General features: G+C 43.4%; 1 protein-coding gene and 1 long non-coding RNA gene across 2 annotated transcripts; both read right to left on the bottom strand.

Moving 5' to 3' along the window:
* Positions 1 to 68443: 68443 nt before the first annotated feature.
* LOC144691355 (uncharacterized) lies at positions 68444 to 283952 on the bottom strand. The gene is made up of 36 exons (XM_078559369.1): positions 283813 to 283952; positions 267298 to 267404; positions 261303 to 261941; positions 217990 to 218127; positions 213886 to 213933; positions 213377 to 213415; positions 212594 to 212641; positions 211520 to 211567; positions 203937 to 203984; positions 201585 to 201632; positions 196672 to 196719; positions 194471 to 194518; positions 193109 to 193156; positions 191852 to 191893; positions 168850 to 168888; positions 166938 to 166985; positions 166177 to 166215; positions 165601 to 165648; positions 153626 to 153673; positions 133725 to 133772; positions 132699 to 132748; positions 131977 to 132013; positions 124323 to 124370; positions 120309 to 120489; positions 116299 to 116455; positions 112397 to 112540; positions 111203 to 111328; positions 110132 to 110177; positions 104091 to 104194; positions 99812 to 99936; positions 88629 to 88897; positions 82641 to 82740; positions 81061 to 81344; positions 79204 to 79305; positions 77830 to 77976; positions 68444 to 69656 (listed from the first exon to the last, which is right to left on the bottom strand). The coding sequence occupies exons 2-36, from the start codon at positions 267401 to 267403 to the stop codon at positions 69571 to 69573; spliced, it is 3624 nt and encodes a 1207-aa protein (XP_078415495.1). The 5' UTR covers position 267404; positions 283813 to 283952; the 3' UTR covers positions 68444 to 69570.
* LOC144691356 (uncharacterized) lies at positions 136976 to 139694 on the bottom strand. Its single transcript, XR_013579110.1, has 3 exons — positions 139643 to 139694; positions 138305 to 138352; positions 136976 to 137013 (listed from the first exon to the last, which is right to left on the bottom strand). It is a non-coding gene; the product is annotated as an uncharacterized LOC144691356 (long non-coding RNA).
* Positions 283953 to 288358: the final 4406 nt, after the last annotated feature.

Below are 288358 nucleotides of genomic sequence, written 5' to 3'. Positions count from 1 at the left end.
TTCATGGATCGCTTCAGTATCTGAGGAGTCACGAATGGTGTTGAACATTGTGCAGTCATCAGCGAACATCCCCACTTCTGACCTTATGATGGAAGGAAAGTCATTGATGAAACAGCTAAAAATGGCTGGGCCGAGGACACTGCCCTGAGGAACTTCTGGAGTGGTGTTGTGAAACTGAGATGATTGACCTCCAACAACCACAAACATTTCCCTTTGTGCTAGGCATGACTCTAGCCAGTGGGGAGTTTTACCCATGATTCCCATTGACTGCAGTTTTGCTATGGCTCCTTGATGCCACACTCAGTCAAATGCTGCCTGATGTCAAAGGCAGTCACTCTCAACTCAACTGAGCTCATTTGTCCAAGTTTGAACCAAGTCTGTAAGCAGGACGCTTGAGCAGGACACATGGCACTGCGTGGACAGTTTGTGTAGTGAGCGGAGCCATGGATGGGATGAGGATACAAGCTCTGGAGGATATGAATCTGATGGAGATGTGAGGGTGTGTGTGTGAGAGCTAGTGGTGTTGTCCCTTGAGGTGTGAGATCCCTGTGGATGGATGATGGGCTTGTGAGTGTGTGAGTTGACAGTGATGAGGTCATTGACTTACCCTGGTGGAACAGATGAGAACATTCATCCTCTTCCTGCAATGGATGGCTGACCTTCTCAGTGCTCCAATGATGCTGACTGGTGCTGCCACCACTTCCCAGGCCGGAATGCTGACTCTGCTGGACCTCCTGTGGCGAGAGCGGAGAGGTAGAGGACATCACGGCAGCCTTCCACTGCGTCCAGCAGGCACCTGAGAGAGTCAACACTAAATTTGGGGGCTGCCATCTTCTCTGCTTTCAGGGCCCTCTGTCGCTGGAGCAGTCCTAGTCTGAAGACATGATGTAGACTGTGCTCTGGTGCGCTTTACATATGGCGCCCGGAGCAAGGAAGTGCTGAGGCCATGGCGTGGTTGGCAAATGCAAGCCTGCCCGCCAGTGATCCGGAGTGTTTCCCGTGAATGCATTATTAATGGAGCAGGACCCACCAGGAAGGGCAAAAACGGCACAAAAACCCACCATTGCGGCCGGCAGGTAAAATGTCATTTTTCATGCCCGCTACCACACTTTGTGCAGTTCTGGAACGATTCCGTCGTATATCCTCTCTTACTGCGCATAATCAGTATGTTTTGTATGGAAAGAAATGTATTGTTTCTTATCCTTGGAGTGTGCATTCTGATTAATTAATTCATCAGCAAGCTTTCATGAGTTTAAAAATAAGGAAGGTTATTTATTCTCAAATATTTACCCTGAATTAACGCAATGTCACACATTTGGTCTCACACATGTGCGCGCCTGTGCATGCACACACACACACACACACACAAAGATTGAACACAGGCGAAGACAGTGCACTTTTGCAGATTACAGTTAATACAGTCTCTGATTTACGATTCCCAGTTTCCCATGTGGTAGACCTATGGTTTCCTGAATGGGTTCCATGCTTTAGAGTTGAACTGACGGTCTAGTAAATAGAAGGGTCCACAGCAAGTTGTGAGGTTCCTTGTAGTTGAATACCTTGGAGGTTAGTTCTCAGGTGAACTTTGAAAGTAGAAAATGGTTAAGTGCTTTGGCTACTTGGTGACTTGCAGCTCGTTTCAGAATCTGGTTCTCACATAGGCTGACAACTAATGCTTCTGATGAATCTGCTGGGTCCTGGATTAAGAAGGGTGTAGTTCCTGAAACCAGCTTCAATCACAAGACTGCTGGGTTAACACTTCTGAGGCTCACCTAGTCTAGCTGGGATGGGCGAGGCCATTACGATACAATGGGAAGTTGATTGTGGCCATTGAGTTTCAATCTTCCCTTTTGTCCAGTATGAAACATAGAGACAGGCAGCCTGGAAACTCTATAGGTCTTCTAACATCTTTAGGTGTTGGCCCATCCTTAAACAGTGAGATGCGAGAATTCCACAAATGGCTGTGAGGCACCCTCAGTTATGCCCATATTTAATTAACTATTCGTCAGAGACTTGATGCTGTCTGTAGTCCAAATGCCAAGAATCACAGGATTTGTGGCAGCCATCTTAACAGCTTGTTTGTGTCCAATTTTTATAAGTATTGACTGAAAGTCCACAATATGATATTCCTCTACCGGGCATGACAGTAATTTATCATTTGCTGAGGTTGTTAGTTCTCTGCACAAAACACGATTGAAGGTCATTTTGGAGTTATGCGATTGTCTAAAACAAGTGATAGTAAGTTGGCAGTCTCCTGATTTTTTTTTTCTGTTGAAATTAATTGGAGCTGTAAAACAGGCTGGCGAATTGCTTTTCCCCATTTTACACACTCACACAAGGTCAAAATTACCCCAACCGCACAAATTGCCTGCTCTGCATTTTCCACTGGCATTAAGTTCTCACACACTCTGTAGTCCGTTCATTTAAGAGTAAAAGTGGACTTTCCTTAAATGCATGTGATTATAAACTTTCATATTTAAAGATGTAGATCAAGGGAGATATGCCAGAGATATTTTTTTTCTTGATTCCTTCATGGGATGTGGGCATGACGTCCACCCTTAACTGCCCTTGAACTAAGTGGCATGCTAGGCCATTTCAGAGGGTAGCCAACACATTGTTGTGGATTTGGAGTCATGTGTAGGCCAGACCAGGTAAGGGTGTCAGATTTCCTTCCCTAAAAGGCAATAGTTAGCCAGATAGGTTTTTCTAACAATAGTTGTCATGGTCATCACAACTAAGACTAGCTTTATATTCCAGATTTATTAATTGAATATGAATTCCATCAGCTGCTATGGTGGGAATTGAACTCACACCCACAGACCATTAGCCTGGGTCACTGGGTTACTAAGCTCACTGATACTCCCAGTGCTCTACCAACTCCCCAGACATCAGAGCCTGACTGCTCACACTTACAGCATCGGCAGGCCCTGGTTTACCTACCTGACAATAACCGAGGAGAACAGCCTCCACGGGTTCCTGGTCAGCACATAGGCAGTAGCAGAGCTGTGCCATCTGCTGTAAGACACCTGCAGCCAGGTTTCACTATAGGGGTGACTTAGTGGCAGCCATCTCTTCAGCTGTTGTTCCCTTCCTCTTTGTCCACTTGTTTGGGCATCATTTGCAGTTTCAATTCATGACCGCTACCACCTAGAAGGACAAGGGCAGCAGATAGATGGGAACCCCACCACCTGGAAGTTCCCCTCCAAGTCACACACCACACTGACTTAGAAATATATTGCGTTCCTTCACTGTTGCTGGGTCAAAATCCTGGAACTCCCTTCCTAACAGCACTGTGGGTGTACCTACACCACACGGACTGCAGCGGTTCAAGAAGGCAGCTCACCACCACCTTCTCAAGGGCAACAAGGGATGTACAACAAAAATGCTGGCCCAGCCAGCGAAGCCCACATCCCGTGAATGAATTTTAAAACAAGTTTTCTGTCCATAGGAATATCAGATGAGAAACTGATGCAGTGTTTTAGTGAGGTAGGCACTTTAATCTCTTTTCTCAAAGCAGAATGACATTGTTGCCCAATTTCATCACACAGCTGGATCCTGAAACTCATCCTGTGTTACAGAACATATATCACACTGCTAGAATTTGCTGTGTGATGCAGTAATAATAATTCGATGTGTGGCAAGAGTTCAGCATGTAACCTGTGTCCTATACGTGTTGTGTGTATGGTCTTGTGCTCAAAGGATTTTAAGGGTAAATAGTCGTTTTAGAAAGATGAGCAATGCAAAGAGTGAAATGTTCTGAGGACACATTTTGCATCATGTATGCTTGGAACAGAATGTTACTGCAGGACTATGCTGGGTAATAGTGTCTCTGCACTTTCTAAAGCACCTTTGCTTCTACATTTGCAGTCAGATTATTACAGTGTAGGAGTGAGTGAATGTTTGGTTAAGTAGTAGCGTTCTCATCTCTGAGTCAGAAAGATTGGGTTTGATGTCCATTCCAGACAATTTCGGTCAGCAGGGTTCAGACACTGGCTTTGAATGCTACAATGACATCTGCTGAGTACATGCACCCCTGCTGCAGCCTTCAACATTATAAAGAGAAAGTGGGCCCTTTAGTCTTGTTTGCTGTCCACCTGTTAGAAGTCACTCCTAGGATAAAAAAATGAGGAAGACACCAGAAGACTACCTCAGCTACTCTCACCTAGTAAGTAGCTCAAGAGTCCCATGTGAGAAACTTGAGTTATGACCTTCCCTAAGGCTGAACACAATGGACAGACAGCAATCACCTCATTAGCTATCCCCCACCAGCCATTTAAAATGTCCGAGCAGGGAGCCCTTGAGTGCAAGCTTGGAAAATCCTTTCCTTTTATTTCATTTCTGGCATAAGCACCTCAAGGGCAGCATCCTTAAATGCCAGTGATCCTGTCAGAATCCTTCACTGGTGAGAAATGAAGTCGATCTTTAAACGCTTTCCTTTCAGTTCATACATAATGGAACTTTAATGCAGAAAATTGACTGACCTGAATTTCAAATTATTTCCTATTTCATAAACCCATGAATTTTATTTGTAGATTATCTGGCAAAACCGGCAATGAATTTTGATGCTTTTCTTACCGCATGAACAATTCACAGAGGTTGATTTTAAATGAATAACCATTGTCTTTCAAGTGTCTTACTTGTGAAAATTCTGCTTTGCAGTGCAAAATACAAACAAGTCTTTTATATCCACATAAAGCTTAGTGATTTCAAAATCCTGTTGTTTGTCATTGTCACTGACCATAAGGGGATGGAAGATCTTGGTATACTATATGCATATAATATATAGACGGTAATCTTTGTTTTGTGATTCATTCATGGGATGTGGGCATCACTGGCTGGGCCAGCATTTATTGCCCATCTCTGATTGCCCCCTTGAGAAGGTGGTGGTGAGCTCTCTTCTTGAACCGCTGTAGTCCATGCGATGTAGGTACACCCACAGTGCTGTTAGGAAGGGGGTTTCAGGATTCTGAGCCAGTATATAGAAAAAAAATAAAGGTATTATATTAAGCTAAACTTAATTCCCAATGAGTGCCATACACAAGACAAGTGTGAGGGCACTGAAAATAATTTAAGCATTTTAGCAATCTTTTATATTGTTGCTGTTGCAGCAATTGAATTCATTTGAATTCAACAAGACTCAGTACCATGTTAGGCTGGTGGTCTTGGTATTTGATGGAGTGGAGATAGTCCGTTATATTGCAGCTGACACTAGAGTCAGGCTTTTAAACAGAAAACTGCAAAAGCAGAACAACCTTTCTGGTTAAAGGGGATTGTCAGGGCTTTTGGTGAGGTGTGATAAAATCCATAGTTTTCAAGCTGTTGTCTGCACTGACTGTGGTTTCGAAGCCTGTATTTTTGGACACAGTCCCTGACTGAAAAAGAAACCAAAACTCCAGGTTTCTGGAAAAAGAGTGGGGTGTAAACCTGGATTGCTGGCAGTGATATCAGGCTTCTGAAAAATCAGCCTATGGTATTCGGTTGCTGGGGAAACAGAAGCTGATTATGGAACTTACAAAGCTATAAGATCAAATTTCAGCAAGTGGTCAGAACAGTACAGCCAAGCTGTGAAGAACTATGTGTGATTGAGAAAGATAAGGAAGCTAGTCATGGTACAGCGGGAAAAGAAGACCTAAAGTGCTGGCCCCAGGAGCAGAGCTGAGAGGGATCTGGACAACTGTGCCTTTTGGTAGAAATTGTAACAGTAGAATTTGGGTGGAGTAAAGCTGCTGTTGGATGGGACTTGGTGCCTAACTCCTGCACGGATAAAGGAATTGAAACTCTACTTGGGGAAGACAGTTTGGAGGGATTCTGGCTGAGATTAATGCCATTTGTACTCAAGGGACTACTTAAGAAACGTGTGAGATCCACGTTTGTTGCATCAGCTATTTAAAGTGCAATTTATGGGGCAGAGTTTTGAGCTTGTCGAGTGGGCACAGTGGAAGGGCCCAGGAGCAGCCGGGAAGCAGCCCGTCCCCCGTGATCTTCCGCCAAACGGGGTTCCACGCCGGCTGGCCAATTAGCAGCCAGTCAGCGCAAAAGGTGCACTGAAAGGCCCGGCGCTGCTGGGGTGGGGGCAGGAGGAGGTCAGGGGCTGACACAGGCGCGGGCATGGTGGGCACAATGAAGGCAGAGAGCTACCTCAGGGAACTGAAGATTTTAAAACCATCAAATAAAGATTTTAAAATGCAGAAAAAAATGTCCACACATGAGACTCACTCACCTAAACATGTAGATTATAAAAATTCTGCCCAATTATTTCTATTTTTTAAAATTAATATTGGAAACCTCATCCATGAGAAAATCCAAAGGCCACCTGGTCAATGCCGAGCAAAAAAATCCTGCCCGTGGTTTCTATTGAATACAATTTGCCTGTTAATTCATGCGTAATTTATGTTGATTTTGGTTTGACTGTTATTGTGATACTTACAAAAAAATGGAATCCTGTCCATCGATTTCTTCCGTTGCAGTCATTTGGGAAGTGTGCTTCTTTTAGATTATTGGTCTGCACTGGGAGTGTAACAGGCTAAAGTTTTGGAAGACATCTCATTTAACTCCAGATCCTTTTTTATTATTCATGGGATGTGGGCATCGGAGACTAGGCAAACACGTATTTCCCATCCCTAATTGCCCTTGTGAAGATGGTGGTGGGTCACCTTCCTGAATTGCTGCAGTTGGTGTGTGGTGAGGGTACACCAACAGTGCTACTGGGGCAGGTCTGAGACCTGCTAGTAATCCCCATAGGTCTGGCAATAAGCAAATGAAGTGATTAGAAAGGCAATTAAGAGAATTTTAACCTCAAATTCTTTCTTTCCCAACAGCAAACAGCTTCCATGCTGTGTCTGTACCTCACCAGGGCCACCAAAGTGGGTGCACAGTTGGAAGAGCTTCTTCAGTAAAGCCGACAACCTGTGAAGGCTTTGATCAGTGAAAGTGGAGAGCTCCAGCCATAGCCAGGTGATGTTCAAAGTGCCTCTTCTCTGAGAGGGCACTTTCACTGTTTTAACATCGATTGCCAACTTCGCCTGTTTAGAGCTTCACACAGCTGGTACTGCCAGCCTTCACTGCAGCATGGGAGCAGCCTGTGCAGTGCCATGTTCCACGTCTGCTGGTCAAGAGCAGAGGCCGCAACATCATCAAGTTATTGAGATTCCTTGCAGTGGTTCATTGCATTTATTGTAAGAAGGTGATGAGGAATAAATAAGTTAGACCAGAAGGCACCCCAGGGAGACTGGCTGCACCTGTCATTAAACCAGAAACTATCATGTAAAGGCCATGGCACCTCCTGGATCTGATGGAGAATAATTGGACCTGCAGGGCCAGTTTCATTAAAGAGTCAATTACATATGCTTCAGGGAGATCTGCAGACAACCTCCATCAAAGGGATAGTACATCTATTAGGAAGCAAGGCAACCATGCTCCTCAAATTTATGTCTTCTGCTTCTTTCAGGCTAGGCCAAACGCATCTGGAGTATCAACCAAATTGCTTTCCACAGCTTTTTTAGTAGGTGAGAAATGCATCATTTAGCAAGGCCTACTCCTCTGTCTCCCTTCTCACAACAGTGACAGCAGTTGAAATGTGACATTGTTGGCTATTTCCATTGCACTGCTGGGTTTCCCAAAGTACAGGTATTGGGGGTTCAATTGGAGTCCACAGGGCCAAGCTGTCATTGGCCCCTTATGGCTATCCCAGCTCTTGGGCAGACTGCAGCGGGTATGTGAATGGCTTTCACTGAAACAATGTACAAGTAGTCATGTCATGATTAACCATGTAAAACCATGTTATAAAGCCAAGTTTCACAAAGCATTCTTCAATAAATTCTTTACAATTATCTGCATGACTTGTAATTCACTGGTCAGTGCTCCTGGAATTGTAGTCAAATCGATGAATTCCCCAATGTTTGGATACAATGTACAATCATGTAAAATGAGTGATAGTGAATTGGCAGCTTGTTTTACATCCCTCCCATTGGAAATAAAACTGCTGAATGATGTAAAACGGGCTGCCAATTCGCTATCACCCATTTTACACTCTTCCACCAAGTCAATATTGCCCCATCATCCAAAATCTAGTCATTGGGAACCAGAGCAATAGGTCAGCAGGTGAAATAAATGACTGGGAACTAGTGAATATGGCCAGTAGGACTAAGAGGAAGAACAGGCAGGAAGAAATTACTCAACACAGTGGAACTGGGGGTCTGAAATGCATTTGTTTCAATGCGAGAAGTATAACAGGCAAGGCAGATGAGCTTAGAGCTTGGATTAGTACTTGGGACTATGATGTTATTGCTATTACAGAGACTTGGTTGAAGGAGAGACAGGATTGGCAGATAAACGTTCCAGGATTTAGATGTTTCAGGCAGGTTAGAGAGGGATGTAGAAGAGGTGGGGGAGTTGCACTGCTGGTTAAGGAGACTATCACAGCTGTCCGACAGGAGGACACCTCGGAGGGCTCATGCAGCGAGGCAATATGGGTAGAGCTCCGGAATAGGAAGGGTGCAGTCACAATGTTAGGGGTTTACTATAAGCCTCCCAATTGCCGGCGGGAGATTGAGGACCAGTTATGTAGGCAGATTTTTGAAAGATGTAAAAGCAATAGGGTTGTTGTGGTGGGTGATTTTAACTTTCCCAATATGACTGGGAATCACTTAGTGCTAGTGGATGTTGCAGAATTTGTAAGGTGCATCCAGGAGGGCTTCCTGAGACAATATGTAGATAGTCCAACTAGGGAAAGGACAATACTGGACCTGGTATTAGGGAATGAACCCGGCCAGGTGGTCGAAGTTTCAGTAGGGGAGCATTTCTGGAAAAGTGACCATAATTCAGTAAGTTTCAAGATACTGGTGGATAAGGATAACAGGAGTCCTCGGGTTAAGGTGCTTAATTGGGGGAAGGCTAATTATAACAATATTAGGCAGGAACTGAGGAATCTAGACTGGAGGCGGATGTTTGAGGGCAAATCAACAACTGACATGTGGGGGGCTTTCAAATGTCAGTTGATAAGAATTCAGGACCGGCATGTTCCTGCTATGATGAAGGATAAGTATGGCAAGTTTCAGGAACCTTGAATAATGAAGGATATTGTGAGATTAGTCAAAAAGAAAAGGGAAGCATTCGTGAGGGCTAGAAGGCTGGGAACAGATGAAGCCCATGGAGAATATAAAGAAAGTAAGAAGAAACTTAAGCAAGGAGTCAGGAGGGCTAAAAGAGGTCATGAAAAGTCATTGGCAACCAGGGTTAAGGAAAATCCCAAGGACTTTTATACATATGTAAAAAACAAGAGGGTAGCCAGGGAAAGGGTAGGCCCACTCAGGGACAGAGGTGGGAATCTGTGTGTGGAGTCAGAAGAAATGGGAGAGATACTAAATGAGTACTTCTCATCAGTTTTCACCAAAGAGAAGGACTTAACGGTCGATTTGTCTAGGGAAGAATGTGTAGATTGCCTGGATCATGTTGAGTTCAGAAAAGAGGAGGTGTTAGGTGTCTTGAAGAATATTAAGGTGGATAAGTCCCCAGGGCCAGATGGGATCTACCCCAGAGTACTGAGGGGGGCAAGGGAGGAGATTGCTGGGGCCTTGACAGAAATCTTTGTATCCTCACTGGCTACGGGTGAAGTCCCAGAGGACTGGAGAATGGCCAATGTTGTTTCATTGTTTAATAAGGGTAGCAGGGATAATCCAGGAAATTACAGGCCGGTGAGCCTTACGTCAGTGGTAGGGAAATTATTGGAGACGATTCTTCGTGACAGGATTTACTACCATTTGGAAGCAAATGGACGTATTAGTGAGAGGCAGCATGGTTTTGTGAAGGGGAGGTCGTGTCTCACTAACTTGATTGAGTTTTTCGAGGAAGTGACAAAGATGATCGACGATGGAAGGGCAGTGTATGTTATCTACATGGATTTCAGTAAGGCCTTTGACAAGGTCCCTCATGGCAGACTGGTACAGAAAGTAAAGTCACACGGATCAGAGGTGAGCTGGCAAGATGGATACAGAGTTGCCTTGGTCATAGAAGACAGAGGGTAGCAGTGGAAGGGTGCTTTTCTGAATGGAGAGCTGTGACTAGTGGTGTTCCGCAGGGATCAGTGCTGGGACCTTTGCTGTTTGTAGTATTCATAAATGATTTGGAGGAAAATGTAACTGGGCTAATTCGTAAGTTTGCAGACGACACTAAGTTTGGAGGAGTTGCAGATAGTGAAGAGGATTGTCAAAGGATACAACGGGATAAAGATCGGTTGGAGACTTGGGCAGAGAAATGGCAGATGGAGTTTAATCCGGACAAATGCGAGATAATGTATTTTGGAAGGTCTAATACAGGTAGGAATTATACAGTAAATGGCAGAACACTTAAGTGCATCAACGGGCAGAGGGATCTGGGTGTACAGGTCCACAAGTCACTGAAAGTGGCAACGCAGGTGGATAAAGTAGTAAGGAAGGCATATGGCATGCTTGCCTTCATCGGTAGGGGTATTGAGTATAAAAGCTGGGAAGTCATGCTGCAGCTGTATAGAACCTTGGTTAGACCACACCTCGAATATTGCGTGCAATTCTGGTCACCACATTACCAGAAGGATAAGGAGGCATTGGAGAGGGTACAGAGGAGGTTTACCAGGATGCTGCCTGGTCTGGAGGTCATTAGCTATCAGGAGAGGTTGGAGAAACTTGGATTGTTCTCACTAGAGCGACGGAGGTTGAGGGGCGACTTGATAGAAGTTTACAAAATTATGAGTGGCAAGGACAGAGTAGATAGTCAGAAGCTTTTTCCCAGGGTGGAAGAGTCAATTACTAAGGGACATAGATTTAAGGTGAGAGGAGAAAACTATAAAGGTGATGTGCGGGGCAAGTTTTTTACACAGAGGGTAGTGAGTGTCTGGAATTCGCTGCCAGAGGAGGTGGTGGAAGCAGGTACGATAGTGGTGTTTAAGAGGCAGCTTGACAAATACATGAATAGGATGGGAATAGAGGGATACGGACCCCGGAAGTGCAAAATGTTTTAGTTTGATGGGCAATATGATCGGCACAGGCTTGGAGGGCCAAAGCGCCTGTTCCTGTGCTGTACTTTTCTTTGTTCTTTCTTTATTAACAGCCTGTTTTCTTATGCCTACAAAGTAAGGCTTTTATTTATATAATTGACTGAGGGATAAATATTAGCCAACACACTCCCCTGATCTTCCTGATACAGTGCCATGGCATCTGTTACATGGTCAGTCGAGAAAGCAGAGAAGGCCTCAGTTTAACATATCATCCATATCATCATATGTATATGCTCCGTCTTGTGCTTAAATGTCAGCCTAGCTTTTTGTATTCAGGTCTCCACATTGGGCTGTGAACCTTCAACCATGTATCTCAAGAGGCAAGGGTGATAGCCACTGAACTATTAGCCTTAACTCACAGCAGCTGATCACGCTCTCTTGCTGCCACTGCCTTTTTGTCCTTTATGTCCATCTTCCTTTCATTCTTTGTTTTCCCCCAAATCTTCGATTTTTTTAAAAGAAGTACAAAAACTAAAGTGGTGTCACCAGTCAGAACAAGAGGTTTTCCTTTTTGGATGTGAGTTTATATGCTGAGTAAGAAATAATATCCCTCCTTATCTCCCTTCTTATTGCTGAGAATATTCTACATAACGGGATATCATTCAGTTCTCAGGGAGGGTCTATACTAAAGCATCAACTGACTTGTGTCCTCTTGACAGATGTCTCCCGACCTCCTGAGTATCTGCTATATTTTCTGGATTTTCAGCATCTATAGCATTATTATATATTATATAGAATTTCTATATAATAAGAAAATGCTCATGGTGCCTGCATTGAATCATAGAATAGAACAGCACAGAAGGAGGCCATTCAACCCATCAAGTCTGTATTGGCTCTTCCAAAGAAGAATCCCATTAGTCCTACCAGCCTCCCACTTTCCATCCTTTTCCTCCTTCAAGTATTTATCCCATTTCCTCTTTGAAAGCTACTATTGAATCAATCCCACCACCCTATCAGGCAGTGCTTTCCTAATCTAACCGCTCATTGTGTGAAAAAGCTTTTCTTCATGTCACCTCTTGCTCTCTTCCCAAGCACCTTAAATCTGTGCCCCCTCGGTATCGATTCTCAGACTCTGGAAGCAGTTTCTCTTTAATTATTCTATCTGAATCCTTCATGATTTTAACCACCCCTATCAAATCTCCTCTTCGCCTTTTCTGTGCCAAGGACAACCACCTCAACTTCTCCAGTCTATCCAGCTAATCCCTCACCCCAGAACTATTCTTGTAACTCTCTTGTCTCCAAAGCCTTCATGTTCATCCTAAAGAGTGGTGGTGCCCACAATTGGCCAAAGTGCTCTACTTGGGATCAAATTATTTTGTAAATGAAATACATATCATGGGGCAGAGGGAGAAATTCTTCCCATGATTAATTTTTCAGGAACACTTATAAGTAAGAGCAATTCCATTCCCCATGTACTCAAGGTGATTTGATTATGTACGATCATCTGAAACCTCAGTTAGAATAATGTGATTGTAATGGTGGTCAGTGACCCAACCATCAATAAAATGAAATATTGGGCCTGTCACTTGGGGAGGTTCCAGCTTCTTGTGTGGTGCTTGTACTAATGGTGTTGCAATTACAATTTCGATTAGAAGTTTCGCCTCACTCAGCCTTTTCTTTCAAAATTCCACCTTAATCAGAGCAAACCATTGGCATGGGTTTTTCGCTTGATAACATTATTGCTTTCAGTGTATCAAATATGCGAAGAAATCTGACCTTTCTCGTTTCCTTTTGTTCTCATCCAGTTCAGCATTGCACAATCTGCCTGGCACTTCTTAATAATTGAAACATATTTGATTAATTGTGAAATTAGTATTCGTCTATTTAATTTCGCTTGAAGGCAGCGCTAATTATCATGAATAAATAAGCTTCTATTGATTTAGCCATGATTTAAAAAAAATAATTTGTGAGTTCTGTTTTATTGCATCCATGCTTTATATGGCCACTGTCCCAGTTAAACCATTAACTTAAGTATTTAAAAAGCAATTTTAAATATCAAGGAGCCTAATGATATTTAAGAAAGGGAACCACTGATCTGATATAACTAATTGCAGATATAAAACCCGTTGTACATAATAGTAGTTTGAATGCCTAGCGGAGAAAGCAAATTGAAACTTAGGTCAAAATAAGAACTGAATGCTGAGGGGATAGCGATGAATAATTCAAGAGACTGAAGCCAACAGCAAGAATTCCATGTACACAAATTAGTTTACAATCTCTTTGCCTATGGTTCAATGTATTTAAGTTTTGTCAAAACCTGTCAGTCAGCATGGTGTATGTTTCAAGTAGTGCTTTAGAAATTGCTGTCAGTGTAAATGTTAATGCCGCCAGGAATTGAGTGTTAGTTGCCATCAATTTGTTCAGTCTGGCATTTCTGCCAAGTTTCTGCCTGTCCTGGAATTGCTACTGCAGTTTTCAGTTTGTAGCGCACTGTTGCATTTATCTTGTGCATAACCTTTTGTGTTCATTATTTTCAGGGCCATTGAGTGGTTGATTGTTGCGGGGAATGCCCTGCAGTGAGCACAAAATTTCCAATCTTCACATATCATACGGGTGATCCACTGGTGAGAAACTGAGGCAGGTTCTCGCATGTTGGAATTCAGAAGCTGCTGTACCACAGGCTCTCTGCTGCCACAGTGTTCATCACATTTTAAATGTCTCTTAGTGCTCCTCAACCACCTCCAGGTTAAGCAGAGGCAGAGGAGGACTGTGAGAGATGACAGCTAACGCCAAAGTTGTACCATCCGGACCCACTCTTATGCCAGCCCCGTGAACCTACTCCACCATTCAGTTAGATCATGATTGATCGACGCTCCAGTTTTATTTACCTGCCTTAGCTCCCTTTATATCCTCACCTAATAAAAAGTTACCTTGCTCAAGCTTGAAAGTTCCAATTAACCCAACATCTGCAGTTTTTTCAGGGGGAGCTTTCAACTATTCTGTGCCGTAACATATATATATAGTTAAGAAAGGTAAAAAAGTTTCAGTTTCACTTAGGTTGTTTGTGTGTCTTGGTGCCTGGGAGTCTGGATAGTCTTATGGCTAAAAGGTCTTAGGTCTTTTGGGTTTGTTTGTATATATACATTTTAATGAGGTTTTAGAACCTTTGAAGTTACAGAGATGAGTTAAAAGGAGTTAAAAGTTTAGTGATTCTGGGGAAAAAACACAAAGTAGAAAAAGACACAATTTAAAAAGGAGAGCTCAGTGTGTGTTAGAGAGAGGACAGGAATTTTAAGCTCTCTGACTAAAAGGCTGTTGGGACAGTAGCTAACTAAATAGTCAGTTATGGGACTCAGTAAAGCGATCGGTTTAGCAGATGTGCTACTAGAAGACTGAGTCTAGGGAACTCCTTTTGTTTGTCCTGTAGTTGAAGAAACAGTGAGCTTAGATTGCATTTTTTGGGTGTCTTGGGGAAAGATATGAGTTGGGTGAGGAGCATTAAGTAAATGCTCAGGAGTCTTGGGAAGAAAACCTTTTGCAACTGTGCCAGCCCCAAGCGAGAGGACTTTGCGTCAAGCTTGTGGTAACTCTTTCTGGTTTATGTGTGTGCAAGGGCATTGCTGGTGTAAAGGAGTAGTGGGAATTTGAATTGTTATCTTGTGTTTGTATTGAGATCTTTCCAATCTTTTTCTTTGTGTAATATAGTTTATTTTTCTTGTTTTAATAACTATTTTATTCCTTGTATTAAAAAAAAGTTAGGATCTATCAAGCCAGGTTTCTCTCTGGGATCTGACTTGTCCAGTATTATCAACTGGGATCATAACAATGTGAAAATCTTAAGAGTGCCTTACATTTGTTTGCATTAGGTTCTGCAGGAGCAGGGCTTCAATGCTGATAGATGCAACTTCATGGACGACGCTCACATAACATTCAAGGCTATGGGCCAAGTGCTGGTAAATGGGATTAGGTAGGTAGGTCAGGGGTTTCTCACGTGTCGGTGTAGACTCAATGGGCCGAAGGGCCTCTTCTGCACTGTGTGATTCTGTGATTCTGTGGTCCTCCCATTTGATCCCCAGGATTCGATGCAAGCATCGCTGTTGGAAGCTCTCAAGGATCTTAATGTGGCAGTGGTAGACAGTCCATTGTTTCGCTGCAGTAAAGGGTGGTCAACACAATGGCCTCATAAACCAGAACCTTTGTCGACTTGCAAAGATCCCGGTTGTCAAAGACACGTTGGTACAACCTGAAGACAGCAGCGCTGGCAGTGACTCAGCGTTGGACTTCCCCATCGATGGTAGTCCCTTGGGAGAGGTGACTGCAGAGATAAGGGAAGTGCTGCACATACTCCAGAGCCGCCCGATGTACATAGAGGGTGCAGAGGATGCTCAACTGGCCCGGGGAAGGTTGGTGAACGACAGTACTATTGATTAGGTTAGTATTGTGCTGATAATCCTTAACTTTATTTCTGATTATTAATTACATTTTTTTACATGCAATTGAAGTAAGATTACTGTACATAGTTGCCGGCATCCGTTTTCTTGTCCTTGCTGGCATTCAATCTACTGATCCCTCCCCATTGATTGATTGACAATGCCTCTCTTAACACTTAGCTCCTGTGCTCACTGACCTACATTAGATTCTGATCCATCAAGTTTAAACTTTAAAATTCTCATCCTTGTTTTCAAATCCCTACATCCACTTGTCCCTCCCATTTCTGTAACCTCTTCCGTCTCTACAAACCTCTGAGATACCTGGGCTCCTCTAATTTGACTTCTTACCCTATCCCAATTTTCATTACAACTTTAGATCATGAACTCTCTCCTTCATCCCCACCCCCTTTCCGATCCCCCTTTTTCCAATAATTTATATAGATTTTTCTTTTCCCACCTATTTCCATTATTTTTAAATGTATTTCCATCCGTCGTTTTATCTCTACCTTTTAGCCTATTTCGATCCATTCCCCCCACCCCACCCCCACTAGGGCTATCTGTACCTTGCTCGTCCTGCTTTCTACCCTTAATGTCACCATTAGCACATTTCTTAGATAATATCACCACCATCAACACCTTTGTCCTTTTGTCTATGACATCTTTTGCCAATCTCCACCTATCACTGGCCCTCTATCCAGCTCTACCTGTCCCACCCCCCTTTAAACCAGCTTATATTTCACCTCTTTTCTATTTTCCCTTAGTTCTGTTGAAGAGTAATTCGGACTCGAAACGTTAACTGTGTTCCTCTCTGCAGATGCTGCCAGACCTGCTGAGTTTTCCCAGGCATTTTTGTTTTTGTTCCCAATTTTCATTACATCACCATCGACATCTGTGCCTCAGCTGCCTAGGTCCAAGGCTCTGGAAATCACTCTTTTAAGACAGTGCTTAAAACCTACTGCTTTGAGCAAGGTTTTGGCCACCTGTCATAATTTCTGTTTATATGGTTCTTTCCTCCCTAACAGCACTGTGAATGCACCTACACCACAAGGACTGCAGGGATTCAAGAAGGTGGTTCACTACCTCACCATCTATATTACCACATTAAAGCTGCTATATAAATGCATATTGTTGTTTTTATGTACTTTTAGATAATCATCATCTACCCCTGCATTTGGAAACACATTCCACATTTGCAGCAATGGTAGCAATGAAAAAGAAGCGATTCAAGAGAGCACAATTGAGATTTTCAGCTTTTGGGTAAATCACCAGCTTGTTTGGACAACCAAAAAAAATACATGAGAAATCAGCACGCCACTGTTGTTTCTGAAGCAATCATGGAAAATCTTCTCATTCAATGGTGTTAGCCGTGGCTCAGTTGTAGCACTCACCTCTGAATCAGAAGCTTAGCTCCCAACTCGGAGATCTGGACACAAATCTAGGAAGATGCTCTTGTACTGTACTGAAGGAGTGCAGCAATACCAGAGGCACCACCTTTCAGATGAGACATGCTTCAACTGAAACTACAATTACCACCTCATGTGGATATGAAAGATCCCTTGAGACTATTTCAAAAAAAAATCAAGCGAGTTCTCCCAGTGTCCTAATATTTATCCCTCAGCCAACACTGCTGAAACAGATTGCCTGTCATTCTCACATTGCACTTTGTGGGAGTTTGCGATACAGAGGTTGGCTGTCATATTTCCTATGTAATGAGAATGAATACATCCAAAACAGTCTTTCATTAGCTGGGACGTGCTGAGAATTTGAAAGGTGTTATATCAAATGCAAGGTCTTCCTTTAAATGGTTCTGCACTTTAGTCGAACAGGTTCACTTATGGCATAGCAGTAAAATTGTTGGATTGTATAGGGACAATTAAAATAAGCTTTAAATGAAGCTCTCTCCTTTCAGTATTATACACGCACATTCAGTATGTGCTGACATTGATGGAGATAATTACATCAGCTGTCACAATGCATAACATTGTATTTCACTATCTGTAACTATCTGCTAGGGGAGGCTGTGGCGTAGTGATATTGTCACTGGGTTAGCTTTCTAGGGACCCAGGCTATTGATCTGGGGACCTGGGTTTGAATCCCTCCACAGCAGATGGTGAAAGTTGAATTCAATAAAAATCTGGAACTACAAGTCTGTTGATGACCATGAAACCATTGCTGACTGTTGTAAAAAAACCCATCTGGTTCACTGGTGTCTTTTAGGGAAGGAAATCTGCTGTCCTTAGCTGCTCTGGCCTGCATGTGACTCCAGACCCACAGCAATGTGGTTGACTCTCAAATGTCCTCTGAACAAGGGCAATTAGGGATGGGCAATAAATGCTGGCCATGGCAGTGACAGCCCACACCCCATAGACAAATATTTTAAAAAACGCTTCCCCACAGGTCATAGTCACTTTACAGCTATACCACTGGTAAATGATAGTTGTCTGTTATCTCATGCAAATATTTCAAGATGTCCCTGCCAGAATATATTTGTTGCACTCTTGTCCAAACTGTTATTTGCTATGGAACCTTCAGAGTACAAACAGGCAGTAAAAGATAGGCATTTGAAATAGAAATGTTCATTTGCTTCCCACTTGCTGTCCATGCATCTACAGAAATAATTATTTGTATTCAGATACTGGGAACAATGAAGAAAGCTAAAATCTTACAGGAAACAGCAGGGATAATTCTAATTTTTATTGCCAGGTACAAAGTGTAGTGGCAAAATAGTGCAAAAGAAAATAGGGCAGGCTGTGTGTTTCAAGTATAAGGATAGCAGTCTTCTTTTGTATGTGTCTGTGAGAGGCTTTATTGAACTGATGTTAAGGTGTCTGCCCCCAGAGGCAGAGTGCCTCATGGCAGAGTCACATAACTATGGCAAATCAGCACAGTATTTCCAAAACCCAAACATTTCCCTTTTCATATAAGAGAAAAGATACAAATATTCCCTTTCTCATATTAAAAAAACAGAATAAAAACATCCCCTTTTTTCCCAGTGAAGAAAATACACATTTGCATGCACGATCCTGTGTGACTGCGAGTTACCCAAGTTACCCACTATATACTCACTGTTCTCATACATCGACAACTGATTGGTCTACTATTCAGTCTCTGCACATGCATTGCACTCATAAGCCGGAAATTTCCATCCCCTCTAGCATCGAGCATCATGGTGGGCGTGAGTGGACAATATGATGGGAAGGTCAAAAATCGGTTTCACAATGTTATGAAACCAGTTTGCTATTGTCCACTCCACCCGTCAATGGTGGGTCGTATTTTCTGCTGGCCAATGTTGGGAATGTCATTTTAATACATCTGTATATCACTATAAGCCTTGCTCACCGGAATCACCCCCCCCCCACGCTGGATCACTCTGGCATGTTGGTGTGATCGTAAGTCAATGTGTTTCACAACAACATTTAAAAGGCGTGCACCTGGCCAGCTGAACTTTGAGAGGAGCCCAGAGGTGAGTGCACAGTAGTGTTGCGCAGCGCTCGCGAGACCCTCCCATTGGACTTCAAGGTTGAGGTGCCGCCCATTCAGGCAAGGGCACAGGCAAGTTGTATTTTCCCAGTTGGCTGGTAGTGCAGTGCCAGGGTAAGGGCTGCACTGCGGCTGGGGTGAGTTTGAGGTGTAGGGCAGCATGTTGTGAGGCGTGTTGGGGGGAACAAGGGCTGCACTGCATCTGAGGCAGGTTGGGGGTGGGGACAAGGCAGCCTGGTCTGATGATATTGCACAGTACATGCGGCAGGGTAAATAAATTCCCAAAATGTCTCCTTGCCTATGGCTCCTTGTTATGATGAGCAGTATTTGTGTCACTCAGATGTGAAACCTTGGTTTCTGCACAAGATAAAGGCAGGTTTCTCAATCCAGGGTCTCTTCCCTGTGCAATGTATAACCTTCAGAACAAAGTGATGGTCCGGTTTCACACTGTCTGGACACATTAGTGATGCTGCATCTTGATGGTGCTGGTCATTGCTGCCAGAATGTCGTGGGCAGGTGTCACAGTGTTCCGTCATTCTCTCTGTGTGCTCTCAGTAACTTTGAGGTGGGGCTGGCCCCCATCTCTTCAGCATCTGTGTCCGGTGACGCTGTGTTCCTGAGGGGGTCAGATGCCAGGGCTGACAAAGGATCAGGTGCAATTAAAGTTTCACGGCTGTGTCTCCATGATATGACCCTGATCGCAGAGCACAAGCGAGCTGCCCTCGGCCAGACAAGAGTCAAACATTCTCAGAGGCTGTGTGAAAATCCATGAAGTGCCCTCACTGCATGTCATCATCACCCTCCTGGAATCTAACGGCTATTAGTGGCATTGGTGTGTCTCCATGACATGAGCCTGAGCACTGAGGGTATGTGCACTGCCATCAGCTACGAAGGAGTCAAATATTCACAGATGCAAGGTGAGGATGCCCTCAATGCATCTCGTCATTATCCCCCATGAATCTTATGGCTATTAGGGCCTCCTGAGCGTGCCTGCCTCGTCTGGCTAGTGCGATGCCCTCATGACCAGCATTCTCGCCTTCGAGGACCTCATCAACTCTTCCATCTCCTTCTCAGCCAGGTCTTACCCCATTGCAGCGCAGGTTGTGGAGCATCCAGCAAGTGACGATGATGCACCACACCCTCTGGGGGCTGTATTGCAGTGCTCCACTGGACCTGTCAAGGCACTGGAACCTCATTTTCTAAATGCCTATCATTTGCTCCACCAAAGTCCGGGTTGCTGCATGAGCCTCATTATAGCGTCGCTCTGCTGCAGTCTGAGGCCGCTGCACGGGTGTCATCAGCCACACCCTCTGTGAGTAGCCCTTGTCCCTGAGGAGCCAACCCTGCAGCCTCTCTGGACCCTGGAAGATGCCAAGGATCACAGACCAGCTGAACATTCAGCAAATGGAAGCCCTTGAGGGAGAAGTAGTTGAATGCTTGTTGCCACAGAGATCTAAGCACCATGTGAGCGCAGTTGAGTGCACCCTGCACCTGTAGAAAACCTGAGATCCGTGCAAATCCCAGCGCTCTTGCTTCCTGGTTTTCCTGGTCTCAGGCGAAATGCACAAAGCTCTGTGCCTTCACGAAGTTTGCCTCCTGGATATCCTTGTGCGTAGAGGCTTGAGAGATCCCGCACTGGTCACCTGTGGAGCACTGGAAGCAGCCGCTGGCATGATCGCTTTCACAGCCACTGGCAGTGGATGCCTTTCCTGTCCCTGTGGTGGTAAATAATGCAGCAGGTGGGCATATGTGACCGACCAATTCCCTAGACATGCGCAGTCTTTGGCGACACTGGTTCTCCGTCATCTGCAGGAATGACAGGCACTGTCTATAGACCCTGGGTGTAGCGAGACACCTACGAGCAATGGCTCACTGTGGATATTCAGCTGCGTGTATCGTAGGCCCTGCCGCTCCTTCATCTTGAGGGAAGTGCTCCTCTCTTTGCCGAGCCAGGTGCCTCCGTCAGACTCTTCTTCTTCTTCCCTGCTCCCTGTAAGCCATGAAGAACACCGCTAAATCACCAGGCCCCATGATCCTGCTGTTCTCCTCCTGCAGGATAAAAGAGAGAGAAGCGTGAATTAGCATGGGTGTACTAAGAGCATCTCTGGTTAAGCCTGAAGGCCCCTTCACTCATGCAGGAGAGTGCTGGCCACCACTTGGATTTGGATGGCCAGTGTGTAGTGGCTTTCCAAAACCCCACCCACCTCCATCCCACTCCACTGGGCCGATCGGTGGCAGCTTTGCCCATTGGACTGCATGCTGTGCTCTCGGCTCAGGCACAGGCATTCTCTTAACCCACACTGCAAGGCTGCACTGTTAGCTTGAACCATGAGGGATACTGGTCCACACCTTAATAAAGATATTGCAAGGGACTGTGAGTGCCTCCACCAGTGACTGTGCCATGGCCACCTTTCACAGGGGGATTGTACAATTTGCCCAGTTGGCCAATTGCTGCCCAAGGGGTGAAAAGTTTTGGAGCATTTGGTGACACTTTCATGCTTTTGCATTGCTTGAGTGGGCAGAATAATTTCAGAGGCCCAGCTTCAAGCATATCAATGGAGCTGCTGGTGAACCATCTCAGCTGCGGAAGAATGCTCACTTTTTTCACGAGTTTTTCCAAGTGCGTAGTTGCTTCCCTCGACCCCACACCCCCAACCCCCAGGAATGTGCTTGCATATTTCCTTCAGTCTGTCTGTGCCACCTTGCATCCCCCCCCACACTGCCCTACCCCCCCAGCCCAGTCTGATCCACACTGGAGCCCTTGCCCGGCACCACACTGAAAGTGGCTTACCTGTACACCTCTTCCTTGATGTCCTACAGGTGATGCTTGCGAGTTCTGCGCAAGGTTGTGTGCACTCACCTTCGGGTTCCCCTTGAAGTTCAGATAGCCAGGTGCACGCCTTTTACAGGTAGCTGTAAAGCATGCCGCTCTGAAGTCACACCGATATGCATGGTAAATTTGACATGGGGGGGATGATTCCCATGAGCAGGACTTATAATTAGACGCAAATGTATTAAAATGATATTCCCGGCTTGTGACAGTGTGAAACAGAGCCCGCCATTGATGGACGATCGCAAACAGGTTTCACCACAATGTGAGACCGATTTTTGGCCTTCTCGCCATGTTGCTCCCCCCACACCCTCCCCCGCCCCCATCATGACGCCCGACGCCAACGGGGCCGGAAAATTCTGGCCTTAGACTTGCTCCAGCTGAGATGAGTGGCCGTTGCAACCTATCAATGATCTGGAACTCGATATCTTCCTTTTTGCCATTGCATTGGGCCCTCGGTCTAATTTGTCCTCTTGGTATGACTATTGAGCCATCATCTAGCCTCAACCTTACTTTTGAAAGTTTAATTTTTCGATTGCCATGTTGAGCCACTTCGCTTCATGAAGGTCATTACGTTGCATGATCCACCAGTGTCTATCTGACATTTCTTGTTTGCTTGATACTCTCCCTCTATGGTCATTATTGTAACAATCGCAAACCATTTATCACCTGTAGGCTTGAAAGAACCAACCTGTTGTATCGTGTATAGTTCCTCACCAGACTCGTCTGCTGATATCTCTCCAGTGGGCGTTTGTATAGGCTTGTTTTTGCTTTTTCTGGCCAAGTACTTGTGTATGAAATGATTTTGCTTCTTGCAGTTAAAACCCTGCTTTCCCCATGCTGGGCAGTCCTTCTTTTGCTGTGCGTGCTGTCCGCTGTGGTATTTACATCCTGCCCTTGTCTGCAATTGCTCCACTCTTTCAGTTTGGGCTGTCTCTCAGCATAATGTATCTCCTGGTCTGCTCTGCCATACAGGTGCTCTAGCTAACATTTATCACCTCCGGCATTTCGACACACATCTATCACTTTCTTTAGTGTCAGTTTCTCATCTTTCAGCAGGCTTGCTCTCGCTGAGGGGTCTCTCAAGCCTAAGACCAATCGATGTTTAATCAGATCACCTTTTAGCTGCCCAAATTCACATGATTCTGCTAGCTGTGTTACTGCGCCGTGACTTATCATTCACTAGTCTCTTTTTCACTCTGAACTCTCATGTTGAATACATAGCGTTCATCTGTAACATTCATTCAGTGTTCAAAATGTGCACTCAATTCAAAATCTCTGTCACTTTTTCCTTTGCTCATCTGCTTGATTGATATACGCTTTATTGCAGTCCCTCCCCAGCAGTGTTAAAAGTGTTGCTACTCTTATCGATTCAGGCTTGTTCATTAAGTCTATTGCAATCTCATAGTTTTGCCAATGTACGTGGAAAAACTGCCACTATCCAATGTAATCGGAGATGGGATTGGAAAAATTACTGCAGCCATTTTTCACTCACTCAGTATTAGCTTGAAGCCTTTGTCATTTTCAGCAGCTTTCTTGCAGATTTGTTCTTTTCTGTGTGCCTTTCTGAGCTGTGTCTTCTCTCTGCAGCCAGTAATTCACTTTTCTGCGTTTCCTTTGTCCTTTTTCTGCAGCTCAGTTATTTTCCGTTGTCCTACTTTTAGTAGCTTTCTGCAGATTTGAACTTTAATGTGTTCCTTGGTTCTCATGGTCTTCTCTATACCTTTTCCTGGATACTGTTTCTTCACTTTTGTATACCATGATTCAAGTACAAGGACTGCAGTCTTCTTTAGTGTGTCGGTGAGAGGTCTTTATTGAACTGATGTTAAGATGAATGCCCCCAGGGGCAGAGTGCCTCATGGCAGAGTCACATGACTATAGCAAGCCAGTTAGTCAGTACAGCATTGCATTTCCGAATCCCAAACATCCCCTTTTCCGTATAAAAGAAAAGATGCAAACGCTGTTTACCGGGCGGTCAATCCCTTGTCATCAGTTTGCACCCACACCAAGTTGCAATTTCAGGCCCCACAGTGATGCTAAACCTTTATAAATCACAGGTTAGGGTTCAGTTGGAGTATTTGTGTCCAATTTTGGGCACCATAGTTTACCAAGGATGCCAAGGCCTTAGACAGAGTGCAGAGATTTACTGGCACAGTACCAGGGCTGAACTTCTACTGACTGAAAAGACTCGTCAAACTGAAATCGTTCACCTTGGGGCAGATAAGTTTAAAGGCAGATTCAGTAGAGGTGTGCAAACTGATTAAAGGTTTAGATAGAGTAAAAAAGGAGAACCTGTTACCCCTGACAAGAAGGTTGGTAACCAGAGGACACAGATTTGAGACCGTTGGCAAAACCAGAGGGTAGATGAGGAACACTTTTATTCAGTGAGTTCTTATGATCTGGAATGTACAGTTTGACAGGGCGGTAGAAGCAGATTAGTAATAACTTTCCAAAACGAATTGGAGATGCATTGAATTGGAAAAGTTTGAGGTGTTCTAGGGGAAGAGCAGAGCTGGGAGCCTAATTGGATAACTCTTTCAAAGTGCCGCCACAGGCCCAATGAGCCAAATGACCTGTTCCTGTGACGTATCAATGTATGAGCCCATGATCCAGGCTTCTGACTGTTAGTTCAATATTTAATGCTGGTGAGATATTGAATACAATAGGCTGCCAGAGTTTGTTTTTCACTTTCAGCAGCTTTTGGCAGACCTCACACTGGCTATGTTTATTCTGAAGCAAGTGTGTATCCTAACCAGAACACTGTATTTTTCCAGGTGGTGTCATTATCATTGCATCACATGAATTGCATATCTTGCATGCACTTTTGAAGTTAGATCAATAGTTAAAATAATGACACACTAATAGCAGAACCAAATTGTAAACCAGCATCAGAGACATTTGAAGCAATCTCCCTGATCTTAGAAATTTTAGTGGCATTTAAAGGGATATAAAAGATGGTGCATAATTTGTACTAAATGTGCATTTCTATCTGATATACCTACAGCACCTTTGAACACATCTGCTAAGTAGTATATTTTGAATTATAGTAATATTTCTTGGGCTTACAGTACAAATAAAGAGCATAGATTGTCATCCACAGGCCTCATAGATGTGTAGGGAGGCTCTGTGTCTGTAATATTTTTGCAAAATAAATGTGCAATTGTTGAATCCAAGTCATCTCTGGAGAAATTCAATGAACTATGTAAGAGTTGTTGATTGTTTGCTTGTTAAAAGCCATCCTCTGCTTCTCTCTAGAACTATCTTCTTGGGTTGCGGTGACCGAATGTCGATGTTCACTATCTATATGGCTTTACGCCCCATGAAGACAAAGCTCACAGCTTCACATGGAATTCATGGGCCACAGTAATTATCAGTGGGATGATTTTAATACAGGTAATGAACCCCATACCCAGGAAGCTCAGGACCGGATGTACGCCGGATTTGGGGATTTTACGGATTTTGGATCCGAGGTACTTCTAACATATAAAACATTTGAGTACTTATAATGTGTAAAACAAAGTATGAAAAATAAAGAATAAAAAGGTTTTATTCAAATTGCTACCAGGGGCACCAGTTTCGAATGTAGCCGGTTTTTGGGTCCTTCTGGATTTTGGGACGTTGGATAAGGAGTCCGGTACCTGTACTCCCCTGGGTTTGGCATCCTTTTAATTTCTCCTATTTGCCCTGGAAGTTGCATCCGATGATGAAGCTGAATAGATATCAGCAGCCATGCGTTATCTTACTGACTGCCCATCCTTCATGTTTGAGCCTAGATATTGAGTGCAAAGGGGCACCAATGCCAACCGTCATCTTATAAGTTACCACACGTTCCCACTGGGGTCACTGTGCAGTGAGTCAGGCACGATCAAAATTTACTCAGCATAGACTAGCCATCAAACCCAGTTCATTCAGCTCCTTATAACCCAGTGCCACTGAGCATGTATTAACCTACTTAGGCATGCTATTGGCATAATGCTGTGACTGCTTTTAGCTACAAATTCTCTCAGTAAGCAATTATTCATTTTAGAAGCTTATATTTAAAAAGAAATCTTCAAGAGATTCTTGGCGAACATGGGAAATTGATACTCTATTGTCAAGCTCCCAGCATTGACATTAAGGATTTGAGATCGAAGTGTCATTTGTTTTCTTTGTGCACCATTTCTTCCAGTTATTTGTCTGATTGTGATGGCCCATGTGCTTTTGGGGAAAGACCGATATGAACACAGTTACTTGTACTCTAAACCTATATTTTATATTGGGTTGATGGTACCTTTAAGAACTATGGCCGGGATTTTCCATGCCCACCAGCATTGGGCGTGCTCAGTGACGTAAGCAGATGATACCGCGCGATCGGTTCCACAATGGCCTGAAACCAGTTTGCGATTGTCCGCTCAGCCCGTCGATGGTGGACTGTGTTCCCCGCTATCGGACATCAGGAACCTCGTTGTAATACATCAGCACATCATTATTAGGCCTGCCTGCTGGAATTGTACCCCCCTGCGCTGGATTGTCCGTCGGTGGGAAAGCACACTGGTGTAGAACTCGTCTTGACAACTGTGACGTGCAGAAGTTGGGACTTACCTGCCAGGGCCTTGCTCACATCGCGGACATCGGAGGAGCGGAAGATGCTGGAGCCCTACACCAATGGCACGCTGGAGGAATATCCATGGATACTGGCTGGATTCTCATGGACATGGCTCTGCTGTGATGTAGCCCACGGAAGTTAGATAGTCACTGCTGATGCTCACAACGGGTGATGGTCAAGGGGGTGGTGGAGAGGAAGGGCTAGGATCGGCTGGGAGAGGAAGAGGTGTCGCTGGGGGGTGAAATTGTGAGGGGAGGAATGAAGATGTCAGGGTGCAGGAAGGTTGGGAGGTGGGGAATGATGGAGTCAGGGGAGGCTGAGGGAGGAGGGAGAACGGCTGGGGAGGAGACCACAACTGGGGAGTTAGGTGTAAGGGGGGGGTGGAAGGTACAAAACAAGGAGTGCTGAGGGTGCCTGGGGGGAGGAAGGGGTGCGGAGAGGGGAGGGAAGTAAGGGTGGGAGAAGAAGTAAGAGTGGAGAAATGAGCCTGTAAGGGGGTAAGAGTAAGGCTGGAAGAAGAAGTGAGGCTGGATGGAGAGGTAAATATGGAGAAAGGAGTCGGGATGGGGTAGGGACTAAAGGTGGCTCAAGCGGTAAGGTTGGAGGAAGAAGTCAGGAAGGGGGTGGAGTCTGGGGGGGGTGGTAGGAGGGCTGTGGGGGGGAAAGTGTTCGGGGAGGAAAAGGTATGGAGGTGGGAAGGGGTGGGAAGGGGGGCAGGGGTTCCAGCGGGGCAAAGGGTGCTGAGGGGGGAAGGAGCTTTGGTCCATGTCTGCCTCCTGGGGAGTGAACTGAGGGTGAGCCTGGTATGGAGGAAGGGTGAGAATGACCGAGGGCAGCGTGAGGCAGAGTAGGGTGGGAGGGTGAGGGTTTGAAGGTAGCGATAGAAGGGACGGCGAGGTTGGTTGGTGAGGATCCGGAGGCAGACACAGACCCGTGGGGGTGTGAAGGAGGAGGTTGGGGAGGTGGATGTGGATGGGGGTGGGATTTTCAGGAAGGAAGGGAACATGCACGTTCACCTGGACATCCCCGAAGGAAAAAGGTTGGGGCTGGTAGGTTACAGAGGGGAGGTGGAAGGTGATGCTGGCAGGGGTGGGGTGGGGCAGGGAGGGGGGATAGTCAACTGTTTTGGGGGAAAGGAAGTGGGTGACTGGGGGAGGGTAGAAGACAGGGGAGAGAAAGTAAAACTGAATTAGCATCATGCTGTCCAAACTGAAAGTGAAGTGAGAGTCGTGGTGGGCGAGATCAGGTGCTGCATGGGAGTGTGATCATTGGGAGGACGGAGATGCAGGTCAGCTCAGGTGGACAACAGAATGTGAACCCCAGCAGCCAGCATTGAAATTGCTCAGGACAGTGAGGTGAGTGTGATCCGTGTGTGCGGGAGAGTGCTTGTAGGAGGCTCCAAAAGACCCTGCCACACACACACACTTCTCCCTCCAGAATCACTCGTGGACCGACCGCTCCCTCTGCAGTGACGGCCCTTCCGAGCTGCTTATTTCCACCTCCTCACTGGAGGAGGTGTCCTCTTGGCTGCAGATGAGGACATGGTTGGAGCTGAGGGACTGGCTGGCTGAGGGTGTTGGTCCCTCAGCAGAGCTCCCTGCGAACCAACATAGAGATAATAGTGCATGGCAGCAGAGTCAAAAGCAGGAGAGAGAGGCACTCACAGTTGCATTGAGAGGGGGATGATGTGGTGCAGGATAATCAGGTGGGTGTTCGCCGCCAACCTCACCATCACCGCAGGCACAGTCCACTTCCTCACCAGCCAGCACGATGGCACACTCCTCATGGTGAGTTAGGGCCGAATGTGGGCCACTCCACCCCCGATTTGGGACCTCTCCCTGCTGATGGGAGCAGGCTTCTCCTGCATGGAAACAGATGGAGAGAGTGTGAGCAGGACACATGGCACTGTGTGGAATGTTTGTGTGGTGAGAGGAGCCATGGACAGGATGAGGACGTGAGCTCCAGAGGATATGAGCCTGATGGAGATGTGAGGGTGTGTGTGAGAGTTAGTGGTGTTGTTCCTTGAGGTGTGAGATCCCTGTGGATGTGGGATGGGTTTGTGAGTGTGTGAGTTGAGAGCGATGAGAAGAGTGAGTTACCCTGGCGGAACAGGTGAGACCATTCATCCTGTAGCGGCACTGGGTAGCTGTCCTTTTTTGCAGGGCACTGGCACTGACTACTGCCTCCAAAGCCTGGTTGGTAACGCCACTGTTCATCCTGCGGCCAGAGCAGGGGGTGGAGGACATTGTGGTGAGACTCCACGGCACCCAAAGGTCATTCCAGTGATGCGTCATTAAACCTGGGAGCTGCAGTTTCTTGCCTTTCGTGGATATCTTCCTTGCAGTAGTCGTGGGCTGGAAGCACTGAGATGTGTGCGTGCATCTGGGCTTTAAATTTGGCACGTGGCATGATGAGGCGGTGAGATGATAGTGGGAAGGAGTATGAGACCACACCTGCCATCGAAACAGCGTGCTTCCCGGGAATGCATAAATAATGTGGTGGGATTGGGACGATAAGCATGAAAACCGGCCATCACGGCCTGCGGGTAAAACTTCATTTTACCCACCCGCTACCGCACTTGGTGCAAACCTGGGAGGGTTCCGTCCTACGTTTCTCTGAGTGATTTCTGATAAAGCGTCTTGCTTCTAGTAACTGATCATGTGACCAAGTTGCTTTGAGATAAACTTTGGAAAAGGGGGCAACAAAAAGTTAATTATAGGGAAGAATAGGCTGTGTGTGTGATTTTGTTTCAAGCAGGTTTTTTGAGTTTAGAACAAGCTGGCTGTAGAGCAGGGAAGATCTCCTTCAAGCAGAGTTCAGTTGAAATCCTGTTTGCTGGCTAAAAGGGTGTAAAAACCTTGTTAACTGAAGGACTTCTAGCAGTGAGTTGGACTTCAGGGAAAGCCTAACTGAGGAGAGAGGGAGAGAGGGTTTTATATGCAAGACTCGAGGATTAAAGAATATTAGAACCAGGAGAGTTCAGGCAGCTGTTCTATGTTGGTTTTGGCTGGCTAAGAAACTGTTGCAGATTCATAGAACAATGTCTAAACAATAACTGTTTATTGGATGAACATAGCTATTTACAGATATACAAGACTAGGGCCAGAATTTTCCGGACGCTCCATGGTGAGACCGACTGTGGGAAATGCAACCGGCCAGCCAAAAATCTATTGACTTTCAGTGGGGCAGGAAGATCCCAGCAGCGGGTGTGGCCAGAAAATCCCTGCCAAGGTGTTACTCACTCTGAGCCTTGACCATCCTCCTTATAGACTCCTAATCCTGTGATTCACCCTTACGTCGTTATGGGTAGAGTTTTGCCCTCGTCGGGTGGGTGCGGCGGACGGGCCCGGGAGTGCTCGTGAAGCAGGCTGCCGCCCGTCATCGGGCCCCGACATGGATTTCACGCTGGCTGGCCAATTAACAGTCAGCCAGCAGGAAACACGCGCTGCAGCGCTGCCGGGGTGGGGGTGGGGGTGGGAGGAGCGTGAGCACAGAAGTGTGTGCGCAGTACAAACTCCCTGAGGCGTAGCGCTGCCTCAGGGAGCTGAAGAATTTTGAAAATAAAAAATAAAGAATTTAAAAATGCTAATAACACTTCCCCTCATGAGACTGTCACATGAGCTGGGACATGTTAGAAATCAGTTTGAAAATATATATATTTTTTTTTAAATCACTGATCCCGTCCATGGATGAGGTTTCGCAAAAAATCCAAAGGCCGCTTGGCTTTTGCGCCTGCCCACCAACTGTAGGGTTGGACGGGCAGTGATAAATTTCAGTTTATTAGAACTTAAATGGCCCTGATGGGGCTGTTAATTGTCGGCGGGCGTGCTGCCAACTCCTGCGCATGCCTGCGAACTGAATTATCGTGCGAGTGCGCGATGACGTCGGGACGCTCGCCTGACATCATCACGCGTCAGTTTATGCTGGTTTGGGTCGGGTGCCCGTCCACCTGACAAGCGCAATATTCTTCCCCCAGTGTGTGCAGTACTGCTTCTCCAGTCCCATGCATTAATTCTTTCAGCCCTGAACACTCTGATACTACAAGATGCTAGCGACGCTTGGGTTGAACTGGGTGTCTACAACCATAGGACAGTTGGGGGAGAGTTGAAGGGACAACCTTGCCAGAAGTAAATGGAAAGCCCAAGAAATCTCAACCCTTCTACACATTTTTGAAATAGTACTCAGACGGAATGGTTAATCTTCCAATTGCTGGTAAGTATCTGACTCGAGCTTACTGGAAGTAGGAAGAAAGCTGAGTTAAGAAGTTCAGTTTAGAGGATACGTAACTGCCTTCATTAGATGTTTAATATTGTTAACATAACTGACTATTTAAGATAGAGTGCAGTTATTAGTATTCATGTTCTTTGTATTTTTGTGTTGTAAGATTCTTTTGATTTAAACTATGAACCTTGTGGTTTTATTCTTATAGTAAATACCTGTGTTTTCAGGTTTCCAAAAAAGTTATTACTGGTCTCTACCCAACCTTTTCCTATTTAATTTGAAAAATTAACTGGAAATCTGTTGGCGATAATGAACTTCAATAACAGATTTGCGTTCCAGTACGTCAACTACTGACGTAGCAGTGCTACAAATACATGCTTTATGTCAAAATGATTTTTAATCCACTGGCTAGAAGCCCAAATTGAGCTTTTAAAAACAGAGACTAAAGGTGACTTGAGCCCACAGACAAAGATGACTACCAAATTTGTTTCACTTTACGTTCCAAATTCCAATTCATTGAAATAGAGACACCAAATCTGCAAAGACCCATCAAGGACAATGACCAGTGGAATATGAGTGAACCACATAATCTGTCCCCATTTGCAAAGCATCAAGACAATCACCCGAGTGATTCAATTGGTGGAGATGAACCATTAAACCTAATCACTTAGGCAATGGGACCCTGACCGAGAGGGTTTTCCCAGACATGGACTGATTAAGTTGCAAGAAGGGATACATATTGAATCACTGGGTGATGCTCAAGTGACAAGTCCACCCTTTGTGTGTTTAATCTTCTGATTTCTCTGCAGTAAGAGGACAAGCAGCTGAGACGCTTACAAGGAAAGACCTGAGTAAGGTCCCTCCTTAGCAGATCTGAATTCTATGATTGCTATAATAAGTTCAGCATCAAAGGAATGGTGAGCATGTATGCTTTGGGCAAGTGCACACTGTTCCAATCCACAGGCTGCTACTTTTCAATGTTATGGTTTCTGGTCTGTAGGGTCGTTCTCTCATAACTCTACAAAGAATCCAAAGTAGTTTATTAAGTGCCAGGAAGATTGATGCAGAATCTGGGCACTTTCAAAATGTGGTTTTGCACTCGAGCAGAGTACCCAGTATGTACTTGAAGCAGCATTGAAGCTGGTCGCATGATTCTTGTTGTACCCCACTCAATAACCACTACCCAGATTCTCTAGCTTTACTTAAACTTTAATATCAGAATCGCCCAAAGCTGCTTTGAATCAACATCAAAGTGACGGTGTATATAGCAGTCTTTGGGTTAAGCCACCAATGTTCCCCGAGGTCGGGAGAAAGTGTGCAATTTAGCACTGCAGAAACCACAGGCATGTGCTGGAAGGGATTAAAATTTTATTACACAATTGTTTCCACAATAATTTATTTATCAAGTCAACACAACCCTTGCTGTGGCCAAGATACCGATAGATGGTCAATTGTATTGTCTTACTGAATCTTTTCCAAAAATCAAGGTCAAAAAAGCTGCTGATTTAAACACGTTGTTTAAAGTGCCAAACTTACTAGATAACATTGTTAGGATTAGTACAGGCACAAGTTAATAAAACATTAACTCAAAACAGTGCATAGCACCTTTGGAGCAGAATTTGTCGCAATATTTTTAGGAAATTTTATAATACATGGCAGTGATTAGCAATAGAAAGAAAACTTTCCTCATTGTTTTATCCTTAAATTGGAATCAGAAAAGTTCTGAGGTAAATGTGCTAACATGCCTGTTGCTTGTTAAATTGCAGATTGCTTTAGTCTTTATGATTCAGTGCACTTATTGTGTTCAAGTGATTCATACGCCTCACAGTTAAGTATTTTGAAATTGTACGTCCAAGTAAGCTAAAAATATATCCTGATTACAAGTTTGCCAATGACGCCAGACATCAATTGAATAGTAAACCAAAAAGTTTGACTAACTATGGAAAAGTACATCTGTGAAAGTCAGTGCAAGGAGGTCAAAGCCATTCAAACAAAGCTACTTATATGGATTACACCAAGCTGTACTTTCAGCCAGGCATTGACTCTATTTAATTCTGATAATACTGTTTTTCCTCTCAACTAAATTAAACGTTGTGATAATTATTTTTTACACTGATTTTATTATCTCTTCATATTTTCAATATTTTGTCATTTCATTCTATAATATCAAAAGATTTCTGAAAATTTGTCAACAACTCCTGGGACATCAACTCATTCTTACCTTCCCTCTTATACAATGAATATAACAAGAGAGCGAAAGGAGCAGGCGGGGCCATTAACAGCCAGAGAGTGAGAGAGGGGCAGCGGGGCCATTTAAAGTGAGAGAGTGCGAGTGAAGTGAGAGGCCATTAAAGAGCACGGAGAGAGAGGTGAGAGACCTTTAAAGAGGGTGGAGAGCAGCTGTTTGGTGAATAGGATTGGTGAGTCTTTAAAGTAAAACTAAGGTCTTTAGTTTGTATTTAGGTCTCTAGTCTTTTTCCTTTTTTCTCGTTTTCTTAAAAATAGCTTGTTAAGTATAAGATCGATACTGGTGTGTAAAAAAAATATAATAAAGTATAAAGACTGGTTGGATTCTTCAAGCGTAAAGACCAGGGATACTATAATAATTAATTAAGTAATTAAATAAAATACAATAGCGATGGCAGGATAGGTGATGTGTTGCTACTGCAGCATGTGGGAGCTGCCAGACACCAAGGTGATCCGGAGCAAACACATCAGTAGTAAATGTTTGCAGCTCGAGGAACTTTGGATCTGAGTTAAGGAGCTGGAGTCCGAGATGCCATATCAGGGAGGGGGGATGTTACCTGGACACTTTGCGTTAGGAGGCGGTCACACCCCTCAGATTAGGAAATTCAAATTTGTTCTGTCCAGAAAAATAGTAAAAAGGGAGAAAATAAACTTTGAGGGTGAACTAGCAAGTAATATAAAAATGGACAGTAAGAGCTTCTTTAAATATATAAAAAGAAAGAGAGAGGCCAAAGTAAACATAGGTCCCTTAGAGAATAAGGCTGGGGGAATAATAATGGAGAACCAGTAAGTGGCAGGGGAGTTAAATAAATGCTTTTGCATCAGCCTTCACGGTAGAAGACACAAGCAGCATTCCAAAAATACTAAATGATCAAGGGGAAAAACTGGGGGAGGAAATAAATACAATAACTATCACTAGAAAAAAAGTACTAGGGAAACTAATAGGACTAAGGGCCAATAAGTCCCCTGGACCTGATGGGTTGCATCCTAGGATTGCAAAGGAAGTAACTACACAAACAGTGGATGCACTGGTAGTGATTGTCGAAGAATCTTTAAATTTTGGAAAAGTCCCAGAGGATTGAAAAACTGCCAATGTAACACCTTTATTCAAAAAGGGAGGGAGACAAAAAACAGGTAAATATAGGCCAGTTAGCATAACATCGATCACTGGAAAAATGTTAGAGTCTATTATAAAGGGTGTAATAGTAGAGCATTCAGAAATGCATAATATAATCAAGCAGAGTCAGCATGGCTTCATGAAGAGGAAATCATGCCTGACAAATTTATTAGGATTTTTTGAGGAGGTAACAAGCAGGATAGATGAAGGGGAACCAGTGACTGTAATATATTTGGATTTCCAAAAGGCTCTGATAAGGTAGCACACATAGGGCTACTTAATACCATTAGATGGTGTTGAGGGTAGTATATTAGCATTGATGGAGGATTGGCTAACAGAAGACAGAGAGTTTGGATAAGGGGGGCATTTTCAGGATGGCAACCTGTGACTAATGGAGTGCCACAGGGATCAGTGCTGGGGCCACAATTATTTACAATATATATTAATGACTTAGATGAGGGAAGTGAATGTACTATTGCCAAGTTTGCGGATGACACAAAAATAGGTGGGAAGGCAAGTGGTGAGGATGACACAAAGAATCTACAGAAGGATAAGATAGAGGGATAGACAGGCTAAGTTTGTGGGAAAAAACTTGACAGATAGAATATAATATGGGATAATGTGAGTTTATGAATTTTGGCAGGAAGAATAGAGGAGCTGAATATTATTTACATGGAGAAAGACTGCAGAAAGCTGCAGCACGGAGGGATTTGGGGGTCCCCATGCATGACTCCTGAAAAGCTAACATACAAGTTCAGCAGGTTATAGGGAAGGCAAATGGAATGTTGGTCTTTATTTAAAAGGGAATGGAGTATAAAAATAGGGAAGCCTTGCTAAAACTATACAAGGCACTAGTTAGACCACACCTAGAATACTGTGAACAGTTTTTGTCCCCTTATCTAAGGAAAGACATACTTGCATTGGAGGCAGTCCAGAGAACATTCACTAGGCTGATCCCAGATATGGAGGGATTTGCTGATGAGGAGAGGTTGAGTAGGTTGGGCCTGTGCCCATTGGAATTTAGAAGAATGAGAGATGACTGTATTGAAACATATAAGATTCTGAGGGGGTTTGATAGGATATATGCTGAGAGGTTGTTTCCCCTTGTGGGAGAGTCTAGGACCAGAGGGCATAATCTCAGAGTAAGGGGTCACCCATTTAAGACAAATGAGGAGGAATTTCTTCTCTCAGAGGGTAGTGAATCTGTGGAATTCTTTACCGCAGAGGGTTGTAGAGGCCGGGTCGTTAAGTATGTTCAAGGCTGAGATAGACAGATTTTTAATCAGCAAGGGAATTAAGGGCTATGGGGAAAAGGCAGGAAAGTGGAGTTGAGGAATATCAGATCAGCCATGATCTCATTGCATGGCAGAGCAGACTCGATGGGCCAAATGGCCTACTTCTGCTCCTATATCTTATGGCCTTGTGATCTTATGAAAGTGGAAATTTATTGAAATGCAACTGCAACATAAAACAAACCTGTTGTTAGTTTAGTCACTATCAAAGTATAGCTGGCATTCTCCTGTGATAGTAGGTTCAGTTACCATCAAGATTATACAAAAAGATGAACTTTATCTTTAAGTGACAATCCTGTATCAGGTCTAATCCTTATTTTATTTTGGCTGTTCTTTGATTCTTATTAAACATCAATAATTCTACAGAAACGTATCCTTCTCAAAAGAAATTGACTAAGCCATTTTATGATTACAAAGACACATGGAACTTTTCAGGGAGACAGTTTTGGAAAAACGGTGCACGTTAGGCCAAAACGTTTTTGCATTTCATCAAATGCTCTTAATGTAACTGCCAATTTAGCTCTTAGCGCCTGGCTGCTGTCAGGAAAAGTTCTAATTAAATTACAGTATTTAAAGGGGAACTTAAACGTCAGGATCAACATAAGGAATAAAGATGCTTAATTTCCCCGACCCTTCGATGCAGGCCATATGCCCTCTCCTTCCACTGTTCTGGACTAAAATAGCTTATCATGGTCTACATCATCCGGTCTCTTTCAAATCCTAAAAACAATATCACCTCTCAACCTCTTCCAATGTGGTCATGTCCAAATTACATAATTTCTCCTAATAATCTGATCCCTTCAACTCCTTCAATCATTCTCATTTCTCTCTTCCGTATCTTTTCAATAGCTGCAATGTCCTTTTTGTACTGTGGTGACCAGAATGAGCCCGGTTACTACAATGATTTATAAAGTGGCAGGATTTACTCACTCTTTCTGCTCAATGCTGACCTCATAATACATCCCAGCATCTGGCTTTTTTTTTAACTTGCTGCCACTGAGCAGAGATGCAATCGATTCAATTTATTATCAATCAGAACTCCAAAACTTCTTTGTTTTCCATGCATGTTATTTTCTTTCCATTGAAGCAATCACAATAATTTTGGCCTTATTATACTTTTAGCAATAATCTTTACCACTGATGAATGTACAGTGATCTTTTAAACCTCTTGTTTCTCCCAAGGTCCAAATCTCCCCATTGACATACTCTTTCTTACCTCCCTGTATCTTTGTGTTGAAATGAAGATTAGCCGACCATTTTCCGACTCTGACCTATTCTTTTTCAGAACTTGCGGAAGTGCTGTGCTCCATCTGCCACACTTTTGATCTATCATCGACTTTTATGGGTGCTGCTTCCTTGCTCCTTGACTTCTTTACAAACTATAGCAGCCACCTAAATCTTCTGATAAGTTTTTGATTTGTTTGACTTAGATGTCTTCAAGGGAATTTACTCTGCTCTTAAACTCTCAACCAGCTGCCAAGGCTTGTCATAAACATATAACTGACAGCCTCATTCAAAGAAATAACAGACTGTCATTTCCATCACAAAGTCTGTATATATTCAAAAATGTGTGTTTGCCTCTTTCCATAGTCAGTTACCAGGGAGACAATCGCAACAAACTTTGAAACATGTCATGACATAGGTTAGAATGGTGCAGATGTCCTTCAAACTATTATGTATTGTGCATGACTGAAAGGGCCAGAAACTGAACCAAAAAAAGGCATAATCGTTTCACATTTGTCACAATAGATACTGTTAACAATATGCTAACAAAGCAAGCAACAGACAGGGCGGGAAGTAGAAAAGTTAGGTTTGGCCTCTTGCTCTGTAGCACATCTGGGTTAAAGTTCCAAGTAAATCAAACTGCTTTGAAGTATCATGGGCCAAGGAGTGCACAATCACATTGCACTGTATATAAATATATGAGCTTAGCATCTTACACTCGAATGGTATTGTCTATACAAATTTGTACACTCTAATGTTTGAGAGTGCTGGGTTTTATCATCCCAACTGCTTGGCTAAAAAGTTGGTGGTGAGCCCAACCCCCATAGTGATGGTTGTCCCTCAGCAGCATTAATTGCTTTAAGGTAAGACCTCTGCCCTTATCTCAGGAGGAATTCCCACCTTGGAGTGCTGCCAGCCACAATTAGTCGGCAGCTCTGTGGTCCCAGCAGCACCAGGCAGGAACAGTGGCTACTGCTGAGACTACAGCCAGTCTTGATGAAAAGGAGCCCAGACTTAAGGTAAGTCCAGGGTATCGCCCTGGCCAAACTGCCAGGCTGGAGTAAAGGTGGTAGGGAGAGGGTAAAAGGGCAAATATTATCTTTGGTAGCATGGCTCTGATGGGCACAGGGGACCCGCAAAGGTGGCACCTCATTCTTGCCTGACACCAGCCCACTCAGCTAAAGCTGCCAGGTTTTCCATAGAGTGTGGACCTTCCTCTGCCATGGGTAAAATAGCAGCAGGGGCAGAATGTGGCCCTTAAGAGACCATTTATTGGCCACTTAAAGGCCTCAATAGGCCCAAGGGTGGGCTGGCCACCTGACACCTCCACCGTCCCCCGTAAAATTTGTGAGAAGTCAGGGGCAAGGCAGCTGCAAGCTAAACGTTGGACTGTACAAGCCCCTTTACCTTCAAGCTGCTGGGAGTAATGTAAGATCCAGCCCAGAGTCATACTCAAATTGGCTTCAGTCATTTGCATAAAGGTCTACAGTACAGCACAGAAAAAGGCCCTTTGGCCTATTGAGTCTGCGCCGGTCAAACAAGTACCTAACTATTCTAATCCCATTTTCCAGCACTAGGCACATAGCCTTGTAAGCCATGGTATCGCAAGTGCATATCCAAATACTTCTTAAATGTTATGAGGGTTTCTGCCTCTACCACCCTTTCAGGCAGTGAGCTCCAGATTCCCACCATTCTCTGGGTGAAAAAAAATCTTCCTTACATCCCCTCTAAACCTCCTGCCCCTTACCTTAAATCTATGCCCCCTGGTTATTGATCCCTCCACCAAGGGGAAAAGTTTCTTCCTGCCTACCCTATCTATGCCCCTCATAATTTTATACACCTCAATCATGTCCCCCCTCAATCTCCTCTGCTCCAGGGAAAATAACCCCAGTCTATCCAATCTCTCCTCATAACTAAAACTCTCCAGCCCAGGCAACATCCTGGTAAATCTCCTCTGCACTCTCTCTAGTGCAATCACATCCTTCCTATAATGCAGATTCCAGAACTGCAAGCAATTCTCTAGCTATGGTCTAACCAGCGTTTTATACAGTTCCAGCATAACCTCCCTGCTCTTATATTCTATGCCTCGGCTAATAAAGACAAGTATCCCATATGCCTTCTTAACCTGTCCCGCTACCTTAAGGGACCAGTGGACATGCACACCAAGGTTCCTCTGATCCTCTGTACTTCCCAGGGTCCTACCATTCATCATGTATTCCCATGCCTTGTTTGTCCTGCCCAAGTGCATCAACTCACATTTATCCAGATTAAATTCCATTTGCCACTGATCAGCCCAACTGACCAGCCCATCTATATCCTCCTGTAATCTAAGGCTATCCTCCTCACTTTTTACCACCCCACCAATTTTCGTGTCATCCGCAAACTTACTGATCAACCCTCCTACATTCAAGTCTAAATCTGCTCTTCTATTTTTCTGACTGTTTGGGGGCCTATAATACACTCCCAGCAATGTGATTGCTCCTTTTTTGTTTTTCAGTTCTACCCATATGGCTTCATTTGAGGAGCCTTCTAAGGTGTCATCCCTCCTTACTGCTGTAATTGATTCCTTGATCAATATTGCGATACCCCCTCTCTTTTTACCTCCTTTGCTGTCTCACCTGAAGACCCTATATCCTGGAATATTGAGCTGCCAATCTTGACCCTCTCTCAACCATGTCTCTGTGACAGCAATGACATCATATTTCCATGTGTAAATTTGTACCCTCAACTCATCTGCCTTACTTGTCAGACTCCTTGCATTAAAATAAATACCATCCAATCTTGCCAAACTCCCTTGTGCCTTAACTGGCCGATAATTTCTATGCCTCCCAGACTCACTTGCTCTCTCTTCTAATTTTGGCTGTGCATCTCCCCCTGCTGAACCTCCTCTCAGGATCCCACCCCCCTGCCAAGTTAGTTTAACCCTCCCCAACAGCTTCCCCTTGCCTCCCCTTCTTACCTTCTGGAGTGAACTCCTTTGACAGTTAGGGTGATAATGCCAATTTAATAATTTGCCTATCTGAGCTGACCTTTGCCCTTAAGATGACTCCTATAGTTTATGCAAATACATGCACTCTTACAGACAAACGTACATAAAGCGAGGGTTCTCAAGCCTGAGTGTGGTCTGGTATCTGTTATTTTAGCAGCACGCCACAGTCAATCAGGTAAACCATTGCAAGACTAAAAGCTGCTGGGCAGGCGAATGGGGAAAAGTTACAAATAGGAACTGAAACTTGGAGAGAAGTCTTGGAAGACTTGAAAGGTTGAAACCTTTTGCTCAGAACTCATGAAGTAAGTTTGTTAAAGTTCCTCATCTATGGAAGGTAGGTAAATTTAGAGGCAAATTGAGTAGCTTCAGCGAGGTAAGTAAATAAGTCTGCATCTGTCACAGGGACTGGTTTTGATCATCTGACAGAGGATTTATCTTGGTTATTTGTTCCCAAATGGACCCTAGGCTTTTTCACTGTGCCTCTCCTAGGAAGGCATTTGGTTACAGGGGCTGGAAGGGGGGATTGAGAAGTTCATGATGCTCCAACTATCATGGTACAGCTAGGGCAGGCTTGATGGGTTAGTTGGTCTTTTTTTGACCTCCAATTTGTATATTCATGTGCAAAAAAGTACCTTTGCATTTCAGTGCATATCTGGGCATTTGAACTTCCACACTGCACTCTGTATTAACTCCCTCATTATCTTTTGTGTTCAGTCAAAAAGCAGGTCTCTATCCCCCATGCGTGCGCGCGCGCACACACACACACACACACACACACAAACACAGTCTCTTAAGCACAGCAGTCACCCTCACAGGGTTAAGATTATTACTTTTATTCAGTCTGTTTTATTTTCCTCTTTCTTCAGAGCTAGGTCTCTGCAATCACATAGGAAAATCCAACCCCTAGATATAGAAAAATACACTTGGGTAAAGTTTTTTTTCCGCTCGATTGACCACATATCTTTTCCAATGGGTAAGAGCTTCTTCAACCAGCTGACAGTCCTCAATATATATTCATTTATTTTATATATTTGAGTTTTCCCTCAAATGCAGAAAACTAAAAAATACACCTGTCATAACCTTTACGAATGCATTATACAATACAAGTAAAACAAAAGGAAAATATCAAATTGCAAAGCTTCAAAGGCAATTTGGAAAGGACTATTCCACAGTACTGAGATAGCTCTGATCATAGGCAAAAATGACATCTTATGTGACTGTGGCCAGGATAAGCTATTCCTCCTCATCCACCAGTCCCACAACCCGCAGAGATATGTGTGCTCCCCTCATTCCAGCCTCTTGACCATCCCAATTTCACTCCAATGTTTGTGGCCATGCCTTCAGTTGATTAGGTACGTTTTTAACGGTCCAAGTCTTTCAGTATGTGAGTGAGTTAGTGAATGGGTGAGTGGCTGAAGGGGTGAGGTAGGTAGGTGCGTGAGGTGGGTGAGTGGGTGAGTGGGTGAGAGGATAGTTGAGTGTTCGGGAGTTAGTCGGGTGGTTAGGAGAGTGGTTGGGTGGCCAGGAGGTAGTTGGGTGTCTGGGGGATAGTTGGATGGTCAGGGTCATTTGGGTCAGCTCAGGGGGGGTGATTGGGAGGGTCAGCTGTGATGCTGTATTGAATTATGCTGGCTAACCACTGAGTTAGACCACGTATTACACTGTCTATTGTTGTAAGGTTGTTTGGTGTCTCACTAAGAGGTCTGGAGACTAGCGAGCTTGAAAATAAACTGTTTATTGTTATCACACAACTGTATACGTATCTCTGAGGTGGAGCCGTATATAGGTGCAATCTTCATGCTGACTTCTCTCTGATTCTCTCTACACACAGTCTACCATCACAACGTGGGCTGTACTGTTCTCCAGTCCCACATTAACCCTTGCTATGCCAAACACCATTGTACTGCATCTAACCCTTCCATGATAAGCATGCAAGTAAGCCCTGCTTATCTGGCCCAAGTCTTCACCCTGATATCAGGGTCGAAGATATTCATGGAAGGTCCCAGGGAAATCAACCCATTGGAAGTTTGCACTTCCTGGGAAAATCTGTGCATCAGGATTTCCGCAGGGTCCAGAGCAAATCTCCCAAGTTACATCCCATCTCCGATGACCCAGAGACTGGAAGATTTGGGAATTAATCTCTGAAAAGTTCCAGTCCTGAAGAGGGGTCACTGATTTGAGATAATGAGCTGTAACTTCTGAGCTCCAGTGCAGTGTAACTGGGGTGGGGGGGCACCCCAAAGATGCACTGGGGAAGCCCTCCTGCCAACTGCCCACCACTGGAAGCTGAGATAAGCGTGGCAATTGCCTTGCAAGTGCAAGCTTCCTATGGGCAATTGCCCTGCCCTGGGAACCATCCAAATTTGCAATTTAAATAGCAAACTTCGGATTGTTCCAGCTGTGTTACATCAATAGCTACCCAGGAAAAGTTAGACAAATTAAATCAACTTCTAATTTCTGGGTAACTATTATACAGGCCCACACCAACCCTCCCCCCAACTGGGGACTCCTCCAACCCCTGAACACCCAGGGGAACCCCCCCCACCCCCACCTCCCGACTAACACCCCTCACTGGGTTCCCCCGCCCCATGGAACTCCCCGCTCCTTGACTACCCCTCCCCACCGGACACCTCCCGGCCTCCCCACGGGGAGACCCCACCCAAGGCCCGACTCCCCCATTGCCAGACCCAACTCTTCCACCATCCGGCCAGACCTGACTCCTCACCACCCCCCACCACCCGCCCCCCCGGGGGTCAAGGTCCAGCCAGACCGGGCCTGACCCGACCCAACCACCCCTCCGCCCAAATCTTACCCACTTACCTTATACACACACTTTCTCCCTGGCTTCTCAAAGATCTTTAAATCTGGCTGGACATTTAAACTTACTTGTGTTACAGCGGCCAGTGCTGTAAAAAAGGGGGGCATGGCCTCCTTCCCTCCAATGCAGTGGTGCTCAACTGAAGGCTTCAGGAACCTGCTGCCCTGTGCAGTTCTTGCCTGGCCTGAGTCAAAGTGTTGGCCAAGACAGGACCGAAAAAATTTAAAGTTAAGAAAGCAGGAAATTCAGCCCTACTCTGTTTCTCCACAAATACTGCCTGACCTAAGCCTTTCAGCTTTTTCTGCTTTAGTTCAAACTTGCAGCATCTACAGTATTTCCTTTTGTTTAGATAATTTTGAAGTGTACTCACTGTACAAAACATGGCAGTCAACTTGTGCACAGCAAGGGCCCTACAAGCATCAGTGTGAAAATAACCAGGTACTGGGTTTCAGTGAAGTGGTCGATGAATAAATACTGGTTGTGACACTGGGGAGATCGATCTCCATTGCTCTTCTTCGTGTCATGAAATCTTTTAAGTTCACTTGAGAAGACAGAGAGGATGTCGGTTTAACATCTCATTCAAAAGTACACAGGAAGTAGGAGCACGGCTAGACCATATGGCCCCTCAAACCTGCTCTGCCATTCAATACAATCATGGCTGATCTTGGGCTTTAACTCCATTTTCCCATCCACTCCCCATATCCCTTAATACCCTGGGAGACCAAAAATCTTTAAATGTATTCAATGGTGGAGCATTCACAGCCCCCTAGGGTAGAGTATTCCAAAGATTCACAACCCTTTGAGTGAAGAAGTTTCTCCTCATCTCAGTCCTAAATGATTAGCCCCTTATCCGGGTATTGTGCCCCCTTGTTTTAGCTTCCCCGAGCAGCAAAAACAATCTCCCAGCGTCTAACCTATTGTTCAGAAATAGAGGCAGTTTAAGTAAATTATATGTGTATTTGGGTGTTAGGAATAAGGCATATCTCTAAATTTAAATTTAATTAATATTTTTTTCTATTTGTAGGTTAAAAGGTGAAGCCTGGGATCTAGTTTCATTTTTGAGTGGATACAGTAGATCTAAAGCTCTGTTTGTATACTTGTATTTCTAATGAGTTATACGACTCCTGAAGAGAAGTTAAAGCAAACACAAGAGCAGAAAAAATGGTGCTGTTGCCTAGCAAGAGTGTCCAGAGAGGAAGACACACACACACACACACACACACACACACAGAAAAAGCTAGAAAAGCAGTTTCAGTTCAGTTGGAAAAAGGTGCCAGAACAGGCAGGACATGGAAAGGGACAGATAGCAAGTCCCAAACTGAAGTTAATGCCAGGATTCCAGAGAGACTGGATACTGCGGGAGGGAACTGCAGAGGGAGCAGACTTCCCAAAGGAACTGAAAGGTCCCAAGGCCAAGGAGTGAGACAGAAACAGAAAGTTCCAAGAAGCCATTCTAGTCAAAGGAAGGACAGGAACCTGAAAAAGGTCCTGTTAAGTTAAGTTAAGAGTGAGGAGCAGAGGAAGGCTCTAAGCTTCAAGCTTAAAGGAAGCAAAGCTGCAGGAAGCAGATTTAAAGCGAGAGGCCAGAAGGTCCACAGTGATGGCTGAAGGTCTGTAACTTTTTGCAATGGGCATGTGAAGCAGTGGTATTGTTGATGTCTGAGTTGGTGAGAGAGACTGCATGGAAGAAAGCTTGAATATACGTGGCGTCCCAGGGGAGAGGAACATCGGAAGGAGATTTCAAAACCCTGGAGGTGAACCCTTGTGGAAGGTGTCTGAGAGAAAGCGTCAGTTTGGGAGAAGATTCCAAAGCAGGTTCTTAGAGAGTGGAGATTGGAAACCCTCATGTGACAGACGGAGTTCAGTGAGACCGGTTGGCTCATGGTGTGACAAGTGTCTGGGGAGAGCTGATAAGAGATTCATGGTATCTGTTTGGAGTGGTACTTGGTTTCAAAGTGTTGTGTGCCTGACCACAGGTTGCCAATTGGTTTACATGTACTCTGTACTTACTGTGAACATTAGAGCATAAGAAAGTTTTTGTAACTTGTGTTTTCCTTACAAATCAGTGTACATCTGTAAAGGTACAGTTATGGGTAATGTAATATAGTTCATCTTTCCTTGTTTAATAAATGTTTTATTCTTTTGTCAAAAGCTCACCAGCTGACTCCTGTGACTCTGTTCAGTAGCCACTCTCCATGTATCTAAACAAAAAAAAGTTAGGATCTACCAAGCTGAGTTCCATCCTGGGATCAGGCTTGCCAGTAGTGACAGCAGCTGGGATCATAACACTATCAAGCCCCTTCAGAATTTTGTCGGGTTTCAATGAGATCGCCTTTCATTCATCTAAACTCTAGAGAATATAAGCCCAATTTATTCAGCCTCTCATCGTAGGTCAATCTCAGGGGCCAATTTAGTGAACCTTTTCTGTACCATCTTCAATGCAAGTATATCTTTCCTTAAATATGAAGTCCTAAACTGCACACAGTATTCCAGATGTGTTCTCATCAAATCCCTGTACAATTATAGAAAGCTTTATTCTTGTACTCCAATCCACTTGCTAACATGCCATTTGCCTTCCTAATTGATTGTTGTACATGCGTGCTAACTTTCTGTGTTCCTTGTATGAGTACACCCATGTCTCTTTGAATGTCAATACTTACAAGTTTCACACCCTTTAAAAAAATTCCTGCTTTTTTATGCTTATGACCAAAATGGGTAACTTTGCAATCCCATATATTATACTCCATCTGCCATCTTGTTGCCCATTCACTTAACCTGTCTTTATTTCTTTGCAGGCTCTCTGTGTCCTCCGCACAGCTTACCTTCCCACCTAATTTGGTATCATCAACAAACTTAGAAACATTACTCTCTGTCTCTTCATTTAAGTCATTAATATAGATTGTAAATAGCTGAGTCTCCAGCACTGATGTTTGCGGCACCCTACTATTCACTGTCTGTCAACTTGAAAAAGCCATGTTAATGCCCATTCTCAGCTTTCTATCCATTAACCAATCCTCTATTCGTGCTAATATATTATTATCTCAATAAAGACAGTACCTCTGAATGTGCAGCATTCCTTCAGTTCTGCACTAGAGGGCAGAATTTTGCCCTTGATGGACAGGCGGGCTCGACTGACTCGGCGGCAGGCGGGCAGCCAATCGCTGCCGCCGAAACGGGCCTCGCCGCCATTTTAAGTGGGCGGGCCAATTAAGGCCCACCCAACGTTACGTCCGGCGGGAAGCGCTATTCGCTTCCTGTGTGGGTGGGGGGGGGGATTCTCCAAAAGCGAGAGTGCGCACTTTCAATCATGCGCACGAAAGAGCGCACATCTCCCTGAGGCTAAGTGCCGCCTCAGGGAGATCGCTGAAAGGCTGTCAAATATTAAAAATAGAACAATAAAAAATTCATTAACATGTCCCCCTCATGTGAAAATGTCACACCTATGGGACATGTTAGTGAACAACACAAAACCTTTATTAAATGTTTTTAAAACCGCTATCAAACCTCATCCCGCCACTGATGAGGTTTGTAAAAAAATCACTTACCCGCTTGCCCGTTGGGCCCGTGCGCTGACCCGAAGTTCGCACGGGCCCCTCAAAATCCTGGTTGATTGGAGAGTTAATGGCCTTAACAAGGCCTTTAATTAATGGCGGGCACACGTCCCGCTGCTGAGCGCGCCCGCTGACCGAAACATCGTGATGCCACGCGCTGATGTCAGGACGCTCGCGCGACATCAGCGCGTGACATTTTAAGCCCTGGGGTGCAGGCTCCACCACCCACACGCCAGCCAGAAGATTCTGCCCAGAGTGTCAGCCTAGATTTTGTGCTCAAATCCCTGGACTGGGGATTTAAACCCACCAAACCTCTGAGTCAAAAGCAAGAATATTGCCCCCAAGCTATGGCTGACACCTAAAGGCCATTTGGAGAAGGTACTGGAATGTGAGCAGCAAATGTGCCTCAGGAAGAAGTCATCATCTGCAAAAAGCATCAGATGAGAGAAAATTAAGCAAATGAGTATCCGCTTCTGTCTTGCCAGCTTTAATTCATGACTTTGAATATTTTGGTCATGCTATGATAAATGATCCCCATCAGACGATTGCAGAGCTGCATTGGATATAGCTTACTCTGGCAGAGACGTTGCCGGTGAATGCCATCTACTGCTTTTTTGTAACACTATTTATTACAGAAACTATTTTTCAGTATAAATATGGTAAACAATGTTAATTGGTCTAGATGCACCACCTGATCATGAATGGGCAGTAAATCTGACTATTGTTAGCTCAGTACTCGCTTAATAACTTAGTTAAACAATGCCGCGTTTATTTTTCTTTAGTGTTTAAATACCATCAAGCAATACTTAATTATTCCATAATCAAGTCAGATAACTGAGGCAAATAAATATTCCTATCACAGTGTATAGGTTAACATGTTAAAGCATCACATGTCAAAGGATGGGCAACTGGAATTTTGCCCGATTAAATTACAGATATTCCTCTTGTCTCCCTGATGGGTTTTGTGACCTGAATCACAGTGGTAGTAAGGTTCCATTAATATTGTGAGAAATATTATTGAATCATTATGATACTCTACCCAGCTAAAACAATCACTTAAAACAACTTTAGTTTAGTTAAAATTATTAGATATAATTTTTCATTTCTTTTTGGTCTGAGTAGAGTCAATATTTTGTCATCTCATTTTAAACGGTCTATTTTTCAAAAGGTCAAATATCCAGAGTCATCGCGAGGCTTCACTTTGCATGACCAGAGATCAATGTGAAGGTGAATTTGTACTGTTCAAAGCAGCCCCCACTGTCAAACAATCTGCAGTATTTAACAGTGACAGGTGAAAATGAGAGTAAAAGAAAGCTGGTACCTTAATAGAGGGAATGTTGCTGAACATAAACAAGTTAAAAGCTCTCCTGCCAGTGATTCCTTCCAGTGTATACAAACTAATCGTTTTTTTTTTAAAACAGTTGCTCTCATTGTTCTTAGAAATCTCTATGACGCAGGAAAATGTACACATCTATCACAGAAATCACTTAAGGGCTGTCAAAACTAAAACTAAAATGGGACCTCTCCTTGTCCAGTTTAGCCACTCAGTTCGTACCTTGTTTATATTTTTGAGATGAGGCCCAATTCCAGATCTTGGAACTGAACTTGTGCAAGTGGGATTATAAGAATTAGGGCAGTAACTACTGTTCCCTGGATATTTCCTCATGACAAAAATCAATTGAGCGATGAAGAATCACAACCTGCCACCACCCACAAGTGGCTGGGGCCCTCCTGTACGTTCCACTTGTAAACTAGAATACTTGGTGAATCATCAACTGTACCCTGGAGCATTGGAGGTTTGTCTCATTCAGGTAGCATAACAGTGAGCAAGCAGTAGAGGGAGGACTTAATTCCAAACCTCCATTGCCCTTACTGTTGCCTCTCAGCCAGCTAACCCAGACTACCCATGCTGAGAACGTGCAACATGAAGTTGGGGCCTCCAGGCCCAGATCTGCACAAGGTCATCCTGCAAAGCCAATTAGGCTCTCCCCCAGTAAAAGTTAGCAGTCTTCCATCAGCCACAGTAGCACTGCATTGGAACACTCAGATAAGCAAAGGCACCCACAAAATGGGCACTAAGGGAATGCACAAGGGTGAATAGCTAATTGTTGTTTGTGTAATTGGGTGTGTTGTTGAATAAAGATGCGTTATGAATATTCATATTACTGGCTTTTATTGCTGAATGTTGGACAAGGGAAAGTTGTGTTGGGGAATGTGAAATGGATGCGATGGTGAGGATCAGTGATTCCACTTGGGATAGGGAAGTTGTTTGAAGTGGAAGTAGAGCCTCACAATTTGCTGTGTGACATTCATCCACAGTGTCGCCTAGGAGGCCTGCTCCCTGCAACCCCCTGTTCCTCTTCCTCATCTTCATCATCTTAGAGCTTGGCCCCTCTGCCTGCCCCATCCCATTCTTCTATTTTTATTTGTTCATGGGGCATGAGCATCACTGGCAAGGCCAGCATTTATTGCTCATTACTAATTGCCTTTGAGAAGGCGATGGTTGTTTCATTGTGTGGCCAGACTTTAGACATGGATTTTGGGGATTGTCTATTCTCCCAAAGTATGCTGTTCAAGTCTGTAGTTTCTCAAAACTATTACTCTTTATTTACAGCAAGCATTTACACATTTGTATCTCTGCACGAGGTTGGAGATTCTCCTCCCTCCTGATCATTCTTACTTCTCCATCATGTGATCTGACATCATTATTACATTAGAATCATGTATGCATCTGATGCTAACCCTTTACTATACATCTCCCCCAAAATCTTTATCCATGTCATATTTACATCCTCCTACAACTCCCCTCAAAGTCTCAGAGTTCACCGGGTTAGTCTCGTTCTGATCTCCTTTTGAGGTTGAAGATATTCTGTACTCTCCCTTCTGTGGGTGTGAGTGTTCTTGTCCTGGGTGACTATAGAGCTTGCAGTAAATCTTTCTTCTTCCTCATCAGGATCTGAGTAGTAAGCCCAAGTTTCTATTGGTTTTCTCTCCAAGGATGCTAAGGCGCTACAGTTTCTCCTTATGCTACCCTGGTCTGTCTCAATCCTGTACAATCCTGGTTGTGGAGCTTTTTCAATGATTGTGCCTTCCCTCCGTTGGTCTCGGACTGATACTCTCTCCCCGGGCTTCAGCACTGGTAACTCATGTGTTCCTTGCCTGTGATTAAATTTCCAAGCCTAGCTGCTTCTCTTGCACTGATTTACCTTTTCTTGGTCATTTCTGGTGATATTGAGTTTGAGTTTTAGCCCTAGAGATGGAAGCTGTGTTCTCAGTCTCCTACTCATTCGTAGTTCTGATGGTAAGAAATCGTTCTGTAGTGGTAGAGATTCGATAACTCAGAAGAGCTAGATTAAGGTCTTTGTTTTTCTTCAGTAAATCTTTGACAGTTTGCACACCTCTCTCAGCTTCTCCATTCACTTGAGGCGAACACCTATGAAGCCATATTCAGTTGCGAAACTGTGGAATGGTTCATTAGCAAACTGCAGCCCATTGTCAGGAACTACAATGTCCAGGGTGCCATGTGTTGCATAAATTCTCTTGAGGGATTGGATAACTGCTTCTGCTGTGATACTATGCAATCTCTTTTCTTCAGCCCATTATGAGCAGTAATCAATGACAATAAGGGATGATTTCCCCCTAAATTCAAATAAGTCCATTCCCAGCCACTCCCATGGCCTTGATGGAAAAGTAGAAGGTAATAGTGGTTCTTTTTGTTCTTGGGATAAGTAAAGCAGTTAGAAATCATCCCTTCTATAGAGCGAGCAATAACTGGCTACTGGACTGATTGCTCTAGCACAATATTTTGCTATTCTTACATGGCCTTGTTGAAGTCTTTGAAGAATATTAAACCAAAGTGTTCTCAGTATGACTATTCTGCTGTTGAAGACTAGTAAGTCATCAATGCTTGTGCTGTTTAAAGTACTGCTGTAGTATTGGATAAGTGGGGATACAGTCTGGCAATCCTTCCAGACAATATTCTTGGATTGGGAGACATTTTTCATCTCATTGTTTTATTTCCTGCAACTTTTTTGCAGTAGCTGGTAAGTGCTGAACAATTAAGGATGTCTATGCTTCAACCACCTCAATGAGGTGGAAATCCTCGTGATTGGCTCCTTCTGATGATATCCATAGCAGTGTGTCTGCTATTGTTTGATGCTTTCCTTTAACATGCTCTGTGATGGAGTCATATTCCATCAATCTTAGTCTGAACCACTAGATCCTAGGCAGCATCTTTGCAATTTCTTTCATGTTCAGAAAGATGACTAGTGGCTTATGATCTGTTTCAATTTTGAAATGCAATCCCATAACATAGTCTGAAAAGTTTTTTGCATGCCCATCTTGCTGCGGCAATGCTTCTTTTGCTATTGTGGTGTATCGTTGTTTTGTTTCTGTTTGTGACCTAGAGGCAGAGTATGCTGATCTACGCTTGGCATCTCCCTGCACTTGAAATAAAACTGCCCCAAGACCTGTAGACAATGCATCTGTTGCTGCTAGGGTTGGCAATTCTGGGTCATAATGTGCCAAGATTTCACAAGAGATTAAAAGATTTTTAATCCTTGTAAAAGCATTTTGCTGGGCGGCATTCTATCACCACTGTTGACCCTGTCTCAACAGCTGTCTCAAAGGCTTGTTGACCTCAGCTAAATTTGGTAGGAACTTGCCAATTTAGTTGGCTATCCCAAGGAATCTTTGAAGCTTAGTTGTGTTCCTGGGTTGTAGAAATTCTCTGATTAATTTTGTTTTTTGTGGATCAACTGTGAGTCCAATGGCTTGTACTATGTGACCTAGAAACTTGATCATGGGTTTAGCAAACTCAAATTTATTATTCAATGTTGGGCCTGCATCCTGAAAGACTCTCAGGACTGCTCTGACTCTGCGATCATGCTCTCCTCTCATGGAGCCATGTATAAGCATGTTGTCCATTTGGCTTTTACTCCTTTGTCAACTTCTAAAGTGTGAGACAGTGTTCTCTGGAAAATTCCTGGGGCAAGTGCTATTCCAAAGGGCAATCTATTGAAACAATAATAGCCAAATGGCATTATAAATGTGGTCAGAAATATAGATCCTTTCTCCAGAGGCAATGGCCAAAATCCACCATTTACATCCAATTTGGTAGATAAAGTCCTCTTGGCTAGTTTGGAAAGGCTCTTATCCACTGAGGCTATCGGGTGGATCTCACATTCCAGTTGTTTATTTAGTTGAGTTAAATCCATGCATATTCTAATAAAGCTGTTTGGCTTTAGGACCATAACCATTCCTGGACACCATTTTGTTGGCATGGTGACCAGTGACTTTGTCCTTGACTTTGTCCAAGAATGGATAAGGGACTTTCCTCGATGTGAAGATGCAAATTGGTTTAGTACCAGCTTGCAGGGTGATGTGATGCTTCCAACAATTTTGGAAATTAATCTCAAAATGTACTGCTATAGTTCCCTTCAGCAACTTCATCCACTTTATTAATTATTTTCAGTTTTAGGCATGCCTTTCTGCTTAGTACAGAGCATTCTTGATTTTGAATGATATAGAGAGGTGCGAGGATTTCTCTGTCTCTATATTTCAGCTTTGCCACGCGTTGGTTTTTGACTTTTAAAGTTGTCCCTAAAGGACCTTGCTGGATGAGGGTTGCAATGTAATCTGTTAAAGCCATTTGACTTCATCTAATAAAACAGAAACTCCTGCTCCTGTGTCTAGTTTAAACTCTGTGGGATGTCCATCCACTTCAAGTTTAGTACTCCAATGCTTGTTTTCAGTATCATTTACCTCCCCCTGCAAGATTGGTTCCTTTGTATGTGGCTCTGTTTAAAATGTTCTCCCTCGTGTTACAGGGTTGTCACTGTTTTCAAACAACAAGCAGTTTTGAATTGGCCTATTTTTCCATACGGCACTCTGTGCCACCTGCTGGATGTCCTTCTCCTTTGTCCGGTGTGCTCCCACCATATCGAAGACAACTCAAAATGGCGGTTGGCGGGCTTTTCCCTGTTTTGGCTGGCTTAGGCTTTGGTGTGCTTTCCCTGTTATGGCCCACAAACTGAATGGTCTCACTTGATCTTCTCGACCAGACTGCTGCTTCCCCTCAAACAAACACTCAATTCCGTTTCCTCAGCTCCATTTGCCTCACAATCTGCACGGCTTTCACCCTTGTTAAATCCTCTTTTGTCACTAAGAGATCTGAAAATACTTTTCTGGGACCCCTACTGCAATTTTGTTGTGAATCAGCTCATCTTTTAAAATTCCCGAAGTGCAATTCCCTGCCAGCCTATAGAGAACGTTGATAAAAGAATCCGTGCTCTTGCCTGGCATTTGCTTTCTTTTATTAAACTTAACCCTCTTGATTATTTAATTCTGACAGACACTTAAATGAGCGGAAAGCTTACAAGACTTTTTCGTAAGAAGCTGAATTCTCATCAACCCCTACCATGCTATCATGTCATCAGCGTCAGATCCCACTGTATCAAGTACAGTACTGACCTGGTCTTTTTTATGTAACCCTCAAGCAGCTCAATGCTTTGCGAGCTATTTTCTCCAGTTGTCCCAATTCTGAGCCCTGGAATTATTCCTGCTTCCTCCTTGTTGTTTGCTGCTTTGGGCCTTTGCTCACTGCGGTCTGGACTCCGGGTCAGTGCCTTAGCTTGTACTCTGCTATGCCTGTGATGTTTTGATGTCTTGGTGAGTCTTGGGATTTTTTCTTTTGTTCTTCCTTCAAGGATCTCCTTTTTGCCAGACCTGTGTCTTCTTTTTAAAGTTTGCTGGGTACTTTACTCACTGCCACCATGTTTCATTGTGTGGTCAGGGTCTAGACAGGGGTTTTGGGGTTGTCTATTCTCCCAAAGTATGCTGCTCAAGTCAGCAGGTTCTCAAAACCATTACTCTTTATTTACAGCCAGTGTTTACACATTTGGACCTCTACAAGAGATCGAAGCTTCTTCTCCTTCCAGATCTCTCTTACTTCTCAGTTCTATAATCTAGCATCTTTATTACATCAGCATCATGTATGCTTCTGATGTTAACCCTGTACTCCTCAGTGGTGAGCTGCATTATTGAACAGCTGCAGTCTAAATGGTGTAGGTACACCCACAGTGCTGTTAGGGAGATGGTTCCAGGATTTTGACCCAGTGACAGTGAAGGAAATGTGATATAGTTCCGAGTCAGGATGTTGTGTGGCTTGGAGGGGAACTTGCAGGTGCTGGTGTTCCCGTGCGCCTGCTGTCCTTGTCCTTCTAGGTGGTACAGGTCGTGGGTTTGGGATGTGCTGTCAAAGGAGGCTTGGCAAGTTGTTGCAGTGCATCTTGTAGATGGTACACACTGCTGCTACTGTGCATTGTGGTGGGGGGCGTGAATGTTTAAGGCGGTGGGTGAGGTGCCGATCAAGTGGTCTGTTTTGCCCTAGAATCAAAGAAGCATAGAATAGTTATAGCATAGAAGGGACCATCTGACTTGTCATGTCTGCGCTGAAGCAGAAATTCACCTAGTGCCTCTCCCTTGCCTTCTCCCCATAGCCCTGGACATTCCTTTTCAAATAATAATCAAATTTCCGCTTGCATGCCTTGATTGACACTGACTCCACCACATTCTCAGGAAGTGCCTTCCAGATCCTAACCATTCATTGTGTGAAAAGGTATTTGTTTGTGTCACCATTGCTTTTTTTGCAAGTTACCTTAAATCTATGCCCTCTTGTTCTCAATCCCTTCACCAATGGGAACAATTTCTCCCTATCTACACTGTCCGCATCCCTCAGGGTTTTGAATGCCCCTATTAAATCTCCTCTCCAAGGAAAACAGCCTCAACACACATAAGCCAGCTCTATCTGCTCCTGCACCACCTTTAGAATTGTATCCCTTATTTTATATTGTCTATCTGCATTCTTTCTACTAAAATGAATCACTTCACAGTTCTCTGCATTAAATTTTATCTGCCATGTGATTGCCCTTTCCACCAACCTGTCTATGTCCTTTCAAAGTTCTACACTAACCCCCTCACAGTTCACAATGCTTCTAAGTTTTGCATCATCTGCAAATATTGAAATTATGCTCTGTACACCAATACCTAGGTCATTAATATACATCAGGAAGAGCGGATGTCCTAACACTGACCCCTGTGTAACTCCACTATATATCTTCCTCCAGTCTGAAAAACAACCATTAACCACTACTCTTTGTTTCCTGTCACTCAGCCAATTTCACATCCATGTTGCTAATGTCCCTTTTATTCCATGTGCTTTTATTCCATTAACTTTGCTCACAAGTATGATGCGCAGCACTTTATCAAACACCTTTTGGAAGTCCAGGTACACCACATCAACAGCATTACCCTCATCAACCCTCTCTGTTACTTCACTAAAGAGCTCCAGCAAGTTAGTTAAACATAATTTGCCCTGAACAAATCCATTCTGGATTTCCATCATCAACCCGCATTTGCCCAAGTGGCGATTAATTTTGTCCCAAGTTATCATTTCTAGAAGCTTTCCACCACAGAGGTTAAACTGACTGCCCTGTGGTTTCTTTCCACCCATTTTTAAATAAGGGTGTAACATTTGCAATTTTTCAGTTCTCTGACACTGTTCCTAAGTCTAAGGCAGTTTGGAAAATGATGGCCAGTGCCCCTGCAATTTCCACTCTTACGTCCCTCAGTATTCATGGATGTACCTCACCCAGTCCTGATGCTTTATCAACTTTAAATACAGACAGCCTATCCAGTATCTCCTCTCTAACAAATTTAAACACCTCCAGTGGCTGAACTACCTCCTCTTTCACCATGACATAGCATTTTCTTCCTTGGTAAAGGCAGATGCAAAGTATACATTTAATACCTAAGATGTGCCCTCTGTCTCCATGTGTTAATCCCCTTTTGGTCCCTAATCAGCCCCAGTCCCCCTTTTACAACCATTTTACTATTTATATGCCCATGGGAGACTTTTTGACTCCCTCTTACATTAGCTGCCAGTCTCTTCTCATTCTCTCTTTGCTTCTCTTCTTTGCTTTTTCAATTCCCCTCTGAACCTTCTATATTCAACCTGGTTCCCAGTGTATTATCCACCTGACATGTGTCATATGCACACTTTTTCTTCTTCACTTTACTCTCTATCTCTTTTGTCATCTAGGGGGCTCTGGATTTGTTTGTCCTAGCTTCCCACTTCATGGGAATATGCCTTAACTATCCCTTCTTTAAAGGTAGCCCATTGTTCAGCTACAGTTTTGTGTGTTAACCTTTGATTCCAATTTATCTGGGTCAGATTCATTCTTACTCCACTGGAGTTGGTTTTCCCCAGTTAATTATTCCTATTCTGGATTGTTAATTGTCCATTTCCATGGCCAACCTCCACCTCATGATACAATGATCATTATTCCCCAAATGTTCCCCTGCTGACACATGATCCATTTGGCTCATTCCCAAGAACCAGATCTGACAGTGCCTCTTTCCTTGTTGGACTGGAAACATGCTGCTGTAGAAAATTCTCCTGAACACACTCTAGGAGCTCTTGCCCCATTGTGCCTTTTATGACGTGGCAGATGAAGTGTGCCAGATGAATCAAATCCATGGGGGAAACTTGATTGCGTTATCACAACAGTTTTACAATTTGTATTTATTTAGAGATGCATGCACTGAATTCGGAAGCAATAAGTCCACCAAGACTTTTAGAGTATTTTTAAAAACCTAAATTAAAATATTTATTAACAAAAAAGATTTCAAGCACATACATAGGACTAAGAATTACTACTATAATAGCTCCTAAAATTCCTAATTAACCTGACTCCCAGTTATCCCCCTTTAAGGCAATGGTCCAAAAACAGATTTTAGATTTTAAACAGATCCAGCAAATTAACACAATACTCTGGACAGTGGAATTCATATTGGCTTTCTCCAGCTTCGGTTTCTGTAGACAGAAATGCTGGAGGCTTCATTAAGGCTATTTCACACACTTCTGTTAGATCTCACAATGCCTTCCCCTGACATATAGGGCAGAATTTTCCCGTCGGTGATTTGGGGGCGGGTCCTGCTCGCCGAGGGGAAAATGACATGGGATGACGTTGGGAGGAACCTCCGACGTCATCCTGGTCCATTTAAATTTCCAGGAAGGCGGGCGGACAGCGAAATCAGCTGTCCACCCTCCGACCTGTCAATGGCCAATTGAGGCCATTGACAGGATAATTAAAGTAATTAAAGGCCCTGCCCATCCACCCTTAAGGCTGGCGGGCAGGCCAGGAGACCCAGCGGGCTTCTGATAATACATGAAACCTCATCCACTGGCGGGATGAAGTTTCATGTTCCTTTTTAAAAACTTTAATAAATGTAATGTGATATTTATTAACATGTCCCATCTCGTGTGACATTGTCACATGAGGGGGACATGTTAATAATATTTTTATTTTTCTATTTTTTAAGTTTTGTACACTGTCACTAATCTCCCTGAGGCAACACCTAGTATCAGGGAGCAGTGCTTTCGTTCGTGCGCATGCGTGAAAGAGCGCACTTTGACAGATGGGGAATCCCTTTCCCATCCCCACACAGGAAGTGTATAGCGCTTCCTGTCGGGCAGGCCGCTGGGCGGGCCATAATTGGCCCACCCACTCAAAATGGCGGTGGGCCGCGTTTCGGCGGTGGAGTTCGGCTGCCCGCCCGCCGCCGAGCCGGTGGGGACCGCCCGCCCACCAAGGACAAAATTCTGCCCATAGCCTCATTCTCCTTTATATATGTTTCTCTTTTCTTAATATGTAAATTCTATTGTTTCATAAGTCTTTCGGCAGGATTTTCTGCACCCGCCCACCGCCGCGATCTCCCACCAGTCCCACCGCATGTCAATGCGCTTCTGGCTGGGGCACCACCTCGCCCACAGTGAGTCCTCCCCGTCCATTGAAACTGAATCTCCCTCACAACATAAAACTTTCAGGTTGTCGCTATATATTGTCAGTAACCCTTGGGGAAAATAAACAACTTGCTTGTCTGCTTATTTATACAGACTGAGATCCCTTTGAAATCCAAATCCCCCTTCACCTATCTAAAAATGCAAATTTCCTTCACACCTTACATGCTAAGCCAGCATCCATATTTACTCATTAGCATGTCAAGCACCTACCCTATTTTGATGAGTCAAAGCATACTGTCTACTTGCCTTCAAATGTAATTAAATCACACACACAGACAGACCCAACTACTTACCCCCATAAACCTACTTTACAATAAACCAGGAAATTATTATGAAAATTATTATACTCTCATGATGGTGCCCTTTACACTACTACTATCCCGATCTACATTCAGATAATTAAAGTCCCCCATTATAACTACTCTATATTTCTTGTATGTTTCTGTAATTTCCTTGCAAATTTGTTCCTCTACACTTTTCCCACTAGTCGGTGGCCTATAGACTATACCAAGTAATATAACTGCACGTTTTTTCCATCGGTCTAGCCAAATAGATTCTGCCCTTGACCCCTCTGGGACATCCTCTCTCCCCAGCACTGCAATATTCTCCTTAATCAATTTTGCTACCCTTCCCCCTTTTCTTCCTTTCCTATATTTCCTGACACCTTGCATCAAGGATTATTAATATAAAACTAAACCTTGCCTGATGATTATGTTTTAAAATGTATCCTTTAACTTAAGGTGAAACAGAGCTTCCTGAAAAGGGGGTTATTAAAGTCATGATTAACACCTCAGTTCAGAGACATTCCCATGTGATCCGGTTGCCACAGGGAGAGAAACTCAAACAGACACAAAAAGTGTCAAGTGACAGTTTTAAACATTTTCGCAAGATCTCACAGAAAAAATGGCAGCTGCTGTTTGAGAGGCAGAGACAAAGAAGCTACTGCTGTGCAGAAGCATGGACTTCTTTTATGTTAACAACTAAGCAGGATGCTTATGAGAGTTCAATTTCTGTTAAAAAGGATGGGAACAGAACAAATGGGACCCTGAAAATTTAGGGAATGGGAAGTCACTGAGGTGTACGTTTCTGGTGATAACTGGATACAGAAAACTTGAACAGGGAGTAGAATGATTGTCGAAGGACACTGGAATTTTCGACCTGACGTAGTGGAGAGAACTGAACCTGCTGGACTTGCGTCTCATTATACCTGAAGAGACGCTAACTTGGACTGCAGAGACCAAATTCAAAGTGAATTATGCAAAGTTCATCTCCATTTCAAAAGCCAAGCCTGGCCAACCAGAGCCAAGTCAGCTGCTAGGACAAAGGACCCTGCAACCTTCCTTTCAAATTCTTAATGGGTGGAACATTAATAATCTCAGGAAACCAGACAAAGGAATATACACCCTTTGTCAGAGCCAAATTGGAGAGGTGGGGGTCATGTGGCATGACCCCCCATAGCTGGGAGAACTAGTTATACTGTCTTGCTGTACTGCAAATCAATCTGTCATCTATCCATCCACCAAGCAGTAGCACAGAAAAGGGGTTCTGTCTAGGATTGAATGCCTGGCCACATCTTCACTGTTTCCACTAGAACTTCTGTGCCATCACCTACAAGACTAATTGATTTCTGCATGCTTATCTCAACATGGAAGTCATCTCTACTGCAAAAGTGAATTCTGTAGCATCAGTTTTAAGCCTGTTGACCTCTGTGAAGGAATATATTGTTGGACTTTTGATTCTAGACTCTGGACTCATGTGAAACAGTCATTCTTTTCTCTGTGGCCTTTGCTCTGTAAACCTTTCTTTCTCTATCCCTCTTTTATTGTATGAATGCACAGGGAGCTACATAGCAACCCACTCCCTCCCACGTTTTGAGAGTGTGCAAATAAACAAACCCTCTGAAGTTACCTCATCTCAAGTTTGCTGTGGGGTTATTAATAGATATGTATCACACCAAATCTGTGGGGTTGGAATGTATGCCACTGCTTATAAAGGGAGAAATCAAAATTAAAACACCTTTCTGTTTATGGACACACAGTGAGAGGAGAAATCAGAGCTGCCTAAATTAAATCCCCTCCTGTCCCTTACACTTCATTTTCAGTTGCAACTGCTGCTGTTCCTGGCATGTTCTCCTAAGCTCCTCATTGAGCCAGGGTTGGTCCCCCTGGCTTAATGGTGCTGATAGAGTGAGAGATATGCTGTGTCTTGAGTTTACAGATCATGGTTGAATGCAATTCAGCTGTTGCCAACCAAGTCCACAGTGCCTCATGGATGCCCAGTTTTGAACTGTTAGATCTGTTCAAAATCTATTCCATTTTAGGTGGCAGTTTCACACAACATGATGGAGGATGTCCTTAGTGTGAAGATGGGACTTTATTTCCACAAGGACTGTGCAATGGTACCAATGCTGTCATGGACAGATACATCTGTGACAAGTAGAATGGCGAGGGTGAGGTCAAGTAGATTTTCCATCTTGTTGATTCTCTCACCACCTTCCCTAGGCCCAGTCTGGCAGATATTTCCTTAAAACCTGGCCAGTTTGGTCGTTTGTGTCACTTTTGGTGATGGGCAATCAACCATCCAGAGTACATTCTTGTTACTCTTGTTACCCTTAGTACTTTCTCCCAGTGGTGTTCAACATGGAGGAGTACTGATTCACTAGCTGAAGGAGGGTGGGAGTTGGTACCCAGTGGGAGATTTCCTTGTCTATATTTGACCTTATGCATTGAGACTTCATGGAATCTGGAATCAATAGTGAGGACACCCAGGGGCACTCGTTCGTGTACTGCTACCTCTGGTGGGTCTGTCCTGTCAGTGGAACAGGACTACTCAGGGGCAGTGATGGAACAGTCTGAGACAGAGTGTAAGGCTTGATTCAGTGACTGTAAGGTATGATTCAATGATTATGACTCTGTCAGGCTGTTGCTTGGCTAATCTGTAGGACATCTCTTCCCCATTTTGGCACAAGTCCCCAGGTGTTAGTGAGGAGGACCTTGCAAAGTCGACTGGGCAGAAGGGCACGCCTTGGTCATTTCAGGTGACAATGTCAGGTGGTTTTATTCTTATTCGATTTTTCTGTAGTGGTTTGATACAACCCAATGGCTTTCTAGGCCATTTCAGAGACACATGTTAAGAGTCAACAACATTACTGTGTGCCTGGAGTCACATATAGGCCAGACCAGGTAAGGATATCAGATATCCTTCCCTGAAGGGCATTTGTGAACCAGCCGGGTTTTTACAACAAAAGAGTTGTCTTACGGTCATCATTACTGATACTAACTTCTTTATTTCCAGGCTTATTAATTAATTGAATTTACATTCTTCCAGCTTCTGTGATGGGATTTGAAACCAGGCCTCCTGATTTTTAGTCCAGGCCTCTGTTACTAGAGCAGTAACATAAATGCCACTGTTCCCCACAATTTGTTGGTGCTGTTGTAGACCAGGAAGCAATGAAAGAACTGCCCACATTTCTGGGTGAGATAGCTTTCTGTCATCCATGGCAGCTATCCTAAAATGGCTTAAGACATGTCCACGAACATAACAAACAGAATGACCACCAACTCTGAATAAAGAAAAGTTAGTGAAATCCACCTCGGCTGCAACTAATGGTGTGGCCCTTCAGTTTGCACAGATTCAGATCCCAGTTTGGTGTCTAAAGTGCAAATTCATGGGCTGGACATTCAGAAACGAAGCTTGAATCCTGGGACGGCCTTTTCCATGCCCACTGGCATCGGGCGTATTTGGTGGCAAGAGCGGACAATATGGTGAGGAGGCCAAAAATCGGTTTCACGATGTCGTGAAGCCAGTTTGCGGTCGTCCACTAAGCCCGTCAATGGTGGGCTGGGCCGCGTTCCCCGCTATCGGGTGTCAGGGACCTCATTGTAATACATCAGCATATACAAGGCTAGCCTGCCGGAATCGTCCCCCTCTGCTGGATCGTCTGCCATCGTTGGCAGGAAAACACGCTGGTGCAGAACAGGTCTTGACAAGTGTGATGTGCAGAAGTCGGGACTAACCCGCCAGGGCCTTGCTCACATCGCAGACATCCGAGGAGCAGAGGATGTTGGAGCCCAACAGCAGTGGCACACTGGAGGAAAGCCCATGACATGCTGGGTGGATTCTCATGGACATGACTCCACCATGAAGCAGCCCACACAAGTTAGAAAGTCACTGTTGATGCTCACAATGGATGATGGTCAAGTGGGTGGGAGAGGAATATTTATGATCAACTGGGAGAAGAAGTGGTGTCGATGGGGGGGGTGAGGTTGTGGGCTGGGGGGGAATGAAGGTGTCAGTGGGTGAGGTTGGGAGTGGGGGAATGAAAATGTTGGGGGGACGTTGGGGGAGGGGAGGGAGTACGTGGGGGGAGGAGGGGGTAACGGGGAGAAGATGGCAACTGGGGAGGTGGGTGTAAGGGGGTGGTGGAAGGTCTGAGGGAAGGGGTTTGCAGGAGGGAAGGAGTGCATTGGGGGGGAGAGTGTCCAGGGGGAGGAAGGAGTGCAGAGAGGGGCAGGACTCCAGGGGGAGGAAGGAGTGTGGAGAGAAGAGGGAGTAAGGGTGGAGGAAGGAGTGCAGAGAGGGTTGGGAGTCCAGGGGGAGGAAGGGGTGTGGAGAGAAGAGGGAGTAAGGGTGGAGGAAGAAGTCGTGAAGGGGGAAGGAGTAAGGCTGGAGGAAGAGGTAAGGCTGGAGGAAGGAATTGGGAAGGGGAAGGACTAAGGACGAAGGAAGAGGTAACAGTGTCTGAAGGAGTCAGGATGGGGGAGGGACTAAGCAGGGAGGAAGTTTGGGCGGGTAGGAGGACTAAAGCGGGGGGTGGGGGTAGGCAGGGGCTCCGGTGAAGAAGGCATCTGGATGGAGGATGGTGTTCTGTGGGGGAAGGGGTCTGGAGGGGGGAAGAAGTTCCGGGGGGAAGGGGTCTCGAGGGGGGAAGGGGTTCCAAGGGTGGAAGGGGTCCGGAGGGGGGATGTCCAAGGGACAGCTCTGATGAGTCCATGTTTGCCTCCTGGGTAGTGAACTGAGGGTGGGTGTGGAACAAAGGAATGGTGAGGATGACCGAGGGCAGAGTGAGGCAGTAGGGTGGGAGAGTGAAGGTTTAACGGGAGCGGTAGGAGTGGTTGGTGGTTGGTAGGGACTCAGAGGCAGACACGGGATGGGAAGGGGGAGGTCGGGGAGGTTAACGTGGATGGAATTGGGATTTTCGGGAAGAAAGGGAATGTGCACATTCACCTGGACATCCTGAAGGAAAAGAGTTGTGGCTGGTAGGTTAAGAAGGGGTTGGTGGAAGGTGATGTCAGGGGAGGTTAACTTTGATGGGGGAAAGGAAATGCATGACTGGGGGAGGGTAAAAGATGGGGGGAACTTAGCATCATGCTGTCCAAATCAAAAGTGAAATGAGAATCGTGGTGGGCGAGATCAGATGCTGCATGGGAGTGTGATCAGTGGGAGGACGGAGATGCAGGTCAGTTCAGATGAAAGCGAATCCCAGCAGGCAGCATTGAAAATGCTCAGAACATTGAGGTGAGTGTGAAATGGGAAGGATCCACGTGTGTGGGAGAGGCTTACACGAGACTCTGAAAGGCCCTGCCACACACACACTCTTCTCCCTCCAGAGTCACTCATGTCCGGCTGCTTCCTCTGCTTTGATAGTGGACAGGTTCGAGGGGCTCAGAGGGGGAGGTCAGCTTCTGAGATTCCTGAGTGCATGACCCAGGGGTGTCCAGCTGTCGCTCCTCCTCCCTTCGGATGCCTGAGGGCCCCGGCCTGACTCGTTGAGGAGAAGGAGCAGCTGGAGGGACATTGAGGTGCCCCAATTCCCTCTCATGTTATCACTGCAGGAACTCACCCATGGTTCCAGTAATGGGGTGTAGATCTGTACGCATCTCCGCATTCTTCTGGGGAGAATCTGCCATCCTCCCCATGGAGACCTCCATATGTGCACATGTGGGCATCACTTTATCAGGGAGCAGACAGTCGCACTCCTATAACTCATGTTTCACTCTTTTGAGGGCTTCCAACAGCTCTGCGTTATGTTCCCCCACCTTCTGCTGACTCTCCAGGATGAGTTGGAAGGCCAAATCCAAAGGATCATCATCTGACCCGGACCCTCACAGGTGCCTCTTCCCCAGCAGTCCTCTGAGTGCCGGGGAGCTCGGCTGAACCTGCCTCCTCCTGCTGTGGACACGTGTCCATGTGGTGTCCACCAGATTGTGACCTCGAGCCTGCTCTAGATCTAGGTCCCACTGAGATGTGTGTCTCTGCGCTGGTGCAGGGTGTGGGTAAGCGCTGTGACGGGTTTTCCAGGCTGCTTATTTCCAGCTCTTCAATGGAGGAGGTGTCCTCTTGGCTGGAGGTGAGAATGTGGATGGAGCTGAGGGACTGGCTGGTTGAGGGTGTCGGTCGCTTGGCAGAGCTCCCTGTGAAACAAAGTAGAGATAATTAGTGCATGGCAACAGAGTCAAAAGCAGGAGAGAGAGCACTCAGTTACAGTGAGAGAGGGATGATGTGGTGCAAGATAATCAGGTGGGTGTTCACCATCAAACTCACCATTACCGTAGCCACAGTTCATTTCCTCACCAGTCAGAGTGTTGGCACACTCCTCAAAGTGAGTGAGGAGCCGAATGTGGGCCACTCCACCCCCAGCCTGGGACCTCTCCCTGCTGATGTGAGCATGCTTCTCCTGCACGAAAACAGATGGAGAGAGTGTGAGCAGGACACATGGCACTGTGTGGAATGTTTGTGTGGTGAGCGGAGCCATGGACAGGATGAGGACATAAGCTCGAGAGGGTATGAACCTGATGGAGATGTGAGGGTGTGTGTGAGAGTCAGTGGTATTGTCCCTTGAGGTGTGAGATCCCTGTGGGTGTGTGATGGGTTTGTGAGTGTTGCAGTTGAGAGCGATGAGAAGAGTGAGTTACCCTGGCGGAACAGATGAGACCATTCATCCTGTAGTGGCACTGGGTGGTTGTCCTCTTTTGCGGGGCATTGGTGCTGCCACCACCTCCCATGCTGGATTGGTGATGCCGCTGCCCCTGCTGCAGCCAGAGCGGGGGTAAAAGACATCAGGACGGGCATCCACGGCTCCAAAAGGTGCTGGAGGGACACGTCACTAAACCTGGGGGCTGTTGCATAAGGGACTATGAAGTGAGCAGCAGAATTACAAGATCTTTGTTGCTAAGCAATGTGGCAACCAGTGAGGTTAAGAGTGTCAATAATGGGACAATCAGGGTGACCAACAGGTTGTAATGTATGGTAAGTGTATAGGTAGCAATTGATTAAAGCAATGGCACAAAATGAAACAGTGTCGAGTATGAAAAGAGACACACCTTTGGCTAGTGCAATAAATCTTGCTGAGTGGCTTTGCAAAGATTGTCTTTTGTACCACAAAATGTTTTAAAAAGATCTATAATTTATTTTTTTTGAAGTACAATTTTCTGATCTTTTACAATATTGTTTATGCTTTCAGTTGCAATGGACCGACAATAATACAACGTATATGATACTTCATGGTTGCTGATGAGATTTAAAGCAATTCTAACCCTGAGGCATTTGATTGGCATTACCTTACAGTGTCATCTAAATTGCTGGATTAGTCTAACCATTTTGAGCTCGCTCACTGCCATCATTTGCTATAATATGCAAAAAAATTGTGAATTTTACAATTGCAATGCTTAGTCATAAGCAATGTTATCACTTGTTTAGGTAAGTATGAGTAAATTATTGAAGACAAATATTCACTATAGTTTCAAATATTGTGGTTATGATCAAACTAATTACTATTTTTTCAAGGAAAGTTTTACTTCATGTACCTTTGGAGGCAATTTTGACTTTGTAATGTATTGCCACCTGCTGTACTCTCCTGATGTGTATCTCTCCCTATTTTTATTTCCAGTGACTTAAACAGAAATAAAAATAAGGGGAGATGTATAACAGGTGACTGGTTCATTATTGGGCATTTTACACTGTTGCCCAAGGGCAAAATGATTCCCTTTGAAATGAAATCCTATCTTTTTTTCCCTCACTGAAGTTACTATTTGTTATTTTGTCAGTTTAGTATTTCCTGGCCCTACCATGTAAAGTAATGTCAATTCATTTTAACAGTGCAATTGCCAATTAATCGTATAGCTTCCATATTTGTTACTAATTGGGGGACAGTAGAAAGCTGTAAACATGGTGTGAATTGATCAACCAATTCAAGTGATAAAGGCAAAATACTGCGGATGCTGGAAATCTGAAACAGAAACAAAAATTGCTGGAAAAACTCAGCAGGTCTGACAGCATCTGTGGAGAGAAAGACAGAGTTAACATTTCGAGTCCGTATGACTCATCTTCAGAGCTAAAGGGAAGTAGAAATGTGGTGAAATATATAGTGTTTAAAGGGGGGGGGGTGGGACAGGTGAAGCTGGATAGAAGGCCAGCGATTGGTGGAGGTAAAGGAGAGATTGCAAAAGATGTCATAAACAGAAGGTCAAAGGGGTGTTAATGGTGGTGGTCCTGGCTAAAGGAGGTGCTAATGGTGACATTAAGAGTGGAAAGCAGAAAGTGGTAATAGCTAGACCAGGGTAAGCGCTCTGGAAAGAGACAGATAGCCCGAGTGGGGGTGGGGTGGGGGGAGGAGACAGTGGTGGGAAAAAGATCGAAAAGGCTAAAAGCTGGGGATAAAACAATAAATAAAAATGGAAATAAATTTTAAAAATAATAATAATAATGAAAATAAGTGGGGTGGGGGGGGGGAGAAACAATTAATTAATTATTTTTAAAAAATAAAAATGAATATAGAAAAACGGGGGTGGGAATCAAAAAGGGATGGGGATGCAGGAGAGAGTTAATGGTCTGAAATTGTTGAGCTCAATGTTAAGTCCGGAAGGCTGTAAAGTGCCTAGTCGGAAGATGAGGTGCTGTTCCTCCAGTTTGCGTTGAGCTTCACTGGAACATTGCAGCAGGCAAAGTACGGACATGTGGGCATGAGAGCAGGGTGGTGTGTTGAAATGGCAAGCGACAGGGAGGTCTGGGTAATGCTTGCGGACAAACCGAAGGTGTTCTGCAAAGCGGTCACTCAGTCTGCGTTTGGTCTCTCCAATGGGAGCAGCGAATGCAGTAGACTAAATTGAGGGAAGAGTGCAAGTGAAATGCTGCTTCACTTGAAAGGAGTGTTTGAGCCCTTGAACGGTGAGGAAGGGGAAAGCAAAGGGGCAGGTGTTGCACCTTCTGCGATTGCATGGGAAGGTGCCGTGGGAGGGGGTTGAGTGTTGGAGATGATGGAGGAGTGGACCAGGGTGTCCCGGATGGAACGGTCCCTATGGAATGCCAACGGGGGGGATGAAGGGAAGATGTATTTGGTGGTGGCATCATGCTGGAGTTGGCAGAAATGGCAGAGGATGATCCTTTGAATGCGGAGGCTGGTGGGGTGAAAAGTGAGGACAAGGGGGACCCTATCATGGTTCTGGGAGGGAGAGGAAGGTGTGAGAGCGGATGCGCGGGAGATGGGCCGGACACGGTTGAGGGCCCTGTCAACCACCGTGGGTGGGAAACCTTGGTTAAGGAAGAAGGAAGACATGTCAGAAGCACTGTTTTGGAATGTGTCATCATCGGAACGGATGCGACGGAGGCAAAGGAACTGAGAGAATGAGATGGAGTCCTTACAGGAAGCAGATGTGCGAGGAACTGTAGTCGAGGTAGCTGTGGGAGTCGGTAGGCTTGTAATGAATATTGGATGACAGTCTATCACCAGAAATTGAGACAGAGAGATCAAGGAGGGGAAAGGAAATGTCAGGGATAGACAATGTGAAAGTGATGAAGGGGTGGAAATTGGAAGCAAAATTAATAAATCTTTCCAGGTCCAGGTGAGATCATGAAGCAGCACCGAAACAGGCATCGATGTACCGGAGAAAGAGTTGCGGGAGGGGGCCGGAGTAGGACTGGAACAAGGACCAATTCAAGTGGCCTTGAAATGGGGAGCTCCCTGTATTTGATTGTGGATACAAATTCATACCAATCTATGGATGTATGTAAGACCTTGAACTCATCCAACATGGCAGGAGTCAGGCTCTGCATGGTTGATTTGCAGCTCTAAAACATTTTGCCAGGTTTATATACGGAGGAACAAACATGTCTTAACACATTGCCTTTCAGATTAGCTGCTCAGCATTTTTAAATGTTCTAGAAAGTACAAATGAAAAATACAAAACCCAATAAATGTGCTGCATTCAGACTGGAACAGATGAAAGCAATAAAAACTTTTCCTTTGAACGGGATCAACTTAAAAACATTGCAGTCCTTCTCTTTAATAAATGCATTCTTAATTATTTCATATCTATATAAACAAGGTTCACAACACACTAAAGGTCTAACAGAAACATAAACAATTATTAAAAAGTACCTACTGCCTGCAATAGGTACAGTTAATTTATAATAGAATAGTGGAAAAATATTATTCTTATATATAACTATGGATAAAAAAAAACTATACCAAGATCAAGCAAGCATTAAGAGTTAAGATGTACTCTAACATTAACAGCTGTATTTGCTGAAATTTGTAAATCCTTGTCTGGATATTTTCTGTGACATTATGTGGACCTTGTGAGGGCAGGTAGATTCCATCATGTTGCTTCCCTCCCAATCAACTTTTACCAGTGTTTCTAAACAGAGCACTTTAAGAATGGGGGAGCTAAATCCAAAAGTACCTGTTCTAGTTCACTAAAAAAGAAAACAATCAATACAATGCAGCCTTTCTGTACTTCCAAACAAGAAACTTTGTAATGTGTCTCAGCTTATTCAAAAAATAAATCTGTCATTGATTGTGGAGGAAACACGATTTGGTCAACATCTCGAAGCTGTTTGTGGGTAAAAGTTGGCTACCACGCTTCCCCACATTGTGGCTGTGACTACATTTCAAAAAGTACTTCATTGGCTGTAAAATGATTTGAGACATACTGAAGTCATGAAAGGCGCTATATAAATGCAAGTTGTTTTGTTTCAACATGCATAAGAACTCACAGTGATAAGCAACAGGAGGGTAACATTAATCCTGACTGAGGCTGAAGTATTGATTTTTCTGTCCCTTCAGACTCTCAATATTCAGGGAAGTGAGAACTTGATGTGGCATATTACACAACTTAAAAAGGTGTAACACTGACAACTAGAAAAAGAGGCTAATGAGCTGTATCAGCCTTTAAACTGAGCTGGCAGCACATTGTTTATAAAATCAGCAGCGCTTATCTTGTTGGAATGAAGGGAATGTGAAGCTTAGAGCAGCAGAAAATAAATCACTGTAGGTTTTTATTTATGTAGCTTGGACTGTATTCTTTGCAATTATAGCTGGGATGGCATTTTGTGTGCCATTCTATAATAATAGAATCAAAAGTAATATTGTAATGTAATCAGAAAATAAATAATAAAAGTGTAAAATGAAAGTTTTGCTGGTGGTTCATTGGATAAGTATGTGGATTGTTGTACACTTACAGCAGTGAGCAAGGAAGGATGTGGATCAATCTATGGTACACGGAGTGTTGGCTGCCCATGCTAGTGAAAGCTTAGCATACATTGCACATGTAGCTTGCAAGGACTAAAGGGCTTATCCTTGTTTTTAAACTCTTATACGTAGCAAGCAGCAGATTTTTAAAGTGCTGTCTTACCATGCAGGTTATATAAAATCTTGTTCCATTTAGTTCAACCTCCAAGCTTGTAAATATGTCTCGCATTTCTTCATGTATATGGATAATAAACCAAGATAACCCTACATACTCATAGAATAATAATAAACACACAGAACAACAATGCATTTTATGCATTGTGCCCATAGAATTATAAGAGAGGGGATAATGAGTAGAATGATATTGAAAGTACTGTACTTTATTGCACAGGCAGTGTGGCCTTATTCTGTGCAGTATGATTCGACCATTGTGTGAAAAAAGTTGTAACTGCTGAAGTAAAAGTTTCAGAATGGACTGAGTGACACTGTCACTCATACTTTCACATGTTAGATTTGGGAGCCTAGATACAGAACGCCAGACATTTCAAATAATCCTGTGCATAGAAACTTTCTACTAACAAACATTACATCATGATTTGCTTCTCAAGTTTTATCTCCATTGATGGACTTTGCTCAAGGTTGTGTTGAAGGAACCCAAAACTGGGTGCCACCTGTGTATAGGAATGCACGTGGAGGTAACAGAGACATCAATTCTACCATAAATGACTGAAATTAAGCACTCCTATCAGATATAATTAGTTAGGCTCTGATGTGTTGTCAGTAAACACAGATGCCAGTCAAAATTCTTCATTCAACTCAAATTGGTAAAATTAAATATCAGGCAATACCATAAATTTAATATCAGATGATAATGTAAGCAACTTCACATATATTTAAAGCCTTGTGCAATTCATCTGCAATTGTGTCAAATTGCAGCAGTTACAAGGATCAGGAATAGTGAGTTTATAAGGTGTTAGTTTTCAGTAAAATAATCACTATGATAAAACAGAAAGGGTTGCCTTTTAGCAATAAAATTGACAGTCATAGGAAAATTACTGAAAGCTTTGCCCTTTTTAGCTGAAAATTTCATTACAATTGATACAAGTTGCATTCAGCTGTGCTTAAAAGTAGTACCTTGACACCCACACAATGTTCACACTCACAGTCATCATGTAGAAACATTTTATAACCATAACTTAACACAATCAAATCTTTCCTTCATAATTTCCTTTGGAAATTGAGAACAGATCTTAAGGCTCCAAAATATATTTGTTAGGATTGCATATGCTATTAACCTTAATTCTGTTATATATAGATGCAGTTGTATTATCTATAGACTCCAAAAAACTCCTGAAGTTCAAAAACTTCAGAAAGCAAATTATTGCTTAGTTTCCATTTTCAGACAGGGTGGTTGAATACCAACTCATTGAATGGTTGTCCTTTATAATGCAGTCCAGCAGGAGGGTTTAATAATGCAATCCAGCTCTCACTTCAAGTTCCATTGTTTTCCATTTAGAAGATACTGGGTGAACACCTCAGGGTTTGTGTTGTCAGTCTTACAATAAAAACTCCCTGAAGTAAAAAGAAAAAAAAAAGCATTACACACAATTTTACAGTAGGCAGCATCTGAGGTTTAAAGTATTATTCTATCCAAAGATACAAAACCTTGCAGACTTGTGTAATTAATATTGTTCACGCACGTTAACAATTTAAAAGGATGAACACTTTAATGAATAGTGCATTGCTTGTTATGACTGATGCACTTAGTAAAGCGGAGTTATTTAAAAATCCCAGAGGGAAACTTTAAATAACTGTCATAACCTTTAATTTTAAGTGTTACGTTTGAGATGCAACCTTAAATTCAGGAATCAGGCCTTCAGTTCTTGAGGCTTTACATTAAAGTAATTGAAACATTTTATTAATTTACATAGGTTAAAATATATACACATGGCTACAAATTACTACTATCATTGCTTTAAACAAATTCCCAAACTAATCTCCATTAAGGCAACAGCAACCCAGAGACTTAACCAAACACCAGGCAAAGCATTTTCACTTTACGAATTCAAAATGAGGTTCTTTTCACTGTGGAGCCAGTTGGAGGCTTGCAGCTGCCTTTTGATCTCACATTGCCTCTGCCTGCACTCCCGAAAACTACTGAAGTTATACCTACCGCCACTGATTGAATTCAAATCCTCATCATCCCACCAGTCTCATTGAACTTTACCTTTTAACAATGTAACCCCCATTCATTGCACCAATTTTATTAGTAATATAAACATATGGCTTGGTAGCTGCTCGAAAGGCATCAAGTTTTTACCCCACCTCTTGAATGCTCTATTCAAAAAATGCAAATACACCCTACCTCTCTGTTTACATCTCAAAAACTAGTACATATCAAAGCACCCAGACTAGCTGACTCCAATCCAACCAATACATACCCATAGGCTAAACTTCCATTCCAAAAGAAAAACATTTTCCAAAATATTATTTACATTAGTAGCTTCATGACATGCTTCAGTTTAAGTTGCTGTTGGTTAAGTAACACAGTTTGAGTTATGTTGATTTGGTAACTACTTGTGTTACAATTGTGTTACACATTTTGAAATAGTGTCAGTTTGCTACAGCTGAGTTAGGATTAGATTCTAACATAGTGATAGTTATTAAATAACACAATTCGAACTGTAATTGACTCAATATACAGGTACCAATACTTAGGGGAACATGGGGAGGGAGCAGGGATATTTTTGATGGGGAGGGGAAGGGGCAGCCCACAGATGCCTGAAGTGGGGATATTCTGCCATATTTAAAAAGGTTTTTTGCTCAGTTTTCCAGTCTAGCGGCTGTTGGATGGAAAACCAGTGGTAGAAGGGCCACAGCTGGGGACCACTGGGGACACAGGTAACCGGGAAACATTGTGGATTGGTGAGTGCGGGAAGAGTTGGATGGTCAACTGGGGGTTGGGGGGGGGGGGCGGTGGGAATGGGTAAAGGTCCTGGGTTTAGGGAACGGAGGGATTGTCTAATCTTGACAGAATATTTTTTTGAAGTATTGGGGGAAGCATCCAGTTCTTTCTGCATCACAGGTACTACTCGAAAAGCATTAACCTATTGTATTTGTCTACACCCACCTTACTTTAGCTGCCAGGTCTCTGGAAAACACAGCAGGGGCCAGCGTTAATGTCACAAAATCCGGGGAACCCAGCTTCATTAGCATGTTTTAATCACTGAGCCACCTCACGTTATTTGTGGACCTCTCAAATACATGGTAGTCAAAACTGATGGAGGACCGGTGGGTTGGAATCAGGTCTTATAGATTTAATGTCCCCTTCCCTCCCTCCCCTAGCCCTCACCCCTCCCCCAGCTACCTCCTACCTATTGTGGGGAGAGGGTGATGGGGCAGATTAAAACTTGCCCCCCGCCCCCACCCACAGTTTCACCTAGTGTCAGTTTTGTAATGCTTTTTGAATTAGTATTAGTTTGCTAACACTAATGACAACTTGCTGATAAGGTTATTCTAATAAAAGAAACATATTACAAATCCATATTGAAGTTGTTGGCTACTGCATCAGTCTAACCTCCCAACCTCCCTCCCTTTCACTGCACTCCCTCTCTAAGCAGGGTTAATAAAAGATTTTTGATAAAATTAGTTATTGTGGTGATAACTATTATTAGTACATTCAAAGAGACAGATAACAGTTGAAGCAAGATAATATAGCAGGTGAGAAAGAACAGAACATGGTCTTGTTAAGTGACTTTTAAGAGTGCCTAATGTCAATAGCCCTAAAGCTAATGCAGATGGGATAAGCAAAATGTTAATTAATATTGGAGCTTGAATTCCTTTGTGCAGTATTTTAATTCACCATTAATGTATTTAGATGAATTACCTTTTTTGTCAGTGTTAACGTTAAACAGGTTACTGTCAGGGTTAAGATGATGCAGACAGGGATAGATCGTGTCTTTGTGCGATTCCATGTAATGGGTCATTGTAAATTGGCTGTCCCTGTCCCTTTTACATCTCCCCTCACTTTCACTTCCATTGACTCTGACTATTTCTGTTGTCCATCCTGTTGTAAGAGACTAGTATGTTTCATGCACCTGAATGTGGAATTGTGGAGCTCTGTCACCACTCCCACTGTCCCAAGTGAATGGCATGAGCTGGGGCTCCTCACTCAGACACTGACAGTGCTGCACTGATGAACGCTGGGCAATAATAGCAGTAGAGGATGCTTAAGTTTAAAACAGTTAACAAGTGTTCCTAATATTGAATGTTAGCCCCACCTTCCTCAACTTTATCTCCTTCCTCCTTGCTACATATTGTGACTCATGCTGGGTCAAGTTCCACAGGCATCAGCAGCCCTCAATCAAGTGCCACTGTTCTTGAGCGAATCACAATAGTCAGTGGTGTTAAGGACTACCTGAATGTAGGTAACCATCAGTGCTGAGCCATATCCCTTGATTAAAACATACAAGATCCTGAGGGGTCTTGACAGGGTGGATGTGGAGAGGATGTTTCCTCTTGTGGGAGAACCTAGAACTAGGGATAACTGTTTAAAAATAGTGGGTTACCCATTTGAAACAGAGATGAGGTGAAATTTTTTCACTCAGAGGGTCGTGAGTCTTTGGAACTCTCTTCCTGAAAAGGTGGTGGAAGCAGAGTCTTTGATTATTTTTAAGGCAGAGGTGGATAGATTCTTGGTAAGCAAGGGGGTGATAGGTTATCGGCAGTAGATGGGATACAGATTTCAGATCAGCCATGATCTTATTGAATGGCAGAGTAGGCTCGAGGGGCTGAGTGGCCAACTCCTGCTCCTTGTTTGTATGTTCGTATGTATCCCGCCTGCACCCAACACCAAAACCCAAAACTTTGGTCAGAGGTCACTGGTGGTCATCAGGAATGGGATCCTTTGCTGATTTTCTCCCTCTTGGCCAAGAACAATGTGCCCAGCAATCTGACCCAGCACACTGGCTGGCGTGGCACTTACAAGGGGATTGAAACCTTTCTGGTCCATAGAAATCAGAATCTCACACAAAGTGCATTTATTTACTGAATACCATTCAGGTAAACAAACTACAAGCCTTCTAGAATTTCTACATGGAGCAAAATTCTTTGACTCTTTCAGTACTTCTTACTCCATGGAAACTAAATTTAAAGAATTCTTCCAGAAGAAAGAACAGTAAAACTTGGAAAAGACTGGTACCGGTCCAAACTGGTCTTGTATACCTTAAAATGGAACACCAGTGTAGATCAGTAACAGTGATTTCCAAGTTTAACTGTTTGTTCCTGCAGCCAGCCAGACATGTGTTTCAGCAAAAAGTGTTTTTATTCACAGCTTTTGAAAAGTCTAATCAAATGGCTGATTGCTGAATTGTTATCTTCATAACCATGTATTTACTTTCCAATGTTAAAATACGAATCTGTTAACTCATGGGAGGATGACTGGCACTTTTTACAGTAATGCCAAGATTTTTGTTAAGCCCAGGAAAAACAGAACGAACTTACATGCTTGAGGGGTGTGAGGTTGCAACTTTAAAGCTTAGCACCTATGAGAATGGAATCAGAACCAAATTACTCATGACCAGCCAAACTGTAGTAAATGCTGTCTCCCTACAAGTAAATCAGTACAGCAAAATAAAAAAGAAGCACAACACTGCAACAAGGGAGAACATGTTTAATGTTAGAAGCTTCGTTTAAAGTCCATTTCAAAAACCACAGTGCTAGGATAAAGCTTTACCCATGAATTTCTGTTGTGTGCATGTATCTCTCACCTTGAAATCCAATTATCAAGCTCATATGAAGCAAAAAGGCATGTATTTATATAGCACCTGTCATTACCTCAGTACATCTCAACATGCTTTACAGCCAATGAAATGTTTTTGAAGTTTATCTACTGTCATAATGTAAGAAACATGGCAGCCAATTTGTGCACAGCAAGATCCCACAAACAATAACATGATAATGACCAGACAATCTGCTTTATGTCAGTTGAGAGATAAATATCGGCCAGGGTATCTGGAGAACTCCCCTTCCCCTCTTCAAATAGCGCCGTGGGATTTTTAGGTTTCCAAAATGGCAAACGGGGTTCCTGTTTAACATCTCATCAGAAAGACAGTATCTCTGATAGTGCAGCACTCCTTCAGAGCTCCACTGGAGTGTCAGCCTTGATTTTGTGCTCAAGTGCCCGGAATGGGACTTGAACCCACTGACCTTAGTCTCAGAGCTGAGGATGCTACCATTGAGTCTCAGCTAAAATCCTTGTTAAGGAATCTGACTTGTAAGGATTTCAACAGCATTTAGTAGACTAAAAATCATTGTTATGCAAGGATTACACGTGGTGCATGGTTCCAGCTGACTTGAATACTTTAATTACAACATAAGTGTTCCTGTAGCCAAAAAACAATTATATTCTGAAGTAGCAATGGGCATATGTTCAACTTTTATAAAGAGGTGCATTAAATTTGCTATTTTTTATTTATTGTTACAGTAAGAAATGCTAATTACTGCAGTTTTCCATTGGGTAAATTTGCTCTATCTGATTTCATTAGCTTTACTAACAACAGCCACGTCAATCACGATTCACCTCCTATAATGCTCATTAACAGCTACTTAACTAGTCAAGCAGTAAGCCCAAATGGATGGTGAACTGAGTGGAACAGTGAATGTGCACAGTTCAATTCACTGGCATGGCTATTTTGATTGACTGGTTTATAGACGCGTGGCAATGGAACCAAAGCATTGTCTTTTATATCTCCAATCAGCTTTTGAAATCAGAAACATAGATTAAACTGCAAACCATGTTTCTTTACAATGATGTGCTTCGTCTGCTTGTGTAGTTTGGATTGAAAATGATATTTACGTTAATTTCTTGGTTAATTTTTTGTCATTGCAATAATTTAGATAAAATTTCAAACACTAAGGCCTGAATTTTGAATTGCAGACAGAATGTGCAAATGGTATCAGAGGCCTGAATCCGGATGCCTCACCCTTGAGCCTGGCCTCCCCCATTTTCACAGGGGATGGGGGAAATGGGGGCAGGTTATAAATCACACATCCATGGTTCACAGGGGAAACTGCCCATATAAGTCAAGATGCCCTTTTGGATAGGTAAGATACCCCTTTGGATAGACAGGTCACCCGTTTGGAGATGTACCCCTTTGGATATGGTCCTGGGACACCTTTGGGAGAGGTAAGTCACCCTTTGGGACAGATCTGCTGCAGGCACGATTGTGTGACAAAATGTATAAACTCATTGAAATTGTCCAAGCTGTCAAAGAACTGTCAAGCTGTCAAAGAACCGTAAAAGCTCATTCAAACTGTCAAAGCTGCCAAGGTATTTAACTCTGCTGGGCTATAATTTTTTAAAAAAGTATAGGGCAGAATTTTCCTTTCATCGGGTGGGTGTGGCGGACAAGCCCAGGAGCAGCTGGGAAAAGGTCCGTTTCCCAAGACCGGCCTCCGACCACGATTTCATGCTGGCTGGCCAATTAACGGCCAGCCAGTGTGAAAGGTGTGCTAAGGAGTTCAGTGCTGCAGGGGTGGGGGTGGGAGGAGTGCTAAAGTCTGTGTAAGCGCAGGGCAGTGCACACTGAAAGCTCCCTGAAAGCACAGAGCTGCCTCAGGAAGCTGAAGAATTGTGGATTCAAAATTAAAGGTTTTAAAAATGAGAGAATCATGTCCTCGCATGTGACTCAGTCACATGAACAGGGGCACATTAAAAATGATGTTTAAAAACTTTAATTTATTTTTTAATTACTGTTGGAAATCTCATCCCCACCATGGAAGAGGGTTCCTAAAAAATGCAAAAGCCGCCCAGCCGATTCGCCCACCGCCAACCGAACAGTTGACTGGGCAGCAAAAAATAGGTCTAACTTAATTGATTAAGGGCCTTAAAAGGCCTCTTGCTGACTCTCACACCGCCCACCAACCGAAGTATGGCGAGAGTGTGCGATGGCATTGGGACGCTAGCCCAACGACATCGTGCATTATTTTATGCCCAATCGGGTTGGGCACTCACCCGCCTGCGGGACATAAAATCCTGCCCATAGATTTTTTTTTAAAAAAATCAGTGCTTGATATTTCACTGTCTGTTGACATGAGCCTAAGGATGATCATTACAGAATTTGTGCTGCATGACTAATTTTATAACCTAACATTATCACAGTGGGGTGCCTTTTAAATGAGCAGTTTGATTGACAGCTCCAGGTGGTTATTGAACAGAAATGTTTGTTTTCATAAGAGATTAGTTGAAGGAATTTCAATGTATTGAAGGTTTTTTTGGTCAATTAGATTTTTAAAAATAGTGACATCATCAATAGATGTGTAACTTTATTTTATGTCAGCATGGCTCCTGAGGTTTTCCCATTGTGGGTACTAGATGAGTTGGCATGGAGGGGCTAAGAGCAAAGTGTGGCGGATGGGGGGCATATGGTGGCATGCGTTGGCACTAAGATGGCATAGGGTGGCATAGGGAATATGAGGGTCCATGGGGGTGGGTGAGGGCATGAGGTTGATATGGCTGGGGAATGGGGACTGTGTGGGTGGGTGGTGAGAGGGTGTGAGGAGTGAGGGCTGGAGGACTGTTTTTGTTTTAATCATTTTGAAAATAAATTCAACAAAGCTTTGAAGCACGTGGCAGCCTGGGGGGCAGCAGGCCTGACTTCTAACCCAGTCCACCCACCCCCCCCTCCCCCCACCCCCCCACCCCCACCCACCCCTCCACCCAACCCCCGCCCAAAAGAGTGAAAATCCCAATTTTCCAGGCCTCGTTTACCCAGGTTGGGATCGCGGTGCCGGGAAATGTCCCTTTGCTGCCGGGAGCAAAAATCCTGGCCTAAGATTCTCCATTTCCTTTGAGGGAAATTGGAACATGCAGCTGCAGCTGCTTCTAGCAGTTTACTGCCCATTTGTTTGACGTGCTGGTGAGTGGAGCTGTGCTCAGTTGTTTAACATACCAGAGTTAGTACAGTGGCCTGTAACAGCCGGATGGTAGTTGGTGAGGGAGATTGTGGAGTGGTTTGTCTCCAAGGCAGTCTTGTACCCTAGCACGTTCTGTTACCAACAGCAACACTGAACCATTTACAGCATTAATGTACTAATTACAGCAAGATCCACATTGAACAGAAATCTGCAAAAGAGTTTAGCTGCCTTATCATAGAACTGACTCCAACTTAATGGTTGGGCTGATTCTTACTTGGTTGTTTTAATTTACCCCAGTTAAAAAAAAAACTGGCTTATCTACATGATTTTCCCTGAAAACTCATTGGCAAGGCTTGCAGGCAACAGCCAATTAAAAATAACTACTTTATTATCCATTTTACTTGTCCTATTTTGGGGAGTAGTGCAGACAAAGGAAATGAAATGATTTCAGCTTATCTCTGGATCTTCTAATGCTCATCCTGCTATCATTGGAGCTAAGCAGCAGAAAACATTGCCTTAATCAGAGTCAAACAATTACAGCACTGAAGGAGGCCATTCAGCCCATCTTGCCGGCATCAGCTTTTTGAAGGAGCTGTCAAATTAGTCCTGCTCCCCTGCTCTGACCTCATAGCCCTGTATTTTTTCCTTCTCATGTATGTACCTCATTCCCTTTGGAAAATTATTACTGAATCTACATTTACTGCCCCTTCACATAATGCATTCCAAGCCTAAACATGGACATCAAATTATAACAAGCTGAAACTCATTATTCCGTTATAACTCAGTCAAACAGCAATCGCCAGATACATATCTTGTTGGCTATTCTCACCATTCACAATGGGGTGACAGGAGTAGTCCCGGACTGGATAAAGGGAGGAGGTGGACTGTAAGGAGTTATTTGAAGTTGATGACAGAGAGATGGCTTGGACCAGAGGCTGCAGCTTCTTTGTGTTATTTGTTGCTGTTCTGCTCCAGTCTGTCAAATAAACAACAGTGTATTTAAAGAAGATACCCTGAGTTGTACCGCAAGATCATATACAAATGCTTCCCGTTCCTTTTCTACTTTAATCGTTTTCATTGGATTAATTTTCTCTTTGGGCAATAGTGTAAAATTTGCAATATTGACTCTGCCAACTGTTAGACATTGGGAGCGATATCTATTGGATGGCTGCATTGCTATTTCCTGGTTTATTCCTGATGGCAATGCTTTGACCACTCAGAGTCAACCTGCCTGGTTTGAATTTAAACTAAAGCTTGGAAGTTAATCGTTCGCTGGTGCATTCTCCATGGCCTCTACCAGAGTCCATTTGCTAACCAGTCAGCACCCTCTTCTCATGCAGTATAAATTGTTCTTCCCTTTGATATTTGGTATTCTTGTGAATCTGTCCTGATGAATGCAAAATGAAAAGCTTTGATAGCATGTCTCTTTTTTCAGCGATACTCAAGTTCTCTACTACCAAGCAACTACTTTAAAATTTCTTTTATTTCTGTTATTGAAATCGGAAGGCAGACACCTGATGCAAGTGGAGGAAGTCAAACAATTCCACTGAGCTGTTGGGCAGAAAATAGTCAACCAGTAGCTCATCTCATTTTCCAGGGTTAGCATCTAATGGCTAAAACTTTCTGGAACAGCACAAAGCTAGTTTGTTAGCTAAGTGGTATTCTCTTTAATACCCTGTTAAATAAGTGAGTGTGCAACATGGTGAGAGGAGTGGTTATCATGAAATAGGTCTTCTTGTTTACAAGGACTTTATTGCAGCGGTTTATTTTCATGTATGTTGTTATCTTCAAAGTGCCTGGCACTTGCAAAGTTCACCCTATGAACTAATGATTTTAGTTCTTCACAGTGCAAAAGAATTTCAGAAATAGTAAGCACCTTGAAAAACAAGGTATATGTAGGGTTTGGGTCCAGGTATATTAATCCAGAAGTTCCAATTTTGACTTCATTGGTGAATTATATAATCAGTGCCTAGAGTGATACTCAATAAGGTGGTCGGGCTTCATCTATGAAGTGGATGAAAAATAATTCACTTCCTGTACTTGGGAAACTAAAGGAGGAGACCATGTTCTATCACACTGTGATGCAGCATGATACACCATTCCTGGGAGTGGCCCTCCCAGGTAGACGTTGGTTGAGGAATACTAAACAATGTGACAGGTACCTGAGAATATGCCTCTAGTTGCTATTTTAAGACTGTCTCACCTGAATTTTCAGCTAGCCTCAACTTGCCACAGCATAGATACCTCCTCCACTGTTTCTGAACAGTTTCTTTGGCCGCACAGTGAAAAATGAAGATAAAGGTTCCTGCACAAAGATAAATTTGGTTAATTTCCTTTTTTCTTTATTCATTCATTCACATTGTCACTGGCAAGGCCAGCATTCATTGCCCATTGTTAATTGCCCTTGAGAAAGTGCTGATGAGCTGCCTTCTTAAACCACGGCAGTTCATGAAGTGATGCTGCTCCCACAGTTAGAGAGGGAGTTCCAGGATTTTGACCTAGCAATGATAAATGAACAAGATATATATATTTCCAAGCCAGGCTAGTATGTGACTTGGAGAGGAACTTGGAAGTAGTGGTATTCCCATGGGCCTGATGCCCTCATCCTTCTAAATGGTAGAGGTTCTGGGTGTGCAAGGCACTGTTGATGAAGTCTCGGCAAGTTCCTGCAGTGCATCTTGTAGATGGTGCAACCTGCAACAACGGTACACTGGTGGTGGAGGGAGTGAATGTTGAAGGTGGTGGATAGGGTTCCAATCAAGCGGGCTGCTTTGTCCTGAACTTCTTGAGTGTTGTTGGAGCTGCACTCCTCCAAGCAAGTTAAGAGTATTGTTACAGTTTTGAGGTCTATAAGATTGTTATGTTTTGGGACTGTATCTTTAGTTTAAGGTAAAAATGAAGGGAGTCATGTGACCTGATCTGAAGTCTGCTTAACAACAGGCCTGGGTGACGTGGATGTTAAAGATTAAGGGGAAACCTGGATTGTTTTGCTAGAAAGAAGCATGTGGGCTGCATGGTGATAAGGTACAGTGTATTGAAATAAACACAGAGGAGCTTGCCCTACACGTGTGATCCTGCTAAAGGGGAAGTTACTGAGCAGGGGAGATTTAACGGAGTTGTTCAAAATTATGAAGAGCTTTGGTGGAGTAAATAGAAACACTACCCGAAATGCTGGCCATAATCCTAGGCCCACCTCCTGGAATCACATGCCTGAGGGCCACTGTGACTCTAGCAGTGGCCGATATCGTACACCTGTAGGCTCTGATGTGACACCAGCTCTATTATAATGAGACCTGAGGCCCAATATCTGGCGAGCCTCAGCATTCACCTTTCAGGCAAAGGAAATGATGAACCAGAGGTGCAGGGAAAGCCCCCAATTTCTGTGCCTGTGAGCTGTCCTCAAAATGTTGGCTGATTGCCAACACATGCCAACACTGCCGACATGCAGTGGGCAGAGCAGGCACACTGATGTCGCTGGCAAGAGGCCTGATCAATTTTCATGTGCAGGCCACATTTGCATTCATTAGCCACCTGCTTTCCCACTTCGAAGGTCTTGCTGACTGGAGTGGTCTTTAATTCTAGCATTGATGTTCCTCCAAGCCCCATAATAATCATTTGCAAACCTTTTTACCCCTTTTGCTGAGTGGCTTGCAGCAGCTCTGCAAGGGCCTCTGGTTAAGCCACTCAAGGCTAAGTCCCAACGGGAATAGCATGCATGGTCCATATCTCCAATGGTGGCTGACAATTGCACTGGGATCTTCTTGACAGTATAGGAATCATATTTTCATGGACTAATGAGGTGCCAACCTATTTACAGCAGATGTCTACATATGGCCACTCATGTCAAAGATCCCAGCAGACTGAATACCAGCGGGAAAGACAGATGTGCCAAAACGTTCATCACACAACATCTTCCTTCCCGCCCAGCAATACAGCCAAATGCCAGGGCCAGTCCTCTGGCGAACTGAATGGGTCTGACTGGCAGGACGCAGTCAGTTACAGTGGTTAATTTTAACAAGTGTTTGTTCAACTGAGGCAGCAAAAATTAAAGTGGGTGTACCTTGTAGAGTATTGAAGATGGCAAAGAGGTAGATAAACGCAAGGTTAACTGGGCCCCATGCAAAGAAGGCAAATCCCCAGGTGATTCCTAGTAAGAAGGTGAGGCCAGCCACACTTCTCAGGTCTCGTAACACGCTGCTCTGTGCATTGCGATGCATCTTCTTGCTTTTCAGTTGGCACAGTTGAATCAGGACCACAATGAACATACTGAGGTTCACGAGGAACATTATGCAGAAATAGCCAACCACAGAAACATAAAACGCTGTGTCATTGTTGATCCAGCAGCTAAAATGCAGGAGGAGAGCACAAAAGAGATTAAAAAATGGTTTTAAGATCTGTCGAAGATATTTTTTATTTAAACAAAAGAACAACAGCAACTTGTATTGTAATAGCATCCTTAACATAATAAAACATGTCATGGCACCTCACAGGAGTGTTGTCAACAAAATTTAACATTGAGCTACATAAGTAATTATTACAGCTTTCAATTCCACGTTTCTTAAAGTCAAATAAGAGCAATTAACATGCGGATCAATCAATTGTGAGCCAATAACAATGTGTTTGTTCTCCCAGTTCACTTTGCTGTCCACCAATGCAATTGATTTTTACTGGATTGTAGCTCGAAGGGGTACCAACTTCCCTTCAACATGTTGCTCAAGGCATCACAACTGAATCTGCTCATTCACCTGCTCAAAGATACACTGAAGGAGCAACCTGTTCTCAGGAGGTGCCTATGGCCACTCATATCGAGGAGCCCATCAAAATAGTGACAGCCTGAATGCTAGTGGGAAAGGCAGCAATAGGTGCTGTGCCAAAATGACCATCCGACAGTAAAGCCAAAAGTCAGGGCCACCTTAGTTAAATTTGTTCCCTTTCTTAGCTCAGGGAACTGAGGCCAATGAGTTAACTCCCACTAGATTTGCCTCTCCCGTCCCCACCTCACATTCAAGAATTTGGGCCTGGAGCTCAGCAGGCCTTTATAGCTGTGACACACCATTTGCCTCCACTAATTTTAATGGGTAGAAATCATGTGAGCTGTGACTGGCATTTGGTACCCCGTGTGCAATATATGTTCCTGTTACTCAAAGCTCTGCTCTGGGACTCTCCTGAGGTTGGCTGAAGCATATTATTGAGGCAAATCATTAAAATGTGTATTCCCTGCACCAATTTCCCTCACCTAATCACAAATAAATTGGGGAGAGAAGGAGAATAGAATTATATTTTTCCTGGCTAATTATAAGATCAAACTGCTTATAATATGAAGTGTATTCAGTAAGGAATCTCATTTTATTTTGGACTAGTTAGGTGCTACTAAAGATCTCAGTGCCCGTACTAACAATTAAAATGAATAATAACAACTAGAAGGGCCACCTTCTGCCATGTGCCATGTATTACAAGGTTGTAAATGTGTTTACGATTTCACTTCATTTAGTGCCCAGATGGAACATTTCACAAGAGACAGTGTAACGAGTGCATAAATAATATTTGTATTGCTATTTATCTGAAATGAAAACACAGCAGTACAAAAGAATGTAGTTAACTGTTTGATACCAGCAGCCATCCTCCAGCTTGCTCACTTACAATGCGTCCAAACTGCTATTGGTCTGTTTTCCATATTCTCCAAATCCATAGTTTTTTGTATCAGTGCAAAGTATAATGGCCACCACCACAATAGGAATGCCTAGTTAAGATAGGAAGAAGAAAACTGTTAGCAAGCTCCATCTTCATAGCTGTCAGTTGTACAGCAGTAATTTAGCCCAAGTATTTCCGTATCAATGCTATTACTGAACAGTGAATCCTTCTGCAGTTCAGTACTGAAATAAACCAAGAATAATTCATTGAACCCTGTAGTATTTGAGATTTGCACCATAAAACATAAGGCAGTCATTCAGATCAATCCACTCGCACTTGCAGAAATATTTCTCTAAATGTGATGCTATTGTTACAAATGTGAGGTTTTATATGATTGTTGTGATTTGTGACTGTGGGTGGAATTATCCCAGATTTGCACTAAGTGCGGTAGCGGGCATGTAAAAAGACGTTTCACGCTCCAGCTGCAATAGTGGGTTTTCACGCCATATCGTCCCAAACCCGCCGCATTAGTTATACATTCCGGGAAACACATCGTTTCGATGGCGGGCGGGCTCTCATTTGCCCGCCATACCATCACGTCACTGCTTCATCACGCCAGGCGCCTTATTTAAAGTCCAGCCTCACGCACACCTCTCAGTGCTTCCAGCCCACGACTACTGCAGCGACAGTGTCCACGAAAGGCAAAAAGACTGCAGCCCCCAGGCTTAATGACGTGTCACTGGAATGTCTTTTGGACATCGTGGAGGCCCGCCCATAGTGTCCTCTACCCCCGCTCTGGCCACACGACAGACAGCGGCATCACCAATCTAGCATGGCAGGCAGTGGCACCAATGCCCTGCAAAAGAGGACAGCCACCCAGTGCCACTACAGGATGAATGGCCTCATCTGTTCCACCAGGGTAAATCACTCTTCTCATCGCTCTCAACTCACACACTCACAAACCATCAAACATCCACAGGGATCTCACACCTCAAGGGACAACCCCACTAACTCTCACACACACCCTCACATCTCCATCAGGCTCATATCCTCTCGAGCTCACATCCTCATCCTGTCCATGGCTCCTCTCACCACACAAACATTCCACTCAGTGCCATGTGTCCTGCTCACACTCTCTCCATCTGTTTCCATGCTGGAGAAGCTGGCTCACATCAGCAGGGAGAGGTCCCAGCCCGTGGTCCACATTAGATCCCTCACTCACTTTGAGGAGTGTGCCATCTCGCTGACTGGTGAGGACGTGGACCCTGCCTGCGGTGACAGGGAGGTTGGTGGTGAACACCCACCTGAGGATCCTGCACCACATCATCCCCCTCTCAATGCAACTGTGAGTGCTCTCTCTCCTGCTTTTGACCGTGCTGCCAAGTACTATTATCTCTACTTTGGTTCACAGGGAGCTCTGCCAATGGACCGACACCCTCAGCCAGCCAGCCCCTCAGCTCCATCCAGGAACAGTCCCTCATCTGCAGCCAAGAAGACACCTCCTCTAGTAAAGAGATAGAAATAAGCAGCCTGGAAGACCCATCACAGCGCTTACCCACACCCTCCACCAGCACAGAAACACACATTTCAGTGGGACCTAGATCTAGAGCAGGCTCGGGTTCACAATCTGGTGGTCACTGCACGGACACATGTCCGCAGCAGGGGGAGGCAGGTTCAGCCGAGCTCCCCGGCACTCGGAGGACTGCTGGGGAAGAGACATCTGTCCGGGTCAGATGACGAATCTCTGGATTTGGCCTTCCAATTCATCATGGAGAGTCAGCAAAAGGTGGGGGAACAACACGCAGAGTATTGGAAGCTCTCAACAGAGTGGCATGTGAGTCAGAGGAGTGCGTCCGCCTGTTGTCTGATGAAGCGGTGCCCACATGTGCGTGTGTGGAGGTCTCCATGAGGGGGAAGGCAGATTGCATGGAGACCCTGGTCCAGCAGAACACGGAGATGTGTGCAGATCTGCACTCCATCGCAGGAGCTTTGGGTGAGTTTCTTCAGTGGCAACGCGAGAGGGAAACAGGGGCACCTCGATCCCCCTTCTAGGACCCGAAGGGAGGAGGGGCAGCAGCTGGACACCCCTGGGTCATCTCAGAGGCTGTCCTCTCCTTCCAAGTCCCCTTTGCCTGTGAGCCCCTCAACCTCATCCCCTATCACCGCAGGAGGAGCAGCCAGCCGGCGAGTGATTCTGGAGGGAAAAGTATGTTTGTGGCAGGGCACACTCACCTTAATGTCCCGAGCATTTTGAATGCTGGCTGCTAGGGTTCACTTTCAGTTGTCCATCTGAGCTGACCTGCATCTCCACCCACCCAATGAGCACATTCCCACGCAGCACCTGATCTCGCCCACCATGACTCTCATTTCGTTTCACTTTCGATTTAAACAGCATGGCCTTGATTCAGTTTTTTGTAAGCACCCCAAACGTTTCCTCTCCCCCATCACAGTTGATCACCACCCCCCACCCCCGCCAGCATCATCTTCCACCTCCCTCCGTGACCTACCAGCCCCAACCCTTTCCCTTCCGGGATGTCCAGGTGAACGTGCACATTTCGTTCTTTCCTGAAAAACCCACCCCCATCCACATTCACCTCCCCGACCTCCTCCTTCCCACCCCCAGGGTCCTTGTCTGCCTCCGAGTCCCCACCTACCACCCTCGCTGTCCCTTCTACCACCACTGTCGAACCCTCACTGACCCGCCCTACTGCTTCACATTGCCCTCGGTCATTCTCACCATTCCTTCATACCAAGCCCACCCTCAGTTCGATCCCCAGGAGGCACTCATGGACCTAACAGACCCCTCCCTGGCACCTTCACCTCCCCCATCAAGACCCCTTCCCCCCTCCAGACCCCCCCCCCCACCCTTGGAACCCCATCCCCCCCCGCAAACCCCTTCCTCCCCCTTAGTCCTCCCAACCCCCTGGACTCCCCCCAAGCTTAGTCCCTCCCCTTCCTGACTCCTTCCACCACCCATCACTTCTTCCGCTACCCTTAGTCCTTCCCCCTCCCTGACTCCTTCCTCCAGCCTTACCTTTTCCTCCAGCCTCACTTCTTCCTCCAGCCTTACTCCTTCCTCCTCCCTGGCTCCCTCAGACACCTTCCTCTTTAGCTTTACTCCTTCCCCCTTCCCAACTCCTTCCTCCACTCTTACTTCTTCATCCTCCTTTACTCCCTCCCCTCTCTGCACTCCCTCCTTCCCCTGGACTCCCTCCCCTCTCCATATTCCTTCCCCTGCACACTCATTCCCTTACACCTTCCACCCCCCTTACACCTACCTCCCCAACTGCCGTCTTCTCCCCATTAACCCCACCTCCCCCGTACACCATCTCCCTGTACTCGCTCCCCCCACTCCCATCCTCCGCCCAACACCTTCATTTCCCCCCTACCAACCTCACCACCCTCCCTGACACCTCTTCCTCTCCCAGCCGATCCTAGACCTTCCTCTTCCACTCCCTCGGCCATCATGTATTGTGAGCAGATCCTCAACAATGACTTTCCAATTTTGCTAAGCTACTTTGCATCAGAGCCATGTCCATGAGAATCCACCCATCATGCCATGGATGTTCCTCCAGCGTGTCGTTGCTGTTGGGCTCCAGCATCTTCTGCTCCTCGGATGCCCGCGATGTGAGCAAGACCCTGATGGGTAAGTCCCAACTTCTACACACCACACTTGTCAAGACGTGTTCTACACCGGCGTGCTTTCCCACCCATGTGGATGGATGATCCAGCGGGGGCGGGGTGGGGGGGAGACGATTCCAGCGGGCTGGCCTTCAAATGAAATGCTGATGTATTACAATGAGCTCCCGACGTCCAGTGGTGGAGGACACGGCCCACCATCGCCGGGCTGAGTGGACAATCGCAAACTGGTTTCACGCCATTGTGAAACTGATCGCACCATATTTTCCGCTCACACTACTGAACACGCCCGATGCCAGTGGGCATGGAAAATCCCGGCCTGTGTCTTCAGTTAGAATGGAAGAATGAAGGGGTTTATGTGACTTGTTCTGAATTTTGCTGACAGCAAGCCTAGGTGGCTTGGTTGTTAGGCATCAAAGCGGAGGGCCCAGGTTGTTTTACTGGGGAAAAGGTGCAAGGTAACCACACCTGTAAACATTGGTAAAAGCAGCTCTGCAGACGGTGAATAGACTGTTAGTCTCCAAGCCCCAGAGAGGTGTTAGGAACGTCAAGTTTGTAAACTGTTATACTTTGCACTGTCTGTTTATCTTCAAGACAGAATGAAGTTGGGAGTCTAAAGGATAGCTAATTAGCATTTCTACCTGGATACAAGACACATGTGATTCATGTTGCCATGGAGATAGGCTTTGAGAGAGGAAGAGCCCATAGAAGTTTACTGCAGGATTGGGTTGCAGGTTTTCCTAAAAATATTATTGAAACTCACACATGGGGTCAGTCTGGAAGGATCTGAGAATGGGAAAGGAGTGATAAAGGCAATGCAGAATGTGAGTGGGGGCTCACGCTCAGATTGAAAAGACCACATTCATGAGGATTAAATGAGTCTCAAAGATTCGCCTATTTTTGTTAGAGGACGTGATCTCCAGGATAACCCTCACAGTTAAAGTCCATTCTGGATTTAGAAGTTACCTAGCTAGGAAAGGAATGAGGATGCAGGCCAGTGGGAGCTAAGAATCACTTTGAACTGGCTCTGGGGAAAATAACATCTACTTAAGGAACATTGTAAAGCATAACTGTGGTGTGGAATTTTCAGTCGTGTTAAAAGTTAAAGGAAATGTTCCTTTCTGTGGCTTCAAGTGTAAATTGCTTACAAAAATAGTGTCTAATCAATGTTGTTCTTAATTTGTTTGTTACAGTAAAAGTCTTAAAACTTGAAACCATGTCACATGATCTTTTCAGTTAGTTGCTAGAAGTTTGAATATTTTTATAAAAGTTATTGATCTCTATGGAGATTATAACACTATCAGCACATTTATTTATTGAATGCTGCTTTTTAAAATGATAAAGCCCTTAAATTTTAAGTGGTGGAAATAGTGCACTGGAACTATTGTGTTAACAGTAGCACACTCATCCTCTTGATTCAGCTGTAGTACATTAGCACTGTACCGGAACTATTATATCAGCTATATTGCTTGCTGGTACTGTCATATCAATTATTTCACACTGGCACTGTTGGATCTTCTGTGGAGCACAGGCACAACTCTATCAACTATTTTGCACTGTCAGCTGTTATACACTAGCAGTAAGTATTGTAACAGGTGCACTGGTATTATTGTATCTTTGGCAGTTGTTAAGTTCCTGTGCATCATATTGCAGTTCCTGTTGACGTAATGCACCATGCTGTTCATCTCATATTTAAGGTTCTACTACCTTAAAAGGTGCATTTTAATAATGACGCTTGGTGGTATCAGCAGATTTGAAGGAAATATTCAGAAAAGCAATCGGCTTTTTTCCCTTGGGTTTAACTGATAACAACAGGGTGCGGGAAGGAGGTAGCAGCTAAGATGGGAAAAGGATGTGAGGTGGGGGGTTGGAATGTTTCAAATTTTTCAGACTTCACATAACCTATATTCAGACAAAAGAAAAGAAAGGGGCTTAATATTCATGAGTTTGAGATTAGCTGAGCCTTGCCTGGTGCGGTGGCAGAGTGATACAATTGGTGTCAATAGCCCTGGGTGAGAGAGTGATGTATTGGCTAGGTTTGCAAGTCCTGATTAATATCCAGCAATGTCCCCAGTGTTGATAAACGAGTGGGTGGACATCAAATGAGGACAGTAGTGGGATCTGCACTGATGCAAATCCTCACTTGCAGAATGGCCACTGAGGCACATTGATTTTTTTCAGCGCCTGGGCCTCGCTTTGCTAGATGTTCCTGAGCGTATTAGACGCTAAATACTGCACAGGTTAATTAACGTGTGAACATTCTTCTCTGAGGTTACACTAGCACACACAGGCCTCTCGTGTTTACCCTCAGTGTAACAGTGGCTAATTTTGTACATGAACACTGCGCAGCATACTCACCCCAACCAAGAATGCAGAACTTCAAAATGTATCGGTGCACATAAGTGTTGAAGACCTTAACCAGAGCCAGGTACATGTGGAGGGCCTCGAGGCTCATCCAGGTGAAGGAAACCAACAGGAAATAATGGAGCAAGGCAGCCACAGTGATACACAGACCTTCGATACCATAAGCAGAAATCCAAGAATCAATGAGGAACACCATATTGAGGAGCAGCAGGGCTGTGCAAAGGTTTATTAGAATCTTTGAGGGGTAGTCTTTGCGGAGTTTTCTGAAAGAAAAATGGAAGTTATTTAGCAATTAGAAATTAGTCATTCAATCATTTGTGATCTCATATGCATTATTCTATATTGTGTGGGATTTAAATGTGGGCTGAATAGGTAATTAGGTAATAGCCCATCAGATAGAATGTGATTTCTGCACTGATGAAAGGCCAGTTATTATATGCATCCTTCGGTACATATTAAACTCTATTTAACCATATCTTCATTTGAGGTCCTGCATCATAAGGCGGTAATTTGGGTCAATCTACTCCAACTTGCAAAGGCATTTCTCCAAATGTGATGCCATTGTTACAAATGTGAGGGTTTATAAGATCGTTAAGTTTTGTGATGGTGTCTTTAATTTAGGGTAAAATGGAGGAATGAAGGGGGTCATGTGACTTGTTCTGAATTCTGCTCACAGCAAGCCTGAGTGGCTTGTTCGTTAGAGATTAAAGGCTTGTTTTACTGGGAAGAAGGTGCAAGGTGTTCACACCTGCAGATAAGGACAAAATCTGACAGCGGATAGGCTGTTAGGCCTGGATTTTTGCAACGACAAAGAGTCTCTCTGTCATTGCAACAATGGCAGAGGAGGCCAAAATCTGTAAGTCAAACCCTTGAACACACCTACCATTTTCGTGGGGGAGGGATGGAATGGAGCTGAATCAGGATTAGCGCATTGCGTATTTTCTGGGTGCAGCTCCCTAGTCATGTCTGATTTTTGTTAGCCAGGAGTTGGAAACATGGTGTGTGCTGAGTGAACTTGGTAGGAGGTCTAAACTTTGAGGAGTACTTTGGAGAGGTGAGGTACCACTTTGTAGGATAGCTCTTTGGATATGGTCCTGGAACACCTACAAGCGAGGCCAGGTGCCCTTTGGGAGAGGTAAGGCACCATTTGGGATTGTTAAAAATGGACATGACTGTGAGTAAAAAGTACATAAAGTTATTAGAACTGTCAATAGAGCTATCAAAAGCAACAGTCAAAAATATCAAATGGGACTGTCAAAAGTGTCAAAAACAACTGTTAAAAGCAACTGTCAAGCTGTCAAGGCATTTAAAACTCTTGTCCTTTAAATCTTTGGAAAGGCTGTGTGGAGTATTAAAAATAACCATTGCTTGCTATTTCACTCTGTCTGTTGACGTAAGCCTGAAGGTTTTCATTACTGGATTAGTGCTGCATAACTGATTCCACAACCTTCCATTATCAAAGTGGGATGCCTGCCATTCCTCTGTCTGATTGACAGCTACATGTGGTTATCGACTTCTTGAAGTTGGACTATGTTTTTATAATGGATTAAGCACTTGAATAAACTGTTTGATTTTATAAGGGGCTAAGTGCTTGAATGAAATGTTTGTTTTTATAAGGGTGTAGCTGAAGAAATACAAATGTAATGAATGAGTTTTTATGAATGAGTGTTTTTTGACATGAGTTGATGCTAAGTTGGCATAGGGGCTATAAAGGGCCATGGGGGTAATGTAAGGGGTATAAGTTGGCCTGGAGGGCATGAGGGGCCATGCAGAGTTGGTGAAGGGCATAGGTTGACATGGAGAGTATGAGGAACCACGGGGGTGGTTAGAGGGGCATAGGTTGGCATGGAGGTTATGAGGGGCCATTGGGATGGGTAGAGGGGCATATTTGGCATAGTGGGTGAGGGGCTTGGGGATGGGTACAAGGGAATATGTTGGCATGGAAGGTATAAGGGGCTATTGGGGTGGGTAGATGGCATGAAGTGGCATTGGTTGGCACAGGTGGAGCATGGGGTGTGTTTAGGGGTGAGGGGGTCTGAGGGTTGAGCACAGTGGTGCTGTTTTTTGTTTTATTGCTTCTTTAAAAATCTTGGACAAAGTACCAGTGCACCAAGGTGGGCCTCCCACCCACCACTCCTCCACATCCAACAGCCTCCGTAGTGTTTCCAGAGGGCCCCCTCACCCTCACCCCCACCCCAGAACAAAAATCCAAATGTGCCAAGGCACTTTCTCCTGCATTGGCTTTGTGGAGCCAGGAATTGTCCTGACCCGGGAGCAAAGATTCAGGCCTTAGTCTCCAAGTCCCAGGGTGGGTGTTAGGAATGTTAGGTTTTGTAAACTTCCGCACTTTAAACTGTCTGTTTAATTTCAAGATAGAGTGAAACTGGTAAAGCTAGAATTAAGCTATCTAAAGATTAACTAATTAGCATTTCTACCTCAATACAAGACCCATGTAATTCACATTCTCATGAACATAAGCTTTGAGAGAAGAAGAGTCCATAGGAATTCATTGTAGGATTGGATTGCAGGTTTTCCTAAAAAGATGACTGAACCCCACACACAGGGTCAGCAAGGGTCTAACAATGAGAGAGCAGAGAGATAGAGACAACCAGTCTCTATTGTCCATCACATAGAATGTGGGTGGGGGCTTGTGCTCATATTGAAAGTACCACATTCATGAGGATTTAAATGAGACTCGAAGATTTGCCTAGCTTTGGTTAGAGGAAAGCATCTCCAGGTAACCCTCACCGTTAAAGTCCATTCGGGATTTAGAAGTTACTTGGCTGGGAAAGGAACAAGGAAGTAGGACAGCCGGAGCTTTTGGGGAATGATGGTATAAATGCTGTTGTCACTGGATTAGTAATCCAGAGGCCCAAGGTAATGCTTTGGGGCCATGGGTTCAAATCCTATCATGGCAGCTGGTGGAATTTGAATTTAATTCAATTTTTTAAAAATCTGGAATTGAAACTTATTTTCATTAATGTTGATCATGAAACTATCACTGGTTGTTGTAAAAAGCCACCTGGTTTACTAATGCCCTTTTGGGAAGGAAATCTCTCCTCCTTACCTGGTCTGGCCGACATGTGACTTTGGACCCCAGAAATGTGGTTGATTCTTAACTGCTCTCAACAGAAATTTGGGATGGGCAACAAATGCTGGCCTTGCCAGTGAGGCCCACGTCCCATGAAAGAATAACATAAAAAATTACATTTTGAATAATTTACAGGTATCCTTATACATTGCTGGTGGGAAGCTTCACCCTTGGCCACACATTTATCAGCATATTGCATGCAGGCATGCTGCCCACAATTCTCCATTCATTAATCTTATCAGTGCACCCCCGATTCCTTGGTTAGCAGGTGAGGGCACATAACCTCATAAAAACTCCCTTTTCCTCCACTGTTAGCATACGCGTCACTCTAGGCCATTTTCTACACTCCATTTTCATCACCATGGTAGCTAGTTATATAACAATACTCTTTAAAATGCATCTTTTGATGAACTGTGCATCAACAGAATGTGAATATCATGAAAAACACTTTCCGTTGCTTTCAATGCCCCAGAATGTTAACCTCTGTTGCAGTGAGTAGCAGAAGGAAATACATTGGTCTGAGTGAACTTTGTGACTTCTTCCTATTCAACAATCTTTTTTCTCTGATGATTTTAATTACTTTAATTTCCTCACTCTTATTAGCTCCTAAGTTATCCTTTATTTCTGGTAAGTAACTTGTGTCTTTCACTGAAAAGACAGGTGCAAAATATTTGTTCAATGTCTCTGCCATTTCCTCATTCCACATAATAATTTCTCCTGACTCTGCCTGTAAGACTTCAGCTACTCTCCTCCTTTTCATAAAGTTAGAAAAGCTTTTACAGCCTGTTTTTATATTCCTGGCCTTTACTCTCATATTTGCTTTTTTTCCCTTTTATCAACATTTTGGTGGCCTTGTTGGTTTCTAAAACCCTCTCAATCCTTAGACTCACTACTATTCTTTGCAAACAAATAAAAATGAAAAAAAATGAAAGAGAAAGGACTGAATGGGAAATAATTAAAAGTCAGAGATGCGGACATCGATACATACTCAGTGCTTGGAGTTACTTTCTTACCTCCCACTGGGCAAGGATTTGTTTAGAGTACTTGTGGTCAGGGGTTAATTTGTACACTTTGGAAGTACTGAGACTTAAGGCCACAATGGCTGATGTCATGGCTGCCTTAAATTGAGCTTTAAATTGGGAAGATTGTAAACCCATTCATAAAAAAAACCTTCCTCGAGGCCATGTATATCCAGCAGTGAGAGGAGGCTTTCATCCCAGCAGTCTATGGGGAATTTGAACGCAAGGGCTGCATATTACAGTGGGGGTGGAGAGTGGCGGTATGGGTGGATTGCACATGACCCTGGAAGGAAACTCAGACAGCAGCTGATGCATCTGGAAGAAGCCCATCTCACAGGCATAGTGCACTGCCTGGGGATGGTCACGCTAGCTCACAGTGGGGCTTCTGCGCCTCAGTGCACCGGAAGTCCCACCCTCCAGAGCTGCCAGCCAATCAGATTGGCTGGCAGCTCCAGCAGCCCTGGCAATGCCGGAGCTCAGTACTGGCCTCTACCAGGACTCCTCGGAGGAGCAGGAAGAAAAGTGATGGCTGCCGGAGGGAGGTAAGTACTGGGCTTTTAGGGCGGTGAGGGGTCTGAGAACCTAAGGAGGGGGAGAGGGTGATGGGGGGGATAGGTTTAGGAGGGCAGGCCGTGAGGAATAAGGGGTGGGGGGGGGCGAATTACACCTCGGGAATGGTGCCCCAATGCGCACAGGGCACCTCCGAATGATTTGCCTCCCTTTACTGTAAGAACTAGAGAGCAGAGATTCAAAATAATTGGTAAAAGGAGTAAATGTGATGTGAGGAAAAACTTTTTCACCCAGAGGGTGGTTGAAGTCTGGGACAAACTTCCTGAGAGGGTGGTGGAGGCAGGTTCGATTGAGGTATTCAAAAGGGATTTGGATTGCTACCTGAAAAGAGAGAATGTGCAAGGTTACGGGGATAAGGCAGGGGAGTGGGGCTATGTGGAATGCCCTTTCAGAGAGCCAGTGCAGACTTGATGGGCTGAATGGCCTCCTTCTGCACTGTGAAGATACTGTGATACCAATGCTGTGATACTTTCTTCCCCTCTTTTGTTCAACTTGGCTTCAAAAAACAGTCTGCCCACTCATGCCCATGCCAACTGCATTGTGACATGGGCAGCGTAACATCCCGCTCAATTTGCTTGGTAACAAGCTCAATTGACCTTTAATTATTTATTTAAATATGGCAACCTGACTGCCAATTTGGCCGCCTGGTCATCTACCATATTATGACGGTGGGCCAGGAAGGTGGTGGACTGGGCAACCCACATATTTTATGCGTCTCCTCATCAAAAACAGGGCCAACGGGGGGAACCGCAAAACCCAGCCCCAGGGATCAAATCTGAAAGGATGGGGCTGAAGCCAGTGAATGACCTTTCCCCTTCATTCCCTTCATAGTACTGTAAGGGAGAGTTTAAACCAGAGTGACAGGGGGATGGGAGCCTGAGTGTGGAGACACAAGAGAGGGAAATAAAGATAGAAATGAAAGAAAGAAAAGTAAAAAGCAAAAGCGGAAGGCAGAGGAAACAGGCTAGCAGCAATTGGGTCATAGTACAAAAAAGATGTGTGAAAAGACAAGTCTAAAGGCACTGTATCTGAACGCATGGAGCAATTGCAATAAGGTAGATGAATTAACAGCACAAATAGATGTAAACGTGTACAAGATGATTGTGATTATGGAGACATGGCTGCAGGGTGACCAAGGCTGGGAACTGAATATCCAAGGGTACTCGATATTTAGGAAGGACAGGCATAAAGGAAAAGGAGGTATTGTGGAATTGTTAGTTAAGGATGAAATCAGTGCAATAGTGAGAGGGGATATTTGCTCAGAAAATTTAGATGTACAATCAGTCTGGGTGGAGCTAAGAAGCAACAAGGGGTGGAAAACATTAGTGGAAATTGTCTATAGGCCTCCAAACAGTAGCGGTAAGGGATGGTATTAAACAGGAAATTGGAGATTCATGTAACAAGGGTGCCACAGTGATCATGGGTGATTTTAATCTACATATAGACTGGGCAAACCAAATTAGCAATAATACTGTGGTGGATGAATTCCTGGAGTGTGTACAAGATGTTTTTTTAGACCAGTTTGTCGAGGAGCTAACTGGGGAACAGACTATCCTAGATTTGGTTTTGTGCAATGAGAAGGGGTTAATTAATAATCTTGTTGTGCAGGGTCCTTTAGGGAACAGTGACCATAACATGAAAGAATTCTTCCTTAGGTTGGAAAGTGGAGTAGTCCAATCCAAAACTAAGGTCCCAAGTCTAAACAAAGGAAACTACGAAAGTATGAGGCGTGAGTTGGCTAAGATAGATTGTGGAACTTCATTAAAAGGCATGATGGTGGATAGGAAATGGCTAATATCTAAGGAACGAATGTATGCTTTGCAACAGTTATACATTCCTTTCTGGCGCAAAAACACAACAGGTAAAGTGGCCCAATCATGGCTAACAAAATAAATTAAGGATAGTATTAGTTCCAAAGAGGAGTCATATAAAGTTTCTAGAAAAATTAACAAGCTTGAGGATTGGGAGCAGTTTAGAATTCAGCAAAGGAGGACAAGAGATTGATTAAGAGGGGACAAATACAGTAAAAGAGTAAACTTGCAAGGAAGATAAAAGAGGACTGTAAAAGCTTCTATAAGTGTGTAAGAAGAAAAAGGTTGGTTAAGACAAATGTAGGTCCCTTACAGTCCGAAACTGGAAAATTTACAATAGAGAACAAGGAAATGGCAGAGCAATTAAACAACTACTTTAGCTCTGTCTTCACGGAGGAAGACACAAATAACTTCCCCAAAATACCAGGCAATCAAGGGTCGAGCGAGGAGGAGGACTTGAAGGGAGTTAGTATTGCTACAAAAACAGTGCTGGAGAAATTAATGGGGCTGAAAGCCGATAAATCCCCAGGGCCTGATAATTGACATCCCAGGGTACTAAAGGAGGTGGCCGTGGAAATAGTGGATGTGTTGGTTGTCATATTCCAAAATTCTGTAGATTCTGGACAATCCCAGCAGATTGGAGGGTGACAAATGTAACCCCACTATTTAAAAAAGGAGGGAGGGAAGAAACAGGGAATTACAGACTGGTTAGCCTAACATCAGTGGCAGGGAAAAAGCTAGAGTCTATTACAAAGGATGTGATAACAGGACATTTAGAAAATATTAACAGGATTAGACAAAGTCAACATGGATTTATGAAAGGGAAATCATGTCTGACAAACCTACTGGAGTTTTTTGAGGATGTAACTAGCAGACTAGATAAGGGAGAACCAGTGGATGTGGTGTATTTGGATTTTCAGAAAGCTTTTGATAAAGTCCCACATAAGAGTTAGTGTGCAAAATTAAAACACATGGGATTGGGGATAATATATTGGCAAGGATTGATTATCAGACAGAACACAGAAAGTAGGAAAATATGGGTCTTTTTCGGAATGGCAGGCAGTGACTAGTGGGATACCACAAGGATCAGTGCTTGGGCCCCAGCTATCCACAATATACATCAATGATTTTGATGAAGGAAAGAAATGTAATATTTCCAAGTTTGCTGATGACACAAAACTAGGTGGGAATGTGAGTGGTGAGGAAGATGTTAAGAGGCTTCGAAGTGATTTAGACAAGCTGAGCGAGTGGGCAAAATACATGACAGATGCAATATAACGTGGATAATTGTGAAGTTATCCACTTCGGTACAAAAATAAGAATGACAGAGTATTATTTAAATATCGATAGATTGGGAAATGTTGATTTACAAAGGGACCTGGGTGTCCTTGTACACCAATCACTGAAAGCAAGCAAGCAGGTGAGTTAAGAAGGCAAATGGTATGTTAGCCTTCATTGCGAGAGGATTTGAGTACAGGTGCAAGGGTGTCTTACTGTAGCTATACAGGGCCTTGGTGAGATCACACCTGGAGTATTGTGTGCAGTTTTGGTCTTCTCACCTAAGAAAGGATATACTTGCCATTGAGGGAGTGCAGCGAAGGTTCACCAGACTGATTCCTGGGATGGCAGGATTGTCGTATGAGGAGAGATTGGGCCGACTAGACCTGGATTCACTGGAGTTTAGAAGAATGAGAGGGGATCTCATTGAAACATATACATTTCTGACAGGGCTGGACAGACTGGATGCAGGGATGATATTTCCTCGGGTTGGGGGTTCTAGAACAAGGGGTCACAATCTCAGGATGCGTGGTAGGCCATTTAGGGCTGAGATGAGGAACAACTTCTTCACTCAGAGGGTGGTGGACCTGTGGAATTCTCTACCACAGGAGGCTGTGGAGGACAAATCACTGAATATATTTAAGAAGGAAACAGATAGATTTCTTGACTCCAAAGGCATCAAGGGGTATGAGGAGAGAGCGGGAGTATTGTGTTGAGATAGAGGTTCAGCCATGATCAAATTGAATGACAGAGCATGCTCGAAGGGGCGAATGACCTACTCCTGCTCCTAGTTTCTATGTTTCTATGTTTCATTACCTGTAGAAACTCACCTTTTGCCAAATGTGTGTGTGTTGCCCATCAGGTTGATAAAGAATAACATCAACAATGTACATTTATATAACGCCAATAACATAGTAAAATGACTTGAGGCACTTCACAGGATTGACACCAAGGCTGGGATTTTCCGGCCCGGTTGTGCCAGCACCCGCTGCGGGAGATTCAATGCCCCAGCCAAAAGTCCATTGATGTTCAGCGGGATCAGACGATCTCGGTGGCAGGCGAGGCCGGAAAATCCCGCACAAAGTCACAAAAGGAGACATTAGGAAAGATGACAAAAACCTCAGTCAAAAAGTTGGGTTTGAAGCAGCCTCTTAAAGAAGGGAGAAACGGAGAGACAAAGAGGTTTCATTCAGAAATTCCAGGCCTTAAGGCCTAGACAGCTAATGGCATGGCCACCAGCGGTAAGGTGAAGAAAGTGGGGGATGCACAAGAGATGCAGTCCATTACTGGAAACTTATTCTACTGGCTGTATTTATATTCTGTCAGCGTAATGGAAAATTATGTCCACTGTTTCAAAAGTAATTTGCTTAAGGAATCCAAGCAGAAGATGGCCTTGATGAATCACATTAAATCTTTGAGTTTTTGACAAGTTAAGACATTAAAATAAACAGAATAGGTTTCCTGTGCAGGAGCACAATAAATAGTTTTAAATAATGCATCTCTCAGAATGATGTCTGACTGTGCACAAAAAAACACATACCCGCCACCAGCAATCACCACCCCACCCCCCCAACCCCCCACCACCCCCACCACCTCCACCAGCTCCACCTCCCCACCAGTTGGAAGTACACTTTAAATAAGTAAAACATCTCACTGGGTCTGAGTGAAAAAATGAAATTTATTTAGTTCAAGGCATCTTTAATCTGTGGAAACCCCTTCAAAATCTAATGGTAATCCTGGCTGGTGGCTGATTTTCAGAAACCTTCTGTTCAAATCTTATAGCAGAAAAAGTTTCTTTAACAATACCAGGCCCATGAGTTAAATCTTAATTCCTTCCTCCCCCCATCAATGATTTGGACTGGGATATGGTAACATGGGCATTGGTTGCCTGGTAGAACATTATACGAAGGGCAACTCCAGATGAGTGAGACTGAGTAGTGAGAGTTAATAAACTATTTACCATGGGATTCATTACAGTCAAATCCAATTCTTGTCCTCACCTAATGCCCATGTACCAAGACAAAGGAGCAAATTCCTTGACCTCATCCTCACTAACCTATGGCAGACAAGGCAGTCCACATTAGCAATGGTAGGAGTGACCACTGCACAGTTATAATTCTGTACAACACTGAGTACATGGCGGCTGCATAAAATCACCATTCAACTTTCTCATGGTAGTGTCCTCAGCCCATCTGTCTTCAGTTGCTTCAGTGACCTTCCCTCCATCATGAGGTCAGGATTAGGGGTTTTCACCCATGATTCCAAGTTCAGATTCATCTAGAACTTCTCTGATAATAAAACAGCCAGTGCCAGCTGACAGCAGATCTTGAACAATATTACAGCTTAGGTTGACAAGTGGCAGGTAACATTTATGCCACAGATGTGCCAGGCAATGACCATTTCCAAGATAAAAAACCCCAACCTGCAATGGCACTATTATCTCCAAGTCTCCCAACATCAACATCTGCTGGTCACCATGGACCAGAAGCTTAACCAGACCAGCCAGATCATTGCTGTGGCTACAAGAACAGAGCAGGGGTTGGGTACTTGGTGATGAGTGGTTCACATTTTAACCTCTTGAAACCGATTGACTATCTACAAGGTTCAAGTCATGAATATGTTAAAACACTTGTACTCAGTTGGATGGATGTAACAATGTTCAAGAAGTTCAACAGTATCCAATACAAAACATTTCACTTCAATCCTTTTAGAATAACATGGTGAAGCCATTGGTCTAGGAGATACGGTATAAGACTTATGCCTTATGGTGGGAGAAAGGATGATTGAACGAGCAAGTGAACGAGTGAGCTCACATTGATACTGAGCTTTTCCAGTCCTTAGTATCTCCCAAAACACTTTATGGCCTTGATTATATTTGGACTGTTGTCATTATCGTTTAGTGCAGCAAACACAGCAGCCAATTTGTGTAAAGTTACACAAATGGCAATGCAATAACTGGCCAGTTAAACTGTTGCTGCAGGCTGTGGTATGCATATTGGCCAAGCCACCAAGGGAATTGCCTGTCTAGAAAAAGTGCCTGTTTAGAAAAAGTGCCATGGGAAGGTTTCACACCCACCTGATCAAGGAAATAGGCTATAACTTTGCTATTGAAAGAGGGGCACCTCTGGGAACATGACACTCCCAGGTCAGCCTATTTAATACTCAGGTCCCGCAGTGGGGCTGGAACCCACAAGTTTCTGACTTAAAGAGATGTGAGTGCTACTACTGGGGCCAAACTGACCCTTGCAGTGAAACCAAATAAACCCATGCCATATTACAGAGGTAAAACAGCTCTGAAGGTGTGATTTTTTTTAAAGTATATTAGACACTGTAATGTAATGTTTCGGGGAGGAAGTCTCTCCGCATTTGAGCTTTCGAAGGTTTGTAGCAAAACAAAAGAAAACTTACTCAAAAATCAGGTATGTCACCAGGGTCATAGCCAAGCAAATCGAAGAAATGCCACAGCCTATGTATGTAATGAAACTGAGGATTCGGTACTGGATTGGATCAATCACCAAATCTCTGGAAATAATCTATAAAAACAATAAAATTGGAGGTTAAAATTATTCAAATACATGAAATCTGAAATAATAAGCATAATGCTGCAAACGCCCAGCAGCTCAATCAGCACCCAAAAGACAGAGAGAGGGGTTAATGGTTCAGTGTGAGGTTTCATCAAAATTACTACTGAGTTTTGTCTAATGGAACTCTTAGTTCATCTAATTAAACATAGCAACAGCAAAACTCCATGCTACTCACTAATGCTCCATAGCCTGGAAATCACAATTAGAGATATTAGTATATAAACATTTAGCTTGTTCATCCAACATTCCTCTATGCACTGTGTTAATGCAGACGTCAATCCACTCACTTTAAACAAGTTAACAGCTCCATTAAACATTGGAGAGAGGAACACAATATCAGCCTGTTAGCCATTCATCTGCTGATATCTCTAACAATGATTCTCAGTCTTCTTACTCTCAATCTTTAATCAACTGTTTAGAACCAGAAGATCACACATGCTCTATTTAATCTATCTGGGAACAATTTTGTCTTATATGTCTTTAGTGAAATGACTTCTATAAAAGCTTTTCTAATAATTGTCCCATCCAGGATTCTTCAATTGGCTTCCTTCTCCCAAACTCCTTCTCTACTGTCCTCCAAGAAGTGATCAGATTTTCTTTTAGGTAATCATTTTGAGATCAAAAGTTTGTCGCTAGTCTAACTTGCTTGGCATTTCATAACAAAATAACATCTTACATTTATATTGCAAATTTATCTTAAGGAACATCTCAAGAGCTCCACATGCACAACACCTAGTCATATATGGAGATTTTAGGTCAGATGACCAAAAACGTGGGAGAGCAGCCAGGACTGCATTGGAGAGGTCAAGTCTAGAGGTAATGAATGCAAATGAGCTGAAACAGGGATGGCACAAACAAAGTTATGGAGATGGGAATAAGCGGTCTTTGTGATGGCATGAATGAGGTCAAAAGTTCACCCTGGGCTGAAATGTGACACCAAGGTTGCAAATAGACTGGCTCAATCTCAATTGCTGCCAGGGACAGCAATGGAGTCAGAAACAAGGGAATGGAGTTTGGAGCGGGGAGTGAAAACTATGGCTTCAGTCTTCCCAGTATTTAATTGCAGGAAATTTCTGCCCACCTGGTATTGGATGTCAGATGGACAATCTGCTAATTTTGCAACAGTGGAGAGGTCGAGAGAGGTAGTGGCGAGGGAGAGCTGGGTGTCCCAGTGTACATCTGAAACCTAACACCATGCCTTCAGATTATGTCACAGCATGTGGATGACAAAAGGACGGGGCCAGGGACAGACCTTTGGGGGATACCTGATGTAATAGTGCAGGAACAGGAAAGAGAAGCCCTCACAAGTGATTCTCTGGCAAAGGTTAGATGGCTAAGAATAGAACTGGGTGAGAGCAGACCCACCCAGCTGGATGACAGTGGAAAGATGCTGGAGGAGGGAGGTGTGGTCACATGTGTCAAAGGCTGCAGACAGGTTGAGAAGAGGAGAGAAAGTTTACCTTTGACACAGTCACATAGGGTATCATTTCTGACTTCTGTGACACACTAAAACATTAAGCACCCTCTCTAATTCAACCTATAACAGGCAAGAGAGGGTTTTAGGGAGGGAATTTAAAAATGAAAACTTGGGGCCCATAATCCGATGCGACTGCACCTGCTGCCTTCTGTATAGTGGGTAAGTTGCTGTGCTTGTGCCCCATCTTGGCGAGGCGGGATTCTTCATGCTTGTATTTAAATCTGGCACCCACAGTGCAGTTCGGAGCCTATTTTAAGTTTGTCAGCTGCTGGTCGGGTTTCTCAGGGCTCGGGAAACCCAGCTGTGAAATGAAGGCAGGAACTCCCAAGTCCAACAGATTAGAGTGCCCTTTGTGGGCCAGGAGGAGCAGGAGTGCTTACCCCAGTCCATCAAGCAAGCCTTCAGTCTCCCTTCTGCTAATCATAGTTTCTCTTGCTACGACAATCGCCCTTCCACCTCACAAGTCTAGGCCCTGATCTTTCCTCCTCCCTCCTGTTCCTGGGGGGAAACATCCTCTAGAGTCCCTGGCTGTGGCTTCCTTTCATTGCTTTTCATGCGCAGCAGCCAGACAAGCTAGCCAGTTGCTGGGTGGGAAATGGAAGAAGCAAGTTGCCACGAATTTCCACTGTTAAATTCAACCTCTGCGTTCTCTGATTTTCTGGATTTTGGATACACCTTCATGCTCTCCTACACTTTTCCTGCCCATCCCATAAATATTGGGCCTGGGATTCCATGTCCGCTACCCCACACACTGTGGGTTCCAAATTTGGACTGAGTCATCAACAAGCTGGCACTTGCCTATTGGAAGGGTGGGAGAATTGGAGAAGCACCACTGATTACAGTTGGATTCTGTCTCAGTTGTTGGGTCAAATAATAAGGTTGGTAGAGGGATGGGGGTCTGGTTGCAACTGTGGAGAACAGAGTATATAAGGTGATTTGAAAGAGGGAGCAAAGAATTAGAGGATTTGAAAGGAAATGCCAGTGGACTGTGTTTCTCATAGAAAATATATATGCAGTCTGGAAAAGCACCCAGAGACTCAAGTGTACATATATTAATATGTATGTAATATATATGTATGTAACAAAAATTGAATTTCACTTTGTAAATTAGAATAACTTTGTCCATTAGAAGGGATTATTTAAAATAAATACCTTCATATGTTATTGTTTAAAAATGCTGCTTACAAGCAAATATGTTGTACCTAATATAATTTGAGGAGCCTAAATTAATCCTTTTTTAAGTACATATACATGCTGTAGGTATAAACTTAACAGTATATTTATGTGCTGGGAATGGCAAAGTTATTTTCGAATGTGACTTTAAGCATCTGCGATAGACAGACCATACAGCGGTAAGACTGAGGTAAGGAGGCGCTGATAGATGAGGGATAGTTTTTCAGACTCATCCCCCTGTTGGACAGCTTCAGAGGCTGGGGTAGGAATTCAGGAGCAGATGTCAATGCTTCTGATTCACAGACTGCATAATTTTCCCTCCATTAGTTACATTGGACAGGATACAACATGGAAAACAAATTAAATACATTGGCCTCAAGGAGCTCTGAAACTGAAACCTGTGCCCATTTTAAACATCAGTGAAGCAGACAATATTGTCACTAGTAGGTTCTCCATTAAACTTTAGTTATGGAGCTATCTGACTGCTGGACAAAACCAAGCAATTAACACGTAGGTGATGTTCTTTCTTACACTTAGAAAATTGTGCATATGAAATATAGCTCCACACTAATAAAGTCAGAATGAACCGTTGACATTAATAGGCGATTTACTAGGCAAAATAAAATTCCCAGGTAGCTTTTAGGAATTAAAACATCAAGTCCATGTACCAACCGAATGGAAGTAATAATTCATATTTGTACTTATATTTGTCCAGATGATTTAGTTCTTCAATCCTGCTATTTGCTGTTGATCCTATCCTGCTGTGCCTTGTAACATGTTCATCTGGCAACAGGCAATCTATAGTTTTACTGAAATGTCTGATCAGATTGCTGATGCTTTCTGATGCATGAGTTTTACCAAACCTATAGCCAGGCTAAGGGTTTACACCAAACAGACCAGAAGTTACATACTTCGTTATTTGATTTACAACTTTCTCTACAGAATAGGACTATCTCTGAATTAAAGCACTGGATGTCCCTGCAGCTGCAAGACTTGATTCAGAACTTATCAGATGTGGAGGAGACTAAGCCAGGCTGAGAGAAACAGTGTGAGATCCTTGTATCTATTTTTTTCCCTCAATTGCTAGAAATGTTCATTTTGTAACCAATATCAGTAAAAACAGATTTGTGGTCATTATCACATTGCTGTTTGTGGGATCCTGCTAGGCAAAAATTGGCTGCCTCCCTCGAGTCCTTCATTGGCTGTAAATCACTTAGGGAAGACCTGATATCATGAAACACATTGCTCCTTTCTGGAAACAGGAAGAATAAAAAGATGTCCTTAATGGGCATCAGCTCTTTATGCACCAAAGCAGCTCGGGTTGAAATGATTTTGACAGAGTTATTGCACTTTGAACCTTGCAGGCACCTAGCTTAAATTTAACCTCAGTCCAGTTCTTACAAGGGCTGACCCTTGCTGCATAATTGTGGGATCTTTCATATTATGTACATACCAATAAGACACCAAAGTGTGTCAGGTGGTTACATTTACATACAGTCTCATTGGATTGATTCTGTACTGTTATACAACCACTCGAATTCCATCCACCACTGCCATCTGCAAAGATACAAAAACGCATTATGACTGAAACATTCAGAGATTATGTTCTTGCCTGCTCTCTGCAGATATCAAATTAGGAAGGGCATTTGGATTAGAGGTGGTACGTCACAAAAGACAGAAGGTGTTGGATAAATAATGGATGTAGGCATAACAATGGTAATAATCTCGGGATTGCTACCTGAGCCACGGGCAAACTGGCATAGGGTAAATAAAGTCAAGGAGTTAAATGCGTGGATCAGAGATTGGTGTGGGAAGAATGGGTTTCACTTCATGGGGCACTGGCATCAGTACTGGGGTAGAAGGGAGCTGTTCCGGTGGGACAGGCTTCACTTGAACTGCGCTGGGACCAGTGTCCTGGTGAATTGAATAACTAGGGCTATAGAGAGGGCTTTAAACTAAATAGGGGGGGTGGGGAAGGTTCTTGAAAGGGGATACAGAGCAAAATGATATGGCAGCTTTGCAGGGAAGCTAATTGGGTAATGATACCCAGAGTGTGACAGGATGAGACAGAGTGTACAAACATAAAAAAAAGCAGCAAATAAGGTCAAAGGGGAAAAAATGGTAAAAAGGCAAAATTAATGGCCCTTTACTTAAATGCACGTAGTATTCGGAACAAAATAAATGAATTAATGGCACAAATAGAGGTTAATGGGTATGATCTTATAGCCATTACGGAGACATGGTTACAAGGAGATCAAAGCTGGGAACAAAATATTCAGGGGTATGTGACTTTTTGAAAGGACAGGCAAAAAGGAAAGGGTGGTGGGGTAGCTTTGTTAGTATGAGATGGAATAAGGAGGATAACAAGAAATGATCTTGGATTGGAAAATGTAGAATCCATATAGGTGGAGGTAAGAAATAACAAGGGGAACAAGACACTGGTGGGAGTAGTCTATAGGCCCCCTAACAGTAGCTATAATATAGGACAGGGAATAAATCAGAAGATAATGACAGCATGTAAAAAAGGCAGTACATTAATCATGGGTGACTTTAATCTTCATGTAGGTTGGGAAACTCAAACTGGCAAAGGTAGACACAAGCAAGAATTCATAGAGTGTGTTTGGGACAGTTTCCTAGAACAATATGTTGTGGATCCAACCAGGGATCAGGCTATTTTGGGTCTGGTAATATGTAATAAGGCAGGTTTAATAAATGATCTCAGAGTAAAAGATCCCCTAGGAAACAGTGACCATAATGTGGTAGAATTTAGTATTCAGTTTGAGAGTGAGAAACCTGGGCCAGAAACACTGTGCTAAACTTAAAACAATGAGAGCAGAGTTGGCTTGTGAAAGGAGTTTAGCAGAAAAGACAGTTAATGAATAATGGCTGACATTTAAGAAAATAGTTCATGACTTACAACAAAGATATATCCCAGTGAGGAAGAAGGATTCTAGAAAGGGGATAAACCAACTATGGTTAACCAAGGAAGTTAAGGATAGTATCAAATTGAAAGAAAAACATACAATGTGGCAAATAATAGTGGTAAACCAGAGGATTGGGAAAGTTTTAAAAACCAACAAAAGATGACCAAAAAATAGTAAAGAGGGAGAAAATAAACTTTGAGGGTAAACTAACAAGTAATATAAAAATAGACAATAAGAGCTTCTTTAAGTATTTAAAAGGAAGAGAGAGGCCAAAGTGAACATAGGCCCCTTAGAGAATGAGACTGGGGAAATAATAATGGGATCCAGGAAATGGCAGGGGAGATGAATAAATACTTTGCATCAGCCTTCATGGTAGAAGACACTAATAGGATTCCAAAAATACTAAATAATCAAGGGATGAAAGGTGGGGAGGAAATAAATATAATAACTATCACTAGAGAAAAAGTGCTCGGGAAACTGATGGGGCTAAAGGCCAATAAATCCCTTGAACCTGATGCCTCGCATCCTAGGATATTAAAGGAAGTAGCTACAGAGATAGTGGATGCACTGATAGTAATCTTCCAAGAATCCTTAGCTTCTGGAAAAGTCCCAGAGGATTGGAAAACTGCCAATGTAACGCCCTTATTCAAAAAGGGAGACAAAGAATAGGTAATTATAGGCCAGTTAGCTTAACATCTGTCATTGGGAAAATGTTAGAGTCTATTATAAAGGATGTAATAGGGGAGCATTTAGAAATTTAATATGTATTTAGTATGTACATATTTAGAAATACATAATATAATCAAGCAGAGTCAGCATAGCTTCATGAAGGGGAAGTCATGCCTGACAAATTTATTAGAATTCTTTGAAGAGGTAACTAGCAGGATAGTTAAAGGAGAGCCAGTAGATGTAATATATTTGGATTTCCAAAAGGCATTTGATAAGGTACTGCACAATCGGCTACTCAATAAGATGAGAGTCCATGGTGTTGGGGGTAGTATATTGACATGGATAGAGGATTGGCTAACTAATAGAAGACAGAGAGTTGGGGTAAGGGGGGCATTTTCAAGATGGCAATCTGTAACTAGTGGAATGCCACAGGGATCAGTGCTGGGGCCACAACTATTCACAATATATGTTTATGACTTGGGTGAGGAAAGTGAATGTACTATTACCAAATTTGCGGATGACACAAAAATAGATGGGAAGGCAAGTGATGAGGATGACACAAAGAGTCTACAGAGGGATATAGACAGGTTAAGAGAGTGGGCAAGAACTTGGCTGATGGAATATAATGTGGGAAATGTGAGGTTATACACTTTGGCAGAAAGAATAGAGGAGCTGAATATGGAGAAAGACTGCAGAAAGCTGCAGCACAGAGGGATTTGGAGGTCTTTGTGCATGAATCACAAAAGGCTAGCATACAAGTTCACCGGGTAATAGGGAAGACACATGGAATGTTGGCCTTTATTTCAAAGGGAATGGAGTATAAGAATAGAGAAGTCTGGCTAAAACTATAGAAGGCACTAGTTAGACCAAACTTAGATTACTGTGAACAGTTTTGGACCCCTTATCTAAGGAAAGATATACTGGCATTGGAGGCAGTCCAGAGAAGGTTCACTAGGTTGATCTCGGTTATGGAGGGATTTTCTTATAAGGAGAGATTGGGCTATACTCATTGGAGTTTAGAAGAATGAGAGGCGACCTTATTGAAACATTTCAGATTCCTCGGGGCTTGACAGGGTAGATGCTGAGAAGTTGTTTCCCCTTGTGGGGGAGTCTAGGATCAGAGGACATAATCTCAGAGTGAGGGGTCGGCCATTTAAGACAAAGATGAGGATGAATTTCTTCTCTCAGAGGGTAGTCAATCCGTGGAATTCTTTACCACAGAGGGCTGTAGAGGCTGGGTTGTTAAATATATTCAAGGCTGAGATAGACAGATTTTTAATCAGTAAGGGAATCAAGGGTTATGGGGAAAAGGCAGGCAAGTGGAGTTGAGGATTATCAGATCATCCATGATCTCACTGAATGGCGGAGCAGACTCGATGGGCTGAATGGCCTACTTCTGCTCCTACGTCATATTATCTTATGGTCTAATGGTAGATGAAATTTAATGCAATGAGTATGAAGTTCTGCACAGAGGAAGAAAAATACACATTTCCATGAACTCCTTGAATGTTGCTGAAATAGCTAAAGTTGGAGTTAAAAGGGACCAGTTGCTTTAGTAGATTTGATGCTAAGCACGTCTAATCAATGCAGAACAACAATCAACAAAGCCAACAGGATTTTGGACTACATGGACAAAACAGCAGAATACGTGTCAAAAGGTGTCATAATCCAACTTGCTTTGGTCGGGTCAGACCACAGATTGAATACTGTGACCAGATCTGGTCATTGAAAGAAAAAGAAGACATTCAAGGCAGTGGAGGTGATGCAGAGAATGGATATCTAGTATTAAAGGTTTGAGGCATGAGGAAAAACTGGAGGGCCTCGAGATTGTCCACCTTGAAAAGGAAGCACCTGAGAAGTGATCTTGTTGAGTTATATCGATTGTTTAGGAATGAAAAAAGAAGAATCTGTAAAATTACTTTAAATTGCAAGAGTAGGACAAAGGGACAGTAGTTAATAAACAAATATAGGACTGACATCAGGAAGTTCTCCATCCAGTAAAGGTGATTAACATATGACATGGAACCTCAGATGGAGTAGAGGAAACACTACCCTCTAATCCTTTAAGAAATAAATGCTGCAATGGGGGGATTCTAGACTCTTTCTGACTGAATGAAACAAGACAGGCTGAATGGCATTCTTCAGTCTTGTGATATTCAGAATAGCAAATAACAAGGATTCAACAGGGATCAGTCTTTGCTTCATTAAGTTAAAGTTTATAGAGTCTAGAGTAAGAGTTTCTCCAGTCATTCTGAACAGGTTTACTGTAAATGCTGTCCTGATGTAATTGTTCTGATATAATTGTAAACATCTGATGTGTTTTACATCACTTGACTCCTAGCAATGCTGTCCAGCAGTGTGACTACTATTGCTATGGGTAATTAGGTGACCCAGGAGCCTGTGCAATTGCTGCTGTGTTTAGTGTGAAAGGAAGGAAATTAGCTTGGGTGTTTGTTGTGCATACATAGAGGCTGCTGCCACAGCCATTCTCTGCCTCCACTCTAGGAGGTTACTCCTTAGCAGAGATCAAGGAACCCCTCAGGAAAATGACCCCAGGCTGTAAAAATCAACGCAGGTCAGGGTGCACTTTCATGATGCTGTCCCAGTTCTGCAACAGCAGAAGGTCTAAACTGATATGTTATGGGAAGCATGATGAGAATGTATTTGGTTAGCACCGGGCCAGTCTGTGAATAGTTGCTCTGTGAGAATGGCATCAGCAAGACTGCTTTATAAAGCTACTGATCTGGCATTGATTAGATTAGCGTTTCTGAGAGAACTGCTTGGCGGTGTCAGCGGGCATACTACAACAATAACTTGAGTGAATATAGCACCTTTAATGCAGTAAGCACAGCAATAGAAGAAACAGCCAGTGGTAGTAGAACAATTAGTGAAGATGGTCAAAAAGCAACATAGGTTTTGAGGAAACATTTGAAATTGAGGGGAGGGGAAACAAAATAGAATGGTGGCCTTTCACCAGAAAAGCTAAAGATGTAACAAGTTTAAAGCAAGTATAGAGGCAGGGAAAGGGGGAGCAGGGAAGAACAAAGAGGAAGGTCTGTGATGTTGTGGAAAACAGGAGAGAGAGCTGACATCCTGATTTGTAGTGAACACAATGAACAGTAATAGAGATTAGTTTAGCCCTAATCTGCTCCATCTGAGGGCCATGCTGAAGAGTTAGGGGCAGTGCCACTGTCATCTCCATAACTGCTGTATTCTTGTGTGGACAGGTCACCTACTTCCCTGCCCACCCCCCACATCCCCACTCACAAGGGCGTGGCAACATTCTCTTGAAAATCCAAGAACTCGCCACAGCACCTCCAAAAACATCCCAGACTACTCCCAGGCACTTTGTAATAGAAGACGTTCCAAAATTACCTTTCCTGCAATTTGGGTGCTTGACCCTTATATAGTGCAGGGCCCAGCTTGCAGGTGAACACTTGTTTGCAGAATAAACTACGAAGAGGCTGCCTGCACATACCTTGCCCAGATTTGGAATCCTGCCATCACATCAGCCAGTTGGACTGTGTGACGTCAGGATGGTGTTGATTCAAAGCCTTCAAGTGCATGCAGGAAACATACCTGTGTATGTCCTTCTCCTTGAATAACACCGTAGAGTCCACTCAGATAGCGGCAAGCAGTGCACCATTACCTCTGCTATGGTGGTAGGCCTTCACTCGATACGGCGCTATGCAAACACATTCCTAACCCATTTTCTGAACACTTGCCACATTGCTGTTTGTGGGACTGTACCAAGTACAAATTGGCTGCTGTGTTTGCCTGTAGAAACAATGACTGCACTTCAAAAGTACTTCCTTGGCTGTTTTGGACACCCTGAGCTTGTAAAAAGCGCTATATAAATGTAATGTTGTTTCTTTATTTAAACGTTTCCTGAAGTACTTACTGTTTTTCGTGAAATCCCAGAATACACATTTTACTTCTGAGTTATTCTGCAATTACAAAATGTGTTGTCAATAATTATTAATCCCTTTAGTACTGAAATAAAACATAAAATGTACATTGTTTATACAAAGTTAACAATGTATAACAAAGCATAATTTTTCCAATATTGCAAAAATAATGCCAATTTACTGAATTTTCTTACTAAAAATATCTACAAACTGTCTCAAACCCATTTAACCTCAACTTTTCAGACGCCAAATCTGGCATCTTCCAATTAAAGAATTAAATTTTTTTTAATTGAGTTAGCTTCCCTCTTTGTAAAGACGTATTTCCTGAGTTCTGCTCCAAGTGTTCGCTTCACACCCTTAAAGCTGTTTCCTCTTGCCCAAACTGTCCGAGCTCATCCAAAGGTCTTGTTTGTATCTACATTATCTAGTTAAGGACCTCATTTATCTCTGTAAGGTTCCCTTTGAAATGCCTCTTTTGAAGCTGAAGGATTCTTGTCTAACAAGGCGTGCTCCATAGTCGATGTCAGGAAACATCCTAATTATTCCTCAATCAATTATTCCTTAAAGGCTTGCATGGCTTGCTGATGCCACAGTGATTGGAACAGTCTTAAATACTCTGGGTGCAGTACGATTTCTAGGCATTCAGACTTACCTGATTTGACCTTATACCCCAGGATCATTTTTCCTATATTCTTTTGTCACCTCAGATTGTTCAGACATGGTGAACAATGAGTCAGCTAACTCCCCTAGGCCTCTTTCAACATTTCCCTTGGAAAACTCATCTGCACCTATAAAGTACACATTCCTTCTGTTTAACCTCCGATGCACAGCACATCTTATTTATCCACATTAAAATTCCTTTGCCACTGATCAGCCCAGGACATAAGAACGTGCCCTACCATCTTGTAGCAATGTACTGCTAGCCACAAATAGGCTTTCCTAACATAGTACTTGTGTTATATTCCTCATTACTGAATGCAATAAATGATCACATACCACTGGCCAGTGACATATTGTCCTGGTATTTGTGTGTGTTGAATAGTAGCTACAAATTTCAGAAATACCTGACTGGCCTGAATGTTCTTGAATGTGATTTGAACTGGATCTGCCAAGTCATTGATGTTGAGGTTTGTAACGCTTGATGCAATAATGTAACTGTTCAATGAAGAAGTATCTCCAAGGCTGGGATCCTGATAACAAAGGATACATGCTTGTCAAAAACAAGAAGGACAGTAAATCTAAACAGAAAAAAGTGCATTATTCCCTGATCAATAACAAGAAACGGCCCAGGAAATTGGCAATCCAGCATAATCAATAGAAAGGAGATTGGTTCAGCAGCGCAAATGTGCCAAGAAATTCTAGCATGGCATGAATAATGGCATAACTCACACCATAAGACTTTTATAATATAAAAGAAACCCAATGCTACAGAAGTGCCAATCTAATGGTGCGAGCCTCAGGGAAATTCTGGTACTTGAAAATATCTGAGTCCAATCACTTTCTCACCTCTATCCTCAATATTTATGTTAAAGTTTAAACTTCTTATGGGTCAGTGTAATCTATTATATTGAAAAAGACTAACAAAACCAACGCATGGGGCAGAATTTTACATCCCGTGGGTGGGCGTGCGACTGACCCGATCGGGCGTAAAATTGCGCGAGAAGACATTGGGCGAGCGTCCTGACTTCACCCCACGGTCGTGTGATATTTCACTCGGCGTGCATGTGCAAAAGTCAGAAGCGGGCTTGTCGACAATTAAGAGGGCAATTAAGCCCATTAACGACGCAATTGTCTCCGACCTTTCATGGCCCTTACGGTTGGCAGGTGGGTAAATTGGCCAGGCAGATTTTGCGTTTTTCATCAAACCTTATCCAAGGGCAGAAATAGGATAAAAATAAAAATCTGCAGACAGCACTTTTATTATCTATTCTGTTCAGGTGCCTGATTGTGACGCTTGGACCTTTTTTTCCTGATTTTCAAAACTTTATTTCATGGTTTTCAGGTCTGCAGCTCTCTACCTTCAGGGAGCTTTCTCTCAGCGCTTGCCCGAGCCCACGGAAATGTCATCACCCACCCTCCTCCCGCCCCCACCCCAGCAGCGCTGAGTTTTTCAGCATGTGTTTCGTGCCTGGCTGGTCATTAATCGGCCAGCCAGCGTGAAATCGCAGTCGGGGGACGATCCCGGTCAGCAGTCCGTTTCTCCACCTCCCCCGATCGCGCCCGCCCACCGAGCTGAAAATCCAACCTTGCCATTCTACCTGGAAAAGTGTCGATTTTCCGTAGAAAGAGAACTGAATTCTTGAAGCATTATCCCTCTCCTCTGATGCAAGATTGGTCAATAGGGAAGGTGGAAGTTCAATAGCTGCGAAACTGGCCTGAGGAGATCCTTCATCCAGAGACACCTGAAGGATGAGACAGAACTGTTACACAAAATGTTAGTCTTTTGTTTTCTTTCAAATGAATGAGGAAGAAGGGAAACAAGGTAGCTTTTCCCAGTTTTACCTGGGCTGTTGTTCATTTTGGCGCAATGAATACAGGATGGTCAGGAAGGGAAGAGCGCATCCACTTAAAGGAACCTATACAATATTCAACTTAGCTCATCCCATTCTAACTCCCAATGCATTTGAATTCTCCTCAAACTGTTTTCTACTATGTTACATGGTAGATTGCTCCAGACTTTTCTTCCTATTTAAATAAAGTAGTACTTTCTAAGGACTATCAGAAATTTATTTTACGTGGATTTAAAATTAATGTTTTTAACATTAGCTTAACATCTGTCATAGGGAAAATGTTAGAAGCTATTATTAGAGTCAATATAGCAGGGCACTTGGAAAAATTCAGGGTAATCAGGCAGAGTCAACATGGTTGTGTGAAAGGGAAATCATGTTTAACCAATTTATTGGAGCTCTTTGCAGAAGTAACACATGCTGTGGATAAAGGGGAACTGGTGGATGTATTGTACTTAGATTTCCAGAAGGCATTTGATAAGATGCCACATCAAAAAAAATCATGGTGTAGGGAATAATATATGGGCATGGATAGAAGATTGGCTAACTAACAAGAAACAGAGGGTAGGCATAAATAGATTTTTCCTGGTTGGCAAGATGTAATGAGTGGTGTGCCTCAGGATCAGTGCTGGGGCTCAACTTTTTAACTATGTATGTAAGTGATTTGGATGAAGGGACCAAAGGTACGGTTGCTAAATTTGACACAAAGATAGATAGGACAGTCGGATGTGAAGAGGACACAAGGAGGCTACAAAGGGACATAGATAGGTTAAGTGAATGGGCAAAGATCTGGCAAATCGAGTATAGAGCAGAATTTTGCTCTCGGTTGGCGGGCGGGCCCCACCGGCTCAGTGGCGGGCGGGCAGCCGAACTCCGCCACCGAAACGGGGCCCGCCGCCATTTTGAGTGGGCGGGCCAATTAAGGCCCACCCAGCGGCCTGCCCAACAGGAAGTGCTATACTTCCCCATCTGTCAAAGTGCGCTCTTTCGTGAATGCGCACGGAAGAGTGCACTGCTCCCTGAGACTAAGTGCTGTCTCAAGGAGATTACTGATAGTCTAAAATACTTTAAAAATAGAAAAATTGAAACATTATTAACATGTCCCCCTCATGTGACAATGTCGCACTAGATGGGCCACGTTAATAAATATCACATAAAATTTATTAAAGTTTTTAAAAACGGACATGAAACCTCATCCCGCCGGTGGATGAGGTTTCATTTATTATCAGAAGCCCGCTGGGGCTCCTGGCCTGCCCACCAGCCTTAAGGTTGGACGGGCAGGTCTTTAATTATCTAAATGAGCCTGTCAATGGCCTCAATTGGCCATTGACAGGTCGGCGGGCGGACAGCTGATTTCACTGTCCGTCCGCCTTCCTAAAAATTTAAAGGGACCGGGATGACGTCGGGGGTTCCTCCTGACATCATCCAGTGTCATTTTCCCGTTGGCGAGCAGGCCCCGCCCCCAAATCGCCAACGGGAAAAATCAGGCCATAATGTGGGCAAATATAAAACTGTCCATTTTGGCAGGGAGAATAAAATAGAAGCATTTTATCGAAATGGTGAGAGTTTGCAGAGCTCTGAGATGCAGAGGGATCTAGGTGTCCTAGTGCATGAATCGCAAAAGGCTGGTAAGCAGGTTCAGCAAATAATTAGGAAAGCTAATAGAATGTTATCATTTATTGCGAGGAGAGTTGAATAAAAAGTAGGGAAGTTATGCATCAGTTACACAGGGCATTGGTGAGACCACATCTGGAGCACAGTATTGGTCTCCTTATTTAAAGAAGGATGTGAGTGAGTTGGAAGCAGTTAGGAGAAGGTTAACTAAGCTAATACCTGGATTGGCTGGGTTGCCTTATGAGGAAAGATTGGACAGGCTGGGCTTGTATCTGCTGGAGTTTAGAAGAATAAGAGGCAATTTGATTGAAACATATAAGAACCTGAGGGGTCCTGACAGGGTGGATGTGGAGAGGATGTTTCCTCTTGCAGGAGAATCTAGAATTAAAAATAAGTGGTTACCTACTTAAGACAGGGATGAGGAGATTTTTTTTCCTTCAGAGGGTAGTGAGTCTTTGGAGCTCCCTTCCTCAAAAGGCAGTGGATGCAGAGTTTTTGAATATTTTAAAGACAAAGGTGGGTAGGTTCTCGATAAACAAGGGGGTAAAAGGTCATTGGGGGTTGGTGAGAGGTTACAATCAGATCAGCCATGATCTTATTAAATGGCGGAGCAGGCTGGAGGGGCCGGGTTGCCTACTCCTGTTCCTAATTCATATGTTCCTATGTATGTTGGTACGTTCTCTAGCCCTGCCAACAGATTTCACTTTGAATAATTCAAGAGCGTTTTAACATCTGTCAGTATATCTGACAAATTCCTGCCATCTTAGAATATTTGGAAAATTATGCCTTAAAATCTACCAAGAAAACTAGAAAAAAAATCTTAATAAATCACTAGTTCCAAATTCTCAGGCACAGAAACAAACGCTATGGCCAGAATATTACACTCATCGGGCAGGCGCGTGCCTGACCTGAATGAGCGTAAAATGAGACACGATGATGTCGGGCGAGCGTCCTGATGTCATCGCGCACTTGCGCGATATTTCGGTCGGCAGGCACACACGGGAGTTGGCAGCACGCCACCGACAATTAACAGGCCTATTAAGGCCACTGAAGTTATAATTGAAAGACGTTTTTCGCTGCCGGTCCAACCTTACGGCGAAAAGGCCAAGCGGCCTTTGGATTTTTTAGGAGTCCTCGTCCACGGGCGGGATGAGGTTTCCAACAGTTATTAAAAATTAAATAAACACTTAAACATTTCATTAATAACGTGTCCCTGCTCATGAGGGGACAGGTTTTTTAACAATTTAAAATTCTTTATTTTTAGTTCTTAAAATGTTGATCTCCCTGAGGCAGTTCTGTGCCTCAGGGAGTGTTTCCTGTGCCACCTGCGCACATGTGCAAAGTTCCTGACATGCCCTCCTCCCCCTCACCCCCCCGCCCCTCCCCCCCACCCCCACAAAGGCAGCGCTGAGTGCTGTAGCACAGGTTTCACGCTGGGTGGGCCATCGCGGGCGGTGGTCAGCTTCCCGACCGCTCCTGCCTGATCCCGCCGAGCCTGCCCGACAAGGGCAAAATCCTGGCCTATAAGCTGAAAGACAAACAGAAAGTGCTTGAAATACTCAGCAACCCGGATGGCCTAAGTTGAGAAATATGGAGCTGTTGGGGAGAATTTTACCAGCCCCCACATGTAAAAGTTAATTTTCAGTGCCAGAGAGGTTTTTTGGCAGTAAAAAAAGAATGATCACACTGTTAAAAGGGTACTTACAACGGAATGGACAAGGCCTAACATTTTATTGGCAAGTTTAGTATGTATCTATGAGGTAAATACAGGAACCCCATGGTGTTTAATGTATTTGATTGGTGAGTCGCATGGCAAGGTGCCGTTTTCAGAATGCTGTCAGAGGAGTGGGACATCAAGGACGGCAACTTCAGATTTCCATATTTAATTGAGCATGTGGTCGCCAGAAGTTGCTGTCCAATTTCCACGTAAATGATCTAAGCGCTGTTAACCTCTCTGATATTGTTACCACAAAATCAAGCGTAATAAGTTCCAAACAACTGCATTGATAAACAGGATGGAGAGTTTGGGTCCATACTACCTGCAAATTGGTCATGTTGCTGATGCTGAAATCTGCCCCACCGAAGCCAGTGGCGTTGATTTTGGTCACAGCCAGAGCCAAAGAAGGGGCCGTGATGTTTACTGAGACGGTTTTGAAATTCAACTTTGCACCAATTTTGTCCACAATTTTTATTATCCTAATAAAAAAAAAGGCTCAATCAGCAACTGGAAGGATGGTGTGTCGAGGGAGAACAGGACAGAGAGAAAAGCAGTAAAGTACATCCTAGGGTCATCTTAATACCTGGAGGAAAGTCTACACAAAGAAATGTCTTTTTGTTCTTATATTTATGTACCCTTACTCCATCTAAGGGTGTTGTTAAATTTCATTGTACTTTTCTTACCATATTGAAAAACAGAGAACTGAAAACTGATCCAAGGAGTCTCGCTACTGCATCCTGTCTCTTTATGGGCCTGAGCATAACATCAAAATGATGAACGAGAGTAGGTCATATAACCCTTCAAGCTTGCTCCACCATTCAGTAAGATCACGGCTAAACTTTGACATGAACTCCGCTTCCCACCCCAACTAAATATCTCTTGACTCCTTTAGTACCCAAAACCCTATCAATCTCAATCTTGAATATACACATTGACTGACCGTGCACAGCCCTCTGGGTTAGAGAGCACCAAAAATTCGCAACCCTCTGAGTGAAGAAATTTCTCCTCTTGCGTACCCTAAATGATTGACCCCTCATCCCGACATTACAACTCTTAGGCCTCAACTCTCCAACCAGGGGAAAAAATTATCAGCATTTACCCAGTTAAGAATTTTGTAGGTTTCAACTGGATCACTGTCACTCTTCTAAACTGAAGAGAGTACAGGCCCTGTATACTCAAACTCTCCTTAGGACAATTCTTTTTTTGGAATTAATCCAATGGACCTTCACTGCACCCCGTCCAAAACAAGTATATCCTTCCTTAGGTAAGGACACTAAAACAGCATTCCAGTGTGGGCTCACTCAAGACCCACATAATTGCAGCAAGACTTCCTTACTCTTGTACTCTAACCTCCTGGCAGTCAAGGCTTAAATACCATTTGCTTTCCTAATTATTTGATAAATCCACATGTTAACTTTCTGTGATTGACGTACAAGGATGCCCAACATCCAGCTGAATGCCAATATTTATAAGTGTCATACCTTTTAAAAACATTTGACTTCTCTATTCTTCCTACCAAAGTGGACTATTTCACACCTTCTCGCATTATATTCCATCTGCCACATTCTTGGCCGCTCACATAATCAAGTCTACCTGCCTTTGCATTCTCATCATATCCTCCTCACAGCTGTTTTTCCCCACCTAGATTTGTATCATCAGCAAACTTTGTCCCTCATCCAAGTTATTGATATAGATTGTAAATAGCTAAGGCCCAAACACCGATCTTTGCTGCACTCCACTAATTACACACCGCCATCCCAAAAGTGACCCATTTATCCCTTCACCCTGGGTGGGATATTCTGGCCCCACCTGTTGCCGTATCATCTGGTCCCACTGAATGTCAATGGACTGATGGCGGGGCTGCCGAATCTCCAGCGGCGGGTCCCACCAAAATGGAGACGGAAAATCCAAGCCCCTGTTTTCTTTCAGTTAACCAATCCTGAATCCATGCTAATATATTACCCCAATCCCATGAGCCCTGACTTCACATAAAAGCTCTTATGTGGTACCTTATAAAATGCCTTCTGAAAATCCAAATGTGGTACATCCCCTAAAAACGCTTCTAGATTGCAGCCTCAAAAAACTCTACTATGGTTGTTAAATATGATTTCCCCATTCATAAAACTGTGCCGACTCTGCCTAATCAGTACTGATTTTCCATGTGCCTGTATCATGTTCTTAATAATCTCAGTAGTCAGCCCATCACCTCTTTGACTCTTCCCTGGACTGCCTGAGATGAAGAACAAGTAAGCCTGAACACAAAGCTTGCTGGGGACTGAAGAGTGTTATACATCTTAGAACTAATCTTTTTTTTAAAGGGACATGAATTCACTTAGACATATTGGCCTGGTGCCACAATGAGCGACGGCACCAACACACAGTGTGACGGGATCACTAAGCATGGCAGTGTGTCCATGATGACCATGAGGTCCTCATCTCAATTAGCAACCTCTGTTTTCACTGACATGATCTACAATGATGTAGTTAACACCTCTTTAAATTGAGCAAAGAGCAATTTTAAGAATAGGGAGATACCATTAACCAAGTGTACTTCTCCAATGTTTATCCACAGGATGATTGAACGCATTCTCTATTAGAAAATCAAACAGGTCACAGGGAAGGCACCTACATTGGTGGGTGTCATCATGGATAGGGATCAGATAACGCCATTGGATCTTATAGATTTCAATATACCAAGGGTGAATTTTAATCCCCCACGATGGGCAGGAGAGTGTTGGTGGGGGTTTCAAATGTTATAAAATGTGAAACCCAATCCCAAGCTGCCATGAACACTTTGATACTTGGTTTAACTGTGGCGGGTTTGAAGGAAGCTGATCATTAATTATTTATTAATAAGGTTCAATTTTTTCAGGCTTTGACAGCCATTTGGCTTTAATGTCTGCAGGCTGGGTTTTCCAGAGCTAAAGGGAGGCAGGAGTTGCCAGATCCTACAAGTAAGTGTTTTTCCAGCACTGCTTGTCGGCCACAAGAAGCTGAAATGCTTCCCCCCCAGCAAACTTACCGGGCACAGTTTTGCCGTCGGTGAGCAGGGGGTGGGGCCCACTCGCCGATGTGTAAAATGACACGGGTTTCCCCCAACGTCACCTCGCCCCATTTAAATTTTCAGGAAGGTGGGGGCACAGCAAAATCAGCTTCAGGCCCACCGACCTGTCAATGGCCAAATGAGGATCAATTATACAATTAAAGGACCTGCCTGTCCAACCTTAAGGTTGGCGGGCAGGCCAGGAGCCCCGGCAGGGAATAGAAAAAACATGAAACCCCATCCAGCGGCGGGATGAGGTTTCATGTAGGCTTTAAAAAAGTTTAATAAACTTATGATGTAAATTATGAACATGTCCCATCTCATGTCACATTGTCACATGAGGGGGAAATGTTAAGGAATTTTCTTTTTCTATCTTTAATATTTTTAAAAGTGTCAGCGATCTCCCTGAGGCAGCACTTAGCCTCAAGGGGATGTGCGCTCTATTGTGCGCATGCGTGAAAGAGCGCACTCTCGCATTTGGGGAACACCCCCCCCACCCCCGCCCGCACAGGGAGCGCATAGCGCTTCCCGCCGGACGTCACGCTGGGTGGGCCTTAATTGGCCAGGCAGGAAATTCTGCCCATTGTGATCTCTCCCTCTTCTGCCATTTCATCCTCCCTCCACCCTTCTTCCTGTGCTCCCGCCCCTCATCCCCACAGAGCCCTGATCTTCTCAAGTGCTGGGATTGTCCACGTGTGCCACAAGCATTCCCACCCAGTAGCCAGCCAATCTCTCAATTTGCCTTGCTGCAGGGTAGGAAATGGAGTTACGCAATTTTAATTAGGCCCTGCAATTAAATTCAGCCGGATCTCTCCTTTCTGATATTTCCAGATTTTCGGCCACAGATATGCAGCCAGCCCCCTCCCTACCTCCCCACCAATATTGGGGGCCTGCACCCTGAACTAAATAAATGCTTACTCACGGAGTTCAACAGTTGTCCTTCTCTATTTCTATGACCTCCTCCAAACTCTACAACTCTCCTTAATGCCTGTATTCCTCCATTTCTGGCCGCCTGTGCTTTTAGACTTGCTTCGTCCCAACACTGGTAGCTGTGTCTTCAGCTGCCTAGGCCCTAAGGCCTGTAATTTCCTCCACAAAACTCCTCATCCCCTTTGAGACACTCCTTAAAACCCATCCCTTTGTCAAGGCTTTTGCTCATCTTTCCTAATAACTCCTTAAGTAGCTTGGTGCAAAATGCTCTTTGATCATTGTCCTGGAAAGTGACTTGGCACGTTTCTTATGTGAAAGGGGCTGCATTGATGTAAGTTGTTGGTGTCAATGTAACTTACCTACTGGAAGATGAAGCAACAGCAGCAGGGGAGACATTGATGAGGATGCTTATCCTGTTAATGAGCATTTTTGCAAGCTCCTCGCTTATACTCTCCATTTGCAAAATCTCCTCCAGTTGGCTCACAATTAAAACAACGGCAGTTTCATTCAACTCTGTAGCATTGGTCTTTTGTGGATATTCTGAGATTACAAAGAAAATGGAATGATGATGGAATATTACAACACATCCCATAAGGTTTCCATTGGCCAATAATAAAATGCTTCTTTTCCAGGTAACAAACTATTCAGATTTGCTGTGTTTTCAAGAGAACAAAGTAGAACAGAATGCACCCCTCACAACCTAATCATGTCATAAGTAAGTGTTATCACTTCAAAAATATGGCATAAATGAAGATTTATCAATTTGCAAATCTGAACCTGCACAGGGTTTCCAACAACTATAAGGCTTGCATTAATATTTTTATATTGATTCATTCATGGTATGTGGATGGCACCGGAAAGAGGTTTTAAGGCGATGATTGGGATGCTTTGTACTGGATTGTGTCACTCCTGACTGTTGGAGCTGCAGTCATCAAGGCAATTGGAGAGTATACCACCACACTCCTGACTTGCGTCTTGTAGATGGTGGACAGGCTTTGGGGAGACAGGAGGTGAGTCACTCACTGCAGAATTCCCAACCTCTGACCTGCTCTGACCTGCCACAGTATTTATATGGCTTGCCCAGTTAAGTTTCTGGTCACTGGTAACCCCCAGGATGTCAATGTCGAGGGATTCAGCCATGTTACTGCCTTGGGATGACAAGGAAAGGTGGTCAGGCTCTCTTGTTGCAGGTGGTCATTGCCTGGGGCATCATGTAGTGCAAATATTGCTTGTCACTTATTAGCCTAAGCCTGAAAGTTGTTGTTGTGTTTTACACTGAGAGAAACTCACCATGGGCAAAATTTTTCCCTTGGCGGGGGTGCTTGGTGGCGGCGGGGGGGCGCAGTAGGGAAACCGACCATCGCCCATGATCGGCACCATACCGCGATTTTACGTGGGTGGTCCAATTAAGGCCCGCCCAGCGTGGAACGCGAGTGGCAGTGCTGCGCGCTGACTGTGCAGACAGAGGGGAGGAGGGCGAGCAGGCGTAGCGCGAACATCGTGCATGTGCGCGAAAGAGCACGTCAACCGGCACAAGCTGCCTCGGGGAGATTAAGCTCTGTTTAAAAAAACTAATGCACTAAATTAAAATCTGTCACATGAGCAGGGACATGCTTTTAATTTAAGTGTTACATTTTAATTTTATTTTTTATTTGCTTTAGAAAACCCTATCCCGCCCCTGGATGAGGTTACCTAAAGAATGCAAAGGTGCTTGGCCTTTTCACCTGCCCGTCACCCGTTAGGGTGAACGGGCAGTGAAAAATTCAGGGCAATTGTTAACTTAGTGGCATTAATATGCCTTTTAATTGTCGGCTAGCACTCTGCCAGCTCTGGCGTGCGCCTGCTCACCTAATTATTGTGAGAGGGCGCTTTATTTCAAGCATGGGTGTGTCGGGCACATGCCCACATGCCACGGGTACAATTCTGCCCCATGCGTATTCACTGTAGGCAGCTATTATTTAACTAACTTTATTTACACCTCCCCAACAGAGAGGGCAGCAGAGAGGGCAATATAACAAAATGCTCAGTTCTTGGAATACACTACACTCCCTCCCCACTCAAAAAAAAAATTACACATTAAAGTGTAAAATAGTACATGTTCCTAATTTGCCAGAATACCGACTAAACCAACATCAACAATACCTGAAATTTAACAAGTTTGGTCTCTTATTTGTTTCTGTAATCACAACCGAAACATATACCCCTAAATACAACCGATATTGCCAGAGTAATTTACACGTAAAAGAGAATTGTTTTTCCTTAACAGCAGTATGTGTGTAACAAAAGTATTATCATTTGACAAGAAATAATGAAAAAAACAATTAATTTCTTCTTCCTTCCTACATAGCTTTCAAATAGCTGGCACAGACACGATGGGCTGAAAAGCCTCATTCTGTCCTGAATGATTCTAATGCTAAGTCACATCAGCAGTGTCGGGTGGTTGTTAACTACTCAATATTAGCATCTAGTTTCTTGTATTATTTTCAAAGTGCACATTTTCAATATCTGTGGTGATCTGTGGAGTGGACGTCCTAGTAATTATGGTGATATTCACTGCAAGGAAAGTACAAAATTACAGATCAGACATTCAACTGGCATGCCCTGTCTGTGACAGTTCTTAGTTAAATATCCATATCTTATGGCACGGGTGAGATATATTCACTTAAGGATTATATTGGGAAATATTCAATTTTTTATGGGTTTAATAGACTACTCCCTCCAACAGTTTCTGCAATAAGTTACAGCCCTGTCTGTACTGAAAGCAAGCAACAACTACTCCAAGTCAAGCTTAGACTTTTTATTGTCAGAAGTCCACTTTCATATTGCTTTCATCCCAAACAGAGCCAATGTCAGAGGTTTTAATATTGACTCTAAGTTGTTGATCTTTCCATTAATATTGTGCCACTGATAATGTTCAGAAAAATAGCTGTCTATCCTGAATGTCTTCCACACATCAACAAACTGTGCACGTGCTTTGATGTGCCATTTCTCTCCCTGATACCAATACATGCCACTGACAAGCAGTGGGCTGACTCGTTTTGTGTTCTAAAGAAGTTTCTTTCTGAGATTGTAGAGCAAAAAGGCAGGTAACAAGAAAATTGGATCTGACTATTACCCCCTTTCTGCATCATTGTGCACCTTAAAGGCAAATGAACAGAGGAGCAGAATTTGTCAATGAATGCGCATTGGTAAGATGGAGCACCAGAGCATTTGTTCAGTCATGTAAACAAAAATCAAACTTACTCATTAATGTACAGCTGTCACTTTCAAATTTTAAATCTCTCGAATACATATTTGCAAACACCTGTCACAGGTGAAATATTGAGAAAGGTTAGGTTGGATGTGGTAGGCTTCCATCTTGACAACCAATGGGCTAACTTGGCAGAGTGGCCTTTTACAAATCAGCCCAAGGTCAGTGGGTAAGAAAACCAACTGAGGTGCTTAAAGAAATCAGTCTGATGCTACAAGCTTTCTATATCTGAAATGGCAAATTAACTTTAATTATTTGTGATAATCTGAGGTGCAATGCACCTTTAAGAGAATGTGAACAGGTTGACCACGTGACTGTATGATCCAATTGCTGTGTCGTGTGGGCTACAATGTTAAGGGTTAGTCTGGAGTAGGGTCTGGTTGGAGAAGCACACATCCTGTTAGCGCTCTGTTGTCTGTATAAATAAATAGATTCATCTCACATTGGTCTCTGCATCTGCCGTATATTGTTATCAACTCACCCGCCGACAGGTAAGCGTGCAACCAGTTCACAAGCAAAGCGACCCCACAGTACAGCATAACATTATTGCTTGATGTAATTAAGGCACCAGGCCATGATCCAATCAATGCTGTAAAATTTAGTAATTAGCTGACACCAAGCTTGACTGCCACAGCTTGATTATTGTTGGAAATTATAGACAATAACAACTGAGATCACATTGGCTTCTAAGAGGCATCCAAACTCAACAAGGCACTTTCATAATTCATCCATCATTCGAGCAGTTCTCCCTGGCTTTAGACAACTAAAGTGAACAATCTCAGAAATCCAAATTCCTGTACCTGTCCTGTTTGATAGGAAAATGTGATATGATCCGGAATGCACTATATAATGAGTTGCAGAAAGCGGTTCCAACAGTAACTGTCAAAAAGAAATTGGATATAAATTTGAAAAGGAGAAATTTCTAGGGTTATGTAGAAAGAATAGAGGTGTTGGACTAACTGAGTAGCTTTCTCAAAGAGCCTGCACAGGCATAATGAACAACCTCCTGCTCTGTATAATTTTATAATAACACACATCAGGAGCTCCTGTGGTTGTGAATGGCACAAGTTCAACAACAGGTCTCTTATATTCTTAATATTCCCAAGGAGCACATTGTCAGTACCTGTTGTGTTCTGTGGAGCGGATGTCCCATTAGCAATAGTGCTGTTTGCTGTAAGGAAAGTACATGATTTCAGATTAGACAATCAATATTACTTTGAAAATTGTCCAGAGATTGTAGCACAGGTAAATTACTTTCACAAAATGAGCTAATTAAGGATTATACTGTAAAATGTTCACTTTTTCACGGGTTTAATAGATACAGACTATTCCCTTCAAAAGTCTCTTTAACCAAGTGTGTCTGTGCTGATTTTCTGAGGTGGTAAGTCAAACTTAGACATTTTGTTGTCAGAAGTCTACTTTTGAATTCAAATCAACCCAAATGGAAAAATACTTTGAATTATTAATATTAAGTCTAAGTCATTAATCTCACCAATTTAAGTTGTCCGAATGACAATGTTCAGCGGATCAGGTGTCTACCAACTTACTTTCACACATCAACAAACTACAACTCACACTGAATCCCCCTCTGGTGCCAACAGATGCTACTGAGAAGGTGACAATTAGCCTTTGTGTTTTTAGGTATATTGATCTTTTCCTGATGTCTGAGCACCAGTGAGAAGGGGGTGTGACGAGACAACATGATTTGACTATTACTCTCACTGTGCACCATTGTGAACCTTAAAGGAAATGAGGAGATGGAACTGGAGGAAAGGGTGGGATTTGTTAATAAATGCGCCTGGTGAGAGAGTGAACACAAAGGCACATACAGCCATGTAAAGGAAAATCAAGCTTTGCCCATTGATATATGGCTGTCATTCAGACTTGAAATGATCAATCAGTTGGGAGATTGGATGTAGGTCAGCTGGTAGTATTGGCAGAGGAATTTCCTGTAAAAAGATTACAGATAGGTTTGATGTGGTAGGCTTTCATCTTCACCTCTTGTAAGACAATCTGGTGGAGTGACTTTTTAAAAGAACCAGCCTGGAGTTAGTGGATTAATAAACATCAGCTGAGGTGTTGATCTGACACTGCAATGTCCACCTAGGCTGGAGTTGCAATTATCCTCAAGAGTAATATATGTGGCTAATGGCCCACGCTAGTGATTCACAACATCATCAATGTTTCAAAAGGCAACTTTAGGTGACATTAAGCTTGACTTTAAGGATGTAAACATTTTAACAGATTATAGACATGAAATATTGTGATCATAGGTCTACACGAAAATGTAGCCGCTGGGGGGAAGGTTGGTAACCATGGGACATGGATTGAAGATAATTAGCAAAAGTATTGGTGGGGGTGGTGAGGAGAAATTGTTTTTACTCAGCAAATTGTTATGCCTGGATTGCAAAGAGGGCTAATTTCAGAAATTATAATCGATGTACAGCTGCCACTTCCAAAATTTAAATCTCTCAATCACCTATTTGCAATTACCTGTCACGAATGGTGTGGTCACATTGGCAAAGGATTTCCCTGTAAAAAGATTACAAGCAGTTAAGTCGGATGTGGTAGATTTCCATCTACACTGCCATGGCGTTAATCTGGTAAAGTGGCCCTCTTATAAACCTGCCGAGAGTCAATGAAGAAGAAAGTGCCTTGGGTGTATAAGAGGTGGCCAATGCACTCCTGCAAGGTCTGCTCCTCTGCTGAAGTTGCAAATTTCCCCATGGCTAATGGGCCAGGCCCACGGTTCACAACAACATCTACATTGCAAAATGCAGTTCTTAGATGATGCCTCGCTTGACTGTAAGAGCTTGAACATTGTGGGAAGTTGTAGACAATGAAGGGCTTTGAGCACAGGCTTACAGACATAATGGTAGATATCCAGAATGAATGGATTTAAAGGAATTTGCAAAAGTACTAGAGGGAAGATGGAGATAAATTATTTTTACTTGGTGAGTTCTTATGGTTTGAGACTGCAGTGCCTGGAAAATTGGTGGAAGCTATTGTAACAGTATATTTAAAAAGAGATATTTACAGGGGTAAAGAACAGGGGAATGGGACCAATTAGGCAAATCCTTCAAAGAGCCACAGGCACAATGATCAAATAGCCTCCTTCTATCCAGTGTGAGTCTATGATAATCACAACAACAGTTTCCTGGGATGCTTAACCAATTTGAACATCACATTTCTTATATTCTTAATATGCTCAAGGAGTACATTTTCAGTATATGTTGTGATCTGTGGAGAAGGTGCCACATTAACACCAGTGCTGTTCGCTATAGGATTTCAGATCAGACAATCAACAACCACACCCTGTCCATGACATTATTTTGTAAATTGTACACAGATTAGGACAGAGGGCATAAGAACTGCTCAAGGATTTGATTACAAAATGTTACATTTTTGATGAGTTGAATAGATGCAGACTGTTCCTTCCAAGCTCATGTTTGAACTGAAATCTGCCCAAAGATAAGTAATTTCAGAAATTTTAATATTAATTCTAAGAGTTGCTGATCTCCCCATTAAAATTGTGCTACTGATAATGTTCAGAGGAATCCCAGTTGTCACAAGGCTGTGCCCCTTTAACTTTGAAACTGAATTTTCAACATTCAACTGACTGGAAATGTTGTGATTTGAAATGAAACAGAGGAAACTGCTTAAAAATGCAAGGCCACCTTCCAAGGTGAAGGTGAAAAACAAACAAGTCATCCTCAGGGGAGTGTGAAGAGAGAGGCAATTCCTTTAATCCAGACACACATTGAAACTCATCACTGTCTAAGGAAGAGACATTAAGGGCGGAATCGTCCCAGGTTTGCACTAAGTGCAGTAGCGGGTGTGAAAAAGGACATTTTACCCGCCAGTTGCTATGGCATCTTTTCACATTGTATTGTCCTAGTCCTGCCTCATTAATAATGCATTCCCGGGAAAATCACCAGGCCTCTGATTCGCCCACCCTATCGTCACCTCAGGCCTTCAGTAAACTGGGCCCCATAGTTAAAGGCCGCCCCTGCACAGGGCTAGCACTCTTCAAGAGATGAGAAGCTGCTGGGAACTGTTGGCTGCCAAAGGGAGGAAACATGTTGCTCCCAGATTTAACGATGCCTCCCTCGAGCGCCTACTGGACACAGTGGAGGCCCACCGTGAACTCCTTCACCCCCACTGTGGGCAAAGACCAGCAAGCAAGGTCACCAATCCAGCACGGGAGGTGGTGGCAGTGGTGGTCAGCGGCAATGCCCTGCAAAAGAGGACAGCCACCCAGTGCCGAAAAAGGTTGAATGATCTCCTCCATTCCGCCAGGGTAAGACACTCTGCATATCACTCTCAACTCACACACTCACAAACCCATCACACATCCACAGGGATCTCACATCTCAAGGGACAACATCACTAACTCTCACATACACCCCCACATCTCCATCAGGCTCATATCGTCTGGAGCTCGTATCCTCATCCTGTCCATGGCTCCACTCACCACACAAACATTCCACCCAGTGCCATGTGTCCTGTTCACACTCTCTCCATCTGTTTCCATGCAGGAGAAGCTGTCCCACAAGAGCAGGGATAGGTCCCAGACTGGGGGTGGAGTAGCCCACATTAGGCCCCTCACTCACTTTGAGGAGTGTGCCATTGCGCTGACTGGTGAGGATGTGGACCATGCCTGCGGTGACAGTGAGGTTGGCGGCGAACACCCTCGTGAGGATCCTGCACCACCTCATCCCTCTCTCAATGCAACTGTGAGTCTCTCTCCTGCTTTTGACCTTGCTGCCATGCACTAATTATCTCTACTTTGGTTCACAGGGAGCTCTGCCAAGCAACCGATACCCTCAACCAGCCAGTCCCTCACCTCCATCTAGGTCTGGACCTCCAGTGAAGAGGATGCTTCCTCAATTGAAGAGCTGGAAATAAGCAGCCTGGAAGATCTATCACAGCGCTTACCCACACCCTGCACCAGCGCAGAGACACATACCTCGGTGGGACCTAGATCTAGAGCAGGCTCAGGTTCACAATCTGGTAGTTACTGCATGGACATGTGACTGCTGCAGAAGGAGGCAGGTTCAGCTGAGCTCCCCGGCACTCGGAGGGCTGCTGGGGAAGAGGTATCTGTGAGGTGCAAGTCAGATGACAAGTTTCTGGATTCAGCCTTCCAACTCATTCTGGAGAGTCAGCAGAAGACAGGAGAACATCACACAGAGCTGCTGGAAGCCCTCAGAGTGGCATGCAAGTTGGAGGAGTGCGTCTGCCTGCTCTCTCTGATGAAGTGGTGCCCACATATGTGTGTATGGAGGTCTCCATGGCGAGGATGGAGACCCTGGTCCAGCAGGACGCGCAGATGCACGCAGACCTGCACTCCATCACAGTAGTCATGGGTGAGTTCCTACAGTGTCAACGCGAGAGGGAAATGGGGCACCTCGACATCCCTCCGGGTACTTCTTCCCCTCGGGGAGTCAGGCCAGGGTCCTCAGGCACCTGAAGGAAGGAGGAGCTGCAGCTGGGCACCCCAGGGTCATCCACTTAGGAATTTCAGAGGCTGTCCTCTTCCTTCAAGTCTCCTTTGCCTGTGAGCCCCTCAACCTCATCCTCTGTCACCACAGTGGGAGCAGCTGGCCCACAGGAGGACAGCCAAAGCAAACCAGGGCCCTCAAGGCCTATGGTCTCCACAGGGCCCACACCGAAGTCATCAGAGGCAACAGGGTCAACCACTGCACAGGCTGTCTCCACCCCTGCTGCGGATGTTAGGGCAGCACCTAGAAGAAGTGGTAAGCCTAGAAAAGTTAAGAAATTCTGATCGTAAGTGATCGCAAGGGTGAACACTTTATAATCTGAAAATATATTCACTTTCACTGAATAATGTGTAATGTTGTCTTTCAGCTTCATTCACAGGTTTTGCAAGTCTTCCCCCTGTGTCCACCCCCATTAGCAGTTCAGCTACGCCCAGCTGGACCACGGGTGATTCTGGAGGGAGAAGTGTGTGTGTGTGTGTGTGTGTGTGTAAGTGCTTTCCCATGCACACAAAGCCTTCCTCCATCACACTGATCTCAATTTTCCGAGCATTTTCAATGCTGCCTGCTGGGGTTCTCTTTCAGCTGCCCATCTGAGCTGACCCACATCTCCGTCCACCTACTGATCGCACTCCCATGTAGCACCTGTGCACATCCAACACGAGGCTCCATTCGCTTTCGATTTTAGAAGCATGGTGGTTGTCAAGTATGTTTTCAGCTCCCCCGTCCTTTCCCCTCTCCCAGTCACCCATGTCCTTTCCCCCATCACTGTTGACCCCACCCCTGGCATCACCTTCCGCCTCCCCACCATCACCTACCAACCAGAACCCTTGTCTTTCCAGGATGTCCAGGTGAAGGTGCAAGTTTCCTATCTTCCCAAGAATCCCACCCCCATCCACATAGACCTCCCCGACCTCCTCCTTCCCAACCCCAGGGTCCCTATCTGCCATGGGTCCCAACTACCTACCCTCACTGTCCCTTCTACCACTACCGTCACACCCTTACCCTCCCACTCTACCAGCTCACTCTGCCCTCTCTCATACTCACCATTCCCTCATACCATGCCCACTCTCAGTTTTCTTCCCAGGAGACAGTCAATGACTCCACAGACCCCTCCCTTGCATGTTCACCTGGACCTCCCCTGCCCTTACTCCTTTCTCCACCCTTACTCCCTCCTCCATCCTTACTCCTTCTCCCCCCAGGACTCCTTCCCCCATCTGAACTCCTTCCACCCCCAGGACTCCTTCCCCCATCTGAACTCCTTCCTCCCCCAGGACTCCTTCCCCCATCTGAACTCCTTCCTCCCCCAGGACTCCTTCACCCACTGGACTCCTTATTCCCACTGGACTCCTGCCCCGTCCGAACTCATTCCTCCTCACAAAGTCCTTCCCCTCTCCGAACTCCTTCCTCCTCCCAGATTCCTTCCTCCCACTGGACTCCTGCCCCCGTCCGAACTCCTTCCCCCCTCCAAACTCCTTCACCCCTTCAAACTCCTTCTCTTGACCTTCCTCACCCCCTACACCTACCTCCTCAGTTGCCACATTCTCCCCTGTTACACCCTCCTCCACCCGTGCTGTCTCCTCACCCCGCAACCTCACTCCCCCCTGACATCATTGTTACCCCCCCTCCATACCTCACCCCCCATACCATACACCTTCCCCTCCCAGTCAAACCTAGACATTCCTCTCCAACCCCTCGGCGATCATCTGTAGCAGACCGTGGCCAACACACATGTCCCGAAGCAGACCCCAGACATCAACAGTGACCTTCTACCTCCTGTGAGCTGCTTCGCGGTGAAGCCATGTCCATCAGAATCCACCCAGCATGCGATGCATGTTTTACTCCAGGGTCCGGTAGCTGTTGGTCTCTAGCATCTTCTGCTCCTCGGATGTCCGCGATGTGAACAAGGCCCTAATGGTAAGTCCCGACTTTTGCACGTCATACTTGTCAATACGTGTTCTGGGCTGTCGCGTTTTCCTGTCGATGTGGGTGGTAATTTTGACGTGGCTGATGATTCCAGCGAGGAGAGCTTACAATTAGATGTAGATGTATTAAAATGATGTTCCTGAAGTACAGTGGTGGGAAAGGCAGCCCGCCAATGATGGGTGGAGCGGACGATCGTAAACTGGTTTCACAATGGCATGAAGTCAATTTTCGGCCTTCCTGCCATATTGTCTGTCCATGCCTGCTATGACACCCAACGCCAAAGGGGGCGGAAAATTCCGGCCTAAAATGCAAAGTGCCGGATCTTGAAACAATGGCTGCCACAAACAGACCCACCCAAAACCCCTTGGAAATACAAAATGGGTGAAGTATTTCAGGGCAAGACTACCAGCCACTGCAGAGAAATTGCAAGGAAGTTTTTAGCAAAGGAAACAGGCTGAAAGCTGAACCCTCTCTCTCTAGTGTAACAAGTCTATTACCCGGTTCAGAAGCCAACTTTACTAGAAATCTAGCAGTGACCCAGAGATCTCGTAATAATTGCAACATCTTCTACATCTGACTGCATCCATGAAACCAGCTAACCCAAATCGGATGCAACGTGTAGAAATCTACACCTCAAGGACAAACAAAGGACACTTAATCTCATTTTATTTTAATTTTTCTTTATTAGACTTCCATTTCCCTTATTTCTGATACCTGTGTGTGTGATGTTACATCTTTATTTTTTTTTCTTGGGCTTAGTGGTTAATAAATTTGCTCTTTCTTCAATTCAAGAAAACCTTGTTTGATGGGCTCCTTATTGCTCACAGCTTAAATAGTTAAATACATTTGGCACACCCTCGTGAAAAATAAACTTCGAACTTTGTTCTGACCAACCAAGAAGTTTGAATAGAGGGGAGCTCACCTACACATAACACTGTTTACCCTGAGTATCTTCTACACATGTACAAACTATACACACACTTTGATGCGCTGTTTCCACCTCTGATGGTAAGGCACATCTTTTAAAACCAATTGACCGATCTTTTTGTTATTAAAAAATTATATTGGCATTTTCCGTAGTTTCTAGTACCAGTGACCATGGGCGTGTGACAAGGCATTGGATCTGACCAATACTCTCTTTGTCCTGACCTTCCCTGTGTATCATTGGACATCTTAAAAGAGATGCTGATGGCAAATGAACAGAGGGGCAGAATTTGTCAATCAATGTGCATTGTTGAGAAGGAGCATGGGTACACTTATACAGTCATGTAAACAAAATCAAACTTTGTTCATAAATGTACAGTGGTCATTTTCAAAATGTTAATCTCTCAAATAACTATTTGCGATTACCTGTCACAGGTGAGGTGGCAATAGTGGTAAGGGAATTCTCTGTAAAAAGATTACAAGCATTTTAGTTGGATGTGGTAGGTTTCCATTTACATTGGCCCTGGGAGCTAACATGGCACAGTGGCCTTGCAAAGAACGTCAGAGGATAAGAAAATTGACCGAAGTATCTAACAGGTTCCAAGCTGACAGTGCAAGCTCTTCACCTCTGCTGATATTGCAAATTACCCCCCAAGCGTATCACTTTGCTAAGATCCTGGGCCCAAGATTTACAATGCCATCAATTTGTGAAATGTAGTCATTAGATGACACTGTGTTTCACTGTCAGAGCTTGGACATTGCAGGAGGTTATAAGGTTGTGAACACTATAGGAAACAGCAGCCATTGCTAGGTCAGTCAGCAACAAGAAGATATGGATCTAATGTTATTATCAAAACAGTGGAGATGAGGAGAAATTAATTTTACGCAGTGAGTTGATATGATTTAGAGTCCACAGCCTGAAAAGCAGATTCTGTTGTAACTTTCAAAAGGGAATTGGGGAAATATTTGAAAAGGTGAACCTTTCAGGGCCAGGGTGTAAAAGCAGGTCCACGCGGCTAATTGGATTGTTCTTTCAAAGAGCTCGCAGAGACACCATGAGCCAAATACCCTCCTCCTGTTCTGTACGATTCAATGTTAAACCATTTAACTACCCATTTTCTTATATGCTTAATATTTTCAAGGAGCACACCTGTTGTGTGCTCTGTGGATGGTGACCCATTCACAATGATGCTGTTTCCTGTTAGGAAAAAACACAATTTCGGATCAATCAATCCCCGCATCCTGTCCGCAACATTACTTTGTAAGACATCCACAGGCGGTGGCACAGGTGATTTACTGAAAGATTATATTGCAAACTGAGAACTTTTTACATAGTTTAATAATGCAGACTATTCCTTCAGTGGTATCTTTGAATTTAAGTAAACCTGAGCAGAACTAATTTCAGAAATTTTAATATTGATTCTAAGTCATTGATCTCGCCATTAAATTTCTGCCAATTAAATATTCATAGGAATGACCGTCTATCCTGAATTTCTTCCACAATCTACAAACCATACACTCACAGTGATGTGCCATTTCCCCCTCTAGTGGCAAGGCACACCTTTTACAAGCATTCAATTGATATTTTTGTGTTATTATTTACAGCATCAGTCATAAGGGGCGTATAACAAGACAAATGGATCTGACTTTTCCTGTCATTGTCATGTATGATTGTGCACCTTAAAGGAGGTGCTGAAGAGAAATAAGCAGAGTAGGCAGAAGTTGTCTGTCAATTGTATTATATTGCTAATTACCTGGGCTAGTAATTGTAAGGAATGGGAGGAATTGTAAGCATTGGCAGGATGGGAGGTATTCAGAATGCATGAATTTAAGGTAATTAGTAAAAGAGCTAGAGGGGAGATGAGGAGAAATTATTTTTACTCAACAAGTTGTTACGGTTTAGATTGCAGTGCCTGAAAAATTGGTGGAAGCTGATCCTATTTTAACAGTATGCTTGAAAAGGAGAAATTTACATGCCTAGCGGATAAGTGCAGGAGCTAATTGGATAGTTGTTTCAAAGAATTGGCAAAGGCATGAGGAGATGAGCAGTCTCCTTCTATCCTTTTTGATTCTATGATAAATCATTTCAGCCATTTCCTGGAGTGCTTAACGAATCAAGTCCAACATCAGGTTTCTTATATTCTTAATATTTTCAAGGAGAATATTTTCAGTACCTGTTGTCTGCGGTGGTGAATGTGTCGCATTAACAGCAGTGCTGTTCACTGTAAGGAAAGTACAAGATTTCAGATCAGACAATCAACAGCCACACCCTGTCTAAGACATTACTTTTTTTATATACAGAATAGTTCACCTATGAACTACTTCAGGATTTTATTGCAACATATTAAACATTTAATGAGTCGTATAGATCAGACCATTCCTTCCAAGCCCATTTTTAAATTAAATTAGCCCAAAGAGAACTAACTTCAGAAATATTAATATTTTATTTTCTAGTATTGTTGATGTTTTTCAGATTATGTCGCATCAGTGACAATGGGTGTGAGACAAGACACAATTGACTATTTGACTATTAGTCTAACTGTCCGGATTTTCCCTGTGCATCACTGTGCACCTTAAAGGAGATGCTGATGGCAAATGAATAGAGGGGCGCAATTTATCACCCAATGTGCATTGGTAATAAGGAGAACATGTACATAAATTCAGTCATGTAAACAAAAATTGAACTTTATCCATTTATGTTCGGTTGTCATTTTCAAAATTTAAATCTCTCGAACACATATTTGCAATTTTCTGTCATAGGTAATAGGGTGGTATTGGTAAAGGAATTCTCTGTTAAAATGTTACAAGCAGTTAGGTTGAATGTGGCAGATTTCACTCTTCACAACCTGTGGGGCTCATCTGGCGGAATGACCTTTTACAGAACCATCATTAAGTCACAAATTAGTGACACATAACAGGTGCCAATCTGAATCTGCAAGCTCTCCACCTTTAATGATGTTGCAAAATTATCCCCAATACGTTACTAACTACCTGGGTCTATGATTGATGCCCCCATCAATGTTGTAAAATTCAGTTATTCAGTGACACCAAGTTTAACTGTAAGACTTAATCATTTTAGGAAATTGTAGGCAATGACTGTGATCAAATCTAGAAGAGGCATCCAAACTCAACATGGTACTTTCACAATTCATCCAGCTGAGACCAGTTTCAGTCTCATGTTTTTATAATGATATAAGGGCACCAATCACTCACATGGGATTGGGTAAACATGTTAACAGCTCATTTAATAAGACTAGGTACATGAGAACAGATATACATGGACTGAAAGCTTGGCAACACCAGAGCAGTATGTACATGTGCTCTGCTGAAAAGCAAAAATGAAACTAAAACTGGATCAGATGACAAACTTCCTTTCCAGTGATGCCATGCTGCAATCCTTTAAAGACATATTACAACAATCATTTCAGCAGTTCTCCCTGGCTTTAGAAACTAAAGTGAACAACCACAATCTCAAAAATCACATTTCCTGTACCTGTTTGATTGGAATTTGATGGGAAAATGTGATATGGTCTAGTATGCACCACACAATGAGTTGGTGGAAGCAATTCCAACAGTACCTGGCTCAAAAAATTATGCTTGAAAAAGAACATTTCCAGGGTTATATAGAAAAAGCGTAAGAATAGGACTAATTAAGTCTTTTTTCAAAGAGCCTGCACAGGCACAATGAACAACCTCCTGCCCTGTCTAATTCTAGAATACAACTCATCAGGAGCTCCTGTGGTTTTGAACAGCACAAGTTTAACATCAGGTTTCTTACATTCTTAATATTTCCAAAAAGCACATTTTCAGTACCTGTTGCGTTCTGTGGAGAAGATGTCATATGAGAAATAGTGCTGTTCACTGCAAGGAAAGTATAAGATTTTAGATTAGACAATCAACAATCACACCCTGTCAGCGACATTACTTTGTACATTGTCCACAGATTGTAGCACAGGTAAATTACTTAAGGATTATATTGTAAAATGTTCACTTTTTCATGAGTTTAATAGATACAAGCTATTCCCATCTACAGTCTCTAAATCCAAGTTTATCTGTGCTGATTGGAAGTAACATTTATTCCAAGTCAAACTTAGACTCTTTGCTGTCAGAAGCCCACTTTTGAAATCAACTCAGCCCAAACAGAAAAATGTCTTGAAATATAAATATTAAATCTATGTTATTAATCTCACCAATTAAAATTGTGAAAATGACAATGTTCACAGGATCAGCTGTCTACCAACTTACTTTCACACATCAACAAATTAGATTCACACACATTCCACTTCTGGAGTCACTAAATGCCATTGAGAAGAAGGAGCCAATTTGTCTTTGTGTTATTTAAGTATATTGATCTTTTCTTGATATTCCAGCACCAGTAATAGGGCAGCAAGACACATTTTTAAAAGTAGTTGACTGATTTATTTTGTGATGAAAAGTTATATTATTCATTTTCTGAGATTCCAATACCAGTGACAATGGGCACGTGACAAAGTAATTGGTTCTGACTAATACACTCTTTGTCCTGACCTTCCCTATGTATCATTGGGCATCTTAAAGGAGATGCTGATGGCAAAGGAACAGGGAGCCAGAATTTGTCAATCAATGTGCATTGGTGAGGAGAACCAGTATATTCATACAGGCATGTAAACAAAAACCAAACTTTGTATATTAATATACAGTAGTCATTTTCAAAATTGAAATCTCTCAAACAGCAAAAAGGTGAGCTGGTTGCATTGGTTAAGGAATTCTCTGTAAAAAGATTACACATGATTAGGTTGGTGTTGTGGATTTCTATCTACAATACTCATGGGGCTAATCTAGCAGAGTGGTCTTTCATAAACCAAAATCAAATGGCTGGGGTGTAAGGTGGTCAATCCACTACTGTAAGCTCTGCTTCTTCTGTTGAAGATGCAAATGATCACAATTTAATAGGTCGGCTCTTCTGCTGACGTTGCAAATTTCCTCGAGTGTAACATGTGGCTAATGGGCCAAGTCCATGGTTCACAACAACATCTACATTGCAAAATCCAGTTCTTTGATGATACCTCGCTTGACTGCAAGGGCTTGAACATTGTAGGAAATCTATAGATTTGAGGTAATTCGTAAAAAAAACTAGAGGGAAAATGAGGAGAAATTATTTTTTACTCAGTGATTTGTTATGGTTTAGATTGCAGTGCCTGAAAAATCCGTGGAAGCTGATTTTAATGTGTCAGAATACTTGAAATGGAAAAACTTACAGGCGTATGGGGAAAGTGCATTAAGGGCAGGCAGAGGCATCATGAACTGAATAGCCTCCTTCTATCCCTATGATTCTATGATAAGTCATATCAGTAATTTCCTGGACTGCTTACTTACTCAATTTCAACATCAGATTTCTTATATTCTTAATATTTTCAATGTGCACGTTTTCAGTACCTGTAGTGTGCTGTGGAGGGGGTCTCACGTAAACAGAAGTGCCATTCACTGTAAGGACAAAATAAGATTTCAGATCAGACTAACAACAGCCACACCTTGTCTACCAACATTTCTTTGTAAATTGTGCACAGAATATGGCACAGGTGAATTACTTAAGGATTTGATTGCAAGATGTTACATTTTTCATGAGATGAATAGATCCAGGCCATTCCTTTCAAGCCCATAATTTGAATTTGAATTAGCCCTAAGAGAAACATTAATTCGAAGAGTTGTTGATCCCCCCATTATAATTATAAGACTGATAACGTTTAGAAGAATGACTGTCTACCCTGAGTATCTTCCACATATCTACAAACTATACTCTCATGTTTATACACTGTTTCCCCCTCTGGTGACAAGATATGTCATTTCCAAGCACTTGACTGAACCTTGTGCTACGATGAAGTGTATTGGTGTTTTGCCAGGTGAGAAAGAAAGGTACATTCATACAGACGTATTAGCAAAATCAAACTTTGTTCATGAATGTACAGTGGTCATTTTCAAAATGTTAATCGCTCAAATAACAATTTGCGATTACATGTCACAGATGAGGTGGTAATAGTGGTAAGGGAATTCCCTGTAAAAAGATTACAAGCATTTTAGTTGGATGTGGTAGGTTTCCATTTACATTGGTCCTGGGAGCTAACATGGCACAGTGGCCTTGTAAAGAACGTCAGAGGATAAGAAAATTGGCTGAAGTATCTAATAGGTTCCAAGCTAACAGTGCAAGCTCTTCATCTCTGCGCATATTGCAAATTACCCCCAAGCGTATTACCTTGCTAAGAGCCTGGGCCCAAGATTTACAATGCCATCAATTTGTAAAATGTAGTCATTAGATGATGCTGAACTTGACTGTCAGAGCTTGGACATCGCAGGAGATTATACACATTAAATGTTGTGTTCACTATAGCTAACTGTAGCCACTGCCAGATTGGTCAGTAACAAGAGGATATGGAGTTAAGTTTATGACCCAAAGAATTAGAGTGGAGACGAGGAGAAATTACTTTTACACAGCGAGTTGATACAGTTTCAAGACCACAGCCTGAAAAGCAGATTCTGTTGTAACTTTCAAAAGGGAATTAGAGAAATACTTGAAAAGGGGAATGTTTCAGGGCCCGGGTGTAAAAGCAGGTCTATGTGGCTAATTGGAGAAGAGCCCGCGTAGACACCAGGAGCCAAATCGTCTCCTTCTGTTCTCTATGACTCTATGTTAAATCACACTAACAGCTTCCCATGCTTTTTACTTCCCATTTTCAGTATCGGATGTCTTATAATCTTAATAAGAACACATTTTCAATACCTGTTGTGTGCTGTGTAGATGATGTCACATTAATAGTACTACTGTTTGCTTTCAGGAAAGAACACAATTTCAGTTCAGACAATCAACCCCACACGCTTCCTGTAACATCACTTTGTAAAATATCTACAGGTGATGGTACAACTGAACTACTTAATGATTATATTGCAAAATGAGAAATTTTTCATGAGTTTAATGGTTCCAGGCTATTCCTTCACAGCTACTCTTGAAATTAAGTCAGCCTGAGCAGAAATTAATTTCTGATGTGAAACAAGTTGATAAATTTTAATATTGATTCTAAGTCATTGATCTCCCCATTAAAATTGTGCCAATGATAACGTTCATAGCAATGGCTGTTTAACCTGAGTTTCTTCCACGCATCCACAAACTATGTACTCACTGATTTTTTTTGTGACATGGCAAATGGATCTGACTATTGCTGTTATTGTTGAGACCTTCCCTGATTGTGCACCTTAAACAGGCGCTGTTGGCAAATGAGCAGAGGGATAACATTTGTCAATCAATGTGCATTGGTGAGGAGAACCGGTATATTCATACAGGCATGTAAACAAAAACCAAACTTTGTATATTAATATACAGTAGTCATTTTTATCATTTAAATCTCTCAAACAGCAAAAAGGTGAGCTGGTTGCATTGGTTAAGGAATTCTCTGTAAAAAGATTACAAATGGTTAGGTTGGTGTTATGGATTTCTATCTACAATGCCCATGGGGCTAATCTAGCAGAGTGGTCTTTCATAAACCAAAATCAAATGGCTGGGGTGTAAGGTGGTCAATCCACTACTGTAAGCTCTGCTTCTTCTGTTGAAGGTGCAAATGATCACAATTTAATAGGTCGGCTCTTCTGCTGACGTTGCAAATTTCCCCAAGTGTAACATGTGGCTAATGGGCCAAGTCCATGGTTCACAACAACATCTACATTGCAAAATCCAGTTCTTTGATGAGATCTCGATTGACTGCAAGGGCTTGAACATTGTAGGAAATCTATAGATTTAAGGTAATTCGCAAAAAAAAACGAGAGGGAAAATGAGGAGAAATTACTTTTTACTCAGTGATTTATTATGGTTAAGATTGCAGTGCCTGAAAAATCCGTGGAAGCTGATTTTAATGTATCAGAATACTTGAAATGGAAAAACTTACAGGCGTATGGGGAAAGTGCAAGCATTAAGGGCAGGCAGAGACATCATGAATTGAATGGCCTCCTTCTATCCCTATGATTCTATGATAAGTCACATCAGCAATTTCCTGGACTGCTTCCTTACTCAATTTCAACATCACATTTCTTATATTCTTAATATTTTCAATGTGCACGTTTTCAGTACCTGTAGTGTGCTGTGGAGGGGGTCTCACGTAAACAGAAGTGCCATTCACTGTAGAGACAAGATAAGATTTCTGATCAGGCTATCAACAGCCACACCTTGTCCACCAACATTTCTTTGTAAATTGTGCACAGAATATGGCACAAGTGAGTCACTTAAGGATTTGATCGCAAAATGTTACATTTTTCATGAGATGAATAGATCCAGGCCATTCCTTTCAAGCCCATAATTTGAATTTGAATTAGCCCTAAGAGAAACATTAATTCGAAGAGTTGTTGATCCCCCCATTATAATTATGAGACTGATAACGTTTAGAAGAATGGCTGTCTACCCTGAGCATCTTCCACACATCTACAAACTATACTCTCATGTTTATACACTGTTTCCCTCTCTGGTGACAAGATACGTCATTTACAAGCAGTTGACTGAACGTTGTGCTACGATGAAGTGTATTGGTGTTTTGCCAGGTGAGAAAGACAGGTACATTCATACAGACATATTAGCAAAATCAAACTTTGTTCATGCACGTACAGTGGTCATTTTCAAAATGTTAATCTCTCAAATAACTATTTGCGATTACCTGTCACAGGTGAGGAGGCACTAATGGTAAGGGAATTCCCTGTAAAAAGATTACAAGCATTTTAGTTGGATGTGGTAGGTTTCCATTTACATTGGCCCTTGGAGTTAACATGGCACAGTGGCCTTGTTAAGGACGTCAGAGGATAAGAAAATTGACTGAAGCATAGAACAGGTTCCAAGCTAACAGTGCAAGCTCTTCACCTCTGCTGATGTTGCAAATTACCCCCAAGTGTATCACTTTGCTAAGAGCCTGGGCCCAAGATTTACAATGCCATCAATTTGTAAAATATAGTCATTAGATGATGCTGCACTTGAATGTCAGAGCTTGGACATCGCAGGAGATTATACACAGTAAATGTTGTGTTAACTACAGCTAACTGTAGCCACTGCCAGATTGGTCAGTACCAAGAGGACATGGATTTAAGGTTATTACCCAAAGAATTAGAGTGGAGATGAGGCGAAATTAATTTTACGCAGTGAGTTGATACAGTTTCGAGGCCACAGCCTGAAAAGCAGATCCTGTTGCAACTTTCAAAAGGGAATTGGAGAAATATTTGAAAAGGGGAATGTTTCAGGGCCAGGGTGTAAAAGCAGGTCAAGGTGGCTAATTGGAGAAGAGCCTGCATAGACACCAGGAGCCAAATCATCTCCTTCTGTTCTAAATCACTATATGTTAAATCACACCAACAGCTTCCCATGCTTTTTACTACCCATTTTCAGTATTGGATGTCTTATAATCTTAATAAGAACACATTTTCAATACCTGTTGTGTGCTGTGTAGATGATGGCTCATTAATAATACTGCTGTTTGCAGTCAGGAAAGTACAAAATTTCAGTTCAGACAATCAACCCACACGCTGTCTGTAACATCACTTTGTAAAATACCCACAGGTGATGGTACAACTGAACTACTTAATGATTATATTGCAAAATGAGAAATTTTTCATGAGTTTAATGGATCCAGACTATGCCCTCACAGCTACCCTTGAATTTAATTCAGCCTGAGCAGAAATTAATTTCTGATGTGAAACAATTTGAGAAACTTTAATATTGATTCTAAGTCATTGATCTCCCCATTAAAACTGTGCCAATGATAACGTTCATAGCAATGGCTGTTTAACCTGAGTTTCTTCCACGCATCCACAAACTATGTACTCACTGATATTTTTTGTGACAAGACAAATGGATCTGACTATTGCTGTTATTGTTGGAACCTTCCCTGATTGTGCACCTTAAGGAGGGGCTGTTGGCAAATGAGCAGAGGGATAGAATTTGTCAATCAATGTGCATTTTTGAGGAGAACCGGTACATTCACACAGGCATGTAAACAAAAACCAAACTTTGTATTCTTAATATACAATAGTCATTTTTAAAATTTAAATCTCTCAAACAGCAAAAAGATGAGCTGGTTGCATTGGTTAAGGAATTCTCTGTAAAAAGATGACACATGGTTAGGTTGGTGTTGTGGATTTCTATCTACAATACCCATGGGGCTAATCTAGCAGAGTGGTCTTTCATAAACCAAAATCAAATGGCTGGGGTGTAAGGTGGTCAATCCACTACTGTAAGCTCAGCTTCTTCTGTTGAAGATGCAAATGATCACAATTTAATAGGTCGGCTCTTCTGCTGACGTTGCAAATTTCCTCGAGTGTAACATGTGGCTAATGGGCCAAGTCCATGGTTCACAACAACATCTACATTGCAAAATCCAGTTCTTTGATGATATCTCGCTTGACTGCAAGGGCTTGAACATTGTAGGAAATCTATAGATTCATGGTAATTCGTAAAAAACTAGAGGAAAATGAAGAGTAATTATTTTTTACTGAGTTATTTGTTGTGGTTTAGATTGCAGTGCCTGAAAAATCCGTGGAAGCTGATTTTAATGTATGAGAATACTTAAAATGGAAAAACTTACAGGCGTATAGGGAAAGTGCAAACATTAAGGCATCATGAACTGAATAGCCTCCTTCTATCCCTATGATCCTATGATAAGCCACATCAGCAATTTCCTGGACTGCTTACTTACTCAATTTCAACATCAGATTTCTTATATTCTTAATATTTTCAATGTGCACGTTTTCAGTACCTGTAGTGTGCTGTGGAGGGGGTCTCACGTAAACAGAAGTGCCATTCACTGTAGGGACAAGATAAGATTTCAGGTCAGACTATCAACAGCCACACCTTGTCCACCAACTTTCTTTGTAAATTGTGCACAGAATATGGCACAGGTGAGTTACTTAAGGATTTGTTTGCAAAATGTTACATTTTTCATGAGATGAATAGATCCAGGCCATTCCTTTCAAGCCCATATTTTGAATTTGAATTAGCCCTAAGAGAAACATTAATTCGAAGAGTTGTTGGTCCCCCCATTATAATTATAAGACTGATAACGTTCAGAAGAATGGCTGTCTACCCTGAGTATCTTCCACACATCTACAAACTATACTCTCATGTTTATACACTGTTTCCCCCTCTGGTGACAAGATACGTCATTTACAAGCAGTTGACTGAACCTTGTGCTACGATGAAGTGTATTGGTGTTTTGCCAGGTGACAAAGACATTCATACAGACATATTAGCAAAATCAAACTTTGTTCATGCACGTACAGTGGTCATTTTCAAAATGTTAATCTCTCAAATAACTATTTGCGATTACCTGTCACAGGTGAGGTGCCAATAGTGGTAAGGGAATTCCCTGTAAAAAGATTACAAGCATTTTAGTTGTATGTGGTAGGTTTCCATTTACATTGGCCCTGGGAGCTAACATGGCACAGTGGCCTTGTACAGAACATCATAGGATAAGAAAATTGGCTGAAGTATCTTACAGGTTCCAAGCTGACAGTGCAAGCTCTTCACCTGGGAGCTAACATGGCACAGTGGCCTTGTTAAGGACGTCAGTGGATAAGAAAATTGACTGAAATAAAGAACAGGTTCCAAGCTGACAGTGAAAGCTCGTCACCTCTGCTGATGTTGCAAATTACCCCCAAGCGTATCACTTTGCTAAGAGCCTGGGCCCAAAATTTACAATGCCATCAATGTGTAAAATGTAGTCATTAGATGATGCTGAACTTGACTGTCAGAGCTTGGACATCGCAGGAGATTATACACAGTAAATGTTATGTTCACTCTAGCTAACTGTAGCCACAGCCAGATTGGTCAGTAACAAGAGGATATGGATTTAAGGTTATTACCCAAAGTATTAGAGTGGGGATGAGGAGAAATTAATTTTATGTAGCGAGTTGATACAGTTTCGAGTCCACAGCCTGAAAAGCAGATCCTGTTGTAACTTTCGAAAGGGAATTGGAGAAATACTTGAAAAGGGGAATGTTTCAGGGGCAGGGCCTAAAAGCAGGTCAATGTGGCTAATTGGATAAGAGCCCGCATAGACACCAGGAGCCAAATCGTCTCCTTCTGTTCTCTATGACTCTATGTTAAATCACACCAACAGCTTCCCATGCTTTTTACTACCCATTTTCAGTATTGGATGTCTTATAATCTTAATAAGAACACATTTTCAATACCTGTTGTGTGCTGTGTAGATGATGTCTCATTAATAGTACTGCTGTTTGCTGTCAGGAAAGAACACAATTTCAGTTCAGACAATCAACCCACACGCTGCCTGTAACATCACTTTGTAAAATACCCACAGGTGATGGTACAACTGAACTACTTAATGATTATATTGCAAAATGAGAAATTTTTCATGAGTTTAATGGATCCAGACTATTCCTTCACAGCTACCATTGAATTTAATTCAGCCTGAGCAGAAATTAATTTCTGATGTGAAACAATTTGAGAAATTTTAATATTGATTCTAAGTCATTGATCTCCGCATTAAAATTGTGTCAATGATAACGTTCATAGCAATGGCTGTTTAACCTGAGTTTCTTCCACGCATCCACAAACTATGTACTCACTGATTTCTTTTGTGACAAGACAAATGGATCTGACTATTGCTGTTATTGTTGAGACCTTCCCTGATTGTGCACCTTAAGGATGCGCTGTTGGCAAATGAGCAGAGGGATAGAATTTGTCAATCAATGTGCATTGGTGAGGAGAACCGGTATATTCACACAGGCATGTAAACAAAAACCAAGAGATAAAAACAAAAAACTGAGGATGCTGGAAATCCAAAACAAAAACAGAAAATGAAATACCTGGAAAAACTCAGCAGGTCTGGCAGCATCGCTGGAGAACAGCACAGTTGAGGTTTCAATTCCTCCCGCGGTTTCCTCTACATTGGAGAGACCGAATGCAGACTGGGTGATCGCTTTGCAGAACACCTTCGGTCTGTCCGCAAAAATGACCCAGACATCCCTGTCGCTTGCCATTTCAACACTCCACCCTGCTCTCATGCCCACATGTCCATCCTTGGCTTGCTGCATTGTTCCAGTGAAGCTCAACGCAAACTGGACGAATAGCACCTCATCTTCCGATTAGGCACTTCACAGCCTTTAGGACTGAATAATGAGTGCAACAATTTTAGATCTTGAACACTCTCCTCCATCCCCACCCCCTTCCTGGTTCTTCCCCATCCTTTTTGTTTTATCCAATAATTTATGTAGAATTTTTCTTTTCCCACCTATTTCCACGAAGTTTTAAATCTATTTCCACCATTGTTTATTTCTCCCTTTTATTATTCCCCCACCCCCACTAGAGCAATCTGTACCTTATCTGTCCTTTCTTATACTCTAAATTAGTACATTCCTTTAGATAATATCACCACCTTCAACACCTCTTTGCTCTTTTGTCTGTGACAGCTTTTGGTTATCTCCACCTATCACTGGCTGCTTGTGCCAACAACCGCCCCCCCTCCCCCCACCGAAACCAGCTTATATTTCACACCTTTCCTAATTTTACTTAGTTCCGTTAAAGGGTCATGAGGACTCGAAACGTCAACTGTAGTCTTCTCCGCCGATGCTTCCAGCTCTGCTGAGTTTTTCCAGGTATTTCTTTTTCAGTTTTTGTTTTGTTAAACAAAAACTAAACTTTGTATGTTAATATACGACTGTATATTAAATCTCTCAAACAGCAAAAAGGTGAGCTGGTTGCATTGGTTAAGGAATTCTCTGTAAAAAGATTACACATGGTTAGGTTGGTGTTGTGGATTTCTATCTACAATACCCATGGGGCTAATCTAGCAGAGTGGTCTTTCATAAACCAAAATCAAATGGCTGGGGTGTAAGGTGGCCAATCCACTACTGTGAGCTCTGCTTCTTCTGTTGAAGATGCAAATAATCACAATTTAATAGGTCGGCTCTTCTGCTGACGTTGCAAATATCCCCAAGTGTAACATGTGGCTAATGGGCCAAGTCCATGGTTCACAACAACATCCACATTGCAAAATCCAGTTCTTTGATGAGATCTCGCTTGACTGCAAGGGCTTGAACATTGTAGGAAATCTATAGATTTTAGGTAATTCGTAAAAAAAAAACTAGAGGGAAAATGAGGAGAAATTATTTTTTACTGAGTGATTTGTTATGGTTTAGATTGCAGTGCCTGAAAAATCCGTGGAAGCTGGTTTTAATGTGTCAGAATCCTTGAAATGGAAAAACTTACAGGCATATAGGGAAAGTGCAAGCATTAAGGGCAGCCAGGGACATCATGAACTGAATAGCCTCCTTCTATCCCTATGATTCTATGATAAGTCACATCAGCAATTTCCTGGACTGCTTACTTACTCAATTTCAACATCAGATTTCTTATATTCTTAATATTTTCAATGTGCACGTTTTCAGTACCTGTAGTGTGCTGTGGAGGGGGTCTCACGTAAACAGAAGTGCCATTCACTGTAGGGTCAAGATAAGATTTCAGATCAGGTTATCAACAGCCACACCTTGTCCACCAACATGTCTTTGTGAATTGTGCACAGAATATGGCACAGGTGAATTACTTAAGGATTTGGTTGCAAAATGTTACATTTTTCATGAAATGAATAGATCCAGGCCATTCCTTTCAAGCCCATATTTTGAATTTGAATTAGCCCTAAGAGAAACATTATTTCGAAGAGTTGTTGATCCCCCCATTATAATTATAAGACTGATAACCTTTAGAAGAATGGCTGTCTACCCTGAGTATCTTCCACATATTGACAAACTATTCTCTCAAGTTTATACACTGTTTCCCCCTCTGGTGACAAGATACGTCATTTACCAGCAGTTGACCGAACGTTGTGCTACGATGAAGTGTATTGGCGATTTGCCAGGTGAGAAAGACAGGTACATTCATACAGACATGTTAGCAAAATCAAACTTTGTTCATGCACGTACAATGGTCATTTTCAAAATGTTAATCTCTCAAATAACTATTTGTGATTACCTGTCACAGGTGAGGTGCCAATAGTGGTAAGGGAATTCCCTGTAAAAAGATTACAAGCATTTTAGTTGGATGTGGTAGGTTTCCATTTACATTGGCCCTTGGAGCTAACATGGCACAGTGGCCTTGTAAAGAATGTCATAGGATAAGAAAATTGGCTGAAGTATCTTACATGTTCCAAGCTAACAGTGCAAGCTCTTGACAACTGCTGATATTGCAAATTACCCCCAAGTGTATCACTTTGCTAAGAGCCTGGTCCCAAGATTTACAATGCCATCAATTTGTAAAATGTAGTGATTAGATGATGCTGAACTTGACTGTCAGAGCTTGGACATTGCAGGAGATTATACACATTAAATGTTGTGTTCACTATAGCTAATTGTAGCCATTGCCAGATTGGTCGGTAACAAGAGGATATGCATTTAAAGTTATTGCCCAAAGAATTAAAGTGGGGATGAGGAGAAATTAATTTTACACAGCGAGTTGATACAGTTTCGAGTCCACAGCCTGAAAAGCAGATTCTGTTGCAACTTTCAAAATGGAATTGGTGAAATACTTGAAAAGGGGAATGTTTCAGGGCCAGAGTGTAAAAGCAGGTTAATGTGGCCAATTGGAGAAGAGCCCGCATAGACACAAGGAGCCAAATCATCTCCTTCTGTTCTCTATGACGCAATGTTAAATCACACCAACAGCTTCCCATGCATTTTACTACCTATTTTCAGTATTGGATGTCTTATAATCTTAATAAGAACACATTTTCAATACCTGTTGTGTGCTGTGTAGATGATGTCACATTAATAGTACTGCTGTTTGCTGTCAGGAAAGAACACAATTTCAGTTCAGACAATCAACCCCACACGCTGTCTGTAACATCACTTTGTAAAATATCTACAGGTGATGGCACAACTGAACTACTTAATGATTATATTGCAAAATGAGCAATTTTTCATGAGTTTAATGGATCCAGACTATTCCTTCACAGCTACCCTTGAACTTAAGTCAGCCTGAGCAGAAATTAATTTCTGATGTGAAACAATTTGAGAAATTTTAATATTGATTCCAAGTCATTGATCTCCCCATTAAAATTGTGTCAATGATAACGTTCATAGCAATGGCTGTTTAACCTGAGTTTCTTCCACGCATCCACAAACTATGTACTCACTGATATTTTTTGTGACATGGCAAATGGACCTGACTATTGCTGTTATTGTTGAGACCTTCCCTGATTGTGCACCTTAAGGAGGCGCTGTTGGCAAATGAGCAGAGGGATAGAATTTGTCAATCAATGTGCATTGGTGAGGAGACCCGGTATATTCATACAGGCATGTAAACAAAAACCAAACTTTGTATATTAATATACAGTAGTCATTTTCCAAATTAAAATCTCTCAAACAGCAAAAAGGTGAGCTGGTTGCATTGGTTAAGGAATTCTCTGTAAAAAGATGACACATGGTTAGGTTGGTGTTGTGGATTTCTATCTACAATACCCATGGGGCTAATCTAGCAGAGTGGTCTTTCATAAACCAAAATCAAATGGCTGGGGTGTAAGGTGGTCAATCCACTACTGTAAGCTCAGCTTCTTCTGTTGAAGATGCAAATGATCACAATTTAATAGGTCGGCTCTTCTGCTGACGTTGCAAATTTCCTCGAGTGTAACATGTGGCTAATGGGCCAAGTCCATGGTTCACAACAACATCTACATTGCAAAATCCAGTTCTTTGATGATATCTCGCTTGACTGCAAGCGCTTGAACATTGTAGGAAATCTATAGATTTGAGGTAATTCGTAAAAAACTAGAGGGAAAATGAGGAGAAATTATTTTTTACTCAGTGATTTGTTATGGTTTAGATAGCAGTGCCTGAAAAATCCGTGGAAGCTGATTTTAACGTATGAGAATACTTGAAATGGAAAAACTTACAGGCGTATGGGGAAAGTGCAAGCATTAAGGGCAGGCAGAGGCATCATGAACTGAATAGCCTCCTTCTATCCCTATGATTCTATGATAAGTCACATCAGCAATTTCCTGGACTGCTTATTTACTCATTTTCAACATCAGATTTCTTATGTTCTTAATATTGTCAATGTGCACGTTTTCAGTACCTGTAGTGTGCTGTGGAGGGGGTCTCACGTAAACAGAAGTGCCATTCACTGTAGGGACAAGATAAGATTTCAGATCAGGCTATCAACAGCCACACCTTGTCCACCAACATTTCTTTGTAAATTGTGCACAGAATATGGCACAGGTGAATTACTTAAGGATTTGATTGCGAAATGTTACATTTTTCATGAGATGAATAGATCCAGGCCATTCCTTTCAAGCCCATATTTTGAATTTGAATTAGCCCAAAGAGAAACATTAATTCGAAGAGTTGTTGATCCCCCCATTATTATTATAAGACTGATAACCTTTAGAAGAATGGCTGTCTACCCTGGGTATCTTCCACATGTCTACAAACTATACTCTCATGTTTATACACTGTTTCCCCCTCTGGTGACAAGATACGTCATTTACAAGTAGTTGACCGAATGTTGTGCTATGATGAAGTGTATTGGCGATTTGCCAGGTGAGAAAGACAGGTACATTCATACAGACATGTTAGCAAAATCAAACTTTATTCATTAATTTATAGTGGTCATTTTCAAAATGTTAATCTCTCAAATAACTATTTGTGATTACCTGTCACAGGTGAGGTGCCAATAGTGGTAAGGGAATTCCCTGTAAAAAGATTACAAGCATTTTAGTTGGAGTTGGTAGGTTTCCATTTACATTGGCCCTTGGAGCTAACATGGTACAGTGGCCTTGTAACGAACGTCAGTGGATAAGAAAATTGGCTAAAGTATCTAACAGGTTCCAAGCTGACAGTGTAAGCTCTTCACCTCTGCTGATATTGCAAATTACCCCCAAGCGTAATACTTTGCTAAGAGACTGGGCCCAAGATTTACAATGCCATCAATTTGTAAAATGTAGTCATTTGATGATGCTGAACTTGACTGTCAGAGTTAGGACATTGCAGGAGATTATACACATTAAATGTTGTGTTCACAATAGCTAACTGTAGCCACTGCCAGATTGTCAGTAACAAGAGGATATGCATTTAAGGTTATTACCCAAAGAATTAGAGTGGGGATGAGGAGAAATTAATTTTACGCAGCGAGTTGATACAGTTTCGAGTCCACAGCCTGAAAAGCAGATTCTGTTGCAACTTTCAAAATGGAATTGGTGAAATACTTGGAAAGGGGAATGTTTCAGGGCCAGAGTGTAAAAGCAGGTTAATGTGGCCAATTGGAGAAGAGCCCGCATAGACACCAGGAGCCAAATCATCTCCTTCTGTTCTCTATGACGCAATGTTAAATCACACCAACAGCTTCCCATGCTTTTTACTACCTGTTTTCAGTATTGGATGTCTTATAATCTTAATAAGAACACATTTTCAATACCTGTTGTGTGCTGTATAGATGATGTCACATTAATAGTACTGCTGTTTGCTGTCAGGTAAGAACACAATTTCAGTTCAGACAATCAACCCACACGCTGTCTGTAACATCACTTTGTAAAATATCTACAGGTGATGACACAACTGAACTACTTAATGATTATATTGCAAAATGAGAAATTTTTCATGAGTTTAATGGATCCAGACTATTCCTTCACAGCTACCATTGAATTTAATTCAGCCTGAGCAGAAATTAATTTCTGATGTGAAACAATTTGAGAAATTTTAATATTGATTCTAAGTCATTGATCTCCCCATTAAAATTGTGTCAATGATAATGTTCATAGCAATGGCTGTTTAACCTGAGTTTCTTCCACGCATCCACAAACTATGTACTCACTGATTTTTTTTGTGACAAGACAAATGGATCTGACTATTGCTGGTATTGTTGAGACCTTCCCTGATTGAGCACCTTAAGGAGGCGCTGTTGGCAAATGAGCAGAGGGATAGAATTTGTCAATCAATGTGCACTGGTGAGGAGAACCGGTATATTCACACAGGCATGTAAACAAAAACCAAGAGATAAAAACAAAAAACTGAGGATGCTGGAAATCCAAAACAAAAACAGAAAAAGAAACACCTGGAAAAACTCAGCAGGTCTGGCAGCATCGCTGGAGAAGAGCACAGTTGTCGTTTCGAGTTCTCCCGCGTTTTCCTCTACATTGGAGAGACGAAATGCAGACTGGGTGATCGCTTTGCAGAACACCTTCGATCTGTCCGCAAGAATGACCCAGACATCCCTGTCGCTTGCCATTTCAACATTCCACCCTGCTCTCTTGCCCACATGTCTGTACTTTGCTTGCTGCATTGTTCCAGTGAAGCTCAACGCAAACTGGAGTTACAGCACCTCATCTTCCGACTAGGCACTTTACAGCCTTTCGGACTGAATAATGAGTGCTACAATTTTAGATCTTGAACTCTCTCCTCCATCCCCACCCCCTTCCCGGTTCTTCCCCCTGCTTTTTGTTTTATCCAATAATTTATGTAGATTTTTTATTTTCCCACCTTTTTCCACTAATTTTAAATGTATTTCCACCATTGTATATTTCTACCTTTCAGTAATCCCCCACCCCCACTACAGCAATCTGTACCTTATCTTTCCTGTCTTATACTCTTAATTAGTACAATCCTTTAGATAATTTCACCACCTTCAACACCTCTTTGTTCTTTTGTCTGTGACAGCTTTTGGTTATCTCCTCCTATCACTGGCTGCTTGTCCCAACAAACCCCACCCCCCTAAACCAGTTTATATTTCACCCCTTTCCTAATTTTACTTAGTGCTGTTCAAGGGTCATGAGGACTCGAAACATCAACTGTACTCTTCTCCGTCGATGCTTCCAGCCCTGCTGAGTATTTCTAGGTATTTCTTTTTCCGTTTTTGTTTTGTTAAACAAAAACCAAACTTTGTATGTTAATATACAGCATTCATTTGCATAATTGAAATCTCTCAAACAGCATAAATGTGAGCTGGTTGCATTGGTTAAGGAATTCTCTGTAAAAAGATTACACATGGTTAGGTTGGTGTTGTGGATTTCTATCTACAATACCCATGGGGCTAATCTAGCAGAGTGGTCTTTCATAAACCAAAATCAAATGGCTGGGGTGTAAGGTGGCCAATCCACTAATGTAAGCTCTGCTTCTTCTGTTGAAGATGCAAATGATCACAATTTAATAGGTCGGCTCTTCTACTGACGTTGCAAATTTCCCCAAGTGTAACATGTGGCTAATGGGCCAAGTCCATGGTTCACAACAACATCTACATTGCAAAATCCAGTTCTTTGATGAGATCTCGCTTGACTGCAAGGGTTTGAACATTGTACGAAATCTATAGATTTAATTCGTAAAAACAACTAGAGGGAAAATGAGGAGAAATTATTTTTTACTCATTCATTTTTATGGTTTAAATTGCATTGCCTGAAAAATCCGTGGAAGCTGATTTTAATGTGTCAGAATACTTGAAATGGAAAAACTTACAGGCGTATGGGGAAAGTGCAAGCATTAAGGGCAGGCAGAGGCATCATGGACTGAATAACCACCATCTATCCCTATGATCCTATGATAAGCGACATCAGTAATTCCCTGGCCTGCTTACTTACTCAATTTCAACATCAGATTTCTTATATTCTTAATATTTTCAATGTGCACGTTTTCAGTACCTGTAGTGTGCTGTGGAGGGGGTCTCACGTAAACAGAAGTGCCATTCACTGTAGGGACAAGATAAGATTTCAGATCAGACTATCAACAGCCACACCTTGTCCACCAACATTTCTTTGTAAATTGTGCACAGAATATGGCACAAGATGAGTTATTTAAGGATTTGATTGCAAAATGTTACATTTTTCATGAGATGATTAGATCCAGGACATTCCTTTCAAACCCATATTTTGAATTTGAATTAGCTCTAAGAGAAACATTAATTCGAAGAGTTGTTGATCCCCCCATTATAATTATAAGACTGATAACGTTCAAAAGAATGACTGTCTACCCTGAGTATCTTCCACATATCCACAAACTATACTCTCATGTTTATACACTGTTTCCCCCTCTGGTGACAAGATACGTCATTTACAAGCAGTTGACTGAACCTTGTGCTACGATGAAGTGTATTGGTGTTTTGCCAGGTGAGAAAGACAGGTACATTCATACAGACATATTAGCAAAATCAAACTTTGTTCATGCACGTACAGTGGTCATTTTCAAAATGTTAATCTCTCAAATAACTATTTGCGATTACCTGTCACAGGTGAGATGGCAATAGTGGTAAGGGAATTCACTGTAAAAAGATTACAAGCATTTTAGTTGGATGTGGTAGGTTTCCATTTACATTGGCCCTGGGAGCTAACATGGCACAGTGGCCTTGTACAGAACATCATAGCATAATAAAATTGGCTGAAGTATCTTACAGGTTCCAAGCTGACAGTGCAAGCTCTTCACCTGGGAGCTAACATGGCACAGTGGCCTTGTTAAGGACGTCAGTGGATAAGAAAATTGACTGAAATAAAGAACAGGTTCCAAGCTGACAGTGAAAGCTCGTCACCTCTGCTGATGTTGCAAATTACCCCCAAGCGTATCACTTTGCTAAGAGCCTGGGCCCAAAATTTACAATGCCATCAATTTGTAAAATGTAGTCATTAGATGATGCTGAACTTGACTGTCAGAGCTTGGACATCGCAGGAGTTATACACAGTAAAATTTATGTTCACTCTAGATAACTGTAGCCACAGCCAGATTGGTCAGTAACAAGAGGATATGGATATAAGGTTATTACCCAAAGTATTAGAGTGGGGATGAGGAGAAATTAATTTTACGGAGCGAGTTGATACAGTTTCAAGTCCACAGCCTGAAAAGCAGATTCTGTTGTAACTTTCAAAAGGGAATTGGAGAACTACTTGAAAAGAGGAATGTTTCAGGGCCAGGGTGTAAAAGCAGGTCAATGTGGCTAATTGGAGAAGAGCCCGCATAGACACCAGGAGCCAAATCATCTCCTTCTGTTCTCTCTGACTCTATGTTAAATCACACCAACAGCTTCCCATGCTTTTTACTACCCATTTTCAGTATTGGATGTCTTATAATCTTAATAAGAACACATTTTCAATACCTGTTGTGTGCTGTGTAGATGATGTCACATTAATAGTACTGCTGTTTGCTGTCAGGAAAGAACACAATTTCAGTTCAGACAATCAACCCCACACGCTGTCTGTATCATCACTTTGTAAAATATCTACAGGTGATGGCACAACTGAACTACTTAATGATTATATTGCAAAATGAGCAATGTTTCATGAGTTTAATGGATCCAGACTATTACTTCACAGCTACCCTTGAATTTAAGTCAGCCTGGGCAGAAATTAATTTCTGTCGTGAAATAATTTCAGAAATTTTAATATTGATTCTAAGTCATTGATCTCCCCATTAAAATTGTGCCAATGATAACGTTCATAGCAATGGCTGTTTAACCTGAGTTTCTTCCACGCATCCACAAACTATGTACTCATTGATATTTTTTTGTGACAAGACAAATGGATCTGACTATTGCTGTTATTGTTGAGACCTTCCCTGATTGTGCACCTTAAGGAGGTGCTGTTGGCAAATGAGCAGAGGGATAGAATTTGTCAATCAATGTGCATTGGCACAGAGAACCGATATATTCATACAGGCATGTAAAAAAAAACCAATAGATAAAAACAAAAAACTGCGGATGCTGGAAATCCAAAACAAAAACAGAGAAAGAAATACCTGGAAAAACTCAGCAGGTCTGGCAGCATCAGTGGAGAAGAGTACAGTTGACGTTTCGAGTTCTCCCGCGGTTTCCTCTACACTGGAGAGACCAAATGCAGAGTGGGTGATCGCTTTGCAGAACACATTCGGTCTGTCCCACGAATGACCCAGACATCCCTGTCGCTTGCCATTTCAACATTCCATCCTGCTCTCTTGCCTATATGTCTGTACTTGGCTTGCTGCATCGTTCCAGTGAAGCTTAACGCAAACTGGAGGAACAGCACCTCATCTTCCGACTAGGCAGTTTACAACCTTTCGGACTGAATATTGAGTGCTACAATTTTAGATCTTGAACTCTCTCCTCCATCCCCACCCCCTTCCCGGTTCTTCCCACTGCTTTTTGTTTTATCCAATAATTTATGTAGATTTTTTCTTTTCACCTATTTCCACTAATTTTAAATGTATTTCCACCATTGTATATTTGTACCTTTCAGTATTCCCCCACCCCCACTAGAGCAAGCTGTACCTTACCTGTCCTGTCTTATACTCTTAATTAGTACATTCCTTTAGATAATATCACCACCTTCAACACCTCTTTGCTCTTTTGTCTGTGACAGCTTTTGGTTATCTCTTCCTATCACTGGCTGCTTGTCCCAACAAACCCCAGCCCCCTAAACCAGCTTATATTTCACCCCTTTCCTAATTTTACTTAGTTCTGTTGAAGGGTCATGAGGACTCGAAACATCAACTGTACTCTTCTCCGCCGATGCTGCCAGACCTGCTGAGTATTTCCAGGTATTTCTTTTTCAGTTTTTGTTTTGTTAAACAAAAACCAAACTTTGTATGTTAATATACAGTAGTCATTTTCAAAATTTAAATGTCTCAAACAGCAAAAAGGTGAGCTGGTTGCATTGGTTAAGGCATTCTCTGTAAAAAGATTACACATGGTCAGGTTGGTGTTGTGGATTTCTATCTACAATACCCATGGGGCTAATCTAGCAGAGTGGTCTTTCATAAACCAAAATCAAATGGCTGGGGTGTAAGGTGGTCAATCCACTACTGTGAGCTCTGCTTCTTCTGTTGAAGATGCAAATGCTCACAATTTAATAGGTCGGCTCTTCTGCTGACGTTGCAAATTTCCTCGAGTGTGACATGTGGCTAATGGGCCAAGTCCACAGTTCACAACAACATCTACATTGCAAAATCCAGTTCTTTGATGAGATCTCGCTTGACTGCAAGGGCTTGAACATTGTAGGAAATCTATAGATTTAAGGTAATTCGTAAAATAACTAGAGGGAAAATGAGGAGAAATTATTTTTTACTCAGTGATTTGTTATGGTTTAGATTGCAGTGCCTGAAAAATCCGTGGAAGCTGATTTTAATGTAGCAGAATACTTGAAATGGAAAAACTTACAGGCGTATGGGGAAAGTGCAAGCATTAAGGGCAGGCAGAGGCATCATGAACTGAATGGCCTCCTTTTATCCCTATGATTCTATGATAAGTCATATCAGCAATTTCCTGGACTGCTTACTTTCTCAATTTCAACATCAGATTTCTTATATTTTTAATATTTTCAATGTGCACGTTTTCAGTACCTGTAGTGTGCTGTGGAGGGGGTCTCACGTAAACAGAAGTGATATTCACTGTAAGGTCAAGATAACATTTCAGATCAGACTATCAACAGCCACTCCTTGTCCACCAACATTTCTTTGTAAATTGTGCACAGAATATGGCACAGGTGAATTACTTAAGGTTGTGATTGCAAAATGTTACATTTTTCATGAGATGAATAGATCCAGGCCATTCCCTTCAAGCCCATATTTTGAATTTGAATTAGCCCTAAGAGAAACATTAATTCGAAGAGTTGTTGATCCCCCCATTATAATTATAAGACTGATAACGTTTAGAAGAATGACTGTCTACCTTGAGCATCTTCCACACATCTACAAACTATACTCTCATGTTTATACACTGTTTCCCCCTCTGGTGACAAGATATGTCATTTACAAGCAGTTGACTGAACGTTGTGCTACAATGAAGTGTATTGGTGTTTTGCCAGGTGAGAAAGACAGGTACATTCATACAGACATATTAGCAAAATCAAACTTTGTTCCTAAATGTAGAGCGGTCATTTTCAAAATGTTAATCTCTCAAATAACTATTTGCGATTACCTGTCTCAGGTGAGGTGGCAATAGTGGTAAGGGAATTCACTGTAAAAAGATTACAAGCATTTTAGTTGGATGTGGTAGGTTTCCATTTACATTGGCCCTGGGAGCTAACATGGCACAGTGGCCTTGTAAAGAACGTCAGAGGATAAGAAAATTGGCTGAAGTATCTGACAGGTTCCAAGCTGACAGTGTAAGCTCTTCACCTCTGCTGATATTGCAAATTACCCCCAAGTGTATCACTTTGCTAAGAGCCTGGGCCCAAGATTTACAATGCCATCAATTTGTAAAATGTAGTCATTAGATGATGCTGAACTTGACTGTCAGATCTTGGACATTGAAGGAGATTATACACATTAAATGTTGTGTTCACTTGAGCTAACTGTAGCCACTGCCAGATTGGTCAGTAACAAGAGGATATGGATTTAAGGTTATTACCCAAAGAATTAGAGTGGGGATGAGGAGAAATTAATTTTACGCAGCGAGTTGATACAGTTTCGAGTCCACAGCCTGAAAAGCAGATTCTGTTGCAACTTTCACAAGGGAAGAAATACTTGATAAGGGGAATGTTTCAGGGCAAGGGTGTAAAAGCAGGTCAATGTGGCTAATTGGAGAAGAGCCCGCATAGACACCAGGAGACAAATCGTCTCCTTCTGTTCTCTATGACTCTATGTTAAATCACACCAACAGCTTCCCATGCTTTTTACTACCCATTTTCAGTATCGGATGTCTTATAATCTTAATAAGAACACATTTTCAATACCTGTTGTGTGCTGTGTAGATGATGTCACATTAATATTACTGCTTTTTGCTGTCAGGAAAGAACACAATTTCAGTTCAGACAATCAACCCCACACGCTGTCTGTAACATCACTTTGTAAAATATCTACAGGTGAAGGCACAACTGAACTACTTAATGATTATATTGCAAAATGAGAAATTTTTCATGAGTTTAATGGATCCAGACTATTCCTTCACAGCTACCCTTGAATTTAATTCAGCCTGAGCAGAAATTAATTTCTGATGTGAAACAATTTGAGAAATTTTAATATTGATTCTAAGTTATTGATCTCCCCATTAAAATTGTGGCAATGATAACGTTCATAGCAATGGCTGTTTAACCTGAGTTTCTTCCACGCATCCACAAACTATGTCCTCACTGATATTTTTTGTGACAAGACAAATGGATCTGACTATTGCTGTTATTGTTGAGACCTTCCCTGATTGTGCACCTTAAGGAGGCGCTGTTGGCAAATGAGCAGAGGGATAGAATTTGTCAATCAATGTGCATTGGTGAGGAGAACCGGTAAATTCACACAGGCATGTAAACAAAAACCAATCTTTGTATGTTAATATACAGTAGTCATTTTGAAACTTTAAATCTCTCAAACAGTAAACAGGTGAGCTGTTGCATTGGTTAAGGAATTCTCTGTAAAAAGATTACACATGGTTAGGTTGGTGTTGTGGATTTCTATCTACAATACCCATGGGGCTAATCTAGCAGAGTGGTCTTTCATAAACCAAAATCAAATGGCTGGGGTGTAAGGTTGCCAATCCACTACTGTATGCTCTGCTTCTTCTGTTGACGTTCCAAATTATCACAATTTAATAGGTCTGCTCTTCTGCTGATGTTGCAAATTTCATGTGGCTAATGGGCCAAGTGCATGGTTCACAACACCATCTACATTGCAAAATCCAGTTCTTTGATGAGATCTCGCTTGACTGCAAGGGCTTGAACATTGTAGGAAATCTATAGATTTAAGGTAATTCGTAAAATAACTAGAGGGAAAATGAGGAGAAATTATTTTTTACTCATTAATTTGTCATGGTTTAGATTGCAGTGCCTGAAAAATACGTGGAAGCTGATTTTAATGTATCAGAATACTTGAAATAGAAATAGTTACAGGCGTATGGAGAAAGTGCAAGCACTAAGGGCAGGCAGAGGCATCATGAACTGAATGGCCTCCTTCTATCCCTATGATTCTATGATAAGTCACATCAGCAATTTCCTGGACTGCTTACTTACTCAATTTCAACATCAGATTTCTTATATTCTTAATATTTTCAATGTGCACGTTTTCAGTACCTGTAGTGTGCTGTGGAGGGGGTCTCACGTAAACAGAAGTGCCATTCACTGTAGGGACAAGATAAGATTTCAGATCAGACTATCAACAGCCACACCTTGTCCACCAACATTTCTTTGTAAATTGTGCACAGAATATGGCACAGGTGAATTACTTAAGGATTTGATTGCAAAATGTTACATTTTTCATGAGATGAATAGATCCAGGCCATTCCTTTCAAGCCCATATTTTGAATTTCAATTAGCCCTAAGAGAAACATTAATTCGAAGAGTTGCTGATGCCCCCATTATTATTATAAGACTGATAACCTTTAGAAGAATGGCTGTCTACCCAGAGCATCTTCCACACACCTACAAACTATACTCTCATGTTTATACACTGTTTCCCCCTCTGGTGACAAGATACGTCATTTACAAGCAGTTGACCGAACATTGTGCTACGATGAAGTGTATTGGCGAATTGCCAGTTGAGAAAGACAGGTACATTCATACAGACATATTAGCATAATCAAACTTTATTCATGAATGTATAGTGGTCATTTTCAAAATGTTAATCTCTCAAATAACTATTTGTGATTACCTGTCACAGGTGAGGTGGCAAGTGTGGTAAGGGAATTCCCTGTAAAAAGATTACAAGCATTTTAGTTGGATGTGATTAGTTTCCATTTACATTGGCCCTTGGAGCTAACATGGCACAGTGGCCTTGTAAAGAACGTCAGAGGATATGAAAATTGGCTGAAGTATCTAACAGGTTCCAAGCTGACAGTGCAAGCTCTTCACCTCTGCTGATATTGCAAATTACCCCCAAGTGTATCACTTTGCTAAGATCCTGGGCCCAAGATTTACAATGCCATCAATTTGTATAATGTACTCATTAGATGATGCTGAACTTGACTGTCAGAGTTTGGACATCGCAGGAGATTATACACAGTAAATGTTGTGTTCACTATAGCTAACTGTAGCCACAGCCAGATTGGTTAGGAACAAGAGGATATGGATTTACGGTTATTACCCAAAGAATTAGCGTGGGGATGAGGAGAAATTAATTTTACGCAGCGAGTTGATACAGTTTCGAGTCCACAGCCTGAAAAGCAGATTCTGTTGCAACTTTCAAAATGGAATTGGAGAAATACTTGAAAAGGGGAATGTTTCAGGGCCAGGGTGTAAAAGCAGGTCAATGTGGCTAATTGGAGAAGAGCCCGCATAGACACCAGGAGACAAATTGTCTCCTTCTCTTCTCTATGACCCTATGTTAAATCACACCAACAGCTTCCCATGCTTTTTACTACCCATTTTCAGTAATGGATGTCTTATAATCTTAATAAGAACACATTTTCAATACCTGTTGTGTGCTGTGTAGATGATGTCACATTAATAGTTCTGCTGTTTGCTGTCAGGAAAGAACACAATTTCAGTTCAGACAATGAACCCCACACGCTGTCTGTAACATCACTTTGTAAAATATCTACAGGTGATGGCACAACTGAACTACTTAATGATTATATTGCAAAATGAGAAATTTTTCATGAGTTTAATGGATCCAGACTATTCCTTCACAGCTACCCTTGAATTTAATTCAGCCTGAGCAGAAATTAATTTCTGATGTGAAACAATTTGAGAAACTTTAATATTGATTCTAAGTCATTGATCTCCCCATTAAAATTGTGCCAATGATAACGTTCATAGCAATGGCTGTTTAACCTGAGTTTCTTCCACGCATCCACAAACTATGTCCTCACTGATTTCTTTTGTGACAAGACAAATGGATCTGACTATTGCTGTTATTGTTGAGACCTTCCCTGATTGTGCACCTTAAGGAGGCGCTGTTGGCAAATGAGCAGAGGTATAGAATTTGTCAATCAATGTGCATTGGTGAGGAGAACCGGTATATTCACACAGGCATGTAAACAAAAACCAAGAGATAAAAACAAAAAACTGCGGATGCTGGAAATCCAAAACAAAAACAGAAAAAGAAACACCTGGAAAAACTCAGCAGGTCTGACAGCATCGCTGGAGAAGAGTACAGTTGACATTTCGATTCCTCCCGCGGTTTCCTCGCTTTGCAGAACACCTTCGATCTGTCCGCAAAAATGACCCAGACATCCCTGTCGCTTGCCATTTCAACATTCCACCCTGCTCTCTTGCCCACATGTCTGTACTTGGCTTGCTGCATTGTTCCAGTGAAGCTCAACGCAAACTGGACGAACAGCACCTCATCTTCCGATTAGGCACTTCACAGCCTTTCGGACTGAATAATGAGTGCAACAATTTTAGATCTTGAACTCTCTCCTCCATCCCCACCCCCTTCCTGGTTCTTCCCCATCCTTTTTGTTTTATCCAATAATTTATGTAGATTTTTTCTTTTCCCACCTATTTCCACGAAGTTTTAAATCTATTTCCACCATTGTTTATTTCTCCCTTTTATTATTCCCCCACCCCCACTAGAGCAATCTGTACCTTATCTGTCCTTTCTTATACTCTAAATTAGTACATTCCTTTAGATAATATCACCACCTTCAACACCTCTTTGCTCTTTTGTCTTTGAAAGCTTTTGCTTATCTTCTCCTATCACTGGCTGCTTGTGCCAACGACCCCCCCCCCCACCCGCCCACCCCCCCCCCCCCTCCCCCCACCAAAACCAGCTTATATTTCACACCTTTCCTAATTTTACTTAGTTCCGTTAAAGGGTCATGAGGACTCGAAACGTCAACTGTAGTCTTCTCCGCCGATGCTTCCAGCTCTGCTGAGTTTTTCCAGGTATTTCTTTTTCAGTTTTTGTTTTGTTAAACAAAAACTAAACTTTGTATGTTAATATACAGTCATCATTTTCAAACTTTAAATCTCTCAAACAGCAAAAACGTGAGCTAGTTGCATTGGTTAAGGAATTCTCTGTAAAAAGATGACACATGGTTAGGTTGGTGTTGTGGATTTCTATCTACAATACCCATGGGGCTAATCTAGCAGAGTGGTCTTTCATAAACCAAAATCAAATGGCTGGGGTGTAAGGTGGTCAATCCACTAATGTAAGCTCTGCTTCTTCTGTTGAAGATGCAAATGCTCACAATTTAATAGGTCGGCTCTTCTACTGACGTTGCAAATTTCCCCAAGTGTAACATGTGGCTAATGGGCCAAGTCCATGGTTCACAACAACATCTACATTGCAAAATCCAGTTCTTTGATGAGATCTCGCTTGACTGCAAGGGCTTGAACATTGTAGGAAATCTATAGATTTAAGGTAATTCGTAAAAAAACAACTAGAGGGAAAATGAGGAGAAATTATTTTTGACTCAGTGATTTGTTATGGTTTAAATTGCAGTGCCTGAAAAATCAGGGGAAGATGATTTTAACATCTCAGTATACTTGAATACAGGCATATAGGGAAAGTGCAAGCATTAAGGGCAGCCAGAGACATCATGAACTGAATAGCCTCCTTCTATCCCTATGATTCTATGATAAGTCACATCAGCAATTTCCTGGACTGCTTACTTGCTCAATTTCAACATCAGATTTCTTATATTCTTAATATTTTCAATGTGCACGTTTTCAGTACCTGTAGTGTGCTGTGGAGGGGGTCTCACGTAACCAGAAGTGCCATTCACTGTAAGGACAAGATAAGATTTCAGATCAGGCAATCAACAGCCACACCTTGTCCACCAACATTTCTTTGTAAATTGTGCACAGAATATGGCACAGGTGAATTACTTAAGGATTTGATTGCAAAATGTTACATTTTTCATGAGATGAATAGATCCAGGCCATTCCTTTCAAGCCCATATTTTGAATTTGAATTAGCCCTAAGAGAAACATTAATTCGAAGAGTTGCTGATGCCCCCATTATTATTATAAGACTGATAACGTTTAGAACAATTGCTGTCTACCCTGGGTATCTTACACACATCTACAAACTATACTCTCATGTTTTTACGCTATTTCCCCCTCTGGTGACAAGATACGTCATTTACAAGGAGTAGATTGAACGTTGTGCTACGATGAAGTGTATTGGTGTTTTGTCAGGTGAGAAAGACAGGTACATTCATACAGACATGTTAGCAAAATCAAACTTTGTTCATGCACGTACAATGGTCATTTTCAAAATGTTATCTCTCAAATAACTCTTTGCGATTACATGTCACAGGTGAGGTGGCAATAGTGGTAAGGGAATTCCCTGTAAAAAGATTACAAGCATTTTAGTTGGATGTGGTAGGTTTCCAATTAGATTGGTCCTGGGAGCTAACATGGCACAGTGGCCCTGTAAAGAACGTCATAGGATAAGAAAATTGGCTCAAGTATCTAACAGGTTCCAAGCTGACAGTGCAAGCTCTTCACCTCTGCTGATATTGCAAATTACCCCCAAGCGTATCACTTTGCTAAGAGTCTGGGCCCAAGATTTACAATGCCATCAATTTGTAAAATGTAGTCATTAGATGATGCTGAACTTGACTGTCAGAGCTTGGACATCGCAGGAGATTATACACAGTAAATGTTGTGTTCACTATAGCTAATTGTAGCCACTGCCAGATTGGTCGGTAACAAGAGGATATGCATTTAAAGTTATTGCCCAAAGAATTAGAGTGGGGATGAGGAGAAATTAATTTTACGCAGCGAGTTGATACAGTTTCGAGTCCACAGCCAGAAAAACAGGTTCTGTTGTAACTTTCAAAAGGGAATTGGAGAAATACTTGAAAAGGGGAATGTTTCAGGGCCAGGGTGTAAAAGCAGGTTAATGTGGCTAATTGGAGAACAGCCCGCATATAACACCAGGAGCCAAATCGTCTCCTTCTGTTCTCTATGACGCAATGTTAAATCACACCAACAGCTTCCCATGCTTTTTACTACCTATTTTCAGTATTGGATGTCTTATAATCTTAATAAGAACACATTTTCAATACCTGTTGTGTGCTGTGTAGATGATGTCACATTAATAGTACTACTGTTTTCTGTCAGGAAGAACACAATTTCAGTTCAGACAATCAACCCCACACGCTGTCTGTAACATCACTTTGTAAAATATCTACAGGTAATGGCACAACTGAACTACTTAATGATTATATTGCAAGATGAGCAATTTTTCATGAGTTTAATGGATCCAGACTATTCCTTCACAGCTACCCTTGAATTTAAGTCAGCCTGAGCAGAAATAAATTTCTGATGTGAAACAATTTCAGAAATTTTAATATTGATTCTAAGTCATTGATCTCCCCATTAAAATTGTGCCAATGATAACGTTCATAGCAATGGCTGTTTAACCTGAGTTTCTTCCATGCATCCACAAACTATGTACTCACTGATTTTTTTTTGTGACAAGACAAATGGATCTGACTAATGCTGTTATTGTTGGAACCTTCCCTGATTGTGCACCTTAAGGAGGCGCTGTTGGCAAATGAGCAGAGGGATAGAATTTGTCAATCAATGTGCATTGGCACGGATAACCGGTATATTCATACAGGCATGTAAACAAAAACCAAGAGATAAAAACAAAAAACTGCGGATGCTGGAAATCCAAAACAAAAACAGAAAAAGAAATACCTGGAAAAACTCAGCAGGTCTGGCAGCATCGCTGGAGAAGAGTACAGTTGACGTTTCGAGTTCTCCCGCGGTTTCCTCTACATTGGAGAGACCAAATGCAGACTGGTGATCGCTTTGCAGAACACATTCGGTCTGTCCGCAAGAATGACCCAGCCATCCCTGTCGCTTGCCATTTCAACATTCCATCCTGCTCTCTTGCCTACATGTCTGTACTTGGCTTGCTGCATCGTTCCAGTGAAGCTCAACGCAAACTGGAGGAACAGCACCTCATCTTCCGATTGGCACTTTACAGCCTTTCGGACTGAATATTGAGTGCTACAATTTTAGATCTTGAACTTTCTCCTCCATCCCGACCCCCTTCCCTGTTCTTCCCCCTCCTTTTTGTTTTATCCAATAATTTATGTAGATTTTTTCTTTTCCTACCTTTTTCCACTAATTTAAAATGTATTTCCACCTTTGTTTATTTCTACCTTTTAGTATTCCCCCACACCCACTAGAGCAATCTGTACCTTATCTGTCCTGTCTTATACACTTAATTAGTACATTCCTTTAGATAATATCACCACCTTCAACACCTCTTTGTTCGTCTGCCTGTGACAGCTTTTGGTTATCTCCTCCTATCACTGGCTGCTTATCCCAACAAACCCCACCCCCCTAAACCAGCTTATATTTCACCCCTTTCCTAATTTTACTTAGTTCTGTTGAAGGGTCATGAGGACTCGAAACATCAACTGTACTCCTCTCCACCGATGCTGCCAGACCTGCTGAGTTTTTCCAGGTTTTTTTTTTCAGTTTTTATTTTGTTAAACAAATACCAAACTTGGTATATTAATATGCAGTAGTCATTTTCAAAATTTAAATCTCTCAAACAGCAAAAAGGTGAGCTGGTTGCATTGGTTAAGGAATTCTCTGTAAAAAGATTACACATGATTAGGTTGGTGTTGTGGATTTCTATCTACAATACCCATGGGGCTAATCTAGCAGAGTGGGCTTTCATAAACCAAAATCAAATGGCTGGGGTGTAAGGTGGTCAATCCACTACTGTAAGCTCAGCTTCTTCTGTTGAAGATGCAAATGATCACAATTTAATAGGTCTGCTCTTCTGCTGACATTGCAAATTTCCCCAAGTGTAACATGTGGCTAATGGGCCAAGTCCATGGTTCACAACAACATCTACATTGCAAAATCCAGTTCTTTGATGAGATCTCGCTTGACTGCAAGGGCTTGAACATTGTAGGAAATCTATAGATTTAAGGTAATTCGTAAAAAAAACTAGAGGGAAAATGAGGAGAAATTATTTTTTACTGAGTGATTTGTTATGGTTTAGATTGCAGTGCCTGAAAAATCAGTGAAAGCTGATTTTAATGTGTCAGAATCCTTGAAATGGAAAAACTTACAGGCGTATGGGGAAAGTGCAAGCATTAAGAGCTGTCAGAGGCATCATGAACTGAATGGCCTCCTTCTATCCCTATGATTCTATGATAAGTCACATCAGCAATTTCCTGGACTGCTTACTTACTCAATTTCAACATCAGATTTCTTATATTCTAATTATTTTCAATGTGCACGTTTTCAGTACCTGTAGTGTGCTGTGGAGGGGGTCTCACGTAAACAGAAGTGCCATTCACTGTAGAGACAAGATAAGATTTCAGATCAGTCTATCAACAGCCACACCTTGTCTACCAACATTTCTTTGTAAATTGTGCACAGAATATGGCACAGGTGAGTTACTTAAGGATTTGATTGCAAAATGTTACATTTTTCATGAGATGAATAGATCCAGGCCATTCCTTTCAAGCCCATATTTTGAATTTGAATTAGCCCTAAGAGAAACATTAATTCGAAGAGTTGTTGATCCCCCCATTATAATTATAAGACTAAGACGTTTAGAAGAATGACTGTCTACCCTGAGTATCTTCTACATATTGACAAACTATACTCTCATGTTTATACACTGTTTCCCCCTCTGGTGACAAGATACGCCATTTACAAGCAGTTGACTGAATGTTGTGCTACGATGAAGTGTATTGGTGTTTAGCCAGGTGAGAAAGACAGGTACATTCATACAGACATATTAGCAAAATCAAACTTTGTTCATGCACGTACAGTGGTCATTTTCAAAATGTTAATCTCTCAAATAACTATTTGCGATTACCTGTCACAGGTGAGGTGGCAATAGTGGTGAGGGAATTCCCTGTAAAGGATTACATGCATTTTAGTTGGATGTGGTAGGTTTCCATTTACATTGGCCCTGGGAGCTAACATGGCACAGTGGCCCTGTAAAGAACGTCAGAGGATAAGAAAATTGGCTGAATTATCTAACAGGTTCCAAGCTGACATTGAAAGCTCTTCACCTCTGCTGACATTGCAAATTACCACCAAGAGTATCACTTTGCTAAGAGCCTGGGCCCAAGATTTACAATGCCATCAATTTGTAAAATGTAGTCATTAGATGATGCTTAACTTGACTGTCAGAGCTTGGACATCGCAGGAGATTATACACAGTAAATGTTGTGTTCACTATAGCTATTTGTAGCTACTGCCAGATTGGTCAGTAACAAGAGGATATGGATTTAAGGTTATTACCCTAATAATTAGAGTGGGGATGAGGAGAAATTAATTTTACGCAGCGAGTTGATACAGTTTCGAGTCAACAGCCTGAAAAGCAGATTCTGTTGTAACTTTCAAAAGGGAATTGGAGAAATACTTGAAAAGGGGAATGTTTCAGGGCCAGGGTGTAAAAGCAGGTCAATGTGGCTAATTGGAGAAGAGCCCGCATAGACACCAGGAGACAAATCGTCTTCTTCTGTTCTCTCTGACTCTATGTTAAATCACACCAACAGCTTCCCATGCTTTTTACTACCCATTTTCAGTATCGGATGTCTTATAATCTTAATAAGAACACATTTTCAATACCTGTTGTGTGCTGTGTAGATGATGTCACATTAATAGTACTGCTGTTTGCTGTCAGGAAAGAACACAATTTCAGTTCAGACAATGAACCCCACACGCTGTCTGTAACATCACTTTGTAAAATATCTACAGGTGATGGCACAACTGAACTACTTAATGATTATATTGCAAAATGAGAAATTTTTCATGAGTTTAATGGATCCAGACTATTCCTTCACAGCTACCCTTGAATTTAATTCAGCCTGAGCAGAAATTATTTTCTGATGTGAAATAATTTCAGAAATTTTAATATTGATTCTAAGTCATTGATCTCCCCATTAAAATTGTGCCAATGATAACGTTCATAACAATGGCTGTTTAACCTGAGTTTCTTCCACGCATCCACAAACTATGTCCTCACTGATATTTTTTGTGACAAGACAAATGGATCTGACTATTGCTGTTATTGTTGGAACCTTCCCTGATTGTGCACCTTAAGGAGGCGCTGTTGGCAAATGAGCAGAGGGATAGAATTTGTCAATCAATGTGCATTGGCACGGATAACCGGTATATTCATACAGGCATGTAAACAAAAACCAAACTTTGTATATTAATATGCAGTTGTCATTTTCAAAATTTAAATCTCTCAAACAGCAAAAAGGTGAGCTGGTTGCATTGGTTAAGGAATTCCCTGTAAAAAGATGACACATGGTTAGGTTGGTGTTGTGGATTTCTATCTACAATACCCATGGGGCTAATCTAGCAGAGTGGTCTTTCATAAACCAAAATCAAATGGCTGGGGTGTAAGGTGGTCAATCCACTACTGTAAGCTCTGCTTCTTCTGCTGAAGATGCAAATGATCACAATTTAATAGGTCGGCTCTTCTGCTGACGTTGCAAATTTCCCCAAGTGTAACATGTGGCTAATGGGCCAAGTCCATGGTTCACAACAACATCTACATTGCAAAATCCAGTTCTTTGATGATATCTCGCTTGACTGCAAGGGCTTGAACATTGTAGGAAATCTATCATTTAAGGTAATTCGTAAAATAACTAGAGGGAAAATGAGGAGAAATTACTTTTTACTCAGTGATTTGTTGTGGTTTAGATTGCAGTGACTGAAAAATCAGTGGAAACTGATTTTAATGTATCAGAATACTTGAAATGGAAAAACTTACAGGCATATAGGGAAAGTGCAAACATTAAGGGCAGGCAGAGGCATCATGAACTGAATGGCCTCCTTCTATCCCTATGATTCTATGATAAGTCACATCAGCAATTTCATGGACTGCTTTCTTACTCAATTTCAACATCAGATTTCTTATATTCATAATATTGTCAATGTGCACGTTTTCAGTACCTGTAGTGTGCTGTGTAGGTGGTCTCACATAAACAGAAGTGCCATTCACTGTAAGGACAAGATAAGATTTCAGATTAGACTAACAACAGCCACACCTGGTCCACCAACATTTCTTTGTAAATTGTGCACAGAATATGGCACAGGTGAATTACTTAAGGATTTGATTGCAAAATGTTACATTTTTCATGAGATGAATAGATCCAGGCCATTCCTTTCAAGCCCATATTTTGAATTTGAATTAGCCCTAAGAGAAACATTAATTCGAAGAGTTGTTGATCCCCCCATTATTATTATAAGACTGATAACGTTTACAAGAATGACTGTCTACCTTGAGCATCTTCCACACATCTACAAACTATACTCTCATGTTTATACACTGTTTCCCCCTCTGGTGACAAGATATGTCATTTACAAGCAGTTGACTGAACGTTGTGCTACGATGAAGTGTATTGGTGTTTTGCCAGGTGAGAAAGACAGGTACATTCATACAGACATATTAGCAAAATCAAACTTTGTCCATAAATGTAGAGTGGTCATTTTCAAAATGTTAATCTCTCAAATAACTATTTGCGATTACCTGTCACAGGTGAGGTGGCAATAGTGGTAAGGGAATTCCCTGTAAAAAGATTACAAGCATTTTAGTTGGATGTGGTAGGTTTACATTTACATTGGCCCTGGGAGCTAACATGGCACAGTGGCCTTGTTAAGTACGTCAGTGAATAAGAAAATTGACTGAAATATAGAACAGATTCCAAGCTGACAGTGCAAGCTCGTCACCTCTGCTGATATTGCAAATTACCCCCAAGTGTATCACTTTACTAAGAGCCTGGGCCCAAGATTTACAATGCCATCAATTTGTAAAATGTAGTCATTAGATGATGCTGAACTTGACTGTCAAAGCTTGGACATCGCAGGAGATTATACACAGTAAATGTTGTGTTCACTATAGCTAACTGTGGCCACTGCCAGATTGGTCAGTAACAAGTGGATATGGATTTAAGGTTATCACCCAAAGAATTAGAGTGGGGATGAGGAGAAATTAATTTTACGCAGCGAGTTGATACAGTTTCGAGTCCATAGGCTGAAAAGCAGATTCTGTTGCAACTTTCAAAAGGGAATTGGAGAAATACTTGAAAAGGGGAATGTTTCAGGGCCAGAGTGTAAAAGCAGGTCAATGTGGCCAATTGGAGAAGAGCCCGCATAGACACCAGGAGCCAAATCGTCTCCTTCTGTTCTCTATGACTCTATGTTTAATCACACCAACAGCTTCACATGCTTTTTACTTCCCATTTTCAGTATCGGATGTCTTATAATCTTAATAAGAACACATTTTCAATACCTGTTGTGTGCTGTGTAGATGATGTCACACTAATAGTACTGCTGTTTGCTGTCAGGAAAGAACACAATTTCAGTTCAGACAATCAACCCACACGCTGTCTGTATCATCACTTTGTAAAATATCTACAGGTGATGGCACAACTGACCTACTTAATGATTATATTGCAAAATGAGAAATTTTTCATGAGTTTAATGGATCCAGACTATTCCTTCACAGCTACCCTTGAATTTAAGTCAGCCTGAGCAGAAATTAATTTCTGACGTGAAACAATTTCAGAAATTTTAATAGTGATTCTAAGTCATTGATCTCCCCATTAAAATTGTGCCAATGATAACGTTCATAGCAATGGCTGTTTAACCTGAGTTTCTTCCACGCATCCACAAACTATGTCCTCACTGATTTTTTTTGTGACAAGACAAATGGATCTGACTATTGCTGTTATTGTTGAGACCTTCCCTGATTGTGCACCTTAAGGAGGCGCTGTTGGCAAATGAGCAGAGGGATAGAATTTGTCAATCAATGTGCATTGGTGAGGAGAACCGGTATATTCATACAGGCATGTAAACAAAAACCAATCTTTGTATGTTAATATACAGTAGTCAATTTCAAAATTTAAATGTCTGAAACAGCAAACAGGTGAGCTGGTTGCATTGGTTAAGGAATTCTCTGTAAAAAGATTACACATGGTTAGGTTCGTGTTGTGGATTTCTATCTACAATGCCCCTGGGGCTAATCTAGCAGAGTGGTCTTTCATAAACCAAAATCAAATGGCTGGGGTGTAAGGTGGCCAATCCACTACTGTAAGCTCTGCTTCTTCTGTTGATGTTCCAAATTATCACAATTTAATAGGTCGGCTCTTCTGCTGGTGTTGCAAATTTCATGTGGCTAATGGGCCAAGTCCCTGGTTCACAACACCATCTACATTGCAAAATCCAGTTCTTTGATGAGATCTCGCTTGACTGCAAGGGCTTGAACATTGTAGGAAATCTATAGATTTAAGGTAATTCGTAAAATAACTAGAGGGAAAATGAGGAGAAATTATTTTTTACTGAGTGATTTGTTATGGTTTAGATTGCAGTGCCTGAAAAATCCGTGGAAGCTGATTTTAACGTGTCAGAATACTTGAAATGGAAAAACTTACAGGCATATGGAGAAAGTGCAAGCACTAAGGGCAGGCAGAGGCATCATGAACTGAATGGCCTCCTTCTATCCCTATGATTCTATGATAAGTCACATCAGCAATTTCCTGGACTGCTTCCTTACTCAATTTCAACATCAGATTTCTTATATTCTTAATATTTTCAATGTGCACGTTTTCAGTACCTGTAGTGTGCTGTGGAGGGGGTCTCACGTAAACAGAAGTGCCATTCACTGTAGGGACAAAATAAGATTTCAGATCAGACTAACAGCAGCCACACCTTGTCCACCAACATTTCTTTGTAAATTGTGCACAGAATATGGCACAGGTGAATTACTTAAGGATTTGATTGCAAAATGTTACATTTTTCATGAGATGAATAGATCCAGGCCATTCCTTTCAAGCCCATATTTTGAATTTGAATTAGCCCAAAGAGAAACATTAATTCGACGAGTTGCTGATCCCCCCCATTATAATTATAAGACTGATAACGTTTAGAAGAATGACTGTCTACCTTGAGCATCTTCCACACATCTACACACTATAATCTCATGTTTATACACTGTTTCCCCCTCTGGTGACAAGATATGTCATTTACAAGCAGTTTACTGAACGTTGTGCTACGATGAAGTGTATTGGTGTTTTGCCAGGTGAGAAAGACAGGTACATTCATACAGACATATTAGCAAAATCAAACTTTATCCATAAATGTAGAGTGGTCATTTTCAAAATGTTAATCTCTCAAATAACTATTTGCGATTACCTGTCACAGGTGAGGTGGCAATAGTGGTAAAGGAATTCCCTGTAAAGGATTACAAGCATTTTAGTTGGATGTGGTAGGTTTACATTTACATTGGCCCTGGGAGCTAACATGGCACAGTGGCCTTGTTAAGGACGTCAGTGGATAAGAAAATTTACTGAAATATAGAACAGATTCCAAGCTGACAGTGCAAGCTCTTCACCTCTGCTGATATTGCAAATTACCCCCAAGTGTATCACTTTGCTAAGAGCCTGGGCCCAAGATTTACAATGCCATCAATTTGTAAAATGTAGTCATTAGATGATGCTGAACTTGACTGTCAGAGTTTGGACATTGCAGGAGATTATACACAGTAAATGTTGTGTTCACTATAGCTAACTGTAGCCACTGCCAGATTGGTTAGTAACAAGAGGATATGGATTTAAGGTTATCACCCAAAGAATTAGAGTGGGGATGAGGAGAAATTAAATTTACGCAGCGAGTTGATACAGTTTCGAGTCTACAGCCTGAAAAGCAGATTCTGTTGTAACTTTCAAAAGGGAATTGGAGAAATACTTGAAAAGGGGAATGTTTCAGGGCCAGGGTGTAAAAGCAGGTCTATGTGGCTAATTGGATGAGAGCCCGCATAGACACCAGGAGCCAAATCATCTCCTTCTGTTCTCTGACTCTATGTTTAATCACACCAACAGCTTCCCATGCTTTTTACTACCCATTTTCAGTATCGGATGTCTTATAATCTTAATAAGAACACATTTTCAATACCTGTTGTGTGCTGTGTAGATGATGTCACATTAATAGTACTGCTGTTTGCTGTCAGGAAAGAACACAATTTCAGTTCAGACAATGAACCCCACACGCTGTCTGTAACATCACTCTGTAAAATATCTACAGGTGATGGTACAACTGAACTACTTAATGATTATATTGCAAAATGAGAAATGTTTCATGAGTTTAATGGATCCAGACTATTCCTTCACAACCAACCTTGAATTTAAGTCAGCCTGGGCAGAAATTAATTTCTGATGTAAAACAATTTGAGAAATTTTAATATTGATTCTAAGTCATTGATCTCCCCATTAAAATTGTGCCAATGATAACGTTCATAGCAATGGCTGTTTAACCTGAGTTTCTTCCACGCATCCACAAACTATGTACTCACTGATATTTTTTTGTGACAAGACAAATGGATCTGACTATTGCTGTTATTGTTGAAACCTTCCCTGATTGTGCACCTTAAGGAGGCGCTGTTGGCAAATCAGCAGAGGGATAGAATTTGTCAATCAATGAGCATTTTTGAGGACGTGATCAAGAACATTCATCTAGTCATGTAAACAAAAGTCTACGTTTGTCCTTTATTGGACAGCTGAAACTTTCAAAATGTAATCTCTTAAATGGCTATTGCATTTACCTGTCACAGGTGAGCTGGTAGCGTTAGTAAAGGAATTTCCTCTAAAAGGATTACAAACAGTTAGATTTTTTGTGGCCATGCATTGGCCTAATTATAAACCTGCTCAAAATCAGTGGGTAATAAAATAGCTGAGGTGTATAAGAGGTGGCCAATTCGCTACCTCCAGCTCTGCTCCTCTGCTGAAGTTGCAAATCTCTTCAAGCGTAACACGTGGTTCGTGGGCCAGGCCCATGGTTCATGACACCATCCACATTACAAAATGTGATTCTTAGATGGCACCAAGCTTGACTGTAAGGGCTTGAAGTTGTAGGACATTATCAAATAAAGTTGTGCGAGGACGTCTGTGCAAGAATTGTTGGAATCTGATTCTATTGTAAAAGTATACTTGAAAAAAGAGAACATTACAGGTCTATGGGGAAAGAGCAGGGACTGGGACTAATTGGATAGCTCTTTCAGGAGCCAGCATAGGGAATGATGATCTAAATAGCCTCCTATCCTGAGGATTCCATGATAGATCACATCAGCCATTTCCTGGGGTGCTTAACTACTCAATTTCAACATCAGGTTTCTTATATAATTAATATTTTCAAGGAGAACATTGTTGTGGAGAAGGTGTCACATCAACAATAGTGCTGTTCTCTGTAAGAAAAGTACAAGATTTCTGATCAGACAACCAATAGCCACGCCCTGTCAATGACATTACTTTCTTGAACTACTTAAGGATTTTATTGCAAAGTGTTAAAATTTTCACGAGCTGAATAGATCCAGATCATTTGTTCCAAGCTCATTTTTGAATTTAAATTAGCCCAAAGAGAACTAAAATTTCAGAAATATTATTATCAATTTGAAGTTGTTGCTCTCCCCATTCAAATCGTGGCAATGATAATGTTCAGAAGAATGGCTGTCTTGCTGAGTATCTTCTACGCATCTACAAACTATGCATTCTCTTTGATGAGCCATTTCCTACTCTGGTGGAAAGACATATCTTTTACATGCAGTTGACCTGATATTTTGTCTGCAGTTTTCTTTTGAGTTTGGGTGTGTGACATTTGTCTATCTGACTACTACTCTTGCTGTTCAGATCCCCCCCAATGTGTCACTGTGCATCTTAAAGGAGATACTGATGGCAAATGAACAGAAGGACACAATTTGTCATCCAAAGTGCATTGGTAATTAGGGGAACATGTGGTTCCGCTATTTAAGAAGGGTTGTAGAGATAAGCCAGGGAACTACAGACCAGTGAGTTTCACGTCAGTGTTTGGGAAACTATTGGAGAAAGTTCTGAAGGAGAGTATCTATCTCCACTTGGAGAGGCAAGGTTTGATCAGGGATAGTCAGCATGGCTTTGTCAGAGGGAGGTCATGCCTAATAAATTTGATTGAATTTTTTGAGGAGGTGACCAGGTGTGTAGATGAGGGTAGTGTAGTTGATGTCATTTATATGGATTTCAGCAAAGCCTTTGACAAGGTCCCACCTGGGAGACTTTTCAAGGAGGCAAATGCACATGGGATACAAGGTAATTTGATAAAATGGATTCAAAATTGGTTTAGTTGTAGGAGACAGAGGGTGATGACAGAAGGATGCTTTAGTGACTGGAAGCCAGTGTCCAGTGGCGTACCACAGGGATCTGTGCTGGGTCCCCTATTATTTGTCATTTATATAAACGACATAGATGACTATGTGGGGGGTAGGATTAGTGGGAAGAATTTTCTGGGTGACGTGCGTGGGGGGGGGCCCCACACGTTGGTGCGTAAAATGACGCACGGTGACCTCGGGCGTGTGGCATCGCGATATTTAGGTGGGCGGGCGCACTATGCAGCACGATGTGCACCCGTCATTAATTAAAGGCCTTGTTAAGGCCCCTAACTCGGCAATCGAAGCCGTTTTTGAGGGGCCCATGCGATCTTCGGCGGGTAAGTGACTTTTTAACAAACCTCATCCGCGGGCCGGATATGTGGGCTCAGAGGGTTTGTTCATGTTTTATCTGAAGTATTTAATGCAGAAAGTGTTTTAAACTTGCCTGTGTGATCTGTAGCAGTTCAGATCGATTTCCAATAGCTTTCTCTGTACTTTGAAGCTTCAGCTCAGCACTCTGCAGACAGGAATCTTTATCAGGCCTGCAGCTTTCTGGAGGCCTCCATTTAGCCTGGGTATGGATTCTGACATCTCCACTGGAGGCAGCTCCTCTGAGGAGGAAGGGAGGGATAGAATAAGGAGGAGGCCAGGAGTGGACAATCAGCCTCCAGGGGAGCCACCTTTGGGAAGCCAGGCGCAGGCACAAGGGGCGCAGGGCCAAGAGGTTGTCCAAGGTGGAAGGGGCCACAGAAGACGCCACTATCCTGCTGCCAGGGTTTACAGGCAGAGAAGCAGCTACCTCAATGTGTCTGAGGTGCAGTGCCGAACGAGGCTCCGTCTGTCAAGGGAGACAGTCAACTATATCTGTCAGATGATTGGCCCTGAGATATCTCCAACTGTGTGGGTGGACACCCCATGCCAGTGGCTCTGAAGCTCACAGTTGCCCTCAACTTCTATGCCTCTGGCACCTTCCAGGGCTCGGTGGGTGATCTTTGCGGTGTCTCCCAATCAGCTGTCCGCACTTGTGTCAAGCAGGTTACAGACGCTCTGTTCAGACGGACATTGACCTTTATCCACTTCCGCTGCGACCAGGCAAGTCAGACACAGTGAGCCAGAGGCTTTGCGGCCTTTGCTGGCTTCCCCCGTGTCCAGGGTGCTATAGACTGTACACATGTGGCCATCAAGGTACCAGCAGTGAGCCCGGTGCCTTTGTCAACAGGAAGGGCTTCCACTCCATGAACGTGCAGATAGTGTGTGACCACAGGATGCTGATTCTACAAGTCTGTGCAAGGTACCCAGGCAGCTTCCACGACGCCTACATCCTCGGACACTCCCAGGTGCCAGGGCTCTTCAGTGCTCCAGCCCGGCTGGATGGATGGCTGCTGGGTGACAAGGGCTATCCCCTCAGAAGGTGGCTCATGACGCCTCTCCGCCATCGAAGAACAGAAGCTGAGCAGCGGTACAATAGGAGCCAGGGCACCACAAGGGCTGTGGTGGAGAGAACCATCGGTCTTCTCAAGATGCGCTTCCGTTGCCTGGACCGCTCAGGGGGCGCACTCCAGTACCCCCCAGATCGCGTCTCTGTGATAGTGGTAGCATGCTGCACTCTGCACAATCTTGTGCTGGAAAGGGGGGGATGCAGTGGACGATGAAAACCTTGACGCACTGGATGAGGCTGCACATGATGAATCCAGCAGTGGCTCAGAGGATGAGGAAGCACAGGGTGATGATGCAGGGCTGAGCGCTGACCCACTACTCACCAAGGAGGCAGGGACACCCGGGACAATTTAATCCAAAGAACCTTCAGCTAGCTCCACACACATGGATCAGCAGGACCAGCATTGCCTGGAGCTTCCACACGTGGCACTTAGGTGACACATCTTCCACCTCATCAGCTGCAACTAAGGGCTTAGTACAGAAACATCAATGTCCACTCAAACACTCATGAGACGTCTGTGAAACAGACAAATGCAGCACAAAGAAAACACCCTCAGCCATGGTCAGAAATGTGGACTTTATTCCCATCCATCCGATGGTGCCACTAAAACAAAACAAAACGTTGCTCCAACATTGAAAAATATAACTTCCCTAATCTCGGGACATTCACCAGTGACATACCCGTGGAGTGCCTAACGTGCCTTATGCTTACGTTTGTGGGTGCTACGTCAAGTGCCGCCCCATCGCTCGGAGTGGCTTGTCAGACAGCCTGCTGACTCTGCTGTCCTGTTGGCCTCGATGACCTTGGCGGCCGTCCTCTGGCCCGTGGAGCCTGTGCTGGCCCTGCCTGGGAGGGAGTGGCCAATTCCTGAACTGGCACCTCTCCAGTTGCCGCAGCCTCAATGGATGCAACGGTCACTGGCAGAGGGACGGAGGAGCTGCTGCCCTCATCTGGAGCGCCCTGAGAGGAGCTCACAGCGACAACAGGCAGCTGCTGCGCCGACGTGAGGTCACATTGGACCTCCCCGCTCACCGCAGATGGATGGGCACCGAGTGGCAACACTTGGTGCCCAGAACATCTCCCACATTGGGAATGACCACCTGTGGCCATTAGCGCTGTGAGGGCTTGCAGGTCAGAGCGTAACCCAATCAGAAGATTCTCCATCAGATCGAAGCCCCTCTCCATGAGAGTCGCCAATCTATCAGTGGAGGAAGCCTGAAGCTCTGTCCTGAGGTTCATGCCTTCACTGACGCTCTGCCTGGACTCCTCCACCACAGAGACCAACTGAAGCACACCCTCATGCAACCCTGCCAGATGCTCCCGTGCATCCTGCTGCTTGTCCTGCAGCTGCTGCATTGTTGACATCTCCAGAGGCACATCATCACGGCCAGACTCAGCATGTGCCTGGTCCCCTGCAGTCCTCCGGCTGCTGGCGCCATCGGCACTCTCTGTCCATGCCATCTCCTCCAGCGATTGTGAAGTGCCCTCTCCACTGTGCCCCGGGACACTGGCCGATGTTACATTCCCCACCGATGTGATAGTCGCTGCGCTAGTGCCTGGCTCGCTGAAATGGTGTGACGCTCGTGACAATTTACGCCCCTCAGGTGTGGAGGGGGCTCTGGACGTGTTGGGGGCGGCCATGCGGTGGTGATGCTGAAATTAACAACAAGGACAGTGCATCAGATAGTGTTCAGTCAGTAACACCTTTCATCCCTTTCCCCCCCAGGCTCATATGCGCTCAGCCCTCAAGAACCTAAGGAGACGAATATTGGTCGGGTGGTAAATAGTCAAGAGAAGGCCCAAACATTACACGCACATACAGACAGGCTGGTCAGATGGCCTAAGGAATGCCACATGGAATGTTATGTGGATAGGTGTTCGGTTAAGCACTTGGGCAAGACAAACAAGGTACGGGAATACATGAGTAATGGTGGGACCGTGGGAAGTCACGACGATTACAGGGACCTTGCTGGGCAGACCCGTTAAGGTAGCAGAACAGGAACATAAGGCGTTTAACAAGGTCAAAGCCAGACTTGTCTTTATTAGCCGAGGAATAGAATGTAGGAAAAGGGAGGTCATGTTACAAGTGCAGGAAACGCTGTCGAGGCCACATCTACACTTCTGCGTTCAGTTGTGACCTGCACTTCATGGGAGGGATGGTATTGGAGTGGGGAGAGTGCAGAGGTTCCTGACCTGGATGCATGCTGGCCTGGAGAGTTGGAGTGATGAGGAAACATCGCAAACACTTGCGACATTTGCCGTGGGGCACAGGAGATTGACAGGTCACATTATTGACGTTCATACCGTTATGAGGGGCATAGAACGGGTGGACAGAAGGCAACATTTCCCCTTGGCGCAGGGATGAGTAACGTGGTGGCATTTATTTAAGTTGAGTGCCATGAGGTTGACAGGTGAGGTGCTGAGGACCTTTTGGACAGAGTAATGTGGGACACACTGGCTGAAAGGGTGGTGGAGGTCCCAACCCTCCTAAGATGTAATAAGTCTTTGGATGTGCAGCAGCGATGCCATGGCATGTTAGGCCATGGGGATAGTGGTCACAAATGGGATAAGGCGACTTTGGAAGGTGCTGGAGACGCGCATCCCTAAGGGGCCGAGGGACCTTTGTGTATGACCCACACGTCTGACTGTATCAGTCTGTGAATGAGCAGTGTTGCTGCATTAACGATTGCAGCAACCATCAGTGCTTTGGATGGTGGGGAGACAGAGTCGATGGGACTGTGGACCTCAAATACCTGGCCGCTGCACTCCAGCCTGACCGACACCTGCCGACCTGGCCGCCTGCCTCCTCCCCAGCTCCATGGCTTGTTCTTTGAATTGTGTGAGTATCTGCAGCACGGTGTGCCCACCACCAGTGCACAAACGCTTATGGCAGTTGTGCACAGTTTTCTCCTGCAGAACAGAGAAGAGGATTTATTGGGGCTGATCGCTCATGTACTCTGCACGCGCACACCGCACCCCAACCACAGTGGCCCATCTGAGGCCTCCAGCGGCTCCTGTCCACACTACTGGTGATCAGTCCCCAGAAGATAGTAAGGCTGGTCCCAACCCCCTCCCTCAACAGCCACCTTGGACACATTCGGCGTCCATCACTTTGAATAACACACGGGTCTTAGCGCCCCTGGCAAGGAGGCGCAACTAGGTGCGGCGCTGAGGCCAGCAGATGGCTCTTGGCCACGACACCTTGAGGCTCCCCTTCCACCATCTCATTACCATCAATAAGACATGTGTTGGAGTTCTGAGTATGTGTCTAGCTGCCTCCCCTGCAGACGTGGGGGGGAGCTCAAAGGCTAAGGCTACCTGCTGGGTAAAATGACCAAGGCCGACATGGTACTCACCCTTCCAGAGAGCAGCAAATCATTGAAGCGCTTATGGCACTGGATCCATGTTCGCCGCACAACATCCCTGGAGCTGACCACCTCCGCCACCTCCTGCCAAGCCTGCTTTGTCACTTGGGGGGCCTCCTCCTCCCATCCTGTGGAAACAGGACCTCTCGCCATGCTGCCACCTCCTCAATAAGGGCAGCAAGGCAGGCATCGGAGTACCGAGGGGCACATTGGCCCCCCGCTGGCCTACCCTGCAGTCTGCCCCCCCTCCTCTGACCTTCCCTCTACCAGAGCCTGCTGTGCAGACCCCTGCAGTGCACCCTGGAGCTGGCCATGGTGATCAGCCTAAAGGAGGCTGCCTGGCCTTTCTTTATACAGACTGCCGGTTCCCCATTGGAACCAGCCCGCCGCAATTTTAAAAGTCCCGCTCTCCACGGGAGTGTGAAATGCGCTGGGTTGGCCTTAATTGGCCCACCCACGCAAAATGGCGCCGCGACCCACGATTGGTTCAGTTCTGCCCGCCCACTGAACGGAAAATTCAGCCCAGTAAGTTTGCGGATGACACAAAGATTGGCCGGGTGGCTAACAATGAGGTTGAGTGTCTTGGACTACAGGAAGACATAAACGGGAGGTCAAATGGGCAGATCAGTGGCAAATGGAATTTAACCCTGAAAAGTGTGAGGTGATATACTTTGGAAGGATTAATTTGATAAGGAAGTATTCAATGAATGGCATGACACTAGGAAGTTCTGAGAAACAAAGGGACCTTGGACTGTGTGTCCATAGATCTCTGAAGGCGGAGGGGCATGTTAGTGGGGTGGTGAAAAAGGCATATGGGACACCTGCCTTTATCAATCGAGGCATAGATTACAAAAGTAGGGAGGTCATGTTGGAGTTGTATAGGACCTTGGTGAGGCCACAGCTGGAGTACTGTGTGCAGTTCTGGTCGCCACATTATAGGAAGGATGTGATTGCACTGGAGGGGGTGCAGAGGAGATTCACCAGGATGTTGCCTGGGATGAAACATTTAAGTTATGAAGAGAGGTTGTGTAGACTTGGGTTGTTTTCGTTGGAGCAGAGAAGACTGAGGAGTGACCTGATTGAGGTGTACAAGATTATGAGGGGCATGGACATTATGGATAGGGAGCAGCTGTTTTCCTTAGTCGAAGGGTCAGTCACGAGGTGACACAAGTTGAAGGTGAGGGGCAGGAGGTTTAGGGGAGCTATGAGGAAAAACTTTTTTACCCAGAGGGTGGTGACGGTCTGGATTGCGCTGCCTGGGAGGGTGGTGGAGGCAGATGCCTCACATCCTTTAAAAAGTACCTGGATGAGCATTTAGCACGTCATAACATTCAAGGCTATGGGGCAAGTGCTGGTAAATGGGATTAGGTGGGTAGGTCAGGTGTTTCTCACTTGCCGATGCAGACTCGATGGGCCGAAGGGCCTCTTCTGCACTTTGTGATTCTGTGATTCTGTGATTCTATGTATTTAAATTCAGTCATGTAAACAAATATCAAGCTTTGTCCACTGATGTTCATTTGACATTTTCAAAATTTAAGGGAAGAATTTTCGGGTCAGCGGAGCTCGCTCGCCGACATATAAAATGATGTCAGGCGGGCGTCCCGATGTCACTGCACGTCATTTAGATTCTCAGTTCGGCAGGCACGCAGCTGAGTCGGCTGTGCAGCCGCCGAACTTTCAAAGGCCTATTAAGGCCATTAAGAAAGTAATTAAAGTTGTTAAGAATGCTGCCCGTCCAATCTTAAGGCTGACAGGCAAGCGAAGAGCCCAGACGGCCTTCACATTTTTCATGGAACCTCATCCACGGGAAGTGCCTATAAATTGAATAAATTTTTTTTCAAAAATTCATTGACATGTCCCAGCTCCTGTGACACTGTCACATGGGGGGACATGTCTTAAAATTTTTTCCTTCCTTTATTTAAATTTTTGAAACTTGAACTAATCTCCCTGAAGCACCTCTGTGCCCCAGGAAGATTCCTGCACTTTTTCGCCCGCCCCCACACAACCCCCATCCCCACCCCGCCGATGGGGGGGAATTTCTGCCCTAAATCTCTTGAACGCCTATTTGCAGTTATCTGTCACAGGTGATGTGGTAGTATTGGGAAAGGAATTCTCTGTGAAAGGATTACAAGCAGTTAGGTTGAATGTGGTTGATTTCCCTCTTGGCAACCTGTGGAGCTCATTTGGCACAATGGCCTTTTATAGAGCCAGCACCAAGTTAGAAGATGAGCTGTGACATTTAACAGGTGCCAATCTGATACTACAAGCTCTCCACCTTTACTGATGTTGCAACATTACCTCCAGTTGTATTATTTTCCTAACTAGCTGGGCCCATGATTGATCCAACCATCAATGTTGTAAAATTTAGTTATTAGGTGGCATCGAGCTTGACAGTAAGTGCTTGATCATTATAGATTATACACAATCAAGACTATGATCACAGGTTTCCATCTTTAAGTGCCATCTAACCTCAACATGGTACTTTCACAATTCATCCAGCTGAGATTGACATCACTGGACCATTGTTCCAAAAGTTTTCCTTGGTTTTAAACAAGTAAGTTAAACCATCACATTCTCAGAAATCACATTTCCACTACCTGTTGTATTTGATGGAGAAGATGCTGTAACATTGAAAAAGGTAGTGCCTGTAAAAGGAGCACAGGATATTAAATCAGATGTGATTAACAAACCTGCTATATCTCATAGAAGCAAGTAAATGTTTTATATGTATATACATGCTTTGTAAATGAATAATATTTGATCTTTAAATAGGTTTCTTACTTTAAAGTATAAAACATTAATTTGATTGTATTGTCCTGATTGAATTGCAGTTTCCCCATCTAACATTTGTTACCAATGACGGGAATTGTAACTGAGTCACAACCTGTTACCAAACATATACTGGACTGTTTAAAAAAGGACCTTTTAAAGACAAAAATAGACACTGAGCAAAGATGGCTACGACAAGTCACCTGATGTATGGTTTTGTAAGTTGACCACTTTTCAGGGAAGTTTCTGTTTGGATTACAATGCAGACATGCCCTGACATGTTGCACATGGAATTTCACAGCTGATGGTGTCAAGGTCCACTTCAAAAAGGGACTATTAAAAGGAATGGGACATAGCATTTGCATTTTTATAATACTACCTCTCCAGCAGAGACTGAAAGTCTACCAGGGCAATAGCTACCTGGAAAAGGGTCTTCAAAATGGATAATGACTCCATCAGAAGTCAATGACTGGGACATTATAAGCCATAAAACAAAAGCCAGATTCAGACATCCAATAAGCAAATCTTTGGGGAAAGAAGGTCATGTAACTAGTAACCATTTTTGAAATCTTTTCATACAGCTACTAAACTGAGAAGCAAAGGGTGGTCTGGAGAAACTGCCAATGGAGCAGTAAAATAGTTCCTTTTTCTCTTACTCCTCCAATTAAAGCCCTAGCTCTTACAGTTTAAAAATCCAGCACAAAGATAGTGAATTTCCATCAAAGGGCACCCCATGAGCAAAACTCAACGATTTCTGGAAAAGGCTGATTAAGGGTTAAAAAGGAAATTGTTTCTGGTAATTGCAGTTACATGGATTTCAACTCAACTCCTGGAATTTAAAGATACCTGAAAAGATCTCTGCCATAGCAAAGAACTCATAAACCATGAACTCTCTTTTTACCTTCCAGTATTATACTTTTAATTTAACTAAGAAAGTATAACTTGTAAAACTTTGCATGCTTTTGTATGCGTGAATGTGGGTCACGAAAGTTCGAGAAGCTATCCTTACCTGGGTGAGTTTTTAACTCAATAAAAACTAACCCCCTTTGCTTAAAGAAACCTCAAGAAAGCCTATCAGACCAGTTCCTTTGCAATCAGTTCACGAATGGTTAAATGCAGACATCGGAAAAATTCCTTCATCCTCCTAAATTCACAAGCAAATCTGTTACGATCAGACCTGGAGTGATAAATTAGGGCAGTTAATTTTTAACTCCTCATCACATGGTGGTAACACAACTTTCGCTTTATAATGGGTGTAATAATCCAGTAATGGGAAAATAGTTGCAATTTTAGAAGAATTAAGTTTAATTGGTCAAAGTCTTTCTATTCATATCTACCTCATCAAGTTGAAATCGACTTGTGCCAGCCACCGTTTAACAACGCCACAAGTAGACCTCTTTGCTATTACAGAATGTTCCATTAGACAAGGCCAAGGCAGAAAAACTAATAAATGTCTAGCACGTCTAGAACTGTAAATGCTCTGTCAACTATAAGAGCAACATTGTCAATGGTTACAGCGAATTCTGTGCATAGTCTATTTGTGCTCCCTCCAGTCTGAATTAGAGAAGCCATTTGAAGAAAGAAATACAAAGAAAAGACAAGGAATAATGGAAATTAAAATAATCAAGTTATTTGTTTGGCACAACTCTGCTGTGCTGTTCTTGTAAAGCAATCCTAAAGGTCAATGTTCAAGAGAATGTTGAGGTTAAAGGTAAAATTGGAGTATTCTGAATATTTCAATGGAATATTCCAAAGATGATTTAAACAGTTTGGGTGAAAGATTATTGACCTGAAATGTTAACTCTGTTTCCTTCTCCACAGAGGCTGAATGACCTGCTGAGCATTTCCCGCATTTTTTGCTTCAATCGAGAAGCAGGAATATTTCCCAGCTCATTAGCTTTAGCAGTTATTTCAGGTTTTAAAGCAGGTCAGATTTACAGATTGAGATCTGTGCATCTGTTAAGCAGAAATTCTGGTATCTAGGAAGAAATCCAAACAAATGTAACTACAGGCATCGAAGGCTTGTGGACACAATGCCGTTGTTGGGAGAAAGGCAGTTCAATGCTACTAGTTGGCTGCAGCTGCTCCCCCACCACTCTCCCTGCCTTGAATCCCCAGAGAAAGTGAGTGGCGTGGGTGAGAGAAACCATGGAGGAACTTACTCCAAAGCCAAGAAATCAGACCTTCACTTGACCAGAAACCCACAGTGAGTAATAAAGACATTTTAAAAATATTGTTTCATCTAAAATAGAAAAACTGTGGCCACATTAATCAATCTGTCTCCTTTGGGATCAGTTAGTTTTCCTCCTTCAACTGCTTGCGGCTTTTGGGAGGGTGTTGGTTACAGAACGGTGTCTCTGAAAGAAGTCTTCACAGACTTCAGTAGGTTAACGGTAAGTCTTTATTAACAAGTAGAACTATTTACAAATGTACGATAAAGGGTACAGGCTAGGAGATATCTCCATGCTTAGGTCTTAAGCCGTCTCCACTCAACATCACCCTGACCCCTGACTTGGGTCTGGGTCATGTGCCTTCTTACATCACTCTGTGGGCGGTACTGTACTCAGTCCCACATTAACCCTGTATGTGCCAGATCCTTATACTACAGTAGCCCTCTGAATGTCCACTGCAAAACATGCACCTGCTCTCAGATAATGGGACTACCAGGCCTAATGAGGACATGGTGTGTTAAATTTCCAGAAACAATTGTACTTTATTAGAGGCAAAGGATTGAAGTGTACCCATTGAATAGAATTTATATCTGTAGATCAGATAGATTAAAAAATAGATGCAGCTAACGTCTTTACAGAGGTAGCATGTAATCTATTCCTTTTTTGATCTTTATTGGCTGTTTCAAATGAAAAAATTCTGGCAGCAGTCTTGCCAATGCAACCACCTGTAATACTGCATTGAGTCTTAGATGAAATAAGCATACGTTAAAGGTTTGTTAGAAGCGATTGTTTGTGACCAGGAATGTTAAAATTGAATGCACATGTCCCCAATGCTCACTTACCAGTACTGGTAATTGTAACATTCCCATTGTGAGTGGTGACACCAACAGCTGCAAACAGATTAGAGTTAGACATATTAATTACTGCTGCATTGAATCCACTTTTACCAAGTTTAAAATGAAAACCTCAAAACTAGTTTTAAATATATTCGATGTGGGGGCAGGGAAGCAGAAAATAGCAGAAAGGAGCAGTGTGGAAATCAGAGGACAGTGAATTATAAACAGCAGCAAAATGGGAACTATCCTATAAATTGCAGGGACTAGAATGAGGTAAATAGCAAAAATGATGAAGCAGGTATTAAATTGTACGCCCATCAATGTCCACAGTAATTGTTAAGATCGATGAGCTGCAGGCACAAATTGCCACATGGAACTATGTGCTTGTAGTAACAGAGATAGGTTTCAAACAAGGCCAGGAATGGGTTCTTAATATTCATGGTTATGAAATATTTGAAATGATAGGGAGAGTAAAAGAGCAGAGGGCATGGCAGTGTTGATTAAGGATGATGTTACAGTTTTCAATAGAAAGGATTTACAGGGTGGTTCGAGTGTGTGTGACGTATGAATAGTGTTTATGGTTGACCTCGTCATTTTTAAAATTTGGGAAATAGTTTCTTGACCTTTGTTTAACCTAAGGAAACCTGTCTGACTAATTCTTTACAATCAGAAGGTGTAAATAGTGGGACTCCTGCTGCATTGGAAAAGCACATCCTCTCTGAATTCACGAAAAAAATACCCTGGGTGGGATTTTCTGGCCCCACCCCCCACCTGGATCGCCCGGTCCAGCCAAAAGTCAATGGACTTTTGCCTGGGCCGCCGAATGCACAGCAGGGCCGGAAAGTCCCAGCTCCCGTTACAGTCAGACCTGGAGTGGGAGAATAGGGAGTCATTTCACACCTCCTCACATGGCCATAACAAAGTGTATCATTGTGCACCTTGATGGAGAGGATGATGCCAAATGAACAGAAGGTTCAGGATTTGTCAATCAATGCGCATCGGTGGCAAGGGGTAGAATTTTGCCCTTGGCGTGCGGGATCAACGGGGATGGGGGCGGGTGGGGGCGGTCAGAAAGCCAATCGCCGCCTGCGATCGACAGCGCACCGCGATTTCATGCTGGTGGGCCGATTAAGGCCTGTCCAGAGTGATATGTGAGTGGCTGCACTGAGCGCTGCCTGTGCGGGCGGGGGGCGGTGGGGGGAGGGTTGGGGCGGGTCTAGGCCGGACAGGCCTATCACGAACTTCATGCGGGCGGGCGAAAAAGCGCTGAATAATCGCCCTGAGGCACGGAGCTGCCTCAGGGGGATGAAAACTATATTGAAAACGTTATTAAACAGAAAAATTTAATAAAACATGTCTCCTCATGTGATTCTGTCACCTGGGGCAGGGGGGCAGGATCATCCCCCCATCGGGGGGGAGGGAGTGGGTGTAAGCAGGCGCGTTCCCGATCGGCGCCCCAGGTCGGGGGCACGCCGCCATTTTACATGGACGGGCCTTAATCGGCCCACCCAGCGTGATGTGTGCCAGGAAGTGCTGAGCTGGTGTGGGTGGGGGGCGATTCCCTGAGCTGGGAATGTGCATGTGCGTGAAAGAGCAAAATGCTGCCTTACGGAGATTGGCTCAGGTTTCAAACATTGAATAAAGATGAGAAAAAAAGTTATTGATGTGTCCCCTCATGTGACACTGTCATACGAGCTGGGACATGTCCATGACTCCTATTTAAAGATTTCTGCGACATTTTAAATCTCTCATGAAACCTCATCCCGCCCGTGGATGAGGTTTTGTGTTTTTTCTGAAGGCCGCCTGGGTTCTTCGTCTGCCCGCCAACATTAAGGTTGGAAGGGCAGGTCCACTAAGTGTTTTAATTCCTTTATTACTGGCCTTAAGTGGCCGTTGACAGGTCGGCGGGCACGCAGCCGAGTCGGAATGCTGGGACGCACGCCCAACGTCATCCCGCATCATTCTACACGTCGGCGAGCGGGCCTCGCCCTTGCTCACCGACCTAAAAACTCTCCTCGCGAGCAGGAACATGTTTGTAATTAAAAAGTGAAGTTTTCATTTCATTCTTATTTGCTTTTGGAAACTTCATCCCATCCGTGGATGAGGTTTCCAAATAAATGCAAAGGCCGCTTGGCCTTTTTGCCTGTCCGTCAACCGTTAGGTTGAATGGGCAGTGAAACATTAAGGACAATTGATAACTTAATGGGCTTAACAGGCCTTTTAACAGTCGGCGGGCACGCTGCAGGCTCTGGCACACGCCCGCCAGCCGGTCTATCACACGGCTACGCGTTGATGTCGGCACACTCGCTGCGCCCGCCTGCCAAGCTAAAAATTCTGCCCAAGGATAACAAGTACATTTGTACAGACACGTACACAAAAATCAAATCTGTCCATTAATGTGTGGCTGTCACTTTCAAAATTTAAATCTCTCAAACCCTATTTACAATTACACGGGTGAGATGGTGGCATTTATTAAGGATTTCTCTGTAAAAAGATCCACAAGCGATCGGATTGGATGTGGTATTTTTCCATCTTCACCACGCATGGGACTAACCTATTGGAGTGGCCTTTTATAAACCAACTCAAAGTCTGTGAGTAGTATAACAGACGCTGAATTGATACTTCAAACTCTCCACCTCTACTGATGTTGTAAACTACCCCAGATGTATAATACAATAATGGCTTCAGCCGATGGTATCTGATGTCTTCAAGGCTTTAAAGGATAATTATTGGCTGACACCAAGCTTGTTTTTAAGTGTTTGAACATTGTAGGAGATTATAGGCTATAAAGGCTGTAATCACAAGACCACATCTACACATGAGGCATCCAACCTCAACATGGCACTTTAACAATTCATACAGCTGAGATTGGCATCACAAGACGATCTTTCCAGCAGCTGTCTCTGGGATTAAGCAACTAACTTAACACTCTCAGGAAGCACATTTCTACCACCTATTGCTTCCACTGGAGAAGATGTTGTAACATTGAAAAAAAAATTGTGCCTGTAAAAGGTATAGAAGATATTGGATCCCAAGGGGAAATGAGGGGAAATTTCTTCACTCAGTGGTTTGTAGGGATCTGGAATGTTCCACCCGGAAAAAAACGGTTGTCGCTCTATCCGTAAATTAGTTTGATTGGGAGTGCAGCGGGTTCTTGAGGCCGGGGAACTTGAATGGTTACAGGCATTAAGCAGGGATGTGGGGTTAATTACAACCGTTTTGTGCAGAGGCAGTGTGGGCACAATAGGCTGAATGCCCCCCGCCATGGCACTGCAAGTTTCTATGATTCTATTTAACTGGTCACTGCATATTCTCATATCCCTTTCTTTCTGAATGACTGTGTTGAGAAACTCCAGCAATAAATCCGCCACAGATCACATGGACAGCTTGGTTAATTCATATAGAAAATGTGCCAGTGTTCCAGAGTGAAAAAGAAAGACTTGTCTTTATATAACAATGTTATAACTGTTATATAACACTGTTCATACAGTCCAGACAGATTGGAGGGTGGCAAATGTAACCCCACTATTTAAAAAAGGAGGGAGAGAGAAAACAGGAAATGACAGACCCGTTAGCCTACTATCAGTGGTAGGGAAAATGCAAGAGTCTATTATAAAGGATGTAATAACAGGACATTTAGAAAATATCAATGGGATTAGACAAAGTCAACATGGATTTATGAAAAGGAAATCATGTTTGACAAACCTACTGGAGTTTTTTGAGGATGTAACTAGCAGAATAGATAAGGGAGAACCAGTGGATGTGGTATATTTAGATTTTAAGAAAGCTTTTGATAAAGTCCCACATAAGAGGTTAGTGTACAAAATTAAAACACATGGGATTGAGGGTAAAATATTGGCATGGATTGAGAATTGATTGGCAGACAGGAAACAGAGAGAATGAATAAATGGGTCTTTTTTGGAATGGCAGGCGGTAACTAGTGGGGTACCACAGGGATCAGTCCTTGGACCCCAGCTATTCACAATATGTATCAATGATTTGGATGAGGGAATCAAACGTAATATTTCCAAGTTTGCTGACGACACAAAACTAGGTGGGAATGTGAGTGGTGAGGAGGATGTTAAGAGGCTTCAAGGTGATTTAGATGAGTTGAGTGAGTGGGCAAATATATGGCAGATGCAACATAATGTGGATAAGTGTGAAGTTATCCACTTTGGTAGAAGAAACAGAAAGGCAGATATTATTTAAATGGTGATAGATTGGGACATGACAAAGGGACCTGGGTGTCCTTGTACACCAATCACTGAAAGCAAGCAAGCAGGTGCAGTAAGCAGCTACGAAGGCAAATGGTATGTTGGCCTTCATTGCAAGAGGACTTGAGTACAGTAGCAAGGATGTCTTACTGTAGCTATACAGGGCCTTGGTGAGACCACACCTGGAGTATTGTGTGCAGTTTTGGCTTCCTTACCTAAGAAAGGATATACTTGCCACAGAGGGAGTGCAGCGAAGGTTCACCAGACTGATTCCTGGGATGGCAGGATTGTCGTATGAGGAGAGATTGGGCCGACTAGACCTGGATTCACTGGAGTTTAGAAGAATGACAGTGGATCTCATTGAAATGTATAAAATTCTGATAGAGCTGGACAGACTGGATGCAGGGATGATGCTTCCTCTAGCTGGGGGCTCTAGAACAAGGGGTCACAGTCTCAGGATATGCGATAGGCCATTTAGGGCTGAGATGAGGAGAAACTTCTTCACTCAGTGTACACCTTGGTGTACCTATGGAATTCTCTACCACAGAGGGCTTTGGATGCCAAGTCATTGAATATATTTAAAAAGGAAACAAATAGATTCCTAGACTCTAATGGCATCAAGGAGTATGAGGAGAGAGCAGGAGTATTGCGTTGAGATAGAGGATCAGCCATGATCGTATTGAATGGCAGAGCAGGCTCGAAGGGCTGAATCACCTACTCCTATTTTTATTTTCTATGTTTCTATGTTACCATCACAGAGAGCTTTACAGCCAACAAAACACTCTTGAAGCCAAGTCACAGTTGTAATGTAAGAAATGCAGCAGTTAATTTGTGTGCAGCATGATCCCACAAACAACAACGTGATAATAGCCAGATAACTTGTGCAAGCAATGTTGGTCGAAGGATAAATAAATATCGGTCAGGAAACCAGGGTTAACTCCTCTGTTTATCTACAAAATAGTGTCTGTCGATCTTCTCCATACACCTGAGGGGCAGACGAAGCAGTGGCTTAATATCTTATCCAAAAGACAGCACCGCTGGAGTGCTGCACTCCCCTCATACTGCCTAGATCTTGTCTGTGATGGGACATCAACCCACAGCCTTCTGGCTGGTAGCAAGAATGTGGGGAAACCAGAGAAACTTGGGTTGTTTTCCTCAGAGCAGAGAAGGTTAATAGGAGATTTAATAGAGCTATTCAAAACTATAAATGGCTTGCTAGATTTAATAAGGAGAAACTGGCTAGATTGGCAGTAACCGAAGGCCATAATTTGAAGGAAATTAGCAAAAGAGCCAAAGAGGTTTTACTATTATCAAGAATATGCTGCCTGAGGAGGTGGTGGATGCAGATTAAATTGTAACTTTCAAAAGAAATTTGGTTATTGTCACTAGGATGCGTTTTTGAAGATCTGATTTTTCCACGGGCTGAATTTTAAACTGGAACCCTAAACAGGCAATTGTGTTTTTTTTAAAAGAAACAGCCCAGACAGGCTGAGCTGCTACACAATACATTTCACATTCCTCAAAGTTGGAATGAAGTGTAGAGTGTGAAAGACCCCGCCTCCTGACTGTTCACACCACACTGAGACTTTGCAAATGTTTCTGAGATGAGAGATCAAAACTCAATTACCTGTTCTGAAACAATAACTGCAGCAGACACGAGCTAATCAAGACCCTTTGGAATATACAACCAGTAAGGTACTTAAAGGGAACCCTTTTCAATCAGGGGAGAGGAAGAAGTGAAAAGGACAATGATATACTGAAACAGGCTTTTGCAGCTGTGTGCCTCCTCTCTCTCTCTCACTCTCCCTCTGGAAGTTCTGCATCCGGTTTGTAAAGTGACCACCCTGAGAAGAAAATGACTGTGAACTGAGATCTTTTAGATTGTGGAAATCTCCTCCATATGGCTATATCCCGAAGAACAGCCAAGCTAAACGGTTTGCAACGTTAAATCACCGTATCAAGACCAATCAAGGAAAGCTAACTGTACACTCCATTTTTTATTGCATGTACTGTAAAATCCTTATATGCCTATCCTCTTACTCCTTCATCAGGACTGGTGTGGGAAGGGATGAACGTATGTGACATTATGAATAGTGTTGTGTTTTTCTTATTTTTTTAAACTTGGGAATAGTTTAAATAAACTTATCTCGTTCTTTATTTAAGCTAAGAACACTGTCCAAGTGATTCTCTATAACCTCAACACGTGAATAGTGGGACACTTACAGAATTGGCAAAGCACATCCTCTCTAAATTCTTAAAAAGAAAACAAACCCAATTCCAGTCAAACGAGGAGTGGGAGAATAGGGGAGTCATTTCACTGCTCCTCATCTGCTTATAACGTTACATACTTAAGAATGAAAATATTCCAGGGCCGATGGGCAAGAGCAGGGAAATAGATGTAATTGGATGTTCTTTCAAGACCAGGTAATGAGCTGAATGGCTGCATTCTGTCTTGTGTGATTCTTTGGGAACTCCCAACAGCAGTTTCTGGTTGTTCATAAATATTTAAATTTAACATCTGTTTTTTTAATACTCTTAATATTAGCAAAGTGCACATTATCAGTACCTGTTGTGCTCTGTGGAGTGGATGTCCCATTAATAATGTTCGCTGTAATGAAAGTACATGATTTCCGATCAGACAATCAACATTGCTTTGTAAAATTTCCACGGATTATAGCACAGATAAACTGTGTTCACACATAGATTTACTGAAGGATTATATTGTAAAATTCTTCATGCGTTTAATAGGTCCAGATTATTCCCTCCAACAGTTTCTGCAACAAAGTTATAGCCTTGTCTGTACTGAAAGAAAGCAACATCTATTCCCAGTCAAACTGAATGTCCTTGTTGCAAAACGACTACTTTTATATTGAAATTGTCGCACAATTTTAATATTAAATCAAAGTCATGTATCCTCATGCATTAAGATCATGACACTGTTAATGTTCAGAGAAATGACAGTCTAAGTTTCTTCCACACTTCTACCAACTACGCAGTCACTTTAATGTATGGCTTCACCCTGATTTCATTTACAAGCAGTTGACTTTTTTTATGTTTTCTCATTTATATCGGTGTTTCTGAATTTGCAGTACCAGTGACAATGGGTGCGTGACGTGACTGTTAGATGTGACTATGAGTCTATTTGTCTAGACCTTTCCTGTGTATCAATGTGCATCTTTAAGGAGATGCTGATGGCAAATTTGTCAATGAATGTGCATTGGTGAGAAGGAGCACAGGTACATTCATACAGTCATGTGAACAAAATCAAACTTTGTCCATTAACATCTAACTGTCACTCGCAAGGTTTTAATCTCATGTCACAGGTAAGATGGCAGAATTGGTAGAAAGGGATTCTCTGTGAAAAAATTCCAAGTGGTTTTGTCAAATACGATAGCTTTCCATCTGCACAGTATATGGGTCTAACCTATCGGAGTGGTCTTTCATAAACCAATCCAAAGTCATTGGATAGGAAAATCAGCTAACAGATGCTGATATAATACTGCAAGCTCTCTGCCTCTGTTGATGCTGTAAATTACCTCAATTGTATTATCTGGATAGTGGTTCTGACCCATGGATTCCAGCGCAATTAAAGTTGTTAAGTATAGTTACTGGCACCAAGTTTTATGGTAAGAACTTGGACATTGTAGGAAATTGTAGACATTAAAGGCCGCAATCAAAGATGTACATCTATAAGTGGCATCCAACCTCAACATGGCACTTTCACAATACATGTACTTGAGATTAGCATCACTGGACCATTGTTCTAGCAGCCGTATCTAACTATCTTCAACCACTACATTCCCAGAAAGCACATTTCCAGTACCTGTTGTGTTTGATGGAGAAGATGCTGTAACATTGAAGAAAGTAGTGCCTGTAAAAAAATATTAACAAGATTTTAGATCACAAGGGGAGAGGAGGAGAAATTCCTCAACTCAAAGATTTGTCAGGATCTGGAACACTCTACCCAAAATGGTGGTGGAAGCATATTTTGTAAATGATATTAAAAGGGAGTCGGACAGGAACTTGTCAATGACGATCTTAAAGGGCTACAGAGACGATGTTACATTAAACTGCACTTTCAATGAAGCAACAGAGCACACTGGGACAAATAATTTCCTTCTGTGAGTTTCTATGATTCTCTGAATCTTGTTTCTTCAGCTACTCATACCCCTTAGCATCTAAACCACCATGCTGAGAAATACCAGAAATTAATTCACCACAAATCGCATACATTTTGATTCATTCTCATATAGAGAGCCTAGGTTGCAGACTGTAAAAGAAAAGAGAAATATTTACATTTATGATATCTTTTCATGGCATCAGGACATCACAAAGTACTTCATAGTAAATTATAATATTTGTGAAGCCCAGTCACTGTTTTAATGTAGGAAGCCTGACAGCCACGGACTGCACAACTTGGCCCCACATACAGCAGTACGATAATAAAGAGACATTTTAGTGATGTTGGTATTTGGATAAATATTGGTCAGGAAACCAGAGAGAACGCCTCTGTTCATCTTCAAAATAGTACCATGGGGATCTTCTCAATTTATGTTGGGGGGCAGACTACAGTGATTTAACATCTGATCCAAAAGACAGCACCTCTGACAGTGACACACTCCCTCAGTATCGCTTAGATTTTGCCCGAAGGAATGCGACATCAACCCATAACCTTCTGACTGGCACAAAGAACGTGGAATAAATAGAGATTGCTCTCCTCTCAGCAGAAAGGATTAGGAAGAAACTTAACAGCAGTGATCAAAGTTATGACTGGCTTTGAGAAAATAAATAAGGAGAAACAGTTTCTACTGGCAGAAAGATTGGTAGCCAGAAGCCATGAAGGTAATTAGCAAAGAATTTGAGGGGAGATGAGAAGTTTCTTTTACTCAGAGAGCTGTTACGACCGGGAATGCGCTACCTGAAAAGGCGATGGAAGCAGATTCAATGGCAACTTTCAAAAAGGGATTGGAATTATATTTAAAATGAAGATGTTTCCAGGGCTATGCAGAAAGAGCACGATAGATGGGCTAATGCCAGTAGAGGCTTGATAGACTGAATAACATCCCTCTGTTGGGTATGGTTCTACTTTAAATCACAACAACAGTTTCTGGCACACCTGAAATATTGAATTTCAACATCAGGTTTCTTACATTTTTAATATTTTCAAAGAGCACATTTTCAGTACCTGTTCTGATCCGTGGAGAAGGTGTCACATTAACACCAGTGCTGTTCACTGTAAGGAAAGTACGAGATTTCAGAACACAAAATCACAAGCTTCATCCTGTTTACAGCATTACTTTTTAAATTGTCCACAGATTATGGTACAAGTAAACTACTAAATGATTGTATTATAAAATGTTAAATTTTTACAATGAAGTTGATAAATGATGCTATTCCCTCCAACTTTTCCTGCAGCCAATTCACTGCCTTGACTGTACTGATAGGAAACAAAGCTTCTTGCTGTCATAATTAGACTCTTTGTTGTCAAAAACCCAACTTTCAATTTAATTCAATCCAAACAGAATGAATTTCAGAAACATTAACAGGAATTTGAAGTTATTAATTTAATCTCGACCCCAACACACCCAGAAATTGTGCAACTGATAATGTTCAGAGGAATGGCTGTCCACCCTGAGTTGCTTTCACGTATCTGCAAAGTCTGCACTCAGGCTGATGCATCCTTGCTCCCCCTGGTGTCAATACAAGCTGTTTGCAGTCAGTTGACATTTTCTCTGTATTTTTTGGAAAACATATTAGTGATTTTCTGAGTTCCCTAAATCAGTGACAAAGATTGTGTGACAATCTATTACTCTCTCTGCGGCCATTCCCTGTGTATCATTGTGCATCTTTAATGGAGATGTAGATGATAAATGAACAGAGAGGGAAGATTTGTCAATCAATGTGCATTGGTGAAAAGGATCACAAGTACATTTGTCCCGTCATGTAAACAAAAAGGAACCAAGTTCATTGATGTACAGCTATCATTTGCAAAATTTATATCTTTTGACCACCTATTTTCCACTATCTGTTACAGGTGAGGTGGTAGTATTCATCAAGGAATTCCCTGTAAAAAGATTACAAGTGGTTCGATCAGATATGGGAGATTTCCATCTACACCGAGCAGGGAACTAACCTATCAGCGTTCTCTTTTACAAACCAGCATAAAATGAATGGATAGAAAAATTGGCTGAGAGATATAATAGGCATCATTCTGATTCTGCAAACTCTCTGTCCCTGCTGATGTTGCAAATTACCCCCAATTGTATTATATGGATGATATCTCCAGGCCATCCAGTGCAATCAAGGTTGTAAAAGCCTTAGTTATAAGGTCACATCAAGCTTGACTGTAAGTGCTTCATCATCGGAGGAGATTATAGATAATGAATTCTGAATATTGCTGAAAAAACACATTGTTGAAGCTTTTCATCTTGCACACATCAGGATAATTTGCAAGAATATCACATGTAAAGGAAACAATAATTTATACTTCATGAGAAGAGATTGCTGATTAGTTGGCAAGTGGGCTCTGATTGGTACAGGCATTGCCATGGAGCATGCACCAGTTAAGTGATGACTGGCAGTTAACTGCCAAGCCTTGTTTAAGTTCAAACACGGTATTTTGACCCTGATTGGTCAAGACCTGCCCTGGGGTTTGAACCAGAGAATGGCTGTCACCTATTGTGTTTAGTTTGAAACAGCCCAATATGTGTACATGTCATTTATGTCTGCAAAGAACAGGACCTTGTATATTAATATATGTAGCTTCAGCACACATAAGTGTACCACATTGCGAGCCCGAGTGATAATCTTAAATTGGTTGTCAGCGTAATTCTTAGCACACTCAGGATTGTTTGGCAAATTTTGTCCAATCGCAGAATCACATCTAATGTTGGACACCATGTCTTGAGTTGGGCTGGTTCGGTACAGTCGGTACCTTGCCTGTTACAACAGCTGAAGGACGTCCTATTTAATACGACCCACTAGTCTATGGGGTGTATGCCTACATACTTAGATTCACACCGGCACTGATATTATTATACCACGTTACTCGCTTGTGTGATAGGCAGAACGTCTTTTTGGCTTAACGGCAGCATTCTGTTAATGATTAACACCACTCGTGTTGCTACTGCAAAGGAGCAGGGTGAAATGGATAGCATCACCACTTGCTCAAATTTTTGAGGTACCTCACCCTTCCAGGATAATCTGAGGATAATCTTCAGGACTGAAAGTGGCGGCCTTCGCGAATTCTACGTCTATAAGAGGCGTTCAACACTTTCACAATTCATGTCGTTCAGATTAGCATCACTGGACCAGCATTCAGAGTTCTCTCTGATGATAAACAACTAACTTAAAACACCAGATTCTCAGAAATCACAGTTCCAGTACCTGGTGCGTTTGTTGGAGTAGATGTTGTAACATTGAAAAAAGTAATGCCTGCAAAAAATGAACAAGATATTAGTTAGATTCTGACAGGCGATGAGGAGAAACTGCTTCACTCAGAAAATCATGGGCTCTGGAATGCTCAGCACAAAATGGTGGTGGAGTTGGACAGGTCCTTGGGGTTGAGGGTCTTACAAGTGTATGGACAAAAGATTACGTATGGCTTTTTTTTCAAGAGCCAGATCGTGCACAATGGGCCAAATAGTATCTTTCTGTCCTGTTTGATTCTTAATTCTTACATGTGCAATTTCAAAATCAGGTTTCTTATACATGTGTGGTATAGGTACACCCACAGACATGTCAGGGAAGGAGTTTCAGGATTTTTTCCTAGCGACAGTGAAGGAACAGTTGTAGTTCCAAGTCAGGGTGGTGTTTGGCTTAAGGAGAACTTGGAGCTGGTGGTGTTTCCATGCATCTTGTCTGTACTGATTGGAAGTAACAGCGATTGCCAGAGAAACATAGCGCAGAAATTTCCCCTCGTTGTGGGGGGTTGTGCAGGGACGGGTACAAACCCGATTGGGGCCACGCCGCCCGGAAGCGCTGAGTGTTCCTTGTGCGGGCGGTGGGGGGGGGGGAATTCCCTGAATCGGGGCCTGAGCTCTTTTGCGCATGTGCACGAAAGAGCAGAAATATCCCTGAGGCACGGAGCTACCTCAGGGAGATTAATTTCGGAATGTAAGTTTTTATTAAAGTCAGAAAAAAATTATTTAGACATGTCCCCTCACTGTCACATGAGCTGGGACATGTTTCTCAAATGTTTGACAATTCTTTGCTTAATTAATAAACCCTTCATGAAACTTCATCCCGCCTGTCGATGAGGTTCCATGAAAAATGTGAAGGCCGCCTGGGCTCTTCGCCTGCCCCCCCGCCAACCTTAAGGTTGGACGGGTAGCTCAGGTTATTGTTTTAATTGATATTTAAATGGCATTAATAGACCTTTGACAGTTCGGCGGGCGCGAAGCCAACTCAGCTGTGCATCCGCCAAACTAAAAATCTAAATGACGCACAGTGACGTTGGGACGCCCACCCAACGCTCACCGACCCGAAAATTCTTCCCATTGACATTTTTGTTATTTAAAGTCTGATTTTGAATTTAATTTTGCCCAAGCAACATCATTTTCAGAAATTTTAATATTATTCCAACGGCATTAATTCCCCCCAATTAAAATTGTGCCACTGATGATGTTCAGAGCAATGGCTGTCTACCCTGTCCACACATCAACAAACTATGCACTCACTTTGGTAGATCATTTCTCTCTATGATGTCAATGCATGTTATTTACAAGCTGTTTTCATTTTTTTCTCTGTGTAAAGAATGTTTTGTTTATCTGAGTTTCCAGTACCAGTGACAAAAGACCAGTGATAAGACAATATAGCTCTGCACCCCCCAGCACCACTCCCTCCCACGCACATACTAACATTGTACAACTGATAATGTTCAGAGGATAGGCTGTCCACTTTGAGTTGCCTTCTGATATCTACAAAGTACACAATCAGGTTGATGCACTGTTACCCCCTCCAGTGTAAATACATGCTGCTTGCAAGCTGATAACATTTTCTTTGTGTTTTTTCAAAAATATGTCAGTGGTTTCCTGAATTTCCCATTTCAGCGGTAAGAGTGCATGACAATCTATTACTCTGTGTGTAGGCTTTCCATATGTATCGCTGCGCACCTTAATGAAGATGCAGACGGCAAATAAACGGAGAGGGCAGCATTTGTCAATCAATGTGCATTGGCGAGAAGGGTCACAAGTACCTTTATTCCGTCATGTAAACAACAATGAAACTATCTTCATTAATGTACGGCTATCATTTCCAAAATTTAAATCTTTTGACCACCTATTTGCCACTACCTGTCGCAGGTGAGGTAGTAGTATTCATAAAGGGATTCCCTGTAAAAAGATTGCAAGCAGTTATGTCAGATGTAGATTCCCATCTGAACCTTGTGCAGGACTAACCTATTGGAGTGCCTTTTATGTGTTGAGTCTATGAGTTCACTAGTCGAGTAAACTCGATTTGCACGCCTTCATATACTCCTGTTAGCTGATGCTCATTATCAGTAACGGAGAGAGACCGACATAAGAACAAACTTTGATTGTTTATTGCAACAGAAGGTAGAGCACTAAATCCTTGTGTGCTCCCACAACCACCTCCAGCTTTAGACTTACATTTAACCAGCAGCTCACGCTATACCATAAGGCCATAAGACATAGGAACAGAAATTAGGCCATTCGGCCCATTGAGTCTGCTCTGCCATTCAATCACGGCTGATAAGTTTCTCAACCCCATTCTCCCGCCTTCTCCCCATAACCTTTGGTCCCCTTACCAATCAAGAACCTATCTATCTCGGTCTTAAATACACTCAATGACCTGGCCTCCACAGCATTCTGTGGCAATGAATTCCATAGATTCACCACTGTCTGGCTAAAGAAGTTTCTCCTCATCTCTGTTCTAAAAGGTCTTCCCTTTACTCTGAGGCTGTGCCCTCGGGTCCTAGTCTCTCCTACTAATGGAAACATCTTCCCCATGTCCACTATATCCAGGCCTTTCAAGTATTCTGTAAGTTTCAATCAGATCCCCCCTCATCCTTCTAAACTCCAACGAGTATAGACCCAGAGTCCTCAAACGTTCCTCATATGTTAAGCCTTTCATTCCTGGGATCGTTCTCATGAACCTCCTCTGGACCCTCTCCAGGGCCAGCACATCCTTCCTGAGATACGGGGCCCAAAATTGCTCACAATATTCTAAATGTGGTCTGACCAGAGCCTTATAAAGCCTCAGCAGCACATCCCTGCTTTTATATTCTAGTCCTCTCGAAATAAATGCCAACATTACATTTGCCTTCCTAACTACCGACTCAACCTGCAAGTTAACCTTAAGAGAATCCTGGACTAGGACTCCAAAGTCCCTTTGCACTCCAGATTTCTGAATTCTCTCCCCATTTAGAAAATAGTCTATGCCTCTATTCTTCCTACCAAAGTGCATGACCTCACACTTCCCCACATTGTATTCCATCTGCCACTTCTTTGCCCATTCTCCTAACCTGTCCGAATCTCTCTGCAGCCTCCCCGCCTCCTCAATACTACCTGTCCCTCCACCTATCTTTGTATCATCTGCAAACTTAGCCAGGATGCCCTCAGTTCCTTCATCTAGATCATTAATATACAAAGTAAAAAGTTGTGGCCTCAACACTGACCCCTGCGGAACTCCACTAGTCACCGGCCACCATCCTGAGAAGGACCCCCTTATCCCCACTCTCTGCCTCCTGCCAGACAGCCAATCTTCTATCCATGCTAGTACCTTGCCTCTAATACCATGGGCTCTTATCTTACTGAGCAGCCTCCTGTGCGGCACCTTGTCAAAGGCCTTCTGGAAGTCCAAGTAGTTAACATCCATTGGCTCTCCTTTGTCTAACCTACTCATTACCTCCTCAAAAAATTCTAACAGATTTGTCAGGCATGACCTCCCCTTGATGAAACCATGCTGACTTTGCTCTATTTTACCATGCACTTCCAAGTATTCTGAAATCTCATCCTTAATAATGGACTCTAAAATCTTACCAACGACTGAGGTCAGGCTAATCGGCCTGTAATTTCCCATCTATTGCCTCACTCCCTTCTTAAACAGGGGGGTTACATTAGCAATTTTCCAGACCTCTGGGACCCTCACTGACTCCAGTGATTCCTAAAAGATCACCACTAACGCCTCCAATATCTCTTCAGCTATCTCCTTCAGAACTCTGGGGTGTAATCCATCTGTTCCAGGTGATTTATCCACCTTCAGACCTTTCAGTTTTCCTAGCACCTTCTCCTTGGTAATGGCCACCATACTCACCTCTGCCCCCCGACTCTCTTGAACTTTGGGGATGTTACTCGTGTCTTCCACCGTGAAGACTGACGCAAAGTACCTATTCAGTTCCTCCGCCATTTCTTTGTTCCCCACTACTACTTCTCCAGCGTCATTTTCCAGTGGCCCAATGTTCACTTTTGCCTCTCTCTTACCCTTTATATATCTAAAAATCTCTTGCAATCTTCTTTTATATTACTGGCTAGTTTACCCTCATATTTAATCTTCTCCCTCCTTATTTCTTTTTTAGTTGTCCTCTGTTGGTCTTTGTAGGCTTCCCAATCCCCTGGTTTCCCACTGCTCTTCGCCGCATTGTATGTTTCTCTTTAGTTTTTATGCTGTCCCTGACTTCCCTTGTCAGCCATGGTTGCCTCGTCCTCCCTTTAGTATGCTTCTTCTTCCTAGGGATGAATTTTTGCTGTATCTCCCAAATTACTCCCAGAAACTCCTGTCGTTGCTGTTCCACTGTCTTTCCTCCTAGGCTCATCTCCCAGTCAATTCTGGCCAGCTCCTCCCTCATGCCTCTGTAGTTGCCATTGATTGGTCCGTACTGTCACAGGTCAGTCCACTTGCATTCTCTTAAAGGTACATGGTACTCCACTTTACCACAGTGCCCCTCTTATAAAGCAGCCCAAAGTCAGTGGGTGAAACAATCGGTTGAGAAATATAACAGATGTCACTCTGATTCAGCAACCTCTCAGTCTCTGATGTTGTTGCAAATTACCCCCAGTTGCTTTATATGGATAATAGCTGCAGCCCATGGACTCTAGTGTAATCAAGGTTGAAAAGCTACAGTTATTAGGTGACACCAAGCTTGACTGTAAGTGCTTGATCGCTGCTGGAGATTATAGACAATTAACGCTACGTCCATAAGAGGCACTCAACTGCAACATGGCACTTTCACAATCCATGTAGTTCAAATTAGCATCACCGGACCAACATTCCAGCAGTTCTCTCTGATTATAAACAATTAACTATAAATACCACATTCTCAGAAAGCACATTTTCAGTACCTGTTGTGTTTGGTTGAGAAGATGCTGTAACATTCAAGAAAGTAGTGCCTGTAAAAAATGAACAAGATATTAGATCACAAGGGGAAAGGAGGAGAAATTTCTTCACTCAGAAATTTGCTAGAACCTGGAAAACTCTACAGAAAATGGTGGTGGAAGCTCATTTTGTAAATAATTTTGAAAGGGAATTGGACAGGTCCTTGAGGATGATGGTCTTACATGGGTACAGACAAAAGGTAAGGATCGGGGACTAAACACAACTACTCTTTCAAGGAGCCTGAATATGCACGTTGGGTTGAATAGCATTCTTCTGTCCTGTTTGATTCTTAATTCTTAAAAATTCAATTTCAAAATCAGGTTTCTTATATTCTTAATATTTTCAAAGAGCCCATTTTCAGTGTCTGTTGTGTTCTCTGTGGATAATGAATTATAAACTTTCAATTATTCATTGGTTTATTTGATCCAGACTATTTCCCCCAACAGTGCGCACACCAAATTACACGTACTGTCTGTACTGATTGGAAGCAACATCTACTCCCAGTCCAACATAGGCACTTTGTCGTTAGAAGTCTGGTTTTGCATTTTCGCCCAAAGATAATCACTTTGAGAAATGTTAATATTATTTCTACGTTATTAAAAAGTTACAAGCAGTTAGGCCAGATGTGGAAGTTTTGCATCTAATATATTGGAGTGATTTTTTTTATAAAACAGCCCAAAGCCAGTGGATAAGAAAATCAGCTGAGAAATATGACAGCTGTCACTCTGATACTGCAAACTCTCCGTCTCTGCTGATGTCGCACATTATCCCCAATATGGATAATGGCTCTGGACCATGGATTCCAACATAATCAAGGTTGTAAATTATAGTTATTACCAACACCAAGCTGAACTGTAAAAACTTGGACATTGTAGGTGATTATTGAAAATGATATGTTTTCAGGACATAGGGTATCAGGACATCAGATATCAAGACATCACAAAGTAACTTTCAGCAAATTAAATTTTTTTTATTATTCTTTCATGGGAGGTGGACGTTTCTGGATTGGCTGGCATTTTTATAATCCATCCATAATTGCCCTTGAGAAGGCGGTGGTGAGCTGCCTTCTTCAACCGCTACAGTCCATTTGTTTAGGTATACCCACAGTGCTGTTAGGGAGGGAGTTCCAGGATTTTGACCCAACGACAGTGAAGTAATGGTGTCATCGTTCCAAGTCAGGATGGTGTGTGGCTTGGAGGGGAACTTGCAGGTGGCGGTGTTCCCATCTACCTGCTTCCCTTGTCCTTCTAGGTGGTAGGGGTCGTGGGTTGTCAAAGGTGCCTTGGTGAATTGATGCAATTCAACTTGTAGATGCACAGCTGCCACAGTGCATCAGTGGCGGAGAGAGTGGATGTTGAAGGTGGCGCATGGGGTGCCAATCAAGCAGGCTGCTTTGTCCTGGATGGTGTCGAGCTCCTTGAATGTTGTTGGAGCGGCAATCATCCTGGCAGGAAATCTTTGAGAAATTTAGTCACTGTGGTGATATAGGAAGCCTGGCAGGCAAGTTGTGCAAGCATGGTCCCATTTACAGCAGTACGATAATAAAGAGCCATTTTAGTGCTTTTGGCAGTTGGATAAATATTGGTCAGGAAACCAGGGACAAACCCTCTGTTCATCTTCAAAATAGTATCATGGGGTCTTCTCAATTCACGTGGGAGGGTAGACACTGCAGTGATTTAACATCTCATCCAAAAGACAGCACCTCCAACTGTGACACATTTCCTTGGCACCGCTTAGATTTTGTCCTTAGGTCCCTTTAATGGGAGATCAACCCACAACCTTCTGACTGGCACAAAGAACATGGAATAAATAGAGATTTTTCTCCTTTAAGCAGAAAGGGTTAGGAAGAAATTTAACAGCAGTGATCAAAGTTGTGACTGGCTTTGAGAAAGTAAATAAGGAAAAAACGGTTTCTACTGGCAGAAAGATTGGTAACCAGAAGCCATGAAGTTAGGGTAATTAGCGAAAAATTGGAGGGGAGATGAGAAGTTTCTCTTACTCAGAGAGCTGTTACGACCGGGAATGCGCTACCTGAAAAGGCGATGGAAGCAGATTCAATGGTACCTTTCAAAAAGGGATTGGAATTATATTTAAAATGAAGATGTTTCCAGGGCTATGTAGAAAGAGCACGATAGATGGACTAATTGAATAACTCTCTCACACTGCCAGCAGAAGCACGATAGGCAGAATAGCCTCCTTCTGTTTTGTATGAGTCCGTGATAAATCACAACAGCAGTTTCTGGTGCATCTGAAATATTGAATTTCAACATCAGACCTCTTACATTTTTAATATTTTCAAGGAACTACTTTTTCAGTACCTGTTGTGATCTGTGGAAAAAGTGTCACATTAACACCAGCGCTGTTCACTGTAAGGAAAGTACGAGATTTCAGATCAGACAATCACAAACTTCATCCTGCCGACAGCATCACTTTTTAAATTGTCCACAGATTATGGTACAGGTGAACTACCAAAAGATTGAATGGTAAAATGTTAATTTTTCAATGAGTTTAATAAATGACGCTACTCCCTCTAACAATTTCTGGAGTCAAGTGACTGCCATGTCTGCACTGATTGGAAACAAATCTATTTACTGTCATACTTAAATTCTTTGCTGTCAAAAAACCCAGTTTTGAATTCAATTCACCTCAAACAGAATGAATTTCAGAAATGTTAATATTAATTTGAAGTTGTTAATTCCTACCCACCCCCAACTTAAGTTGGGCAACTGATAATGTTCAGAGGATTGGCTGTCCACTCTGAGTTGCTTCACGTTTCTATGAGGTATACACTCAGGTTGATGCACTATTACTCACTCAGGTGTCAATACAAGCTGATAGCAAGCAGATGACATTTTCCTTGTGTCATTAAAAATATATTTGTGGTTTTCTGAGTTTCCCATGTAAGTAATAAGGAGTATGTGACCAAGGCCATCGGATTTGACCATTCTCTCTATCCAGATTTTCCCTGTGCATCATTGTGCACTTGAATGGATTGCTGATGTTAAATGAACAGAGGGGGGCAGAATTTGTCACTCAATGTGCATTGCTGAGAAAGGCCATGATAAATTTGTTCCATTATGTAAATGAAAAATGAATAAAAACAAAAATGAAACTATGTTCATTAATGTATGGCTATAACTTTCAAAATTTAAATCTCTCAAACACAAATTTGAATTGACTTGTCACAGGTGTGATGGTGACACTGGTAAAGGAGTTCCCTGTAAAATTCTTAGAGCAGAATGCCCTGCACGTCCACACGTAAAATGACGCGTGGTGAGGTTGGGCGAGCGTCCTGACATCACCGCGCACCATCGTGGTATTTCACTGTGCGGGCGCGCGATGAAGTCCGACGTACGCCTGCCATTAATTAATGGGCCTCTGAAGGCCCTTTGGTCTTCAATTAACGCCGATTTTTCAGCGCCGTACAACCTTTGGGTCGGCACACGGACACAACAGCCAGGCGGGTAGGACACATTTGTATTAACCTCATCCATGGGCGGGATAAGAGGGCTCAGTGGTGTCGTGAATCTGCCCCATGAAGTATTTATTGCTGAAAGTTTTTCAAATTTGACTGTGTGATCTGTACTACTTCAGAACGCACCCGAGCAGCTTTTTCTGGGCCCTTAACCCTCAGGTCAGCACTCTGCAGTGAGGAATCATTTCCAGACCTACAGGTTTCAGGAAGCCTCCCCTTAGCCTGGGAATGGGAGCTGATCTGTCCACTGGAGGCATCTCCTCTGAGGAGGAAGGGAGGGCTAGGAGGGAGAGGAGGCCAGCAATGCACATTCAGCCTCCAGGGGAGCCACGTTTGGGAGGCCAGGCGCAGGCACAAGGGGCGCAGGGCCAAGAGGTTGTCCACTGTGGAAGGGACCACAGAAGACGCCAATATCCTGCTGCCAAGGTTTACAGGTGGCGAAGCAGCTACCTCAATATGACTGAGGTCCAGTGCCGAAGGAGGCTCCAACTCTCAAGGGAAACAGTCAACTATATCTGTCAGATGATTGGGCCTGAGATCTCCCCTAACTGTGTGGGTGGACACCCCATGCCAGTGGCTCTGAAGCTCACAGTTGCCCTCCACTTCTATGCATCTGGCTCCTTCCAGGGCTCGGTGGGTAATATTTGCAGTGTCTCCCAATCAGCTGTCCACACTTGTGTCAAGCAGGTTACAGACGCTCTGTTCAGACGGGCATTGACCTTCATCCACTTCCATTAGGAGCAGGCAAGCCAGACACAGCGAGCCAGAGGCTTCGTGGCCATTGCTGGCTTCCCCCGTGTCCAGGGTGCTATAGACTGTACACATGTGGCCATCAAGGCACCAGCAGGTGAGCCCAGTGCCTTTGTCAACAGGAAGGACTTCCACTCCATGAACGTGCAGATAGTATGTGATCACAGGATGCTGATTCTACAAGTCTATGCAAGGTACCCAGGCAGCTCCCACGACGCCCACATCCTCAGACACTCCCAGGTGCCGGGGCTCCTCAGTGCTCCAGCCCGGCTGGATGGTTGGCTGCTGGGTGACAAGGTCTATCCCCTCAGAAGGTGGCTCATGACGCCTCTCCGCCATCCAAGAACAGAAGCTGAGCAGCGCTACAATAGGAGCCACGGCTCCACAAGGGCTGTGGTGGAGAGAACCATCGGTCTTCTCAAGATGCACTTCCAGTGCCTGGACCGCTGAGGTACTCCAGTACCCCCCCAGATTGTGTGTCGGTGATAGTGGTTACATGCTGTGCTCTCCACAATCTTGCGCTGGAAAGGGGGACGCTGTGGACGATGAAGATGTAGACGCAGTGGCTGCGGCTGCACACGATGAGTCCAGCAGTGAGTCCGAGGATGAGCAGGCACAGGGAAATGCTGAGGGGGTAGACACTGACCCGGGCATACTCCAGGGAGGCAGGGACACCCGGGAGGCTTTAATCCAAAAAACCTTCAGCTAGCCCACCACAGACGGACCCCCAGGACAAGCCTGGGCTGCCACCTCGGTACTCAACACCTAAGTGCAAAATCTGCCAGGTCAGCAGCACTAACTGAGGGCCTTGTAAATAAAGCTGAATGTCCAACAAATCACTCATTACACTTTTCTTAAACATACACACGCAGAAGAAACGAGGCCCCCCCAGCTATGGTCACACATCTGGCATTTAATTTGTGAAGCAGAAGGAGTTATCACAAATGGAAAACAATAGTGTAAACAATCAAAAAGAAATCATAAGGACCTCATCTCAGGTCAAGACAAAAACATTAGTGAGAAACCCGTGGTGTGCCTAAAGTGCCTTATGCTTTCGTTTGCGGGTGCTGCGTCTTGGTGCTGCCCCCTCGCTGGGAGTGGTATCTGAGACAGCTGCTGACTCTGCTGTCCTGTTGGCCTCGATGACCTTGGTGGGCGTCCTCTGGCCTGTGGACCCTGTGCTGGCCCCGCCTGGGAGGGAGCTGCCAGTTCCACAGGCTGGCATCTCCCCAGCCATCGTAGCTTAACCGGATGATACAGTCACTGGGAGAGGGGCGGAGGAGCTGCTGCCCTCATCCGGAGCGCCCTGAGAGGTGCCCGCAGAGACGACAGACAGCTGCTGCACCGACATGAGGTATCTTCAGACCTCCCTGCTCACTGTGGATGGATGGGCAACGAGCTGGGAAACTTGGTGCCCAGACCATCTCTCACGCTGGTACTGACCAGCTGAGGTCAATGCCGATGTGAGGGCTTGCTGGTCAGAACATATCCCCAGGGAGCCCTGGCGGGACTCCTGGAGTAGGCTCTCCACGAGAGTTGTCACACTCTCCATGGAAGACGCTTGGCGCTTGGACATGAAGCTCATTGCTTCAGCGATGGTCCGCGTAGACTCCTCCAGCACGGACACCAAGCCAAGCATAGCCTCATGTATCTCCCCCAGATACTCCTGCACACCCGGCCGCATTTCCTGCAGCTGCTGCGTCGCGGACGACTTCAGAGGCTCATCATCAGGCACCGACTGAGCATGTGCCTGGTCCCCTACACCCCTCCGACTGCTGGCATCATGGGCGCTCTCTGTCTCTGCCAGCTCCTCCAATAACTAATGTAACAACATCAGTGCTATGGCTGTTGGGAGGACAATGCTGACCTTACTATTGAGCTTAAATACCTGGCAGTGCCACCCCAGCCTCACCGACACCAGTAGACCTGGGTGCATGGTGCCTCTCCAGTTCAAGGGCCTCCTGCTCGAAGTGGCTTGGTATGGAGAGCTGTGCCCGGCCGCCTCCAGTCCTCACACGCTCGGCCGTGTTCTGTACATTCTTCTCCTGAAAATGAGAGAAGAGCATTGATTAGGGCAAATTGCACATGGACTCTGTTCGCACACGGCCCACCCCAACCAGAGTGGGACATATCAGGGCTCCACTGCCTCCTCACCCCGCTGCTGCCGAACACTCACACAAAGATGCTCGGCCTGTTCCCCACCCCCCACACCCCCTTGGACACATGCTGCCTACATCACGTTAGAAACCACACGATATTTCCTCCCATAGCAAGGAGGCACAAGCACATGGAGTGTCGAGGGCAGCAGATGGTTTGTTGCCATGCCACCTTGAGGTTCCCCTTCCACCATCTCATCACCCTGAATAGGACATGTCCTGGAGTTCTGAGTCTGCGCCTAGGTGCAGCTCCTCCAGGTTGCCCCCAAACCAGTCCTGTGGGACTCAGATCAACACATGCTGTGGGGGAAAACTCATCTTCTCACGACCCACTCAGGCTGACCTCAGCACTATCTACTTGCCCACCCAGCAAAGGAAAAATGCTCTCAATGATTCAATGCAATCACGACACTGAGACTTGGTGGGGGGGGGTGGGGGGGAGAGGTGCCGCAGAGGGTAAGGCTACCTGCTGGTTAACGTGACCAATGCCAACATGGTACTCACCCTGCCAGAGCGCAACAAGCCGTTGAAGCGCTTGCGACACTGGATCCAGGTGCACCCCACCACATCACGGGAGCTCACCACCTCCGCGCCACCTCCTCCCAGGCACGTTTGGTCATGTCGGGGGGGGCCTCCTCCTCCCATCCTGGGGAACCAGCACCTCCCGCCGTGCGGTCACCTCCTCGACAAGGGCAGCAAGGCAGTCATCGGAAAAACAGGCAGCGCACTGGCCCCCCCACTGGCCCACCCTCCAGCCTGGTCTGCTCACCCGAACCTCTCTGCTGCGGCCTAGCACTGGCCATTGTTGAGCAGCCTACAAAAGGCTGCTGGGCCTTCCTTTAAACAGACTGCCGAGTCGCCATTGGACCCGGCGGCCGGTGCACGCCCACCCACTCCTGCCATCCACGGGATTCGGGAAATATGCTGGGCGGGTCTTAGTTGGCTTGCCCGCGTATAATTGAGGCACGGGTCTGATCACGGGTGGACCCCCCGCTTCATCCCCGCCAAACCGAAAATCCTGGCCTTAGAATTAGTTAACTTGTTTGGAGTAGATTTCCAGCATCACCATGCTTGGGTGAACTTATAAAGTGGCTTTTTATAGGCTAACTCAATGTCAGTGGATAAGAAAATCAGCTGAGGTGTATAACAGATGCCCATCTGATAATGTATGCTTTGTCTCTGACCCAGGTTTCCAACATCATCAGGGGCAGGATTTCCCAGTCGGTGAGCAGGGGGCGGGGCCTACTCGCCGACGCGTAAAATGATGCGGGATGACATCGGGTAAAACTCCCGACCTCACCCCGCGTCATTTCCATTTTCAGGTCGGCGGGGGCTCAGCTAAATCAGCTGTGCACCCGCCGACCTGTCAATGGCCAATTGAGGCCACTGGCAAACTCATTAACATCATTAGTGGACCTGCCCGGCCAACCTTAAGGTTGGCGGGCAGGTTGGGAGCCCTGGCGGGCTTCAGAGAAAGCATCAAAACCTCATCCACGGGCGGGATGAAGTTTCATGTAGGTTTTTAAAAATTTAATAAAAGTTTAACCAAAAGTGATGGACACGTCCCAACTCATGTGAGGACATGTCAGGAAAATTTAATTTTTCTATTTTTAACATTTTTACATTTGGAGCCGATCTCCCTAAGACAGCACTTAGCCTCAGGGAGATCTGTGCACTCTTTCGCACGTATGCTCACTCCCGGCTCAGGGAACACCCCCCCCCCACAACACCTGCACATCCTGGTGGACGTCACATTGGGCTGGCCTTAATTGGCCTGCTCACGTAAAATGGCGGCGTGCCCCCAATTGGGGCGCCAATCGGAGGAGCGCCTCCACGCGCCCGCTCCTGAACTTCCCCTCCCGACGGGGGCAAAATTCTGCCCCAGGTTTGTAAAATAATAAAGTGAAACCAAGCTTGTGTGTAGGTGCCTGATCATTGTAGGAGATTATAGACAATAAAGGCTAAGATCACAGGTCTAGGAGTAGCAATTCTCTCTGGTTATAAAGAAGTAACTTAATTCACCACATTCTCAGAAAGTGCATTTCCACGACCTGTTCTAGTTAATGGAAAAGCCTTTGTGACATTGAAAAAATGGCGCCTGTAAAATGTGTACAAGATATTCGATCTAGAGTGGCGAGAAGGAGAAATTTGTTCACTCAGAGAGCTGTTGGGATCTGGAATACTCTACTTGGAAATGTGCTGGTAGCTCATTCCATAAATAATTTTAAAAGGTAGTTGGACAGGCCCTTGAGGGTGAGGATCTTACAAGATTACCAATTTAAAGCAGGTATGTGGTTCATCACACCTGCTGTTTGAAGAGCCAGCAACAGACACAATGGGCCGACTGGCCTCCTTCTGTGCTGTAAGTTTCTATGATTCTATTAAACTGGTTTATACCTATGCTTATATCCTTTTGCTCCTAAACTACCATGCTAAGAAGCTCCAGCTACAAATTCACCACAAATCACACATACAGTTTGCTTCATTCTTATACACAGTGCCAAGGTTCCAGAGTTAAAGAGAAATACTTTATATTTTGTGCACATCAAGTACACAAAAACATCAATGTGATGCTGGCCAGATAAACTGTTTTAGTGATATTGATTGAGAGCTGGATATTGACCAGGATACCATGGAGAATTCCTTTGTTTACTTTCAAAATAATGCCACAGGAATCTTTTACATCCATCTCAAAGGACAGACAAGGGCTCAGTTATGGCTTCACCCAATAGACAGCATCTGCAGCATTCCCTCAGCACATGAATGCCAGCCTAGGTTTTAGGCTCCAACCCATGGAGTGGAGATTTGAACCCACACACCTCCGGCTCAGAGGTGAGGGTGCTAACACTGAATGTCACGCATGGAGAGAAGGGTAATTGTATGAGGTTCTCTGCTGCTGATACTGATGGGAACAGGGATCAGATAATCAGTGTGATAGCCCTGCATTGGACCTATATACGTGTCCTCTCCTGCTGTAGAATAAGGAGAGAATCATAATCCCTCTTCATAATAAGAAATTCTTACAGCTCCTTCAATTGGGTGATCTGAAATATCACCCAGTGCTCTTTTGAAGCATAGAGGCCAGGTGAGTCCTCGGGTTTACAATTAGCACCGCATCTCTGGGCTAGATTAAGGAAAAATACAAAATGAGTGTGCAGTTCCTGATTCCTTTATCATTATACCTGCTGGAAAGTGGCACTTATGAACAGAAAACAAGATGGGGTCAGGTTGCAATGCAACTAGTGATCAAGCCAAGTTAAGTCACTGAATAAGTCGAGTGGTGATGACTAAGTTAAGCTATGTGCAGTTGTTTCGTAACGTCATTTTGTTTTGTCATGTAATGTCTTCCCTGCAAGTAGCTGCTTTTGGTATATTTGGAGGCGTTCTGAGATACTGTAATAAAGTTGGAGTGCTGACCAGGTTTCTTGTTAGAAACAGTAAACTTTATTTACAGAGCTTCCTGATGAAGCTACATGCTTGAAGCAGGTCCATGACTGGAAAGCTCCACTCCTAAGATTACCTGTTGTGTTCTCTGCAGGTGGCGTCACATTAACAGTAGCTCTGTTTGCTGTAAAGAAAGTACAAGATTAGGGCTGATTCATCTGTACAGACACATGATCCCCAAAACAGGGTGAAAGATTTTACTTACAATCAATACAGCTGCGTTCTCATTCAACCTGGTGTTGCTCACGGAATAAGGTTTTGTACATCGTTGTAAAACTATCATAAAACCTTGTTTAGGTCTCAGCTGGAGTATTGCGTACAATTCTGGGCACCACACTTTAGGAAGGATGTCAAAGGGGATTTACTCTAATGGTATCTAGGATGATGGGACTTCAGATATGCGTAGGGACCAGAGAAACTAGAATTGTTCTTCTTAGGGCAGAGAAAATTAAGAGGATATGTAATAGAGATGTTCAAAATGTGGAATGTTTTTGGTGGAGCAGAGAAGGAGAAGCAGTTTCCACTGGCAGTAGGGTCAGTAACCAGAAGGCAGAGATTTAAGGTAATTAGTAAATGAGGGGATAAGAGGAGAAATTAAATTTAAGCAGTGAGTTGTAATGGCCCTAGAATTCACTGCCTGAAAAGTTGTTGGAAACAGAATTGACTGTAAATTTTAAAAAGAAATTGGATAAATACTTGAAAAGGAGAAATTTGCAGGGCTATGGTGAAAGAACAGGGTATTGGGACTAATTGTAAAACTCTTTCAAAGAGCCAGCACAGCCACGATTGGCTGAATGGCCTCCTGCTGCCTTGTATGTTTCTATGATAAATCACATCAGCAGTTTCTGGTGGTTCTTAACTTCAAAAGCAGGTTTCTTATTTTACTGGATGAAAGCAAAATACTGCAGATGCTGGAAATCTGAAATAAAAACAAAAATGGAAAAGACTCAGCAGGTCTGGCAGCATCTGTGGAGAGAGAAACAGGGTTACCGTTTCAAATCTGTATCAGCTCTAAAGAATAGCCACATGGACTCGAAACCTTAACTCTATTTCTCTCTCTGCAGATGCTGCCAGACCTGCTGAGTTTTTCAGCATTTTCTGTTTTTATTTCTTATATTCTCAATGTTTTCACAGAACACATTTTCAGTACCTGTTGTGTTCTCTGCAGATGGTGTCTCATTAATAATAGTTCTGTTTACTGAAAGGAAAGTACAAGATTTCAGATCAGACAATCAATGGCCACACTCTGTTCCTGACATTTCTTTGTTAAATTTTTCATGAGTTTTCTGCAAAGATATTACAGCCTTGTCTGCACTGAATAAAAGCAACAGCAATTCCAGTCAAAATTAAGAACATAAGGGCGTAAGAAATGTAAGTAGAAGTGAATCATACAGCCCCTCAAGCCTGCTCTGCTATTCAATATGATCATGAGTGATCTTCTGCCTCAACTCCACTTTCTCACCCACTTCCTGAGAGACCAAAAATCTGTCTATCTCAGCCTTGAATATATTCAATGATGGAGCATCCACAGCCCTCTGGGATAGAGAATTCCAGAGATTCACAACTTTCTGAATGAAGAAATCTTTCCTTGTTTCAGTCCTAAATGATCAATCTCTTCTCCTGAGCCTGTGTCTCCATGTTTTAGATTCCCCAGCCAGGGGAAACTGCCTCTCATAATCTGTCCTGTTAAGTCACTTCCGAATTGTTATGACCACAGCAGATGTTAATTGCTGAGCAAACAGAGGGAAACTTGGTCTATGGGCCATACTCTTTTTTTGTATTCTGAAAACAGGAAGAAAATATACTGATCTCATGGATGAAAAGGAGAACATGTAAATTCATACAGTCATAGAAATAAAAATCAAACTTTCTCTATTAATGTATGACTGCCATTTTTAAAATTTAAATCTCTCAAACAATTATTTGCAATTACCTGTCACAGGTGAAGAGGTTGTATTGATAAAGGAATTCCCTGTAAACAGATGACAAGCGGTTAAGTCAGCTCTGCTGGATTTCCATCTACATTCTTCAGAGGGTAACCTGGCAAAGTGACCATTGTCAGAACCAGCCCTGTGAGTAGGTAAATCTGAGGACTATCATAGGTGCCAATCTGAGACTGCAGCCTCTCTGGCTGAAGCTGCAAATTAGCCCCAATGGTATTACATTGCTGAGGCCTTGGACCCATGGTTCCCAATGCCATCAAGGTTGAAAAATATACTTATCAGGTGACACCAAGCTTGACTGTAAGAGTTTGAACACTGTAGGGTATTACAGAAATTAAGGCTATGATCATTGCTCTACAACTCTAAGAGACATCCAATCTCAATATAGCACTTTCACAATTCATGCAGCCAAGATTGGCTTCAATGGATAAAGCAGTTCTCTCTGGTTTTAAACAACTAACTTAAACCACCACATTCTCAGAAATCACATTTCCACTACCTGTTGTGCTTGATAGAGGAGATGCTGTAACAGTGAAAGCAGTGCTGCCTGTAAGAGGTGCACAAGATATTAGATCAGATGTGATCAACCTTCCATGTAGAACAGAAAAAACAATCAATTATGCTTAAAAATTACACATGCTTTCAGAGGTTCCTAGGGAGATCCAGGCAGGGTGAAGGGGTTCCCTTTCATAAAGATCTTTACTTTCCACCAGTATCGGCCATGTTGATTCAAATTAGTCTGTTTCTTTGAAAAAAACAACCAATGTTATCAACAAGTGAGTTAGACCATAAGCAGGTAGTTTACTTGACTGTATTCTCTATGAGCTTGTTCAAAATTAACCAATGAAACTGGTTAAGATCATATTCGATCATTTTTATTCTACCATTCAAAGACCTGGTCTTTCTGGGCAGAATTTCACACTTAGCGGGCGGGCACGGCGGGAGCAGGCAGGGGTGGTTGGGAAGCTAACCGCCGCCCGCGATGGGGGCTGCAAGGCGATTTCATGCAAGTGGCAGCGTTTAGCGCTGCCTGTGCGGACGGGGGGGAGACGTGCGAGAGGGCATGCACAAACTTCATGTATGTGCGCGAGTGCGCACTTCATAACTCAGGGAGATGAAGACTTATTATTAAAAAATAAAGAAAATAAAAATGTTATGAAACCTGACCCTGCGTGCGACTCTGTCACAGGAGCAGCGACATGTTATTAATTAGGCTTTAAGTTTTTTTTAATTTGCTTTAGGAGACCTCGTCCCGCCCCGTGGATGAGGTTTCCTAAAAAGTGCAAAGGCCGCTTGGCCTTTTCGCCTGATTCAAAGCAAAATGTTCAACTTAATTGATAATTTAATGGCCTCAACAGGCTTTTTAATTGTCGGCAGGCGTGCTGCCGATTCCGGCACACGCCTGCCAACCTATCGCGAGAGTGCGCGTTGATGTCGGGACGCTTGGCCAATGTCATCGCGCGTCATTTTATGCTCGAGTGGGTCGGGCGCCCGCCCGCCAAGCTAAATATTTTGCCCCATGTTTTGCTGAGTTTTAAGCTGATCTCAAGGAAAGCCAAATCCACAAGTGCCTAGGCAACACGCATTTGCTTTCTCTGCTCCAGTTCTTCATTATAAGCATTAACGGATACTTTACATTTGTCCGGATGGGGAGAGAAAAAATTGTCAATTTCTATGCACTGAGGCAAGTTATATTGAGATTCAGTGGCCAGGATTTTGCAGCCCCTCACTCAAGCGGGATCTTCCAGTCCTGCCGATGTGAATGGAGATTTCAATGACTCGCCAGCCACACTGTGGGGATGGGGAGTGGGGGCAGGGGCTGGAAAATTCCGGCTGGCACAACTGTACTTGTACATCCATGTAAATAGAACAAAACTTTAACCCTGATTTTAACATGTTAAAACTCAGGGCATTAGTTAGGTAGCCTCTTTCTTTCACACATGTACTTCCCATCTCAGGTGGATGTGCTTTCATCCCAAGGCAATAATTAATGGAAGCATTTATTCGAAGACAAGGTGGGTTGGATAGATGATTCTACGGAAACTAAAAACTACTGACGCTCCTGCAGCATCTAAAGTGGAATACGAGTATAACAATGCTCAAGAAAGGACTTGAGTTTGTATAGTGTCTTTCACGACCACCAGATGTCCAAAGGCTTTTTGCAGCCAATGAGGTGTAGTCACTTTGTAATGTAAGAAATATGACATCTACAGCAGCAAGCTCACAAAAACAGGCGTGTGTTATTTTCCTGATGATCTGTTTATGTGATGTTAATTGAGGGATAAATATTCGCCAAGGCATTGGGGAGAACTCTCCTGCTCTACTTCGAAGTTGTGCCTCGGGATCATCAGAGGGCATCTTGTTATGCAACCCCATCACTGATCGTCAAAGTTCGCGTATGTTGTGTTGTTTTGCCATTCAGAAAGGCCTCCCCATGGATAAAATGGAGACGCAGGTCTATGTTCAGGTAAATCCAAGTCCGGACTATAACAATAACCCTGAAAGTGGTACTACTGAAACATCTCTGCAGCTGGAAACAGTAATAGCACCATGATAGAGTGCCTGGGACTCCCATTCAATTAATTGTCCTATCAACATATGCACTGTGCATTGACCCTATCTACCATCACTAGGACTTCAAGAGTGGGAAGAGCCACAGGAGCGACAGGGACAATTGCCTCAGTAATGACAGAGGCTACAGAAGTCACAGCAGTGACAGGGTCTCAGGAATGACTGAAGTGGCAGGGACAACAGGACTGTCAGGAGCAACAGTGACTTCAGGGGTCTCGGGAGCCTCAAGGGCTAGTGTCTTTCATAAGAAAGGGGGCTAGTCATAGGAGGGCATACTGAGTACAAACAGTGCACCAGCCCAGAGTAATATTCTTTGACCTGAATGTGGAGCATTGCTTCAGGAGGCTTTGGATCATCAGACATTCTGTCTCAGATATTTGGAAGCTCCTGCAAGCTGGCTTGCTGTCTACTGGATGAGGGGTTATGCAGTTGTTAGCACCTCTTAAAGTCCCCGCAGCTCATAGCTTCTTCAATGATTGCTCTTTCCAGTCTTCAGCAAGGGACATAACTCACATGTCCTAGTTTGCATTAAACAGGTACTGATGCCTTCTCTGCCACAACTGACTAATACATCATCATTCCTGCTGGCCTCAACAGTCGGCAAAAAGAACTCAGGATTTGCAGCAGTGGCCAGTTTCCCTCAGTTGGGATGTCATTGACTGTTCACATGTTCCCACCAGAGTAGATGACCAGCTTGAAGTGTTTATCAATGGGAAAATACCACTCCATCAATGTGCGGTTAGTGACTAATCAAAGAAAGGGCATCGTGCAAGTTTCTGCAAGGTGGCTAGACAGCTGGAGGAGTCTTAAGCAGTAGTAATAGACCTCATCAGACAAAGAAGGCAAGGATGGAGAGGGGTAAGCAACAGGAGAAGGGTCAACTCATTGCCTTGCAGCAAGAGATTTAATGATCCTGGTGACCTGCTCATTCCCCGTCCCCTCTACGTTTCAGGCCTTGATTCCTCCTTCACCAGGTTCTTAATCCTGAAATCCGGAACATTGACATCATTCCCCTATAACGATGATAGACTGAGAATGCAGACTCACTGCTGCCGTGTACTGCCGGTCAAAGTGCCATATGTAAGAAAGTTGACGAATTTAATATCAATAATTTGAATGTATCTCTCATGCAAGTTCTTAATCCATTAGGCTTCACTGATAAGAAGATTTTCGAAGATTTCAAAGATTTACTGCCCCAATGAGATGCTCCCCTAGTAGCCTCAGCAAAGGTGAAGGCTGCTGTGTGTCATGTTGTCAGACACTTAGGACTGATGTATTCCAGATGCTCAAGCTTGTGAAGGCCCAGTTACAGACCGCTGCTCCTCAGGTGCTGCAGGGACAGTCTACTAGTCCAGCTGACTTGCTGGCGCCATAATGGGATTGGCACAGGGCTGGTGTTGGTTGAAGGGAGGGGGCAGTGGAGGAGCGCACATGAAGATGACCTGACATCTTAAAATCGTACACAGCCACCACTCTGGGGCTTTGAGGGAGCCACTTATCTTCTGGAATCTACCCACATTGGAAGGGATCTGCAGGAGAGTAGATTGAAGAAGTGGAGTGGCTCCTTCAAAGCCCCTGTCTATTCAGTCCACCAGTCTGGATATCACTCTGTCCATGTCGGACATGTGTGCGTTCAAGGTGGATACATGTACCCTGCATTCGTGCTCCCACTAAAACCGCAAAATGTACAAACAAGGCAGAATGCTGATGCTGTGAGAGCTGGCACCATACAGGAAGTGAACCACTCTATAGTGAGCCTTAGTAATGAAATTCCCTGGAAGGCCTTCCAATAACTCAAGCAGCTGTTTGTGTGATGCCAGTGTCTTCCTTTTCCCTGGTTGGGGCTTGTAATTACCATGTATATCCAGCTGAGCGAGGCTGGGACAGGTCTGCACCATTTATTGAGCTGTCTCCTGAGCTGCCCCTGCTACCAGTACCAGCTGCTGCTGACTGGTGTTCTGAGACTCACACTGTGCAGACCCCTCAACCTTATTATCTAACCCCCATGGGCTGGCAATGTCTGAGCTGGTACCTAGGAAGGCTACAGTGCTTGGTGGTGCTTCTCCTTCATTGCTGTTTTCGTTGCTGTTTTCTTTGTCGTCACTTTCCCCATCTTCACTTCTATCTTCTTCTTCACTTTCAGCAAAAGCTTTTTGCTGCTGAGATAAACCTGAGGAAAGGGAAGAGCAACAGGACTTAGGATGGGCACAGAAAAATGACATTAGGAGGCGACATTCTTGAGAATAGTTTGAAGATGGGCAGCTTGCGGCATCTATGCTGAGGTGAAGAGAGGCTTGTAATATAATCTGCAGGCAGCCTGCTGTTTCCACCAGCCTTGCTTTCCCCGATGGTGCTGTATCTGCCTGAACCATTAGTATCCAAGGTGTCCTGTTTTGCTTGGACGAGGGCAATGAGATAGAATCACAGAAACATACAGAAGGGGGCCATTCAGTCCATCAAGTCTGTGTTGGCTTCCTGCAAGAGCAACTCACCACTCCAGTACTTTACAAGTTTCTCCTCCAAAAATTGCCCCCTCATTAGTGTTGTAATTTTTTTCTGCAGATAGAGCAGGTGCAGGGTTGAGGGTGTGTGTTGAGTATTGTGGGAATTTTGTATGGAAAGTGGTTGTGTTGAGAGTTGGAGAGGCAGCAAGATGGAATGAGGATGTGGAGGTCTTAAAATAGAAAGGGAGCTGTGCCTTCTGTTAAATGATGAAAGAGTGCTGGGAGGAATTGAGGTTTATGGTGTTAACATGTAGTGTGAGGAAAGGAAAGGAAGAGGTGAATGCGCTTGAAATGGGAAAATAAGATATTATGGTGTGATGTTTTAATCGAGAGGATCAAATTAATGAAAGTGCTGGGAGTGTGGGTGGGAAGAGTGCTGTGAAATGCAATTTGAGTGATCAGGAGAACTTACGAGGTGTACTCACTCTTGTTGCACCTTTGATTATAGAACCTCTATCTATATTATGAAGCCATCTGCTCAGGGTGATCCTAGAGGTATTGATGTTTCAAACACCTCTGTCTTCAGCTGCTTCAGCCTAGCCTGCCAACATTGTTGTGACTTCTGGGGAAGAGTCTCTCCTCTTTCACCACACTTTCTTCATTAAAGCCTCCATGTAGGCAGCAGAGAACCATGGACCCGCTGTTCTGCTCATGCTGTCTGCTGTAATTGTGCCCAATAATGTGCAACATTACAACAATATCCAATCGACCAAATGTTCAACCACCCAGAAATGACCAACAGCCCAACAACCCACAAAACCCAACAACCCAAAAGCACCCAACAATCCACAAACATTTTAAGGCTTCCACATCCTCGTTCCATCTCACTGCTTCACCATCTTTCAATACAACCACTTTCTATACAAAATTCCCACACAGCTCTACTCAACTTCTCACCAATTGACAATGTTGAACAATCCAAGTATCTAACAATCCAACAATGTCCAACCATTCAATCATGTCCAACTGCCCAACTATAACTAGCAATCTAACAAGGTTGAACAATAAAATAATATGCAAAAATCAAGCAACAACCAACAATCTCTTACTGTCCAACAATCTCATTGTGTCCAATTATCAAGACTGAAAGCAATAGAATTTTGAGCACTAAGAGAGTCAATGGGCAGGACCAATGGAAAAGGAAAGTAAAGTTGAGGTTCATCCATGATTTTAATGAATCGTGAAGCAGGCTCATAGGCTGAATGGCCCACTCCTGCAACCATTCCTTATGGCTCAATCCAAATGTGCAACAAAGCCCAACATCCAACAAAGTCCAACAGTTCAACACCATCTAACAGCTTCCAATAGTTTCCAACATTTCAACAATGCCCAACAGTTTCCAGCAGGTTAAAATCATCTTCAAGGCAGGAACTGAAAGAAAGTCATTCAACTTCAACTTTAAGAGTCGAGAACTGTCGGGATTTGTGGATGGCAGGCTGTCCGCTTGTGCAGGCAGTTGAGAGGACAGACAACCCCTGATATTCTAATGAGGCCTGGGAGTTAAAATGGCCCGGGCCCCATGCTAAACTTTCCATGGTGTACTCCTGGCCATCCCGCAGCTCGTTTCATCCCCAAAGTGCATGAAGTTTAAAATCGGAGCCATTTCGTGTGAGATAGAATGCAAACAGAGTTTATATTAAATGATGCTCAATAAGTCAACAAAATGGGCAAGTGACCACTTAAGTCTTGAGCTGACGAAGGTATGGACGGAGGTTTCTTGTGTAGAGACGGGCAATATTTCAAAGGTGTTCTTGGCGTTGGACGAGACATAAGCTAAACTTGGTGCAACAGACCACTGGTGTACACCATATAATGAAAACACTTCACAGAACGCATCTCATTCGAGAGCCAGAGGGAAAGAGAGATAGAGAGAAGGTCAGAAAGAAAACACTCAGAACAAGAGACAGGGCCCTGATTTAGAAATGAGAAGTAGGCATAGAACATGCAATCCCAAATGAGCGTAGTTCCTTTGGAGTTCCAGGCAAATGAAGGCTATTTAAGGATGGGGTTAGCAAGATTTATCAACACATAAAGATTGAGGCATGCTGTATTTACACCAACAGCTTCAGCACAAAATGCACTTGCACAGTCATAAAAACAAAGTCATAGGCTCATAATTTTAAATGTCACTCTCCTAATGAAAATTCTCAAAGTGATATTTGTAATACCTGTCACATTGGATATATGTGTGGTACCTGTGGTGGAAAATCCCCCTGTAAAAAAAAGTACAGGCACGATTTAAGGACAGAGTGGAGTCAACAAATCGGGAACAGAAATGAAGGCCCTGATGTTTGCAGGCAGGAAAGGGAGTGAGCGACGTTGGGGAAGAGGGACAGTTTTTTTTTCGGAAAATCTGGAAGAAAACGTTTCCCTCAGGTCCTGCCAATTTAAATGGCAGAATCTGGTTAGCATTTCTGGGCTCCATTTCTCAGCTCCAGCCAGCCATATTGAGAGGCACTTCATCAATGCAAATTCTCTCTTTTTCCTCTCTGTACATGTGGCATACTTTCTGCCTGGGCTTACTGGATAGTGATCAGGCTGATTTTTCTCATTTGTACTGAGGGTAACTGTACCTCAGCTTCTGGCGGGGGCAAGATATGAACTCATCACAGATGGTGCAATATCCTCCTCATGTTCCTGAATTCACTTAACAGAAAAGAGCAACTAAAAAAACCTGAAGTACTTGTTGTACGCAGTGAAGGAGCTGAAATAAGCAAGATATTATTTCAGATTTAATATTCAGATATCAATATTGATGTTGAACGGAAACACAAAGGTATAGTCTTAATTTGTCAATTTCTGATTCTATTTGCATCAAGCTTTTAAACAAAGCATGAGATTTCTTTGAAAATCATAACAGCAAAAATGTCCTTCTCGTCCCTCTTGTGATTAATGGGACAGGTGAATTAAGATTGACCTTGCTAAAGGCTGCAAAGAGATAGTGACCAAGTCAGGTTAAACAGTCGCTTCTTATGGTAGATGAATACAATTACCATGTTATTGGAAAACATTATTTAGATACAAGTTATTTGATATTTAGCAATTTGAACATAGAGATTTGAAATAAGAACATTTACAAGGAGGAAGAAACTATTTTGTTGCATGTAAGTCCTGTATTCCATTTTCCTGCATTCTCACCATGACCGTCTTTCTACAAAGTACATTCAAGGATTGCAATTTCCCTGTGTAATATTTTTAAATGTGCGTGCCAAGCAATTTGCCTTAAATTCCTGCACAGTCATTATCCCTCACCTTAAACTACTTCATTGTTGGCACATGCAAGAACGTGATTTGAACATTGAAGGTGAAATTAAACTTTGGAAGTGTTTTAAAGTGTGCCATCTGTTACATTTGCCTTTCTAATGAAGCCAATAAAAAGGAAAAATCAGGTAGGATGTATAATGGGCAACTGATTCAGTAGCAGCCACTTTGCAAACTTGTTGAAGGTGAATTTCTGTCCAATTGTTCTTGTTGACCCATTTATTATTTATTATTTCAACAGGAAACCTTTGAAACCCAGTCACATTGAAACCTGCTCTTTTCTAATGATAATAGGAAACCTTCCTGGACCTTCTTGAATGAGTTTAAACATGAATCTTGCTATCACCCTGCTTGCTCTGTGCTGCATTAAGCACAGAAGCATTGTTCCTGTGATCTAGTGCAAGCAATAATGAACACAGAGAACCAGCAGAAAAATATATATTAAGTCCCTTATCTGTTGAAGAGATTACTGCAATTAAGATTTTTTTTTTACTCATTCATGGGATGTGGGCTTCGCTGGCTGGGCCAGTATTTATTGCCCATCCCTAATTGCCCTTGAGAAGGTGGTGGTGAGCTGCCTTCTTGAACCGCTGCAGTCCATGTGGTGTAGGTGCACCCACAGTGCTGTTAGGAAGGGAGTTCCAGGATCTTGACCCAGTGACAGTGAAGGAACGCAATATATTTCCAAGTCAGGGTGGCAAGCGACTTGCAGAGGAACTTCCAGGTGGTGGTGTTCCCATCTATCTGCTGCCCTTGTCCTTCTAGATGGTAGTGGCTGTGGTTTGGAGGGTGCTGTCTAAGGAGCCTTGGCAAGTTCCTGTAGTGTACCTTGTAGATGGTACACACTGCTGCCACTGTGCGTCGGTGGTGGAGGGAGTGAATGTTTATGGATGGGGTGCCAATCAAGCGGGCTGCTTTCAAGCATCTTGAGTGTTGTGGGAGCTGCGCTGATCCAAGCAAGTGCGGGGTATTCCATCACACTCCTGCCTTGTGCCTTGTAGATGGTGGACAGGCTTTGGGGAATCAGGAGGTGAGTTGCTTGTTGCAGGATTTCTAGCCTCTTAAGAATTTTCTGCACTTAGAGATTCCAAATATGTTTTCTTGACAATCTTTTAGCTGATGAGCCCCTTTCTGAAAATCAGAAGGGGGGATCTGAAAGCTGGGAAAGGGGCTCAATGAATTAACAAGCTATGCTGTTATTGGCTGGTCAGAATCTTTCTCATGCAGCACTGAAACCAATGGAGTATTCCAGTAAGAGTGGAAGGCCACGTGCTTTGATCAAATCTTCAAACATGACCTTCTGTTTAATAAATTCTCTCCCTGTTTAGGATTACTTTCCATGAAACAACCCACAAGCTAGGATGGGAATCTACTCTGAAATCTCACCTAACCTCAGTTACATGGAAACAAACAGGAATAATGCTGGGAGGGCCCTGAGTTTTCAACCTCGAGGCAGGTAGCAGGAGTTAGGAAAACTCCCGACTCGGCCCACCTGCCTCGGGAGAAGGCGCCTGCAAAGGCAGGATCTTCAATGCCAGAGAGGGGGGGTGTGGGGGGAGTAGGGTGGGTGCAGGGTAGAGTTGGACCAGCTGACCTGGGAAGAAGTTTGGAGGCAACCAAAGAGGCTGCCAGGTGCCAAAGCGGACTGTTTAAAAGACCCACCTCAGTGCTGTGGGACCTCATCTTAGTTAAAATAAAAACACCAAGGTCCTTCAACCCTCACCCCTCACACCATCTCACCACCCCCTTCCAACACCCCGCCATGCTCATCAATGCCAACTCACACCGCCATGCCAGGCTATGCTCCTCACCCACCCCCCCTTGCTCCCAAGCTATACCCCTCAGCTCAACCCCCCCCCCCCCCACCCCCAGGTCCCGCATACCCCTGATGTCAAACTATGCCCCTCCACCCACCCCCATGGCCCAACATGCCCCCAATGCCAATGCATGGCACTTCATCCACCTCCATTGCCCCTCATACCTCCTATGCCATATTATGGCACTTACATGCCCATTGACTCACTATACACTGTATAGAGCCAATAAACTATAGTGACAATAGGATGTGTTAAACAAAACTTTAAAAAAGTCATACACTCATTACTTCCAAACATGTTAACAGAAGTCATTACACTACAAGGCAATATAAGTGTCAATCATTCAGACCATTTAAAGTGTCAATAGTAGAAACCACAAACCCTGAAATCACTTAACCGTGTGTAAATAAACGTTGTGAAATTGAGTGCAGAGATCAGAGAGCCACAGTTGTCAATCAAGCAATGTTTTCTCTGGGGCGCAGCTGGTTCAACAAGAATAATGAATGTCTGGGTTCTCAGCCAAGCATGTCACTATAGGGTTCATTGGATCCATACAGCGTATAGTGGGGTCAATGGGCATGACGTGCCATAGCTTGGCATAAGGAGTGTGAGGGGCTATGAGGGCTTGTGGAGTGCAATAGCTCACATAAGGGATTTGAGGGGCTATTGGGGGGAGAGGGGGGTTGTTGAGGGCCATAGCCTGGCATTGGGGGATGAAAGACCATAAATGGTGGGTGGAGGGGCATAGCTGGGCAATAGGGGCATGAGGGGCCATGGTGATGGGTGGGTGAGGGCTTTACCTTGGAATAGGGGGCATGAGAAGGACATTTGGAACTCATCTTTTAAGAGGTCCTCTCATGCAGACGAGGGCTCACGATTCCTCTAAGGGGCTATGAACCACGAATCTTTAAAAGCCTGGCCTGAACTTCATGGGAATTTTGGAGGAGTAGGACATGCCTATCCCCACAATGGAGCTTGGGAGTGCCAGATGCGGGCTTTTCACAGAAACCAGCCTGCACCCTTTAAAGGTACTCCTGAAAATCAGACAGGAGCTGGAATCCCGGAATCGGGACCCACCCACCATTTTTAAAGGGCTCCCAAGCCATCTTGGCTCGGTGAAAATTCAGCCTAGGGCTCCCTGCCTCTGGAAGGTTCCCGTGTGTTGCATCCTCAACAATCTAACTGAGATCAGGAACTAACCGTATAATAATTATCTTGGAGAGCACATGTTCTACCTTTCTATACACTGCCCAGTTTCCAAATTTGGGCACTCCACCTTTGTTGATTCGAACCCAAATACACTTTCAATTACTCTAGCTGTTTTCTTTAAAAAACAAATGTTACACATTAAAATAGTAAAGAAACCTGATCTGCCCAATGTGGTGAAAGAAAACTTAACATCAGTGGCACTGGAGACAATGTCAGCTGAAAATAGACAATAGATTAGGTAATATATACAGCAATATGTATATGGTACAGTCAGGTATAATGGTATTAACTAAAGTCATTCATTGAAATGGAAGATAAACAGTAATAAGTTATGGACTACAGTTTTTATACCGTAATGAAAAAAGATCATAGCACATCTAACTATAAGTTGGTAGAATTTAATTAACAATATCTCTAACTTTATTTTGTTCCAGTAAATCTGCCTTGTTTCTTCATGGTCCTGTATTTAGCTTGGATCTATTGAGGTCTGAAAGATTTTTGGTAAAAAATATCTCTGCGTGCCACAATATGAAAGAATTATGTTTCTGGTATCTGTTACAGATCTAACAGCAGCAATGCTGGAAGGTACTGTAAAAAAGGTAGCTTAATGATAAGGTCAGACCATTGCTGACAATATCATTACAACTTATCAACAATTCTTGTTCAATTAGCAAACATTGATTTTAATATCAGTCTTGCTTCTGATTGATTTTTAAAATTAAGTTCCAATGGAAATGTGCAACTTCAATCACTGGACTATTGTTTCTTAATTAATAGCACAAAATAACAAAAAAAAATTGACACCTGTTATGTTCAAAGAATCAGTAGTGTGATCTGTTGAAAACAGTCAAAGCAAAAGATTAAATGGTACGTGGAAACAGTATGGATGGTGTTAGTGGACACAAGGGTGAAAAAGGCTCATGTAGCTTGCCCTTTTCTAGAGGTTCATGTACTGGCACCATCCTCCTACTTTCATATAAACTCGGATCTCTCTACTCAGTGTTAAATCCGGAGACTATCCAAATCTTATTTAAACTCTTGAACCAAATTCTTGATGCCAATTCAATCCATGCGTTCATAATTGAAAGTGCAAGTTAGTTACACCTTAAAAGAAGGATAAGGTTTTCTCAATATTAAGCTAAATGTTTCTAAACACCATGAGCAACACAAGCCCAAGTTTCTGACACACACTACACTGGTGAGGCCTCCTGGTTGGAGACCAAAGTTGAAAATCCCCCTTTTAATGCTCTCTTGATATGGCAGGATTGAGGCTGCATGTGCTTTATATATCATAAGCATAGGCTGGATCACCTGAGCCACAGGCAAGCTGTGCACATAAAGTTGTACTTAAGTCAAGATGCACAATTTATCTAACTAGGGGGCAATGCGTAGAGGTTGAGAGTTGACGGATGGCATTGCTCCCCAATATAGATGAACTTGACAAGAAAATTCTTTCTCTTCTATTTAGCAGAATTAATGCTCCCCCACCTCATTCCAGGAGGCGATGGTGAAAACGATCTCATCAGGTGGGTCTCAGTACCTCTTGAAACCACTCTGCATTTGGACGATTTGTAAGAGGGGTTTGATAGCCAAAGTGGATATATCAGATGGGTTTGTTCACACCTTGTGTGTTCACTTAGGTGGTGGCAGTCAATAGGATGCCCACAAATCAAATGTATCCAATATGTGAAGATTATAGAGAATTCAAGAAAGTCATCATACAACAGTGTACACCATTGCAACAAAACCTAGAAAGTGATTCCCCAAAAGTGGATCCTTGTATGAATGGGTGCAATTTTTAAAAAAATTCAATCATGGGGTGTGCGCTTTGCTGGCTGGGCCAACATTTATTGCCCATCCCTAATTGCCCTTGAGAAGGTGGTGGTGAGTTGCATTCTTGAACCACTGCAGTCCATGTGGTGTAGATACACCCATAGTGCTGTTAGGGAGGGAGTTTCAGGATTTTGACCCAGTGACAGTGAAGGAACAGTGATATATTTCCAAGCCAGATGTCTTCCGCTTCTCCCACCTACCTCCCGTCTACTTCTCAAAAATCTAAAACATGGCTTTTATATTTCGAGGGAACCTAGACAAGTTAGGAAAGTGTATACAGCTGGATGCTTTTCATGGGGATATAAAGAGACAAATCCCGAGGTTCAGCAGCTAAAGGAGTCCTGCAGCTGATCCTCTGTCCAGCAGGTTTCAGTTCCTCCAGTTCCACCTGTGTTTGCTCCCATCTCAATCATGTTCTGTTCTTAACTAAATGCTCCCATTTGAACCTAAATAACTGACCCTCCTACTCCACCAACCTTCGAGCAGCTATTTTCATGCAAGACATTGCATGTCCAATGCCTGTGTGCAGGGTAATAAAGAATTAAAAGCAAATGCAGGTACTAGCTATAGGTTTGATGGAACTCATGCTGCTCCCCGCCCCACATCCCCCATTGTCTCCACATCCAGCGTTCCCTGAGCTCTCTACTCTTAAGGAAATAAGGATGGGAGCTCAGGTGGCCTTTTCTCTCTTGTCTCTGTTTGTTGGCACCTGCTGCGTGTTTTTATATCAGATTTCCAGTATTCATAGGTCAGAATTATGCCTTCATTGGGCAGGCTCGACAAGGGGGGCAAGCGGGAGTGGTCGGGAAGTCGACTGCCGCCCGCGATCGGGGCCCGGCCGCGATTTCATGCTGACGGGCCAATTGAGACCCCCCAGAGTGAAACGCGTGCTGCAGCGCTCAGCGCTGCCTGTGTGGCGGGGGGAGGAGAGTGAGCGCGCAAGTTCGCACATGTGCTCGGGCGCGTGTAGGAAAAGCTCCCTAAGGCACCTCAGGGCGATGAAGATTTTGAACAATGAAGATGAAAGATTTTTTAAATGGTAACAACATGTCCCCTCCTGTGACTCTGTCGCATGAACAGGGCCATGTTAGAAATGAGTTGAAATTTTTTTTGAATGACAGATTGAAATCTCATCCTGCCCGTCGATGAGGTTTCACAAAAAATCCAAAGCCAACCGTAAGGTTGGACGGGCAGCAAAATAATTAATTCGATGAGATCTTTAATGGCCTTAATAGGCCTATTAATTGTCGACAGGCGTGCTGTTGACTCTGGCACACGCCCACCTACTGAAATATCATACGAGTGCGCGATGACGTTGGGACACTCGCCCAGCGTCATCGTGTGTCATTTTACTGCTGCTCCCCGCCCCACATCCCCCATTGTCTCCACATCCAGCATTCCCTGAGCTCTCTACTCTTAAGGAAATAAGGATGGTAGCTCAGGTGGCCTTTTCTCTCTTGTCTCTGTTTGTCAGCACCTGCTGCGTGTTTTTATATCAGATTTCCAGTATTCATAGGTCAGAATTTTGCCCCTCATTGGGTGGGCTCAGCGGGGGCAAGCGGGAGTGGTCGGGAAGTTGACTGCCGCCCGCGATCGGGGCCCGGCCGCGATTTCATGCTGACCGGCCAATTAAGGCCCCCTCCCAGAGTGTGGCCAATGGGCGCAATACTCTGACCATATTTTTCTTTTAGCACTTTAGTACTCATTTTCTTCACAGCCAAAATCTGTCAGGGGGCTCGTTAGCTTGACGTCAGAATAATGTCAACAGGGGGTTCAATTCCTGTTCCAGCTGAAGATCTCCCACTTTGCCTATCCTGTGCATGATGTGGAGTGGTATCCCTCTAGTTTTATAACTGATTATCTCTCTAAGTAAAGAGAGAGATGCCTAAGGTCCCTGTGAACCGTGGTTAATTACCTACCTAGATATCAGTCAACAGTGTGACCTTTACAACATCATTCTTTGTAGATGTTTTAACACTTACAAATATGTGGAACTCCACCTTTGGACACTATTGTTCCGTGTACACCACTGAGAACATTCAGTAAAATACAGCTTTCATCACAATTGCATTGATGCTAGAAGTTTCGATTGTTCTGTTTGTTCCTCTCTTGACTTCCTCTTTTGCTCTAACACTGTCACTCTGGGCAATTTGTGATGCCTCTACAATACACCTGGAGCACATTATGCAGCATACATGTAATTAGTAAACTGTTACACTGAGTGAAGAACTGGGCTCTGGTGTTTACTATGTAGAATAATAAGCTCTCAGCTTGTCACAGGCACAATCTAATATGCTTGGTTCACAATCTTCCAACTCTTTCACAGCCATAAAAAAAACATTGCAAGGCTTCACTTCTGGGTAAAGAAATAAACATAACTGCTAGTATGTGCTCGGGGCTAATACAGTAAAGAGCAAATTATATAGTAGTTAACCAATGGGGACATTTTTCTAAGACAGGTATTTCAGGTCGCATCACCAGGAAGAAACTTGACCTTTTTGAGTGCGAAGGTGAGGCCTCCTCTTTGAAAATCTATATGTCAGATATTTCAACCTGTGGCCCAACCCTGAAGTTCAAGCTGCAATGTCGTTTGCTTCCAGCAATGGACTGGAGCCAAAGTGCCAGGGGCAAAGTAGTAGGCGTTGGTATCTAAAGGTTTTTTTTTTAGATGATTCACTGTGATGATGATACAACCTTTCGTGAGGAAGCTGAACATTTCTGCTCTCCCAATCTGGGAACTGCCCCAGGAATGAAAGAAAATTCCTTCTACTAGACTAGACTGGGCACTATTTGCACCTATTACAGCATCCATATGCTTCCGTGATTTTCTGCTTTAAAGTTGCTTTTATATTATACAACCATTTCAAAATACCTCGGTCTCAAAAACAACAACACCAAGCCACAAAATCTTGGTCAAAGAGGAAGGTTTGAAGGAGTCATGAAAGGAGGAGAGAGATGGTGGGCAGAAGAAAATTGGGCGCGCATGCATTAAATTCCACAGCGCTAGTAGCAACAGACATGGAACATATAACATGGACAAGCAACTGCACGTGTACAAGCTTCCTCAATTGATAAATCGGTACAGTTGTGATTAGGAAACTGGTTTTAATGGACAGGCTAGACAATCAGCCTGCAGGCAGCCAACACAAATACCACATAAAAATGCATCACTTATATTGCTGCTGTCTGTAGAGATGCTGTGGACATTTAGTTTGGTGTGGCTGTCTCTCTGGAGGCAACATCAGCACCTCCTACATCTTACGGCATGACCCCTGAATCTAAAGAGGTTAATGGCGGTTGTACTTTTGGGTAAAGGCGCGGTACTTTAAGCATTGGACACACTTTGGGCAGGATTTCACCCCTGTCGGGTGGGCTTGGCGGAGGTGGGCGGGGACGGTCGAAAAAACAACAGCTGCCCACGATCGAGGCCGGAAGGCGATTTCATGCTGGCGGGCCAATTAAGGTCCGCCCAGCATGAAACGCGAGTGGCAGTGCTCAGCGCTGCCTGTGGGGGTGATGGAGGGTGGGGGCCAGGGGAGTGTGAGCAGGGTAAGCTGCCTTAGGGAGATGAAGCATTTTCAAAAAGAAATTAAAGAAATAAATGATGTAATAAAACATGTCCCCTCATGCGACTCTGTCACGTGAGCTGGGAGATGTTATTAATTAAATTTCAAATTTTTTATTTTAATTTCATTTGCTTTTGGAAACTCTATACTTCTTGTACCTCTCCATAATTTCTTTACAAATGTGTTTCTTCACATCCTTTCCATTAGATGGTGATCTATATACTACATCAATCAATGTTATTGCGCCTTTCCCATTTCTTACCTTTAGCCAGAGAGATTATGTCCTTGACGCCTCTGAAACATCCTCTCTCTCCAGTACTGTAATAACATCTTTAATCAATATTACCACTCACCCACCAAACCACCTCCCTCCCCCACACCGCCTTTTCTTCCTTTCCTGTCTCTCCTAAGCACCTTGTGCCCAGGAATAGTTAACGCCCAGCCCTGCCCTTCTTTGAACCAGGTCGCTGTTATAGCAATAATATCATAATTCCATTTGTCAACCTGTGCCTGCAGTTCACCAATCTTATTAATCACACTCCATGTATTCACATACATGCATATTAAGCCTGATTTAGGCTTTTTTACTTTCCCATTTATTCTGACCCCATCTAATGACTTAGCTTTGCCCACTCTAATTGTATCAAACTCTCTAAATATTCATTTACCTTGATGCAGCTCTCTGATATATCCTCATTATCAGTTGATACTTCACTATTTCCCACTGCCAGATTTTCTCCTCTGCACTCTGAATGTCCCCCCAGGTTCCCATCCCCCTGCCGATCTAGCTTAAACCCTCCCCAATAGCACTAGCAAACCTCCCCGCGAGGACATCAGTCCCAGTCATGTTAAGGTGTAACCCATCCTTCTTGTACAGGTCCCACCTGTTCCAGAACTAATCCCAATGCCTCAGAAATCTAAAGCCCTCCCTCCTATTCAATTTCTCCAACCACATGTTGAACTGCTTAATCTTCCTATTGTTATGCTCACTAGCACGTAGCATGGGGAGTAATCCTGAGATTACTGCTCTTGAGGTCCTGCTTTTTAATTCCCTTCCTAACTCCCTAAAATCTGCTTTCAGGACCTCAGCCCTTTTCCTACCTATATTATTGGTCCCAATGTGGACCACAACCTCTGGTTGCTCACCTCCCCCCAAAAGAATGTCCTGCAGCCACTCTGTGACATCTTTGACCCTGGCACTAAGGAGGCAACATACCATTCTGGTACATCCTTACATATAAATCCTAACAATCATTTGAACTCAACAAATTGGCACCGTGGGATTTGCACTGCTCTCTTCTAAACTTTTAATCCAGTTGGATAACCACTGCACCATTTGTACTCCTGTAGTTCCACCTCATTAAGATGAAGAAAGTGAGCATCCTGCATGCGTAGCACCCGTGCTTGGTGCCTGGACTGAGGGGCTGCTGCAGTAAGTGGATTTCAGAAAAGCAAATATCTTTGTCATATAAGGTCATCTGCTGTAGAGAGGGGTTGATATCGATAAGGAATTGGTACAGACAGGATCAATATGATTGGAGCTTAACGGTAAACATGGCTTTATCCATTAGCAGGTCTGTATTATGAACCTCTGAATTATGAGCTGGAACTGAAAGGGGAAACCTGCAGTCATATTAGTGCAATGAGTAAACATAAGAACGTTTTTGTTCTCATAGATTTTAATTATCTCATTATTCGGGAAAGCGATGGATTAAATAGAGAAAAGAAAATTCTTAAAAGTGTGTAGACTGACAACAACCGACAAGAGTTGTTAGATCTTATGATGAGAAATGAAATAAATCAGTGGATAAATCAGTCAGCACCTCAGGAGTAGCTGGACAAGATTTAAGACCGAACTAGAAATGAAAGAAAAAGTCAGTTCAAAATGAAACAGCAAACTGGATTACGGAACATGGCGAGGGAGGAGAAATTGACACACACATACTGCTGTAGAGCAATGGGGGGGTGGTGGTGGTTTATAAAAAAGGAAAAGAGAAGCTAAAGCTACAAATTTGGTATATTTCATTACAAAAAGAACAACTAATAGTTTTAGGATTTGATTTGGAAGCTTATTTGCTTATGGATACACTCAAGGCACAGTGAGTGATTTTTAGCCCTTACATTTCATCTTTGTTGTTGGAAGGCTCCCATTGGACTACACATGACCTCCTCTGTGGAATCTATAATGATGTGAAAGACATTTGCAGTTGCCAATTTCTGGCTAATCAACCGTGGGGACAAAATACTTTTGCCTGTTTTTACAAATAGTTGACTTGAATATGCATCATTAGATAGCAGACTGGGCTAGTCTTGGTTTCCTTTGTGAGCAGTGGAAGAATTCTGGCAAAGCTTAGCATCACTGCCATTTGCAGTGTTTTGCCTGTCCTGCAGCATGGTTGCTGGTTCACTTCCAGCTCTTGCCGCAGTCTGCCTGCTGAAGCACAGACTCTTCGGGCAGAATTTTGCCCTTGGCGGGTGGGCTTGACGGGGGCGGGCCGGAAGCTGACCGCTGCCCGCGATCGGAACTGCACCGCGATTTCACGCTGGTGGGCCAATTAAGGCCCGCGCAGTGTGGAACACGAGCAGCAGCGCTGAACACTGTCTGCGCGGTGGAGGAATGGGTGGGAAATGCGAGCAGGCCAAGCGTGAACATCACGAGGGAGCACTGCATAAACTTCCCCCTCTCTCTACTCTCTTTCTCCCCAGCCGTCTCTTTCTCTCTCTCCCTACCTCCTTTGCACCCCCCACCAAGGGCAGAAATTTTCGCTTGGCGGGTGGGCGCGCGCCCCCCCGACTGAACTATCGGCATGCTCGGCCAACGTCAACGCGCATCGTTCCATGCTTGAGTGCCCACCCGCTCAGCGAAAATTTCATGCTCTTGGTGCAGGGAACAAAGGAGGTAGGGCGAGAGAGAGAAAGAGATATTTGGGGAGAAAGGGAGCAGAGAAAGGGGGAAGGGAAGGAGGGAGAGAAGGGGAGAGAAAGGACAAAGAGAGAGGGGGAAAGAGAGGAGGAAAGAGAGAGATGAGGAGCGAGAGAGTGGAGATGGGGAAGAGGAAGGGAAGAGTTGAGGGAGAAGAGAAAGGGGGCTAAATGCAGCTTGTAGTGTAGCTCATCATTCAGTAAGTGTGCCTGTTATGCAGCCTAGCCTGTTAGACATTACCTATTTATTTATTCTCTTCCTCCCTTTACTGGCATCAGCCATGGGTCTGTAGGTAGCACTTCTGAGTCCTAACTAGTCCAGAGACTTGAGCACTATGCCTAGGCTGACAGTCCAGTGTAGTCTAGCTGGAGCTATGGAGGTCCTGTGTTTGGGATGAGATATTAAACTGAGGCCTTATTTGTTCTCTAGGGTGAATGTAAAAGATCCTTGTGGCAGCATTTCAAAGAAGAGCAGTGGAATTATGCCCTGTATCACGGCCAATATTTATCCCTCAATTAACATAACCAAAAACAGATTATCTGGCTGATAACACATTGCTGTTTGTGGAAGCTTTCTGTGCATAATTTGGCTGCTGCATTTCCTACATTACAACAGTAGCTACTTCAAAGCACTTCATTCGCTGTAAAACTTTTTGGGGTGTCCTAAGATAGTGAAAGACATTATATTATGCTACATTCTTCTGACTGACATGAATGTACCACTCATACAGAAGGATTAACAAAACAATATGTGGGTTCTTTATTTGAAGATAATGCTATATACAAATAATGTTCATTAGGAGGCTAATTATAGCACATCTAATCTCTACCTTGCTCTATCCTGACTACAAGTCAGGGGACTAACACATCACATCCTATCGATGCGGTATTGATTGACAGTAGTTTAAGATACTCTCCCATAAAGGTATATGTCATAATATCATAACATCCCCCTTTTTTCCAACTAAAGGTTTACCCTTAAAGAATCAAAATATTTCCATGAAAGCAAAACAAAATAACATTGGTGGGCAGGACCGGAACATTTGGAGAGTGACCCCAAAGTCATTATACACTGCTCGCACCTGGCAGGACCAGAAAATCCTGGCCATTGTGTCTGAATGTACTTTAACAAAGAGCAATACATTTACTAGTCTCTGAAATGTATCGGCAGTTTGTTTATCCATTCAGCTTTTGTTATGGTGATCTTTGCTGGAGGCTGCTTTACATTTTCAGAATGCTGGTTAGGGATGCTTTGCTTGAGTTGCATCTTAGATTGCATGCTGGTCACAATAGGGTTATTCAGTGCTTCTGCTTGTGGTGTTGTTCTGATTTGGCATTTGTTGCATTGTACTGTCAGGCCCTTTGATTTTCACACTTGTTACGATCTTGGTTCTGCTGACGATTTCTGCTGGATTCCAGATTGGGTGCTGTACTCAAACTTTCTGTCTAACTTTCAGGTTGGGTAGTTCATTACCTGCATGCCAGTCATGCTTTTAGCTTCCCCTAATTTTTTGAATAATACATCATCGAGTATGGGGGTGGTTTGTCTGCACTTGTCTGCTGACTAGCAATTCCGTGTTGGTTCGTGTGGTAACCTGATGTGTAATATATCTTTAAGAAAAATGTTATAATGTAAGATCACATGATCTTACTATCAAATAGCAGAGTAGTGCGGGTTACCTCTGTAGTTAGTAGTCTGTAGTCAGTAGTTAGTAGCAGCAGTAGTATAGAGATAGAGTTTGAAGTGTTAGCACATGTTTAGTTGCTGCACAACCATCATAAATAAACACAGAGTTTCTACCTATGAAGTGTCTGCTACTCAACTCCATCATTAGTACCAAATGTACCCCTTACAACAAGCGTGCGAACAGGATCCAACAAACTGGTGATGAGGATGGGATAAGTTAGACAGAAGCAAGCAAGAGAAACAAAAGTAGCACTGTACCTCGCACAGCAATTGTAAGTAGAAGTTCCGTTCAAATCGTCAAACTGACTCCCTCACAGCATACCGCAATTCAGAAGAATCGATCCTTTCGATCCAGCAATGGACAATTGGTCCCACTGCATTGGGCATCTGTCGTTCTATTCCAAGCAAATGAGATTTCGGGGGAAGAGAAGAGGCGGGCGATCCTCTTAAGTACAAGTGGGAATAAGGCTTACGGCTTGATTCGAAGTTTGATGGTACCCAGTGCCCCAGGCTCAAGAAATGTTGTTGAGTTAGAGGACCTGACGAAAGGTCATCACCAACCAAAGCCCCCAGTAACGATGCAAAGGTTCAAGCTTAATTCAAGAATTAGAGCCCTGGGGGAGACAGTTCAAGGTATGTGGCAAGTTTGAAGCAATTAATGGAGCATTGTGAGTTTGGTATATCCTTAAACAATATGCTTAGAGATCGTTTAGTGTGAATGAGGACATGATTCAGAAGTGCTTATTATCCAAAACAAATTTCGATTTTAAGAAGGCACTAGAGATTGCACTTGCCATGGAAAGTGCAGTAAAAGATTTGAAAGCCACACAGGGCATGCAAAATGGCGCCGTCCTCCACATCGGGCGGGAATCCCCAGCCAAAAAGGGTGTGAAAATGTAAGACTCCACTGAGAGGTGGGAAACAGCCCGCTAGCAGGAAAATGAGAAAAAACAACTCAGCAGCGAAAACACGGAGTAACATCAACAGAGGTGGAAATAAACAAACTTTTAACAATTGGCACTTTAAAGAAATAGAATGTTCTTATTGTCACAAAAGTGGACACATAATGAGACAGTGTAAGGAAAGTGTCAAGCAGACTTTTAAACAAAATTTTAAAAACAGTGAGATCTGCAATGTAGAAGAGCCTGAAGCTACAGACTCAGATATTTATTCATTGTATAACTTGAAGGTTGGAAGAACAGAACCAATCTATGTAACAGTGAAAGTGAATGGTAGACCTGTTAGAATGGAAGTTGGCACATGAGCTTCCAGTCAGTGGGGAATATACCTACAAATATCTGAGTAATGGGGAACATCAATTAAGTTTGGAAGAAACAACTGCCCAATTAAAAACATACACGGGTGAAAACATCTAAGTCAAAGGCATAAATAGTGTAACTGTTAATTATGGGAGTCAATCGGTGAAGCTACTCTTGATGGTAGTAGCAGGTGAGGGGCCAAGCCTCCTTGGGCGAAACTGGCTAAAAGAGATCAAGTTGGAATGGGCTGAAATGTTCCAATTGAGAGCAAGTGGGTTACCAGAGCTACTACAATACTACGCCACAGTCTTCAGGGGCAAACTTGGGACAATCCAGAGGCAGCAGGCAAAAATTCATGTGCATCCAAAGGCCACCCACTCCGATTCATGAAGGCCAGACCAGTACCTTATGCGTTGGGAGAAGAGGTTGACACCAAATTGGACAGGCTAGAGAAACTGGGCGTTATACAACCTGTGCAGTTCTCAGAATGGGCAGCGCCCATAGTCTCCGTCCTTAAACCCGACCATAACGTCCATACTTGTGGAGACTACAAACTGATGGTTAATAAAGTAGCTAAGCTAGACAGACGCCCCATACCAAAAATTGAAGGCCTGTATGCCAAGCTGGTAGGTGGAATCACATGCACGAAGCTTGTCATGAGTCATGCTTATCAACAATTGGAGTTAATAATGCCCCCCGGGCGTTTGTCGCAATTAATACCCACAAAAGGTTCTACCAGCATACTCAATTGTCTTTCGGCGTCTCCTCAGCTCGTGCCATCTACCAGAGAACAATGGGAAGTTTACTGCAGGGTCTGTCCCAGGCTGTAGTCTATTTAGATGATGTTTTGGTGACAGAGTTCGCTGATAAAGAGCACACGGCAAACTTAGAAGAAGCCTTAAAACGTTTCCTGCAGGCTGGAGCGCATTCTTTAAAAAGTGCACGTTCTAAGCAAGGGAGGTAATCTATTTGGGTCACCGGGTAGATTCACAGGGCCTCCACCCAGCTGAGGAGAAAGTGAGAGCCATAAGAGAGGCACCTGCACCAAAGAACATCTCATAGCTCAAATCATTCCTAGGAATTATCAATTATTATAGGTGGTTCTTACCTAATTTGTCTATGGAAATAGCACCCCGACATTATCTACTCAAAAATAACCAATGTTGGTCTTGGGAGGCACCCCAGAAAAAAGCTTTCAAGGAGGTCAAACAATTATTGCACTCACCCAACTTATTAGGACATTATGACTAGAGGAAAAAATTGGTGTTGACTTGTGACGCATCCCCCTACGGAGTGGAAGCAGTGCTCTCCCATCCGATGGACAATGGCATGGAACAGCCTATTGGTTACGTATCAAGAACGCTCACCAAAGCCGAAAAGGGTTGCTCGCAGATAGAAAAAGAAGACCTGTCCATCATCTTTGGTGTTAAGAAATTTCACCACTACATACACTACGCTATCATTTTACAATTGTTTCAGAACACAAGCCATTGCTAGGATTATTCAGTGAAGACATAGCTGTACCACCCATAGCCTCAGCAAGAATACAACAATGGGCTTTAACCCTGGCAGCATGCGAGTATACTTTTGTACATAGGCCTGGTAGTCAAATTGCAAACGCTGATGCACTTAGTCATTTGCCTTTACAAGAAAAGGATGTGGAAGTCCCAGTTCCACAAGAACTTATTTGTTGTTACATTTCTTAGATTCCTCACCGCTAGGTGCTCGGCAGATCAGAAACTGAACAAGTAGGGACCCAGTCCCATCACAAGTACAAGAATAAGTTCTTCAGGGCCTGTATCTGATGAAATGAAACTGTACTTCAACAGAAGGCATGAAATAACCAGCTAGGATGGTATCTTACTGTGGGGAGCACGAGTGATAGTTCCTCCAAAGGATAGGGAGCCATTGCTAATTGAACGACACAGTTCACATCCAGGAATATCCTGAATGAAGACCATGGGCGGAATTTTCCTAGCCCGCTGGCGGCGGGGGTGATAGGTGGCGTGTGTGGAAAATATGGCGGGACCCACTTCACGACGGCGTGAAGGTAGGTCACGATCTTCCACTCAGCCCGCCGACAGCGGGCTGCGTTTCCCGCCATCAGTCCACGGGGAGCTGATTATAATACATTAGCAAATACTTAAAAGGCCATCCCGCCAGGCTCTTGGAACCCCACCGTATCGTCCGTCCACGTTGGCGGGAAAGCACGCTGACGTGTTTCACAACAGCACACAGGCGGTGTGCACTTGGGGGCCTTCAGTTTGGGGGAACTGAGGTGAGTGAGCAGCATCGTTTTCCACAGCTTGCCCATTGTTTACAGGCCTCAGGGGCACCGGGGGGAGGGAGCAACTAGTGCCTGGCCACGGAGGCAACTGCTGACGAGTGGGGGGGGTGTCTGGGGGCAAGTGCTGGCCAGCCTTGGAGGCGACTGCTGAGGCAGGGTAGGGTGGGGTCAAGTGCTGTCCTGGCGCTGCATCCCGTGCACAGGCAATCGAGGTGGGGGGCAGGGTAAGCGAGGGGAGTGGCCACACATTAGCGACACCTGTATAAACTGACCAGGCCTCTGCAACTGAGACAGATCAGGCGCAGCCACAGTGATATGATTGGGGTCAGGCTCCTATCCTGCCCGTCCATGCAAGCAACACAGGGGCACCAAAGGGCCACCAAGCGCTCCATAACCTACCTCCCACGCCCTGCTACCCCGGCACAGATTTTGAGTCCGCCACCACTTATTGGACCGCGGAGCAGTTGTACTGCACACATTGTACAATCTCCTCGCCAACACTGGCCGTGTAGCAGTCACTGTGGGAGACGCTCACAGCCCCTTCCAATCTCAGCATCCTGGTTTGGACCAGTGTCCCCCATGTTGCAGGTTGACAGGGCAGTCATGCAGCGCACTCACCTCTGGCCATCCGAGGGGTGACCAGCTCTCTCCGGGAAGCATTAAGGGGCGGTCACACAGGCCAGGAAAGGTGCTAAGTGCAGCCATGATAACCATGTCTCTCTCTCTCTCGTGCTGCAGGAGGACCACATCAGGATCCTGGATCCTGGTGACCGAGCTGTGTGCCTGATGGTCTACAGAGACTGGAGAAGACGGAGGAGAGAGTGACTGAGGCTCCTGGCCGTGCAAAGGCAGGAGCAGCAACCTCATGAGGAAGGGGCAGCAGGGGTCCCGCACACACTGCCCAGGAGCGACAGTGAGCCATGGCTGGTCAGCGCCTAGTGACCCCCAGGGTCTATAGACGTCACCTGCCAATCCTGCAGATGTCTGAGAGCCAGTGTCACTGACGACTGCGTATGTCTCGGGGCCTGGTGGCTCACATCTGTCACTTACTGCAGGACTTGGTGCCAAGGGGACAAGGAGGGCATCCACTGCCAGTGGCTGTGAAAGTGACTGTGGTGCTCAATTTCTATGCCAGTGGCACCTTTCAGGGCTCCACAAGTGACCTCTGTGGGATTTCACAATCTGCCACCCACAAATGTATCCATGAGGTCACGGATGCCATCTTCTCCATGACACACAACTTTGTGCATTTCACCCGGGACTGGGACAGCCAGGATGCCAGGGCCATTGGATTCACCCTGATCTCGGGATTCCCACAGGTGCAGGGTGCAATTGGCTGCACCCATGTGGCGCTCAGGTCTCTGTCGCTACAGTCAGTGGACTTCATCAACCACAAGGGCTTCCACTCACTGAATGTGCAGCTGGTATGTGACCACCAGAAACACATCCTGCAGGTATGCGCACAGTTTCCAGGGAGTGTGCACGATGCCTACATCCTGAGTCACTCACAGATCCCTGCAGTCTTCCAGGGTCCACAGTGGCTGCAGGGATGGCTCCTCGGGGACAAGGGCTACCCACAGAGGCCGTGGCTGATGACACCCATGCGAATGAAAGCCCGCCCGCCATGGAAACGGCATGTTTCGCAGGAGTGAATATATAATGAAGCAGGTTCGGGAATATACGGCGTAAAAACCCACCATTTTCATCGGCGGGTAGGACTCCATTTTACCCACCAAAACGGGGCCTGCCACCATTTTGAGTGGGCGGGCCAATTATGGCTCGCCCAGCGGCCTGCCCGACAGGAAGTGCTATGCGTTCCCTGTGCAGGGTGGGGGAAGGATTCCCCATCTGTCAAAGTGCGCTCTTTCACGTATGCACACGGAAGAGCGCACTGCTCCCTGAGGCAAAGTGCTGTCTCAGGGAGATTACTGACAGTCCAGAAAACTTTAAATATCGAAAAATTTAAAAATTATTAACATGTCCCCCTCATGTGACAATGTCACACGAGATGGGACATGTTAATAAATATCACATAAAATGTACTAAAGTTTTTAAAAACAGACATGAAACCTCATCCCGCCAGTGGATGAGGTTTGATGTATTATCAGAAGCCCGCTGGGGCTCCTGGACTGCCCACCAGCCTTAAGGTTAGATGGGCAGGTCTTTAATTATCTTAATGACCCTGTCAATGACCTCAATTGGCCATTGACAAGTCGGCGGGTGAACAGTTGATTTCGCTGTCCGCCCGCCTTCCTGAATATTTAAAGGGACCGGGATGACGTCGGGGGTTCCTCCCAACATCATCCCGCGTCATTTTCCCCTCGGCGAGTGGGCCCCACCCCAACGGGAAAATTCAGGCCAATAATTTCAAACAGTGTATTCTGAAGTTGAGCTTCAATCATAACTGACCTTCGATTGTTGACCATATTTTATGTGGACTTTTAAGATGGTCATCAGACAGACCTGATTCAGCCTGTGGAGGCCTTCATTACCTACAGCAATTTTAATTTTAATGGCTTGTTTATTTGGTTCGGGTATACTGAGATCCAGAAAACACAACTTGATGTGTTGTTGGAACAAAGTAAATTCAGACAGGAGATCCATTGCTTTTGAGTGTTGGAAATTTTGTGGTCATCTTTTAGCTTTTTGCAGGGTTTTTAATGCTATCTGGAGCTTTGATAGCTCTGCAAGTTTCCTCCAGCTCTTTTAGAGTTAATTTAGCTCTAAGTTGCAGTATATAGTGTCCACTGCCTTAGCTCAGGTTTTTGCTTAACTACAATGGTTACGATGTTGAGCTCTATCTGATTTTTCCTGGTTTTAGCTCTAAGCTCGACCCATAAAGCAGTAATTTGGGCGGGAGAATGTCCCCAGACTTCAAAAATGAAAGCAAACGGTGAAAGAAGCTTTTTTTTAACAGGCTTTTTCTAGCTGTTAAAAGCTGTTATTGGATAGACTCTTCTTCCCAGCCCAACCTACAATGATTAGCTTCAGCAGTAATGAATTCTCCTGTCGGTGGAGTTCTACTTAAAGTGAGACCACCTGCAGTCTGCTGTTTAATTCCTGTTACTACTTAAACTTTGCAACAGTTAGACTTTTAATAATTAAGCTTTTGCAGATTTGAACAGTCTTCCCAGGCTCTGATGCCTGCTGCCTGGAGTGAGGTTCAAACCTAGAACAAAAGAATGGTGTGCGTAGAATCCCTACCAAGACACAGAGTCCTTACGCACATGGGTTTTGATAGTTGTCTCACTTTCATACCAGCTCTTTACTTCTGTTGTGTGTGAGGCTTGTATATTTTGCAGACAATTCTTCAAAAATCATGCTTCCACTCTACCAGCATATTACATTCTTCTTCATTTTCATTGTAAATATACCAATCATACACAATGATTGGTGAAACAATAATGTGGGTTATTTATTTGATGATAAGACTATATACAGATAATTTTCACTGTGAGGCACAAGTCTGACCTCGAGCACCATTGTTTTCAGACTGACTATAAAGCATGGGACTAATATATCACATCCTGTCAATGTGTATTGATTGGCCGTGGTTTAAGATAAGTCATCTTATCGCAACATATAAATGCAAGTCTTTCTTTCCTCCAAGAGAGACATGATGGGTTTTCTTGAGGAGTTGTCCAGCTTTGTTGCTGAAACGTAAAAAAATGTTTACACAAAACCTTTTTTGGCTACGTAAATAGGATCTCCACCAAGATTTCAGCAGTGGAGGCAAAGAAGTTCCAAGGTGGTAAATAAAGCGGGATTCATGTGATGAATCCCACGCTTGCAATTCCAAAGAAGGAGCAAAAAGAAACTGAACAGCTGCCTCTCGTAAAGTCTCCGTGAGGCAAAAAAATGAAAGCCAATCAATACAAGGATTTAATCTGTTCTGACTTGTCCCACTAGCTAGTGCAGCATTAAGTCAGGTGGAGCCAGGGGAGGTGGCTTACATCCCATGATTATCTCTCAGCTTTTTTCTCAACATCGTATTGAGATCTTATTGAGCAGGACTCCGACTGAGGCCTGATAGTTGCTTCGTTGTGAGGATTGACCAATATCCTCTGTGATAAGCAACAACAGGTTCCCTGCATCCAGCTACATGCTGCATTCCAGCCATCCAGTGGACAATGGACATTAAAACTGTCGAACATATCCAGGCTATCCAAATTGGGAAGCAACTGAACATAATAAAAATTGAAGTTTCACCATTGCCCTCACAAAGTTTCCAATTTTAATCCAACTCAGCAGGCAGGAATGGGGGAGGTCTGGGTGGATGCCCTTTTTACACACCGTCTGATTTTCCTCTCTAATTGAAGTCAATGGACTGCTGACCCGAACCCACCCCATTCTCACCAGGCAGGGTAGTTTCATATGGGAGCTTCAATTCATTTTCATTATGGGGTGAAGGGTTAAGGCCCACTAAGCAGGCTGAAGTGAATAGAGGAGAAGATAAGGTAAACCAATTAGCAGTGGTTAGGTAATGTCAAGCTTGGGTTTTTAAAGCCTAGAAAGTGTCAAAGGAAAGGCAGGTTGAAGGAAGCAAGGATTTTCGCTGTTTATTACGTCTTAGGCAGAATAAGAAATGGAATGAGTCTTGACTTCAACTAACGAGATATTGTGAGTATTGTATCATGTTACATCTACAAAGCCAGCTCCTGACATCTGGAAGCAGGGCATTATTGTTGAATTTTGACTCCTTGAATCCGATAATAGACCCCTGTAAATTGGTCCTAGTCCGATTGGTCCTTTGTTTGCAAACCACAAATTTAACTGCACTGACAGCTACTTTTCAATCTGAAGGTCAAACAAGAGATGTTTTCTCTCTCAGAATGGGGTTAGGTATTAAGTAACATAATCGATGATAATCTTTTATTTTTGGCTATTCTTTTCAAAAGCTGATACGATCAAGTTGGATTTGGTTATGCACCACTGAATTCATTACAATAATAGAACCACTGAAATAAATAATTAAAGGATTAAAGTGAAATTGTTAATAGGCTTGCATGAGTCAGCTGCGTTTTCTGTGAATATAAGGGAGCTATTGATTAGAGTTAGATGCTGCTCACTTTGCTCTGAAAGTTTAAGTGAAGCTGCAAAGTTGCAATTTAATATTAACATCATACTAAATAATTTGATATTAATAACAATAAGGTTAAATTTAATTGCCAAAGAGTGCAAAACAGAGGATATCATGTTCCAGCTGTATAATACAGTGTCTAGTCCTGACCATCCAACTACAAGGAACAAGTTCAAGAAGGTACTGCAGAGAAGAGCCATAAAGCTGATCCCCAGTACTAGAGGTTTAAGTCATGAGGAAAGACTGGAGAGACTTGAGGGCAGAAATTTGTTAGGTCCATTCTTGGCCACATAATGAGGGGCTGACAGCCCCCTGACTAGGAATACCTAGGCTGGACCAAAATTGGGCCATTGAGCTGGTTACCATTACTTGCAGAGCTGCTATTCCCTCTAGGACCTCCACAGGTAGCTCGTGCTTTTGAAGACAATGAATGTCGGGCAGCATGACTTGCCCGTGTTGGTCCAAAGAGAAGAGCTGGGTGTGTGGAGGGGAGTGATGTTGGTGGTGTTGGGGGAATGTGGGGTGGAATGACAATGAGGTGGGGGACTGTGGAGTTGGAGGAGCATATCCTTGGTTAGGTCATAGAGGTTGCTGAAGAATACTCAGCAGAACAGTCCAGGTACCTGCTCCACTCAGTGTGAACCAATTTTCCAGAGAGGCCTTAAAGCACAGTCGTTAGGCCTCTCATTAATATATTCAAGGGGCCTAATGACAGAGTTAGGCAGACATCTGGAATGTTTACAAAAAGTGTCCGGTGAATCCAGGCCATTTCACATTTGTTATATTGGCACCCATTTTACACCTGATAAGCAGTTGCAATGCAATGCAATTCTCTGTAATTATCTTGTGAAGTAGTATTTCATTCAGATGCACTTGATTGTGATTTCTTCATGCACATTTCTGAGAATATGCTGCCAATGGGAACTCTTGCTCACCAGCAGGGCATATTGGAAAGAGGTGGGCAGAGGCCCTAAGATACACACAGTAGGCAGGCTAAGTCCCACAATGCTAGTAAGCACTTGGAAAATTACTGCCCCGCCTTTGAGCTGTGAAGCTCGAATTCAGGCATTTCGTTAATAATAGCATTGATTGAAAAGGGAACATTGGCATCTAGAAACTATTTCAAGGGCCAAATGCTAAAGAAACTGAGTTTATACTGCACAACCGAATGTTGTGGGAGGCAGGGTCACTCATTGTCATACAGCATTATAGCACAAAACAATGGAAGGGGAGCTGCATTAATAAGCACCTAGTGGGAATAATAAGCTTATTGATGCATTCCAGATTTGTGACCAGAACTAATACAAATTCAGCTCCTTCTCAAAGCCCAGCTCAGTAATTGCAGCTCCAAGTTATTGCCACTGTTTAACAGTGAGTATTCTAGAAAAGAAAATATTTAAGAGAATTATTATTCATTAAAGTAGTTTTGTTTTTGCTAAGGGCAGAATTTAGCCCATGTCGGGCGGGTGACTGGGGCTGGACCGCGATTTCATGCTGGGTGGGCCAATGAAGGCCTGCCCAGCTTGAAACGTGAGTGGCAGTGCTCAGCGCTGCCTGTGCGGGCGGGGCATGGAGGGCAAGTGGGGTGAGCGCAAACTACGCGCATGCGCACGAGTGAGCGCTTGAAAGTCTCCCTGATGCACAGAGCTGCCTCAGGGAGATGAAGCTTTTTTTTAAATGAAGATTTGAAAAATGTAATAAAACATCTCCCCTCATGTGACTCTGTCGCATGAGCAGGGACATGTTATTAATTAAATTTTATTTTATTTTTATTATTACATAATTTTTATTTGCTTTTGGAAACCTCATCCCGCCCGTGGATGAGGTTTCCAAAATATGAAGAGGTCGCTTGGCCTTTTGGCCTGCCCGTCAACCGTAAGGTTGGATGGGCAGCGAAAAATTGAAGTTAATTGATTCTTTAATGGCCTTAATAGTCCTTTTAATTGTCAGTGGGCACGCTGCCAACTCCACCTACTGAACTACCACGTGACTGCGCTTTGACATCAGCACGCTTGGCCAACGTCAACACGCATCATTTCATACTCGAGCGGGTCGGGAGCAGACCCGCCCGCTGAGCTAAATATTTTGCCCCAAGTTTCTAATGGGATATGAGAGGTGTTATATAAAAGCCTTCTAACAGAATATTTACAAACACATAGATTCACCCCATAGCTCACATCATCCGCCAAAGTTCTGCTTCCAGCATGCACCTTATTTCAATAAGCCACAAGTGACTGTGCGAAGTGTATTTATCTTTCTCCTGAAAGCTCAGTGAGAGCTAATGCTGTGAGTTTGAAAGGAATTAGTGAGATAGTGCAAATGAAACAGGGTCTCCATCGTGATGAGTGCACAGAGATCAGCCGCGCACTGTAAAAAGGGCGTGTAGCAGTGTTCCTCCATTGTCACTGGATTAAATTCCTGGAACTCCCTACTTAGCAGCATTGTGAACCTATCTTCACCCATATTCCGAACATTCACAGAACAGAAGATTTCGCTACACTGGCAGCCTCAGCATTTAAAGTATAAATGGTTGTACCTTATAAACAGTATAATTGGAAACCCAGCCTTAGCAAATATGAATGGGAAATATGGGCAAAGACAACTGTTGCCAACTGAAGCAAATTCAAATCTTTATTCAATGGAGATTGTTTTATTAAACCCATGATCAGCAAAACCTTATCTAATTTTCCTTGTTTAGTTACAAACAGAAGATGAAGGAAAAAGAAAGAACTTAAATTTATAAACCATTGTTCGCAATCTCAGGACTTTCCAAAGTATTTCACAGCCAGTCAATTACTTTTGCAGTGTGGTGACTGTTGTAAGAAAAGCAGCAGCAAATTTGTACACAGCAAGCCCCCACAAACTGCAATGAGGCAAAAGACTAATTACCCTGTTTTGTGATGTTTATTGAGGGATTAATGTTGTCCAGGACACCAGACAGAACACCCCCCCCCCCCCACCCCCGCCATGCTCCCACCCCCAACCCCCAATCCCCTCAGCTCTTCTTTGAAGTAATATCCATGGGCAGAATTTTCTGCCTGTTGGGCGGGTGGGAATTGTATTGGGGGAATAAGCAAAGGTTTGCCAAATGCTTCTCATAAGGTCAATGTTTCTTTAACTGACTTGTGTATGTAAAATTGATAGGGAAATGAAATATGCTTTTTCTAGCTGGTTATTGATTAATAGATTTATAATCTGGCCAGTATGGATACATGACATCTCAAGTCTGCTGATTCCAATTTAAAACAGCAGGTTGTTAAATGTTTCCTAACAATTTGAAAATAAAATGGGCTCAACAACACAAGATCTGTTCCATTCAGTGAACTTCAATGTCTCTCCATAGGTGGGCTCCACAAATTGGCTTAAAGGTTCAAAGTGAATTTGTCACCTATTAATAATAATTGGCTATCTGAAACCCTGCCATACCTTGCTTTGTAACAACTCCTGGGATAAGGATGCAGGGGCTAATTGTAACATGGGAATGGTGTAAAATGGTGCTATTGAACTAGTCACACATTACATACCTTGCCCCATTTTCCTGCTCTTAAGGTCAATGGTAGGAAAAAGTCAAATGGGGCATTTAATTGGTGGCCAATTTGATCCTGCCCATCTTACATCATTGCCTATAGTTACACTGACCATCCTACATGGAAGATAGGGCACAGGGTCTTAGTGCGATGTAGCTTTTGAAATGATTCAGTGTCACAAGACATGAAGCAGTTAAGTTCTATACCTAGTCGGGTAAATATTAATCAGGCTCGGACATTTCATTTGTAAAGAAACTTGGGGCAGAATTCTCCCCCCATCGGGGGGAGGAGTTTAGGAACGGGCGCGTGAAGGCGCGTGTCTGATCGTGACGTCTGCCAGGAAGCACTATGCGCGTGAAAGAGCGCTCTCATCTCCCTGAGGCTAAGTGGTGCCTCAGGGAGATCGGCTCCACGTTAAAAAATATTAAAAATAGAGAGAAAAAAATTCCCTGGCATGTCCCCTCACGTGACACTGTCATATGAGTTGGGACATGTCAATCGCTTTTAGTTACACTTTTATTAAAAATTTTAAAACCTACATGAAACCTCATCCCGCCCGTGGATGAGGTTTGATGCCTTTTCTTCGGCCCGCCAGGGCTCCCAGCCTGCCCGCCAACCTTCAGGTCAGACGGGCAGGTCCATTAATAACCTTAACTACTTTGTCAATGTCTTCAGTAGGCCATTGACAGGTCGGCGGGTGCACAGCTGATTCGGCTGTGCCCCCGCAGACCTGAAATTGGAAATGAGGCGGGGTGAGGTCGGGAGTTCCGCCCAACATCATCCCGCGTCATTTTACGCATCGGACAGTGGGTCCCTCCCCCGCTCACCGAATGGGAAATCCTGGCGTTGGAGTAAAATGTTACGCTTGGCGGGAGGGTGTGCGCCTGACCTGACTGAGTGTAAAATGACACGCAATGATGTCGGGCGAGCATCCCGATGTCATCGCGCACTTGTGCGATATTTCGGTTGATGGGTGCACGCCAGAGTCGGCAGTGACCCTGCCGACAATGAAAAGACCTATTAAGGCCATTAAAAAGTTAAGTGAAATAAATTTTTCACTGTCCGTCCAACCTTACGGTTGACGAGCAGGCAAAAATGCCAAGCGCCCTTTGTGTTTTTTTGGAAACCTCATCCACAGGTGGGACGATATGTCCAAAAGCAAATAAAAATAAAAACTTTAACATTTCATTAATAACATGTCCCTGTTCACGTGACAGAGTCACACGAGGGGACATGGTTCATTGCATTTTTAATTTTAATTTTTTTTTCATATATCTTCACCTCCCTTAGGCAGCTCCCTTGCCTCAGGGAGATTATGTAGCGCACACTCGCACACATGCGCAAAAGTCCCGCTCGCCCCACTTGCTCTCCCCACGCCCCCACCCGCACAGGCAGAGCCAAACACTGCCGCTTGCGTTTCACGCTGGGCGAGCCTTAATTGGCCGGCCAGTGTGAAATTTGCCTTCTGGCCCAATCGCGGGCAGTGGTCAGCTTCCCAACCACCTACACTGAGCCCACAGGCCAAGGGCAAAATTCTGCCCTTGTTAACCATTGATTGTTGAAAAAAATAAGTTTAAATGAGGAAAAATTAAATAAATGGATGAAGTATCTTTCCTCTATAGACAGTATGTTGGAGGACGATCACAATTACATGTGGTAATTTGGTCAGTCAATGTGTAGATATTTGAGGCATCATTGTTTATAAGGTACTTTAAATATTTTAGCATGTTTAACATTATTCTATCCAGATTTAGTATTTCATTGACATCCCCCCTCCCACCCTTTTAATAAAGATTAATTATAGGGGAACCTGGTCATGTGGTGTAATATGTGACCTGCTTGAAAAATGATCCCATGTAGTGGTGCTGTTGCAATGCTCTTTAGACTGTACAATGAAATCCCAGGCTGGAAATACTCTCAGACCTCTTCTCTTTTGCTATCTGCTACAGATGAAATTCCCAGCTCTAATATATACCCTTTCATTTGAGTGACTGATCATCTTGCAGTGTGTAAAACGATACGACGAGCGATGTTTGTTGTTAACAGTAAGACAGTCGGTAATAGTCATGCCAATGCAAACCTCACATCAAAGGGCTTTAGAGCAGAATCTTTCCCTTGTCAGGTGGGCTCGGGAAGCCGACTGCCGCCCACGATCGGTGCCAGACCACGATTTCCCGCTGGGCGAAATGAAGGCCCGCCTAGCGACAAACGCGAGCGGCAGCGCTCAGCGCTGCTTTAGTTGGGAGGGGAGGAAGGCAGGGCCTAACTTCATTAGAGCTGCCTCAGGGAGATGAACAGTTTTCAAAATAAAAGGTAAAGATGTTAAAAATGTTATAAAACATGTCCCCTCATGTGACTCTGTCACATGAGCAGGGACACGTTATTAATTAAATTTTTAAATTTTTATCTTATTTTTATTTGTTGTTAGAAATCTCATCTGGCCCGTGGATGAGGTTTCCAAAAAATTGCAGAGGCCGCTTGGCCTTTTTGCCTGCCCGCCAACCATAAGGTTGGATGACAGCAAAAAATTTATTTTAATTATCTTTTTAATGGCCTTAACAGGCCTTTTAATTGTCGGCGGGCGTGCTGCCGACTCCGGTACACACCGACCAACCCAAATATCACGCAAGTGCACGAGGACATCAGGACACTCGCCCAACATCATCGCGCGTTATTTTACACTCGATTGGGTCAGGCGCGGGTCCGCCCGATGAGCTAAAACTTCCGCCCTAGGGGCAGAATTCTCCGGTCGGCGAGTGGGGGTGCAGGGAACGACTCAGAGAATCCCCCCACCGCCCACACAGGGAGCACTCAGCGCTTCCAGGCGGGCGTCACGCTGGGCGGGCCTAATTGGAACGCCCACATAAAATGGTGGTGCATCCCCGAGCGGGGGCGCCGATCAGGTTCACGAGGGGTTAAAATTTTTCCCCAGGTGTCAAAATGCTATATGATGTGGTCTTACTTTATCAGGGGATGGTTGGTCTGGTAGATAAATATTCAGCTATAGATGGTTTGGGCCAACCTATGGTTTTTACATTTTCTTTAATAGTAGCTTCAGGAAGGATAGAGCTGTATGATTAATAAATGAAATGTTTCAGCATCTATTGTAGTTATAATTAATTAATGGTTAATGCTGGCCCATGGACACTGGTAGTTCAGTATTAGAGAGCACTAATTGACCCATGGGCTAAGTGATTCACCAATGAGCGGTTTTGATGGGTCCAAGGTTCATACTTTTCATTGACATATTGGCTCAAATAGTCCATGTATATTATATATCATTAACAGAGACAATGAGTTGGCCCATAGCCTTCTGATTCATGAAAGGTCCTGTGGGATGGCCAGTGGTATTTCTAATTATTCAATCAATGCTCTAGACACATTCTGACCTCATTAATAGGAGATTGTGTTCGCTCATGGCCCTGCAAGTTCATTGATGGGTAATTTGGCAGGTAATTAGGCCCTTTATTTCAGTGAGACATGGCTTGCGCTAGCCCAAGGTCTTAAGAAGTTCATTAATTCATTGAAGGAATTTGAGGAATGTAGCAAATGATCCAGAAGAATATCAAGATAATAAAACCTTCAAAGCCTTCTTTAAAGTTTATATTAGCAATATATGATTTTAAACAATTTGGTTTTATGACTGCGGGATAAACATTTGGTTACTTACCAAGCAATCTCCGTGACTTTCTTGCATTGTAGTGTTCGTAATCTGCTATGTAATATCAATGAGTGTTAGAAAGACTAGTGGTGCAAGGTAATGAATAATATTCATGTCTCATATCTAACTTTTTTCTCAAGCTATTTTACAACTTGATAGTTCCATTATCTTCTTTCATTTTAATCTTAACCTACATCACGTTGAGGTTCCTCAATAGCTCAGTCTATCTGACGGTGGACCCGTTGACTGGAGGCTCCAGGAAAACGAAGATTAGGATATCAACCCTAGATTGTATTATAGGACTAAGTTATGTAAATCAGGTGAGTGTCAGTTGTGACCTCTGTTGTGTGGTAAGTATTGGGGAGGAACTGTTAATCCTTAAGACTGTAAAACTTAGGAACAGAAATAGGCCATCTGGCCCATTGAGTCTCCTCTGCCATTCAATGAGATCATGGCTAATCTGATAACCCTCAACTCCACTTTCCCACCTTTTCCCCATAACTCTTGATTCCCTTACTTTTAAAAATCTATCTATCTCACCCTTGAATATACTTATTGACCCAACATCTACAGCCCTCTGCGGTAAAGAGTTCTACAGATTGACTACTCTCAGAGAAGAAATTCCTCCTCATCTCTGTTTTAAATGCATGCCCCCTTGCTCTGAGATTATGCCCTCTGATCCTAGAATCTCCCACAAGGGGAAACAACCTCTCAGCATCTACCCTGTAAAGCTCCCGAAGAAACTTATGGCCAGAATCTTCGGGTTGGCGTGCAGGGGCAGGCCCCGCTCACTGGCGCGTGAAATGATATGCTGTGACATCGGGCATGCGTCCAGACGTCACCGCGCGTCATTCCAATTTTCAGTTCGGCGGGCGCGCACTGAAGTCAGCTGCGCACCTGCTGACCTGTCAAAAGGCCTATTAAGGCCATTTAATAACTAATTAAAACACTTAATGGAGCTGCCCGTCCAACCTTAAGGTTGGCAGGGCAGGCGAAGAGCCCAGGCAGCCTTTGTATTTATCATGCAACCTCATCCACGGGCGGGATGAGGCCTCATGAAGTGTTTATAAATTGAGTAAAAATTTTTATTAAAGTTCATTGACATGTCCCAGCTCAGGCGACACTGTCACATCAGGGGACATGTCTTAAAATTTTTTTTTCTCTTTATTAAAATTTTTGACCACCAAACTAATCTCCCTGAGGCAGCTCTGTGCCTCAGGGAGATTTCTGTGCTATGAGCGCTTAGCGCTTCCGGGTGTGCGTCACGCTGGGCGGGCCTTAATTGGCTCGCCCACGTAAAATGGTGGTGCGCAGCCAATTGCGGGTGGCGATCAGCTGCGCGCCTGCCTGTGCCCACTTAGCCCCCCCGACGGGGAGAAAATTCTCCCCTATATGTTTCAATAAGTTCGCCTCTCATTCTTCTAAACTCCAATGAGTACAGGCCCAACCTACTCAGCCTCCCCTCATAAGAAAACCCCTCCATACCTGGGATCAACCTAGTGAACCTTCTCTGGACTGCCTCCAATGCCAGTATATCTTTCCTTAGATAAGGGGACCAAAATTGTTCACAGTATTCTAGGTGTGGTCTAACTAGTGCCTTGTATAGTTTTAGCAAGACTTTTATACTCCATTCTCTTTAAAATAAAGGCCAACATTCCATTTGCCTTCCCTATTACCTGCTGAACTTATATGTTAACTTTTTGGGATTCATTCACAAGGACTCCCAAATCCCCCTGTGCTGCAGCTTTCTGCAGCCTTTCTCCATTCAAATAATATTCAGCTCCTCTATTCTTCCTGCCAAAGTGCATAACCTCACATTTTCCCACATTATATTCCATCTGCCAAGTTTCTGCCCACTCACTTAACCTGTTTATATCCCTCTGTAGACTCTTTATGTCACCCTCATCAGTTGCCTTCCCACCTATTTTTGTGTCATCCGCAAACTTGGCGATAGTACATTCACTTCCCTCATCTAAGTCATTCATATATATTTTAAATAATTGAGGCCCCAGCACTGATCCCTGTGGCACTCCACTAATTACAGATTGCCATCCCAAAAATGTTCCCCTTATCCCAACTCTCTGTCTTCTATGAGATAGCCAATCTCCTATCCATGCTAATATGCTACCCCAACACCATGGGCCCTTATCCTATTAAGTAGCCTTTTGTGCAGTACCTTATCGGACGCCTTTTGGAAATCCAAATATATTACATCTACTGGCTCCCCTTTACCTACCCAGTTTGTTACCTCCTCAAAGAATTCTAATAAATTTGTCACGCATGATTTCCCCTTCATGAAGCCATGCTGACTCTGCTTGATTAGATTATGTATTTCTAAATGCTTCCCTATTACATCCTTTACAACAGACTTCAACATTTTCCCAATGATAGATGTTAAGCCATCTGGCCTATAGTTACCTGTTTTGTCTCCCTCCTTTTTTGAATAAGGGTTTTACATTGGCCATTCTCCAATCCTCTGGACCTTTTCCAGAATCTAAGGATTCTTGGAAGATTACTATCAGTGCATCCACTATCTCTCTGTAGCGACTTCCTTTAATATCCTAGGATGCAACCCATCAGGTCCAGGGGACTTATTGGCCTTTAGCCCCATTAGTTTCCCTAGTACTTTTTCTCTAATGATATTATTGTATTTATTTCCTCCCCCACTTTTGCCCCTTGATTATTTAGTATTTTTGGAAAGGGATTAGTGTCTTCTACTGTGAAGGCTGAAGCAAAGTATTTATTCAACTCCTCTGCCATTTCCTGGTTCCCCATTATTATTTCCCCAGCCTCATTATCTAAGGGGCCTATGTTCACTTTGGCCTCTCTTCCTTTTTATATATTTAAAGAAGCTCTTACTGTCCATTTTTATATTACTTGCTAGCTTACCCTCCAAGTTTATTTTCTCCCTCTTTTTTTTGGTCACCTTTTGTTGGTTTTTAAAAATTTTCCAGTCCTCTGGCTTAGCACTAATCTTTGCCTCATTGTATGTATTTTCTTTCAATTTGATACTGTCCTTAACTTCCTGGGTTAACCATAGTTGGTTTATCCCCTTCCTTGAATCCTTCTTCCTCACTGGGATAAATCTTTGTTGGGAGCCATGAACTACTTTCTTAAATGTCTGCCATTGTTCATCAACCATCTTTTCTGCTAAACTCCTTTCCCAGTTCACTCCAGCCAACTCTGCCCTCATTCCTTTGCAATTACTCTTATTTAAGTTTAGCACAGTTGTTTTTGACCCAAGTTTCTCACTCTCAAACTGAATGTTAAATTCTACCGTATTATGGTCACTGTTTCCTAAGGGATCCTTTACTCTGAGATCATTTATTAAACCTGCCTCATTACGCATTACCAGATCCAAAATATCCTGATCCCTGGTTGGATTCACAACATATTGTTCTAAGAAACTGTCCCAAAAACACTATGAATTCTTGATCGTGTCTACCTCTGCCAATTTGATTTTCCCAATCTACATGAAGATTAAAGTCACCCATGATTAATGTACTGCCCTCATTATCTCCTGATTTATTCTCTGTCCTACAATATAGCTACTGTCAGGGGGCCTATAGACTACACCCACCAGCACCTTCTTCCCCTTGTTATTTCTTACGTCCGCCCATTTGGATTCTACATCTTCTGATCCAAGGTCCTTTCTTGCTATCATACTTATTCCATTGCGTACTAACAAAGCTACCCCACCACCCTTTCCTTCATGCCTGTCCTTTCGAAATGTCACATACCTTTGAATATTCAGTTCCCAGCTTTGATCCCCTTGTAACCATGTCTCCATAATGGCTATAAGGTCATACCCATTAACCTCTATTTGTGCTGTTAATTCATTTATTTTGTTCCAAATATTACGTGCATTTAAGTAAAGGGCCATTAATTTTGCCTTTTTACCGTTTTTCCTCCCTTTGACCCTATTTGCTGCATTTTTTTTATGTTTGTACCCTTCCTGTCACACTCTGGGTATCATTACCTGAATAACTGCCCTGTAAGGCTGCCATGTCCTTTTGCTTTGTAAGCCCACGTATCCGCTTTCCAGAACCCTCCCCCTTTCTATTTAGTTTAAAGCCCTCTCTACAGCCCTAGTTATTCGATTCGCCAGGACACTAGTCCCAGCACGGTTCAAGTGAAGCCTGTCCCACCGGAACAGCTCCCTGCTACCCCAGTACTGGTGCCAGTGCCCCATCAACTGAAACCCATTCCTCCCACACCAATCTCTGAGCCACGCATTTAACTCCTTGATTTTATTTACTGTATGCCAACTTGCCTGTCACTCAGGTAGCAATCCCGAGATTCTTACCTTGGAGGTTCTGCTTTTTAACTTAGCTCCTAACTGTTCAAATTCTTTCAGCAGAACCTTCTTTCTAGTCCTATCAATGTCGTTGGTACCAACGTGGATGACGACAATTGGACCCCTCCCCTCCCACTCCAAGTTCTTCTCCAGCACTAAGGAGATGTCCTTAACCCTGGCACCGGGCAGGCAACACAGCCTTCGGGACTCATGACTGCAGAGAATAGTGTCTATCCCCCTAATTATACTGTCCCCTGCCACTAATACGTTCCTATTTCCTCCCCCCAATTGAATGGCTCCCTGTACCATGGTGCAGTGGTCAGTTCGCTCATCCTCCCTGCAGTCACTGCTCTTATCCACACAGCTTGCAAGAACCTTGTAACTGTTGGACAGTTGCAGGGGCCGAGGCTCCTCGAACGCTACCCCCTGGGTCCCCAAACCTGCTTCACCCACAGTCACACCCTCCTGTCCCTGACACAGACCGAATTTGAATGACCTAATCTGAGGGGTGTGACTGCCTCCTGGAGCAAAGTGTCCGGGTAACTTTCCCCCTCCCTGATGTGGCGCAATGTCTGCAGCTCAGACTCCAGCTCCTTAACTCAGACCTGAAGTTCCTCAAGCTGCAAACACTTAGTACAGATGTGTTCACCCTGGGTCACCTTGTTTGTGCCCAGGCTGGAGTGAAGTAAAACAGGCAGGGCTTCTGCTGCTTCCCACTACCCAGCCGCTGCTGGAAGTGTGTTTGTGTGTGAATGGTCAGTGAGAACCAAGAGCAGGCTCAATGTGATGCCCCCTCAGCTGAATAGTCCATCAAATGCACTGTGCAGGCTCACACATAGGCATAATACTAGAGGGTGCCACTGCCTCTGAATGAGTTGCTACCTTCAGGCAGCAGGGATAAATGCAGAGAATTCAATTTAGAGCTGGATTCCATCTGCCATTCCTGGGAGGTATATCGGGATCAGTTCTCCTATGCTTTGTCTCTCTCCTGCTCTGGAGAGGCGCTGTATTTTTGACTGTGCAATTGAGAACAGCAACTTACTTTGTGGGAAACAGCAATCAGAGACCCCCATTCAACCACTCATTGGTGCAGTATGTTCCCCCAACACTGCACCTCTGGATGTCTGGTTCAAAGCCCTACATTTGTTAACGATTCTTTAATATCAAATTTAAAAAAAACATGACTTAATAATGTGGAATTTTGGTGCCAAGGTCATTTTGTTCTCCTCTTGTCTTATTTTTAGGTTTCTTTCGTATTTTTCTTTTTGTTCCACTGTGAACATAGGCTCAAAGTAGGAGAGCAGATTCTCCCAGCAATGGATCACCTAAGATTGCCTATCGATAATAAGTTAGGAATAATGGCCCATTCCATCAGTGGATATTGTGTGCTGGCTCTGGAAACCACAAGCCAATAGTTAAGGTAGATCAAGCTGTATATGGTAAAGTGTTCCTTTTGAAACTTGAAGCATACCTGCACAGTCACAAAAAGGATGTACAGTCATGTTGTTACTATACCTGAACAGTTACTGAATGTGACCTTTGCATTGTGGTGACTAGATCAACTTTGAGGTGAGAGGAAAGGATATTATACAGTTCTCATGAGGTGAAATGAACAGTACGATGTATTTTTCTTTATTTCAGTTTTCTTCCTTTCCTTCCCTGTCAGTAGAAAACTTGCAGGTACCAATTGGAAGGATAACTCAAGAGCAAAAGAAGAGAACAATTGTGGATACCTTGGCTTGACAACATCAAATGGAGGATGGATGAAGGTATTTCAAACTGTATGGCCTCATCTTCCAATCCTCCTTCATGGAAATGGAGTTGGATAACTTAATAGACAGAAAGGTTACGTCCTAATCCTAGTCAATCCTCATTTACCTAAAGTCTGATGCAATTTGGCAAGGCAGCACAAACAATAAACATTGGTTTGGTGTGCAGTTCCAGGATTGTCAAAAAATAAGACCAGATTCAAAGGTATGGATGGAATTAAAAAATGAACTAAGATGTCAGTCATTATCCTCAAACACCACATGAAGATCGTGCTATTTAGATGTTTGATAAAGATGCTGTCTGACATGAAGACACTGATAGCATGCTTGGACACAAGCCAACAAAATCATCTGTACACTCAGGGTTACCTAAAACTATCAGTTGGGGATTGGGCTATGAGCTCTTCAGTTAGTTCTGATCCTTACAGTCAAAAATCTGCAAGGAAACCTTTTAAACCTTTCCCATCGGCTTATTTTCTCCCTGTCCTTACTTGACAGCCCTTATTAATGCTAAAACATATCTTTGCACAAGACCTTTAGAGGTATACGAGAAAAGTTTAAAAGAGATAATATTAAACCAGAAAGTGCCCGATATATATATATATATATTGTTTTCCTCCTTACCTGAACGTTTGAAACGATATTTGAGAAACTGTTGACCTAAAAGATCAGAATTTTATCAATATTTGGCCCCGCCCAAATATGCAGGTGACTTGCATCCTTCAGAAGAAGGATTGCACTTATTACTGGCTTAGACATGAATTACAGTGCTGGAGAATTGAAATCACAGTGTGACGTTTGTAACACAAGTGTAAGCATGTGTGAATGAAATTTGTTTGTTCATCATTTGCACAAAGGCATTGGTCTACTTATTCAAAGCAGATGAAAGCCTTTCATACAAACATGTAACTTTATTCAGTATAAATATTACCCACGGTATGAGTTCAAACCTGGAAGATTTTGTTGATACCATTTAAGAAGTTTTTAGGAGAAAAGTCAGCTGTTAAACATAGAGAGTAATCAACATATTTAAAGACCACATTTCCTAAGAATTACTCATATAATAACAGTGGGAGTTGGCCATTCAGCCCCTCGGGCCTGCTACACTTAATTAGATCATGGCTGATCTGCGCCTCAACTCCATATTTCTGCCTTTGTTTCATATCCCTTGATGGTCTTTCTTAAGGAAAAAAAACTATTGATTTAAGTCTTGAAAGCTCTAATTGTCCCCTAAGCATTCACAGCCTTTTTGGGAGAGAATTTTAAACTTCTATTATTAATGGTTTGATCAGGCAATGACATTAAATAAAGGTATATATCATACATATGCAATCATTGTGTGTTGGTACTACATGAGCTCCTTCTTGGTACAGATTATTGATCTGCATGCGGACCCCAAAAGGCACATTAAGTGGCTATTAGTACTGCCAGGAAAAGCACTACTCTGGTACATAGACCCATTCCCAGGCCATTCACATAAGCTGGGGCAACTCCAGGTACAGGGCCAATACTTTGCTGGCTTATACACACCTAGAAAAACAGAAAGATATCTGAGTGGAGAAGAAGGCAGCTGAAATGAAGGCACTTCTAGTAGATGGAAGGCCTTGAGTCATCCAAGGGTGGTGGGGGGAAACTCAGCATTGAATAAAAATATAAATGTGTCCTCATGGATCTTCAGCCTGCCCTCCCAGACACGTGCAGATCCTCTGATTCAAAGGGATCTCGGGGCAGACCCTGCATGCCTCAAACTCTAGGATTACCTCCATTGATAACCAGCATATGGAGTGGGAGACCATTAAGTGACTTTGAAATTCTCTCATTGGCCAAGAAGGGCCAGGAATCCTCCTCTTGGCCTCACAAAGAAACATTGGGCCTTCCATAACCTGGGCTTTCCTTGCACCACCAACTGTGGTTCCTCCCCCTGAGCCCTGCAATGCACTTACCTTATGCTGGGAACTGTTCCCATGGGTCACCAGCAGTAGCCTCCTGCCACGCAAAGCCCTGCTCAACAGTTAGGAGTGGATTTGGCCAGGTAGTCAACATGTAAAGAAGCCTTAGCAAACAAAATCTACTGGCTGGCCTCACAACAACAATGGCGTTCAGGTCCATCACCATCTCGGATTCAACCTTCAGCATCGATTCTGCCGCAAGTTCAAATCAACCTTCAAATGTTTAACTATAACACTCAAAGCAGCCTTTAGCTGAAAATAATTACTGTAGGATTTCTTGTCACATTACTCACTGCAAATCAAAGGACACGTTAATTTATATTGTGGGTCAGTTAATCCCCCAGCACAGCAAACTTCCCCCTTCCTCCCAGCAGAGCCCAAGTTGCCCTACGTTCATAATGCAAAAGGCTCTCTCTCATTCTTTCTGCCTCTTCTCTGCCCCACCACCACCACACCCCCTGTCAACTTCAGCCAGGTTTCCAAGAGGGTCTGTCCTTCTCCCTTCACACCTTGACACAGGGGTCATAAATTGCTCTTCTTTCTGCTTCATCAATTGAGTTTTTCTCTACTTCTTTCCACCTTTAAGAGAATATTGCTCTCTCCCTTTCTCTTCACCCAACAATGTTCATCTCTCCCTTTCTCTGCTCTCCCTATGTTTAAGTCATTGCTGAAATAAATAAAGTCAGTTTGTTCATTTTTTAAAAAATCCTATATACATATATACATTACACATGGGAAGAACTAGGTTCTCTGTCAAGAGGTTCCTCTTTTCACAGAGGATTGTAGACCTATGGAATAAGTTGCTGGTCCGGGCAGTAAGTATGGATTCACTATATACCTGCACCAGGTCCTAACTAGGCATAGAAAAGAAAGGTGGAATACTTGAACCATTTAAACCATGGTCAATGTTTTGATCATCTAAGTGGTGGGGAGGGGAGTCAGAGAGAAATTTTCCAATATTTATCCTCCTTAAATTGGCCTTCATTTTTCTTACCTACTTTTTTCCCTCTCCCAGAAGATTACATGGCTGCTATATGCAGTGCGTTGTAAGATAAACTATTATATACAGGTACACAAAGAATTAGGATTTGGATCAATCTCATTTGATTAAAGTTTTTGTCTTACTTAGAAATAGCTTGCAGTTTTTTTTCTGTAGGTTAGAAACTAGTTGTTGTTCATTCCCAGGATGCTTTCAGTTTTAATGTATCAGGGTACAATTTAGCTGACTGTGTTGTTTAGCTTTGGCTAATAGTGATGGGTGTGAGATTCATGCCTGTTGACCTCTTTTTGTCACCACATTGTGAAATAAGATAGCCAAGATTGACTTGCGGCAAGGAAATGGTCAATGGACAAGATGATTAGTTACATGCTTAATGATAAACAGATTGGCCTTCTGAAAGTTTTGTAGAAACAATCTCATTTCTGGGAGTCTTATTCACAATAACTGTTATCAGGATATAAAGAATCAACAAGGACAGTGTACGAGACAAGAAGCCTATAAAGATTTTGATTTTTCCTTAGCTACCTATTTGTAGAAAATCAGGATCCAAAAGATTGATGCCGGTTTTATCTCCATCTGGGGGAAAATGGAATAATATCATTCATTTCTCTGTATGTCCATTGAGGACATTGAGGTGTCAAGAACTTGGACAAATGCAATAGAAGGTTTAAATTACAAACTATATGTGGTTGTTGGACTTGAATTGTCTTACAGGGTATCTTGAACCATGATGGTTAATGTTTCATGGCTATATGGGGCAGGCACAAAGGGCAAGTTGGTCATTTTTGTGTCCCATTATTTTTTATGTTGGTTATCTAAATTTCAGGAATAATGTAGGTTGTATGAAAAATGAACTTTCCTTTCTACATGCTTTAGAACCATGGGATTTTTCATCCATTATATTGGAGACAGGCTCTTGCGTGCATGGATTTTGATTACTTACATGAAGATGGTTACTGGGCATCCAAATATGAAGAGTCAGCTGGCCAGATGGGAATTGTGCAATATAAGGTGGGATAATGTACCAGAGTATGTTCAAAGGGCCAGTGGTGTGCTTTATAAGGTCTGCAGGGGATGTAGCCATTGAACTAAAGTTGATTAATAGGTTTGTGATTTTTTTTTCGTGTATTTTTGTAGAGAGATTTTATTTTTTCATTTTATGTTCAGGTGAGTCAGGTAATCATAGCCACTGTCTCTCAGATAATTGTTTTTCCTGACTGAACTGATGGAACATTTTGTTAGAATGTGATTGGGAGAGTGTTGTGGCAATATGTGACTGAGTGGAACTTTTTGGAGGGAGCAGTAGAGTGTTTTGGCAGTATGTGATTGGGTGAATGTTTTGGTGGAATGTGATTGGCCAAGCCTTGTTCATCATTGGTGAAAAAAATAAAAATTGAGCAAAGGGTTTTGTGTAATATAATTGTTATACTGGCTCACTTCCATCAAATTGGAAAGGTGAAAATCTCCAAATCTCTTCCTAAATGATTAATTTGAAAATTGGTTACGAGACTTGTTGGGCCAGACTTAGGCAATGGCACAGAAAATGTCAAAATAGAGATTTACGTAATTCTTTTCTTTGAGGGAATAGAATGGAACTGCTTTATCATGTAATTTTGTCACTGTTATCAAAGCTGTGGAAATACAATTCTATTTCTATTCAACTTTGTGATAAGATCATGCTTTAAATAAATTATTTAATGAATGCATTGGTACTTACAGCAAGGCAGTGAATAATCATATTCCAAGATTGATCCTATGAAGTCCCATTGTTGGCTGTCCCAGGTGATGACATTCCCATCTTCACAGTTCAGCTGAGATATTGACTGTTGTTCTTTTGCATGATCCCACAGTCTGAACAAATACAAGTCTCCAACAAATGTCTCAGGGTCCACCTTCAACCGGTCTGCCCCTCGACTGTGCTTTCGACCAAGCACCAGGCTACCATTTTGGCCGAGCTTGTAATTTTTGTTCAGTGTTTTTGAAAGCACGTTTGTTTTATTCATATAGACGTGTGTTTCACGACTTTGCCCATTCCATGTTAAACACAAGGAGTGCCAGTTAGCTAAGGAAATAATTTCCCCTACATCAATTTGTCTATGAAACAACCAGATTATCAGTCTTTTGTTTATCACCATGATGCCGAGTTCATGATGGGGCGTGGAATGAATACGTTTGGTGTCTGTGTTGTAGGTAAATGCTGTCATTCCATTTATATTATTCTGTCTTAGCCTGATGTCAATGCAGAGAGTAAAATTGCCAAGCGAAGGGATGCTTGTTCCTGGTGAAAGGGTCCCGTATTCATCAGGTGCATTAAGCTGGAAAACTGCTTTTTGATCTTTGAGGGTAGTGCATGTTCCTGAAGGAATTGGAAAATAAAGTTAACACATGACCATTGCCACTTGAGTTTGAGATCAAAGGAGAAAGAAATTTGAATGTTCAACAATCAAAAGCCTACTGAAAAAAATGTTCTATTCACATAAATCAACTGTTTGAGATGTAAGTGCTGCTGCTGGATACCATTCTTATCACTTACAATAGAAGCATTTCCTGAGAGGGCAATAGCTCTACTAATCAATAGATTACAGCATCGCCCGGTGTGAAGGCACAGGGGCCAGAAAAGTCCCAGTGGTACTTGGAAAAGCAGTTTCATTATTGTCAGTGACCTTGTACAAGGGAATGGGGGAACGTGTAATCACAATCCCAGTCCTGACTTAGTTCCAGAACGGTAGTGGGAGAGGCAAGCTAGTAACATTTCCACAGAGGTTCTTCCAAACTCCAAGTGAACATTGGAACAGAAACGTGACTGTGACTGAGTGTAGAAACTAAACGATTAACTGATTCTGTTAGTATTTCCAGTGTGTCACGAAGTACCCTGGAGAACTTGAGGTTCATTTAACAATACTTTGCAAATGTAGATCGTCTTTACCATAGAAAATGACCAAAAGTGCTTTGGGAGGGAGAAACATAAATAAAAGGAATAAAGGAATGGGAAAATGCCATAGTTGGGAAGTTAAGAGAGGTGACTGAAAGTTATTTCACGCTCATGCGTTTCGGGTGTGCGCCCGCACACCAAGCTGAAAATCCTGCCCTATGTTATCATCTGAACTAAAGCTAGCTTTATCTATGCAAACTAGTTTTAACTGATGCTAGCAGATTACAATTTGGAGCCCCTGCTTTTGCACCCAGCCAAATAATGACAGTGCACAGCAATCATTCAAATGAGCATGCAGCATGAAGTTGGCATACTTCCTGTATTATACTCCAATGGGTGGGGATTTATTGTGCATCCCAATCCCACACCCATTTTCAGGGCTATCCAAGGTAGCTACCACCATGTCTGTATATGTGTACTTCCCACTGAGTGTTTAGTCATCAGAAATACAAAAGTCAGCGGCAAATCGAATGGGAGTGGACCAGTTGCAAGATACTTTTGTACCAGCTGATCACATGTACTGGGCTGGGCTCTGAAAATTTGCTATATGGTGAAAGCTGCGGTTCTCCTTTTCTACTTTGTTATTGTTTTGTGTGACTATGGCAACCTGCTTCAGGCCATTGGACTCAAGAGCTGGCGGATAAGAGGGAGCGTGGATCAATTGTTGACTGTGTAAAGGGTGTTGGCTGGAAACACTCCTTAATTTTAACCAGCCAATCCCTCAGATTACGTTAGCCATCACCAATGATGACTTCCCTGGAGGGGTTCACTGAATAACAAGGGATCCTGACTGATTTTTTTATTCTCATTCTTAGCCCAGGACTGCTAAAAACATAATCACACCCTGACTGACGCCATCAAAATGTATTTGAAAGTGATGTATACCGCTTCAGGGAGGAACATGATCCCTATTAATGAACTTCTGAAGCCTTTTGAAGATGGTTGGGTCTAATTATAACATCGTTTGTACTGAAGTAGTACAGCACAATGTTTAAGTTTTTAACAAAAAATAATGGTTCCCTTAAAAAATGGTGACCTCTTAAATCTTATTTCCTCAGTTAACAAACATTTAACAATGCTGTCCTATACACTGATAATACAATGTAGCTCAGCAAGTTGATCCAGTGCACACCCATGAGCATGTCAGGCACAGTAGTGTGGTGGTTATGTTACAGAACCATCATTCAGAGGCCTGGACTAATGATCCAGTGTAATGTGCAGCAGATGGGGAATTTAGGTTCAATTAATTAAATTAATCACAAGGCTGGTGCCAATGAAACTATCAGATTGTTGTAAAAACTCATCGGTTTCACCAACGTTGCTTAGAGAAGGAAATCTTACCCGGCCTGGCCTATAAGTGACCCCAAACCCATAGCAATGTGGCTGATCTCTTAACTACCCATAAATATGACCTAGTAAGCTAAACAATTGTATTAAGCCTCTATAAAAAGTAATAATAAAACTGGGTGGACGTGATCAGCATGGACCTAAACACCAGAAATGACAAAGGCACATCTAGCTCAGTCAACCCTGCAAAGTCCTTCTCAATAACATCTGGGGACCTGTACCAACGTTAGGAGAGTTGTCCCACAGGCTAGTCAAGCACAGTCATATCCTAGACATATACATTGTCATACTCGCAGAATCAAACCTTTCAGCCAATGTCTCAGACTCCTCTATCACCTCAGTGGTCCTGGAAGTCCTCAACACTGACTATGGGCTCCATGAAGTCTCATGGCATCAGGTCAAACTGGGGCAAGGAAGCCTCCTGCTGGTCACTATCTGCCACCCTCCTCAGTTGATAAGTTAGTGCCCCTCCATGTTGAACACCACTGGAAGAGGTACTGAGGGTAGCAAGGGCTCAGAAAGTATTCTGAGTGGAAAACGTTAATGTCCATCAACAAGAACAGATCAGTAGCCACTACAGACCAAGCAGTTCAGTCCTGAAGGATTTAACTGCTAGTCTGAGCCTATGGCAGGTGGTGAAAGAACCAATAAGAGGAAAAACCTATTTGACTTTGTCCTCACCGATCTACCCCTCAATTTACATCTGTCCATGACAGCATTAGCAGAAATGACTACCGCACAGGTCTTGTGGAGATGAAGTCCCATCTTCACAATGAGGATGCCTTCCATTGTATTTTGTAGCACTTACCACCATGCTAAATCGGATAGATTGAGAAGAGATCTAGAAGCTCAGAATTGGGCATCCTTGAGGTACTGTGGACCATCAGAAACAGCGGAATTGTATTCAACCACAATCTGTAACCTCATGGCCTGACATATTCCTCATTCTATCATTACAACTATTACCATCTAGCCAACGAGTGCAACACTGATTCAATGAGGACTGAAGAAAAGCAGGTCAGAAGCAGCACCAGGCATACCTAAAAATGATGTGTCACCTGGTGAAACTACAACAAAGGGCTACATGCATGGCAGACAATGGAAGCAGCATGCAATAGAGAGAGCAATCTGACAACCAACGGATCAGATCAAAGCTCTGCAATTCTGTCACATCCAGTCGTGACTGGTGGTGAAAAATTAAACATCTAATCAATCATAGGAACAGACTCTACAAATATCCCTATCCTCCATGATGGGGGAGCCCAGCATGTCAGTGCAAAAGATGAGGCTGAAGCATTTGCAACCATCATCAGGCAGAAGTTCCAAGTGAATGGTCCAATTTGGCCTCCTCACTATCACAGATGCCAGTCTTCAGCCAAATTGATTTGGTCCACATGACATCAAGAAGCGACTGAAGGCACTGGATACCAGCCAAGGCTCTAGTACTGGAGACCTGTACCCTAGAACCAGCAACACCCCTAGTCAAGCTGTTCCAGTACAGTTACCACATTGGCATCGACCCCACAGTGTGGAAAATTGCCCAGATGTGTGCTGTCCACAAAAAGCAGGATAAATCCAATCGGGCCAATTATCACCCCATCAGTCTACTCTCTGCAAGGATTTAGTGATCTGCCCTCTGCTGCAATAAATAATCACAGTTTGTTCTTATGCCAGACTCTCTCCACTATTGATAGCGAGCATCAACTAACAAGTGTACGTGAAGGCGTGCAATTCGAGTTTACTTGACTAGTGAACTCATAGGCTCAACACATAAGAGGTACATTAGAGGTTGGGTATTCTGCAGCAAGTAACTCACCTCCTATCTCCTCAAAGCCTGTCCACCATCTACAAGACACAAGTAATCAGTGTGTCGAAAGGCTCTCTATGCTTGTCTGGATGAGTGCAGCTCCAACAACACTCAAGAAGCTCGGACACAATCAGGAAAACGCAGCCTGCTTGATTGGCATGCCATCCACTATTTTAAACATTAACTCCCTCCAACACCAGCACACAGTAGAAGCAGTGAGTAGCATCTACGGGATACACTGCCAAGGTTTCTTCGACAGCACCTTCCAAGCAGGTGACCTCTTCTACCGAGAAGAACAAAGGAGCCACTGCAAGGGAATATCGTCACCTCAAATTCATTTCCATGGGTGGAATTTTACCAGCCCCCAGTTGGTGGCAATGGAGGCGGGAGGCCAGTAAAATGCTTGGAAGCCACATTAGGATGACTCCAACACAGTCCAGCTGCCGAGGGTATTTCCCAGCAAAGATCCAGGTAAGAGGAAAAGGAACAAAGCCGCAGTAGAGAAAGACCCTGAAATCTCATTTCCTCCAATGATTTCTCCTCCTCTGCTCACACAGGCACTGAACCTCCTCGCTGCAAAAAGTTTACTGCTATATTTCCACCTTGTGGTCTTTTTTTTTAACCCTGTCATTCTCCTGGGCTGTTAAAGTGAACACCTGAGCCCAATGATCTCCTCATAAATGTATAAAAATGAGGGATTATTTTGATAGCCTATGGTGTGGACTGTCCGTCATGAGTACTCTGCTCAGCAGATCAATTCTGAGCTGAAACAGCCACGTGAAAGAAGACTACAAACCTTTGCTTCTCCGATGTAGATCTAATTCTCTTCAGTTCACCATTGATAGCCAGTCTTCAGTCACCAAACTCCTGTTCCATAAAAGTTCCCCTGACAAGTCCTCCCACACTGCCTCCTCCCTCCTGTATTCAAAATCCTGCTTAAGACTTCTCCCTTCAGCCACACTTTAATGTTTAATTCCACGAAGCCAGGTGGTGAAGGGTGGGGCTAGAGTCAATCTTTGCACACTTTTATAAGCTTTTATTTACAGAGGTACATGTTATAAACATGTCGCTTCTGACCCAACAACCAGAGTTTCAATCATCCCATTTAAAGGAGCTCAGGTGAATCCCCACTGCCTACCTTGAATGAAACACACTTAATAGACAAGTAACATTTAGGCTTTGATCTTAACTTTATTCCATCTGTTCTTTCCCTCCTATTTTGAGGCCATTTTACTCTCCTCTCTGTAAAGCACTCTATGATGTTCTAATGTGAGGAGAGTCAGATTATGCACATTGCAGTCTATCCCTGGGCATCTTCTGGAGCCAACTTTTGTCATATGGACACAGTTTCAGCTTTTAAATGCTTCAACGTTTACACTCAACTGGAGAGAAAGTGAAAATTAGACAATCGTGGCTGTGTTAGCTAACAAAATGGTCTCTCTTAGAGCCACTATTAGTATATCTGTCTGGGGCAGGGCCTATCACACTGCCCGGTAAAGCAGTGTTTGAAGATAGCTTTGAATTTGGCTTCCTGACCCATATTGTGTCTGACAGGTCATGTTCAATAGAATTGGTATAATTAACTGAGGTAATCATTGGTACAAACTCACAGACTATGATTCTTACCTTGATGTACAGTGACAAGAATAACAAAAAGAACTGCAGAGGCAGTACGAGCTTTAGAAGACATCCAGCTGCTTGAGCTGAAATACTGTGTTCCACAGGGAATCATTCTAGAAAGAAAGCAAAACAATTAAAATTAAAACATACCCAGGGCAATACATCTTTTCTGCCCTATGAAATAAACAAACAAACAACTTACATTTACAGAGCATCTTTGACATTGATAAATCATTTCACAGGCATGTGATCAAAACAACGGAGTAAAAACTGGTCAAAGAGATGAGTTTTAAGGGAAATCTTCAAGGAGGAGCAGGAAGTGAAGAGGCAGACCGATTTATTGAGAGGATCCAGCGTTACAGCCATCAATGATGGAGTAAAGGGAGTTGGGGATATGCAAAGATACTGGAGTTGGAGGCACAGGTATTCATCATCTCCCTGAAATGAAGCATCTCCCTTTCCACTCTATGACCAACACCAATCTCACCGCAACAGCATGGAGTTGGCTGACGCCTGAAGCCCTACTTTATAAATCATGGGACTATATATGTGCTGGCAGAAGCAACTTGTGGCAAATGTATTTTTTAGAGTATCTAATCCTACAGAGATTAAAAAGACATGACAGCAGAAACAGAGCGTAAATTGTTCTCATTTGATATACTTTGGTAATGAAGGAACAAGTATGAAATATCATGTTTAGACAAAAAAAAAAATCACTGCCAACTGCACTAGGGACATAGGAACCATTCAGCCTCTCAAGCATGTTCCACCATTTAATTAGGTCATGGCTGATCTGTGTCTTAACTTATTTAACCAACTTGGCTCAGTAACCCTTAATACAAAAATTTATCCGTCTCAGTGTTGAAATACTACATTGTAATTGTTTCCAATGTAATGAGCTATACAAAGATCAGGTTGATGCCAAGGAGTCAATTATCTGCCTTTCAAAGGGGAATATAATCACCTCAAGGGTTTCTTTTCAGGGGGTGTTGTACTAAGTTCACACGTCATCGACTTTAGTGGTGATTAGGGCCCAGGAGAGGGGGCTGCACAAGGTACAAAACACTGGGGCCCGGGGACTAGAGGGGCCTGGGCTCATTGTTATAAATGGAGTTCTCGCCATTGTCCAGACTGAGCAGCCAGAGCTTCAGAGCTGAAAAACTGGCTTTAAAAAAAAATCAGAACTGCAATGCAGAACTGCATAGCAATTCTGATATTTTTAAAAAGACCCCTGGAAACCCACAAAGCTACCTGAAGGCCTTTCACACTCCCAGGGACTTATCAGGCTATTTTTAAAAAAATCAACTGTCAGTCAAATTGTCAGTGAACAACAGGATTGATCCCAGTCCTAAAACATGTGAAGAAGTCCTCCAGGAAGAATAAGGCATCCTGGTCAATGTTGAGGAATAGTGGAATAAGGGGAACTCATATGCAGCATTCAGGGTTCCCAAGCCCAGACTCTGGCTGCACATGAATGGCCTTAATCATCAGCACGATAGATTGGGCTTGTCTTGGCATTTTCTCACTGGTGTAGAGGTAAAGGAGCTTGTTGAGACAACCACACGTTCTTCGGGTCTTGACTGATCTGTTGGAGGCCAAACCCGGCTGCACTCCTAAATAACAGGCCAGCTGCTAAAGAAGGACACTACCTGCTTTGGTACAACTTAGTAAGCCTTCTGATACCACCAATGCCGCAAATCCAAGGTGTAAATAAAAGGTCCGAAGGGGGGATATCAGTTATTCAGGGATTTTGACCCATTTGTTTAAGGCTTATTTGTCTTTGGATCTCTTCTTCCTCAAAAAGTAACACATTTTAAACGCAGCTTGCGAAAGCAAAACTATTGGAAACTATTGAAGAAAATTCTGAAGGAGAGAATCTATCTCCACTTGGAGAGGCAAGGTTTGATCAGGGATAGTCAGCATGGCTTTGTCAGAGGGAGGCCATGCCTAACAAATTTGATTGAATTTTTTGAGGAGGTGACCAGGTGTGTAAATGAGGGTAGCACAGTTTATGTAGTTTATATGGATTTCAGCAAAGCCTTTGACAAGGTCCCACATGGGAGACTTATAAAGAAGGCAAATGCACATGGGATACAGGGTAATTTGATAAGGTGGATTCAAAATTGGCTTAGTTGGAGGAGACAGAGGGTGATGACAGAAGGATGCTTTAGTGACTGGAAACCAGTGTCCAGTGGCGTACCACAGGGATCTGTGCTGGGTCCCCTATTATTCGTCATTTATATAGACGACATAGATGACTATGTGGGGGGTAGGATTAGTAAATTTGTGGATGGCACAAAGATTAGCCGGGTGATTAATAGTGAGATTGAGTGTCTTGGGCTACAAGAAGATATAGGCGGGATGGTCAAATGGGCAGATAAGTGGCTGATTGAATTTAACCATGAAAAGTGTGAGGTGATACACTTTGGAAGGAGTAATTTGACAAGGAATAATTCAATGAATGGCATGACACTAGGAAGTTCTGAGGAACAAAGGGACCTTGGACTGTGTGTCCATAGATCTCTGAAGGCAGAGGGGCATGTTTGTGGGGTGGTGAAAAAGGCATATGGGACACTTGCCTTTATAAATCGAGGCATAGGTTACAAAAGTAAGGAGGTCATGTTGGAGTTGTATAGAACCTTGGTGAGGCCACAGCTGGAGTACTGTGTGCAGTTCTGGTCGCCACATTATAGGAAGGATGTGATTGTACTGGAGGGGGTGCAGAGGAGATTCACCAGGATGTTGCCTGGGATGAAACATTTAAGTTATGAAGAGAGGTTGGGTAGACTTGGGTTGTTTTCGTTGGAGCAGAGAAGACTGAGGGGCGACCTGATCGAGGTGTACAAGATTATGAAGGGCATGGACAGGGTGGATAGGGAGCAGCTGTTCCCCTTAGTTAAAGGGTCAGTCACAAGGGGACATAAGTTCAAGGTGAGGGGCAGGAGGTTTAGGGGGGATGTGAGGAAAAACCTTTTTATCCAGAGGGTGGTGACGGTCTAGAATGCGCTGCCTGGGAGGGTGGTGGAGGCGGGTTGCCTCACATCCTTTAAAAAGTATCTGGATGAGCACTTGGCACGTCATAACATTCAAGGCTATGGGCCAAGTGCTGGTAAATGAGATTAGGTAGGTAGGTCTGGTGTTTCTTACGTGTCGGTGCAGACTCGATGGGCCGAAGGGCCTCTTCTGCACTCTGTGATTCTGTGATTCTGTGAATCAGTCTTGTTATTGTTTATGAAGACTTCTCGCCTTGGGATCTTTTTAATGTAACGTAAAGGAGACCTGGTGCTGCCATTTCATGCTCATGGAAGGACTTCTGTGAATGGTATATATAGATATGAAGAATATACTAGTGATACAATGTGTCAGAGAATGCATGGATCAAAATTCACAGAATTTATCAGTTTTGTTGTGTGGTGACTGTCTTCCTCATCTCAGTGAAACAGAACCCTTTGCAAGTTGTTATTTTGTTGATGATGGGTTTGGGACAGAAAGTGTTCAAACCTTTTAAAAATGCCCAATGTTGGATAGGAAAGTATGGTAAACCTGTGCTTTCATGGCAAAATTACTCACTTTCCTTTACAAATATTACATTGATCTCTGAGTAGCTGGACTACTTAACAGGACAAAGTTAAGTGGGAGGGCGGGTGGAGTAAAATGGATTTGTTTGATGGCAGGTTACTCACTGAATTCACTTCAGTGAACTACACCCACTACAGTGAGTTGCCATTGGCATTGTGGAGAGGAGGTGATGGGTTATGTTAAAGGCATTGCCTCACTCTACCCTAGCACTCGTTCAGAACCAACCTTCATGTAGAATATTAGCAAATAGTGGAACTCTTCAAAAGTAGACTTATTAGAAAGACTGGTGGAGGGTACAATTGGCTTACCTCAATAATTTATGCTTGCAATGCAGAAATTGATTTCTACTTAATCCTTTTGGTTTTCAGTAACCAAAATATGAGCGTGTCAAAATCAGCAACATATAATTAGTTCCCAATGTCAGCTTCATTTGTATTTGCATCATCCAAATGGGATACCAAACACATTCAGTCCCACATTGAAGCAATCTATATTCCTTGTGTAGACTATAAAATAGACCATATAAAAATTAAAAGAGTATTTGGAGGAGATGAACATCAGGGAAACACACAGGGTAAAGTGTATCTCCTTTTATTTTTGTGTGCTGTAACATCCTTTCAAGCCCAGCAATGATGTGACTGTGAGCAGTGTCACTTTAAGACTCTGCGGCTGAGCTGATGGACTGGATTTTCATGGAGTCAGGGAAACTCTGTAGAGGTGTAAAAGTAGAAGCCATGACCCAATTCCAGGATTCCCACCCCCATTCCCAGTACCCCCAGTGTTTATCGGTGGGTTTGGATTGTGAGCCTGCATCCTGCACTCCTGACCTGGCCAGTCCAAAGGATAGGCAGGTCCTAATCTTGTACAATTTTCATAGAATCGAGCCAGCCTCAACATGCATTCTTGGCTGAGGGCCTGGACATTATTAGAGTAAAAAAACAGCTGCGCCCCAGGGAAAACATTGCTTGATTGATGGTTCTCTGAACTATTCTGTCAATTACATAATGTTTATTTACAGAACATTAAGAGGTTTCAAGTGCTTGCACTTTCTGTTATTGATAGTTTAAAGGGTCTGGATGATTGACACTTTTATTGGCCTGTAGCGAAAGGAATTTTATTTAAGAAAGTGGAAAGTTATGAATGAGCGACTGTTTTTCTGAAGTTTTTTTTAACACATCCTATTGTCACCACTATAGGGTTCATAAGTAGTGTGTAGTGGGTGAATGGGCATGGAAGTACCATAGTTTGACATGGAGGATATGACTGGCCATGTCAAGGGGTATGAGGTGGCTTGGATGTGGCATGGAGGGTGTGTGGAGGGATGAGGGGGTGCAAGGGGTGAGGGGAGAAGGCCTTACTGTTTTTATTATAACTGGGACAGAGTCCCAGAGCACCGTGGCAGGCCTATTGAACAGCTGCCTCAGCAACCCGGCAGCCCCTGAATTCTTTCCAGGGCCAGCGGACCCAACCCTTGTTAGCATCCACACACCCCCTGAACGAACACCATATCTTCGCAGGCATTTTTTGCCGAGGTTGATGCACCGAGCCGGGGAATTTCCTGACTCCTGCTACCTGCCTTGAGGGGAAAATCCAGCCTGGTCAACATGGGTCATGTTGTGACAGGCTCTCTCTCTCTCTCTCTGGCAGGAAAAGGCCTGAGAGCCTAACTGACTTGAGCCAAGCCATGTGGAGTGTGAGAAGCAGATTTCTAATAGCCCTGCTTCGCTCGGCTACCTTTACAGGCAACCTGCTCTTCAAAATTTTACCAAAGTTACACCAGCAGTCAATCCGAAACCACTGCCCATGTGAGGAGTCCCCCAACAGAATGCTTTACTGCGGACCTCCCCTGCAAACAGAAGCCGAGATCCAGCGGAGGCTGTGCACTGGTCCCTCAAGTCCTCAACCCAACTACCTTCAAACTCTCCCATTGCACCCTTTATACTGAGAGCAATCCCTAACCTGGGTACCTGGGGACCACCTCTTAGAAAAGGACAATGCCACGAAATACTGCAATTACAAAGCTAAACGGGCGAATAGGTAAATTGCCAAAAAACTTCTTCTACTGGGATTATTATTGTGATTATTTGTTTTGTCTGAAGGTGGTGAGAAACTGTAGGTGGAAGGAAATAAAGCTCAGGGACTCCACCCACTATCAGTTGTTGCTGCGTTTCAGTTCAGGTGCTGTGTATTTGTATTGAACATGTAAACTCCTGGGATCACCTGTAGGGCTCACACAAGCTAACTGCATTATACTGCTCTCAATATTAATGACCCATGCTGCAAAAAAATTGGATGATACTTGTAACCCAATGCCAACATTTAACTAGAACATTTCTGTGACTGTTTGGTGAATTGGTTGATGAATCTTGAAAGGGGAAAAAATAACATACGTGCAGGGAGAGGATTAAAGGTTGGGGTTGGGGGGCTGCGGTGATTGAGTGGGGGTGGTGGATAATGGGCCTGAAATCAGGAGAAACAACAGGGCCCATGATTTCTCTCCCTAGCCCTGGTAGTGATACCATTGTGAGACTGATCAAGGCAGCATGCCCTTCTCTTTGCAACTAAGATGTATTCCAGGACAAAAAATAAAAATACCTGGAAAAACTCAGCAGGTCTGACGGCATCTGTGGAGAGGAGCACAGTTAACATTTCGAGTCCGTATGACTCTTCAACAGAACTAAGGAAAAATAGAAAAGAGGTGAAATCTAAGCTGGTTTAAGGGTGGGTGGGACAAGTAGAGCTGGATAGAGGGCCATTGATAGGAGGGGATAGCCAAAAGATGTCACAGACAAAAGGACAAAGAGGTGTTGACGGTGGTGATATTATCTAAGGAATGTGCTAATAGGTGACATTAAGGGTAGAAAGCAGGACGAGCAAGGTACAGATAGCCCTAGTCGGGGTGGGGTGGGTGGAAGGGATCGAAATAGGCTAAAAGGTAGAGATAAAACAATGGATGGAAATACATTTAAAAATAATGGAAATAGGTGGGAAAAGAAAAATCTATATAAATTATTGGAGAAAAGGGGGATCGGAAAGGGGGTGGGGATGGAGGAGAGAGTTCATGATCTAAAATTGTTGAACTCAATATTCAGTCCGGAAGGCTGTAAAGTGCCTAGTCGGAAGATGAGGTGCTGTTCCTCCAGTTTGCATTCAGCTTCACTGGAACAATGCAGCAGGCCAAGGATGGACACGTGGGCATGAGAGCAGGGTGGAGTGTTGAAATGGCAAGTGACAGGGAGGTCTGGGTAATGCTTGCGGACAGACCAAAGGTGTTCCGCAAAGCGGTCACCCAGTCTGTGTTTGGTCTCTCCAATGTACAGGAAACCGCATTGGGAGCAGCGAATGCAGTAGACTAAATTGAAGGAAGTGCAAGTGAAATGCTGCTTCACTTGAAAGGAGTGTTTGGGCCCTTGGACAGTGAGGAGAGGGGAAGTAAAGGGGCAGGTGTTGCATCTTCTGCGGTTGCATGGGAAGGTGCCGTGGAAGGGGGTTGAGGTGTAGGGGGTGATGGAGGAGTGGACCAGGGTGTCACAGAGGGAACGATCCCTGTGGAATGCCACCGGGGGTGGGGTGGTGAAGGGAAGATGTGTTTGGTGGTGGCATCATGCTGGAGTTGGCGGAAATGGTGGAGGATGATCCTTTGAATGCGGAGGCTGGTGGGGTGATAAGTGAGGACAAGGGGGACCCTATTCCAGGACTGTTTTTCATGCTATCAAAGACCTCCTAAAGATCAATGTAAATGGACAAACCTCCCAGAGGAGACCTCATATTGATTTTGCTTCAAAGCAGCGACAGTGTAACTTAAGACAGCACAAAAGCCATTTCTGTCCATCTTAACCCAAGTAGCCGCCTGTGTTTCAACTTTTACTTCCTATTGATTGAAAGAGCTAACTTTCCTTCAGTTCCTTCCAATCAGTGGAAGGCGCAATGGCAGTCCTGTTCATTGTGACTGGAATTATACCCTGCCCCCACCTCACACAATTGCAGCAAGATCAGGCAGTGAAACTCACACTCACAGAGGCTGCACAAATGGTATCACTGGCATTACCAGCAAAACAATAACTGTCGGGGAAAATCTTCTACAACTAGATCAGGAAGTGGGGGATAGAATCCAGGCAATGTACTCCTCAGGAATATATTTTCTTCATAAGCTCTACCCTTTCCTCAGGAAAAACAAATTCATTTCTGGTTGCAGTTTAAACTAAAACTTATACTTGCCAAAATCCTACGAAATCACAAGTTCCAGTAATTAATGAGGAAACTAGAGAAGCTGGCATTGTTCTCCTTGGAACTCAGGTGATATTTAATAGATGTTTACAAAATTAAGAAGGGCTTTGTTAGAGCAAATTGTGAGAAACTGTTTCCACTGGAAAGAGAGTCAGTCAAAGGATACAGATTTGAGATAATTGGCAAAAGAGCGAAGGGATGGCTGAGGAGGGGCTCTGCTGTGGAACAAGTCATTGTGGTCTGGAATACACTGTCTGTAAAGAAGCAGGTTCAATAGTAACTTTCAAAAGGGATTGGAAATATACTGGGAATGGAAAACTTTCCAAGGCTGTGAAGAAAGGGCAGGGAGTGAGAATAATTGAATAGTTCTTTCAAAGAGCTAGCACAGGCATGATGGCTGAATGGCCACATGGCAATGGTGTAGTGGTGTTGTCGCTGGACTAGTAATCCAGAAATGCAGTGTAATGCGCTGGGAAGCCAGGTTTGAATCCTGCCACGCAGATGGTGGAATTTGAATTCAATAAAATTTGAAATTAAAAGTCCAACCATGAAACCATTGTCGATTGTTCTAAAAGCCCATCTGGTTCACTAATGTCCTTTAGGGAAGGAAATCTGCAATCCTTACCTGGTCTGGCCTACATGTGACTCCAGACCCACAGCAATGTGGCTGACTCTTAAATGCTCTCTGAAATGGCCTAACAAGCCACTTTAGTTGTATCAAACTGCTAAAAAGACACAAAAAAGGAATGAAACCGGACAGACCACCCAGCATTGACCTAGGCACTGGAAACAGCAATGGCAATTGCAACTCTGTTGACCCTTCTCCTTGTAAGTCCTCCTTACCAACATTGGGAGAGCTGCCTCATAGGCTTGTCAAGCAACAGCCTGACATAGCCATCCACACAGATTCCTATCTTACAGATAATGTTCCAGACACCACCATCAAATCCTTGGGTATGTCCTGTCCCACCGGCAGGACAGACACAGCAGAGGTGGTATACAGTGGGTAAGGAGTTGCCCTGGGAGTCTTCAGCATCGACTCCAGACCCTATAAGGACTCATGACATCAGGTCAAACATGGGCAAGGAAAGCTCCTGCTGATTATCACGTACCGCCCTCCCTCAGCTGATGAATCAATGCTCTTCCATGTTGAACATAAGTTGGAGGAGGCACTGAGGATGGCAAGGGCGCAGAATGTACTCTGGGTGGGGGACTTCAATGTCCATCACCAAGAGTGGTTCGGTAGTACCACTACTGACCGAGCTGGCCAAGTCCCAAAGGACATAGCTGCTGGACTGGGTCTGTGGGAGGTGGTGAGGGAACCAACAAGAGGGAAAAACATACTTGACCTTATCCTCACCAATCTGTCCATGACAGTATCGGGAGCAGTGACGGTCCTTGTGAAGACAAAGTCCCGCCTTCACATTGAGGATACCCTCCATCATGTTGTGTGGCACTACCGCAGTGCTAAATGGGATAGATTTCGAACAGATCTAGCAACTCAAGGTTGGGCATCCGTGAGATGCTGTGGGCCATCAGCAGCAGCAGAATTATACTCAAACACAATCTGTAACCTCATGGCCTGACATATCAACCACTCTACCATTACCATCAAGCCAGGGGATCAACCCTGATTCAATGAAGAGTGCAGGAGGGCATGCCAGGAGCAGCACCAGGCAAACCTAACAATGAGGTGTCAACATGGTGAAGCTCAAAATAGGACTAATTGTGTGCCAAACAGCATAAGCAGAAAGTAATAGACAGAGCTAAGCAATCCCATAACGAACAGATCAGATCTAAGCTCTGCAGTCCTGTCACATCCAGTCGCGAATGGTAGTGGACAATTAAACAACTCACTGGAGGAGGTAGCTCCACAAATATCCCCATCCTCAATGATGGAGGAGCCCAGCACATCAGTGCAAAAGATAAGGCTGAAACATTTGCTATAATCTTCAGCCAGAAGTGCCAAGTGGACGATTCATCTCAGCCTCCTCCAGGGGTCCCCAGCATTACAGATGCCAGTGTTCAGCCTATTCAATTCACTCCATGTGATATCAAGAAACAGCTGAAGGCACTGGATGCTGCAAATGCTATGGACCCTGACAATATTCCGGCAATAGTATTGAAGATTTGTGCTCCAGAACTTGCCGCGCCCCTAGCCAAACTCTTCCAGTACAGCTACAACACTGGCATCTACCCGGCTATGTGGAAAATTGCCCATGTATGTTCTGTACACAATAAGCAGGACACATCCAACCCGGCCAATTACTGCCCCATCAGTCTACTCTCCATCATCAGTAAAGTAATGGAAGGGATCATCAACAGTGCTATCAAGCGGCACTTACTTAGCAATAACCTGCTCACTGATGCCCAGTTTGGGTTCCACCAGGACCACTTAGCTCCTGACCTCATTACAGCATTGGTTCAAGCATAGACAAAACAGCTGAACTCCTGAGGTAAGGTGAGAGTGACTGCCCTTGACATCAAGGCAGCTTTTGACCGATTGTGGCACCAAGGAGCCCGAGCAAAACTGGGGCCAGTGGGAATCAGGGAGAAACTCTCCGCTGGTTGGAGTCATACCTAGCACAAAGAAAGATGGTTCTGGTTGTTGGAGATCAGTCATCTCAGCTCCAGGACACCACTGCAGGAGTTCCTCAGTGTAGTGTCCTTGGCCCAACCATCTTCAGCTGCTTCATCAATGACCTTCTTTCCATCATAAGGTCAGAAGTGGGGATGTTCGCTGATGATTGCACGATGTTCAGCACCATTCGCGACTCCTCAGATACTGAAGCAGTCCATGTCCAAATGCAGCAAGACCTGGGCAATATCCAGGCTTGGGCTGACAAGTGGCAAGTCACATTCGCGCCACACAAGTGTCAGGCAATGACCATCTCCAACAAGAGAGAATCCAACTATCGCCCCTTGATGTTCAATGGCATTACCATTACTGAATCCCCCACTATCAATATCCTTGGGGTTACCTTTGACCAGAAACTGAACTGGACTAGCCATATAAATACTGTGGCTACAAGAGCAGGTCTGAGATTAGGAATCCTGCAACAAGTAACTCACCCCCTGACTCCCCAAAGCCTGTCCACCATCTACAAGACCCAAGTCAGGAGTGTGATGGAATACTCCTCACTTGCCTGGATGAGTGCAGCTCCCACAACACTCAAGAAGCTCAAAACCGTCCAGGACAAAGTAGTCCACTTGATTGGCACCACATCCACAAACATTCACTCCCTCCACCACCAATGCACAGTAGCAGTAGTGTGTACTATCTACAAGAACTCACCAAGGGTCCTTCGACAGCACCTTCCAAACCCACGACCGCTACCACCTAGAAGGGCAGGAGCAGCAGATAGATGGGAACACCACCACTTGGAAGTTCCCCTCCAAGTCACTCACCATCCTGACTTGCAAATATATCACCGCTCCTTCACTGTTGCTGGGTCCAAATCCTCGATCTCCCCCCTTAACAGCACTGTGGGTGTATCTACACCACATTGACTGCAGTGGTTCAAGAAAGCAGCTCACCACCACCTTCTCAAGGGCAACTAGGGATGGGTAATAAACGTTGGCCCGGCCAGTGAAGGCCACATCCCATGAATGAATTTTTTTTTAAAATTCTGTCCTGTAAGGTTTGATGGTTACAGCCAAAACTTTGGGTATAGCTAGCAGGTAGAGGGAGAGATTTGTTTCATTTAGTTATCTCAACTTGTTTCAGAAGTGGAATAAAACAACTTGCACCACCATGATTTTGACAAAGATCCAAACCCCTCTTTGATTGGATCTTTGTTGCAGAATTTGCCATGTTAACTATAATCCCATCCTCCTCCCCCCCTCCTCACCCTAAGTCATTTAGTAGATTCCATTGTAAAAAAAAGTGAGGGTTTTATGGTCAAAACAACAACTTACTTTGTGCTACTTCAAAAATCTCAATGGTTTGCTCAATGTAACTACTTTTGTGACTACATTTACAGTAGGATTCTCAAATCATATGGGCCAAGGAGACACGGCATTAATTGTATTGAACAGATCTTATTATAACTTGTAAATTTGGAAACCTTTACAGTGCAAGCAAATAATTTGCAATTCATTTAATTGGAAGAGATGTCCGTTTATTGGGTGGCAAGTGAATCAAGGGATTCATGTGACATTGCTAGCCAATAGAATGAAACTAGAGCAGTTAAGTAAGTAACTGAACCAAAGGACTAAATGACTGCTTGTAATCCTCTGCCACTTGTTCAGAGTCTCTCATGTTATTGTCAGGATTTGCTTTAGCTTATGATGCACTTTGTTTTTGAATATTGATGTATAATGACATTGAGCAGCAGAAAGTATGGCTTTGTGATGCAGAATAGCATGGCTTAAGCAGAAGGTCTGGTACTTTTGGATGATGAATTGCATTGTATCCTCCTCCATACGCCAAGATATCAATACAGCCATGACTCTGCTTCAAAAGTACACCATTGGCTGCCCTGAGGTGCTATATAAATGCAACTCTTTCTTTCCCTCAGTTGGATGGTTACAAGCTTTAGGCTCATGTATGTGCCTCACTCGAATGTTGGTTCAAGCAGTGGTCCAATAACCTCTATATATTCCAGTGCTTCCAGCAGCAGCAGCCCAATCTTGGGACAACACAGTCCAATAAATGGGGCAGCATTGAGATTAGGGAAATCAAGAGGTGATTTATCATTGCCAGCAGTGGTATAACCCGGCCAATATTAAACACAAATGGACTTGCAGTACTGAAACTGTAAGTCTACATGGACTTTTACTGACATCAAGGAAGGTCTGTGGCTGAAGACATTTAAGATGCAAATACAGCTGTTTTTGGACCTCTGCAATATAAATGAGGCAGATTCCAAACATCAGGAGCCACAATTCATTCAACTAATGCTCCAATTCTTCTGCAATGTTAAAGGACATAAATGTAATCTCATGAGGATTAGAAAGAACTTATTTTTGTATAGTGCCTTTCACATCCTCAAAACCTCCCAAAGAACACCACAGTCAATGAACTGCAATTGAAGTGTTGTACTTTAGATAAAACGTAACAGCCAATTTGCACAAAACAAAGTCCCACTAACAGCAGGAAGATAAATGAGCAGCTAAATCTGTTTTAATGATGTTGGTTTGAAAGAAGAATATGTTTTTAGGGATGCTATCGTTTGGCAGTGACATTAAACCAAAGCCTATTTTGCTGTTCCTGTTGGCCATTAAACATGCCATGAGTGGTGGATTTGAAAAATGCAGTGTTATCCCTGGAATCTAGGCCAACATTCCTCCCTTATCCAATACCACCAGAAAACAGCTAAATTGGTTGTCCATTTCATTGGTTTGGTGGCATTGTGCAATATGGTCCCTGTGTTCACTTAATATCTGCAACATTGCTGTTGGCACCTCAGCTATAGAATAAACGGACCTTTCGAGAGATGACAACGCACTGGACAAATGCCAATCTTTCTGGCTTCATTACAATGAGCTGATGTTGCCTCCAGAATTAACCAACAGGGAAAATCCCCTGGGCTGTATAGTTGCTGGGGGCGGGGAAGAGGAATCACGTAAAGGTAGAATCCGTTTAGAAAAACTATTATGGGGAAAACGAGAAAGTATTTCAATACAATTGACAGCCGGGGTCCGGGAACACGTTTATAAAGATTCTCTGTCAGAACTGTGCCACTGAAAAACAGCGGAAAGTGTCAATCGCACCAACATCGCTCTCGATTACAATCAATAAGAGCTTCCTTGCTGTCCCAGCGATAAAGCGACTGTGATGTTCTAATGATTTTATGATTGAATTACTGTACTTTTTAAAAAAGCCTTCACATTTCTGGAGAGCAGGGTTGTTCAATAATTAATATGATCGACAGGGAGAGCAGCAGCCCAGAACTATACGATAGGAGAATATCATGAAAGCATAGCGCCTCTCAGAACACACATTCACAACTGTATCGTGAAAAATGTACAATTACAGAATGATCAGAGCAACTCCCTTATGTGTGTGTGCGTGTGTGCCTGGCTGTGTCCAGGAGGGTGTGTGTGTGTCTGTCTGTGCATGTGTGTGTGTGCGTGTGTGCCTGGCTGTGTGTGTGTGTGTGTGTGTCTGTCTGTGTCTGTGTCTGGCTCTGTGTGTGTGTGTCTGTGTCTGTGTCTGGCTCTGTGTATGTGTGTGTGGGTGTCTGGCTGTGTCCAGTGTGTGTGTGTGTGTCTGTGGCTGACAGTGTCCAGGGTGTGTGTGCCTGGCTATGTGTGTGTGTGTTTGTGTGTGTGCCTGGCTGTGTCCAGTTGTGTGTGATTTTGTGTGTGTGTGTGTGTGTGTGTGCGTGCGCGTGCCTCTGTCCAGGGTGTGTGTGTGTGCCTGACTGTGTATGTGCCAGGCTGTGTCCAGTGGCGTATGTGTCTGTGTGTGTGTATGTGTCTGTCTGTGCATGTGTGTGTGTGTGTGTGTGCCTGGCTTTGTGTGTGTTCTGGCTCTGTGTGTGTGTGTGTGTGTGTATGTGTGTCTGTGTCTGGCTCTGTGTATGTGTGTGTGTGTGTCTGGCTGTGTCCAGTGTGTGTGTGTGTCTGTGGTTGATAGTGTCCAGGGTGTGTGTGCCTGGCTATGTGTGTGTGTGTTTGTGTGTGTGCCTGGCTGTGTCCAGTTATGTGTGATTGTGTGTGTGTGTGTGTGTATGTGTGCGCCTCTGTCCAGGGTGTGTGTGTGTGCCTGACTGTGTATGTGTCTGGCTGTGTCCAGTGGCGTGTGTGTGTGTGTGTGTGTGTGTGTATGTGTCTGTCTGTCTGTCTGTGCATGTGTGTGTGTGTGCATGTGTGCCTGGCTCTGTGTGTGTGTTCTGGCTCTGTGTGTGTGTTCTGGCTCTATGTGTGTGTGTGTGTGTGTGTGTCTGTGTCTGGCTCTGTGTGTGTGTGTGTGTGTGTGTGTGTCTGTGTCTAGCTCTGTGTGTGTGTGTGTGTGTGTGTCTGGCTGTGTCCAGTGTGTGTGTCTGTGGCTGACAGTGTCCAGGGTGTGTGTGCCTGGCTATGTGTGTGTGTGTTTGTGTGTGTGCCTGGCTGTGTCCAGTTGTGTGTGATTTCGTGTGTGTGTGTGCGTGTGCCTCTGTCCAGGGTGTGTGTGTGTGCCTGACTGTGTATGTACCTGGCTGTGTCCAGTGGCATGTGTGTGTCTGTGTGGCTGTGTCCAGGATGTGTGTGTGCACGCGTGCATGTGCCTGGCTCTGTGTGTGTGTGTGTATGTGTGCGCTTGACTGAGTCCTGTGTGTGTGTGTGGGTGCCTGGCTGTGCCCAGGGTGTGTGCGTTTGTGTGCCTGGCTGTGCCCAGGGTCTGTGTGTGTGTGCCTCTGTCCAGAGTATGTGTGTGTGTGTGTGCGTGTGTGTGCCTGGCTGTGTGTGTGTCTGGCTGTGTCCAGTGGTGTGTGTGTGTGTGTGTCTGGCTGTGTGTGCCTCTCTGTGCGCATGTGTGTGTGTGGCTGTGTCTAGGGTGTGTGTATGTGTGTGTGTGTGCGTGCGCCTGGCTGTGTGTGTGTGTGTGTGTGTGTGTGGCTGACTGTGTCCAGTGTGTGTGTATGTGTGGGTGCCTGCCTGTGTCCAGTTCTGTGTATGTGTGTGTGTGTGTGTGGATGGGTGGGTGCCTGCCTGTGTCCAGTTCTGTGTATGTGTGTGTGTGTGTGTGTGTGGATGGGTGGGTGCCTGCCTGTATCCAGTTCTGTGTATGTGTGTGTGTGTGTGTGTGGATGGGTGGGTGCCTGCCTGTGTCCAGTTCTGTGTGTGTGTATGTGTGTGTGGATGGGTGGGTGCCTGCCTGTGTCCAGTTCTGTGTATGTGTGTGTGTGTGTGTGTGGATGGGTGGGTGCCTGCCTGTGTCCAGTTCTGTGTGTGTGTGTGTGTGGATGGGTGGGTGCCTGCCTGTGTCCAGTTCTGTGTGTGTGTGTGTGTGTGTGTGTGTGTGGATGGGTGGGTGCCTGCCTGTGTCCAGTTCTGTGTGTGTGTGTGTGTGTGTGGATGGGTGGGTGCCTGCCTGTGTCCAGTTCTGTGTGTGTGTGTGTGTGTGTGGATGGGTGGGTGCCTGCCTGTGTCCAGTTCTGTGTGTGTGTGTGTGTGTGTGGATGGGTGGGTGCCTGCCTGTGTCCAGTTCTGTGTGTGTGTGTGTGTGTGTGGATGGGTGGGTGCCTGGCTGTGTCCAGTTCTGTGTGTGTGTGTGTGTGTGTGTGGATGGGTGGGTGCCTGCCTGTGTCCAGTTCTGTGTGTGTGTGTGTGTGTGTGGATGGGTGGGTGCCTGGCTGTGTCCAGTTCTGTGTGTGTGTGTGTGTGTGTGTGGATGGGTGGGTGCCTGGCTGTGTCCAGTTCTGTGTGTGTGTGTGTGTGTGTGTGGATGGGTGGGTGCCTGCCTGTGTCCAGTTCTGTGTGTGTGTGTGTGTGTGTGGATGGGTGGGTGCCTGCCTGTGTCCAGTTCTGTGTGTGTGTGTGTGTGTGTGGATGGGTGGGTGCCTGGCTGTGTCCAGTGTGAAATATGTGCATCAATTTGGCATAACCATTTGCTTTCTGACGAGGAGTATTCCCGGAACAGCCTTTCCAAATCTAATCACATCAGGAGCAAATCCCAAAATGAAAGCCCCCTTACAATCTTATCAATCTCCAATATACCGCCCCCACCCACCCCCCCCAACCCCACCCCGTCCCCACCACCAACAACAACAACTGGCCCACTCTTACCTGTCGGGAGTTGTTGCTCTGGGATCCGAGGAGTTTAAAAATCATTCTTCCATTTGCAGGAATCCTCGGGAGTCGGGGTTCATCCCGTGGCGTTTGTCTTGAGGGTGTCAGAGGAAGAGTAAGAGGTTTGTTAGCGCTGAGGTTTTACCCTGTGGATGGACAGTGCTGAGAGTGATAAGGATTTCTTTCTCCCTCGATCTGAATTGTTCACAATGTTTCACTGCTTTTTTCTCTCTCTGTGTGTGTGTTAAGCAGCAGTTTGAATTTCCCTGTCTCCCTCTGTCAATAAATCGGCAGCCTGAGGATCTCTCTCTCTCTCTGTCTCTGTCTCTCTATCGCCCCGTCAATCACCCATCAAAGGACCAGAATCCCCAGTGAAGCCTCCGAGCACGAAACTGTCTGGGAGTGGAGCTGACTCGGGGCTGGTCCCAGAGTGAGAAGATCCTCATTCCAACGTCGCCTGTCACCATCCAGCTTTCATGATAGGTCCGCACAACTTCCTGGTCGCCAGATGTGCAACAGGTTGAGCCCCACCCGTCGCCAATGAGTCGAATGGTTTTCCAGACTGCGGCTACACGCGTGTGAGAATAAAACAGGAAAACACACAAAGTCAGGGCCCATTTCACGCAGGGAGGTCCGTGGATCAACTGACAAATTCCTTTAACATCGGAAAGGATAAATCACAGGGACAGTTGACAAACTTGCAGCTGGAATCCACTTACTGCGTTTGTCTGAAAAGGACAGAATAGTTAACGATGTGAACCACTACCTTGTCTTTACTGCCAATGAACATGGTTGTATGTTAGCTATAGGAACTGGGAAATGTTATAATATATGTTTAAGATGAATGTATGAAACCTGTCTATTAACATATACCCTACACTCCAAAAATACTTAATTGGCGGTATAAAAGGCTTTGGGTTGTTCCGAGGTAGTGAAAGGCTCTATATTAGTACAAGTCTTTCTTATCTATATGGATACTAGGTATACCAAGCAGGTATATGGAAACATAAAAAACTACGGATGCTGGAAATCTGAAATAAAAACAGAAAATGCTGGAAATACTCCTCAGGTCTGGAAACATCTGTGGAGAGAGAAACAGAGTTAATGTTTCAGGTCAATAATCTTTCAACCCGATATGTAGACAATATTTAAATCATATATGATTCTATATTTTAGTAGATATACACATATATATAATGAGAACATGTAACTCTTGTCAAACACTTTAGGGTCGACATTACTGATGCTGGAACCATGGTGTTCCTAAGAGCATGTATCTGGAACTTGCCTTACACTACATGACTTTCTTTTGTTCTTTCACTACAATTTGTCCATTGGTTGTAAAGCACTTTGTTATGTGTCATGAATGTGATAAGATGCTATATAAATGAAAGGTCTTTTTATTTCCAGATGCCTGGAAGTTGAGATCCATGTGCACCATATTTCTCCTTATTAGCTATAGATTGTTTTTCCTTTATTAAGACCATTCAGCCTTAAGAGACTGTGAATAGTTTCCATATAGGGAAAACATTTTAAGCAGAATTTGTACACCTATTATTTACATTTGTGGAAATACCTTTACCCTCTGGATTCACTTCTATTTTATTCTTCTCCAAATCAGTTATTTCCTCCCCAGGCATTTCTTGGCCAAATCTCAATTCTCTATACAGCAGGCAATATCCAATGTTCTTCTCCGCAGATGCTGCCAGACCTGCTGAGTTTTTCCAGGTATTTTTATTTTTATTTTTGTTTTGGATTTCCAGCATCCGCAGTTTTTTTGCTTTTATTTAAGCAATATCCAATGTTAGATGTGATTCCATGATTGGATAACATTTGCTAAATAATCCTCAATGTGCTATGAATTACACTGACAAGCAATTTAAGATTGTCAGTTGGTTTCACAGTGTGGTGCGTTTGCCTGTGCTGGAAGCTACATATATTAATACACAGGGCCCTGTTCTTTGCAGAAAAAACATATACATACATTGCGCCTGTTTCAACAAATCAAATAAGTGAGAGCCATTCGCTGACCCATTTCTCAGGGTAATGCCTTGACCAATCAGGGTCAAGCTGCCTGGTTTAAATTTCAAACAATGCTTGGTAGTTAACTGTCAGTCACCATCAGTGGTGTGTTCTCCACGGCAACACCACTTGCCAACCAATCAGCACTCTCTTCGCATACAGTATGTATTTACAGTTGTTTCCCCTCCCCCCCCCTTATATTGGTATTCTTGTGAGTGTTCTGATGAGTGTAAGACGAAAAGCTTAGACATGTCTCTTTTTTCAACAGTACTCAAATTCTGTACCACTAAATGACTATAATTTGTTTTGTACTTCCACCCTTTAACATTTCTCTGTCACAACATTCAACGGTCCAGATTTTGTCCACCTTCACCGTCATTACGGAGCGGAATGTCAGGATGTCAGGCCTGCACAATTTAGTGTGGAAATCCTGACATTGCGGTCTGTCACTAAGGGCTCCCCCACAGGCTGTGCTGTGCCCCCTTCTCAGCCCCACCCCAGAGCCAACAATCACTAAAGCCAACTAGAACTTCAACTTTGCTGCTCCCACACCACTGCTAGAAACCCCATAAAAAGTTACACCTTGTTCAATCAGGTTATTAATAATTAAGAACTAGGTTATTAATGGCATTGTGACTATTAACATTTGATGAACATCAGAACTGGCCCTGAAAAGATATATATTAGTGGAGTTCTGTTAAGTGATTAATTTGTAGATTTTTAAACTAACTTTTTTAAACAAGTTTATTCAGATTACTTCAGCTTTTACCTTCACCCTAAATGTATGTCCCAATCTTTAATTTGCTCTCTTATGATCCCTGTAGAGACAGATACCTTTTTAAAAGATATTTGAATTTCTTTTCAACTGAGAAGATCACAGAACAAAATTTCAAGCTTTAAGACTTTTACTGTAATAAGCAAACTAAAAACAAGATTGACCAAACACTATTTTTGTAGGCAACTTAGACTTTAAACTACAGAAAAGTTTCCCTATTTAATTTTTAAAATTGCCAAAAATCTGTTGCTAGTTATATTTTACATTGTCTGTTAAATGGGCAATTTATTCTCCTGGAACCAGTGTAAAGCTGTTCTCTGCTCCCAATGGCATGCTTCCTTTATCCTCCCTTAGCCTAATCCCAGAACTGACATTCACTCTGAGGGTTACACTGGATATTTTTTCCCTTTAGCCCATGCTAGTTAAATATTCCAGCCTATTTTAGACCCTCACAAACTCAGTTTCTTAAATCTGAGCAGAAGCTCCCACCCGCATTCTGTGTGGTGAACGATAGGGACAGCATTTCCTCAGCTTCAGGAGCAGGATGGCTGCCTCTATTTTCCTGCTTTCTCTCTCAAATTCTTGCGGACTGACTTGTGTCTGCGCATTTCAGGAATATCTCAAGAACCCTATAACCCAGTATTACAATGGCTTTCAATGGACTCTTCCCCTAAAGTTCACCTCCATAGCTACATGAATTACATGGGCTTTTTATCCATGTGATCATGTTAATTAGCTATCTTCTAGATCCCCAATTTCCATTCTAGCTTGAAATTAAATAGACAGTTTAAAATATAACCTTTTATAAAAGCTGATGGTCCTAGCATCTCCATGTGAGACTTGGAGACTAACAGTCTACTCACAATTAGCACAGGTGCTCTTCCCATTGTCAAATAGGTGTGAACATCTTGCACATTTTCTCCAGTAAATCAAGGTGGGCCCCCTTTAATATTTAACAACCGAGCGACCCGGGCTTGTTGTCTGGCAGAATTCAGAGCAGGTCACATGCCCCCATTCATTCCTCCATTTTACCTTAACTTAAAGAGACAGTCCTAAAACATAACCATTTTATACATTTTGCATTTGTAACCGCTCTATGTAAACATTTTTACTGATATTTTACTGATTTTCTTTTCCTATTTGGGGGGTGGGGGTGGTGTCTGTGTAAATCCTTTAATGTGATAAGCTACTTGGCCAATGTGATACCATCACTCCAGCTCGATGCTGGGAATGCCCAGTAAAGAATGCTGCAATCAGTTGCATTATCAGTGCATGGTGATAGAGATGAAATTCACACCAGAGAGGTCATTGGATCGTTCAGTGAGGCTTCGAGGTCAGCAATGAACTCTGCTTGCCGATTTTTCTCCTCCTTAGCTTGAATATAGCAAGAGCAATTTTAACCTTTCAACTACTGCCCCAGCTCAACACAGATCAGGGACCGAACCTGTGACTTTCTTGGTATCGTTCATTCGCATCTCGCACATTGCATCTATCCATTCAGGAACTCATTGCTCTTGCTTTATTACCAATTTAGCTCTGGGATTTTGCCTGGGAGCATTGATTCGCATCCTATTGCACTTCTGGCATATGCTTGAAAAATAAGATTCTGTTTGCAATTCAGCTGACCCGGCCCAAGTGCATCCTGAGAAGGTGGACGTATTGGCAACTACTCAGTGAAGATTTCAGTTTCTGTGGAGCAGCACTCTGGAGTTGTGGAAGTTAATAGGAATGGGAGGAGGCTTCATG

Source organism: Cetorhinus maximus, chromosome 16 (genome assembly GCF_964194155.1).
Source record: "Cetorhinus maximus chromosome 16, sCetMax3.hap1.1, whole genome shotgun sequence".
In the NCBI taxonomy this organism is placed as follows: domain Eukaryota; kingdom Metazoa; phylum Chordata; class Chondrichthyes; order Lamniformes; family Cetorhinidae; genus Cetorhinus; species Cetorhinus maximus.
Note: the sequence above shows the minus strand (reverse complement) of the source record. Positions and strands in the feature narration are given on the sequence as shown.

What these genes read in the sequence shown, in the direction of transcription:
- LOC144691355 (XM_078559369.1), bottom strand. Translation starts at nt 267,403, where the DNA reads ATGATTCCCTGTGGAACACAGTATTTCAGCTCAAGCAGCTGGATGTCT. An exon ending in AAGCACTGTAGCCTTCCTAG is followed by an intron (nt 213,934 to 217,989) that starts GTACCAGCTCAG and finishes CACCTCTTACAG; the next exon opens with GCAGCACTGCTTTCACTGTT. An exon ending in TTCTCAACCAAACACAACAG is followed by an intron (nt 196,720 to 201,584) that starts GTACTGAAAATG and finishes CATTTTTTGCAG; the next exon opens with GCATTACTTTTTTCAATGTT.